Consider the following 286,305-nt stretch of genomic DNA (forward strand, 5'->3'; position numbering starts at 1 on the left):
AGCTTCGTTAAGGCCATATTGTGTACTTCTGGTGTAATCACACTGGACTTTTACATTTTTTAAATGGAATTGGGCTGCATTAGGATGACTGATTTGGAAGCATTGATGGCTTGTGCTTTAGCTGTTCTGATTGGTGGCTTCTTCAGAGGCAGAATTTTTAGTAAACTTGTAAATCACCAGTGTGTTTGTATTCAGTGACAACCGACTTTTAATGGTATTGAGACACATAGCATTGTACCCAGAGGCTGAGGAAAAACATTTATTAAGTGCAAATGTGCCTGGTGTATGAGATGCATGAAATGAGGATAGATGAACGGTGGTTCCCAAAGAAGCTGGAGCGGCACCAACTTGTAATTTCATTCAACATCCTGAAAGGAATGACGTTTCCACGATTTATATCTGGACGGTCACTGATGAGTTTTAATTAAAGAACTTCTTCTCTAAGAATAATGCTAAAGTGATGGAAATTTTAAAATTTGAACTTGGTAAGGTATTAGATATCTAACTATGATCCCTACCCACGCTGTTTCCTACAAATCTCTGGAGTCCCTCCCCCACCCCGCCACCCCCCACCCCTCACTCCCCATCCCCCTTCACTTCCAGCCTGGATTCCAGCACAACCCTCCTTTTGCCCTTGGGTCTCAATCCCTCCCATATCAAAGCCAGAGGACCGCGTGCCAGGATTGTTATTGTTGTTCAGTTGAACAGTTGTGTCCAACTCTTTGTGACCCCATAGACTGCAGCACACCAGGCTTCCCTGTCCTTGATTATCTCCCGGAGCTTGCTCAAACTCATGTCCATTGAGTCCGTGATGCTCTCCAACCATCCTGTCCTCTGTCATCCCCTTCTCCTCCTGCCTGCAACCTTTCCCAGCATCAGGCTCTTGAGCCTGACAAAATGCAAATTGGATCAAGCAGATTCCCTGCTTGAAATATCCCAATAAAGCAGAATTCAGAACAGAGCCCACGCTTTCTCAAACAGACAGAGATCCCTTTAGGATCGTCCCTCCATCACTCCTTCAGCCTCAGCTCCAGTTTCCTCCTCCAGCACCGTGCTCTCCCATCATCAGTTCTGATTTGCAGTTTCCCACATGACCATTCCCAGCTCTGCTTCATACGTGCTATTGCCTCTGCTTAAATCATGCGTCTGTGCTGAGGGGGCTCCCTCATCTCCTTAAAGACCCTTAAAGACTTCTTGTGCCCCCCAAGGTAGTTACTCGGGGTCCCCACCTGCACTCTCATGACGCCTCACTCCCTGCATGGTCTTCCCCGCCCCTGGCGACCTCCCTCTCCAGCTACCTCCTACTAACCCTAATGCCATAGTCACTCAATGCCTCCACAGTCCACGCCTCTCCATGCTAAACTCTCTGTCTTTGCAATCCCATCCGTGCCATGACATCAAACACCATCTATGGACCAAATATCCTAAAACTGCCAACTCTTTCCCACACTGATTCCTGAGCCCCAGAACCACAGGCATCCCACTGTCTTCCTGACAGGTCGACTGAGATTCCTACATGGCACCCCAAGTCAGCACGCTCAAAGCCCCCAACTTCCCCAAAGACACCTGCTTCTATCCTGCGGGACCATGTGGGTGGATGAGGCCATCATAAGTCTCCTGCTGAAGCCTGAAATCCGAAGATTCCTTTGAATTTCTTCAATATTCCAATCTTGATGTATTTCTCCAGTGTTGCACATTCCATCTCTCCCATATCCATCACCATCTCTGCATGAAACTTCTGTTATAGCTTCCTCAGTGGGTTCTATGCCTCCCTCTGTCCTCCTATCAAATTATTCTAATCATCACATCTGTACAGAGCTTTTTAAAATGAAAATTGGCCCCACCATAGAATCACTGAGTGGGTTACCACTGTTTCAGAATGAGACCAAAATCCTTAGGATGGTAAATGATCTTGCCCTTTTCTCATCTCTCTCCCACTAACTCTGCTGCAAGCATTCTAGATTGAGGACTGGTGGAGATGGACTTTATTTCTTAGAGCAGTCTTAGGTTTGCAGCAAAATTGAGAGAAAGGTACAGAGATCTCTCATATATCCCCTGCCTCCAGTGGAGCACAGCCTCTCCCACTGTTAACACCACTCCCTGATACAACTGATGTACCTACACTGATGCACCATCAGCATTCAGAGTCTATAGTTTACATGAGGATTCACTCTTGGTGTTTTAGATTCAATGGGTTTGGGCTAATGTGTAACAACAGTTGGGGTTTCCCTGGTGGCTCGGATAGTAGAGAATCTTCCTGCAACGCGAGAGACCCAGGTTCCATCCCTGGGTCGGGAAAATTTGCTGGAGAAGGGAATGGCAACCCACTTCTTGCCTGGAGAATTCCATGGACAGAGGAGCCTGGAGGGCTACAGTCTATGGGGTCGCAGAGTCAGGCATGACTGAGAGACTAACACACACATGTGGTAAAAGTATGTTTAGTGTTCAAAGAAATGTTAACTTGTCTTTCAAAGTAGCTGTATCATTTTGCCTCCCCATCCGCAGTGAATGAGGATTACTGTTGCCCCACATCCTCAACGGCATTTGGGACTGTCAGTTCTGGATCTGGGCCATTTGAATAGGTGTGTAGGCCTCCCAGTCCTTTAGGAGATCTTTGAGCATCCTCCCTGCTGATGGGATCTGCTGTTTCTCTGCCTGGAGCACTCAGGCCTGAACTGTTCCTGTTCCCCTGGGTCACGGGCTCTACTTATCAGAGCTGACCTCTGTGTTCGTCTCTCTCCTCTAAGAAGGTGGGACTAGGTGTGCAGGAGATTTACTAGGGAAATGTCTCCAAGGGGTAATGGGGACCACAGGTGAAAATAAAGAAGAAGGCCTGTAGGCATCAGACACATTATCAGCATGAGAACAAACATGAGGATCTGTGAGAGGCTTCTTGTTAAAGACCATGCAGGGTGAGCACCGGAGAATGAGAGACAGACCGGTCTTGCCTGTCACCGCCGACCACCGTCTTCCCTGGTTGAGCCAAGCTCTGTGTGCCAAGCTGATGCCTGGCTCTGACCAAGTGACCCACTTCACCCCTCCTCGAGCAGAGTGACCCCCACGCAGGGGAAGCACAGGTGGGCTTTTGCACACTGATTTGATATGGGAGCATTCTGAAAGGGCTACGGGAGAAAATGCCTATGTTGATAACTAAATTTCTTTCCCAAGTGGGGTCAAGTCAAGATACACTATATAGTCAGCTGACCTGGGGGCTTCCCTGGTGGCTCAGTGGTAAGGAATCTACCTGCCAGTGAAGGAGATACAGGTTCCATCTCTGGGTCGGGAAGATGCCCTGGAGGAGGAAATGGCAACCCACTCCAGTATTCTTGCCTGGGAAATCCCATGGACAGAGGACCCTGGCCGGCTATAGTTCATGGGATGGCAAAAGAGTTGAACACAACTTAGCGACTTAAACAACAACAGCTGACCTGGGCACAAAAGAACAGACTTTCCAAAAGGAAAACAAAAACAAGAATCAGAGTATCCTGGAAGGAGAGGTCTTTCCATCCAGAGTGCTGAGGTTACCCCGATGCAGCACATTTCAGACTCCATGGGAAATAAAACCTAGAATGAAGTTTTGTGACACCTCAGTGATTAGGGTTTTACTATCGTGGCTTTTAAAAGAAAAAGGGAAATAAGATATGGATAATAAAAATTTATGTTTCGGTTCCATTAGACCCTGCCTATTTATATTCATACTCTTTACCCTGAGCCTTTCTACATTAGAGAAGCAATAACAGACTTCCCTGGGGGTCCACTGGTTAATACTCTGACCTTCCAATGCAGGGGGCAGAGGTTCAATCCCTGGTCGGAGATCCTGCCTGCTGCATGGCTCAAAAACAAAAAACAGCCTTAATGGCAGTGGTGAAGACTCTGTTCGCAGTCTACAGCTCTGCCTCCTAACAGTTTTGACTTCAGAAATGTTCCTTTACCTGTGAGTCTGTTTCTTCATCTTCAGAAAGTTATTATGAGGATTAAATATAATTTCAGGGGGAAGGGCTTAGCACAATGTCTGGCACATTACAAACACTCAATAAATTGTAGCTGCGATTAGCTTAACTATTATTACTTTTTGTTTATTGCATTGCTATTTTCATAATTATTTGATCAGAGTCACTTTCGTTAACATCAAGGCAAAGGTATAATCGGGTAACTGCCTCTCTTTGCCTTATTTCTCCGGGTCTCTCCGAAGTCCAAGGCACATTTTTCTGTGACTTTCCCTCACTGCTCATGCTCCGTCCTGAGGCTCGAAGGTGAGTGCCAGCTCTGAACTTGGCGGCTGCACAGCTCTGCGCAGACCCAGAAACATCATGTGCTCTCCCCGAGAAGCAGCCAGAGACCCTTTCCAGGCCTGCCTTTCTGCCTGTGTGCGCTGCTTCTTAGCTTTGCGCATTTCTGAGGACAGGGTCCAGGGGGTTCGTATGAAGCGAACATGTGAACTTTAACTCAACCAGTGCTGCATGGGGCTACAAAAACAGGGCTCAGCTCGTTTTGTTTGTAGCAAGTATCAGGCTGACCTCTTCTCTTATATGCCGGTCTCACTTGCAAAGACGCTGTGTTTCACATCAGGGTTAGCGAACTTTTCTGTCCATGACCAGATGGCAAATATTTTGTGCTGCGTGGGCTGCACACAATCCTGTTTCATATTCCTCTGTTTTGCTCACCTCTCTTTTTTTTTAGACCTTCAACCTGGGGGTTGTATGGAAAGTCTGTGGGTTCAAATAAACCACAAGCTATAGTTTGCTGACCCTTCTCCTAATCTCTTGTTCTCTTTGTATCAAGACAGTTTGACCTCAGGAAGAACACGCGCTTAAACTTTCTTCTCTTGCTCACATTAAAAGTCAATCTTGCTTTTAGGTTTTCAGGAAACTGGGCTCTTTCAGAGATATAACTGGAAGAAGAGAGGTATTTCATTGAAGTATCTTCTGAAATACATCGCATTTACACACACTCACACACACATGCTCTCTGTTAACAAAAGCGTCTGAGCGGTTTCAGCTGGTGTCCAGGTTTCCATGGGAATGTGGCTTGAAACAAAATGTATATCCTAAACAAGCGCCGGGTTTTCTGGCCCGTGACACACTTTACGAGTTGACTTTGGAGGACGTCCGAGTCCATCAGGGCCTGCCTGGCGCCCCCCCCGCCGACCTCCTTCCTCGCGGCGGCCCCCCCTCAACAAGCCGCATGTGCTCCCTGCCGTCCTCCCTGTCCTCCCGCCTCCGCGGGCCTCTTCCTGCTGCTCCTGCTGCCTCGCTCTGCGGGCCTCCTCTGCCACAAAGGGTAGACATCTGGTTTCCATCTCCTCACACTGTTTAATTGAAGCCCCGCCGACCCAGATTTCCTGTTCATAAATCATTACTCATCTGGCACGCACTCAGGACTGCTTTGGGGACTGTTTACTCAGCGTATCTCCTTTTTTAGAAGAACTGCTTCCCTTCCCCATCGTTTCCAGCCGGCTGCCATATCCCAAGTTGACAAGTTCCTCAATTTTTATTTTCAAAAGGTAGACAAAATGAAATTCCTGTGATGAGACATTGAAACAAATTGCAGCAAAATTTGAGGCTGGTAAAACATGGGATTTCATTGTATAAAAGTAGTGAAAAATTGGAAGTCTGTGTATATTTTCTTAAGAAAATAGGATATTTGATATCTTAACTAAAACTGTCAGGAGTTAGCACATGATCACAGCTATGTGCCAGGTGGTGCTTGGAATGTTAACTCATTTAATTCTCCTAACAATCCTACAGAACAGGAACTATCAACCCTATTTTGCAGATGAGGAAACTGAGACGCAGACATATGTTGCCCACACGTCAAGTGAGTCCTGTGAAGAGACTCCAGACAGACTGGCACCAGAATCTAGGCACCTAATTCAACTACCTGTTAGTTTCTTCATCTTTAAAAGTATCCCCATTTCACATATGAGCAAACTGGAGCACGGGAGAAGCCAAGTAATGAAACCATTGTAGCTATTTCCAATCTCTTTAAACATTATCCCATTCCTTCATGTGCCTGTGTGCATGCTCAGTCATGACCAACGCTTCATGACCCCATGGACTGTAGCCCACCAGAATCCTCTGTCCATGGACTTTTCCAGGCAAGAAAACTGGAGTGGCTTGCCATTTCCTTCTCCAGGGGATCTTTCCAACTCAGAGATTGAACCTGCCTCTCTTGCGTCCCCTGCATTGCCAGCCAGGCGGATTCTTTACCACTGTGCCACCTTTTTTTCGTACTTGTATATTTCAGTGCTTTACTGTCTGAGTTCACAGTAAACTTCAAAGAACTCTTTTAATTCTTCTCTGTAGAACTAAAGTTTACAAAGATAGTCCCGTTTTTATATTTTTCATAGAAGCATTGATGCATAGATTTCTCTTAACAAACATCTCATAAGAGAAAAAAAATGGACATCAAAATATTTTTACCTAAAAATAGACCGAGTCAATTAGATGTTTTTCCTATGGTCACAATGATTTCAGAAGAACCTAAGTAAGAAAATGAACATGTGAATTAAGGCAAAGGGCACTGAGTTCTGCTCTAATTCTTGACTGGAAAGGACTTGGCCGTAAGTCCATACATTAACTTTACGGGACTTGGGGTGTAGAGTTTTGGTGTGTGTCCACCAAAGAGGAGACTGGGTTTTGTTGAACAGCTTACAACCACTATGGAATGTTCTTCCACTAAAATTTAAGCTACATGAAATCAGCAACTTTGTTTTGCTCACAATTACATTCACAATGCCTAGGACAATGCCTAGAACATATTAGACACTCAATAAATTCATTCTAAATGAAGGGAAAATGTGATCATAAGCAAACTTGACTTAAAGGTAATCTGAGAAGGCTCGAGCTACAGTTCAGGGCATATTTGAGAAAAAATTCCCCAAGACTCATGCTCCTGTTTATTTCCCATGTGTACTTCCTGCAGATCATTAACCTCAGAACTAAGGAAACTCTAAAGTGCTAAAGTCACAGTTTCCTTTAGTGGGCCTGATGAATAAAAATCATGGTTATCAAAATGTCTGGCATTAAAGATTTACAAATGTACACCTCAAAAATAGAAGAGAAAGGAACCCTAGCAATATTTTAAGCAGGTAGGTCACTAAGACTCTCCAGCTTTAGAGAGTCTTGAGATTTTCCCATCGTTCAGGACTCACCCACATCTTTCTTCATCTTCAATGTACCCAGGGAATGGATTAGACTGATGAGAAGGTACACACACACACACACACACACACAAGAAAATCCGTTTTGTTCAGTCCACGTCCATGGCAACATGCCAACAAACAGACATATGTTGAAACATCCGATTGACCAATGGATGGTGCTTCCCAATGTCCATCTTATTCTGTCTCCTCCAGTTCACATCAGATGTGCACATATTTAGGATCTACCACACAAGGGAGAAATAGTTTTAACCAGCGATCCTATACTCAGAGAGTAGTGGCAGCTCTGGATACAATGACTGTGTGTGTGTGTACGTGTGTGCTCATGCACAGCCAAGCAGTGGACTCTAGATTGGAGAATTTACTAAGCCTCACTTTTCTAGAAACTTCTTTCCTGTTATCCATATAGTCAACCTTATCAGGATTGGATAAGTAGGTCCTTGACCCAAACTGGACAGCTAGGCCAACTCGTCTTTCCCTAGAAATTGAAATGAGAGAGTTGGGTAGCAGAGGAGTGATGTTTTCCAATGCTAGGGAAGTGAGGGTTGTGTCAGGAGTTCTTGCAAGATGATGAGGAAGAAATGGATTGGTTATAGGGTCTTGTGACAGCTAAATGATATCACCGTAAAGCAGTCTTTCATAACAATGATGGTGACTTTTTACTGAAAACACACAATATGTCAAGTAGAGTACTGGTTACTTGCAAGAACTCTAGGAAGTAGATATTATTAATATCCTAGTTTATATATTAAAAAACTGGCTATGAGCTGTCAAACTAACCCAAGTATTCTAGCTTTCTGCTGCTATTATAACAAATATACAGCAGCAGTAACTTAAATCAATACAAAATTTTTTATTGCACAGTTTTTGAAGCCAGAAGTCTTACTGGGTGAAAATCGAGGTGTGAACAGGACTGGGTTCCTTCCTGGGGGCTCGTGGAGAGAGTCCATTTCCTTGCCCTCTCCTTCCTTAGAGGCTGCTAGCATTTCTTGGGGCTTCCCTGGTGGCTCAGTTGGTAAAGAATCCACCTACAAGGTGGGAGACCTGGGTTCAACCCCTGGGTGGGGAAGATCCCCTGGAGAAGGGCATGGCAACCCATTCCAGTATTCTTGCCTGGAGAATCTCATGGACAGAGGAGCCTGGGGGGCTATAGTCCTTGGGATCAAAAAGAGTCGGACACGACTGAGGACTAAGGACAGCACAGCATTTCTTGGCTTAGGACCTCTTGCTCCACTGTCAAAGGCATCCACCCAGGATCTCTGTGATCTTGTTTCCATTTTCAGGCCTCACTCTCTGATTCTGATTTTTGCCCTGCCTCTTCCACTTTTCAGTACTCTTGTGATTAAACTGGGCCCATCTGGATAATCCAAAGAACTTCCCACATGGCTCAGTGGTAAAGAATCTGCCTGCCAATGCAAGAGATGTAAGAGACACAGGTTTGACCCCTGGGTCTGGAATATTCCCTGGAGAAGGAAATGGCAACTCACTCCAGTATTCTTGCCTGGAAAATTTCATGGACAGAGGAGCCTGGTGGGCTACTTACTATCCATGGGGTTATAGCGTCTGACACATAGCGTCAGACATGACTGAGCGACTGAGCATGGATAATCCAAAATAATCTCCCTGTCTGCTGTTTAGCAAACTCAGTCCCATCTGCAAACTCAACTCCCCTCTGCCATGTAATGTAACATAATCACAGGTTCCAGGCACGGGGACGTGGCTACCTTTGGGGGTCCACCCTCCTATCTGAATCAAGGTTGCAGAGCTAACAAGTAGCAAGTAGCAGAGTTTGCATGCAGATAACGGAGCTCACAGTCACAACTGTCACAGTCTCCAGCCTCTCATCTGATGACCCTGCTGCTCGTTTTGCCTCTGGAATGACTTCTTGGGACACTTCAAGCCTGCATCCCAAACCTCTTTATTCTTCAAAGCTCAGTGTGACTTTCATCTCCGCCGGGAAGCATTTCCTGAGTAAAGTTCTCCCAGGGAGCATCAAAGCCCTGGTCAAACTCCCGTCTGTAATCTTCCCTTCCAAGTGTTTGCAGAGTCTGGAAAAACTGGGACCCAGCCTTATGCAGGCCACTTCATCTTCTACCATCTACCCACCTGGTTTGAAATCTTAGGACTGAAAGGAAGTCTTCTACAGAAGAGCGTCTCACAGGTGCAGGAAATAACCACTGACCTGTCACCCCGCATCTTCCCTTTGCTCCTGGAAGACCTCTGCTTCCTTCAAGCATCCTCACAGTCAGGGACTGGCGCCGCCTCCACACCGTGAGCATCCTCTCCTACACACACATTTCCCGACGGGCTTCTTCTGGAGCAGCAGTTCCTTCGGTGTGGTCTCACCAGACCTCCACCTAAACACCATATTTCCATAAACTCATGTGAAATCAAACAAGCTTTTCAGTGGATATTTAACAGTGTTTACTCATATTTGACTGCGTGCCTGTGAAGTCACCTCAGTCATGTCTGACTCTTTGTGACCCCATGGGCCATAGCCCACACAGTTCCTCTCTCCATGGGATTTTTCAGGCAAGAATACTGGAGTGGGTTGCCATGCCCTCTTCCAGGGGATCTTCCTGACCCAGGGATCTAATCAGTGTCTCCAACATCTGCACTGGCAGGCAGGTTCTTTGCCACTAGCACCACCTGGGAAGTCCCTACTATTAAACTATTATTTCTTTACCCTATATTGGAAGGTAGTTCATTTCTGGGATTTGGGTGAGCAGATCCAAACAGAAGTATTCACGTTTATGCCAATTTAAGTGAAAATCCGATGGACAGAGGAGCCTGGTAGGCTGCAGTCCATGGGATCACTAAGAGTCGGACACGACTGAGCGACTTCACTTTCACTTTTCACTTTCATGCATTGGAGGAAGAAATGGCAACCCACTCCAGTGTTCTTGCTTAGAGAATCTCAGGGCCGGGGGAGCCTGGTGGGCTGCCGTCTATGGGGCCGCACAGAGTCGGACACGACTGAAGCGACTTAGCAGCAGCAGCAGTAAGTGGATTTTTACACCTATGGCTGATTCATGTTGATATTTGGCAGAAACCAACAAAATTCTGTAAAGCAATTATCCTTTAATTAAAAAATAAATAAACCTTTAAAAAAGTGGATTTTTATAGACTCAGCCCCCTTCAATCAACTTCTCATCAGTCTCCGTCCCAATGCATTGCAGGCAGATTCTTTACCAACTGAGCTACCAGGGAAGCCCTTTATGCTCTCTCTAAATGTGAAAATAGTAAGCTCTGTGTTTCTGTACACGGCCCTGATAAAAGTGCTGAACAGTCTAGAATTGGAGAGAGCTCTACAACGCAAAGACCAAAACCCTTTGGGTGACTGAGTCAACAATCCCTTTGGACACCGCTAGCCAGCTAGGAATTTGCCTCAGCATCCCAGGCTCAACCTCATATTTCTCCAGCATGTCCACGAGGAGATCTTAAAAAGCTGGTCAAATGCCTTGACGAGGAAGAGATGATTCATTGTGCTGACCACAATTCCCAGCTAAACTCTGGTGAAAGAAAGAATTGAGAGCTGGGTAGTGGCAGCTATACTGCTAGTAGTTACTTTCCCCAGATCTTCCAGTGAACGGAAGGCAGTATAGGAATGTTTTCAAACGAGTCACCCTACATAAAATGGCAAATATCTTCTTTAACACCGTGTAAGCTACAGAATCAAAGAACAGGGTCATGGAGCTACGTATCCCTCTGATGCCTTTGGACATGTCCATGTTCCAATGAAATGAGCACAGGTTCTGCTCTGCCTGTCTCCCAGGGCTATGGTGAGTATCAGTTTAGCTGAGATGATGAACTTATGCTTTGAAAGCTGCAGCACTGTACATTTAATGTGATCTTGGGGATGGTGGTTTAGTCGCTAAGTTGTATCCAACTCTGTGACCCTGTGGACTATAGCCCACCAGGCTTCTCTATCCAAGGATTTCCCAGGCAAGAATATTGGAGTGGCTTGCCATTTCCTCCTCCAGGGGATCTTCCTGACCCAGGTATCGAATCTGCATCTCCTGCATTGCAGGCGGTCTCCTGAATGGCAGGCAGATTTGTTACCTGCTGAGCCACCAGGGAACCCCAGGGTGATCTTGACATCATCCAAGAACACCTTTCATGGCCCTACCTAGATCTCTTCAAGCAGCTCAGGAATGCCTACATATGGGTACAAACCTCAGGGGAGTTGTAGCAGCAAGAGGTTCCTTAAAAATGCACCTTCTGTGTATGGACAGTTTGGAATTAAAGAGCAATTCATATAATTAAAAATAAAATATATGAATCGTTCTTAACTTCCAAACTATTCAAACATAGTAGGTGCATTTTGGGGCTTTCCTGGTGGCACGGTGTTAAAGAATCCACCTGCCTATGCAGGAGACACAAGAGGCGCGAGTTCGATCCCTGGGTCAGGAATATCACCCCGAGTAGGGAATGGCAACACACTCCAGTATTATTGCCTGGGAGATTCCGTAGACAGAGGAACCTGGCAGGCTCCAGTCCACGGGGCTGCGAAGAGCGGGACACAACCGAGCGACTGAGCGCAGTAGGGCACAGGTGTTACTTTAAGGAACTTATTGAAACGAGAACCACTGCGTATAGACTAGACAAGCAGGGATCTACTGCGTATAGACTAGACAAGCAAGGATCTACTGCGTATAGACTAGACAAGCAGGGATCTACTGCATATAGACTAGACAAGCAAGGATCTACTGCGTATAGACTAGACAAGCAGGGGTCTGCTGCGTATCGACTAGACAAGCAGGGGTCTGCTGTGTATAGACTAGACAAGCAGGGGTCTGCTGTGTATAGACTAGACAAGCAGGGGTCTGCTGTGTATAGACTAGACAAGCAAGGATCTACTGCATATAGACTAGACAAGCAGGGGTCTACTGCATATAGACTAGACAAGCAGGGGTCTGCTGTGTATAGACTAGACAAGCAGGGGTCTACTGCGTATAGACTAGACAAGCAGGGGTCTACTGCGTATAGACTAGACAAGCAGGGATCTACTGCGTATAGACTAGACAAGCAGGGATCTACTGTACAGCACAGGGAACTATGCTCAATACTCTGCAATCACCTGGGTAGAAAAGAATCTTCAAAAAGAATATATATATATATATATGTATGTATAAAATACTATATGTGTAACTGAATCACTTTGCTGTACACTTGAAACTAACACAACGTTGTAGATTGACTATGTGTACTTAATCTCTCAGTTGTGTCCAACTCTTTGCAACCCCATAGTCTGCCAGACTCCTCTGTCCATGGGGATTCTCCAGGCAGCATTACTGGAGTGGGTTGCCATGCTCTCCTCCAGGGGATCTTCCCAACCCAGGGATTGAACCAGGTCTCCCACATTGCCGGGGGATTCTTTATACTTCAACTTAAAAAAGAAAAATTCATTTAGTTGAAAACTTTAATAGTACTTATACCAAGAGAAAGGCAATCCTGCTTTGTTTTACTAGAACAAGTTTCATATGAAAGTGTCTCATTTTCAGTGTGGCATCTTTGGGATGGCTTGTCCAAAGAGACGCGTTGACCAACCACGTTGAAAGGATACCTTTCAGGCACATGTGGTCACAACTGCTACCTGTGCGTGCTATGTCGCCTCAGTCACGTCTGACTCTTTATGACCCCACGGACTGTAGCCTGCCAGGCTCCTCTGTCCATGGGATTCTCTAGGAAAGAATACTGCAGTGGGTCGCCATGCCCTCCTCCAGGGCATCTTCCTGACCCAGGAATCAAACCCATGTCTCTTACATCTCTTGCATGGGCAGGCAGTTCTTTACCACGCACACCACTTGGGAAGCCCACACCTGCTAGCTGGTGCCATACAACACCCAGAGAGAGGACCAGCAGTGCAGATGAGGGTGTGTTTTCTCCAACTCTCACTCAAACACCCAGAGCAGCAGCCAGGAAGTGTGCGAAGTGAGAGGAAACAAATGCAGCAGACAAGAGGCCAGCCCTCCTCGCTCATCAAGGGTGTGACCTCGACCCGGCCCCACCCCGAGCCTCAGAACTTCATTTCCTCGTCTGTCAAGTTCGTTCACCTTCTCCACCTCTGTATCTCCTTTACAGAACTGTTGTGAGGGTTAAGTGAATTAATGTATATGACATTGCCCACTCCAAAGGCAGGCTAGACCACAGGCTTTTCCATGACTAACATGGCAACAAGTGTTTGCCTTGAGATGAATCATGGCTAATTCACACAAGACTAGCTGCCATGGATGACTGAACTTTGCCTTTGATCTCAAACTTAACATTCATTATGATGCCAGAGCTTTCAGTCAGTATACCACAATCCTCAGCAAACCCACTTTGGGTGAAAATAAAACCTTATATATTGTATGAGCACTTCCAAATAAACCGAACTTGTCTGCCTTTGAGATAACAAAAGCCCAAACGTAAGAAGTCTTTTAAAAGTGGTGGGTGGTAAGACCGTTCACTCTTAACTGAGATATAAAATAACAGAAATGCAAATGGAGTTTTAATGGTAATATTTACAATACCTTGTTTAGTTTTTAAATTTTTTTTATTGGAGCACAGTTGATTTACAATATTGTGTTAGTGTTAGGTGTAAAGCAAAGTGAATCAGTTTTACAGGCTTCCCAAGGGGATCAGTGGTAAAGAATTTGGCTGCCAATGCAGGGGACACAGGGATGCAGCTTCGATCCCTAGGTCAAGAAGATCCCCTGGAGTAGGAAATGGCAACACACTCCAGTATTCCTGCCTAGAAAATTCCATGGACAGAGAAGTCTGTCAGGCTACAGTCCATGGGGTCGCACAGAGTTGGACACGACTGAGCACGCGTGCACGCACTCTTTTTAAGATTCTTTATCCATATAGGCCTTTACAGAGTATTAAGTAAAGTTCCCTGTGCTACATACGTGTGCATTCTAAGTCGCTTCAGTTGTGTTTGACTCTCTGCAATCCTATGAGCTGTATCTCTCGCCTCTGTCCATGGAATTAATAGGCAAGAACACTGCAGTGGGTTGCCATTCCCTTCTCCAGGGGATCTTTCCTGACCCAGGAGTGGAACCCATGTCTCTTGCATCTCCTGCATTAGCAGGCACATTCTTTACCACAGTGCTACCTGGGAGGCCCCATTTTATATATAGTAGTGTGTATGAGGGGCCACAGAGGATGAGATGGTTGGATAGCATCACGGGCTCAATGGACATGAGTTTGAGCAAACTCCAGGAGATAGGGAAGGATAGGGAAGCTTGGCGTGCTGCAGTCCATGGGGTCGCAAATAATCAGACATGACTTAGAAACTGAATGACAATAGTATGTATAATACCTTTGGATAATAAAGAAAAGAGTGTTCTGTAACAGAAAGAAAGGAAAAGTTGCTCAGTCATGTCCAACTCTTTGCGACCCTATGGACTGTACGGTCCATGGAATTCTCCAGGCCAGAATACTGGAGTGGGTAGCCTTTCCCTTCTCCAGGGTATCTTCCCAACCCAAGGATAGAACTAGGGTCTCCTGCATTGCAGGCAGATTCTTTACCAATAGAGCTATCATGGAAGCCCTGTAGTAGAATAGTTAATACTAAAGATTTAAAACAAAAAATATGTATTGAACTGTGCACATACATTAGGAATCCTCCACAGACATTAGCTCAGTGAACCAGTTTTGCAGACGAGAAAACTGAAGCTTAGAGTGGTTAGGATGCTAGAAAACTGAGGCTTAGAGTGGTTAGGATGCTTCCTCTGCCTACACAGATGTTCTGGGCCCAAGCGGAGATTCAAGTCCAATCTGTTCCCCTCCGCAGTGTGTGTCTTTTTTTGTCTGACTGCAGACTCTTTCCAGTAAAACAAGCTGCCTCCAAGTTCTTAGTTCACCTCCTGACACTTCTTCCCAATTATCTGAGAAAAGATACACAAGATGTGTTTACATATTGAGGTCTAAGGAAGTCATTCTGGCTTATACATGAGATGACTTGAATTTTATGCTGATCAAAGGAGCCTATCAAACATACACTGTGCATCTTCTTTCATTATTTTTTTAAAAAGGGGCACATTGATCAGAAGTAAAAGAATAAATGCCTCCCATCGTGGGGCACTGATGCTGGTCCTCCTGCAATGCCAAGAGTTCCTTCCCAGGTGCCAAGGCAGCATACACGGTACATGTATGTGCTGAGTCGCCGTGTACATGCTAATCTGGTCTTGTTTTGAAACCTTAAAGAAACACGTCCACAACTTGTTTAGTTTTTTTTTTTCCTTTATTTTCATGTTCTTTTCTGTTCTAGTTTATCACAGGACATTGAATATAGTGTCCTTGCTATACAGTAGGACCTTGATGTTTATCTGTTTTATATAAAATAGTTTGCATCTGCTAATACCAAACTCCCAATCGATCCCTCGCCTGTACCTCCCCACCTTGGCAACCACAGGCCTGTTCTCTAAGTCTGTGAGTCTGTTTCTGTTTTGTACATAAGTTCCTTTGTGTCATATTTTGGTCTCCACATATAAGTGATATCATATGATATTTGTCTTTTTCTATCTGACTTGCCTCACTTGGTATGATAATCTCTAGGTCAGTCCATGTTGCTGCAGATGGCATTATTTCGTTCTTTTTCATGGCTGAGTAATATTCTATTGTGTATGTACATATATATATCACATCTGCTTTACCCATTCCCCTGTTGAGGGACATCTAGGTTGTTTCTATGTCTTGTTTGATGTTCCTGCTCTGACAAGACATAAAACTGTGCTGAAAGCCCTGCTTCTCTAGAGAAGTTCCTCAGATTGATCAGAGAGGCTGGCTTCTGGACTATAGTCCTCGGCTTGTCTCACATAAAATGCTGTTCTATTCCCATTATAGATTATTTCTTGATGATTTTCATCAACATTCTAGAACTGCCTTCCTGAGCTCACACCACTGATACTTCCATTTCTGGTTATGGTCAAGGAAACTTGGGCACAAGACATGCTGGAGATGAAGGTCTGAGTCAAACAGGCTTTGAATTAGGGAGGATGAGTCATGGCTGGAGGAAGCCAGGACCCCCATGACTTGTGTCCAAGTGGGAACAACAATTCAGGTGAACCAAAGTGGATGAGGATACTGAGAAACAGCCATCAGGTTGGAGGATCTCAGCCATCAGTCAGGAGGATCTGAAGTTTCTGTATACCTGGTTCAGGTCATCTGCAGACAGGGACTGGAGCTAAAGATCCAAGACCCAGCATTCCCAGAGGGAGCAGAAGTCAGACAGGAGTCAAGACCTCAGCCAAGACTTGAGTGGATCCGGAGCCTCAAAGATAAAAAAACTGTTTGCTGCAAACTGGGTGAAGAGGAGTATGGTTGAAGGCCGCAGGATACTCTGCTGTGCATTAAAGCATTTTTGCTTTAATCCAGTAGCATGAGGAACACTGAATGGCCAAGGAGCAGCATTATTTCCTACTCACTGGATGCATCATTGTTATAAGACTGGAAATCTTAGTTCTTCCTACGGTACTGACCTCTCTAACCAAGAATATTCCAGAGTCATGGTAACACACACCAAAAAATGCAGTCAGATCATCAGGGACACTTGTGGGAAATTGCATATCCCTTTTCCCATGACTATTCTTAGAGTCATGTATATAACTTCAGAGGAAAGAGCACCATCTATTAGTCACTGGCTAAGAGAATTTGACATAGCCTATAGGCCAACCGCTTGACATCACAAGCCAGGGGATCTGGTTTCAGTGCTGCTCATTTTGAGTCCCTGACTCTCGTACCATGGTCCAGGAGCCAGTGTAGAGCCTCATCTCTTGCCATTTCTCCCATCTGGTTACCACAAAAGGAGTAAATGTGAGAAGGTGGTGCCTACCGCACAGCTGCTGGCCGTTACCTCCCTCCCCGATAGGGTGACTTCGTGCAAGGTGGGTGAGATAAAGGCTCAGAGCTCTGCCTTTGGGGAGTTTTCCCTTCTCTGTTAAAGACCCTGAGTAAGGGCTTAACTCAGCATCTGTCCACTGTCACGTGGCACTAACCTTCTTGCAGAAACATCTGTGCATCCTGTTCCATTTGTCTTCTCCGTGGACTGTTACCGGCGCAGGCTGAAGAGGTGGTGGCACCGTGACAGAATGCGAGTTACTTGCTCGGGCCGGGTGCTGGGGCCTGCAGACCCTGCTCACGCTGACCTGGATCTTCCACCAAAAGATGGAGTGGCGCTGAGCACAGCTGGGTGAGCACACCTGGCCGGCGGGCCGGGCATCATCTGGTTCATGATTGGGAACCTGGGTGGCATTGTCACCCTGCACTCACTCCCATGACAGGGGCTCTTTCCAAAGGAGAGTCTTTACGTTGCCAAGAGCGCGTGGATGGCTCCAAACTCCATGGCAACTCTGAGTTGATTCCATCGGCTGGGGGACTCATCCTGGCTCCTCACAACTCCCTCATGTCCATGGACAATTTGGGGAAGACTGACTGTCGAATCACAGCTGGTCCTCGTATGCTGGTTCTCTGTGTCTGTCTTATGATAAACTCAAAAGCCTTCAAAGAAAATAAGCGAGTAGCAGTAAAAATAAATTTAGAAGGTCCAAGGCCTGAAGTTCACAAAGTTTAATTTGGGAAGAATCAAAAAGCATAAGTAAACAACCTAAGAAGTTTTCACATTCGAAAAGGAAAAATGAAGCCGCATAAACTGAGATCCTGAACACCCAAGAAGCTATTAAAGAGGATTAAATGGTGACGCAAAGGTTTAAAATGATTCCAGAAGAAGAAAGTAAAAAATGATAGAAAGACGAATGATTAGGGAATAAAGTTGAAAAGGGCAGAAAGACAGCATTGAAATAAGATGGCAGTTTGAATTCCAATGCTTCACTTGACAAATATGAAAGGACCCTTCAAGTGGTCTACATGGACCTCCTGCCTCTGTTTAGAGGGGAGGCAGGCAAGGTCCTCGAACTGGCATCCAAACAAATATGTGGCTCCCTGCCTTATTCAAGCAAGGGTTTGAGAGCTGGATGCCTTGGTGGCTGAGGCCATTTTGCCCGCAGTAGGACATTGGCACATGGCCACGTGTGTCCCAAGAGATGTCCTAACAGCCTGCACTGCCAAGCGGCCAACATCCACACATTCATTCTCCATTCTAGGCAGATGCATTGAGTAAGAGGTCCTGTGGGTCGTGAGGGACACACGAACTAATCCAGACCCTGGTTCCTGAAGACTCATGAAATATTTAGGAACAAAAGTTATCCACAAAAATTACTGAGACCTAAATGTCTGTTTTCTTTGCCCAATGACCTTCAGTTTTGACCTTTTCCCATCTGCATGGTATGACTTCGCCTTGGGTCCACAACCAAATTTGAATTAATGTCCTTTTTTGGTGGCTCAGATGGTAAAGAACCCTGTCTGCAATACAGGAGATCAGGGTTCAATCCTTGGGTCGGGAAGATCCCCTGGAGAAGGGACTGGCTACCCACTCTAGTGTTCTTGCCTGGGAAATCCCGTGGTGGCAGACAGTAATCCTGGCAGGCTACAGTCCATGGGGTCACAAAGAGTCAGACACGACTGAGCAACTAACACTAACCAACTAACTATTCAAAAGTTTGGGGCTCATAGGAGACAATATATTACAGATAGAGCGTTTCACTGAGAAGTTCAAACACCACTCACCAGGTCTGTAGTGGTACCCAGCCACTGGGTGTATGCTTACCGCCACAGGTTAGGGGCAACAAACCAGCGTCTGAGATGGAGATTTGGGTGCAGAAAGGTTATTTATTGAGACATGTTTTGGGGACCAACTCTGCCATCTCTGAGAATGGTCACACTTCTTGTGATGGAGGAGACGGCAACGAAGACAGCGGTAAGGAGGTAGGCAGATGACAGCAAAGCAATGGGAGGCAGGAGTTTTTACTGGGCCGGGGTGGGGGTGTGGGGCAGTAACGGCTCTAGGAGGTGATGATGGAAGCAAGATGGCATAGCCGCCCTCTGGCACGGCACTGATGGGATTCAGAGCAAAACCCTTCAAAGGATGGAAGCAGACAGCATCCCCCGGGGGGAAAGCTAGTTTTCAAGCAAGCAAATAGGAGGGGAAAAAAATCACTCTGAAAAATTTATTGATGATGTAAGGGGAGTTTGCTGACAGTAGTGGTGATTCAGAAGGCTCAGGGGGAAGGTTTGGGAAGCAGGGAAGAAGTGGGGGATGAAGAATCTTAATTAGATGATGTAGAGAGCATGTGGGAGGTGACTGCGGGCTGTAATGAAGGATAAATCACTCTCATGTACCAGCCAGTCCAGAGCTTCTGCAGAAGGGCTTCTGGGCGGCTTGTGAAACTTACAAGCAGCCTAAGTCAATACTCCTTACCCTGCATGTTTCAACCAAATAAGGCACTCTTCCAGACCCTACCAGAAGGAAAAGAAACCAAAACTCTGGGGGTCAGAATCAAGAAGCAGAAGATGAACGAGGTGCCAATGGCCACTTCTCCTGTGCCCGGCCTGGAGGAAAGAGGGAGATGAGCACCTGGCCTGGCCATCCGGCCAGGAGGGGGTGAGGCTGGGACCTGGTGCCACGTGATGCTGTAGCGGTACCGCTGCTGTGCACCCCTTTGCAGAGGCCTCTCTTTATTCCTTGCAGGCCACTTAGAGCTGGGGTCAGCCACTTGCTTCTTGCACCCAAGGATGACCTGAGATGCTGAGAAACCTGAGGCCTCCGTTCACGATCACTGATATTTCCCTGGCTACAGAGCCTCGCTGAGCCACCTCTCAGTTTCAGCAGGTAGTACCCATGATGTCTGTGCCACAGCCTGGCATCCTCGGGCCAGCCAGGCTTAAGACCCTGACTACCTGAGTGAGTGAGTCAGTGAAAGCTGCTCAGTCGTGTCCAACTCTTTGCAACCCCGTGGACTATACAGTCCATGGAATTCTCTAGGCCAGAATACTGGAGTGGGTAGCCTTTCCCTTCTTCAGGGGATCTTCCCCACCCAGTGATCAAACCCAGGTCTCTTGCATTGCAGGCGGATTCTTTACCAGCTGAGCCACAAGGGAAGCCCCCAAAAAGTGAAAGTCACGTAGGACTCTTTATGACCCCATGGGCTATACAGTCCATGGGATTCTCCAGGCCAGAATACTGGAGTGGGTAGCCGTTCCCTTCTCCAGGGGATCTTCCCAACTCAGGGATGTAACCCAAGTCTCCAACCTAGGGACTGTCAAAGCTCACTTCTGTTGATTAACAGCTGACCTGGAGATTTCGCCCTTTGCTGTGGTTCCTTGAGTAAGACATGACTCTGACACTGTCGGGTGGGGGGTCAGGATACAGGACAGTTGTCAGAGAAGGGGCCTAGGGCCTGGGCAGATGGTCAAGCTGCATCTCCCATGCTGTTTTTTAACCTGGAGAGAGAGATCACATTTTGAAGTCTGGTAGCAGAGGAAAAGTTTATAAGGGGAAAAAAAATTAGATACGAGTTCTCAGTTATGTCCGACTCATTGCAACTGCATGGACTGTAGCCTACCAGGCTCCTCTGTCCATGGGATTCCCCAGGCAAGACCACTGGAGTGGATTGCCATTTCCTTCTCCAGGGGATCTTCCTGACCCAGGTCACATGCATTGCAGTTCAATTCTTTACCATCTGAGCCACCAGGAAGCAGATATGAGTTCAGAAAAATGTAAAGTCTTGTAAACAAAGGTAAAGGGCAAGAACTTAAAAAGTGTACAATATTTGTGAAAATCATTTACTAAGAAAACTTGCAAACAGAACAATAAATAGGCCAAAAGGAAAAAGGACAAAGAAGTCAAGACAGATGTTCAGGCCATGTTGAATTCAAATGCCAATTTGTCCACCAGCAGCTATGTGGCTCAAAACTTCTCTGAGCCTCTACTGCCCTGCCTACAAAATGAGAGCTGCTAATAGGCTCCTTTCCAATCTCCCTGTTCCCCTTGACATAAACCCAACAGTTCATAATGACAGAAAGTGGGAGGAGATTGTCCAGCTGTGCTGAGATACAATTGTGTCCTTCACCTGCTGATATTTTTTAGTCAATGTCCCTCTGACTTCAAGGTATTAAGCACAACCCTTTTGCATGACAAACAAGGCCCTTGAAGACCTGTGGGCTGGCTTTCATTCCAGCTTCATCTCTACCATCTCAGGCAGGTCCAACAGTAACAAAATTCATGTCTCCTGAACACTTGCTTCTCTCCAAAACCACCAAGCCATTGTGCTCAGGGACATCCCTCATTCTCACCTCCACTGGAACAAGTATCTTGTGTTTCCTTGTCTGTACATTGGCCTCTAAATGCTATTTAAGAGGCAAGGCCAAGATTTTTCATTTTTTTCATCCCTATGGGCTTTCTCAGGCTCATTTGGCAGTGGTGTCTCTGCCTTGGGCATCCCTCTATCAAAGCTCTTGCTGTATCGCACTGCAATTTTTAAAACAAATTTTATTGGGGTACAGTTGATTTGCAACATTGTGTTAGTTTCAGGTATAGAGCAAAGTGAATCAGTTGTACCTGTGGTTGTTTAGTTGCTAAGTTGTATCTTACTCTTTTATGACTTCACGGACTGTAGCTTGCCAGGCTCCTCTGTCCATGGGACTTTTCAGGCAAGAATTCTGGAGTGGATTGCCATTTCCTTCTCCAGAGGATCTTCCCAACCCAGAGATTGAACCTGTGTTTCCTGCATTGCAGACAGGTTCTTTATCACTGAACCACCAGGGAAGCTCATACATATATCCCCTCTTTTTTAGATTCTTTTCCGATACAGCCATTACAGAGCGTTGAGTAAAGTAGGTCCTTATTAGTTATCTCATTTATATTTAGTACTGTGTATGTGGCAATCCCAATCTACCAATTTATCCCTCCCTTTCACTTCCCTGCCCTGCTAACCGTAAGTTTGATTTCTACATCTGTGATTCTATTGCTGTTTTGTAGGTAAGTTCATCTGCCCTGCGATTGTTGTGTGCGTGTCTGTCTCCCCTGCTTGAGCAGACAGAGGACAACTCCACCGTTTCCCCGGCTGTTAACACAGAGCCCATCTGGGTAGGGCACACGCAAGCCCCGGCCCGCAGGGTCCGGTACCGCACATCAAAAGAGTTGTCAGGCTCACACACACACCCAGGCACGCCAGCATGACTGTTCTTAACGTTGTCGGATTGTGTCATTACCAGGTACGATGGTGCTCCGGAAGGGCCAAATCCCCGAGGCTGGAGTGAGAAGGAGTTGGTCTGAGCTTCTCTTCCAGAAGCTTCTTTCTCCAGGCACTTCATTTATGATAACATCTTGAGCGTTTGGCTCACATGACAGGTCAGCCTCCTCTTCTCTTGTGACTCTGGGTGCCCAGCACATTCAGGACACCTCCTGCATTGTATCACAGATCCTGTTTACTCTTCATGGGAACAGCCTTGCTGGACATAATGGATCTTCAGACAACCCTGGCAACTCTCAGGCAGGCACGTATTTACCATCAGACCTGCAGACCTTGTCATGTGCTCCAGTCTTCTGTTGGGGGGTCACATCCAGTGATTCTGAGGTCAAGCTGGGTTTTACTTCCAGGCCACAGCTCAGAGTTCTGCATCGTCGCAGACCAGACACAGCAACAGTGATTTCCACGCAGCACCTCTAAACTGGAGACTGCAAACTGGTAGCCCGGGGGCCAGGTGTGCCTGGGGGACATTGACTAAACCTGAATGCCCATACGATGGGCCTCTCCCCACTCTGTGCCACAAGCCCTTAGCAGTCCCTTCCCCAGCCTTGATCATCCAGGAAACCTGCCAGGCCCTTGAAAGATATGGGTCTGAGAGGCCAACCCACCCCACATACTGCATGAGCTCCAAACAGACTCGGGAGCTGAGACTGGGGGCAGGTCTCTGATGCATCAGGGAGGCTGCTCTGCGTGCTAACACCTGTCCTCTGCACCGTCCCATTCTGTCCACTGCGAAGGGTAGGAAGGCGTGAGCCTGGCTGTCAGGGCGATCACCAGAGGGCCTGGCCTGAAAGCCCCAGGCTGATGGAGCTCCTCTCTGAAAGCAAAAATTAATTTGGGGTGGGGTTGGCGCAGCAACTTCTGCCAAACAAGGGAAGCACGGAGTCCCAGCGAGACCCAGCAGACGGTTCCTCTATTTTCACAGCAGAGGAGAGCTGCCGTGGTGGGGAAGGCGGCTGCACCCTGCCTGCTATTTTTAGCCTCCTCTCTGCCACGCTGGCGAGGCTCTACTGCGAAAACGGCAGGCAATGGGATCCGGGTGTGCAGACTGGACCGCTCCCAGCGGCTGCGTGTTTCCTTAAAAGGCAGGAGAATGTCCAATCCGACGGCTACAGGGACTGGAGCACGGACCCCAAGCAGCCGGCAAATTTCTCGAGCGGGCTCTTGAGGAACAAGGAGACTGACGAGAGCCTGCGTGTGAGCGTCCTTTCAGTGAAAACGGGCTTTTATTTTGAAACTCCATTAAAGGCAAGGATTTGAGCTGATATACGTTACATTCTGGTCATCGGAGGAAAGGCTATCCCAGTGTGATTCATTTGTGGCAAGACTAGAGAACCACTCATATAAATTCCCTTCAGACATTTACTTTACAAACCAAAGCTGTTTGGCCATTTGGTTCAAGTTTGATGCTAAACAGACCCAGACTCACTCCAACCTTTCCCAGGGTGATCCCACAGAAGGAAACGGTTTTCTAAATGTATTGTAACATAGAATAAAATGAACAAAGCAGAATAGAAGAGAGTAGAATAGAATGGAACAGAATTAGAATGTATTCTAATTTGACACCTTTACTCTAAATAGTAGAAAGCATGCACAGATTTTTGCTTGTGGAAATGGTTAATCCTTATTTGCATTATTCCGAAGTTGTGTCTTATCACCAGTAGCCTAAATTCCCTTGACAGGGTGGGAAATTCGACACGCTATTATATGTAAACAAGGGCCAAGCACTCGAACATTGAATCTCTCTTTTGCCCATGGAATTGCAAAAAAAAAAAACAAAGGTGGACAAATTTTCAAAATCTTTTTTCACTTGCTGTTTTCCAAGCACTGCCATGGGTTACAAGCATTAGGGCTGGCCCTGGGATGAGTGGAGGAAACCAGACAAATGGAGAAGGTGGGGAATTAGGCATGGGCGGGAGTGTCAGGCAAGGGCCACCGTCATCCAGGTTGAGAGATGCAGCAGGGCGGGTGCCTTGCTGATGCAGTTGAATTTACATCTTGGCTTTTCCTGGACCGCAGTGAGGGACCACGGTGAGCGACCGCAATAGACAGGAAATGTCAGTTAGCCGCATTGGTTCCAGTGCTCTCTTTAACAAAAACTATCAAGTTTTGCTTCTGCTGTTTGGTTTTTTCCTTTGAAAAAATATCAAGAGTTGATTTACAAGAATAAAGCTTACACCCCTGGTGGAAGGACACACCATTTATTACATGGCCCATGTCACTGTGTCACGGACACACACATACACAAACCTGTGCACATACAGCAATGGATACAGTCAGCCCCCAGCTCCCTGACCAGAATCCCACTGACCTTCCCACCCTGGGCCCAAATGGAGGTGGGTTCGTTTGTCTAAGAGTTATCATGCCAGTGTTCAGATGAGGAAAGGTCGTGCATGCTCAGTCGCTAAGTCCTGTCTGACTCTGCGACCCCATGGACTGTAGCCCGCCAGGCTCCTCTGTCCATGGGATTCTCCAGGCAAGAATGCTGGAGTGAATTGCCATTTCCTCCTCTAGGGGATCTTCTTGACCCAGAAATCAGATCTGCATCTCCAGTGTCTCCTGCATTGGCAGGCAGATTTTTTACCACCTGGGAAGTACCCCCCAGGAAAGGCCACCTGAGCCCATTCTAAACATCAGCGTTTCAGGGGTGTCTGCTGGGAAGCTGCTACGAAACCCACCTTCCCTCTCGAGAGAGCCACAGACAGAGACAGGCCTCCTGTTCCTTTAAATATTGCCATGTCCAAATGGGACCATCTTGATACCAGCACAAAGGTAGAGCCCCCACTGAAAATAGCACAGAGCAATGAAAGCACCTGGTCCTTGATGACATCAGTCAACATCTAACCAAGCGGCCCCGCAGCCCACGCTCTGGATTTCCTGGGAGGTGGGGATGAAAAATTTTTACAGGCAAAGCCAGTGTGAGACAGGGTTTCCGTTCCTGGCTGCGGAGGGCACCTAATGCATAGGTCAGCATCTGTGCAAACCTTCTTGAGACCTCCCTGCCCTCATCTCAGCAGCACTCAACACAGCCGAACACTCTTTTCTTGAAAGAGTTTCTTTCCATTCTCTCCAAGGTATCCTTCTCTCCTGGTTGTCTTCTAACTGCTCCAGCTGCTCCTTCTCAGACTGTTTGGCTGGGTCCGTCTCCTTTGCTCAACCCCTAACCTCTAAGTGTGCTGAGAAGTCTATTCTAAGCTGCTTTCCCTCCTCTATCTACACTCACAAACTGGGCTGTCTCATCTGGACTTGTGACTTAAAGCATCATGTGCTTAGTCGCTCAGTCATGTCCAACTCTCTGCTACCCCATGGACTGTACCCCTCAGGCTCCTCTGTCCATGGGGTTTTTCAAGCAAGAATACTGGAGTCGGTTGCCATGTCCTCCTCCTGGGGACTTTCTTGACCCAGAAATCAGATCTGCATCTCCAGCATCTCCTGCATTGGCAGGCAGTTTCTTTACCACCTGGGAAGTACCCCCAGGAAAAGCCACCTGAGCCCATTCTAAACTTCAGAGTTCCAGGGGTGTCTGCTGGGAAGCTGCTAGCTGATTTTCCTGACTCAGGGATCAAACCTGTTCTCCTGTGTCTCCTGCATTGGAGGCAGATTCTTTACTGCTGAGCCACCCAGGAAGCCTGCACCATTTCACTTGGCTACTTTTAAGGTTATGTCTTATCCTTTGACTTTTGGTAGTTTTACTCTGATGTGTCTAGAGTGTCTAGAAAATCTGTGACTTTCTTTGTATCGTATATTCCCCCAAAGTGCCCGATCCATGCCTCTGGTCCTAGACACTGCCCTGAAGTTCCATTGCCCTCCTGCTATTGCTCACTTGAAAATTCAACAGGCATGCCACATGACAAAGCACATGAGGGAATCCTTGATTTCACCACGCATTTGTAAAAGAGCAGCAAACGGCACCCCAAGAACACCATGCAGCCCTCACTGGTTTCTCATCTCAGTAAAAGGCATCAGCCTTTTAACTCCCTTTCCTTAGCTCTATGTCTGATTCGTAAGCAAGTCTTTTTGACTCTGCTTATTGATTTATTGATTCAAAGACGTCCAAACACACCCTCCATGTGCTCTGTCTTCTCCAGGGCTGCACTTCCTAACCACCCCCGCCCCTGTGTGCTCCAGCCCCACTAGCCATCTCTCTCTTTCTCCAGCGTGCCAGACTCAGCAGAGCCCTTGACCCAGCTCTCCTCCCAACCTGGATTCCTCCTCCTTTAGGTCTCCCCAAGCCCGGCTCCCTCTGGCCTTTGGGGTTTTAACTTACAAATCAACTCCTCAGAAAGACATGGCTTGACCACCCAAAAGCTCATCAGGTGCCCTCCGCCTGCGCCAATCCTCACTCACTGTGAGCTCTGCCCACCCCCCTGCCACATCAGATCCATGCAAGTGGGGTGTGTGTATTTTCCACCCCGTATCCCAATGCCTCGTACAACACCTGGCCCGTTAGGTGCTCAACAAACATTTGTGAAACACGTGATTGAATAGTGGAATGTGTACCAGCCTAGGTTCTAAGTGGCGATAGAAACTTCACAGGCTAACACCTGCAGAAAATTATTTTCTTGGGAGGATGCTGAGTAGCTGATAGACATGAAGGGAAGACTAGAAAACCAGGTTTGGTTCCAAAAATGGATAGGACCCAGGGAGCTACACAACAGAGACACAGCCCAAATTCACACCACGGGCAGATCATGGGCACCACGCCTCTACCTGGAGCCGCAGACTGCTGGACACAGGCTGGTTCTTTACCAAAGCAGGTTGCCAGTCCCTCTCTGCTGGGCATACAGTGGGCTTATGGTAGGAGCTCAGATTATCTGCTCAGTCAGTGAATCTCCTCCTCTCTCCCCATTGGAGTAACCAGGTATGCAGTGTCTGTCTTTGTCCACTCCAGACAGCGCTCTCTCATCAGCTGGGTTTTATGTCTGCACCTCCGTTCCTGTGGATTCTTGTCCAAACGGGCAGGTAGCTGTGTTGTTTGGGCCACACTCCGCAGCCCACCTCTGCGCACAGGCAGCAACACGGTGTCTGCAGGCATGTTGACAGCTCTCTGCTTCCACGACCCCCAGTCTCTCGGGCTGAGAACTCTGTTTCTAACAGTGTGGGCAGGCAGCCTGGATCAGCTGGGCCTTAACAACCCCCCTCCCCACCCACAGTAGCCCCACGAAAAGGGAGGGGCACCAGGAGATAAGCACCAGCTCCCCTTCTCCATCACCTTCTCCCCACCTCCTGCCCGGGCCCCGGGGCCTCCAGTCCCACCATCCACCCCCACTGCAACCACACCAGTGACCTGCTCGGATTGACACATTCATGTTTGACTTTTCTGTCTTGCTTCTCAAGGCCCCCATCTGCGTTTCTCACCTACCTTCCCATACAAGCGACTTGCAGCCAAAACTTAGGGTCTGCTTTTAGAAGAACCCACGCCAGGACTGTTCCACAAATGACCTGGCAAGTCCTTAAGCCAGAACTGCCATCCAGCTCAGCTTCTCTAATTTGAATCTTTAAAAACAGAGTTTTGGTTTGTTTTTCTCACGTATATAGAGGTTCTCCAACTTTTCGGCCTTGTCCCATTATTTCTGTTTCTAACATCTGGAAAATCCGTGTGGATGCTGGAACTTTAGAATTCCTCTGGAATTCAAACATGCTTGGCTGGTTCACCCTGCAGCTACTCAAATCCTTTCCACTAGATGACTTTGTGTACCAGTGGCCTGAAGGTTTTCCCAGACATCTCTGACTTCAGGCAGGAAAATCCTATCTATTTTCCAGGTTGAGTCTTACTTGGATGGTGTCCCCCTTATGCACAGAGGCCTTTCCTTGTTTGTTTCCCATCACCAGCTACCAAGTGTCTTTGGGCTGTCATGACTGGATTTTTAAATACTCTTTCTCTAGTGTTTCACTCTTGGGCAATTTCATGCCCACCCTTTGGGTTGCAGAGTCAGGAATAGTATGGAACAGGATCTCTGAACTGGTTCCAGGCTGGGCTGCAGGATCTCTGAAGGATGGTCCAAATCTGAAGCTGGGATTGCAAACAAACAGGAAGACCCCCTTGGAATCTGGTGGTGTGAAGGACAGCGTTTCAGCTCCAGGGGGAGGCAGAAGGCACAGGCAGCATCAAAGACCAGAGTCCTGAGCTAAAACTAGAGCAGGCATGGACCCCTGGACACCCCTGGACCAGGGCCCCATGGCTCAGCACCATCAGCAGCACCCATCTTCTCTGGAAGCCACGCCCAGATGGCTGGACTCAGAGAATCTGGCTCCTGACAGACAGCCAGGTCCAGCTGGAAATCTGACAGTAAGGGAAATTTGGCAGGAAAATCTGAACCATTCCCTAAAACTGAATCGCTATAGGGGAGAATTTCAAATTGATCTTGAGGGTTTGGGATCTTGGCTTCCTACAGAAAGACTGGCACCCATTCATACTCTTTGTGATTTTTTTTTAACTACATAGACAGTTCTAAAGGTGGTGGGGGAGGCACTTATATTCACAAATGCAGTCAAGTTGATGAAATGATGGAAATGTGCTAATAGTACTGTCCAAACAGATGTCCTGATGACCCGGCCCCAAAGAACCAGGCACAAGCCCAGAATGTCCAGCTTCTCTGAGTCCTTCTTGAGCCAGAGCAGCTCTGGATGATGGAAAAAAATGATGGGAAAACTGTTGTTAAAGGAAAAGGGAAAGATAGAGAGAATTTCTTTCCACCGAGCGTTACAGAAGGTCTTGTAAAGTGCACCGAGAAGGGCAAACTTTGTGCTGGAAGAAGATGTGGAGCCAGAACTTGGACCAACTTCCTGCCAAAGAGCCGCTGGAGAACGAGAGTGAAGGTCCCCTGGGAACCAGCACGTCTTTGGGAACTCGGGGAGAGCTTCTGGGTCACAAAAACTTTCTCAGATGCAGCCTCTGTTAGGTCGTAGCTGGGTGACCTGGGCCACGCTGACCTTCTGTTTCATCATCAAGACAACTAGTATAGTGACCTCTACCAGACAGCATGGCCTGAGATAACGTGTGTGAAGCCTGGCACACGGCTCTACTGCACAGAAGGGAGTGGTGTTCACTAAGACTATACTGTCTTCTAGAACAGCCCCAAACCTCAGCGCATTACCCCAGTGGAAGTTTAGTTGTTGCTCACAAAATTCTAAACAGGTGCTCTTTCCTGGCAAGCCACCTCCATCCACACAGCCAGGCTGGAGGTTGTCTGCAGCTCCCCCAGAAAGCATTGGGTGGACGCTCAAATCAGGGGCATGCCACAGCTCGGGGGTCAGGATGTGGAGTCCATGGTATAGTCTGGCAAAGAACGATTTTCAGAAAGAGGTCCGCAGGTGTCTCCAGGCAGAAGTCCTGCAGCTGGGACCACACTTTGCTGAACCAAAGTTAGGACGATGATCTAACAGGGGGGCTGGTTATAGTTCCACATTACTACCAGTTCTTGCGTATTTTAGGTCACAGTGTCCCTGGAGTCCCCCCTTCATTCTCTCTGCTGTTGCTCTGGTCCTTGTCACCACCACCTCTCATGTGAACTTCTGCCACGGCCTCACCACGATGTCGCCGCCCCATCACTGGTGTCACCTCCTCGTTGCTCTCACGTCTCGTCTATACACGGCAACCAGTGGATCCTGGAGAGGTCAAGGACCTTGCTGTCAGCCCCCCTGGATGGAGCTGCTAAACAATGGCTCCATGTCACTAGTCAGGTGATCTGACCTCCCGAGTGTCCCCCAGGCTCCTTCCTCTCACGCAACACAGCCCAGCTCATGGCATTCTCCTCCATCTGATGAGCACCCTTTGCTCTCGGGGCCCTGTCTGCCCCAAACTCTCTCCTCAGTTGCCCCCTTGGCTGCCTCCTTCACCATCTTCAGGTGTTTTTCCATCTCCTTCTCAATGAGGCCCGTAGTGTTCCCAGGACTGAAACATGGCAGCCACCGCAGCCCAGCACCACCTGCCTCCTGCCCCACAGCCTGCTCACCTCCTGCAAAAACAAGTCCACCTTTTTAAAAATATTCATTGGAATATAGTTGATTTAAAATGTTGCATTGGTTTCTGCTGTACAGCAAAGTGAATCAGTTACACATATGCATATATCCTCTTTTTTAGATTCTTTTCCCATTGAGTTCCTTGTGCCATACAGTAGGCCCTTATTAGTTACCTATTTTATATACATTCATGTGTATATGTCAATGCCAATCTCCCAGCCTAGCCCGCCCCCCTTCACCCTCTGGTAACCAGATTGTTTTTACATATGTGACTCTATGTCTGTTTTGTAGATAAGTTCATTTGTATCATTTTTTTAGATTCTGCATATACTTCTTCATAAAGAAAGCTGAGCGCCAAAGAATTGATGCTTGTGAACTGTGGTGTTGGAGAAGATTCTTGAAAGTCCCTTGGACTGCAAGGAGATCCAACCAGTCCATCCTAAAGGAGATCAGTCCTGGATGTTCATTGGAAGGACTGATGCTGAAGCTGAAACTCCAATACTTTGGCCACCTGATGTGAAGAGCTGACTCATTTGAAAAGACCCTGATGCTGGGAAGGATTGGGGGCAGGAGGAAAAGGGGATGACAGAGGATGAGATGATTGGATGGCATCACCAACTCAATGGACATGGGTTTGAGTAAGCTCTGGGAGTTGGTGATGGACAGGGAGGCCTGGCATGCAGCAGTCCATGGGGTCGCAAAGAGTCAGACACGACTGAGCGACTGAACTGAACTGATACTTCTTCATCCTGGTCCTTGCATTCTGTGTGTCTCCCTCCAGGAAGACATAAGCCCTGTGTGGTCAGGGATCCTGTCTGGTTTGTTCTCTACTTCACCCTAAAAGCCCAGAGGAACACACACAATGTGCTCAGCTGTCATATGAATTAGTGTAACTAATTATCTCCATTAACAAGACAGAATTATGTGAAAATGGGATCTTCATGTGAGATGGAAAATCTGGGATAACTGAACCCATTCGTGAGCTTTCTACTTTTTATAACTAACTTTGGGGTAAAATGCACCTTCAAGATTAGGTCTGGACGCTGGGAAGGGAAAGTGCCACAGCTGAGTCGGGCACACACCTGGCGGCCGAATGGGGTCCCCAGGATGGCGGCCCTCCCTCCAGCTGGGCTTGACTCTGCACATCTGAGCGGCCCTGGTGTGGGTGTGAGGTGTGGCTGCAGTGACGTGTGCTGCCTCGTTTAAGCTCTCCCAAAGACCACATTTCCTCTTCCTGGGCATCCCTACATGCTATGGCACCACGGGAATTGGAAAGGCGGCCATGGCTGTTTTTCCCCTCCTCTCTCCCCACCTCCTCACGTTCTATAGTTGCATTTATGTTTTCTGGTTCCCCCAACTAGGTCAGTTCCAGCAGAACTGCATTTCTGGTGCCTAGACCCAGTCTAGCACATGGTACATGTTCAGTAAACACTTATGGAACAAAAGAATAAATGAATGAATGAATGATGAGCCATTAAGTACATCCACACAACACAAATTATAAAACAATTAAAATTTTCAAATAGTGTCATTCGTATATAAAAATATCTTCAATTTTAAAATAACTGTTTGATGAGAGTAATACATATTTATTTTAGAAAAAAAATAAGTGTAGAAACATTTAAAGAACATTTAAATCACCACACCAGAAATAACCACTGCTTAAATTTTATTGTATTTTTTTTCTCGCCAAAGAGAAGTATGCATGTGTGCATGTACACATATATATGAAAGTATCATATTAAATATATAGATTTGTATCTTTTTAACATTGTATCATATACATAAATTGATTAATAGCAAGGACCATTTACCTGCATTATGACATATTTAATGGCTGTGTTTTTCTTTTGTTGGTTAAGCATCTTTTTCTTGTTGGCCATTTTGATAATCTCTAATGTATTTTTGTCATTGCACATAATGCCATATCCTTGAACATAAATTTTTGTGCATCTCTGTTTCCTTGGGATAAATCTCTACTTATAAATTTACTGGGAGAAAAGTCAGAAACAATTTAAATGCTGTCATATACATACTGCCAGATGGGATTATGGGAATGATGACCATCAAGCGCGTGGTGAGGGTTACCTGTGTATATTCGTCAGAACTCTTCATGCCACACACAGAAGGGGATGCATTTTACCGTATGTAAAAGTTGATTATTTTTAATGCGATGGGTGAACGGACCCCATGTGTACCGTGCAGGAAACAAGAGATCCACCATTCCGCCGTCTCTCAGGTTTTGGTTTTCTCAGTCTAAGCGTTCCCACCACGGGGAAGACGTGAAAACTGCTGCGAGGGTGGAGGGGATTTAAGCAGCTGGAGGAGGGAAGGGGAAGGGAGACTTGGGGTGGCCGCGGGGGGAGGAGAACTTTGGGGCTGAGGTGGCTTGTTCAAGAGCGTGTGTGTGAAGTCAAACCATGGACATGTGACAAGCCTTCTCCCGTCCCCTCAAGGAGCCTGCTACTAACGCGTGCTGAGACAGGCTCACACACACACTCGTGGGGCACCTTGGGGTGCCAAGGCTCACTCCCAGGACATCGAGGGGGGTGGGGGGAGCAATGTTCAGTCTGCACTGGGGGTCTGGGGCTCAGAGCACCCCACTGCTCAGGTTCCTGCAAAAGGCTGGTGTCAGGTGCCCGGGGGACCCTGTTTCCCAGAGTTGATGTCTGAGGACCCCGCCCAGAGTGACTGCAGGGTAGCCCCAGTCACTGGTGACGCGGACGAGGGCCAGGGGAGGGCTTGGGCGCCTTTCGGGGGCAATGATATGCTTACGAAGACACTGTGCCCTTCCCTCACCTCCTAGGGGGTAAGGAAGGGACCCACTTCAGTGGCATCAGGAAGGGACGCCCACCTGTCCATGGGGCCCAGCCCTCATCTCTGCTGATGGGGACCAACTCCCAGCCAAAAGCCCTAAGAGAAACACTCAAGGCTGGAGACCAGGGTCTGATCATTCCTTCCCACCACCACCAAGTCAGGGGCCAGAAACCAGGTCTCAAGTGACCATGGGCCTGACCTCTGGGCCCCTAGGACCCTGACCCCTGGCTGAGTGAAAGGAAGGGTGTAGCAGTCGATGTGGCAAGGTCATGCAAATCTCTTGTGGATTAAGTGACCTGAGAAGCTGGCTGGACCCGAGCTGACTAGCTGCTGCTGCTTATCAGGAGATTGCATTCCTGCACAAAGACACCAGCGCTGAGGGTCTGTGGGGAAGGTGAGGCCCAGGAGGGGTTGTGGGGGTGGAAGAGGAGGTTCAGAGAAGCCAGACTGCCCAGGAGAGGGCCCCCCAGCTTCCTCCAGAGAACCAACGACCTGCACTCCAAGAGAGAATCAGCAGGGGACCCCGCGGCAGAAGGGAGACCAGGGCAGGGGGGAATGGTGAGAGAGAACAATGGAGACCAACAGGGAGTCAGCTCCAGGTTCACCTCTGGAGCCCAGGACAGAGCTCCAGCCCAGAAAACCCCTCCGGCGTGGAGAATAAAGAGGAAGTGGGGCGGGGACGAGCCCAGGGCTTCTCCAGTCATCCGGGCCGGGTATACAGCGGCGCTGGACCACAGGGGAAAGGCTCTGAGCAGCATCTGGGATGCAGGTGTGAAATGAACAAGGACTGGCCTGAGGATCCCGCAGCCACTGTTTCAGTAGCCAGGGCTGATAAAAAATGGGCAGAACTCACTCTTCACTGCAACTGCTGGTTTCTTGTTGGCAGGGCCTCTACATAGCAGAGGTGGGAGCTAGAATTAGAGCCCCTAAAACTGTGAATGGCTTAAATTGTGTCCCCTGCCACCTACCAGAAGGTAAAGCGTCTGCTCTCAATGTGGGAGACCCGGGTTCGATCTCCGGGTCAAGAGGATCCCCTGGAGAAGGAAATGGCAACCCACTCCAGTATTCTTGCCTAGAAAATTCCATGGATGGAGGAGCCTGGTGGGTTACATTCCATGGGGTCGCAAAGAGTCGGACACGACTGAGCGACTTCACTTTCTTTCTTTCCACCCACCAAAAAAATATACGCTGAGGCCCTAACCCCCAGGACCTCAAGATATGACCTTATCTGGAAATAGGGCCATTGCAGATACAGTTAGGTGATCTCATGTGGACTTGCCCAGGTGGCGCTAGTGGTAAAAACTCCCCTGCCAATGCAGGAGACATAAGAGACCCAGGTCAGTTCTTGGGTCAGGAAGATCTCAGAAGGAAAAGGCAACCAACTCTAGTATTCTTGCCTGGAAAATCCCATGGACAGAGGATCCCGGCAGGCTACAGTCCAGAGGGTGGCAAGAGTCAGACATAACTGAAGCAACTTAGCAGACACACGTGCTAGTCCCACATAACTGGTGTCTTTATAAGAAGATGGTCACAAGAAAACAAAGAAAAAAAAAGAAACAAAATAAAAAAAAAAAAGAAAACAAAAAAAAGGAAAAAAAAAAAAAGATAAGAAAAAAGAAAAAAAAAGAAGAACAAAAAAAAAAAAGAAGATGGTCACGTGAGGACAGAGGCAGAGATGGGACTCACGTGCCTACAAGCCAAGGAATCACCAGAAAGTAGGGAAAAGCAAGGAAGAATTGTGCTATGGGTTTCCGAGGCAGCATGGCCCTGTTGACACCTTGATTTTGGACTTGCAGCCTCCATAACTGTGAGAGGATGAATTTCTGTTGTTTGAAGCCACCTGGTTTGTGGTACTTGGTTATGGCAGTCCCAGGAAATGCACACAGATTTTCCAGCCCACTACTCCGGTGAGACCCCTTTCCTGACCCCCACTATAAATGTTTCTTTGCTCCACTGGGATGTAATGAACTTGGCTTGACCACACACTGGAGGGGAGGCAGGCAGACCAGTTTCTATGGAGGGGGTGATCCTCTGGGGCTGGAGGGCTCTGGGCTGGCTGGCTGAGAAAGGCATAGAACCCACAGTTTTCACCCTGGGAGAACGTCCCTCTGGATATCATGGCCATCAGGGGCTCTTGGTCCTTCCATTGGTTTGGCCTTGGGCTAAAAGGAGAGCCCTTCAAAGATGGAGAGGCAGGCCGTGTGTCCTAGAGGGCAGGGGTAGTTCAGGGATCCCCAACCATGAGAGCTTCTTGGGAGTCCTCAAAGTTTTGTAATCACCACCCCCACCAAAGCTGCCTTGAAGGTCAACTGGGCTCTCTCCATCCCAGCAAGTTGCAGGTAAACTCAAATCCCCAGGGTCATGGATTGTGAAGTGACAAGTCCTCCCTCGAATTCCTGCAGATTCCAGAAGGGGTCTCCTCTGTCCACACGGTCCTTCCCTCCATCCCTGACTTTGTCTACCTGCTCTGTCAGATGTACTCAGGGACAAAGCTCAGTTCTTCCTCCAGGTGCTATGCAAATGTGCTTGCTTTGAGTGTGTTGGTGAATTTAGAAATGGCACCTAAAGATCTGGGTGGAAATCACAAGGAGTGAGTGGTCTTTGTGACCACCCAGTCTCTCTCCATCCATCTCCATGGCTCTTCACAAGCTCTGACTCCTCTCTCACCTCTATCAATGACAAACCATCCCCCATCTTACATAAAGCAATTCTGTCCTCCCCCAAGGTCCCTAGAGCTCCACCAAAAGCCCTTGTCAGTGTCCTTGTGCTTTATCATAGAAATTCACTTTCCTTCGGAGGTGGAATTGAGGTAACACCTAAATATGTGTTTCTTTGTTTCTTCTGTTATTTCTGAAGAAAACAGAAAGGGGGTCTTTAAAGGAAAAAGATACTTTATGGTTTGTCTGAGACTCCAGAAAGGGGATGGGGAGTCCTTGGCCAGCGACCTCCCACTTCTCAGCCACTGTGGATGGAAGCAGAGCCCCCAGGAAACAGCTATCTTAGGAAGGGAGTGGAGGAGACCACGTCTCTGGGACACAACTACAAGTCAGAGGGGAGCATGAAGGCCAGTCTGGTTCTTAAGACCAGGGAGACTCCAGGAACCCTAAGCAAAGACCGTGATCCACCCGGTCATGGAGCGCTGGAGGGCATGTGGGCTGGCCCCACCAGGTCTCCCATGCACTGTCTGATAGAGAGCATCTTTGCCCCTTCAGTGGACATCACAGGCTGGTATCCAAGACTGTGCACCTGGATAGGGCCCAACTCCCCCGGCCTAGGGGTGATTCTGACGACAGTTGCTACAGAATCAACACGACCAAGAACGCCAAACCCACACTTTCAATATACTTTATTAAAAAGTTTCTTTGTATAAATTTCCTAAAATTTTTAAAATTAAAATTAAACCCCCCCTGGACAAAAAAAATTTTCTTTAACACACACACAACATTAGAGGAATGCCAACAAATCTCTATCGTGACTTTTGTTTCATTCTTTAATCAAGGCATTGGTCCCACAACAGTGCACCAAGATTAAGGGATTTTGCTTCCTTCTAACTAGTTTGTTAGAAGCTTTAGAAAAAGAGAATCAGCTCGAAATCTATTTCAGGAGATTGGCGGGGGCGGGGAGGGGGGTGAGGGGTGGAAATGAAAAAGTTGGATTCTTGTTTCTTCTCCATACACAGGCTTTCCATCTAAAGTCATGCTTAATAAAGAGGCGAGAAAACGAACCAAGCAGAAGTATACAGGGTGGCTGTGAAGTCAGGGGTTATCTTCTAGATCTTACACTTGCCTGAAAGAGGCATAACGTGAAACTCCAGAGGGAAGTTGAGTCTATAGGAACGTTCACATAAACACCAGCAGTGGGTAACGGTTACACAACGTTCAAAGTGTGCGATGGAATTGCCCGGAGACGAAGAGGGTCAGGTCCACAGACACATGTAGCACCATATTGATAGGTTACGTGGCAGAGGCTTCCTCCCAAGTTCGGGTGTAAATCAAAGCATGAACGTTACAGTGCGAGGGGATCTACACCCAGAGCTTCTACAAAGATGACCAGCGACGGCTGACTCCTTCTTCTTCAAGAGGTATGTGTCGGCCACGCCTAGGTCCCCATCGCGGCGATAACTCCGGGCTGCTTGACGGGCACTGGGTATGGATGGAGGGGTGGGGAAGGGGTGAGGATGGAAGGGCAGAAGAGGGGGGAAAGTCACATTATTGACCCGAAAGAATACCGTGTTTCTGGTGAAAATGGTCCACGGCCTCTGGCTTTCACCATCAGTCTCACTCTACAGCTCATATCCTTCAACGGCTCCCCTGGAGTTTCCTGGCCTGGACTTTGGGGTTCTCTGTGTCCTCTGAGCCCTTTCTCTCTATCTCCTAGCGTTACCCGCCTGGCCGTTAAGCAAATCCAACACTCCTGCTCGGCACTGGCCCCAGACTCTCTGTGTAGCTGTTGTGACTTTATTATCAATCAAGTTGCCTAACGTGATAGAGCTATCAGATGGCCTTGCTGCCAACTTTATTAATTAGAGGAAGCAAGACTATTTAAAGGTGAATAGACTATATAGAGCCTTCCCAGGTGGCGCTAGTGGTAAAGAACCTGCCTACCAGTGCAGGAGACATAAGAGACGTGGGTTCAATCCCTGGGTTGGGAAGATTCCCTGGAGGAGGGCACGGCAACCCCCTCCAGTATTCTTGCCTGGAGAATCCCATGGACAGAGGAGCCTGGTTGGCTGCAGTCCATAGGGTCGCAGAGAGTCATACAGGACTGAAGTGACTTAGCACAGACTATATATATAGAGGCTTCCAGGTGGTACTAGTGGTAAAGAACCTACCTGTCAATACAGGAGATGTAAGAGACATGGGTTCAATCCCTGGGTCAGGAAGATCCCCTGGAAGAGGGCATGGCAACCCGCTCCAGTATTCTTGCCTGGAGAATCCCATGGACAGAGGAGCCTGGAGGGCTACTGGCCATAGTGTCACACAGAGTCAGGCATGACTGAAGCAACTTAGCACATAGACTATATAGAGGTTATTATTAATTTTTCATTACATTATTTTCCCAATAATCATTTCTGTTACAATATTTATGAATAACAGAAACCTAGTAATATTTCTTTTTTTTTTAGCCACACCATGTGGCATGTAGGATCTTAGTTCCCCAACCAGGGGTTGAACCCATAGCCTCTGCAGTGGAAGCGTGGAGTCTTAACCACAGGACTGCCAAGAAAGTCCCAGAGGCTTAGGAATATTTCTAAAGGGTGAGGAGTGGTTAGCCATATGTTTCCTCTTTGGCAAAATTATAAGCGTGCTTTTAGGAAATAATAATAACTCAGAAAATGAATGCCATGCATTTTATTTGTACAACTTCCTCATCTGAAATTACAATTTACCTTCTTTTTCACATCTATCAGCATCATTATCATTAAATATCTTTAAAAGAGGAATGCTTGGCCTGGATCCTTTATCGACAAAAACCACGATCAGAATCACTTACCAGGAGGGCAAACCTTTTCACATTCATCCTGTGAATTAAATCTGTTTTCATTTCCACCGCAGCCTCCATACCAGAATCTGGCGCAGTTTTCAGTTACGGAATCATAGTACCACTTCAACACAAACTCTCTGCAGGTTCCACCGTCCTTTGGCAACTTACATATATCTTGAGGAACAAGATGAGGAAAGAGGATTAATGCGAGTGTGTAAGTGACTCTGCTCCTCGCACGAGGAGCTGATGGTCTAATCACAGTGCTGTCAGAGAAAGAAAGCAGAAGCATTTCCAGAAGGAAAAATTTCTTTACCTTCCAGAGCCTCGATCTTCTTACTGTCAGGGGGATATAATAATCACCTACAGCTCTGAGAGCAATAAATACAATCCTATCAATAAAAGGGCTTCATAGACTGCACTTGGAATCTCAAATGTTGGCAACTATTATTGGATGATTTCAGATGAAATGAACTTGTTTTCCCCTTTCCAATCACTGAGTCAGATATCCTACGGTTCTTTCAATGCTCAACCCCCAGAGAAGCAACCTAAATTTTAAAACCTTGGAGTTTTCTACTCCTTGGCAAAATAGCAATCAAATTCTGTCAGAACATTGTTCAAAAACAAGAGTCTCCATTTCACTACAAGCCAAGTTGATGAAAAACAAAAGTCAAAGTGGGAAAAGAACATCCTTTATGAGTATGTGCGTATATGCATACAAGCGTGTGAGTAGCTACTAACTTTGTGACCAGCCAAAGTTAACAAGCCAAAAGAAGTGCTAACACTGATGTAAAACTCACGACAGCGAAAATGTCACCTAGTAAAGCTATTTTGAAGACAGAGAAGCGTTCTTTTGCCAGTTAAGGAAGTCTTTTATGTTTTGAATGCATTTTAAATGCATGCTTCTGATATAGCCCAGCTGCAGAGCGAAAGCTACATTTTCCACCATGCCTGGAGAGAAAAGCTTACAGTTCACACACAGTAAAACTTCTGTTTACAGATTTTTTTTTGGCAAACTCTCGATTGGGCTGGAAGAGAGATGCATTAATAGTAATATCGACTGTTTTCTGAAGATTTGAAAAACATAAAACAAAAGCCCCTGGAGTGGACAACACTACTTGTGTATGTAACTAACACGTGTGAATCACTGCTCCCCTCTCCACACACACACCAGGCTGACATCTCCGGGGGCCTTCTCCCCAGCTGCAGGGGTAGAAGGGGTGGTGAGCTTCTGCAGTGCTGGTTGATACCAAGAAGCTAAAGGAAAGACCTGGGTCTCCAGGTAGAAAACCAAAGCTTGGGTCAGCCATAATGGACCAGACTTACAGGCATTGGATTGAAGCTGAGAATTCGTCTAAGACTCTGCCTGATGACTTTGGTGGGAGGGGCTGTCACCCTCGCAGGAGGAAGGTGGCCCCACAATTACAGCATCTCTGCAGACTTTTCAGAGGCCCAGAAGGCCAGCACTGCTACCCAGAGCTTTTGAAGACCTGAGGAGTCCAGGATAAAGTGATGATAACTGACAAAACCAAGGTTCCTCCTCTTATAAGGGCCAGCACTGGAGGAGAAGGCCTGGTTTTAAGGAAAGAGGTGACTGAGCAAAGCAAGCCCATTCAGCCACCAACACACATCCCTTGTTTAGCGGTGGGTCCCCGTTCATGTGGGAACCTGGCCAAAGGGTCACCTCATCCCCTCCTCTTTCTTCCCCACAGCATCCCCAGGGGCCCAGGTTGGCTGCACGGTGTTTATTCAGAGTGCATTCCCGTCCTGGCCAACTGTGTTCAGCTCTGTAGGCCCTCTCCTCTGTGCTCTCCTGAAGCAGACAGTCTCCCCAGAGCCGAGCGCGCCCAGCCCGCAGGCAGCCTGCAGTAGGCACTGTTCCCTGACCCACCCGCTGTCCCAGTTTCCTTGGACCTTCACCTTCACTCTCCAGCACTAAACCACAACTCTTGCATTCTACATCCTTTATTCCAGCAGGAGTCGCTGCCAAGACCTGTAAGGTTCACTAATGGAATATCAGGACACGACCACTCTGGACACACAGACACTTAAAGAACCAAGAGAAATAAATTAACATGGGCCTCAGTAGTATTCAAAAACAAAATCCTCGGATTCTCTATTTTTTTAATTAGATTTTATTGGAGCATAGTTGCTTTGCAATGTTGCGTTAGTTTCTACTGTACAGCAGAGTGAATCAGCTATAGTATACCTATTTTTGTGTCTGACTCTTTCACAGCTCCATGGACTGTAGCCTGCCAGGGTCCTCTGTCCATGGGATTTCCGGGCAAGTATACTGGAGTGGGTAGCCATCTCCTTCTCTAGGAGATCTTTCCCATCCAGAGATCAAACCCGGAAAAGTATGAAAGTGAAAGTTGCTCAGTCATGTCCAACTCTTTGCGATCCTATGGACTATACAGTCCATGGAATTCTCCAGGCCAGAATACTGGAGTGGGTAGCCTTTCCCCTCTCCAGGGGAGCTTCCCAACCCAGGGACCGAACCCAGGTCTCCTGCATTGCAGGCAGATCCCTTACCATCTGAGCCACCAGGGAAGCCACAGATTTACATATATCTCCTCTTTTCTCAATGTCCTTCCCATTTAGGTCACCACAGAGCACTGAGCGGAGTTCCTTAGTAGGTTCTGAGCTATACAGTAGGTTCTCAAGCATCAAAATGGGAGGTTTTATGTTCTAACATTTTTCTGTACATTCCGAATTCTTCACAATGAATATCTATTGTTTTATTACTAGAAAAAGGCATCTGAAACTGAAAACATGTTAAATTGAAAAATCTTGTCTTTTATCAGTTGAGATTTCTACAGTGTCTAAAGGTAGCATTTTTAAAGGCATCATCTTTGACATTTTTCAAGCCAGCAAGTTATCAGTATTTAAGTACTTTCTTAAGCAAAATTGTGGGGGCTAAGAGGAGTAGAAAGTGTTTATGGTGCAGATATAAACATGTGCAATTATGTTCCTTATTAGTTTAATGGCTTCAAAACAAGAAGGTTTAATTGCCTTTGGACCAGACATTGTTGACATGACATAAAGTGCTTCCAAACCTTTGAAGCAGATACAATTGGCTGGAATGAATAAGACTTTTCCACGTCTATATTTTGAGTATTGATTGACTCAGAATTACCAAGGAAATATTTTTTGCATTTTTGACTTTATTTTAAATGTAGCTTTAGCTGCATGTTAAATGTAGTTTCAGGTCTTGACCAATAGAGTTTCATTTCATAAGACTTTTATGCTTCATAATAAAAAAAATGCCAAATGCCCTTGGAGACCCCTCATGATTCAAATGTGGTAGCTGACTTAGCTACATTCTCATGCAGCAATAAACACACAGCCTTGAAGATGGCTATGTCTCTTCAACCAAGGAGAGAAAATATTTGTAGCTATTTAATGTACCTCAACTTGTGGGGTTAAGATAGTTCTTTAAATTATTATCAACATATAGTGATATATTTTCTACATCACATCATTTCATGGCAGCCAATGAGATATATTCCCGGTGGAACACATAAATACTGGATTTCATCAAATCTAAGATACCTTAATTTTAAGATGCATTATTGTTTTATATTCCACTAAGTAAGAGAAAATGCTGCCAATAAGACACAACACGTCATCAACTTCAACTCACATTTCAATTTCGGAAGTACCACAATGGGAAAATTTGTGCGTCTTAGAATCAATAAAGTAAGCAAAACATTAGTGAACTTATTTCCTTCTGAGCTGTGTAACTGACCCAAGAATGCCTGCTCAGACAAAATATGGTCATTTCTACAGACTGCTAATTTCTAGAGTAACTAAAATGAATTCAACACATTTTGTTAGTTACTTGACTCCCTTCCGCACTGAAACATCTCTTCATACGTAGCCAGGTCAATAATTTAGGATTCATTCTATACTACTATAAAAAGCAAATTTTCTGAGGTCTTTTTATTTGTTGCTGTTTAAAACCTTCAGAGTCTTTGCTTTACTAATCATATGCATATAAAATATCTCTCCAAGGCTTCTTCAGCCAAAAATAAGAGGAGGAGGAGAGAGATGGTGACAGAAACCTAAAACAAAGGTCTGAGGATGCTGTCCCCAAAACCAGCAGGAACAAAGCATGCTACAAAAAATGCCTAGCATAGTCTATGCTTTTTTAAGGCTGTGATCATCACTGAAAGATTCATTTAATTGCTACTAAATGCCATTTTCAGGCAGCAAATGCATCCCAGAAAAGTGGGTGTGTTTTTTTTAGATGCTGAGAAAAGCAAAAATCGGGCAGGGATTTTTTTCTTCTCACAGGGCTTGTTATATTTTGTTGAGAAAAAAAAAAAAGTATTAACCATTTAAACTGGAATCATGGGGCTTCCCCAGTGGTCCAGTGGTTAAGAATCTGTCTGCCAATCAAGAGGATCCGGGTTCAATCCCCAGTCGATGAAGGTTGCACATACCACGGAACAACTAAACCCGTGCACCACAATTCCTGAAGGCCACACACCTAGAGCTGTGCTCCGCAGAAAGAGAAGCCACCGCAATGAGCAGCCTACACATCGCAAGAAGAACAGACCCCCATGCGCCGCAACTAGAGAAAGCCCACACATAGCAACGAAGACCCAGCGCAGCCAAAAATAAATAAATAAACACGTCTTAAACAAAATGCAATAGGATGGACTCGTGCGGTACTGCAAAGCCTGGAATCCTCAATGTTAGTAATGATGCTGTCGGTCTGCTGCTGTAGTCAACCTTCATCTCAAACTGATGCCTTACTCACACTCCATCTCACGCTGATGCCACACCTCACACTCCATGCAAAACAGGGCCAGGCCTCATCAGGGGAGACAAAGAATCCTTTCGCTAGGGTGTCCTCACATTCTGGGCCTGTGTCACACTTCTGGTAAAGAAGTATCTATTAAATGTGAATTTCCAAAGGGGCGAACATTAACAAATGCCAATGAAAGCTCAGATATTAGTTCTGTCCAGTCTTCTTCCCCTCACTGGATGCCATGGATCAGAGACTTGTTCATTTCACAGGATTTTGGCCCACAGGTTCCTGCACAGATACAAACCCTGGTCGCCATGTTCCCCAAACCCAGAGTGGTCAACTATGACGAAATTCAGTTCCTAAAGACAGAATCAAAACCTAGTAAATCTCTTATTCATGAGAGAAAAAAGGCGCGCACACACACACACACACACACACACAAAAGGGTCTAGCATTTACTATACAAGAAAGGGCCACATCTCTGCAAGCACAAACCATGTTTCTAGTGAACTGGTGCTGCAAAAACCAAAAAGAATCAAACTGTATTCACATTCACATATAAATGCTAGCTTAAAAACTGATATTTGCCTGAACTGTCTAGAAAATACAGGCTTGCAGAAAGAATGCATATTGTGGCAATTGATATTAGATGTGAAATACACATACAACTACAGAGGAAGAATACAGTTACTGTACTTGCAAAGTTACTCATAAACAATGATTTGTTGTTACTCCTTTTTCGTTTCTGCCAAAATATGAATATTGTTAAAATGTTTTACCCCCTGGAAAGATTTCTAAAACGCCTTAATTATATGGGAGAGGGGGAAGGGAGGCATTGGGAGGGAGTAAAGCAAGCTTCCATCTCCTGATCTGTTTACCCATTTTGAATTTATACATTCTAAAGTAAATATACAATTAAATCAATTCAAGAGCGTTCAAGACAGGGTGTGTGTGTGTGTGTGTGTGTGTGCGCGTGTAACTCCATATGTTCACAAACAAATGTTTACTAAGTGACTTCTCCAGGCAGAGCACTGTTTTGTTAATTGTGGGCTGCTGCTGCTGCTGCTGCTAAGTCACTTCAGTCGTGTCCGACTCTGTGTGATCCTATAGACAGCAGCCTACCAGGCTCCTCTGTCCCTGGGATTCTCCAGGCAAGAATACTGGAGTGGGTTGCCCTTTCCTTCTCCAACGCATGCATGCAATGCATGCTCAGTTGCTTCAGTCGTGTACGACTCTGTGCGACCCCATGGACAGCAGCCCACCAGGCTCCTCTGTCCACAGTATTCTCTAGGCAAGAATACTGGAATGGGTTGCCATTTCCTTCTCCTAATTGTGGGCTAGAGATCAGTTATGCAGAAGCTTGTTAAGAACAGCAAGTAATTTACACTTTCAGACTGACTTGAATCACTGAGGGGAAATACACATACATGTGCACACACACACACACATGTGAAAGAGCATTCAGGTCCTGGGGCTGAGGGTTCTGTACAGGTCAGAAGGAAGGAGAAAGGTTTTGGATTCATACAAATCTAACTACCACTCGTCACCTTGAACGACACACAAGCTCCGGGTTTAACATCTCTTTTCTCTCTGTCACAGGAAGAGAGGAGACCTAAGTGTTGAAGGTGCAGATTACGAACACCTTCCTACTTCTGAATCTGTGACTCGGTCGTAAAAAACAAGACAGCCCAGCAAGACGCCTGTTTAAAGACTGTGTTGTTTGTATTAACTCAACACTGTTTATATATTCTTATCCCTTCTGGACCACACATAAGAAGACCAAACACATCCCCAAATCTCACTGTGCAATTTATCCCTAATTATTTTCTCCCAGTGAAGCATCAAATTTGCTACAAGTTTCGCATTCCCCACACTCTATGAGGGGTGAAGTTACCAATGAGTGGCAACAATATGCACAGATCTCAGGGACTCTGAAGTCAGAACGTCATCCGTCCTGACCCCTATCTTTGGTGAGATCCTAGTGCATCTGTTATGGTTTCTCTGAACTCAAGCACCGTGTTGGGTGGGCTAGGGGCTGCAGAGAACCCCCAGAGCAGAGACAAAAGCGGATCCATGGTCCCTTGATTATGAGCAGAAATCAAAGGGATTGAAAAAACTCTAATTTGAAAAGATACAAGCACCCCAATGTTCACTGCAGCGCTATTTACAACAGCCAGGACGTGGAAGCAACCTAAGCGTCCATCAACAGAGAAATGGATAAAGAAGATGTTGTGTATACGTTCAATGTAATACGACTCGGCCACAGAAAAAAAAAGAATGAAAGAAAGCCATTTGCAGCAGCATGGATGGACCTAGAGATGATCTTACTCAGTGAATTAAGTCAGAGAAATAGAAATACCATATGATACCATTCATATGTGGAATCTAAAATATGACACAAATGAACTTATGAAACAGAAACAGACTCACAGACATAGAAGAGAAGCCTATAAACCCTACGGGTGTCAAAGGGGAAAGGAGGCAGGGGAGGAGAGATAGATCAGGAGTTTGAGATTAGCAGATACAAACTACTATATGTAAAACAGATAAATAAGATCCTTCTATTTAGCACAGGGAACTATATTCAATATCATATAATAACCGATATGAAAAAGAATATATATGTATATCAGAGTCACTTTGCTGTACATCAGAAGCTAACACAACATTGTAAATTGTAATCCAACTATACTTCAATAAGAAAAAAAGAAAAAAGATCAGAGGCATTGAGACTTCAATTTTCTTCTACATCTCAAACCATCATGCCACATCCTTACTGCCATTTTTTTAGTCTAAGTTAAAAGTCATAACATTGAAAGTTTTTATAAAGTTTTTTAACACAACTCTTAAGAAGCTGAAACTTAATTACCCAATGAAACATGAATTTCTGAATTATTCCCATAAATTTATACCAGGAAAGAATTTCTTGGAAATGCCAAAGGAGCCTGAAGATCACATGGCTATCTGATACGGGGGAAAATTGAGGGCAAGAGGAGAAGGGGGTGACAGAAGATGAGATTGTTGGATGGCATCGCTGACTCAACGGACATGCTTGAGCAAGCTCCGAGGGACAGTGGAGACAGAGGAGCCTGGCGTGCTTCTGTTCATGGGCCTGCAAAGAGTCGGACACGACCTAGCAGCTGAATAACAACCTCTATCACAGACCAATTCCTAAACTTGTTTCCAAATATAAACTATTTTGAAATGTTTTGCAGCGTTATAAGTAGTTCGTTTGTTGACCCCTTATGAAACATCTATGTATGTAATAGTTTCATGATTCCTGTATTGACTTCATTATCTTCTCTCTAATAACTCCTTATGCCAAAGGTCATTATGGGTTATGGCTGAATTAAGAGATGATAGATAAATGTGAAAATGCAGATGCACATATACACATGTATACATGGACAGGGGCAAAGTCCATCAGTGGAATAAAATACTATTCTAGTAACAGACAAGACTCCTCTAGAATCAACTGAAAGAATCAAGTCCTATATTTCCAAGCAGGCCCAAAGAGATGGAGGTGTGGAGGAGGAAATCACCCAGTTTCATTTAAACGCAGATGAGCTAGGATGAAGACTCTGCAAATAGGATGAGATGGAGAAACAAGGATCATTGTAAAATTTACAATGGAAAGAGCAAAATGGGCAATCCTCACTGACAGCTCAAAAAATAAGTGTGCCGCTGCTTCTGATGATACAGGACAGACTGAGAAAGCACAGCTGCTTTTACATCTAGGATCTGTGAAAGCGCTCAGCACCCAAGAATGCCTTTCACCCTAATCCATAACAGAAACAAACTTTGTAAAGAAATACACCTTCCTCCTCCTGACTGGGGCCAATAGGTTGTTGCTGTTCAGTGGCTAAATCCTGCCCAACTCTTTGCCACCCCGTGGACTGCAGCACGCCAGGCTTCCCTGTCGTTCACCATCTCCCAGAGTTTGCTCAGATTCACATCCATTGAGTCAGTGATGCTATCTAACTATCTCATCCTCTGGAGCCAACAGATTAATTTCAAAACTAACAAACTGTCCCCATTATTAGTGCAAACCCTTTGCTTTGGGGTCTATAAACCAATGAGATATCTAAATCCCACGAAATTTTGACTGTGGAATTAATACCAATATCTTTGGCAGAATACTCTTAAGCAAAGCATATTGGCCATTTCAATAACTGGTTTCCCACAGATGAACAATCACAGCTCACGTTCCCCTGGATGAGAGGCTATGGGTCGCCCAGAGTTCCACTGCCCAGGAACAAAAACAAGAAACAGCTGCCACTTCCAGAAACACGTCTAACTTGTCACAGATTTCACGTAGAACGTGCCCACGCTCGGCTCAGGCCCAAGAGAAGGGCAGGCTAGATTAAGCCAGGGTATGTGCTGAGGAAACTGGGGCCAGAGCATCGATCCCGTGGGTCACTTCCAAAGCCCCGTATTTCATGGATTCCAAACTGAGCTGTCTCGTGTTCTTCTGAGTCGTTTCTTATTAAATTAAATCACTGAGTGAATGAAACCCTATGCCTTGCTGCATCACAGACCACAAATAAACTCCAGTCCCAAGATGAGGCATCGGGGAAATGACTAAGGGACTCATGAGTTCCTGGCTACAGTCCCCCAAGGCCGCCCGCAGTCAGCTTTTTCTAAGAACCTCGGGATAGGCAAGGTAAGTCACCACTTGGAACTTGGAATATGGAAGTTAAGGCCAGGATGGACCACACAGGGCCACTTTGGAACATTCTCCATACAAGTCACTCCTGGTCTGAGAATTAGAACCCCGGCAGATTAAACTGTTTGGAAGAATTCTTTCTTTTTTTCTTAATAGTATTATTTATTGGACTTTCTCCTTTTAAGTGTGAATGGGCCGTGGAGTTCTGGTTCTAGCTCTGCTTTTGTTTTTAATGTTTGGCCTCGCCACGCAGCACATGGGACCTTAGCTGCGCAGCCAGGGATCAAACCCACGCCCCCTGCTGTGGAAGCGCGGAGTCTTAACCACTGCGCCTGCCAGCAGGGTCCCGAGAATGCTTTCTTGGTGCTGTAGCGCACCTAATACTTTCAACGGCTCACCTGCTTTACTCCCAGCCAACCGGTCTGCGCTCACCACTAGATTGATGGTTGCACTAGAAGCTGATCGCTCTGTTTGCGGAGGTGGAGGCTGAATTTTCTCTGAAAAACAAAAAGATTCACCCCTAGTAAGTCACTTGGAAAATGAAGGGGTTAGGAACCCTTAGAGCCTGAGGCAGGATTGCTTTTCTGGATCACGTCTTAGGTAAGGGTGGGCCACTGGAACACAGAGACCCAAGAAGTCTTTACACACAACTCCTGTCTGTTGTCTGCACGCCTGATTCATCTCAACAAGCAAACAGAGAAAAGCTCTGAACTTGGAACACATCCTCACGGTTTCCACATAACCTCTGCTGTTTCCATCCTAGGAAATAGAGCCCTGGGGCTGAATGGTCTTTGGACTCGCATCTGCCTGCGTTGCATGGTAACGGATGAGAATTGCCTGTCCTCAACTGTAGTTCTTTGATGTGAATGACACTGGCCCAAGAGAAAAGAGTGGGGGTCTCCCCCTGCACATCCCAGGAGCAGCAGGGGTGGAGAAGGGTCGGGGTGAGGGTGGGGTCCAGGAGGAATTGGTGGGTGGGGCATGAGTACCGAACAGAGAGCGGGAAAGCATGCACGGGCAAACCTCAGGGCAGCACAGGGCCCACGGGCCCACACAGCAGAGGGCAGAGCAGGGCCCCATGGGCCCAGGGGAAGGACACGCCGGTGCCCTTTCTGCAGGGCTGCGGACGTCCTGTGCCCCTGGGATGGTGCAACTCCAAGGGCTCCCTGGTACTCCCTAGGGAGCGTGACTCTGGGTGTTTTCCGTTCATTAAACACGTTCACTAAACATGGAAACGTGCTTCTGACGCTCAGACATGGCGGGTGGCTGAGAGCCAGCCAGGTTCCATGGGCATATTTCTTCCTCCCTGGGAAGGGGCCACACTCGGGCCACATAGATCAGGTTTCCTCCATCAAGTGGCCCAGGACCCCAAAGGCAGGGTAATAGTTCACAAGGAACCCTGGTTTCCGTTTTGTTAATTTATCAAGTTGGGAGCAACCAGGACGAGTGGGATCTCACTGTAACCTTGTTGCTGTTTTACAGGACAAGGTCCATGAATCAGAATTGTTCCCTTTACAGCCCCGTTTGGTATCCTGTGCAGAGAGGGGTACCGACTGTCCTTAAAGGCGACCGTGCACTTACTTGTGCTGAAGCTGCCTTGGTAGATGGCTCTGACCTGAGACCTCAAGGAGCAGGTCACCGTGACGTGGTAAGTCTGCCCGGGGAGCAGGCCCCCGATGACGCGGTCCGTGACAGTGAGGATCTGCTTCTGAACCACGGCCTGATCGTGGGCCGAGGTGATGGTGAGGTTGTATAAGTAAGGGCTGGGGGGCTCGGGCCTCTCCCAGTGCAGCTTGGCGCTGTTCTCTGTGACCTCAGACACATGGACCTCGCGAGGCGCCTTCACTGCAGAACAGAACAGAGTGTAGAGAGCATGAGACACGACATACAAGCCTAGGGCCTTCCCTGGTAGCGCAGTGGATAAGAGCCCGCCTGTCAGTGCAAGAGACACAGGTTCGATCCCTGGTCCAGGAAGATCCCACATGCCTAGGGGCTACTACACCGCTGCACCACAACTGCTGAAGGCCGTGAACCTGGAGCCCACGCCCTGCAACAAGAGAAGCCACCACAATAAGAAACCGCGCACCATAACTCAAGGGGAGCCCCTGCTCCCTGCAACTAGAAAATAACCCTGGCATCAGCAAAGACCCAGCACAGACAAAATTAAATAAATACACTGTTTTTAAAATGATCTTAATCAAAAAAATCTTTAAAAATTAATTGATAAAAAGTAAAACCCTAAATGACTGTAACACATAGGCCAGAGATGAAATCTGAAAGAGATGTACCAGTAGACAATTGATCTGAAGCTTAGGGGAGCAGAGGAATAATTTCTCATTTAAGCTCCTTAAAATACTGACGATGTAACTACCAGCATATGTGAAATGTGAAATTCACAGTAATCAAAAATCTCATCATTCATCCACCAGGTATAAAATTACCTTTTTTTTTTCCTGTTGAAAATCTAATTAAGAAGATACTTTGAAAATGCACGGTCCAGCGTGCTTAATCTGAAATCTTCAAGACAGAAAAAGCCCCATAATTTACAGTCTATTAAATAAACATCACGGAACTTCAGGGTATGACCTGAAATTCTTTTAAGGAATCCCTGCTCTCTCTCTGTTCATAAAATGAAGACAGTGTCCACTTTTTCAGGAGCACATACATCCTGCCTTCACTTTTCAACTCGGTTTGTGACTCCAAAGGAACTTCTAAGTGTCTTCTTTGAGGGAAAAATAAAACAACACAGTCTGAGTCCCGTGAAGCCCACCTGCCCCTGATAATCTAATCCAGGCTGAATGTACTCTTCCCTGGGGCGGTACTAGCATGCAGTCCAGCCTGCGGGGACAGACTGATCATCTGGCTCTAACTTTCCTCTTTGCTAAACGAAACGCCCCAAGGTAGCCACAGTACAAAACCTGGGCTTCCTTTCGGTGGGTACATGCTTCACAATGGGACAAGGCTTGTTAACTGCAAAGCTCCATCCAGATCTTTGGGGGTCATATTCTAAGGGAGGGAGGTCTGGCTCCAGAACTAAAGCCTAGAAACATTTTTTTCACCTCCTAAGAGCTGACAACAGGCTTTATCCTTCTCTCACTCCCTCAATGAGGTCTAAAACTCTACATCGGCTTAGAACTTATCCCTTTAGCCTAAGACAACTGCGTCTCCAGCTGGGGTGGGGGATGGCCACATGCCAAATCCCGGAGAGAATGGGTCACTCCCGAGCTCACCTGATACAGGCGTGGGGTTAGGGTAGGGAGTGGGAGAAGAGGCAGCAGAGGCAGGGGCATTTATTTCACTTCCTCTTTGCATGGAATTCATCAGTCTCCAGGGTGTGGGGCAGGGGAGAGAAACATTGATTTCGAATATAGAAAATAAGCGATGTTCTGGTAATTCCATGCTCAGATCAGCACCTTTCAAGATTCTTCATCTAGATGTCAGATCCCAGATCAAGGACTGTGTCTGCTTTGCTTTGTAACAGGCTCTAGGGACAAACCCTGGACACAATAAATGAGAACAGCACAAGCTGGCAGCTTTCTTACCCACGGGCTTAGCAGTGGCGGGCCTGTTGGCAGCCAGTTTGGCTGCCTGGGGCCTGGGGGCCTCGGACCTCGTAGCCATGGATCTGGCAGCAGCCGGGGATCTGGCAGGGGCAGGTTTTGCTGCTGCAGGCTTCGTGGCTGCTGCAGGTCTGGCTGTGGCTGTCTTTGCAGCCACAGGTTTGGTGGCCTCAGTCTTGTTGGCCATGAGCTTTACAGCCTCAGTCTTAGTGGCTTCAGTCTTGGCTGCCATGGGTTTTGCAGCCTCAGCCTTGGTGACCACAGGTTTGGCAGCTTCAGTCTTGGTGGCCATGGGCTTGGCACTGTCAGCCATGGCCACAGGTTTGGCAGCTTCAGTCTTGGTAGCCTCGGTCTTGGTGACCATGGAATTGGCACTGTCGGTCTTGGTGGCCACAGGTTTGGCGACTTCAGTCTTGGTGGCCTCGGTCTTGGTGGCCATGGAATTGGCACGGTCGATCTTGGTGGCCACGGGCTTGGCGACCTCAGTCTTGGTGGCCTCGGTCTTGGTGGCCACGGATCTCCCAGCTGCGGGTCTCTCAGCCACAGGTCTCACGGCAGCTGGCTTTGAGGCTGGCAGGTTCACCACTGTTATTGGTTTGGTGGTGGTCACTGGCTTTGTTGCAGTCACCAGTTTGGATGTAGGACTTGAAGTAACATTATTCGGAACATTTCTGTTAAAATATATTAAATGTTATTTTGACTCATACATATTTTCTCCTGCCATTTAAAACAGACAAAGACATAATTCCACGTGCTATGTAAAATTTGCTCTCTCAGCAAAACACATGCAGTAGTTTATAAATATTACATATACTAAATTTGTCCTTTTAGGATCTGTGCCACAGAAAAGACATTGAACAGCATATAAAAATAGAATTATTAAAAGTGAAACCTCAATTGTACTATAAATATATTTGTCATCTTATTTTCAATTTATAAAATAAAATCAAGAAGAGAGTAAAGAAACAAAAATAAATATTGTCATTATAATATACTTGTCAATAATGAATAATAAAAATAAAATAATATTTAAATAATACTCTAAATGCCAGGAGATAGTGGGGCACAGAGAAGCCTGGCATGGTACAATCCACAGGGTCAGAACGATGCAGGCACGACTCAGCAACGGAACAACAACGAGCTAAGTATGAAAACTGACCAACTGAAAAACACACACCCAAAACTGAGATCACTTAACAGCTCCTCTCATTATAAGAAGGTGTCCACTCAATAAGACACTGTGTTGAGGTGGGAAACTACAAAGTCGACATACAAGTTCAGTCCCAGCATTCATTGTGTATTTTTGTTTGTACTAATTTCTGGGTGTGTGGTTGTTTCTCTCACAATTTATTAATTTATTCTGAATCCTTAAAAAGAATAACAACATAACCAGCAGACTCGACAGCACAGACCCAATTTTGTTCATTTCTTATGCTGAGATGATCATTATTGTTTTATAGAAGTGTCATGCTATATGGCATACACAGTATATTTTTTTCAAGTTGATATCATAAAACCAAACACTAGATTGCTTTGTTCATTCTGTTTTCCTAAAGATAAAGTTGAGCCAATGTGATGGAATATTCGAGGGAAATTAGACAGATCATATTAAAAGGCTAGAAAAATAGAACCTGTGGACCTAGATCAAGCAGGATGAGCATTACAGCGCCAGAGGAGGGTCACTGTTGGATTAGGAATGATTTTCAACTTACCAGGCTTACCACGCTTTTACCCTTATGGCAGAAAATGAAGAGGAACTGAAGAACCTCTTGATGAAAGTGAAAGAGGAGAGGGAAAAAGTTGGCTTAAAACTCAACATTCAGAAAACCAAGATCGTGGCATCTGGTCCCATCACTTCATGGCAAATAGATGGGGAAATAATGGAAACAGTGACAGGCTTTATTCTGGGGGGCTCCAAAATCACTGCAGACACTTTCTCCTTGGAAGAAAAGCTATGACAAACCTAGTCAGCATGTTAAAAAGCAGAGACATTACTTTGCTGACAAAAGTCCATCTAGTCAAAGCTATCGTTTTTCCAGTAAGTCATGTATGGATGTGAGGGTTGGACCATAAAGAAGACTGAGCAACGGAGAATTGATGCTTTTGAACTGTGGTGTTGGAGAAGACTCTTGAGAGTCCCTTGGACTGCAAGGAGATCCAACCAGTCCATCCTAAAGGAAATCAGTCCTGAATATTCATTGGAAGGACTGATGCTGAAGCTGAAACTCCAGTACTTTGGCCACCTGATGCGAAGAGCTGACTCATTAGAAAAGACCCTGATGCTGGGAAAGATTGAAGGCAGGAGGAGAAGGGGATGACAGAGGATGAGATGTTTGGATGGCATCACCGACTCGATGGATATGAGTTTGAGCAAGATCTGGGAGTTGGTGATGGACAGGGAAGCCTGGCATGTTGCAGTCCATGGGGTTGCAAAGAGTCAGACACGACTGAGCGACTGAACTGAACTGAGGCTGACATAAAGCGCTCCCTCTGAGGGCAAAGGCAAGAGCTGAAGGAGTTAAGAGGTGCAGAGAGAAGTACGTAAGGGTGGTAGGAAGAAGTCACCTGAGGGTCAGCCAGGAGAAGCCAAGAAGGCACTTTGCAAGGCTATTTCGAATCTGCATCTCATTTGGACTCAACAGTCAAAACCTCCCTTTTCCCCAAAGTGTGACACTCTATCCTCTCTTGGAGGGCATGAATTGCTGACACAGTGCTTGGCCCTAGTTCCCATCACCATGTCCCCCTTTTGCAGCCCCCCTGTCACATGGTCACACTGCCCTCCTCTCTGCTCCTGGATTTGGCATCAATGATGGCGCTGGACATAAGACCACAGAGCATCTGCCGAGCGGTCAGCATCACCATGAGTACCGCAGCCCTACCCACCTCCCAGCCCTCACACGGCTCTTTCCAGGAGATCATACATGTCGCCTCCTTTCATCACCACCATCACCTATGCTAGTACAGCATTAATCCTTTTAAGAAGACCGGAGTCCATTTTTCACTTCATGTGTCTAACCCTTCTATAGGAAATCACTGCACATCGGTTAGATTGTTGGGACATACGGCCCAATGGCCCACCTTTCTCTGTACCCATGCTCTTAACAATGTGATGTGACAGGTCTCCCCAACAGGTCCAGCTCCCTACTCTTGAATCTAGCAAGGCTGGCTTTGGACAGGCTTTGGCCAGTAGAATGGAGCACAGGTAACAGTGTGCCAGGTCCAGCCTGGACCTCAGGGGGCCTTGCCCACTTCCATCTTCTCTCTTGGAACCCTGCCCAGTCTCCCTGGGCACAAACCCAGGCTTGTCACATACAGCAGAGATGAGTCACCCATGTTAGACCACCCTAGACCCTCAGTCCACGGCCAACCAGCAGCTGATCACAAGCATGTAAATGAGCCCCTTAGAGGCCAGAAGAACTGCCCAGCTGAGCCCAGACAAAACCCACCAGCCCACAGAATTGCAAATTAAATAGTTGTTATTGTCAGCCACTAAGTTTCAGGTAGTTTGTTACACAGCAAAAACTAATGGAGACAACAGATTCTTCTCCTGAAATGCTCCACGTGACCTTCGGGAAGTCACATTTTCTGGATTTCAACATCCTCACCCCATAAAGTTATCTGTTGGCTAAAAGACCTGTGCATGCCCTCTAGCACTTTAGCTTCTGAGACACTTATTATAATCACTTACATTTGTTTGTAACCAAACTGCACGAGATTCTTTGCTGGTTGGTCTGCTTGGAACCAATCACACTGTTTCCTGATATCTGGGGACAGGTAGAAAGCATCTTTACCTAGAGAAAAACAGGAAAAAAAACATTAAAGTGCATGTGAACCACACACAAATTAAAATTACTCTGCTAAGGAGTTAAATGGATCACACAGTAGGTAGTCCATACATATCTGTTGAATCAATTCATTCTTCCAGATGATCTAACTCCAGTGATATGAAACATGAAGCATGACGGTCCTCAGTCCATAAAGCATCTTAAATCAGTATCTTCTATTTGGCAATATTTGGGTGATTAGGTTAAAAGTAACATTTACTCAGCATGCAGGAAGACAGCAATAGAAGAGAAATCAAGTGCATAGCTAAGCAAGCTCCAAGCTCTTGAACATCAAATTAGAATCAACATTTACAGTGTTGACATTACTGTCAACATTTTCTCAATGCTATTTAATGAAGCTTCTGTTTTTAAACTTCTGAAGACAGGCATAGTGACCCCTGCGTGAACTTGCCGGCCTAGCTTTGCTTTACATTTTTTCCCCTAAGATTTTGTGGTGGGGGGGGGTGCAGTGTATACTTTATAAAGCTCTCTTGTTTGTAAGACACTTTCCTGTGCTGACTCTGGACAAGGCAGTGGTGAATGATACACCTCCTCCGGGACGTGCAGTCTACGGGGACCACAGATCCAGAAATGAATGACAAGAGGCCACATAACAGATGTGCCAAGTACAGCATGAAGATGAATGATGCCCAAGCTTTGGGAGTGGGGAGCAACCTGGTGAGAAGGGGCACATGGGGGGAATCTTTGAAGATGAACGTGGATTGGCTGCTGAAGCAGGGTGGAGAGCATTTCAAGGAGGGAGAGCTGCAACAGCCCTGCAACAGCAAGGGCTCGGAAGCAGCCAAGTGTGGGGTTGGGGGGTAAAATCAGATCAACTCTGCTCCTTCTAGAAGCTTCCCTGGTCCCCCTCAGGACACACTTCAATATGATGTACCAACATACTTAGTGTCATGCTTAATAAACGTGCACTTGACCCCTTTGCCCGCTCAACCATTAACCCCCAGGAGCACAGTCCATGGCTGGGAGGAGCCTGGTCAAGTCTGGTTGAACAAATAAGTGAGTGAAGACAGGATTCCTATCTGTGTCCACTGCAACCCCAGCTCCTACCAGTGTGTCTGGGACATGGGAGATGCCAATGGACACAGGCCGAGTGAATGGACAGGTTGACGGGGCACACTAGCTGTCATTCCTAAACCCACGGGCCCGTCCCTGGAGCCGAGGGCACGCAGGACTCACTGCTGACGAAGGACGGCAGCAGCCTCCCGAAGCGCATTAGGGGCTCCTCGTTGAGCTCGGTCGACTTGTCCACCAGCTTGAAGAAGACGTCGTTGGGCTCGCTGGCAGAGCTGTACAGCTCCTTGGCGTTCACCTTCCTACCGATGCCCAGGATCACGAAGAAGTAGCCTTTGCACTTGGCCTGCAGGATGGCTCTCTGAGCCTCCTCCAGCTGCTGCTTCTGCACCTCGCCCGTCAGCATCAGCACCACGATCTTCAGGTCTCGGGGGTTGGGCGCGCTTTCGAAGATGTTCTCGATGGTGTAGTCGACGGCGCGGCCCAAGGCCCTGGTCCCCTGCAGCTGGGTCATCCTGCTGCCGAGGAAGGCCAGCAGCTTCTCCTTGGAGCCGTAGTCGGTCAGGGAGAACTCCACCTTCACAGGCGGCACACTGGCGTTGTCCGCCGCCTCGTAGGGCGCGTGCTGCACCACCGCCACACGGGCGAAGTGCTGGGAGGCCTTGGGGTCCGGGCTCACGTCCAGCTGTCGGACCAGGTACTCGACGTACTTCCTCATCTCATTGAACTGGAACGGGGTGGTGGACTCGGAGCTGTCTAAGATGAAAGCCATGTCGATGTCCACGTCGCTGCCCGCTGCCCTCCGGTCCCTGAAGGAAGGCCTCCAGCTGCCGAATCCACAGGATGGGTCAATGTCGCAGATGTCTGCAAAGAAGCGCGGCAGCCTGTTTATTCTGTCACTCTCACAGTGAGAAACTACACATCACTCTGCAGAGGGTCTGGGGTCATTAAAATTGTCACATAATGTAGAAACCTATGTATACCTTGCTGACATTATTGGGGCCAGATTTCAGTTTTTCATCACCTAACACTTACCAGGGGAAACTAATCAGTGAGCTAAAATCCTTTTTAATATGGCTTTGGGTTCGAATCTCGGGTCAGGAAGATCCCCTGGAGGAGGGCATAGAAACCCACTCCAGTATTCTTGCCTGGAGAATCCCATGGACGGAGGAGCTTGGCAGGCTATAGTCCATGGGATCTCAAAGAGTCAGACATGACTGAGCAGCTAACACTTTTGGCATAATGAAAGAGAAAAAAAAGGGAGGGAAGGAAAGAAAAATATCTCACTTCTTTGCCACTCCTTGAAGAGTGTTTTTCAGAAAATCACAAAGCCAGATTATTAAATTCTGGACTCCAAGGTCAAAACATAAGCAGAGCCCACTTGCTCCTTTATTACCTATGGAACCCAACGCTCTCCTAACAGAAAGAGGCTCTGTTTTGGGGGAGTCAGCTTCAAGCATGGAAACTACATATGCAGCATTTACACTGGTAAATACAGGCCCATCTGAATCTTCATTTAACTCAGGCTTTTTGTACAGATGGTGATTATTCACTCAGTGCCCCCTGTGGATGGTGTGTTTTGCAGTTGCAGCTGGACAGGCTTTCCTCTTGGAGAAGCACCTTACCCAAGCAGACGTGACAAGTCAGGACATTCTTCAAGAAGTCTGTGAGGTCTCCACTAGCGGGTAGGACAAGGGCATGACCCACTGCTGTGTTATTGATCTGGTTTAAACAAAAAGAAATGTTCAGGAGGAATATACAATACGTTACCATTTGAGAATACAGCTGAAGAAAACATTAGAGTCACATCAATTAAATAACCCCCCGACAGCTTCTCTTTCTTAGGAAGTGGAGTTAGGAAGGAAGGCACAGATTATAATAGAAAAGCATAGGTTTTCTTCCAACGAGATGAGCTGGAGTTCAAACCCCTCTACTGCACTCTCTGCTGGACCTGAAGCAAAGTTATTTAACTTCTCTGCAATTCAGTTTCCTCTGCTGCAATCTGGGATTAATGATAGATTCCCATGAAGCTGTTTGGAGGGTTAAATTAGGTAATGAAGTTAAAGTGGCTGGTATAGCCTCCAGCAAACAGTGGGGACCTCAATGTTAACTGTTATTTCTAGCAACAATAATAGCAACTAACCAATGTTGGCTCCATCCCTCTTTCATGTGCCCAGGTCCAGAAAGAGATTTAACAACAAAACAAGCAATCACTTCCAGCAGATTTAAAAAGTCCTGCCCATCACAGCCTCTGACACACCATCAGTAATGATTTATTTTGTGAATAATTGAATGAATGAGTAATTGACTTTTTGAGCTGCCTGAAACTGTGCTTTTGAGAAACATGCATGGCGGGACTTCCCCTGGTGGTCCAATGGTTAAGAACCCGCCTGCCAAGGCAGGGGTACTCAGGTTCAATCCCTGATCCAGGAAGATCCCACATGCCTCAGGGCAACTAAACCTGTGTGCCTCAAATACTGAGCCTGTTCACCTAGAGCCTGTTCCTCGGAGCAAAAGAAGCCACTGCAATGAGAAGCCCGTGCACAGCAGCAAAGACCCAGGGAAGCCAGTAAATAGATAAAAAGGAACATGTAAGGTTCTGGATCATTTGGCCCTCATAAGGGGGAGATTTACATACATGAGACCCTAATAGGAACATACAGCTCGTAAACCCAAGGCAGAGACCCAAACCCAATACTTGGTGCTCAAACTGGCCTGAAGTTTGGCAGAACAAACCCTGAGAGATGGCACCAGTGACCCAACTCTCCCTGGTTGACGTGGCAGTGATAAAACCATAGAATGAATACTTGGTTTGGAAGGAAAGTTGTTAGAGACCAGCTCACCCCTCTGCATCTGTTGCAGCTGAGAAACCTGAGCCACAGAGTGGTAAGGGGGAGGGCCATGTTACTTTCAGTGACTTGAAGCCAGAAGGTGACTGAACTAAAACTAGAGCCAAGATCCTGGTCCTGCTGTTTCCCTTCTTGATCATCACCCACCCATCCTGGACAGCACAACCAGAATCAGCATTGAGCAAAGATTAATTGATTCATTAATCAATTATTTTATATATATATCATTATAATAATTATACAAGTTATTTAAGCAAATGACAAGGGAGTACTTGGCTGCTTCACAGGCGGAAGCTAAAGCTTTCTTGTACTTTGTTTAAATGATTTGTTTAATTGTTAGATGGCAGCCTGGCTGAAAAATGCCTGAACAGGGATGCAGTCTGGGGGCTGGCTCGCTGATGTCTGGAGAACCTCCCTAGGGGAGGGAGAGCTCCCAGGGTCAGCCTGGGAGCATCTCTTCCAAGATTCAAGGAGGGACATGGTGGGAATAAGTCACAGGCACTGGGATGTCCCACTAGCGCCAGAGCCATCAGGCTGTTCTAGAAATCCCAGCAGGGACACCAGCCTTATCTAGATGCTTTGAGAAGCTATGGGGTGCAAACCAGTCCCAGATTTGGGCACGGATATGCCCGAGTGCCTTCTCAGAGCCCAAGATGCCCGGAACACAGACCTGGAGGGCGTTAATCAGCTGCCGGTCCTCCTGGCTTGTGAGGAACAAGGGTGTGATCCCGGCATCTGAGAGCTTGAGCACAGCCTCCCGGAGCTGCGGGGACGCCCTCGTGGGCTTATTGCTGAAGAACACCGCCACCTTCCTCATCAGGAACCCACTCCGCACCCGCTTAAACGTGTTTCTGGCCACAAAGGACATGGCGGTTTCCAGGCTCTGCTGCTTGGAGGTCAGCGACACCTGCAGGTTCTTGATTTTGTCCAGGAGGACAGATTTCTTCTTGGAGTCAGCAAAGCGGATCTCCGTGGTGACCTCATTGTTGTAGGTGACCACGGCCACACGGGCCCCCCGTGGGCAGTTGCTCTCGGCGATGGTCAGGTCATCCAGAATCTTGAGGACGACTTCCCTCATCCGGCTGAACGTGTCCGGAGTGACCCCCTCGGAGGTGTCCAAGGCGAAGGCCAGCTCCGTCGGGAAGACAGGGCACTCCAGGGGCCCTGTGGGAAGTGGGGGCGGTTCACAGACACACTACTTACCAGACAAGGGGTCTCTGCTTCCCTCAGAAGGAAGTCCAGTCATCGAAACAACTTACCGTAACAGCAAGCTGGAAAAGAACAGAGGAGCGTGAAAGCCACGTCCACCAGGTACAGAGTCCACACGCAAGAATAAAAGCACGGTGCAGACGGCAGAAAATAGCGTACTTACGGCATTTATCTTTGATGCTCTGGACCAGCGCACATTGCTGAAAAAGGAAAGGAGAGAAGATATAAGAGGGCGGACAGGAGGCTCACAGGGCAAGGGCTCAGGCAGCAGGCATGCCACTTACGTCCATTGAGTCGCCTCTGCTGCCTTTGTAACCCTGCAAAACAAGAAAACAAGGACGGGCGGCTGAGACCTCGCACACGTGCGGGTGTGGAGCGTCCCGCAGAGGCAGAGTCCGGGGCCCACAGACGTACGACAGAGGAAGTGAGGTGGTCCCTGGCTGGCCTTGATCGTTCACAGGCTTTCCCTCTAAATTTGACTTAACTGCTCCAGGAGCAAAAGAGAGACAGACGTATCTCCAGTTGAGGTTAACAGCCCCACACCCTGGAAACCAGGATGCTCACCATAAATCAGTGTAAACCACACATTTGAGCTTGAGTCTAAACGCCACTTCTCCCAGGAGAAAAGATCTGCCTTTCCCCCCACTCCACCCCTGGGCTCCCTACGTCTGGTCGCAGGAGGGACACCCGGGAGTCAGCAGAGCTACTTTGAGGCTCCAGGTCCGAGCATCCTGGCTGGATTCCACCCCCAGGATACACCCACGGCTGCCCTCAACATCTCCTCCCAGCGTGTGGCTGCCGAGGGTCAGGCCGTCCTCTGGCGGGCTAGCCAGCATCTTTCCGTCCAGCTGCGCCTGCTCGCCTCCCCCTCACTGGACTGACCATCACCCGTTAAAGGCTCCCCTCAGTTAAACCCCTGACTCTGCCTTCTTCTCCTGGGTTCAACCAGCCCAGCCTTTTAACATGTCCTTCCAGGAATTACCTTCCTTCCTGCGTCATCTTCCCCACTCTTCTTTGAACCTCATCAATTTCAATGTTAGGAGACAGTACAGGGAGAAACTCAAGCAAGGAAACAAAGTCATTTGTAATGACGGATGTGTAAGGGCTGGAGAAAGGCACCCTCATGGTTCCAGGTGGCAGGTCACTAGTGGGGTTTCATATGAATCCCTTGGGGATTTTATAGCCCAAAGGGAGTCCCCACCAAACTGCGATCTATACTAAACGCCCTCCTCAAGATGCAAATCCAGGAGTATTCAGAGGCGCTTACTTTTCTTTGCCGTCTACACAAACCTCAAAACCTACACTAGGACATTTTAAAGGCAACTTGCAATACACCCTGGATTACAGAATTTCGCATGAAACTTGCTTTACCATTGTCTTGGTGCTCTAAAATTCAAAAAGTCTTTTCTTCATTGTGATATCAAAAGGGAACTGGTTAAAAAGCAAATAAACAACAAAAAGGCAGACAACTCGTTCATAAGGAAAAGAGATAGTGGGAAGTTTTCAAGGCCCATGTGTAAGGCTCCCAGCCCTCAGGCAGCTTGACTGGGGATGGGTAGGTACTTACAGATGGCCCTGGGTAACCGGGGTCTCCCTTCTGTCCAGGTATCCCTGGAGGTCCTGAGTTTCCCTGGAAGCAGAATAAACATGGCTCAGTTGTGACAGAAAATGGAGAATTCTCAGTTGCTACAGTTGGGATGGTAGATATGATCTTGTCCAACGTCCCCCATCACCAAGAGGACTCTCTCCTTTCAAGAGACCTTCAGTGTAGGGACAAGTGGCCCTAACAAAACAGAGTGCATCTCCCCAAACTCTGTTCTCTGGCAGGTCAAGGGGAGAAGATGCTGGCCTGAGAACCTTTAATAAGACCACTATGGATGTGTAAGAAATCAGTAACTGACAAATCATTAGCTCACTCTTCGAGTGTAGAGAACCAATCCAATGTTTTCAAACTCCATCATGAGCAGTAAATGATCTGGTTTGAATGTCCTCACTGAGCAAATTAACAGGATAATTGTGATGAATCTAACTGTATTTTAAGCTAAGAATACCTGTTAGAAGCCTTTACCTGTTTCTAGGTCACAAATTGCTAACTCAAGACTCAGTGCAATCTTAAGAGGATGAGTAAACATCTACTAGGGAGAAAAATACACAACAAAAAGTAGCTTAAGAAAGAGGAGTCTTATCACAATGTGGAGACGGGGACTACATGGTCTCAGCCTTGCTCAACCCTAGCCTGGAACCCTGGTAAGCACTTCGTGCATTAATGAAATCCTGTCTGCAACATCCAGCAGGCATGACCGACTGTGTCCACACAGACTTTCAATGTCACTCATTCTGAGACTTGAGTCCCCTGGTGCCATGCATGGAGTGGACTGTGGACTAGTGACTCTCAAGATGTATCAGAGGAGGGGGCCCTCCAGACCTCCCTGCAAGGGGAGCAGAACCAAAGGAAGACAGCACTGACACAACTGCAGGGGGTCAGGAGGACGTCAGTCTAGGGTTAGGATTCCTCTCCTCCCACCCCTACAATCTCCAGTCGGGTTACAAGTGAAGAAGGGTAACTTTGAAAGAAGCAATGGAGTCTTCAGTGTTCAGGCCTGCTGCCACAAAGGTTCTGGTTCTCCACCTTCAGCCAAGGGCAGGCAAACTTACCCTTCGGCCTCTGATGCCTTTGGGTCCTGGTGGTCCATCTGTCCCTGGCTCACCAGGATTGCCCTAGGAAGACAGCCAGGAAGCAGCACATTAAGCTCCAGAGTGGCAAGTCCAGCTGAAGGTCCCTGGGGACCTCCGAACCACACTTCCCAGGGCAGCCAAATGGGTTTGGCTGGACTTTGATGGACTTTTCCACGGAGTTACCAGTACAGATTTGGTCTAAGCTTATTGAACTCAGAATTCACATTAATGACAGCCTTATATAGATTATAGCACCTTAAGGTTTCTATCTGATTGCATTTCATTTAATCCTCACAAGCACCACCTCAAGTGCATATTGTCATCTTCATCTGACTGATGAGGGAGGGTCTTAAAGAAGTTGAGTCTTTCCCAGGGTCACTCTGTTCATGTCTGATCCATGACTAGACCCAAGATATGGCGACCTTCAGCCATGGTCCCATCAGACTCATTCAAAACAATGAAGATGTTTACCCACTAGGGGAATGCTTACCTTCGGACCTGGGTATCCAGGGAATCCTCTTTCTCCCTATGAAAGATAGATAAATGACTCAATATTTGGGTCCCAACTTAAAGTCATCTAACATAAATTATTCTCAAGCAGAAAAGTCAGCAAGAGAAAAAGTTCACCATATTACAATTAAATTTTGAGAGATACATCTTTAGAACTACAACATGTCAGAAGTTCAAGACTTCTCAGCAGACACATACTTTCTTGCCTCCGCGTCCTTCACTGCCAACTCCATCTCGCCCATCATCTCCCTGAAAGAGTAGAAAGACAGCTTTACTGCAGGAGCCCATGTCAGGCACTCCATGACCTTCTTTGTCTAAAGCCCTGAGCAGTGCATCAGATAAGGTACAGTTCAGGGAAAAGTTCCTATACCTACCCATCCTTCAATGCAAACTAGACCGTGTCTATAGGTGGGTGAGCTTCGTGGACTATAATGTAAAAAACTGCTACAAGCTATTGGCAACGATGCTGTTTGGATGTAGAATCAGAGTCATGGAGCCAGAGAATGTTAGATTTGATAGCATCTTGAAGGTTACCTCGACCTATGGATCTATGAGTCTTTGTTGTTGTTGGTTTAGTTGCTAAGTCGTGTCTGACTCTTTTTTCGACTCCACAGATTGTAGCCCACCAGGCTTCTCTGTCCATGGGATTTCCCAGGAAGGAATACCATTTCCTTCCCAGGGGATCTTCCCAACCCAGGAATCTCCTACATTGGCAAGCAAATTCTTTACCACTGAGCCACCAGGGAAGCCCCATGAGTCTTTGATTCTACTTCAGAGAAAGAACATGGGGCTCAATCTATACCTTCCTGAGTCTTCTTGGCTCAGCCCCTGCTCCCCTCTCCTGGGTGCCCCTCACCTTCCTTCCAGGTCACGCCTCTAGATTTCTTTTCTTCCCAAAACCCGTTTCCCTGTACTCAGAAATTTGTCCCTATCACTCTCTCCTGGGGGGGGTCTCTCCAAACTGGATACTTCATTATTTCAAAAGGATCAGAAGGATGTACATGAAATATACAGTAATATCTCTAAAACACACACAGAACATGCTCCTTAGTTAACTTAACAGTTTTAAACAGCTAAAGCGTTGTTGCCCCAAATTAACAGAAACAGAATCAGGAAGAGATTTCTTCCAATGGTTTGAGTAGATTTTAAAGTTTGACTTTTTTCCCCCTCTGCTTCTAAGACTAAGTAATAGCAATGGATTTTTAAACTGCCATTCACTATAGAGAAATTACAAACACAAGAAAAGTATTTTCAAGCTTCGGGATCACGGGTCAGATCAACCTAGCCCATGTATATAGTACTTAGGTGTCATAACTCATCTTAGGAAACTTCCCAACATACTGGAGATATTTTTTTTTCCTAGATAGAAATGTATGTTACAGCATTATTGTAAGTGAGAAGTTAGAGGATTTTTAAATATCTTTTAAATGAATTCTCAAAGTAAGAATTTCCATTCTGGAATATCTCATTCCTTCCCTGGTGGCTCAGACGGTAAAGAACCTGGCTGCCAATGCAGAAGACCTGGGTTCGATCCCCTGGAGAAGGAAACGGCAACCCACTACAGTCTTCTTGCCTGGATAATTCTACGGCTAGAGGAGCCTGGCAGGCTACAGTCCATGGGATCGCAAAGAGTCGGACAGGAGTGAGCAGCTAACACTTTCACTTTCATATCTCATTCAAAACAAACTGTTTCAATCTGAACTGAGATCTCACCAAAGCTCACTCCATTTTAAACCAAAGACATTTATTTCATTACAGAAAAGCTCCATCTAGCCGGACTTAAAAAGCATTTGCAAGACCTGAAATGACGGTGGTTCGAGGGTCAATACACCACCACATTCACTCCTCAGGAAAAAAAATCTAGAAAAACTGCCTTTATTCACTACCCCTCCAATGAAATAAGAAGTATTTTGAAACTCATAAGCACCAAGTTTCACTATTTTCAATCACATCCCCAGTAACATAAGCAGAAGCTATCAAGCTGTCTCTGTGTGGAATCAAACCAAGCGACAATGACAAAGCCCAGCCCAGCCCAGCCCAAGACCCAGCTCCCTGCTCCCCGAGCATCTCAGCAGAGTCAGCAGCAGCCAGGGCCCTGTGCACACGGCGATCTTACCGTCTCCCCACGAGGACCCCGGTTCCCAATGCTCCCCTTAGGTCCTGGATCTCCGGGCTCACCCTAGACATGAGAAACAAGGCTGAGATGCCAGGTCTGGGACGACTCAAACTGTGGTTTCAGGACCCGCGCTTGCTCTGGGTGGTGTCACTGGTAGGCTACCGCAAGCTGCTAACTTCACCTTTTAGATTTTGATGTTAGTGAGTTTTTACATTGCAGGGCTCATGCGTGAACTCCTGGAAGAGAATCCAGGCAGGCTTATATGCTTGTTCTTTCCATCATCACAGCAAGGGGACAGGCTGCCAGGGAGGAGAGAGAGGAAGGCACAGGAAACAGGGCAACGTGGACTCAGCAGTGAAACCCCGAGGCCCCACCCAGGGCAGAGAGGTGAGGCTGAGTCGCCAGAACTCACTGCTCTCCCTGAGAAATGCTGCATCTCGGACGAAGGACAGCAGTTTTTCCCGGGGCTTGCGGACCATCAGCCTGCATCCAGCAAGCTGCTGTTACCCAAAGCCGCTGGGCTCTGGGGCCCCTGGACCAGCTGCATGTGGCCAGCGAGGCTGCTGGCCCATCTGGAGAACACTTGGTGCATCAGGAGGCAGTCCTGGGGGCTGCCGATGTGCCCTGGGCTGCCTGAACCGTCCTCATGAGCCCGGGCTCGGAAAGATGCGGCAGGCCAGGAGTGGCTGGTGTCCTAGCTACGTGAATACACACCAACCCACTGCTCACAGCCCGTTCACACCCTCGAGGCGGGGATGGTGATCCCCCCGCCCAGCTGCTGTCGCAGGGGAGGCCGGGTGTAAGAGACCAGAGGGGAGGAGAAGGTTGTGCACACCAAGCAGCTGGACAGACTGACAGACGAGGGAGCCGTGACGTGGTGTCTGGTGGGAGCGGGGGGGGCAGCCTGGCCTCCAGAAACACGCGTTGCCCTTGTCCAGACAAACCTTTCTTCCCAGGGGCCCGGTTCTGCCGCGTTCTCCAGGAACACCTGCAGTTCCCCCGCTTCCCTAGAGCAGGAGGAGGGGAGAGAAGCAGTGAGACTCCCAACCCTCCAAAGCCAAAGGGTCCAAATCCTGCCTCCTGCAGCCCGCACCCTGCCCCTGCATGGAGGTCAGAACCTGCAGCCCGCTGCCACTTCCAGCCCTGGAGGCCCCCATGCAAACGTGCATGGAGAGGGCTTGTGCCAATATAAAATATGAGCATGACCTCTTTTCTCACGCGTGCACACATCCCAGGAATTAATGTTCACCTCCTGAGTTACCGACGAGGGACAAACACCCGGATGTATATGCCATTTGCTCCTCTCACTTTCCACACTTCCCCACAAGCAGCTGATTTTACAGGTGTGGAAATCTATACACACTCAAACATCGAGTGAGAGACTAGATCAGCAAAGGGACACAGCTCTTAAGATGCAGGGCAGCCCACAGAGCCCAGAAATGACCCCGCCGGGCCCAGCAAATCCAGACGGTGACGGCTGTTTGTATTGCTGGCTATTGGCAGAGTTTCACCTCACCTCTGCAACATCAAAAAAGTCGTGACTAATCAGAGCTTAAATACACATTAGGAAAAAAAACACATACACTTTAAAAATAGGTATCTATCAGATTTCAAGTTGAGGAAAGACTTCCCAAGCAAACAGTGGTTCTCACGAAGTGCCTGCTGCCCCTGTAAAGCACTTCTGTGCATTTATCTAGCCTCGGGTCAGTTCTTTGCCAGTTTATTAGTCATAACTGTTTTCTGTAACAACAGTAGGATGGCTCCCTCAGCATCACAGCAGACCCCAGGGACACCAAAGTGAGGAGTGTGAGGGTACCTGGGCCCTTCTCGGCCACACCAGCTCACTTCCGCTCATCATCGCTAACAGCTGAGACAGATGCTGATGTTTGCAGGGGTGGCGAGTTTAAGGACCATCTTCCACGTCAAACTTAAGGGTAGGGGAATTTCCTTACACAGAATATCGAACCACAGAAACAATTTCCAGGGGCCAGATATGAAGCAGTACAATGTCATCTGAGCACCTTAGCAGATTCATCTGACTTCCTGAGATCCACCCTAAGACTTCTGCAGTGAGACCCGTCCTTCCTTTGCTCACCACCCACCCGTCCTATGTCCACTGAGACTTAGCCCATGGAGCACCAAGAAAAACGGTCTCTAACTTCCTCAGGGCAGACGAGCCAGTTACTGTGAGAACTGAGGTCTGTGTTGCGAAAGTGTCAGGCTGAGGGGTCTGTCTACTGTCCCACCATCCCAGAAACACAGACTATCCATGCTAGCCGTTCAGCGAAAGAGGGATCGAGACGGACTTACCCGAGGTCCAGGAATGCCCTGTTCACCAATCAGGCCTGGAGGACCGGTGGGACCAGGCGGACCCTGAAAAAGTAAGACGCCCACGTAAGTGCTGCGTGGAGGTGACCCACCACGGCCACCACAGGATCCACACAATGGGCTGTTACTCTGCACGGGAAGCAACGGCACCCTGGCGAGGCTACAGTGTGGATCAACCTCAAACACGTGACGTTAAGTGAAGGACGCCAGATACAAAAGGCCACCTGGTAAATGCTTCCATTCATATAAAAGGTTCAGAAGATGCCAATCCACCAAGACAGAAAGGAAATTAGTGGTTGCCAGGAGCTGGGGGGAGCGGCATGACTGCTTAACAGGCAGTGTCTCAGTGTCTCCCTGAGGGACAATAGCCATGTTTTGAAACCAGATAGAGATGCTGCTTGGGCAACGCTGGGAACGCTCTCAGTGCCCCTTCAAAAGATTAAATTTTGTGTTCAATTTTGTATAACTGACTGTCACCTCAATTTAGAAAAAAATACACGGTAAGACGTGGCTCAGTGGTAAAGAATCTGCCTGCCAATGCAGGAGGTGCAAGTTTGATCTCTAGGTAGGGAAGATTCCCCTGGAGGAGGCAGTGGAAACACACTCCAGTATCCTCGCCTGGAGAATCCCATGGACAGAGGAGCCTGGGGGGCCACAGTCCATGGGGTCGCAAAGAGTTGGACACAACTTAGCTACTAAACAACAACAACAAGACATCTGGGAACGTATCACAAGACAGGCAGGCACGCCGGGGTACTGACCTGTGCGCCTCTGGTCCCCTGCTCTCCCACAGAGCCCTGCTGGCCGGGGCCGCCCTGGTTGCCCTTTGAGAGGAGAGAAGAGGCAGGGAGAGGTCAGCCATCTGTGCTCCGGTCACATCTGGAGGAGGGCGCGGGGAACTGTCCCAGCTGTTCCGGGGGTCAGAAGTGACACCACAGCTCCAGGGAGGGACATTGGACACGTGGAGCCAGTTGCCACTTGGCACCCTTAGAATCGATTGCCCCCTCCTCTCACCTTTTCCTCAAGATGACTTCATGACATGAAGCTATTTCAGCCCACACCTGTCTCGCAGAGACAGCTGAGGGGCAGAGCCGCCGAGACCAGTAAGCGGGCGTGTCCCTGGCAGGAGATGCCCAGGACACGGCCTCCTGCCTCTTCCCCGTCCCTTCTCCCCCACCCCCCGACCCCACGGCCACTTTCATCTTGATAATCATTCTCACTGTGTCATCAAGATTTTCCCAAGCCTTTGCAGAAAAGGCTAAATTCAAGGAGATGGTAGGAAAGCTGCTGTTGGAGCCACAAGCCTTGATGGTGAAAGAGAGAGTCCTTCTTAATTTCTGGGTGGGACGGGGGGGCCAGCCCCGGGGAGCCCCCTGTGAGTTATGTGGTGATGACATCAAGGAGACAGTGACTGAGAGGCTTTACCTTAGCACCTGCTGGTCCCCTTCGGCCAAAGCCACCCTGGGGAGAAAGCACACAAACTGTGAAGGGGAGGCAGGGAGGCTGTGGGAGGCTGGGCACCTTCACCACTCCCGCTGGGAGCCAGACGCTATGTCTACCGGCCCGTGGGAAACTCTAACGAGGCGACCCCTGTCTCCCCGGCCTCCCCTAGGGAGATCTGTGCTCCCACGCTGCCCCCATCAATCATTCAAATGGAAGATCTGAGAATGACTTCAGACCTGCCGAGCAAAACAAGGCGTCCTTGGGCTACAGGGCCCCAGCCAGTTTCAAGAAAACAGGAATGCCGACCTGGCTATTTTTCTTGCATTTTCCTAACTGGAGGGAGAGGTAAGATGGCAATTATAACTGAAGGAAGCCCCAGACTCTCCACACTGTCCCGGCCAACTATAACACACACTCGGTTAAGTAAAGTGTCTGGAGTGCTTGTGCGTCGACCTAAAAGCCCGGCTGTCTCGGTTTGGGCTCAAGACTTGGCAGCATCTTCCCCGATGCTCCAGAAGCGAACCTTAGTTCAAATAAACGTGGGTGCACTTGTGAGTACTCCTGTAAGTCCCACCTCATGATTCCTTCCTCTTTGGTGGAAAAGGTTTGGGGTGGGCACCCATCCTGGATACCTCTTTGCGAGGTTAGGAGGTGGCATTCCGGAGCCTGTCATCAGCCAGCCTGTGACAGGCATGACCCATCTGCTTCATCAATCCAAGAACCACATCCACCGCCCCCTGGACCAGCCCAGGGATCTTCCGGGGCCACCGCTCTGCCGTGACTCACTGCAATGGCAGCTTCTCTAATGAAGTCCCGGGCCTCCTTCTAGGGATGAAGCATGGACAGGTGGAGAGGGGCAGCCAGGCCATGCCTCCACAGGGCAGAAATCTGCTCACTCCTCACAGAGTCATCCCGCAGGGTGACCAGAGGTCACCTGTGCTCGGGCCACACAGGACGGGAGGCGGCCCAGGGAAGGATACCTCTCATCTCGGCGTGAGCCTGACTCGGCGAGCTCCTAGCAGAAGTCCCAACGTGACCACACTGAACTCAAACCCCGAGTTCCTACCCACGCTTAGAAATGCAACTGAATTCTACGCTCATCATGCAAACAAGTTTTGGCTCTGTTCACAAAGCTGTACAGCATGACCGTGGAGTGTTTCCTCATTGCTTTCCATTGTACAGTTCAGCAATATTACTCCAAAATTATACTCAGGACTTTGAAGAGAGCAGTTTTCAAAATTTAAGTTTTCTTCTGAATGTTAAAAGTAAGGTGACGCCCATAGCGTATCATCTGCTTACAGGTAAGAGTCGAATCTTGTCATTTCTTTTAAAAGCCACCGTCAGCACACATCCTTGGAAGATCCAGCTGCAGATCCCACAGTATGACTGTCCCTGGGACACAGCTGGGGGGTCCCGGTCTCAACCCTCCCCGCAGCGAGATGCTGAGCAAACACCTGTCTTGGGCACCCACCAGCACCCTGAACTGACGAATGATTCACAAGCTTCTGGACCATCTTCTCCCAGCTAGGGGTCCGAGCTCCATGTACCCCCTGGGCCCTGGAAGCATTCAAATGGCTTCCCAATGATCATCCATCCCCCTTTGACCTCAGCAATTCTTCAACAAGACAAAGACGAGGCAGCGAGCAGTCTGAACAGGCATTTCTGAAATGTCTTGGAAAAGCAACTGTGAGAAGCATTTCACTGGAAAACTGGCTCTGGTTTCACTGCTTGACTTACAGCAGCGGAAGAACAACAAACAATTATCAAACAAAATAAACATACACCCCGTCTGCCTCCCTGCCCCTAATCCCCTCACTCTTTCTGTATTTCTGTTTGGATTTTTTAATTATTCAGTGGGATAAAGCCTGGCTGAATATTCGAAAGCAGCAAAAATATTACTTTTTAAAGTATCTGTTTGGTTTGTTTTGGAGAAGGGCATGGCAACCCACTCCAGTGGGAGATTCTTTCTTGTCTGGAGAATCCCATGGACAGAGGGGCCTGGCAGGCTACAGTCCATGGGGTCACAAAAAGACAGACACTACTGACTGGCTTAACACTTTGGTCTGTTTTGGAAGGGGAGGGAAGCAGACTGGGAGTGGGTCGAGAGTAGATGGTAATGACAAAGGGTATGTAGAAGCAGCAACAGGTGGTTTCCAAAATCCCTTAATTCCCGAAATAAAACGTTGCTCAGTAGCTCTGAGTAGGAAGTCTGGCAGAGTTAGGTAAATACTGCAAAGCCCCGCCAAGCCCCAAGAGACACTCACGCTTTTCCCGGGTTCTCCAGGCCCTCCAGGCACCCCATCTCTCCCAGGGAGACCCTGGCATGGGAAAGAAAACTGATGTAAGACTCTCCGCAAAGAAGAATGTGCACCTCAAATTCTCCCCAAGACGCCGGGGGACAGGGGTGCATACAGAGTGGGCAGGTCGCCCACACCAGGGGTGCCTCAGACACGGGTGCCCTCTGCCCCCCACGAGGCTTTGGCTTGACGCGCACTTTCTGGAAACATCTAGGGGGCACAAACTCTGCCCAGAAGAAGCACCTCTTGGGAGGGGCTGTTTGGGTTCCCCTGGGAGACCCCTTCTCAAGCACGCACGCTGGCTTCTGGGGCTCTCTGCTCCCGACCTCGACCTTGTGCACCCACAGCCCTAAGGCCCCCGTCCATGACCCCCAGGGCTGGCGATGACCCAGCGTGAGGCGAGTCTCCCGGGCCCGCAGCACAGGGAGGGTCTAGGTGCACAAAGCACTGTACCATGGGGCCGATGTCTCCGGTCTCTCCTTTGGCTCCTCTCTGCTGGCTGTCCTGTCCTGAATTGCCCTGAAAGGAGCACAGGCGGGGAATAAGTCACGCATGCACTCTATATGCACATATGCACATACAGAAAGCCACTGCTGCGGGGGCCAGGGACCAGGAAAACAGCAGTGACAGTCTGCAACCCAGTCACTGCAGCCGCATCCCGTTCGCGTCATGCCCATCCCACCCGAAAGAGCTTGCCGTGGGGTCAGCAATCGCTCTGAGCCCCAAACTCGGGGCGGGGGGTGATGGATCTTCCTCCTTGTTCCTTCTCCTGGGGAGGGCAGTGGCCAGGCTCACGCTTGCCTCATCCTGTCTGGACCCCAAGAGGCTGGCCCAGCGGTGGTCACTTGCTGACAGGTTTTATAGCCCCATAAAACAGGAAAAGCTGTAAACTCTTCTCTTTCTCTAACCCAAACTCAAAGCGTCCCGAGACCACACTTTAGAGAAGCTTCTTGGGTCTTAATAGGAGAGGCTTTGCAAAGAATTATCTTGCAGTTAGAGAGCAGAGACACCTCCAGCCACCACAAAATTCTAAGAAAAGGACAAACCACATATTTCGCCAGCATGCTTTAAAGCAGTTTCAACAGTGAAATCCTTCCTTTCAATTCACTTCTCCCCACACCCCCTTTCCCTAGACTGAAGTCTCGTATCAGTGATGAAGAGTTAATTCCCCTTACCGGGTCGCCTCTGATCCCGACATCACCCCTCTCTCCTTTGTCTCCTTTGGGTCCTTTGTCACCCTAAACAAAAACCACAAGCAGAGCCTGAGAATTAGTCTCACATTTTCATCTCACCCTCAAAATTGCACTCTTCCCATCACAAATCTTAAACTGAACAGTGTTACCGTTTACCCATTTGCCACGGAGGTAAAATTACCTCCAAGCATTTCGGGTAACCCACAAGAACTTACGGGGACCCACGCTGTACCAGGCTCTGCGGATTTATTTTAACAAAACACACTCAGGTCTTGCCCCATGGGACATACTCTCCAAACAAGAAAAGACAACGTAAATACATCATGACTGACAGGGGACCTAGGAGATGCCAAGAACGTACCCCAAGAGGAGGTCAGGGAAGGCTGCCCAGAGGAAGCCGTCTTATACACAAGTAAAAGAAATCATCGCTGAGTGAAATGTTTGTCGCTTTTCCAGGATAGCCACACTACAGACATATGCTTACCCTTCTTCCTGGACTCCCTTTCTCTCCAGAAGTACCGGGCAGTCCTTTGTCGCCCTGCCAAAGACAACAGTAAAATGTCACTCCTGGCGCAATGTCTACCGTAGACTGATGGATTAGTCACCGGCATCTTCAAGCCCAAGCGCAGTTTGAACTTAAGAGTGGAAACTCACTTACATCTTCACCATCAAGACCGTCCAGTCCAATTTCTCCTAATTCACCCTGTCAGGGGACAAGATGCATGAGTGAGTGCAAAATCTGGCAGAATACTGGGAAAGTTTTAAATATACAAAGAAAACTGAGCTGAAGTACCTTCTCTCCCGGGAATCCACGAGAGCCCTGGAAGGGAAGGGAAGAAGGAATGTGAGCTCCTTCCTGGAGGCTGGAGAGGGTAGAGGCCAGAGTAGGCTAAGGGCTGCCCCCTCCCCGTCCCCAACTTGAAGGGAGGGGTCTAAAAGTTCAGTGTTTGAGATTCATCTGTTTGGATAGCTTTCTCTCCATCACAAGGGGACCATAACGCTAACCTGCCTGGACCTGAGCATGTGGCTGTTGTTGGCCCCCCTGGGAGCGGGGGACTGCAGGCAAGGGGCAGAGGCTCCGAGGAGGCCCCTTCGTAGCACTGCAGTGTGGGGGCTGGTCCCTTGACATTGGCTCCCAAACTCTAGCAAATGGAGAAGATTCATCTGCCCTTCATTCAAGTATTTCACATGCAGAAACTTCCAGTACAGGAGTCCTCTCCCAATTTCCACCCCCCATTTCTCTCACTCCCCCCCAGGTCCGGGGCTCTAAAGACTCTGGGCACTGGTCCTCTCTCTGCCCAGCCCAGGTTCTCTCTGTGCTGGTCAGTACATGCTGGCTGCTTCACATTGCCATAGGTAACTTGTTTCTCCAACCTCTAGGTCCCTTCCCAACGCGGCCTGTGCTCCTGAGCCTGCCAGGCCCGGGGCCACCTCTGTGCGAGGCCACTGGCTGCCCAGCGCTGAGCGGAGAACCCAGGTGGGCATCCTCCCCCCCAGCAGGCACTGGGAGGGGCTCTCTCCTTCTGCACACGTGCGGGGATGCAGGGGTCCCCTCCCCACACTGAGGGTCACCCACACTCTACCTTGACTCCTCTCTGCCCGGGGCAGCCCTGGAAACCTTGAGTGCCGTTCACGCCAGGAGGACCACGCTCACCCTGTGGGGAGACACAGAGGGGATCTGCAGGTTGGAACTTCTTGTCGTGTGTGCCCCCTAAGTGGGCATCCCTGAGGAGGGCCTGCACTAGTGGGGCTGATGGGTGATGTGCCAGGCGGGCCTCCAGCCTCCCTGCACTGGGCCTGGAGCCTGCAGGTCCCTGCCCCGGAGGGAGATGGACTGGGGCAGTCAGCAGCAGAGAGGGCACCTCCTGGTGGGTAGAGGACGAGCAGGCCTTGGGGCACTGGGTCTGGTGAGGACTGGGCCCCGTGCAGGACTCTCAGGCTGGCTGCTCCCCAGTGAGGTCTGTGGTTTCAGCTCTCCAGTGAGGTCCAGGCCCAGCGCTGACACCCAGCTCTGCTGATGGGGCCTCCGTGGCTTCCAATCCTTCCAGACCTTTGTCCTTCCTGGGAGGACCTTCCAGTCCTCCCACTGGGGCTCTCTACCCCCACCAGGAGCTCTCTATGTCCATCCCAAGGCTGGGCCTTGTCGAGTCTCAAAACCTCTCAAGTCACTTCTGGGTCGGGTTCTGCTTCCCAAAGACTCTGCTGCAGATGCCACCCACCCCCACTGGACCCCTTGGCTCCTGATAACCCAACTGCCCTTGGGGAGACTCCTTTCAAAGGGTGTCACCCCTACAATCCTGCCGAAGTTTCCCCTGCACCCCACTCCAGCCCCCCTCCTCTCGCCTGGGTATCTGAATTTGGTAGATGCTGGGTTCAGCATCCCTGGGGGCCCTCTGTCTCCAAAGCCACTCTGTCTCGTTTCTGAGATGGAACAAGTGAAGAAATACAAGTGAAGACCTGCACTTCATACCCGCATGCATCAGACCAGTTCCCGTAGTGCAGAGATCTGAGTCAAGTCGTTAAGACAGTTAGAAATTAATGCTTCCCCAGTGGAAAACATTGGAAATGAAACAGATTAGGAAGCCCACAATTCAGTCCCAACATGTAAGGAGCAAGGAGGAAATAAAGACTTAAGGAATAAAGCAACGTTGACTTACAGGTCCACCTTCATCACCAGGATAACCTCGGTAGCCATCTTCTCCAGGAATGCCCTAGAACAAAGTCATCAGTTCCTTAGTTAAGAGCTGTGGTTTTCTTTGTTTCCTACTTAAGCATCTCCCTGATCCTCCTTCACACAGTAGAGCCGCGTGTTAGGTGTCCCTTGAACCTGACAGCTTTCCACACATTATTTCAGTGCAATTATTCTATCAGGATCTTTAAGGCTCTTGATCTACCAAGAAATATTGTGTGTTTCCTGTAACTCAGAAGCAAATGCAAAGAATCGTTGCTGACCGTCGTGGTGAGGCTGCCGGTCAATGATGTTACTGGTCCCAACATGGTTTTGTAAAGTAAACAGTGCAGAACTGACCCGACGGACAGCGAGGTGGGAGCAGACACGGGGAGGGTCTGCCCCTCAGACCCCCTGTCCTACAGCACAGCTATTCCTGCGCCTTCCTCTGCATCTCCCCACCGTGACAGCGGAGAAATCTCTGAGCCAGAGCAGTGCCAGCTCTGAATCTAGTCTCAGGTGAAAAAGGGGGTAAAACCACCCACCTTTGGCCCGATGCTGCCTATGGGCCCTCGGTCTCCTCTTTGTCCAGAGCATTTGCAAGGAATCCCACAGCAGGCTTTCTCGGCGATATTGTCCTACCAAGACAAAAAGCAAAGTTCAACCCTCAGTAAATGCCTAGGAAAAAAGCATAAGTGTGCCGTCTGAGGAATGTGGCATTCACAGCAAGAGATGACATCACTCTCCGTGGCATTTCCTCGAAGACTTAGCCGTCAGCAGGCTACAGGATGTCACAGAGTCTGAAGAGCCTCCAAAGATAATACATCCTATTCATAAAGTCACCTAAGGCTGGGCCGTACTTCTAAAGTTTCCAGAATAGATATTCAAGCTTCAGTTGCTAATCATAACATAGATATTTTTAAGCTGCAAAAAGCAAAGCCTAAGAAACACTTGCAGATGGCCAGGATGGAAGGAGGTTTTAGAGAAGACCATATGTCTTTCCTTGAGCCCTGGGCAGAGTCACAGAACAGGGTACTTGCCTAGAGAAAAGGCATGGGAGTGGCCATGGGGTGGGGTCCCTGCCTGAGCTACGAGCACCCCACCTCTGGTCACCAAGGCCTCCAACATCATCAGAAACCCTGGACATGACCTCCTAGCCCAGCCCCTGGCCTCGTGTGGGAAAGCGCACACCCAAGATACATTTCCACCTGCTGAACTCATGAGGGTCAGTGCATTTGCTTGCAGTGAATTTCCTAGAATTTTCACGCTCTCCCATGTCCCAGATTTGTCTATTAACCTCCATCCACTAAAAAAAAAAATCCTAACCCCGGTCCTAGGAAGAAGGCAGGATGGAAGGAATGGGCAGAATCAGTGAATCCTGCAGTTCACTGCTGCCTCTGCCAAGGAGTCTCTGAGCTAAACACTCAGGCCCACATCCCAAAGCCCCCAGCCTCACCCCGAACCCAGGAGTTAAACCCACCAGCTGAGAGGCTGAACTCAGGGGGATTAGGAAGCCTCATGGTCTGTCCTCGTTGGCAACAAAAGAAACTAGAAGAGAAGGCAATAGAAGCCCCTTTCCACCCAGAGACGGTCTTTCTTTTCCTGCCTACTCTTGTTTTCCCTGTTTTCTGCTTGGAGAGGGCCAATCTCAATGTCCTGTCTTCTCAGCCATCGTATAAAGGGAGAAACGTCTCGTTAAAGGAGCAGAGAACACTGTAAGGTGACAGCTGCCAAGACACCCGTTTCCCAGGTGGCCGTCTTTCCAGTCTTCAGAGAGCTCCCTTCCCAGGACGCGTGTGACGGCAACAAAGCAGGTCCCTAGTGAATCAGATGAGTTCAAGTGCCCACCCAGGAGTCTCTCCTCCACTCACCTGGTGATAACGGGCTGCATTATCCTGAGATGCCCCGACTTGCGGTATCTAGACCAACATGTATACAGATACACAAAACACTCACAAGCTGCTCGGCTAGTTCGTAGTCTAGGTCCAGCAAGTTCAGCCTCAGGGGCCGGTTGTACATGAACCCTCGCCCGAACTCCAGGTGCATCAGCTGCTCCAAGTTGGCAATGCGTTCGAGGCCCACCAAGATCAGCGCTTGGACACCTGCGGGGACAGGCCCACTTAAGACTGTGCACCTGGGTGTTCAAGAAACACAGCGCTTTCCTCCCGCCTCTATTTTTTAAAGAAAACTTCAGTATAAAAATTTGGCTTTGTAGTGAGGTGGATGAACTTAGAGCCTGTTACACAGAGTGAAGTAAGTCACAAAGAGTAAAACAGATATCATATGTTAACACACATATGTGGCATCTAGAAAAAAGGCCCTGATGAACCTATTTGCAGAGAAGGAATGGAGACATACAGACACAGAGAATGGACTTACAAACACAGCAAGGGAAGGAGAGGGTGTGACGAATTGAGAAAGTAGCTCTGGTATACATACACGATCATGTGTAAAATAGATATTAATAACTAGTGGGAAGCTGCTGTGTAACACAGGGAGCCCCACCTGGCGCTCTGTGATGACCTAAAGGGGTGGATGGGGAGGGAAAGGGAGGTTCAAGAGGGAGGGAATATATATATAACTATGACTGATCTTAGTGAAAAAGTTGGCTTAAAGCTCAACGTTCGGAAAACTAAGATCATGGCATCTGGTCCCATCACTTCATGGGAAATAGATGGGGAAACAGTGGAAACAGTGTCAGACTTTATTTTTTTGGGCTCCAAAATCACTGCTGATGGTGATTGCAGCCATGAAATGAAAAGACGCTTACTCCTTGGAAGGAAGGTTATGGCCAACCTAGATAGCATATTTAAAAGCAGAGACATTACTTTGCCAACAAAAGTCTGTCTAGTCAAGGCTATGGTTTTTCCAGTGGTCATGTATGGATGTGAGAGTTGGACGGTGAAGAAAGCTGAGTGCCAAAGAATTGATGCTTTTGAACTGTGGTGTTGGAGAAGACTCTTGAGAGTCCCTTGGACTGCAAGGAGATCCAATCAATCCATCCTAAAAGAGATCAATCCTGGGTGTTCATTGGAAGGACTGATGTTGAAGCTGAAACTCCAATACTTTGGGCACCTCATGCGAAGGGTTGACTCATTGGAAAAGACCCTAATGCTGGGTAGGATTGGGGGTAGGAGGAGAAGGGGATGACGGAGGATGAGATGGTTGGATGGCATCACCGACTCGATGGACATGGGTTTGGGTAGACTCCGGGAGTTGGTGATGGACAGAGAGGCCTGGCGTGCTGCAATTCATGGGGTCGCAAAGAGTCAGACACGACTAAGCGACTGGACTGAACTGATGACTGATCTTGGGCTGTTGTAAGGCAGAAACCTATACAACACTGTAAAACAATTATCCTCCAATTAAAAATAATGAAACAAATAAAAATTGACCCTTAACTGAAACGCATGTAATCACACTATTAGCTGTTCTGCAGAGTTGAAATACTAGAACTCTGGACTCTGAGCAATTGTTCCCAAGATATCAAAAAGTACACTGATGGATGTAACCATAGAAAAAGACACTGTTATGTATGACATACATAAATTCTCAAGTTCTGGTCCTGCCTAACACGGATGTGCTGTGGGACGAACTGAAATCCCACCCCTCCAAAATCAGATGACAGGAGCTTCTTCCCCGTTGCTCTGGAGAAGCAAGCTAATAAACTGAACATTCCTGAGCTAAGTCACGCTTCCATAAATTCTTCTTAAACCTCTGATGTTGACACTTACTTTTTTGATCACCAGTGCTATCAAATTCCAAAGCAAATGATCAAATGGTACATCTGGTAACAGGTATCACTGCAAATCAGTCACATCAAATTTGGGAAGTACGCTTTCATTATTCTGTGTTAACTTTGCTTAACGCGGCTTCCCTGATGGCTCAGACAGTAAAGCGTCTGTCTGCAGTGCAGGAGACCCAGTTGGATCCCTGGGTTAGAAAGATTCCCTAGAGAAGGAAATGGCAGCCCACTCCAGTACTCTTGCCTGGAAAATCCCACAGACAGAGGAGCCTGGTAGGCTACCGTCCATGGGGTCACAAAGACTCAGACACGGCTGAGCGACTTAACTTTTGCTAAACATTATAGGATGTTTGAGCTGTGATAACTGCAAACCAAAAATACAGTAGATAATTTGGCTAGAAGAGTAATTCCTAATTTATATGATACAGCCAAATGAATCAAAACTTCATGTTCTTTTGCAGAAGCATCAAGCTTTGTAAATGTTGTACCACGTGAATGAGCCTAGGACACCACGGAGTCTGTGTCAGCACTTGTTCTGTGTAACTGAGGGGTACTTGCTGGCTCATCCCATGGCCCCAGGCAGCTGAAAGAGGACCAAGAGGTGTCCCCCAGGACAAGCCACTGCCCCAGAGGGTCTGTTAGCGAACTCATTTCTCTCCAGCCCGGCAGTGGACCTGCCTCCCATTTAGAAAGCCCCAGAACCCACCTTCTTGTCGGAGTTCCTCTGACGCTCTTTGTAAATCGGCCAGATCCCCATCCACTCCGTCCGTAAAATGAATGACCACCTGAAGATAAAAGATGGGTGAAAACCCAGCTGAAATTAAAACGAAACATCACAGACCCTTGCAAGGAAGATTAGCCAGTTCAAATCCTTCACCTCATGGTGGAGGAAGCGGGGGGCTGAGGTTGAAAAACAATTATCCCCTATTCATAGTTCCTTGATACTGTGCAATAAATGGGGTATAAAATAAATGGGTATGTTGCAGGGCTTGATTTATTAAAAAGCACAAGCAACAATGGAAATAAAAACGTTATCTCATTCTCTTCTTTAGGGGATGTAGCTTCTCACATGCATGTGGGGGGAGGCGTGTGCATGGGTGTCACATGCTAGACTGTGTCTCCCTGAAATTCACATTTTGAAGTCCTAACCCTCAGCACTGCAGAGTGCGACTGTATTTGGCAACAGGGCTTTCAAAGAGGCAATGAAGTTAATGAGGTCATCAGAGTGGGCTCTCACCCAACATCACTGGTGTCCTTCTAAGAAGAGGCGATGGGACACAGGCACAGAGGGGGAACCACACGCAGACAGAAGAGACAACGCCGTCCCCAAGCCCAGCTAGAGACCCCCCAAGAGACAACCCTGCCTCCCCTCTGATCGCAGACCTCCAGCCTCCGGGACTGCGAGAAAACAAATTTCTGTTGTTTAAGCCACCCCACCTGCGGAACTATGTTATGGCAGCCCTGGAGAACTGGGGTGTGTGTGTGTGTGTGTGTGTGTGTGTGTGTGTGTGTGTGTGTGTGTGTTTGCAAACATAGGAGAGATAAAATTATATACAAATAGAGAACATAACATATTTAAAGGGCAAGACTATGATTAAACATGCATTAGTCACAAATTCAACTCATTCAAGCTTAATTACTGATTTTCAAGTTGTTGTTTTTTTTAAGTACTTTAGTAAAACAGAGATATTTCATTTCAGCTCAGTTGATGATAAAGGACTCTTACACGCAGGCACCACCAACCCCACCAAACATGAAGAACATCCACAGAACAGTTTGGGGGGTAGGGTGCTTCGGGGCATCAGGGTATGACCCTTGCCCAGTAAAACCCAGAGATGACACAGGAAGTAGAGATGAGGCGGCCGCCCTTACCTTCACGTTGTCCGCCGAGGCCTGCCGGAACTTGTTCTGGTAGAGCTTCAGCGTGTCCGCAGTGAGGACATAGGGGTGCTGGGCACGCATGTTCTGGAACTTCTCAAACAGCTCTGGCTGGTACTCAGCGAAGTCAAACGCCTCGACGGGGCCCGAGGGCGTGAGGGCTGCCACGGACACCCGTACCGTGGGCAGCTGGCTGCCACTGCAGCTGATTTTCTGCATCTGACTGATTCTCCTCAGGATGGCGTCCACCTTGGACTCAAGGCCCTTCTGAGCCACAAAGACATTCTGATCTCCTGAACCATCGAAGCCCAGAATCACATCCAAGTTACAGGCTATAAAGGGAGAAGCAGGCCATGAGCTCAAAGTCAAGATGCTGAGACACTTTCAACGTGCAGGCACAGCGAGGGACGGGGACCGGGACACCACGCTCGCTCAAGGGCAAGATGAGAGCTTCTGCAATGAGCTATGAGAAGCGACTGGATCTGCCTCTCCCACCGGGAAAATCCATGCTGACTCTTAGGAACCAAAACCGTTGGCATCTTAGTATGTTGGCTTTGGCGACTTAATCAGCTCCAGCACAGAATACAGCCAGTGTCTAGATGCATCCCAAGTGTCTGCTTTAGATTAAACACACTTGAGAATTCAAACACTCTGATCTCAAATAATCTAAGGAACCTACAAATTGAAATAGACATCAATCAGTCTGAATTATGAAGAGCTGACTCACTGGAAAAGACCCTGATGCTGGGAAAGATTGAGGGCAGGAGGAGAAGGAGATGACAGGATGAGATGGTTGGACGGCATCACCGTCTCAACGGACATGGGTTTGGGTGGACTCAGGGAGTTGGTGATGGACAGGGAGGCCTGGTGTGCTGTGGTTCATGGGGTCGCAAAGAGTCAGACACGACTGAGTGACTGAACTGAACAGAGAGAGGAGGGGTAAATCCGGTAAGAGCAAGAAAAGACAGATGTCCACTCCTATCTGGGAAACACATCCAATCACAGAGGCAGGTGACAACCAGGACCCAACCATGTGGATGTAAGTCAGTCCCAGAAGCAGCAGATGCTGCAGGAGACCCGAGGCCAACGCTGGGCATCTGGGCAACCAGATAACTTGCCGGCATCTAAAGGACAGGATTGAATATATGCACCTAAAGGCCGTTACCTTTGGAAACGTCAGTCACGCCTGGACATAAGGTCTCATGCATTGCGTCGTGCAGAGTTTCCAAAACCTGCTCGCTTAGTTCCGACAGCTCCTGGACGTTCCCCACCCGGAAGGCCGTGGCACTGTTGGACGCTATCTTCCCAACCTCCTCCGAGTCGATGTTCCTTACGCCCACCGCAAACACCTTGACGCCTCTCTGTGTGAGTGCCATGCTCGCCTCCTGAGCATCCTCCACTGACTTGCCCCCCGTGATCACAAAGGCGATCTGTGGGACCCTCTGGTCCAGGCGGCTGCCTGCCTCGGGCACGAAGTGGTTCAGCTGCAAGTGCTCCAGGCCCACCTTGGTGTTTGCGTGCCTCCCCCCTTTGTAGACCACCTTGTTTATGGCATCAATAATCTGCTGTTTGGTGGGGAAGTCCTTCAGGAAGAACTCATCGGTGGGGTCAGAGTTGTATTGGACCAGCCCCACCTGGATGGAGTCGCCCCCTTCATAAACCGTGTCCACAATTTCTGACACAAAACGGAGCACTTCCTGGAAACTGTCTCTCCGGAAATTGATGGAACCGTCCAGCAGGAACACGATATCGGCTTTCTTCTTCTCTAAACAGGATGACAATGAGAAAAGGGGAAATTCAGTTTCCATACCCAGAACAAAATCACCAAGCAGAAAATGATTACAATAAGGCCTTCCTGTCATTCACTCACAGTGAACACCTTGGCTCCAGTCCATGACTCTATAGTTACCAGATTCACAGCCCTCAAACCATCATGCCCAAAACAAGAAGATAAATGATAAATCATCTAAATGAAAGGAAAGGAGATGTGAGAACTCAGTAGATCCCCAGTTATCCCATACAAAATGGGGTTATGCCATGGATTTGTCAGTCCATGGTATCAAGGGTTTTAGGAAATGCCACTGAACACTGTCCTCCTGGTCAAAAGCAAGTGACTGTGTCTGGCAGGAGGGGGGAGGTGTGCTAGAGGCAAGGCTAGGGAAGGCTGGAGAAAGACTGGAAAACAGGAAGCAGACTGTATGCACCTTTGGAGGACTACTGGACAGCATGTCAAATGCTTTGTTGGAGAGAATTTCCCAGTTCTAACCAAGGAGTCGAGAATAGAGTTGAGAGAAGGGAGATCCAGGGCAGTGTGGAATGTTCCGCCACCAGCACAGGAGGACATGAAAGAGCTCAGTGGAATGCAGATCCCCCATGGAGAAGCAACCCTAACCATTGGCTCCAGATGTCTGCATGGCCGTCACCTGCGGAGGAGCTGAGGAAGACATGGGTTGGTGGAGGAACTCAGCTTGCTCTTGGCAGCACCCAAGGTCAGATCCAGGAGCATGAGGTCAAAGCTATAGGTGGACAGCTCTCAATTCCCCCAGGAAGGTGGGTTGCCTCTGTCCCACCTAGGACAGAGGCTGCCTTTCAATCATGTTTGGAGGGGCATGGATTGAACAACTTCAATAGTGCCATTTTATTCTGAGAGCCAATGAGTCTGTGGCTAACCCTTGATGCACTATTACAGAACATCTCAATAGGGCTACAATTGGCCTCATGGAAACTCATGGAAGAAACAGTGACCTTTTGCTTTCTGAAATGGTTCCTTCTATTCCTCCTACAATTTCAACTGAATTATTCTTCTTGTATTTAATTTCTAGGGGCTTCCCAGGTCGCTCAGTGGTAAAGAATATACTTGCCAATGCATAAGACTTGAGTTTGATCCCTGGGTTGGGATCCCCTGGAGAAGAAAATGGCAACACTCTCCAGTATTCTTGCCTGGGAAATCCCATGGACAGAGAACCCTGGTGGGTTACAGTTCATGGGGTCACAAAGATTCAAGCTTGACTTAGCAACTAAAAAGCATTTAATTTCTAACAGTATCACAGCCACAAATCTGAGAGAATAAAATCATTAAAATGAATGCTGATTGCTTTTTTTCAATTAAAAAATAGTTGGTGTTCCCTCAGCATGGCCATCATCAAAAAATCTACAAACAATAAATGTTAGAGAGAGTGTGGACAAAAAGGAATCCTCTTGCATGGTTGGTGGAAATGTAAATTAATGCACCCACTATGGAGAAGAGTATGGAGATTCCTTACAACACTAGGAATAAAACTACCATACAACTAAGTAATCCCACTATTGGGCATATACCCTGAGAAAAACATAGTTGAAAAGGACACATGTAACCCCAATGTTCATCACAGCACTATTTACAATAGCTAGGACATGGAAGCAACCTAGATGCTCATCAACAGATGAATGGATAAAGAAGCTGTGGTATGCATATACAGTGGAATATTATGCAGCCATAAAAAGGAATGCATTTGAGCCAGTTCTAATGAGATGGATGAAACTACAGCCTATTATACAGAGTGAAGTAAGCCAAAAAGTGAAAAATAAATATCGTTTACTAATGCATATAAGTGGAATCTAGAAAGATGGTACTGATGAACCTATTTGCAGGGCAGCAGTGGAGACGCAGACATAGAGAACAGACTTGTGGGCATGGGGTGGGGGGGAGGGGAAGAAGAGGATGGGACAAATGGAGAGAGTAGCATGGAAATGTATACATCACCATATGTAAAATGGATAGCCATTGGGAATTTGCTGTATGACTTAGGGAGCTCAAATCGGTGCTATGTGACACCCCAAAGGGGCAGGATAGGGTGGGAGGGAGGTTCAAGAAGGAGGGGCCATATGTATACCTACGGCTGATTCATGTTGATGTATGGCAAAAACCAACACAATATTATAAAGCAACTATCCTTCAATTAAAACTAAATAAAAATAAAATAATAACCACTTTGTAGTCCCAGGGCCCACAGCACATACCTGGCCTTGAGGGAGAGGGCGTGTCCACTCCTGGAGGTGCAGGGGTGACCCCGGAGGACCCGAAGGAATTCATGATCCTTTCTTCTAAGTTGGGGAGGTCTCTGAACTCTCGCACTGTGAAGACGAGCCTGGGGTCGCTGGTGATGGCCTGCAGTTCTGTTCTGTCAGTGTTTCGGTCTCCAACCCCTAAGCTTGCAATTCCTGCAGACTTGATCACCTGGGAATACCTGGAAATATCATCCTGGGATTTTCCACCCAGAAACAGAACCAGGTGTTGGGGCACCCCATCTTCTATCCGGCTCCCGGCAGACTTGACAAAGTAATTCCTTGCCACGAATTCTAGAGCCTTGCCAGTGTTGAGAGGAGACCCCCCTTTGAACCTCAGGCGACGTATGGCATCCAGCACGCTGGCCTGGGATTTATAGGTCTTTAGTTGAAATTCTGGGAAGACATCGTTGCTGAACTGCAGGACCCCAATTCTCACTTTGTTGGGACCGATGTTGAGTCTCCGCACGATCCTGATAACAAAGTCCCGGATGTGTGCGATGCCATCCGGCTGCACGCCATCAGAGCTGTCGATGAGGAAGACGATGTCTGCAGCATCGCTCTCCACGGCTGTGGGTGAGAAGGAAAAGGAAAACTCAGCACAGGACTGGTGCACATCTGGTTTCGTTTCTGAACTTCACACTCCGTCGCACCGTCATGCTAATTAACATGAAAACTACCAGCCGATGTACATGTGTTTGTCTCTCAGGGTTTCTAATCAATCATTACAAACTCGGCCTTTTGCATCAAAACAATTTCTGCTTCTTGAAATAGTGTAAGTTCTCCAAAACTTTCCCTTTCTGAGTTTAATTGTGGCTTTGCAGTCTGGGTTACAACTTCTTTCAAAATCAACAATGCTTAGAAACAAATCCTGGGTGACCATAATCTATGAATCATGACCTGTTACTACCAGCAGGGACTGAGATCACCCAGACCAACATCTCTTATTATTACACAAGAAAAGAGAGACAGCTGAGGACAAAGGCCACCACTTAGCTAGTGGCCAGGAGAATCTCAACACCCTCCCAGGGTGTTTGATTCACAGTATTTCTTTTTCCTCACATATCTCTAGCATTTAAACAAATTTCCATTTTCACTATTACTCCCCTATCTTCTTTGCATGAATCAGTTTTTTCACTATACAATTAATCAAAAGTCCTAGGAAAGACAAGGAACCCTGGTGGTTCAGATAGTAAAGAAGACCCAAGGAGATCAGGTTTGATCCCTGGGTTGGGAAGACGCCCTGAAAAAGGAAATGGCAACCCACTCTAGTATTCTTGCCTGGAGAATTCCATGGATAGAGGAGACTGGTGGGCTACAGTCCATGGGGTCACACAACTGAGCCACTAACACTTTCACTTTTCAGGAAAGATAAACCATACCTTCCTATTAATTAGATTTCTAGGTATTTCCTGGATGCCATTTATTAAATAGCTCATATCTTGCCTCTCAACAAATTCAACCTTTTGCCTTATAAAACACTGGCCCACTTCTAGTGGCAACATCACACAGCAAAAGCTGAGCAAGTCATGGGACGGAACCATTTTTGTTGAAAACGGAAAATCTGGCCCAGCACACGCAGCTGGGCCTTGGATTCTCCAGGAGAACACAGAAGCCTTCACAGAACATCAATGCCAGGGAAAGCATGCTCTTATCGTGTCTGAACACTGACCAAAGGAAGACAGAAATAACCAAATACCCGCTCATCTTGGGTCACAGGCGTGACCACTGTTTCTCTACCCATTACAGCTTTAGGCATGAGAGTTAGTGAGATACCCAGTCAAAGAATTACTCCCCCTTCTCAACAACATCCAATCCAGGGCAAAGTTCCATTTCCTCAAGCCTTCCACAAAACCATCTATGGCAAATTCAAATCCTGTCGTCAGCCCTTTCTGATGCCCTGCGGTTCACCTTCTTCCCTGCAACAAGCCATAGTCCCAACTGGTTCCATCACAGGTGTCTGTTATCTTAGGTTTACTTGTGAGCACCATGGCCTTTGGGCCCATTTTTTAATGTATATCTTTTTTTGAGAAGATACAACAAAATAGCAACAGCAAAACACCCAGTCTCACCTGGAGGCGGGTAGCGCATGCTGGCCAGGAGCTGCTGTATCTGCTCGGCAGTCAAGGTGGTGATGGGTGTCAGCAGTTTCTGCTCCAGGCTGGGGAGCTCTCGGAAGGTGCTTACCGAGAACACGTACTCAGGGCTCAGCGAGATCTTCACCAGCTCTTCCCGGTCCGCGTTCCTGGCGATCGTGAGTGGCGCCACGCCAAACTGCTTGAGCTCTACAGCCGAGTCGTCCACCTCATCGTCGGACTTACCAGAGGAAATGAGGACCAGGAACTGAGGGACGCCTTCCTCAATCCGGCTCCCCAGGGGCCTCTTGAAGATGTTCCTTGCCACGTACTCCAGGGCGCCCCCGATGTTGACCTGCCTCCCTCCTTTGGGCCGCAGCCGCCTCACCGCGTTCTGCACCTCGTCCTTGCTGGAGTGGACATTCAACAGGAACTCCACCCTGGGGTCATCGCTGAACTGGATGACCGCCACCCGGGTCGTGTCAAAGCCCACATCGAGGTAGTCGACCAGCCTCTCGATGAGGGTTCGGATGTACTGGAACTCAGGGCCAGCACTCTGGGACCCATCGATGAGAAAGACAATGTCCCTCTTGCCGCTGACCACTGTGAATCAAATGTTATCATAGGGCTTCAACTCCACTGGCACCAGAGCCTTCGTGTCAATGAACCACCTCCCAGCTTGTCACAGAATTGCCACCTGGCAAGCGAGGTATCCTAATTCAGACTATTCAAGTTAAAAATACCAGTCCCAGGAGAGAGTCCTGGGGAATTCAGTGATGACAGGTCAGAGAGAAGAGGAATAACCAGCAAAGGACAAGGAAGAATGACTCTGCAGGAGGAAGAACCCAGACACACAGAAACCAAGTCTAGACGGAGGGAGCATTTCAGGAGGGAGGGGGTCACAACTCTGACAGATGACACTCACAGGTCAAGCGGGACAGCGCCCGACACTGACGCTAGGATTTGCCAGATGGAGGGACTTTGCCCAGCATACTATCTGTGGAGCAGGGAGAGCAAACAACAGGTTAGAGTGAGTTCAGAGAGAACTATAGGCAGTGAAGATGATGCTCATAAAGGAGACCGAGGTGGGATGATTTGAGAGACTAGCACTGAAATATGTATATTACCCTATGTGAAATAGATCACCAGTACAAGTTCAATGCATGAAACAGGGCACTCAAAGCCAGTGCCCTGGGACAACCCTGAGGGATAGGATGGGGAGGGGGGTTCAGGATGTACACCTGTGGCTGATTCATGTCAGTGTATGGCAAAAACCACTACAATATTGTAAAGTAATTAGCCCCCAATTAAAAGAAGTAAATTAATTTTAAAAATTAAAAAAAAAAAAGGAGACCAGGACCCTCCTGGAGGGGAGAGCAGGGCATCCAGGGAGATTTTACGAGAGAAGGAAAGGCACTGTGTACATATCACGAAAGGAGCCATCCAGTGCATCGGAGAATCAGTGATGCAGGAGACAGGAGAGTTGCAGGAGGCACTCTTGAATAGGGAGGAGGCAGACTGTCAGGGGAAGCAGAGATGTTCTTGTTTGATTTTACTTATACTTTCTCAGTGAAATGGAAATCAAGATCACCAGCTCAGAGTAAACTGAAGATGGAGAGGTGTAGATGAAGCAGGATGAGAAAAAGGTAGAAAACAGTCATCCTGAAGAGAGGGAAAGCAAATGGACCGGGAGTCGCACTCCTGTAGAAACATATGCTTGTGTTTAAAGAAGCTGCCACACACAATACCAGCATTTCCAAAGTGCCTTCTTGGGAGTGCCAGTGCCTCAAATTGCAACATAAAAAAGGTGGTGGATGGAGTGGGGGATAAAGTCCGAGTTTGGGATTGACATATACACACCACTATATTTAAAAAGATAACCAACAAGGACCTACTGTATAGTACACAGAACTCTACTCAATAGGCTGTGATAAGCTAAATGGGAAAAGGATTTTTAAAAGAATAGATATACGTATATGTATAATTGAATCACTCTGCAATACATCTGAAATGAACACAACATTGTAAATCAATGATATTTCAATATAAAATAAAAACAAAAAGAGAGAGAGAGAGATTCCCGCAGCCAAACAAGTTTTGGAAATGTGCTTCCCCTATTGTATGGGGGACATACAAAACACATCAACTAGGGAAAAACCAGCAAAACCCTCACTGCATTTATCCCACAGTTTCCCCAAATGTACTGGATGACGAGCCCTGTAGAACATCCCAGGGAAGGCTCACACGGGAGTGCTCTGTTCTGCGTGGACACCAGTGAGGGGACACTGCCCCCCCACCCACCCGCCCGAATGGTTTCCTGTATCTACTTTTCTCTCAGTTGCTTTCACTCTTCCCACCCCCACCCCCCCAGCCTCCCCAAATCTGGATGCAGACGCTGTTCCGGAGCATGTGAACCATGCAAGGGTGACGCTGTATGTGCCTATTCTGCACTGTGCCCTCCCCACCCGAGGGCCCAGGGAGGGCGGGTCCTCCACGGCATTCTCGGAGGGGTGGGCCTCTCTGAGCCCCCTTTCTTCTGTATCAAGCCTGGGGAAGCAGAACAGTAAGTAGAGTGAGACTAGGTCACGAGAGTCTGACTCAGCCGCTTCTCTGCTTCTATGGAAGGCCAGGCGGCCTTCCTGCCAGTTCAGACACTTGCTTCTCCGTGCCAAGAAAATTCAAACGCCACCTTCACACTTGGGCTCTGAGAATACCAATATTTCAGAGACTGTGCCCAAGCTTGACAGAGGCATTGGGACGAACACCCTCCCTGACCATTGAAGGCTGCCAGCTGAACCCACAAGGGTAACGTGGACCCGGCATCAAACAGGAGTTTTATCAATGAGATGGCCCCTCTCTTCAGCTATCAGCACAGAAGCCTTCATGCGGAGTTAAGGGTCTGACCTGTAAACCAAGCCCACTTCTCTTTTGAGACTTAAATTTGGCTAAAAACACGGCTCTCAACCTCTCCCCAAGTCGTTTCTGGCCACTGAGGCCACGCGGCTCCTAATTCTTCATGTAACCCTAGTGTTCACTCCCCATGGCTGAGGAAACAAAGCTGAGAGACCTTGCAACCCACAGTCCCAACAGCCCCCGATATTTTAAGGAAGGAAGTGCCAGAGAATTGGCTCCTTACCTGGAGTCGTGATGGGGATGACTGACGCCTGCAGCTTGCTCAGCTCCTCGCGGCTGAGCTGGGTCACTCTCTCCGAGATGACCTGTTGGATGGTCCCCAGCTGCCGGAAGGTGGGGATGGCCACAGCGAAGTCCGGGATGAAGGAGATGGTCTGCATCTCAGTGATGTCGGCGTTCCCAATGCCGATGCCAATGGGCACGGCCCCTCCCCTCCTCAGGACCACGGAGGGGCCCCTCACGTCATCCCCAGACCTGTCGGCTGTGAGGACAATCAGGAGCTGGGGGACGCCTTCTGCTATGCGGCTCCCGGCGGAGCCCACCAGGATGTTCCTCAGGACGAACTCCAGGGCAGCCCCCGTGTTGGGGGAAGGCCCACCCAGCAGAGTCAGCCCGCGGATGGCTCCGACCACGCTCTGCTGGTCCATGTAGGAATTCAGGTAGAACTCGGGCCTGGTCCGGTCGCTGTACTGCACCACGGCCACACGCACCTGGTCTGGCCCCACGTCCAGGCTCTCCACCACTCTCTGGACGAACTCCTTCAGCAGTGGGAAGCCGCTCCTGACACCCTCGGAGCCGTCAATCAGAAACACCACATCCTTTTCAACTGAAACTACAAGGAAGACCGCCTCTGTGACTCAAGGCAGGAAAGGGACAATTTCATACCAACCGTGCTGTGCTGAGTAATGGACCCCAAAGATATCCAGCTCTGAATCCCTGGCATTTGTATGGAAGAAAATGTCCAGGGGTGGTTAAATTGAGGATCAGGGGCATGTGGATGTGTACTGGATTATACAGGTGGATCCACTATAATCAACCACGTGTCCTCTAAAAGGCAGAGAAGAGGATTAGAGTCAGAGAGAGAAGATGTAAGGAAGGAAGCAGAGGTCAGAGACAAGAGAGGATGCTATCCTGCTGGCTCTGCAGTTGGAGGGGAAGAGGCCATGGGCCATCATTCTGTTTAAAGCCATTGAATTTGTCATTTAAGTCAAATTTAGTGGCTATAAATTCTAAAGGAAATCAACTCAATATTCATTGGAAGGACTGATGCTGAAGCTGAAGCTCCAATACTTTGGCCACTTGATGCGAAGAGCCAACTCATTAGACAAGACCCTGATGCTGGGAAAGACTGAGGGCAGGAGGAGAAGGGGATGACAGAGGATGAGATGGTTGGATGGCATAACCGACTCAATGAACATGAGTTTGAGTAAGCTCCAGGAGATGGTGATGGACAGGGAAGCCTGGCGTGCTGCAGTTCATGAGGTCACAAAGAGTCAGACATGACTGAGCAACTGAACAACAACAACAAAAATCATAATAATTTTTTAAAGCAGCAATAGGAAATTATTAATAATAAAAATAACAAAAAATTACTTGAGAATTTTTGGATGTTTGAACAGTATCGTTAACATTCAAAGCTATACTCAAGAAGAAATGTTGAGGGCAGGAGAGAGACATGGGTTGGCGGAGTCTGCATAGCCATCAACACCTTATAGATGAGAGGTTTCAAATGAGCTGCTTCAAGTCACAGTGGGTCATTGAGGGGAAATGTAACCCAGATGTCCAGTTAACAACCCAAACCAGCAGTAAATGTGCCCAATCGTCAATGTAGAGAAGCTCTAGGTTCTTCATTTTCAATCAAAGGGATTATATGTGAAATTAATTACTCTTCCTACCTCATTTTTATCACCCACTGGAAAGTGGTTAAACGTGAAGTCATAGTGACAAAGATTGGTACTCAGAAACTTTAATACAGCGTTTATAATGGGAATGCACCTGCCTTGATTCATGTTTTGTATTTTTAATGAAAATAGAGAATGAATTATAACACAGTGACATCCACTTAAAGTAAGATATTGGGGAAATATGCAAAGATGAAGACTCTTTTAGTTCTAATGGAACCATGTTATATGTCTTTTCTTACACATACAATAAAAGTATTGGTTTTAGAAAATTAATTATTTTTCATCATTGATATGTCTAAATCTTTATAATGAAACAGTCTACTGTCCTTAAAAGTCATCACCCTGATTCTTCTGTTTTGCCCTAGAAAGAAGTTAGAGAGCCAACTTGGGAACGAAAAGTCATATTCCATTGCAAGGAGATCAAACCAGTCAATGCTAAAGGAAATCAACCCTGAACATCCATTGGAAGGACTGATGCTGAAGCTGAAGCTCCAATACTTTGGCCACCTGATGTGAAAGATGACTGATTGGCAAAGTCCCTGGTTCTGGGAAAGATTGAAGGCAGAAGGAGAAGGGGGTGACAGAGGATGAGATGGTTGGATAGCATCACTGACCCAATGAATGACCCTTCCTGACAAAAATCTGAGCAAATACCAGGAGATAGCGAAGGACAGAGAAGCCTGGCATGCTGAAGTCCCATGGGGTCACAAAGAGTTGAACACGACTTAGGGACTGAACAAAGAACAGCTGCAGAAATCACCTATTTTTCTTGGAAACCAAGGAGGGCTTCTACCTGAGGACCTGGAGCCAGCAGCCTAGCATCAGCTCATGCTCAGGAGAGCTGGACTGCAGAAGCAACCAGATGACTTGTGCCTTACCTGGTGCCGGCGCCCCATTTTGCACCGATTTTAAAAGGTTCACGATCTGCGGTTGCAGGTCTCCAATCTTAGGAAGGGACTCTGCAACCAGAATAAAGGCTGGGGATGGTACGATCAGCTCCAACTCAGCAGGGTCTGCGTTCTTCGCCTGGAGGATGAAGGGCACCACCCCGCTCTGTTTCAGGTTGAGTGCTGGCCTATCCACGCGGTCCGATGACTTTCCTGCCACCAGCAGCACCAGGAACTGAAGCACTCCATCCTCGATCCGGCTGCCAGCGGACTTCACAAAGATGTACCTCTGCGCGTAGTCCAGGGCATAGCCCAGGTTGAGGGCTTTGCCAGTCTTGAGCTTCATCCTCTTCACGAGATTCAGGATCTCAGGCTTATTCTGGTGCTGGTCAAAACGGGACTCCACCTTGACGTCGTCACTGTACTGAGCCACCGCGATCCGGGTCCCGTCCGGTTTCACATCCAGCTCGTCGATGACCTTGTAGAGAAAGTCACGGGCAGCAGTGAACTGGCCCATGAGGTTGGCTGAGCCATCAAAAAGGAACAGGATGTCTCGCTTGCTCTCTGCAACGAAAGTGGGTTGTGGGGCACAGTGAGGGACAAAACACAATAGGCACCAAACCGACCTCAGCCCAGCACCGCCAGCTTTCAGTCATGGGAGTTCACGCAATTCACCTGATGATCACTGTACCAGCAAGGGAAGAGAAAACCCACACCAGCTGTCATTCAAATGCCCCCTTTCAAAGCAGTGCATCTGGGCACAGGGATAGGACAACTGGACTCGTCTGCCCAATCTGGTGCCCTGCTTCCTCAATGCTGAAAGCCAAAGAAAAGCCTGGGGGGTCTGTTCCAGCATCAGGTGCCAATCATTCTAGGAGAACAGACAGTGTTTTCAAACTGTTACCAACTTCTGAAAACGTGGTCCTTATCATCCTTCTGCTTAAAAATTGACCTGTCTCTAGTGGCAAAGGCTGCTATGGGTTATCCGCCCAAGTATAACTGACACATAATCAGGTGTCACTGATGCTCTATTTGGATTCTCTTTCCAATAAATTTGAGGTTATGGGTTAGAACCCAAGATAGTGTCTATTACCACTCAGTGGGTAAGGATCTCTGTCAGTGACTTCCAGTCTGCTGTGGTCAAGACTACAGAAAACACAGCAGCAGCCAATCGGGGGCTACAGTGTGTCACGTGAACATTATTTTCTGTTCAAACCACTCTTAGAACTATTTTGATTAGGCTTCAGTGGGCTCTATCTAGCTACCCATCTGCGTGATGTCAGCAACTGGTGGAAGTAAGGGTCTATAACTCATCATTTTACTAATATGCCATGATAATCATCATCACCTAGACTGCCTTTGGACACCACTTTAACATCACAAAAAGACACAGCCTTCGTTGGGTTTATGACAAATATTTTTCTAGATACAGCAAATTTGGAACATAAAAACATCCTATCAAGGAAATCAATTCCACTTTTAAATGCTCCCAGTGTGTATACTCATGTATGAAAGGGGATCCAGCTCTCTCTCTCTGTTTCTCTCCCATTTCCATCCGGATTTGCACGCCAGAATCTTCAGAGGCATTGGGGTAAAAAAAATAAATAAATAAGTAAAAGCTTCTGAATCCAGGGTGGGACAACCTGGGTAGAACATAACCTGGGTTTTCAAGGACAAACACCCTTTAGAAAGAAGACCTAAATTTGCTGGTACAGTGTCTTGAGCCTCCCTTCAAAAATCCATCAACACAAGGGACCCCATCATCTCTGCACAGCTCATCACTAGCCTCTGGAATTCAGCCCAAGCCACCTGCCCACCAAAGAGGTGTCTGGGGAGGAGGGGAGAGGGAGCCCCGAGCAGTTGCAGAGCTTTACCTGGCTGGGCGAGAGGCACCTCCTCCACACCTCCGCTAACATAAGTGGTTAGGGGCTGAATCAGCTGTTGAGGCAAAGCTGGCAGGGAGCTGAAATCATCCATGAGATACACCAGGCCCGGGTTAAAAGCAATCTGCTCAAGCTCCGCCCTATCGGCCTGGCTAGTGCCCACACAAAAGGTCAGGATGCCCGCGCGCGCCAGGGCATTGGCAGCTTGCAAATAGGAGTCCTCAGACTGCCCGGCCGTGAGCAGGAGTAGCAGCTGCGGCACGTGGTCCTGGATCCTGCTGCCGCCAGCTTCGGTGAAGTGGTTGGCATGCACATAGCTCAGGGCCGCGCCCGTGTTCAGGACCGACCCCCCCTGGAGCTGCATCTGCCTCAGGTGAGCTAGCAACTCTGACTTGGTCGAGTAGGTGTTTAGGGAGAACTCCGTCACTGGAGTGTCACTAAATTGCACTAGACCGACCCGAATGTTGTCGCTTCCAACATCAAGGCTGTTAACTAGGTTCATGACAAAGTCCCGCACATAAGGGAAATTGGTCTTTCCGACGTTGGACGATCCATCCAAAAGAAAGATGATATCCCTTTTGTTTACGTGAACTGCAGTGGAGCACAGAAAACACAGTGAGACACACACAACCCCAGAGGGCTTCCTCATGTGTGCCCGCAAACGGGCACACATGCCAACACGTAGAGTACAGAGAACACCAGTGAGGCCAAGCACGTCCGTCTCGTAAAATATGGCAGAAGGCTGCATATTTTCCTCCAGTGGGGGCTGGTGATTGTGAGGTATACTGATAGCTGAGGTTACGAAACCCAACTGGGTCACAGAGTGATACAGTGCCAAAGCTAGAATGTTTGCAACCAACCATAGTGATCAGAATCCTTGAAATGGAGCATTCCTTCTGTGGAAATGAAAGCTACAAAGGTGCTGTGTCTTTCAGCATCAGTCGGTTTATAGCCACGGACAGAGACAGGTTTACCTGGGTGAGACTGGGTCCCCCCGGGATTCCCTCTACACATCTACACAGAGATTTTCACTTACAGACAGATTAGAAGTGTTAGCCCACCTTAACCTGAGAACATGAGTTCCCTAAGGCTAAAAAAAAATTAAAAAAAAAAATCAATAAAATTATGTTGCTCTCATCTTGAAACATTCCTAGGAAGGTCCATTTTTCATTCTCTACTGAGACTCCTCTACGAAGAGTCATGGCCTTGACAGGCAATGAGCCAGCAAGTGCCCGTGAGGATTCCTCCTGAGTGAGATCACAGGATGACTGAAACACATTAAAATGCAAAGAAACTCTTTGCTATGCTTGGCCGCAGTTGCCCTCATGATGAATAAAAGTGAAAGTTGCTCAGTCGTGTCTGACTCTTTGCAACCCATGGATTACACAGTCCATGGAATTCTCCTGGCCAGGACACTAGAGTGGGTAGCCTTTCCCTTCTCCGGGGGATCTTCCCAACCCAGGGATCAAACCTAGGTCTCCCACATTGCAGGCAGATTCTTTACCAGCTGAGCTACAAGGGAAGCCTAAGAATACCGGAGTGGGTAGCCTATCCCTTCTCCAGCAGATACTCCTGACCCAGGAGTCGAATCGGGGTCTCCTGCATTGCAGGTAGACTCTTTACCAACTGAGCTATCAGGGAAGCCAGAAGATTCAGAAGTATTTCTCAAATCAGAGTGTTTTCCCCAACACAAGCCACTGGAAAAAAAAAAACAAAACATTCTTTCCCATCTTTCCCCTGATGTTTCACTAAAATTGGAACCTAACAACTATTTTTAGCCTATTTGTTGCGTCAAATTGAACTTCAGTTATGAAAGTGTGGATTAGAAGTTTTAAGGAAATGAGAGGGAGAGAGGCTTTTGAAAGATCAGAGTGCTTGATGAGTGAGCATGCATTCATGCACCATGGGTCATGCATCGAACATTCTTCCAGTGGTAAAGGTTGTGAGGCGGGGAAGCTTGTTTCCCGTGATATCCATCTTCATTAAGGACGGTGAATTCAATTCGTAAGCACTGATTCAATTTGTAAGCTCATAGATCGCTATCATGTCTTTAAAAATAACTGCTCACTGATAGCCATAATAAAGGAGGGGTTTGGAGAACCGCTTGCTTTTTATCTGCACACTCATCCCCTTACCGTGCTTGCCCATTGAAGGAATTCCTTAAAGAGAGGAAAGGGTGAATGCTCTACACTGGTCAGCTTCTGACCATTTAGAAGTGGACCATCTGCTTGGGAAGGGAGGAGCCAGGCTACAGCTTGGTGGTTGGGAGGAGGGAGCTGGACTGGAGTCACCAGGGCAGACAGAACACTGGGACCTCATGAGGGGTCAGGACTGAGAAGTGAGCCCCTCGGCCAAAAGCTCTGGCCAAAGACAGGTGGCCCCTGGTCCTGCAGTTTAAGTGACATATTCTTTATGACAGTTTATGACACACAGTTGTTATCACATGGCATTTTAAGTCATGTCTTTGTCAAGTCAGGGTATGAGGAAACTCAAAGTGGATCTAGTTGGTTGCTACAGTTTCCATCATTTAAGAGTCTGATCTTAGTCTAACACAAAATAAATTTGCTTATTCCCCAAAGGCTCTGCCTGGAGACAGCGGTATCATGTGTCTGACTCCCCACCCCAAACCCCTGCAGACCGCCCTATCACGTGTCTGTCTCTGCCCTGTCATGTCTGTCTCTGCCCTATCACGTGTCTGCCTCCGCCCTATCACGTGTCTGTCTCTGCCCTATCATGTCTGTCTCTGCCCTATCACGTGTCTGTCTCGGCCCTATCATGTCTGTCTCCGCCCTATCACGTGTCTGACTCCCCACCCCCCCCCCACCCTGCAGACCACCCTATCATGTGTGTGTCTCCCCCAGATCGCGTGTCTGGCTCCCCCACCTCGTACCTTCAGTGGTTCCAGTGAGGGTCCTGAGAGGCCCGAGCAAGCCGGGCAGCACGCCCTGCAAAGGGGCGGTTCGGAACTCGGTGGCAGTGAACACCAGGGAGGAATCGAAAGCGATCTCTTCCAGTTCAGCCTGGTCCGCCACCTTGTTCCCGACGGCGAAGGCCAGGATGCCGCTCCTCTTCAGCTCCTGGGCGGGCTGGCTGACCGCATCTAGGGACTTACCGCCTGTAACCAGCACCAGAAGCTTAGGGACCCCCTCAGCAGCCCTGTAGCCGGCCGCCTCCGTGAACAGGTTGTTCCGAACAAAATCCAGAGCGGAGCCCGTGTACAAGGCCGAGCCATCCAAGGGCTTCATTTTCCGCACGGCGTTTATGACCTCCCTCTTGCTGGGGTAGGTATTGAAATAAAACTCTGGCCTCACTGTGTCTGCATACTGAGCCACTGCCACCTGGATAAGATCCTGTCTGATCTCCAGCCTCTGGATGACCTTGGCAATGAAGTCGCGGATTGCATTGAAGTTGGTCAGTCCCAGTTTGGAAGAGCCATCCACCAGGAAAACTATGTCCCTCTTGTTGACTTCAATGACTGTAGGTAGCAACGTGACAAAGTAAGTAGAATGGCCTGACCCATCACGTTCAATATGACCCTCTACATAGCTAATTCCACCCAAGGGGAGCTCCTTTGCTCTTGCCAATGTCAAGTGCATGGGAGCCCCTGAGGGATTTATCCTAACTCACACATTAGTAACAGCTGTGTCCTTCCTACTGCTGGGTTCTGGGGCTCCCCAACCCCCCTACCTTCTCTTAGTACACTTTACAAAACAGTTGTTCAAAAATCAGTGTAGTTTTATTCATCACTTATTTACTGTGTTGTCACTAAAAAAAGTCAGAAAGCTCTTTTCTGCCATAAATCCATAGCTGGGGTTTTAGAGGTGAGAATGAAGCCATGGCTCAAGTAATTAAAGAAGTGATCCGTGTCTGCTCAGAAGACCTTGTGTTTCACAACCTCGATTTCATAAACACCTCTCGCCAAGTACAAAACTCGAAAGAGCACCAACACCCTATTTCCTTCATTTCTCTGGTCCATGCCTTGATGTTTGCAGGCAAGGAGAAAAACACTAATTATTTGACGTCATAAACATATAAAAAGGAAATGAATGTCAAAACTAGCAAGTGGCCCAGAAGTATTTTTATTTAAGAGACCTGTGTTGTGAAGTTCCCACATTATGTGTTAAGGTTATGATAAATCACAAAGCAAAAATGCTTCAACCAGATCACTGCCTCAAAGTGACTATGAACTTGTGTCCACCTGTTGTATCAACTGTCAGGCAGCTTGCCTGAATCTGGGGAACCGAGGCTTGTATCAGACCTCAGCACCCAATCCAGAAACCAGAGAAGGCTTCTGAGACTTGTAAGATGGTAAATGATGCAAGCAGAGGCAGGCGTGTCTGCAACTTATTGAATGATTATCTGAATGTGAAGAGGTCTCATTGCTCCATGCAGTCAGATGGATGGTGTGTAACATCTTAGTTTACTTTATGTTTGACTACATTGACATTATTGGTCCAGAGTCTCTTCTTTAAGAGAAACATGTAAGGCACCATATACACAAAGCATCCAGGGACAAGCACATGAGGACCACTGCTTTGGCATTAAGTTGTGGTGTGAACAGTGTATCCCGAGTCCTCCAACTCCCCGTGGAGGCTGCAGACGTGTGAAGCCACATCCCCTGCCTCCTTCTTCTCCCTCTCTCCATAGGTACATAAAAGCCATATTACAGCTGTGCAGGTAGCCATGTGTGTGCCTTCTAGACACACGTGGACACTGAGCACACCTGAACACACACTGTCACACGTGCTCCGTCTATACTGTAGGTCAGGTACTGAAACCATAAATGCAGAGCTTCCTGTCCTCACTAAGATGTATAAACATGAACCGGGCTGACTCATCCCATCTCCTCCCCTCCCCCCTGCTCCAGGAAGGGACTTCCTCTTCCTGCTGTGAGAGTCGCGGCCCCAACAGCTCTGTCTCCCCTCTTTCACATGGTTCTGCTGGGGCTGGTGAGCAACCCCCTTGCCGAGGTGACCCTGAAGGTCCTGTAACCAGTCGGCTTTAGCCCTCACCCCCCGTTGACTGACATCCCGCAGGACGTCGAGTCCCCTTCCACCCTCACAAGCCAGGACCGGAAGTGGTCATCTCTCTCTTGTTCCTAAGCAAAGTCTCCTCAAATGTCCAGTCCCCGCAGCCCTTCCTTGGTGCTGTCTTCCTCTGCAACCACCTAGGGTGATTCAAGGCTACTCTTGGGCAACTCTTTTCAGTGACTCGGGGACCCCAACCTCCAATAAAGCAGATGCTCCTATACCCTGAGCTTCACCGAGAAAACAGAAGCCCCTGGAGGACTCAGCCAAGCTAGTGATGCTCACCCCCTAAACCAAAGGTTCCTCCAGGCTCCCAGGCATCAGGGAGCTGCAGCCCACCTCCTCGCCACAGTTCTGGGTGGGGCCAAGCTCCCGCAGGTTGCAGGACAGACCACCTCCCCTGGCGCCTTATTCCCTCTGCTTCTCTTCTGCTTCTGTCCTACAGTTTCTCTGATCAGCCTTCCCTGGCCACTCTCCTACAGCTCTTCCCCTCCTTCTTTCCAAGACAGCCCCCTTTAATGTCCTCCTCTGTCATACTCTGGGAGTAGCTTCTTCATCTTTTGTGATCTGTCTCGCCGTTTCACTGTAACGAACCAGTGGCCACATCAATCTGGTTCACCAGCACTGGGGTCACCAGTGCTTGGCATGGTGTCTAGCACATACCTGATAGCCAAGAATATTTGTAGAACATTTACAAATGAATCGCAGAGATTAAAGATGGTTTTGTAAGTGAGGAGTGAGAGTTAGCTAGGGAAAGCTGACATGAGGGCCTGGATTGCTGTGGCTAAGAACGAACCTGAAACTTCTCCCGGAATGGAAATATCCTTTCATCCTTTGTCATCAGTTCAAAAAACTGGAACCCAGAGAGGCTGTGTGGCCTGCCCAGGATCACATAGCTGGGTAACGTAACACCCAGTACCAAAGGTCCAGTCTGCTGCAATGGCACTTCCTGAGTATTTACAAAACCTATGGAAGTTGTTCATTTGTTTCCAAAAGCGTGCCAGCCCAGGGAAAAACCTTAAGATATTGTATTTCAATCAGACGGGTGTCTAGAAATATCACGAGATTTTTCAGGAAGTAATTTTGCACCAAATCTTAATTTACCCCACCCAACAATATGCCTAATACCACTGGCAATACAGTCTCTGATAGACGGGTGAGGTTACCAGTGGTGGGAGTTGGTGCACCTGAGTCCGTCAGACTTTTACCTGCCGCCGCATCAAGAGCCACTGGTTCTTACTTAAATTTTGAAATATACCTCCCCCGTACCACATTTGTGAAGTGTATTTTGTTACATGACTTGACAAGTTTTATGTTTCTTTACATGACTCCAATCGGACACTTTTGCCAAAGGCCCGCCCTCTGAGTGTAGAATCTCTCCATCAACAGAATTCCTCTTCCAAGGAGGGGAAAAAAAGTTTCCACAAATACCCCCAAGTGAGAGCTTTCTTATTTCTTACTTCCAGAAGTGCCACTCCTGCTACCCCATCACAACAGTGACTGTGGGGAGACAGTTCTCAGAAGCCAGCCGAGTCTAACAGGCTGACTTTCAGAGCTCAACCCTGTTATCCTGCAGTAATTTTCTCATAACTGCAGTGACCCACGGAGATCCAGTTTTCAGACAACTGCAGTAGACTAGATCACACCTGAGTGTGAGTGCTCAGTCGCTCAGTCGTATCTGACACTTTGCAACCTCGTGTACTGTAGCCCACCAGGCTCCTCCATCCATGGAATTCTCCGCGGAATTCTTGTTTCATTTAAAGGAACAAGACTACTGGAGAGAGTTGTCATTTCTTCCTCCTGGGGATCTTTCCCACCCAGGGAGGGAACCTGTCTTTCCTCTGTCTCCTGCACTGGCAGGTGGGTTCTTTACCACTGAGCTACCTGGGAAGCCCATGATAAGTAGATGGTATAATGATGTTGCCATGGGGTCGCAAAGAGTTGGACACGACTGAGCGACTGAAATGAATGAATGAATGAATGATGGTGTTGAATAACCTCCAAGTAACAGGTTTGTTGAATTAGCCATGAAAGCACACTTTCTTGACAACTCGTGCTCCACCAAGAGCTTTCCACACACTCACAGATCTTCAGGGGTTTTTTTGGAACATCGCAACCATCCCAGACACCACATCCAAGAACTAGCTCATCTAGGAACGACTGGACCATGGGTACTTACAGGTTCTCCCGAGGTGAATCATTCTGCAAGGCACCCGCCTGACTCCTACAGAACCACACACAGAACACCCACTACCACACAGATGGTGAGAAAAGCATACGTACCTTGGGTGACAATGGTTGGCGGTTGCAAGACAATGTGCCTTTGGGCCACGCCAACAATGTACGGCAGTAATTGTTCCTGGACGTCCCCAAGGCTACGGAATTCCGGGACAGTAAACACCAGGTTGTCATTGGTAGCTATGTGCTGAAGCTCTGCCTTGGAGGCGGCCTGGGCTCCAAGGCCAAACGAGAAAACGCTAGCCTGCTTCAGTGCTACGACCCCATCTCGGATCTCATCACTAGAAGGCCCAGCACTTATGATGACCAGCACCTGGGGAACCCCTTCCTCCACTCGGCTGCCCCCCGCCCGAGTGAAGTGATTCTCCACCACAAAATCCAGGGCAAGGCCAACATTGGCCAGCTCTCCACCAATGAACCCCAGGGCCTTCACTGCATCCAGAACCTGAGCCTTGGTGGAGTAGCTGTTCAAGGAGAACATGGTTCTGGGCTCATCGCTATACTGCACCACCCCCACTCGGATCTGCTGAGTTCCAATTGACAGTCTCTCAAGGAGATTTACAAGGAAGTCGAGAATGACTGCGAAATTGACACTTCCGGTGTTGTTTGATCCATCAATAAGGAAAATAATGTCAGCAGAGTCTTGTGCTTTAAAAGAGAGAAATGCAAAAAATGTGAAAGCATTAGAACAAGTGATCACATGCATCGTTCGGTGTTCTGACATGTTTCTTGAGAAACCAATAAGAAACACGAAATATGGACAAACAAAACAAATGTTGATTAAGGAATGTGAAATTCTCTTTTAGTTCTGCATTCTGAATGGATAAGAGGCAACTTCTTAACAGAAATGATGGTGTTCAGTAGGGGCATTTATTTAATAGCAAATTTTCCTGTGCACTATCTTTGTAGTTAAATTTCAAAAGATCATGTTTACTCTTCTGGGAGAAATCTTGGGTAAAATTTCTACTGAATTTGGAGGGAACCATAGATGCACAGAACTGTGTCTTACCTGACCTACAGGAGAAAATAAAGGACTACATTAACAAAGGTCTAAAGATGATTTCAAATTTGGGGACATTTCTGTTATAATCCTCAAGTGATCACAAGAATTTTCTTTGTCCAAATCCACAGCACAAAACAGAATCTCAGATTTAGGCTTTGGTGACTCATTGTCCCAGTATGTTAAATACTTGATTCCTCGAGCAACCATTGTTTATGCTTGTCTTTTCTTTAGAAACCAAAATGGCTATGAACCTTTCACTTTGGAAATGTGAAAAGAACTCAAACTACATCCCCAGTTTTTATTGAAAAATACTGGATACATTTTGGGTTAATTTTCTTTTCTTAAATGATGTTTTCATTGTGTAAAACTCAAATGCAGGCCTGGGGTTGGGATGAATGTTGTCTTCATTTAGTTTTGCCTTTGCCTCTATATTCAATCACAAAATGCAGAACAATGTTAAGCAGAGTGATATGAAACCAGTCATGACATAATTATCCAACCTTATTTTTATGACATCCTAGACCAGGTGCCTGACAGGATCATGGGTATCTAAGCGACCCAGAATCAGAATTAGCTCTGGGCTTGGACAAATGGACATAAAAAGGCTGACCAAGACCTCTTTTCTCCTCACAATGGCAAACATGAAACGTCCATTCTGTTACTGAGAATGGGGTTTTCGCAGAAGCACTGGGCAAGGAATTGCAATCAATAGACTACCAACCTGGGTGGAATATTTCAAAGCCTTGGCTAGAACGTTTAAATCAGCCTGATTTAAACCATAGGAAAAGCAAAATTATTGTTGCAAGTGTTTTTTAAGAACTTAAGTGTGTGTTAGGAATAGGGAGAGATTTTATATAAGCATAGACAGTATTTATAGTCTGGATTTTAGGAAGCTATATTTGGAGTATAATTGTATTATATGTAAACTCATTCATTCTGGTATTTGTAATGACAATGAACATTTTATATGTGAAATTAATTCTTCCTGGTACTAACAAAATTCCTTTTATTTCCATATGGAAACAGAATGCAATCTTGTTTCATGAAATTAAAGCCTTTACCACAGTGATCTTCTTGTTCAAGCTTTCTGCTTGGGTAAACTGAACCAGGAATGGCTGGAATTAGGATTACTGGAATCAGAACTGGGCTTTTTCTCTGCTTACAGGCATGAAACCCCTAACAACAATTCTGCAGAGGAATTCCTTGCATAGGGAAAGATACTAGCGTGGAAATATCTTGTTAGAGCGTATAAGATATTAACTTAGCCTTTGCTAAGAATTCCAGAGCATTTTACTCTTCGGTCGAACCACAAGGTTCCCGAGGGACCTTTGGGAGGATGTGGCTCCAGCAGTGTGAATTACACTGCAGGCTATAGCGATGGCTCACTTTGTCCCAGGAGTTCCAGGCTCCGCAAACCATACCACAAAATTCCTCAACACTGCCCAGACCTAAGCCAATGACCCTGAGGGACAAAGGAAGATTTACCCCTTACTCACCAAACTAAGACCTTTTCAGGAAGGGCTAACTCTGAGCCTAGGATCAATAAAAGAAAAATGACCCCTAAAATCACAGGATGACTCATTCCTTATTAATTTATTACTCCTTTTTGATTGCAGTTCACAATAGAATAAATAAACACTGAGGGAAAACACTTGAGCGTTGTCTTCTAAAAAGCTGAACAGCAGCAGGTCATAGAAAAATGTTGGATAATTTGTCATCACTGAAAAAACAACGTTGTTCTCTTATGCACACAATGATGGGACACACAAGGGCATGCTGTTATCCAGGAGAGCTGAAGCCTCAAACAGACACACGTTCACGGGTTCTTGTGTACAGCAGGGCACACGAGGGACCAATATTAACTCTAAGAGGACTCAGATCTTTCTAAAATTTAACATATGAAACTGTCTGGTTTTCTGCTTTTATGGCTCATGTATTAGTATCACACCCTCAGTGGCATTTTCTATGGAAAAGTTTCGAAACATCCATGGAAAATTGAAGGCGATTTCAACATTGTTGGAAACACTTTTCCTGAGCACTCTGGTGTGGGCACAATGCCTTCTCTACCTAGTGGGGTGCTCCTTTTTTCAAGAAAAATACAAAAGACCATATCTGTATTTCCCATGCAAACAAAATCGCAGATAGGTTTTGCTAGTTTTCTAAATCTTTGTTTTGTAAAGAAAAGAAAACTCGTCCTCACTGAATGTAGGTCACCTTTTTAGCTTTTGTTATAGTAAAGCTTTTGTATCTTATGTCCATTTATAAAAGGGATTTTTAAAAACACAACTTTTAGGGATTGCTTGAGAGAGTTCATTAAGAACAGTGATGATCATATGTATATTTGTGGGGGAAAGTTACCTAGTGGATAGAAAATGGAAAGAAATGGCCCTAACTTACTAGCCATCTCCATAATGGCTTCCTGACTACCTTTTCCAAAAACTTTAAGAAAGGAATTTTTTCTTCTGCTGTGGAACACGCAGTGGAACATGATACAAGAGAAACTGCAGAGTGAAGTTAATTAGAAAAGACAATATAAATGGATTAATATTCCACCCTGGAGCTGCTAGTGGCTTGGGCACTAGAAGACAGAGATGCTTTCTTGGCATAAAAACAAAGGTTTTGTCATCTGTGTGGAAAGAGACTATGTTGATAGGCTTATTTTGCATTAATGTGGTAATCTAATTGTTTATCCATTTATATAATGGTTAAACATAAAGGCAAACTCATCCACCCATTTTCCTGAATTGACCAAAACATCAATAAAGAGATGTTCCATTTCTCTCCTAATCTTCTTCATTGATTTTGACATGGATGAGTTACATTCAGAAATGCAATGATTAGTGAATTACTGATGGTGAGAACATTGTAGCGATGCAGAAGGTCATTAGACTTGCCATCTTGTAATCTCCTTGTAACCTGCAGTGTTTGGTTTGGAGTGCTCTCAGAGTCCCACCTTCTTTTCCTATAATCTGGCAGAATTGACACTGGTGTCACAACGCAGAGGTGAGACACATCATTTGAAGTAGGGAATGATCTTCAGGTTTAATACAAATTATCTAGACTGTCCCTCACCACTCTCTTAGAAGTAGACCCACTGGTAGCGCCGTGAGTCCTTCCACCCCTATCAAAGCTGACATCACAGGTAACCACTGGGGAAACCATCTTATGCACAACTTCTGGAGCAAAATTAACTCAGCTTATTCTACACTGCCAAACACCACTGCATCTCCCGCTTTGTCATCTCTTATTGAAATGACTGATGCTAGCTGAAGCTGACGGAGAAGGCAACGGCACCCCACTCCAGTACTCTTGCCTGGAAAATCCCATGGATGGAGGAGCCTGGTAGGCTGCAGTCCATGGGGTCACTAGGAGTCGGACACGACTGAGTGACTTCCCTTTCACTTTTCACTTTCATGCATTGGAGAAGGAAATGCAACCCACTCCAGTGTTCTTGCCTGGAGAATCCCAGGGACAGGGGGAGCCTGGTGGGCTGCCGTCTATGGGGTCACACAGAGTCGGACACAACTGAAGCGACTTAGCAGCAGTAGCAGCAGCAGCTCAAGCTGAACTCTCCCAGCTTCTTCCCTTTCCACTTCAATATCTTAGCTACATGACCCGTTTCTTCTCCTTTCCCTTCTGACCTCTTTCTTCTCCTTTCCCTTCACCCTGGGGGACACACACCTCCCCTTCTGGAACTCATCTCAGTAAGAAGCCCTTGGTTCCACCCTAACTTTCTGCCCATTCTCCTAGAATTCCCTCCACCCTGCCTGTTGCTGATGAGGAAACCTAGCCCTGGGTATTGGTCAAAATCACAGTGGTGCAACACATGTGAAATTTACCTCTGGAATTCCTTCCCTATGAGTCACTTAGCCCTGGCAAGAAAGCTGATGGGGGTGACTGGTTAAGTAACTTGCCAGACAATCAGTTGTCCCCATGTCACTGAACATGACCACACATCCATGTAAAGTCCTTGCATCATCAGGACTCGCAGAGTGACACTGATGAGGACCACTGGAATCAGAAGCATCTCTGGGTACAACGATGGTGACAGTGTGGAGGAGAAGTGAGAAAACCCCATCCAGAGCCAACACATAAGGGATTTCAGCTCCTGGACTCAAGTCCTACAAGATACAAGATAGATTGGGACTGGATCATCTCTAAGGCTTCCAAGAGCCTACTCACTGGAAAAGACCCTGATGCTGGGAAAGATTGAGGGCAGGAGGCAAAGGGGACGACAGAGGATGAGATGGTTGGATGGCATCAGTGACTCAATGGACATGAGTTTGAGCAAACTCTGGGAGGTGATGAAGGACAGGAAAGCCTGGCATGCTGCAGTCCATGGGGTCGCAAAGAGTCGGACACAACTGAGCAACTGAACAACAAATCTCTAAGGCTTCTCACAATTCTGAGTCCATCAACTCTTTGAAATAAATTCCATCGTGTCAAAGAGAGGAGCTCTGTGTGTTGCTTCACTGGACCCAAAAGTGGATGACCTCTTCCCCTCTCACTTGAGCTTTTTCAGACCCTGAGCTTTCTTTAAAGGAAACAGACTCTTTCCCAGGAACAAATGGAGGGACTTTTGTCAAAGTCCTGCCCAGCCATGCTGAGGCTTTTTGTCCAAGAAGCACTGCTTGTGGGGTCGTAATATCAGGATGTATTTTTTTTTTTTTGGAGTTGGAATATTAATTGTTTCAAAGGTAGAACTCCTCTTAGAGGGAGTGAATGCTCTATTTTGGAAGGGGACTACAGAGAATATTCAAACCTTTGTTTTTAGGCCTGTGAACAGGCATCTCTTCCCTAATCCACCCCACCTCCTTTTAGCCAGAGGATTGCCTTAATGCCAGCGGTTGCCAAGCTTATCTCCAGAAGAAGAGCGAGGCAGGCAGCAGGTTGGTGGTGTTGCCATTACCTGTGATGTCTTTAGGGGTCTCTGTGCCTCCAGCCCTTTCTGAAGCCATGGATGAATGCACACAGGCCACTAAGTTTCCTACTATGTCATGAAGTGAGGTAAAATTCTCTAGGTTGAAAACATGCATATTGAGCGGTTCACTTGCTATTTCTTTTAAGGCTCCTTCATCTGCATCCTCAACTCCAATTGCAAACACGTTAACATCAGCAGACTTAAGTTCCGCTGAGGGCAGAGCAAGGCCGTCCTCCGAGTGTCCATGGGTTAACACTACGATAACCTGAGGGACTCCGTCCCTGGCCCGGCTTCCGGCAGCCTCAGTGAGGTGGTTCTGCATTACGTATGCTAATCCTTTTCCAGTCTGATTGCTGCCCCCAATATAAGACATGTTGGAAACATGGGAGAGGACTTCTTGTTTAGAACGATACGTATTGAACAGGAACTCGGTATGTGGGTTGCCGTTGAACTGGACCAGAGCAAAACGGAAATCATTGTCTCCCACCGCTAAAGATTCTATAACATCATATAGAAACTCTCGAACAAGTTGGAAATGTTCCTTGCCAATGCTCCAAGAGGAATCCACTAGAAATATTATATCGGCAGCGGCACCATTTTTGACATCTTTAAAAGAAGACATTGGTTTAGATGTTTCTCCTGTTCAAGAAATGACCTCCCATCAATACAAAGCCTTCCCCAACTCACTCAGTCTCTACGGTGCTGTGACTAAATAATTTATGCCTCACGTGTGAGGCAGGTGGGACACTGACTTACCTGAGACACAGGGACCTGGACACATGGACTCAACAGCTGCTGGTGCCCAGTCATTGGCCCAAGTTCCATATACAATGACTGCCATACATGAACCAGTAGCAGGTTCCAGAATGGGGACAAACATTCCCTGGGGTGTCCTTCACCTCTAGATGATTCTTTGTGGCAGTTTGAACCCCAAGACCCACCTGATCAGACAGGAAGGATGTCCTACTGCAGATAACCAAGCATCACCTTAGACGTTCATTCTTCAGTCTGGGGCCTTGGCAAAATGGAATACTGAAACATAACTACTGTTTTTACCTGAACTAGTCTCCCATGCTTTGGGTAATTTGCAAGAAAAATAAATGTCATGACTACATCTTAGGTGAAGCAGACCTGTATAATGTAGCAAAGGGCAAAGGCTTGTTTTTTGTTTCTTTGTTTTTTGAGACTCTCTAGCAGGAAGAAAGGTACCCTAACTCGATACGACATTTTCAGAGCCATCTAAGCCCTCTGATATGTTGAACAGTATTCACCCCTTTCAAAGATGAATGCAGGTCTCTCTCAAAAGTAGGAGCAGGAGGCTCCAGGTTCCAGGCTGTGAGTGGCTGGGGAGTGCCCTGCTGTCCTGGGTCAGGCTGGCTGGGCACAGCAGACTCCTGGACTCTACTTACCTGGGGCTGACCTGAGGCCCCAACCCATGGTCCCCTGGCATTGGGGTGGTCCTCACCTCCCTGTAAGAACTACCAGATCTGGAGGAAGAACCCCATCAAGACAAGGAGAGGGACCCAAGTCAAACCTTCCAAGCTCATAATACAGATACCATTTCTCATTTTTCCAAAACTCTGCAAGTTTTTAATAAGATTAGGTAGGGTCAATTTTTATGCAGTTTCAGGAAACTGATTTTTTAAAGATTTGATGATTCTAAATAAAAAATGTCTCTTTGTGTCCAGAGTAAGAGAGAAAGACTGGTATTTATTTTTGTATTTGTCTTTTTTTTTTTTTCAGGGAATATAATTTTTACTCTTAACCATTGTTTTCTCTGGGATTTATGTGCTGAGACACTAACCAGTGCCAGAAATGTGGAAAAGCTCTTCCGATGGTAAAATATTTTCGATACAAACTTTCTGCTCACACCCAATGTAAAAACAAACCACTTGCAACCCACCGCCAAGATATCAAACCCAAGTTTCAGTTTAAAAAAATGTCTCTCTCACTGGATAAAGAGGAGCTGAGAAAGTCTAAAATAAATGAAACCCTGTAATCAATGTCTTGGCTCTCTCTTCAAAGTCTATCTAAACTCTCTCTCCAGCTCATGATGTCTAAGATCTAAAACAGAGAACACTGTCCCTCTTAATAAAATGAAGAGGTGATTCTGGATCTTACCTGGCTGTTGTTGACCACGAGTAAAGGAGAAGCCTGAGAAAAAGAGGCAAACAATGGCCACTAAGGGCAAATGCCGATGTTTCCTCATTTTGATTGTGTCTAAGCACCAAGTGAGAACCTACAAGAGAAAATAGGGCAGACGAGAACCATCAGGTTTTGACTCTCCAGTTCCTAACGAGTGAATCAAGGATTTATCCCTCGGATGAAAAATAGTTTCAGCTAAACATAGACACGGAGTCTCTGAATCTAGTGACTGTAGGACTTTGGCCATAGCTAAAAGACTGTGCAGTTCAACCTTCTTTTTCCTCTCAAGTTAAGACAGGCAGCAATAGCCCATCACGAAACATATGGCAGACTGACAAAGGGTGGGGGGGAAAGGCACCCAGAGGCACAATGGGCAGATTGGTGATGCCCAGCCTGTCAATCACATCTACAGGAATCCCACTGGGAAGCTCCAGTTCATGGAGAGAATGGGCATTGTTGGAACCCCAGTGTGCGCAAAAACACAACCACGGCAGCTGGGACCATTTCGAATCTTGCCTTTATTCTCCATTACTATTTACCACTTTTCCTCCAACAAAAACCTGCTGTGTTCCCAGCTCCAGTCACAGAGTGGAGCATGTCCAGAGATACTGAATTAGCAAGACTGAAGCCAGTGCTGAGGGCTGACAGCCTCGTAGCATGGTCTCCCTGCAAACTTGACATCCAGCCAGTGAGGGTCATGTCTGGATGGGCACTCTAGCTTGTGCCACCCTCCCTTTTCCCTTCAAGCAAACACCACCTTCTTCCCACCCCACACCTGACAGCACCCCCACCCACCTTGAAGCACACACCTTCAAGTCAGCTTCATCACCCTCCAATCTCAAATGAGCTCAGCTCGAGGGTCTAAGCTTTTCCTTATGACCCTCCAAAGAACTGGCCTAGGTCTTCTCCCTTTAGGCCTTTAGGTCCCCTTGCAAGACATCACCTCTTCTCCCTTCCCCTTGATCCAAGGCTCTGGTATCCCCCAACTCTTTCTTAGGTCATGGATATCTGACCTGTGCAGTCTCACAGGACGCCATGCTTGGTATAATGGTTGGTTGTTGCTTAAAAGTCTTAATAACTTCAGGGCAAAGACCCTTCGTGTTCACTTTGCACAGAGCCCACAGATTCTGGAGCTGGTCCTTGCTGCATCTGTGCATGTGAGTCAATGACTCTTCTGACCCCTACCCAGGCTTGTCAGGGGTTCCCTGGTCAGAGGCTTGGGTGGCGGCATTAGAGTGGAGGGGTGTGCCAATAAAAATTATTGGTTATTTTTTTTCCATTCTTTCAAGTAGATATATTCAAACTGCAAACAAAAACCAACCAAACCAAAAACTCCTATAAAGGAGCTGGGGATGGACAGGTGCACATGGCTGTGCTCAAAATGAACAACCAATAAGGACCCACTGCACAGCACCGGGAACCCTGCCCAATGCCGTGCAGCAGCCTGGGGGCGGGGGGAGCCTAGAACAGTCTCTTCAACAAATGATGCTAGGGAAACTGTGCCCACGTGCAACAACAAAAAAAGGAAGCTTGACCCTTACCTCACTCCACTTACAAAGAACTAACTTAAAATGGGTTAAAAATCCAAACATGCCCATGCACGTGCATGGCTAAGTTCCCTGGCTGTCTACTTGAAACCATCACGGCATTGTCAATCGGTGACACTCCAACACAAAATAAAAAGTTAAACAAAAATGACAAAAAGAAACACACGGAGTACTAATCTTCATATTCTCAATCATTGTTTTAAAAAATGTGCTGTTTATCAAAGAGGAGGAAATTCTCACCATAGGGGTCAGGGTCAGCCTCCTACAATAGCATCTCAATTATTGATTATTTTTTATTGCACTTAGTTTCAAGAAATACTATTTGATATTGAAAATTATGTAGTATAGACTACAGTCAAGTGCAAAATCCCATTTGGTTTAAGAAATAGAAATATATTTAATCTGGAGAGATTCATAGTTCATTCTTAGGATTTGAAGATTTAGAAGGTGGCCTTGTGAATTACAGTATGAAAAGGTAATCATCATCAGTATGAATCAAAATCGAAAACTTCTCTCTCTGTGGCATTTTTTGGAGAAATAGAAAAGATATCCTAAAATTTATATGGAATTTGAAAGGACCCAGAAGAGTTATAGCAATCTTGAGAAAGGAAAAAACTAGAGCTGGAGACCTCACAGTTCCTGATTTCAAATCATATTACAAACTACAGTAATCAAAGCAGTATGGGATTGGAATAAAGACAGACATATCAACCAGTGGAATAAAATAAAGATCCCAGAAATAAACCCTCAAGTATATGGTCAAATAAACTTCTATAAAGGTGCCAGTACTACACAGTGGGGACAGGATAGTCTCTTCAACAAATGATACTGGGAAAACTGTATATCCACATGCAAAAAAGATGCCACTTACAAAGCACTAACTCAAAATGGATTGAAAATCTAAATGTAAGACCTGAAACTAGTAAACTTTTAGAAGAAAATACAGGAGGAAAGTCTCCACACCACTGGATTTGGTGCTGATTTTTTCCGTGTGATTCCGCAAGCCCAGACAACAGGATCAGGGGCAGAGGGTTCTATGTAGTTGCTGTTTAGTCACCAAGTCGTGTCTGGCTCTTTGCAACCCCTGGACTGCAGCCCACCAGGCTCCTCTGTCCATGGGATTTCCCAGGCAAGAGCACTGGAGTGGGTGGCCATTTCCTTCTCAGGGGATCTTCCCGACCCAGGGATCAAACCCACATCTCCTATGTTACAGGTGATTCTTTACCACTGAGCCACCAGGAAAGCCCAAATGAGGGAAGACCAAATGGTACTATATCAAACTTTAAAACTTTTACACAGCAAAGGAAACAATCAACAGAGTGAACAGGCAACCCACAGAATGGGAGAAAATATTTGCAAACCATATATCTGATAAGGGGTTCATATCAGGAATATATAAAGAGCACCCACAACTTTATACTGATAACAACAAAATCTGATTTAAAAATAAAGGACTTGAATAGACATTTCTCCAAAGAAGTCACACAAATGGCCGATAAGAATATGAAAAAATACTCAGCATCAGAGAAATGAAAATCAAAACCACAGTGAGATATTATCTCACACCCACTGAGATGGCCACTATCAAAAAGATAGTGAACAAGTGTCGATGAGAATGTAGAAATACTGGAACTCTTAGGCACCATTAGTGTGAATGTAAAATCCTGCAGCCACTATAGAAAATTATATAGAGGTTCCTCAAAAACTTAAAAGTACAGTTACCATATAACCCATCAGTCCTACTTCTGGGTATGAATCCAAAATAACCGAAAATAAGATTTTGAAAAGATATATGCACACCCAAGTTTAACGCAGCAGTATTTACAATAGCCAGCAGATGGAAGCAGCCATGCGTGCGTACTCAGTCATGTTTGACTCTTTGAGATTCCCTGGTCTATAGCCCGCCAGGCTCCTTTGCCCATGGAATTTCCCAGGCAACTATACTGGAAATGGGTTGCCATTTCCTCCTCCAGGGGATCTTCCCAACCCAGGAATCAAACCTATGTCTCTTGTATCTCCTGCACTGACAGGTGGATTCTTTACCACTGTGCCACCTAGTTAAGGGGTGGAAATAACACAAATGCCCATCAATAGATGAATGGATAGAGAAAATGTGGCATGTACATATAAAGGAATATTATTCAGCCTTAAATAAAAGGAAGAAGTTTTGTCACACACTACAACATGAATGAATGTTGTGGACATTATGCTGAGTGAAATGAGTCAATCACCAAGAGAGTCCACAGACATGGGGTATCTGAAATAGTCAAGCTATTAGAAACAGAGAATGGAATGGTGGTTACTAGAGGGTGGGAGAAGGGAATGGGGAATTAGTCTCTCCAATGGGTAAAGAGTTCCAGTTTGGCAAGATGAAAAAGTTCTAGAGATCAGTTGTAAACAAGATGCATATGGATTATACTACTATACTGTTCCCTTAAAAAGAATTAAGATTGCAAAATTCACGTCATGAGTATTTTACTACAATTTCTAAAAAAACAGAAGTTACCTGTGGTTTTTTAAAAATATGGGTAACTCTGTACACCTAACAGAGTTCTGCCAGGAGAACACACTGGTCATAGCAAACACCCCCTTCCAACAACACAAGAGAGGACTCTACACACGGACATCACCAGATGGCCAATATCGAAATCAGACCGATTATATTATTTGCAGGTGAAGATGGAGAAGCTCTATACAGTCAGCAAAAACAAGACTGGGAGCAGACTGTGGCTCAGATCGTGAACTCCTTATTGCCAAATTCAGACTTAAATTGAATAAAGTAGGGAAAACCACTAGACCATTCAGGTATGACCTAAATCAAATCCCTTATGATTATACAGTGGAAGTGATAAATAGATTTAAGGGACTAGATCTGATAGAGTGCCTGATGAACTATGGACAGAGGTTCACAACATTGTACAGGAGACAGGGATCAAGACCATCCCCAAGAAAAGAAATGCAAAAAGGCAAAATGGTTGTCTGAAGAGGCCTTACAAATAGCTTGAGAAAAGAAGAGAAGCGAAAAGCAAAGGAGAAAAGGAAAGACATTCCCATTTGAATGCAGAGTTCCAAAGAATAGCAAGGAGAGATAAGAAAGCCTTCCTCAGTGATCAATGCAAAGAAATAGAGGAAAACAATAGTATGGGAAAGACGAGAGATCTCTTCAAGAAAATTAGAGATACCAAGGGAACATTTCATGCAAAGATGGGCTCGATAAAGGGCAGAAACAGTATGGACCCAACAGAAGCAGAAGATTTTAGGAAGAGGTGGCAAGAATACACAGAAGGACTGTACAAAAAAGATTTCATGACCCAGATAACCATGATGGGGTGATCACTCACCTAGAGCCAGACATCCTGGAATGTGAAGTCAAGTGGGCCTTGGGAAGTTATCACTACGAACAAAGCTAGCAGAGGTGATGGAATGCCAGTTGAACTATTTCAAATCCTAAAAGAGGATGCTGTGAAAGTGCTGCACTCAATATGCCAGCAAATTTGGAAAACTCAGCAGTGGCCACAGGAATGGAAAAGGTCAGTTTTCATTCCAATCCCAAAGAAAGGCAATGCCAAAGACTGTTCAAACTGTCACACAATTGCATTCATCCCACATGCTAGCAAAGTAATACTCAAAATTCTCCAAGCCAGGCTTCAACAGTACGTGAACCGTGAACTTCCAGATGTTCAAGCTAGATTTAGAAAAGGCAGAGGAGCCAGAGATCAAATTGCCAACATCTGTTGGATTATCAAAAAAGCAAGAGAATTCCAGGAAAACATCTATTTCTGTTTTATCGACTATGCCAAAGCCTTTGACTGTGTGGATCACAACAAACTTTGGAAAATTCTTAAAGAAATGGGAATACCAGACTACCTTACCTGTCTCCTGAGAAATCTGTATGCAGGTCAAGAAGCAACAGAACCGGACATGGAACAGCAGACTGGTTCCAAATCGGGAAAGGAGTACGTCAAGGCTGTATATTGTCACCCTGATTATTTAACTTATATGCAGAGTACATCATGAGAAACGCTGGGCTGGAGGAAGCACAAGCTGGAATCAAGATTGTTGGGAGAAATATCAATAACCTCAGATATGCAGATGACACCACCCTTATGGCAGAAAGCGAAGAAGAACTAAACAGGCTCTTGATGAAAGTGAAAGAGGAGAGTGAAAAAGCTGGCTTAAAACTTGGGATTCAGAAAACTAAGAGCATGGCATCCGGTCCCATCACTTCATGGCAAATAGATGGGGAAATAATGGAACCAGTGAGAGACTTTATTTTGGGGGCTCCAAAATCACTGCAGATGGTGACTGCAGCCATGAAATTAAAAGATGCTTGCTCCTTGGAAGAAAAGCTATGACAAAGCTAGACAACATATTAAAAAGCAAAAACATTACTTTGCCAACAAAGGTCTGTCTAGTCAAAGCTATGGTTTTTCCAGTGGTCATGTATGGATGTGAGAGTTGGGGTATAAAGAAAGCTGAGCACTGAAGAATAGATGCTTTTGAACTGTGGTGTTGGAGAAGACTCTTGAGAGTCGCTTGGAATGCAAGGAGATCCAACCAGTCCATCCTAAAGGAAATCAGCCCTGACTATTCATTGGAAGGACTGATGCTGAAACTGAGACTCCAATACTTTGGCCACCTGATGTGAAGAACTAACTCACTTGAAAAGACCCTGATGCTGGAAAAGATTGAAGGCGGGAGGAGAAGGGGATAACAAAGGATGAAATGGTTGGATGGCATCACCGACTCGATGGATGTTGAGTTTGAGTATGCTCCAGGAGTTGGTAATGGACAGGGAAGCCTGGCGTGCTGCAGTCCATGGGGTCCAAAGAGTCGGACAGGACTGAGTGACTGAATGGAACTGTACACCTATAATGTAGCCATCAATTTAACAGGAATGGGAAAAATGTGGCATCTCCTTTTTGAGATGTAATAGTCTTTAGGATGGGCTTCCCTGGGGGTTCAGTGATAAAGAGTGCACCTGCCAATGCAGGAGATGCGAGTTCGATGCCTGGATTGAGAGGATCCCCTGGAGAAGGAAATGGCAACTCACTCCAGTATTCTTACCTGGGAAATCCCATGGACAGAGGAATCTGGAGGGCTACAGTCCACGCGATCACAAGACACAACTTAGCGACCAAAGCACCACCACCAATCTTAAGAACTAAGTTTTCTCTAAAATAAGAAAACAATACAACTACACATCTCTTAAAGCATATGTATGTGCCCCTATAATTAAATAACATAACATTTCCTTGGCACTAGAAAACAATTGGAAAGGAAGAAAAAAAGAAGTGTTTGTCAGCAAAATGATAAGGTTTGGGGAAGAAGACTTGAATCTAAGGAAGGTGAAAAAGAATCAGATATAAACACTGAGACCTGGAACAAAAGTTATTTCTGTCCCAACTGTTAATAGTGTCATCAGAGCTATGAAATCCACTCCCCCTAAGGCCTAGGCTTTTGCACCTGCTTGATCTTCCTAACTTGACTTTCCTCTTGCCATGGACACACCATGGACCGGGTGGTTCTATTCGTGGTTGTCCATTGTTAACATAATTCAGGAATCCCATTGCCCCTTACTGTTGAGAAGACAATGTTAAGGATGGTCTCAGGTTCTCATCTTTGCCATCTAGAGCAACGTGGCCTCGGCAGGGTACTGCTGTCTAGATGGACCTCGCAGCAACACAGCACCGAGGGCCAAGGAGAGCAGAGAGCCCCCTGCTGAGGCTGTCCCCCAAGGGTGTGGAGGAAGTGGGCTCAGCCTCGTGGTTTTCCCTGTCTGAGGTCAGGCCCAGAGGGAAGAGCTGGGGGCCAGCTGTGAGGAACAGCAAGAGCAGAGTGTGGGCCTCAGGCCAGTCCAGCCTGCCAAACTGGTGGAATGGAAAAAGACAAAACCGTAAACAAGAGAATGGATTCCAAGTCCCGCAGTTGCTTTGGATGTCCCAGGGAAGTCGACCAAATTATCACCTGTGATAAGACAAATTTACCCTGTGATTCAGATTCTAGGAGCTTGAAGACACAACCCCGGTGACTAAGACAAAACCTCCCATCAATACAACGTTTTTTTTAGAAATGTATCAACAGTGAGAAGAAAAGGTTGTTCTGAAGATGATCAAAAGGCCAGTCATCAAGAGAACATATTTCTTTCCACAATGAAGTGACAGCCAGTGGGGATAAAGGTAACATTCCAGAAACACGGCCCAGTCTTCTTGGCTTGAAATAGCTGACACGTGTCAGACAGGGATCTGTATGATATAGGAAGGGATTTCCCCAGCATCCAGAGCTTTTGTTCCACAGGGTCCCCAAGTCATAATCAAGTCCTGCTTGGTGCTCAGGGCAATCCCCACAGGCAGTGTAGAAACCCATGCCTGGCTGGTTGGTCTGTTTTCTTCACTGTGGATGACCCACCAAGCCACTGCCCCAGCACTGCCTTAGTGTTCTCTAGAAATCCCGCAAGCCCACGCTCTACCCTGGGAATCTTCCTGAACTTTCCATCCAGCCATACCTTTCTTTCCCAAACTCTGCTAGGCCTATTCCTGAGTTTGTCTTTAGGAAAAAAAAAAAAAAGCACATGCGATATTTGTTGTCTTTGTAAGTTTTCTCAGTTGAGGATATATACTTTAGAACAATGTAAAAGTACATCGTATATATGCTATTCCTGATTCTTTCCATTAAAATTGAACATTGGGTTTCTTTATCAGCAATATCATCCTACTAGAAACTATTTTATGGGAAAACTTTCCAGCTACATTACTTACATTTTACTAGATTCTTTCTAGAAATATAGCCTGTCCTTTCCAAGACAACTTGTAATATTCTAATAGGTCAAGAATCTTTTTTTAAATATGGATGCACAGATTTCAAAGGATTTGTCAAGCTCCCGCAAATGTATACAACATCATACCTGTGTATATGGGGGTCTCTGGGGACAGGGTCCGCGTTCACCTGTGATTCTAGCCACATCTCTCCTAACTCCCCCCCTGAAGTTTCAGCACCACTGCTTCAAGAAAAAGATCTGATGCAACTCTTCCGGGAGGTACAGTTCAAGATGAAGGATTTTAAGTAGTATTTTTGTTTTGGAATGAGGGCATGAAAATAGTATAGGACCTCATTGCAAACCACTGGAGAGTGTAATCCATGAAGAAAAAATAGGATATGAGACAAGACCTGTTCAGTCACTGCTGAGTGTGGGATGGGACCAGCTTCAGGTGTCTCTGCAGACAACCTTGACAGAGAGTGTGGGTGAATTGGGCGTGGAGTAGTTTTTGCTGGTTTTGTTCATTTTTACCATCCCTACCTATACCTTGGGCTTCCCTTGTGGCTCAGCTGGTAAAGAATCCGTCTGCAATACAGGAGACCTGGGTTTGATCCCTGGGTTGGGAAGGTCCCCTGGAGAAGGGAAAGGCCACCCATTCTGGTATTCTGGCCTGGAGAATTCCATGGACCTGTATCTTACAGCAGGATCAGATCCAACTTCATGGAACCCATGTATTTATTCTCTCATATCTTAAACACTGGGTGGGGTCTCTATTGACAAATTCTGAAATAATTGTCCAGTCTGATCTGTTGTTTTTTAGTTGCTAAGTCATGTCCAACTCTCTGCGACCCCTTGGACTATATGTAGCCTGCCAGACTCCTCTGTCCATGGGATTATCCCAGCAAGAATATTGGAGTGGGTTGCCATTTTCTTCCCCAGGGAATCTTCCTAGGGATTGAATCCACATCTCCTGCACTGGCAGGCAGATTATTACCACTGAGCCACCAAGGAATCCTCTGAGGCATTAATTACTACTTACTTCATTCTCTAAGGAAAATGAGCTTTAAATTGATTGAAAAATATATGTGGATTCTTATTTCAGAGATCTTAATCTCTAGTAGAGGAGACTTCTATTTTTTTTCATTTATTTATTTATCTGTTTTTTTACTTTACAATATTGTATTGGTTTTGCCATACATTGACGTGAAATGAAGTGCTTCTCAGTGGGACACAAAGAAATGAAAAATATATACAGTGTGGTGCAATTGCCTTCCCTAAAATCTACCCAGATGTTGAAGAAAGGGAAAGAGAGGGGAAGAGAAGAGGGGGAAGAGAGGAGAGGGCCGAGGAGGGCAGAGGGGAGATGTTCTTCCAACCCTGACAGCGAAAGACAGAGGCTATGTCTGCTGGATGACAAGGATTCCAGGCTCCACGATGATTAATGAACTCACATGTTGGGTTGAGCTGAATTCCCAGGTGGGAAGAATGCCTTCAGCTCTCCCACATTTGTCCTGCTGCAGTGCTTAGGAGCCAGTCATGTGGCTCAAGCATGCCTAGCCCAGCTGTTGAATATTTGTTCATGTTTTAGTTTGCAATTAAATCTCTCCTATTGTTTATCATGTCTTGGCATCCCACTTTTTAAAACTGAAGTTCTTGGCAACCAATTTTGGAGATTTTTTTTTTCATTTAGATTATTAAAAGATGTCAAACATCATCTCCCCAAATGATCACCCAGCTTGTCCATTTTAATAAGGAGGAATAAGGCAGCCACTCCCTGCTCTTAATTGTCCTTCTTTAACTCTCCCTCCCACCCCCAAGCAACAGAGACAAGAGGGCACAAGTCATATTTGCTAAGCCCCTGTCTCAGAGGCGGGATCCCGTGCACTCCTCCCACAGCCTGATGGCCTTGTTTTCCTTCGTTTTCTAGCTGGGAAACTGAACCCAGGTGAGACCAAGTGTTTTGTCCACTGCCACTTAAACAACGACAAGATTGAACCAGAATCCTAAGGAAGGTTTGCGTTTCCAAAGCCCGAAGGCAGGAACCTAGGAGACACTGAGAGGCTGTGCCAGACTTGGCCCCAGTCTCAAGGAAATGCCCCACGTCTTTTCTTTGGGGGATGGGAACAGACCTAATTTCTTTGGTGGTGACAAACCACAGATTCTGTATCAACAGAATTCATTTGTCTGCTGCTGTTCTTTCAAATATGAAAAATGTCAGAACTGGCTGCCTGAGACCCTTGGGTTGGATGGGGTGTTATGCAGCTTTGTGTCATAGATTCTAAGTCCTAAAGGCAATAGATCCAATCATAGGACTTCATTCAATTCTTATCTATTGAGCATTAGTAAGTCTTTTTTTTTTACTGGTCTCGTTTTAAAAAGAATTTGACTTGCCTTTTTCCTTTTCATAGCTGTCCACTTGAAACTTAAAAAGACACCTCTCATTATGAAGATTACTCTCCATGGCCCTTCAACTCAAAATTGCATTCAGTCAGAGTCCAATGACATTCCCAAGCCATTATGCAATTTCATGAAATTAATTTTCATTAAGTCTACTCAAAAGCTTTTTCATTTTCCATGTCTGGAAATCTTTTTTAAGAAAGAGACACACACATGCACACAAGGAAATCATTTTCCAACAAAGACTTAAATGCATCCAGAGCTCCCATTTTGAAGTCATTTATTTAGTCTTCTCCAAGCACTGCTTTTTAAAACCAGGCTGATCCTCCTATCAAGTTCTAGCACTCTGTTAACTCCTGACTGTCCCAGTGTATGTGTGAGCTGCAGGAATAGTGGAAGGCCACAGCCAGAAAGCCCTGCCATCTGCTGTGAGATGAAAAGTCACATTTCAGTAAACCCCAGGGGTCTCCAGCTTGCAGCACCCTAGTTCTCTCTCTCTTTTTCTTGTCCTTCTTATCTATCTTCTCTGAATCTTGGGAGAAAGAGTCCCCATTCTTGTCTCAGAGAGGAAGCTAAAAGAGGATTTATTAGATCCTCCAGTTCGGGAGGGAGGACAGTGGAATTTGACATATTATTGCTACCTGAAAGAGCTTTGGGGGAATCTTCAAAAGCAAACAACTTGGAACAACTGTAAGAAGGCCCCTCCAAAGAAATGCATCAGAAGCTTCTTTTTTATCATTTATTTTACAACTTGAATCTCGCATTTTTATTGCATGACATTGTGCTACAGAAGAAAATATCAGCCACGCAAACACATCTGTAAGCAATCACCTGCTTGACCCAGGCTCTGAAGGTGTGTCCTGTGATGGCAAAACTTAACTCTTCTCACCTTGTGTGTCAGCCTGGGCTCACTGCCACTTACCGGTGTCCCCGTCAGACAGCGAGCCCCAGACTCAAGGTCTCTGGGTCTTCCTGGTGATGTCATGTAAAACAATGCTGTTCATGTCTTAGCCACTGTAAATAGTGCTGCTGTGAACACTGGGGTACATGTATCTTTTCAATTTAGAGGTTTTGTCTTTTCCAGATGTACACCAGGAATGGAATTGCTGGATCATATGGTAGTACTCTTTTTAGTTTTTTAAGGAAACTCCATGCTGTTCTCCATAGTGGCCACACCTATTTATATTCCCAACAGTGTAGGAGAGTTCCCCTTTCTCCACACTCTCTCCAGCATTTACTATTTGTAGACTTTTAATGTCCATCGACAGATACATGGATAAAGATGTGGTTATATATGCCCAATGGAATATTACTCAGTCATAAAAAAGAATGAAATCATGTCATCTGCAGCAACATGAATGGACCTGAAGATTGTCATATTAAGTGAAGTAAGTCAGGCAGAGAAAGACGAATAACATATGGTATCACTTACATGTGGAATCTTAAAAAATGATACAAATGAACTTATTTACCAAACAGAAACAGACTCACAGACATAGAAAACAAACTTATGGTTACCAAGGGGGAAAAGCATAAAATTAGGAGTTCTAAGATGAACAGATGCACACCACTACATATAAAATAGATAAACAAAAAGGATTTACTGCACAGCACAGGGAACTATTTTAGTAGGAAATGGCAACCTCCTCCAGTATTCTTGCCCGGAAAATCCCACGGACAGTGGAGCCACGTGGACTACAGTCTACCAGGTCACTCTAAGAGTTGGACATGACTGAGCGCCCCGAGCATGCACGCACAGGGAACTGTATTCAATATTTTGAAAAGAATCTGAAAAAGAGCATGTATGTATAACTGAATCACTTTGCTGTATACCCGAAACTAACACAACATTGTACATCAACAGTATACTTCAATTTTTAAGTGTCTATCTGTTAAAAAAAAAAATGTCTGTTCAGCAACTCATACATTGGAACAGAGCAATCCAGAAAGGGGAGGTCTGCCTGCACCCTCACAGGTAACCTCCTCCCAGAATGAGCTCCCGTGAGGCTCTGCCCAGCACCATCTGGGGCTACCTTCCTTCTCCCCATAAAGGCACCTTGAAGAACCTCCAGATTAACCACCCAGGTATTTGGCAATTTATTTAAAGACGTATTCCTAGGGTCCAAGATAATAAACACGATGCAGAAAGTTCCACATTTGCTGTAGTTGGAAAAACTAGATACCACGATGCACCCGTAAAAAACTTTCTACCCTTTTAAATGTGAGGCAGCCAGACACCACATTTCCTTGGTTTTTCCTGCTAGTGATAAGCATTAGGCAGAGATTAGTTCAGATTTAACATAAGGGAAGAGAATGCCTTAGAAGACGCTTCAAAAGGAATTGCACGAGCGTCCCGTTCCATTCCTGCCCCGTGACACACGGTGCTGTCGGCTCCAGGGCAGAGGCCGGTACCATCCTCGCTGCCTGCCCTGGCCAGGGACTAGGGGCCACTGGCCTCTCCAGACCATGCAGTTCCATTGTAGAACTGTTCAAACAAAGCAGCTAAAATGTCCTCAGATGGTCAGGGAAACTTAACCATTTTTGTTTTGTTTTCTAGTTTGATTCACATTCAAGTCTAGATAATTTATTTTAAGTAGTTTTTTTTTTTTAATTAAATTGAAGTAGCTGATAAAATGCCACTGTGGATTTAATATAATAGCCTGGAAAAAATCTGCTGTGTTCCCGTCTCAGTCAGTAAAGGTCAGTTCATCTCTCCCAGCCTCCCCAGCTTTACGTGTAGAATGAGGCTGACTGCCCGATGCTCTAACCAGCAGCGGTCCTGTGGCCGCTTTTTCATCTGTTGCCCTAGGCTCTGACCGCTGGTGGGTTTCCTTCTGCCCCCACGAGAAACAGAGAGCCCACCAAGTACTGGTTAGGGGGTGTCTGTGGGCTTAGCCGAGCTGGCTCTGGGCTGCTGAATCAACTGATGAGGATTGCAGAAGAGAAAACCCGTTTCCTGGAATGGCTTCTCTTGAGACCTGAGTCATCTCCAGCTGCTGTTCAGTTCTGCATTTGAAATTAAATCAGTTCACAAGCTCTCCCTTCCTGTGGCCAATTCTCGATGCCCTGGGTCCATGAAAACCGAAGGTATGGGCCAAACCAGGGGTACTGGACAGAAGCACTTCCTTTCGTACCTTTCCCTAGCCACACCTACCTTGCAGATGTTTCTCTGTACTTCATGAAACATCTTAAAATTCAGGAGAACAGCAGGATCACACTCTGTGAAACACAGCCAGGCCCCAACCAAAGACTAACAGCCTTCGAGAGAGGGCTTGGCAGAACTTTTCATATTTGTCCTATTTTTCTGCTTTTTTTTTTCTTTCCAGATTTTTTTTTTTGGAAACAACAATTACCTCTCTGCTAAATAAAATATGATACTCTACAAAAGACTGGTCAATGGCCAAAAAAGCACCTTTCTTCTCGTGATCCTCCAAAATGTGCTCCTGAAGATATGTTCTCTCTTTATATTCCTAGTCCTCAACGCTGGCATGTCCAGGAAATGCTGATTCTGCTTTGGGACCCAGTTGGGGAAGATGCCCTAGAGAAGTGAATGGCAACCCACTCCAGTATTCTGGCCTGGAGAATCCCACGGACAGAGGAGCCTGGCGGGGTACAATCCACGGGGTCGCAAAGAGTCGGACACGACTGAGCGACTAACACTCTTGGGACCTCAGACAAGCAGTTCACCCCTCTGTGTTCCATTTCTTCATCTGAGGTGTCAAGGGTGTGGGCAGAACATCCACCAAGGTAGTAATTTGGGGATATTTCAAGTAGCCAAACGGAAGTCAATAGCCTGCCAAGTCAATAATTTGCCCTAAGGCGAGGGCAGGGCCGGAGTCTTAGTCATTTTTGTCCCCTCCTCCCACCCCAAAGTTCCACGCCCTGGAGCACAATGGGGTTTATTAAGCTTAAAGGAATATGAGACACACGGGCCGAAGTTTGGGAGTTTCTGGGTTAGTTCCATCTTAACATCCCTTCCATCTCTAAAATTCAAAAATCCTACCCGGATACGGCAGACTTGGTTCTGAAGCACCATCATGTTAATTTAAACTTTCTTTCTCCGGAGATACCAGTAACATGTTTCCTCTAAAAGTTCTTCCTTGGTTAACGCCCTTGCACGAAGGTACTTTAGAATGCAGCCTGCTTCACCGCAAGCAGCCATTCACCTCAAAAGAAAATAGTGAAATCCTAACCGTACATTTATTTCAGATATTAGTCACTTTTTTAAAAAACTAGGTATTGAAACAGTCTCTAGGTGGGTCCCAAGTGATCCAACGAGCTCTGCTGAGACGTAACTCAACAGATTCCCTGAGACCCCCAGACTCCCCGCACGGGCAGGGCTCGGCGGGATGCGTCGCCCTCTAGAGGACAGAAAACAGAATGCATGGTCACTTAAAGCTATCCCAGGAGGAAGACACTAATGTCCTTTTTCATGTCCTTCCCAAAACAGACCGATGAGGCCAGAAGGTATTAAGATTATATTTTCAAAAATTAATGAATTCCCCAAAAGAACTCCTCTTTGTAAATCGGGGTGCTGCGGGTGCTCCCTGAATTTGAGGCGGTCATCACCCATGGTTCAGAGGGGACAGTGTTTTTTTTTTCTTGAAAGGGTAGGATCATCTCCCAGATGTTTGGAAAGAGAGAATCCGTATCTAGAAAAGTGGATGAAGACAGCCCAAGACTGTCTGAAGAAGCAGAAACTTTTTTAAGCGTCCCTGCTTGAAAACCTGCATCATTTTTGAGTGTTCCTTTGCTTAGTGAGAGCTGCTAATGGGATTTTTTTAAATGCCAGGTCGCTCCCCGGGTCTTCCGCTATTTACATAGCAGCGGTGTGGGTTTTACAGCCTGCTGTCCGCAGCAAAGACACCGTGAGAAGTTCGCTCCTGCACGTTTTGGTGGAAAGGCTGCCCGGGACAGAAAGTCCCCTTCAGATGGGAACCCGCCCAAGATTCTTCTCCAAGAGATAACAAATCCCTGGGTTCTTCCAAAAAGGAAACTAACAAGGACTACTTTTCAAGTGAAACCATTTGCCTAAAGTGATTAGCATGCAGGCAAGATAGCCTCCTGCAAATTCATGACCTCCCAGTGGATTTTAAATCCTAAATGTGGAATTTCACATAAAACTGGATAATGACAAAGACCACTTTAACCAGCTGAGCATAGATGAAGCCTCCAGGGCAAAACTCTACTAACTTTCAAAAGGCAGGTCTGATTTCAAGCTGGCTTTAAAATCAAAATCAGATGGGGAGCCTCCTTGGAGCCACAAACCCATCATCAATCGTCCATTGAGTAGAGGAGTTTCTTTCTACTTTATCATCAGTGATATATTAGGTTCTAAGGTACAAAATCACAGAAGGCATTTATGATGAGAGACTAAGAAGCAGTGAATCCTCAACACTTTGGAAATGAAGGGAGGTGCAGAAATAAGAGCAATTCTATTCAGAAAGATGCTTATCTGACATCAAAAGCATCCTTAAGACCCCCAGTTTGGATATTCACCATATATCCCACCCCCTAAGGATCACAAGCAAGGTGGGGTGGGGCACACACCCTCCCAAGTGCTGGAAGAGCGGGGGGGGGGGGGGGGGGGGGGGGCAAGGGCTAACATTCTAGAGGCTTCCCCGGCCACCTCCCAGGAAGGTGGGGGTGGCCACACCCTCCATTTCCCGCACTGGAAAAAGAAGAGCCACCCTCAGCACCCTGCTACAGGACTCTTCCCCAAGCCTCCTCTCCACCCAGGGTCTTCTTAATGATTTTCTCACTGCTGTGAGTGGAGAAAGAAAAAAAAAAATACACCATATGGTAATGAAAACCCCTTGCCTCAGCAAAGAAGAGCTCAAGGCCACATGATCATTCCTAGATCCTGAATTCCTACAAACACCCCTCACCTTCCCACCCCTCTGCCTTCCCCCTCAGCAAAGCCCAAGCAGGAATGAAGCAGAACGCAGGTCCCATCCCTCTGGGCCCCGTCCGCAGAGGTGGCCTGAATGCGGGATGCCTGCTCAGCTGCTCTGGTTACAAAGCCCAGGTGTGTTCTGGGGGCCAGCTCTCTCGCCTGGCACTCCTTTCCCTGTTAGCCGGGAGAACCCTGGGGAGCATACACCAATTCCCCCATCACTTCTCGTAGACTATGACAGGAGGACAGTATCTTCTGGGAGAACAGAATCAAACGGCATGTTTCAAATTAGTTCGGGGACCTCCATGGTTGGGCCATCTGCCTTCCTGAAATGGTAAAGACTGGACCGCCCTCTGAGCCACCTACTGGTGCTACGGCCTCTGCAAGTAACTGAGCATCTCAGAGCCCGGGAACATCTTTAAAGCCAGGGAGCCACACCTCAGCGCCCCCGACCAAGAACTTCTTTTCTCTTTAGCCCAGCTAAAGAACTCAGGAGTTCCAATACCATCCAACAACCAGCTGGTTTTCAATAACATTTTGCTTAGGAACCAAAAAAAAATACCTGATTTTAAAGCCATTTCTGTTCAGTTTTTTAAAGTTACAGGAATGGGGGATCCCTGAGTGAGAACTGTCTCTCCCTTTGGGGTCCGAGCGCCCTTGCAGCTGTGGGACCCAGTGGTTCTCGTGCAGAGTTAGCTGTGTTCAGCAAAAGAAGCGGCTGGCAGGGACCAGCCCCTCCGAGTCCCCACTGGGTGGAGGACACTCCTCTGCGTGTGGAGCAGTTTGTTCTTGGGGTCCAGACCAGCCCTTCAACTCGCTCCTCAGGCTGGCTGTGAAATGCCCATTTCTGTTTACAGCCCCCAGGACTCTGGGCCCTCCCCGGGAGCCCACCGCACACAGTAGCCCCTGACACAGGTCCCCAGAGCAGACTGGTGACTATCCGGGAACACGCTGCATCCTGGGCGAGAGGACCGGGGCCCCACCCTCCCGGCCGGGGACAGGCCCCAGGCCTCCTGGCTTGGCACGCCCCATACATCTGGGCAGCACAAGCCAGCCCGTGGCCCCAGGGGCCCTGCCTTATCCACCGGGCCTGCTGCCCAAACACCAAATTCCTTCTCCTGCTCTGACCCTGGCAGCTCCTTTAGACAACCCCAAAGGGCCCAAGGCACCAGCAGTAACTTCAGATTCCTGAAAAGATGGAGCCCTGATGGTGAGAGCTGAGGAAGCCTCCACCTGCCCCTTGCCTGGACAGCAAAGTCACCCCATCCCCCAGCGGGCGGCAGAGGCGCTCAACCAGCCCACCCCACCACCAGCCACCTCAGAGAGTGTCCCCAAAGTGGCTCTGGGGTCCCTGCAAAGGCACTTCTGCAAACAAAGCCGATTCTCAGATTCCAGCTGAGCTTTCGAAGGAGGAGGCAACGTCAAATAAAATAAACCGTGAGCCCAAAAAGCAGAGAAGGATGGACAGGACAGACCGCCCTGCAGGACTCAGGGCAGCCCCAGACCTCAGCCCCGCCAGGGAAGACCCAGGTGGCACACACGGAGAAAGAAAAAATCGGCCGGAGCTTCCAGAGACCACAGCTCCTACAGAAAAGCGACTCTCAGGGCGCAAACCTGAGAGCCATCGAGACGCGGTCAGCGGGGTTTGAAGCCCTTCCCTCTGGCTACAAAACCCGAAACCGGGGGAACGGGAGCGAAGGGGCACTTACCCTGAGCAAACCTGGAGAAGCCTGCGTCCCTGGGCTTCGATAGTCAATTATGTGCGATTCTGACGCATGGTTTTCCCCCACGGGCTGCGTCTCCTCTCCCTTCTGCAGGAGAGGGGGGACCCCAGGCAGGGAGAGGGAACCCCGGGCGGGCAGAAAGCTGCTCTCGTGGTCTTCGCAGGAGGCTGGCGCGCGGGAGAACTGAGCGGCCTTTGGTGGAGGACTGAGCTCCAAACTGGACGGGGTCCAGGGATACAGTCAAGGCTCCCTCCAGCTCCTCCTCCTCCCTCCTCCGCCCCCTCCTCTCCCCCTCCCCAGCGGGCCTGCCCCAACACTGTAAATGAAAACCAGACTCCTACTCTGTTGCTCCTGGCCTGGACCACAAGCTGATGTCACCTCAGAAGGCTGTCTTCACCCCACGAGCCCGGAGCTGGACGCCTGCAAACCCCAACTCTTAAAAAAAAAAAAAGAAATCCACCCCTTCTACTCATCACCTTTGGGGCTGGGCTCCCAGCGGCCGCAAGGAGAATGAATTCTGGAATTTTTTCGTGGGTCTCCATGGTTTTCCAGCAGTGTTTCCCAACACCATCTGAAAGGAAAACAGGAAATGCAGTCTCCCCCGTCCACCCTCACCACACCCTCCCACTTCTTCTTGAAGTTTCTGAATTGAGACTTCTCCTAATAACCTCCCCTTTCAGATATTAAAAAACCAGCCATTAAAATCGCCTTGGCGTTTGGCTAACCAAAGCTCTGTTTGCCAGTGAAAAGGCAAGAAAAAAAGGCTACATCTTTTTTTTTTTGGTCGTTCTGTATATAATGATTCCAATTGTGAAGCTAATGGTCCCAACTCCAGGACACACACAAGGGGAACAAGAAGGGTTATCATGCTCAGATTTACAGGAAGACCCTTGAGAAAGGACTTGTGTTTCTGCACAGCTGGTATAGTTCACAGTGCTTTGATAGGCATTATCTCTTGCATCAAGAGCATCCCCACCTTTTAAATAGATATAGGTCATGTTTCCTTAAGTGAGATTATGGCCCCATTTGACAGATGGGAAGAACCTGGCTTTGTAGCTGAGCTCAGATCAGAATTCTGGCCATGGACGCCCTAAACTTCTCGCTGCTCACCCATCACGTGACCCCGCTGAAAAGTCAGTTCAGGTGAAATATCAAGAGACATCCACAGAAACAAACTTATTGTTACCAGGGAGTGGGGGTGAAGGCGATAAATTGGGAGATTGGGACTGACATATACACATGATTATATACAAAATAGAGATAAGGACCTACTGTATACAATAGGGAACTCTTCCCAATACTCTGTTATGATCTATATGGGAAAACAATCTAAAAAAAAAGAGTGACGGGAACCCTCTTGCACTGTTGATGGGAATGCAAATTGATACAGTAACTCTGGAGAACAGTATGGAGATTCCTTTTAAAAAAACTAAGAATAAAACTACCATACGACCCAGCAATCCCACTACCGGTCGTAAAGCTTGAGAAAAGCATAATTGAAAAGGACGCATGTAGCCCAGTGTTCATCACAGCACTATTTACAATAGCTAGGACATGGAAGCAACCTAGATGTCCATCCACAGATGAATGCATAAAGAAGCTGTGGTACATATACACAATGGAATATTACTTGACTATAAAAAGGAACACATTTGAGTCAGTTCTAATGAGACGGATGAACCTACAGCCTTTTACACAGAGTGAAGTAAATCAGGAAGAGAAAAGCAAATAATGTGTATTAATTCATATGTAAGGAATCTAGAAAGATGTCACTAATGATCATACTTGCAGGGCAGCAAAGGAGACACAGACATGAAGAACAGACTTTTGGACACGGTGGGAGAGGGAGAGGGTGGGATATTTGAGAGACTAGCATTGAAACAGACACATTACCATGTGTAAAATAGACAGTCAAAGGGAATTTGCTGTATGACTCAGGGAGCTCAAACCCAGTGCTCTGTGAGGACCTAGAGGGGCGGGACGGGGAGGCAGCTTCAAGAGGGGTGGAATATATGTATACCTGGGGCTGATTCATGTTAGTGCATGGCAGAAACCAACACAATATTGTAAAGCAATTATACTCCAATTAAAAATAAAATAATTTTTTAAAAAAGAACTGTTTTCTTTAAAAACAAGAGTGGCTATGTGTGTGTGTGTGTGTGTATCAGATTCATTTTACTGTACATCTGAAACTAACACATTTTAAATCATACCTCAATAAAAAAAGTTTTTAAAAAAGAGAGTGAGCAAGACATCTGAAGGATCCTTTTCACTTGGAGATCCTTCCAGAGCAAGTTTGGGGAGTAAAGGTATCATTAACTCCTTTCCAGATGATTTTCTGCATTTAGGGAGGAAGGGAAGATGGCACAGGAGAGACGGTGCCCGCTGTCCTCCTGCAGCTCAGGGGCCCCCTTACTCACCCACCGGAAGGCTCACCCCTTCTCTAAACCCCAAGGGCTCAACTGGAAGAATGTCAGGATGGGGACCAAGACCTGGACTGAGGTGCTTCCCTGCCCGTCTCCTGCAGGAGAAGAAGAAATGAACGGGGGCTCCGAGCAGGAGCGACACGGCCCGCGTGACATGTGGGCAGACAGGGTTCCCCCACAGGAGAGCACATGTCCCACCAGCATCCCCGCTCCGAGGGGCTGGCATGGACTCGGACCCACGGACCAGGACATGTGCTGCCACTGCATTGGCTGGGTCTGCAGGAACCACTTCTGCAAGACACATCACAGGCTGCAAATACAGGAACGTTTTGCTCACAACTTTCTGTCCCAAGCAGCACCCCTCAGAGAGGTTAACAGAACAAGTGTGGCCTCTGTGTCCTTATTCAGTGGTTCCTTTTTTCAAATACCAATACAGCTATTTCTTTTCAAAATCATAGAGAATATACATTCCTTGCTATTAGGAATGACGATCAACATTATTTAAACGGCAATGGCAATGCATCATTTAGAGCAAGCATTAAAGAAACTAAAACCCCTGCTTAATCAGAAACAGGTCTCCATAATATTTAACTGTAACTAATCATTGACAATCTAGACCCTCGCCAACAAAGCCTGTGGTCGCAGAAACTTCTGGAAGCTGGCAGCCTTTGGTGGAAAACCTCCCACATCCTCCCAGGCACTCACCAGAGAGCACTGTGGCTCCTATGGTTTTCTCACTGAATCACTGGGATCTGGGATTCTCGGTGAAATGACCAGTTCCTCCTGCCACCCGGTTCCAAGACAAAACCATCCCGGAAGTCAGCACTGACCGCAACATCAACGGTCCCGGGTCTGGGCCCAGCAGCCCCCCCAAGTCACCGAATCTCACAGTCCGGTCTCCCTGTAAACGCTGTGTTGAACCAGCATTGGTACCTCCTCCCTTCTTCTGCACAAGTTAGGAACTTGCACCCCCCCCCGTTTCCCAGGCTCCGCTGTAGCTAGAGCTCTGGGTGTGTGGGTAGCAGGGAGCCTGGTGATTTCCCCACTACTTAGGCTGGTCTTTTCCCTGGCAGCCAGTACAGAATGAGGCCCTAGAGGAGCCCCTCCCAGACCCCTTCCGAGGCCAGGACAGCCGCCCTAACCACAGCTCCCTCCTTGGAGGATTATCCCCAGCTGCTGAAAGCAGGGAAGGCATTGGGATGGGTGCAGTGGGTCTAAGGGAGACCCCAGCTTCCTGGGTGCCGAGGGTGAGTTACAGGGAGGTTATGAAGGCAATAGGCTTCCCTGGTGGCTCAGTGGCAAAGATTCTTCCTGCAATGCAGGAGACCCAGGTTCGATCACTGGGTCAGAAAGATCCCCTGGAGAAGGGAATGGTAACCCACTCCAGTATTCCTGCCAGGAAAGTCCCATGGCCAGAGGAGCCTGGAGGGCTGTATGTAGTCCTTGGGGTCACAGAGTCAGATACCCCTGGGGGCACACACCCACATGCCGTGAAGGCAGCAGCAGCAGCCAGACCCCAAAGTCCAGCTTTGCGAGGGGCAGGCTGAGGACTGCCCTGCCCCGCCTTCCTTCCCTTTCCCCTGAATCGAGACTGTGACCCTAAACTCGGGCTCCGCAGTGCGGCACCCTGTTTTCCCACATCCCAGAATGGACCAGAAGGTGACGCGGGGCGGCCCTGGGAATTACTCCCGGAGGCCCCGCCCCCAGCTCACGCCGCTGAACCTCCTGATCATTTCCCGTGATGGATCCCTTTCTGCTCACAGTAAGGAGAGCGGTTTCTGTTTCCTGCCTGAAACCCCAACTGGTACAGACGTATGACATCAGCTCTGAAGCTTCTTTCAGTTCCAGCAGCCTGTGCTTGTATATTTTATATGACCGACCGAAACGGAAATAGCGCTATGCCCAAATGGGACTGAAGGTGTAATATGTATGCAGTCTCTGGCTCACCGGCGCACAGCTTCTTCTGTGTCCAGAGGCCTCCCAGCCTGTGAGTCTCTTCCCTTGAACGCAGGCTCTGTTGTTTGTCTGGCACTTCCCGCTTGGCGTTTCTTCCTGATAAAGTCTCTCTGCCCTTTGGAGACTTCACTGCACTAGCGAACACACACACAGTCGGCCCACAGGGACACAAGCTCTTCCAACGGGTCCGTCCTGAGGGGGCGGAGAATGTACATATCACAACTCGCATGACCCTGAAACTGTAACTGGCATTACAGTTGACATGGAGCCCCAGGGAGCTCGTGAGAATCTTAAGAAATGATTCTGACAGACGCCTTGGGAGCAAGGGGTCGAATGATTCACAACCAGCTCACAGGAATGAGCTTCTGTAAGTGCATGTGAGTTAAGCCCTTTCCCATTTGGTGTCCTCAGTAATCCCCTCCTATCAGTCCTCTACTACCACAACTAGCCCCTGTTTCCATAGCAACCAGCATCCCATAACAGGCACTGGTAGCACCACCAGAGTGGAAGGGAGCCAGAAGCCCCCACCGTGGTGACCACAGCCTCCAGTTCAGAGATGTGTGCTCCAGGGCCTCGCCCCCTGAGCTCAGGGTCTCTTTACAAGTCAAGGGGTACCTCACTGGCCTCCACACTGGAAAGACCTGCTCTGGACCAGCACCAGCCAGCACCTTGACTCGTCAGCCCCAGGACACTGCTCAAGACCGAAGAGCTCGTCTCAACAAGAATCCATAGATTTGGCAAATGACCCGCAGACATGGAGACACGGCATTGTGGGAAAGGAAGAATCTCAATTCTGCATAATTATGTCCTGACCTTAAAAGATCACAATAATCCTAAAATAAAAGGAAAAGCACATTGTCACCAGCAGGGGCATTCACCAAAGGGGCAAATAGTCCCATCTTCCTTGGATGAGAGTGGGGAGGGGCAGGGTCTCAGGTCAGGGCACACAGTCGAGGAGTCTGTCCCATCACAGGAGCCTGGAGGGGACCTTCATTCATCTGGGTTTGTGCAGACAAACCTGTGCCTTCAATCCAGCACTTGCTGATGCGTAGGAAACACTGAGCAGGGAAGAAAGTCAAGCGGCATTTCTGCCTTTAAGATAAAAATCAAATCGCTAGAAGAGTGGGAGTCCGGGGTAGGAAGAGGAAGAGAGACTCTGGAGGGTTCTCTGCTTGCCTTCAGAGTTCCCGCATTCAGAGCCCACAGCAAGCATCTGCCTGTGCGATTGTGTTCATAGATTTGCTTGTTGTGAGGTTGGAGTTTCATCCCATGGAAGACGGGAGATGTGAGATTCCAAAGTCGGCTTGAAGTAAAAACCGAGGAGGCAACTTGACTATTTCAGGAGAAGGACTGTGAGTCCAACCAAGGGGGAGGATTTGAGGTTTCCTCTGACCCCGCAGCTGGAGGGTGGATGGGAGTCCTTGTTCCATCCCTGTGCCAGTTTTCAGCCTCCGCGAGCAGCCTAGTGGAAAGTGGGATGCCTGGCTAGGAACGAGGCCCTAGTCCTTCCCTGCCACTGATGAACCGCGCGTCTTGGGCGGTGAGGCTCCGTTTTCTGCTCTGCGGACCAAGCACAGCCATGCCTGGGGTGTCCAGCGCGGTCCAGCGTCAATGCCAGGCACTTGGGGCTGGATCAACCACACTTGCCGCAGCCTGGTTTCCAGCCTCTACTTCCTCCTCCCCTGCCCAAGGCTGCAAACGCAGACTCTCCACCACCAGTCAGCCCCACCCACGCCCAGGCTCTGGAACAACGTTACAAATAACCAGTGGGCCCGCTGCCCCTTCACCCAGCTCCCCGTGGGTGCACTTGGCATGTGCGTATTGGTACAGTCCTGCCCGCTGATTCAGTCTGCTGTTCAAATAATGGAGTAGTAGCAATTTTTGAGTCTAAAGCTAAATGACATCTCACCTTCAATTACTAAAGAACAGCAAGCTACCTAAAGAAGATGTAGGATACATATACAATGGAATATTATTCATCTATTAAAAAAGAACAAAATAACGCCATTGCAGGAACATGAATGAACCCAGGGATAGTCATACTGAGTCAAGTAAGTCAGACACAGAAAGACAAATATCATAGGATATTGCTTATGTGTGGAGTCTTAAAAAAAAAGTGCAAACAAAATCATTTATAAAACAGTAGAGTCACAGATGTGAAAAACAAACTTATGGTTACCAGGGGATAAGGGGGAATGGATAAACTGGAATATTGGGACTGACATATACACACAGCTATACCCTGGTGGCTTAGCGGTCAAGAATCCACCTGCAAAGCAGGAGAGCCAGGTTCAATCCCTGGGACTGGAAGATCCCCTGGAGAAGGGCATGGCAACCCACTCCAGTATTCTTGCCTGGAGAATCCCATGGGCAGAGGAGCCTGGCGGGCCGCAGTCCATAGGGTCACAAAGAGCCAGACATGACTGAAGCGACTGAGCACTCACACACATGTGCACAGATAAAAGAGATAACTAACAAGGGCCTACTGTTCAGCACGGGGAACTCTACTCATTACTCTGTAGTGATCTCTGTGGGAAAAGAATCAAAGAGTATACGTGTATGTATAACTGGTTCACTTTGCTGTACTCCTGAAACTAACACAGTATTGTAAATCAACTATACTTTCATAAGAATTATACAAAAATAAAATCAAAAAAATAAAGCATAACAAGCTACAAAGGAAAACATACACAGATAGTGGAAAGACATCCATCCACCTTGTCATTTGTCTAGAAGGGCACTGGCCTTCTCCTGGGAAACGCCCTTCCCACTTGCATCATGCGCTGCAAAGGGAGGCGCCATCTTCCCGCAGAACCGTCTGGCCCGCCTCCGCTGGTCAGTCCAGGGACGGTGCAGGACACAGGGGTCCGCGCAGCCCTTCCCTGGGTTTCCCGCCGGTCGTCTCCGGATGCCGGGAGCGGCCACGTTTGCCGCCGTGGGGAGGAAGGCTGCGAGAGCAGGAAGCTGCTAGGAGAGGAGCAGAAAGAAGACCGTCAGCTGCCTGGTTCCCGACGTCCAGAGCCCGAGCCGGTCCCAGGGCTGGTCTCATCCTCCCCACCTCCACTCTCCCTTTGATCTCCTGAGCCAAGGCATACTCATCTTTAACGCTAATTTGAATTAAGGTCTCAAGATCGGCAATCAAAGTAGTCTTGCCTGATCCATTAATAAAAACTCTTCATACAGCAACCTGCTAATTTAAGTCTGAGGCTAGCAGATCAGTCAGGCCCTTGCAATAATGACCTCGGCAATTCCATGATCACTTCTGCCCTGGTACAGATGGACCCTGTCTTGATTTTCCTTGATTTCTCTTTTAAATTACCCTTGATTTAAATGTTGTGTGAGTTTCAGGTTTACTGCAAAGCAGTTCAGTTATATATCGAATAAATTTATGTATATATTTTTCAGATCCTATCCCATTAATTCTTTGACTTTTCCTAGAGCCGTTTTTTCTAATCAAACAGACAGGAAGGCGTTGTCACAGAGTGTCACATGGACTCAAAAGCCTGCCATGGAAATTAGACTTTCAGTGATCTCTCCAAAGCATCCACCCAGCAAGACATGGGGGAGGGCTTTGCTTCCTGAGGCGAGTCTTCAACTGTAAGGGTTCAGGAAACACCTCGTGACAACACATGCTCTTGCAAAGAATTGCCTAACGAGAGGAATTTCCTATTTATCTTGCTTAAATGACTTTGGGGGAACATGTGAGCCCCCTCCATTTGGGGGAATGAGAAGATGCATGGAACAGAGGTAACCTGCCAGCACTGAGCTGGCTCTAGGAAAATCTGTGTAAATAGCCCAGTTAGAATTATAGCATTCTTCCTAGAATTTTGTGAGCTATAAACCATGCTCTGCCGATTCATTTTAAGGATGGCAAACCCAACTGTGAGAGTGGCCAAGAAACTTTTTGCAGTTGATTGGAATTCAAAAATTCCAGCAAGGAGATGGATGTTTGGTTTTATAATTATCAGACTACCCAGAGTCCCAATTTTGGCTCTTTTTTTTTTTTAAGCTTTGAGATATAAATTTCCATCTGTAAAGAATGGGTGGATCGGGTTTTTTTAACAATCTTAGCCTTAGGCATAAAGTCAAATGTCTTCCCATTTTAGCTTCAATGTCGTCTCCATCTCTTCATTTATCCAGCAAACATGCACTGAGGACTATTGTGTGGAAAAGCGCTGTGTGGGGAGGATGCATCAGACAGAAAGGCCTCCCTCCAGGCCAGGTGGGACCTACAGGGAGCCTGACCCAAATTCTTGGGGAGGCCAGGAGAGGGCACCCTCACCTCCTTCCGGGAGGGCTCAGGGATTCCTGGAAGCCATGACCCCTGGCTGCGGGCCTAGAGAACTGGACACCTGTGTGCAGAGGCAGGTCTTTCAGGACCAGGAGGTTCCAGTTGCTTTTCAAGAGTGAGCTGAGGCTGAAAGCACGAGCATTCACTGGGAGTCTGAGTGACAAGGACACAGGCTCCACAGTCCTGCCCCATGAGGGTCAGGCCTTCCTCACCCCCAGAGAAACCAGGAGGTTCATTCCCAGAGCAATGAGCTCCAGGCCCAGGGACTCGCGGACACAGCACAGGACAAGGGCCAGACCCTCAGCTGGGCTTCCCAGGTGGTGCAGTAGTAAAGAATCCACCTGCCAGTGCAGGAGACCTGGGTTCATTTCCCGGGTTCGGGAAGATCCCCTGGAGAAGGGAATGGCTATCCCACTTCAGTAATCTTGTCTGGAGAATCCCCTGGACAGAGGATCCTGGTGGGCTACAGTCCATGGGGCCGCGAAGATCAGGCAAGACTGAGCAGCTGAGCACGCATGCAGTCAGAGACCCTCAACCAGCCTGGAAGGATGCAGGGTGAAGGAAAACCTACCCCCTGAAGCCTCTTTGTAGAGGATGGGTCCTCTCCCTGTCCCCTGCCCCTTCAGCCCCCCTCCTGCCCCCCACCGTGGCTCACTGTCCCATTGTGCCCTTTTCCTGCACCCTTGGCACCCACAGCAAGCAGCAGTTGGCACATGCCCTCTGGAATACTTTCCTGGAACTTCTGTGACAGAGTGCCACAACAGGAGGCTTAAAACAACAGAGAGGTCTTGTCTCTCAGTTCTAGAGGCTGAAAGTGCAAAACCCAGGTGTCAGCAGGGCCACGCACCCTCTGAAACCCCTAGGAGAGGGGCCTCCTTTCTTCCTTCAGCTGATGGTGCCCCAGGCACCCCTCACCCAGCCTCTGTCTCTGCGTCGCAAGGCTTCTCCCTGCATGCCTCTGTCTTCTTTACAAGGACACTCGTCAGACCAGATCAGTGTACCCCTACTCTGCTGTGACTCATCTTCACCAATTACGTCTGCAACAGCCCTGTTTCCTAATGAGGTCAAAGCTGAGCACCAAAAAATTGATGCTTTTGGACAATGGTGTTGGAGAAGACTCTTTAGAGTCCCTTGGACTGCAAGGAGATCCAACCAGTCAACCCTAAAGGTAATCAGTCCTGAATATTCTTTAGAAGGACCGATGCTGAAGCTGAAGCTCCAATACTTTGGCCATCTGATGGGAAGAGCTGACTCATTAGAAAAGACCCTGATGCTGGGAAAAATTGAAGGCAGGAGAAGGAGAAGACAGAGGATGAGATGGTTGAATGACATCTCTGACTCGATGGACATGAGTTTGAGCAAGCTCCAGGACTTGGTGATGGACAGGGAAGCCTGGCGTGCTGCAGTCCATGGGGTCGCAAAGAGTCGGACACGACTGAAGGACTGAACTGAACTGAGCCCTGTTTCCTAGTAAGGTCACCTCTGAAGCTCAAGGGGTTAGGACTTGGACGAACCATTTTTGGGAAAGACAGTTCAACCCATTACAGTCTCCCAACAGAAAACCAGAAATTTCCTCCACAAAGAAACTCACCGGACAAAGGGAAAAAGCTGAGAAGATGCGTACACATAGCAGGCCCTGCAGAAAAATAGGCAGAGCTTCACCCCACTGTGGAAACCATTATTCAGCAAGCCCCATCCTGAACACAGATGAGCTAAATTAAACTTACAGGAAAGAGAAACAATGTAGGAAGCAGGGAAAACTCTTCTACAGAGTAAGGATGAATATTCATAGCAGTTCATGGAGAGGGAGTGCAACCATGAAACAAGAAGAAGATGATACTTCTTAAATGAGAATACTTACTGGATAAAAAACTGTTTCTCAGTAGTAGTTAAAAATAACATAGAAAATTTAACTCATATGTGGATTCTAAGAAAGCCCAGAGACTGAATGTTGGGCGAAATGGGGAGATGTTGGCACGAATTCAGTTATAAGTTAAATATGTTCTGGGGACTCTAATGTACAACCTGGTGATAATAGTTAATAAAACTGTATTGGACACTTGAAATTTGCTGAGAGAAAAGTGTCCTCAACATACACACACACAAAAAAAGGGACTGTGTGAGGTCATGGATGTGTTAATTAGCTTGACCGTGGTAATATGCAAAAAAAAAAAAAAAATACTTTAGGAAAACTAAAAAATTTAATAGAAATTTTTGGACAATTAACTAGAGAAAATCCCTCAGCCAGTATGACAAAAATTAAAGAGAGAGAAAAAATAAAACAGGAAAGACAAGAAAATTACAGGCTCACCCAGGAGGTCCAAAATCTGAGAAACAGAAGTAGAGAATGAAAGAACAAAAAACAATAGGAATGAAATTAGCAAATAAATAATACAAAAATAAATCCCAGAATTGGAGGGTCCGAGTTTCTGGACAATAAATGCAACAAAGAGTGAAGAGGGGTCCCTGCCAAAGCACATTGCTGCCACATCTCACAAAGCACTGCAGACAAAGAGAAGATCCTAAAAACTCACAGAAAATCAGAAAGGGAGAAAGGGACTGAGGGTTTACACAAAGAATTAGGAACCAGAAGACCTATTAGACGTTCTCAAAAGTAGTACTGGACACAAGAAGACCATGGAGCCATGCATTCAAAAGTCTGTTAAAAGTAAGTATTTCCATCCTAAAGTGCCACATCCAACCACCTATTAATCAAAGGGGCCACAGAGGCTGAGCTGGCCGGATGGCATCATCAACTCAATGGACAAGAGTTTGAACTAACTCTGGGAGACAGTGAAGGCTGGGGAAGCCTGGCGTGCTACAGTCCATGAGGTCACAAAGAGTCACACTGAGCAGCTGAACAGTAACAAAGGGCAGAGTAAAGATTTCAGAAAATTATTTTCTAGTACCTTTTCTCAGGAGACTACTAAAGGATGTGCTCCATCAAAATGAGAAGGAAAACCAGAAAGTGGAAAACAAGGGCTCAGAGAGACAGGAATCTAACAGAAGAAACAGGAAAAGGGCATTTCCAGGTATGAGTGCTTAGTCGTTCAGTCGTGTCCGACTCTTTGTGACCCCATGGACCATAGCCCATCAGGCTCCTCTGTCCACGGGATTTCCCAGGCAAAAATACTGGAGTGGGTTGCCATGCCTTCCTCCAGGGGATCTTCCTGACCCAGGGATCAATCCTGTGTCTCTTAAGTCTCCTGCATTGCAGGCAGGTTCTTTACCACTAGTGCCACTTGGGAAGCAGGTAGATGATATAAAACAACCACTTGTGCAGCCAGCCTGGCAATCAATAAGCCAGGACCAGAACAAGAGAGGATTGGAGTCCAAAAGGGAGGTTCTCAGGGACTTAGGAAACTGATAATAGATTCATGTTGTGTTTGATGACTATCGAAAGAAGCTTGGGGAAGAAATATGCATAGGTACAAAGACTTGCATAGCAAAGAAGAGGTCATTAGTAATTCTCCTAAAAATGTAAACATGGAAGAACTGTTTAAGCAAAACACACAATGAAGTTATCAATAGGAAGAGGGAAATGGTGGATATAAGAAAGCAGAGTACACATTTTCAGAGAAGGAAGTCAGAAGATATTTGTGGCTGAAGAAGCTGAGAATAACAGTACAAATATTTCACATCGATGGAGACAAATATCTGAAGAAAGAAAAAAGAGTTCAGATGATTTCAAGCAGGGTAGGACAGAGAGTTTCTGAGTTTAGTTTAATTGTCCCTTTTTTAAAAAAAAAAAAAAAGAAAAGAAAATCAAATAACTTAGCTGTGGGCTTAATACTTGGTTTCCAAAATTTCTGAGATGATTAAAGGATAGAAAACTCTGAGAGGGGTTCCTAACAACAGCAGCAAGTTTATGTGTCCCAAAGCACTACTTTTTGATTTGGAGAAGTGGATTTTTTGGCTCAAAGTTTAAAACTTTGAGGCAGAAATTTATATACACATTTGCATCATTGAAAAAAAGAAGTGTTGACATGCTTTCTTAAAATCCAAATCTCAACACCCTTCAACACAGCCTTAGCAGGTTATTGTATTAGCCTGAACTTAACCAAAGGACATTTCACTGTGTCTTGATGTCTCAGCATTAAGAATTTGCACTATAGGAAGCAGAAGCAAGGGGAACTTTCATCTAAAGCTTTTCTCTCATCTGTTTTTCTACAACTGAGTCTCTGTCATGATTAAAACAGATTCTGTTTTGTCAAGTAGAGTCCAATCTCTTCACAAACCAATAGCAAACCTCCTCCTTGGTGATCCAAAGGGGATGTTTATGGCGTGGCGTGGCACACTGCATATGGAGCATGGGTGCGAGCCAAAAAGAACAGTGCGGTTTACAAGTCATGTCTGATATTTACATGGACTGAGATGTTTTAGCTGTGCCATACCATTTTGCCTTCAAAAAGTGCTTTTAATCTTTCTTCTAAGACAAAAGGCTTATTTAGAGAAGGGTTCTGAGTTCTTCTAAACATTGCTATAAATATCTGGTTTCCATTAATTCTAGATGAACTGCCATTTCTGTGTTCCAAGGAATTTTTCCTGCTTAGAAAAGAAGGTCAAAAGATAATTTTTAAAGCTGTTCCCCAAATGTACCTTGTTCTGTCAGTGAAATTCACTGTAGCTTCTGCGTTTCAAAATATTCGAAACAACACATGTAAAACGGCTGTTAAAGAATGTGACGCACGATCATCTCAGCTGCTTCTGTACTGTGTCATTCTGTAATTCAGCAAACACTTAGCAAGCAGTAGACATTGCATTAATGTAAGGATTCCACCTAATGAATAACCCACTCCACCATGCAAAGTCTATCCGAAATTCCCAGGACTCTCTGCTTTTCCCTTGTTTACAAGAAAAAGAGGAAAGTATGCTGGGTGTGGTGGAGTATATTATTGTTCCCCTAATATCCATCCTCTTCCCCAGAAGATTATGCATTCCCTCCAGTGGTTATTGATTTACAGCATCCAACTTTGTGCTTGGGCTTCCCTGGTGGCTCAGCTGGTAAAGAATCCGCCTGCAACAGGGGAGACCTGGGTTCGATCCCTGGGTTGGGATGATCCCTGGAGAAAGGAAAGGTTGTGCAGATTCTAATTCTCATCCCACTATCAAGCTAGACCGAGTGACTTGCTCAGGGCAGTGTAGTGTGTGAGACCATGATATGGAAGACATGCCTCACAATTTCTGCAGTCCTGTAACTCTATCTCCATCTGCTACAAAACCAGCGTATCCAAGACAGGGGCTGCTTCTCCAAGCTAGAGGCCACAGGGACTAGAACTGCTAGAGCCAACCCACAGCCACTTTATGCAACATGATGAAAAGATAAACATTCAGTGTTGGAAGCCGTGAGATTTAGGGACTGTTTGTTATCACAGCAGAGCTGACTGACAGACTAGCATAGCAGTCTGACTACAACCATTATGTACTGCAAAGATGGTGGAAGATAGTCTGTGCTTTCTCTTTGCTTTAAATATGTCCAATTTTATGTCCTTGGTCTGGATCATCACCATATGCTTAGCTCTTGGGTTTCTGTCGGGAGGCCCAAGCTCTGAACAGTGGAGCCCAAAGTCGGGAAACCTCATCTGCCGTAGGGTCTGAGTGACTTGCAGGGAGGTCTGCACCCTCGGGTGATAATGACCAGCATCAAGCAGACCCAATGCCAAGGGCATCACATGCTCTGCCTCCCTAACCTCACCAAGACCCCGTAAGATGTTACTGTCATAATTGTCATCTACAGATGAGAAAACTGAAGCTTGGAACCATTAAGACATTTGTCCAAGATTACCCTTCTTAATCAACGGCAGGGCAGAAATTTGAACCCAAGCAGTTGGTCCCTGCACATTCTTCCAAGGAGGGAGGTGAAGAAAGACATCACCTGGACTCAGAGTTTAGTTCTAAAGATGCATGGGGGTCAGACAGGCTCAGCAGAATCCCACGACCCAGCCCCTCATTTTGCTTCTTCCTCTGTTCATAACTTTTTCTCAAAACTCCTTACCTCTCCCTCCTCTTAAAACATCTTGATGTCTGCTGAGGTTAGTTCTGCAATGGAGCTGGCAGAAAATCAAGCTTCCTCAATTCCTATCATGCAAACAAATGCACTGCCAAGTAAAACCACTTCTCACAATTTGATTGGATGTTGTCGGTCAGCAAAGGAGACAAATGCCTCCTTTCAACTCGCTCTTCGGTCTAATCCCAAGAGTCTGTTCAACAGAAAAAGGAAAACCTCACCTCTTGTCAAAATGGGTCAATCCAAAGGCTTCCCTGGTGGCTCAGCGGTAAACAATCTGCCTGCCAATGCAGGAGACACAGATTTGGTCCCTGGTCTGGGAAGGCCCCACAAGCTACGGAGCAACTAAAGCCCAGGCCCCATAACTCCTGAGCCCACCTGCTGCAACTACGGAACCCCTGGAGCCCGTGCTCTGCAAAGAGAGGAGCCACCGCAGTGAGAAGCCTGAGCCTCCCCCTCAGCGCAGCGAGAGAAAAGCCCCACAGCAACGAAGACCCAGCACAGCCAAGCCTAAGGAGATAAATTCTTTTGTAAAATGTGTCAGTCCATAGAACTAGGGGAGTTGAGAATGGAAGATCTCCTGAAAGAGCATCTAATACAAATTCTTTATTTTACTGATGAGGAAACCGAGGCAGGAAAAGACTTGTCAGGCCACAGGAAGACCTGGCGGCAGAGCTGGATCTGGGACTCAGCCTCCCGGTTCCCAGCCCTGCAAGTCACAGGGTCCCTCTTGATGACCTTCTTGTTTTTCTGCAATTCTCCCTGTGGGCTGCTACACTCTCCCACCCTTCACCACAAGCTTCCTGGAAAGAACACTGAGTTTTTCTCTATTCTGCTTATCTTTAGCCTCCAAATGGAGACAGCTTTTCCCTGTTTAAATCTTTGTCAGAAGATACACTGTGATGAGATTTTTCTTTCACAAAATAACTCAACCCTGGTTTTTCCCTCGAGTCATCCACAACACCTAAGTGATTCTGAGTCACAACCCTCATAGGGAAAGAAGAATTTCCTTTGCCCTTCCTTTCTAGCTTTCTAGCCCTAGGTTCATACCCAAAATTAAGGCATTTGAAGTTCTGAAACAGCTTTTAAGAAAAATTACTTGGGGTCACAATTATTCAAGATAATGAATGTATAGGTAGCCCAAGGTTAATGTACAAAAATTAAAAGTGGAATAAGCACAGGGTTGGGGCAAAATTCTTTTCTTCCATTAGCCCAAAATAACTGTGAGTTTGTCCCAAACTTGGCAAGACCTTTTAGCGTAGGCTGCTGATAAGCTCTACTGGACTCTGGGGGTTGTCAGTACCCTTAATTCACCCATATCCCAGGACAGAAGCACCCAACAAGGCAAATTTGTCCCCATTGCCCCACTGAAGCTCATAAGCTCTGCGCTATCAACTCTGGCTCCTTGCCCCATTCCTCTGTCCCCGTGGTACCTGTTTTTTTTTTTTAATTGGAGGATAATTGTTACAGTGTTGCATTGGCTTTGACAGCATGAATCAGCCATAAGCACACGTATGTCCCCTCCCTCCCATCCCACACATCCCACCCCTCTAAGTCATCCCAGAGCACCAGACTGAGTTCCCTGGGTTACACAGCAACTTCCCATTAACTGTCTGTTTTACATATGGTAATGTACCCTGGCTTTCTTAACTGTTCTTCTAGTACCAGCCAGTGATTATCCCTTGGGTTTAAGAACGCAGGGATATCAAAAACATATATATTCATAAAGAAAGGAAGATCATCAGAGAAAGAATAAATGTATAAGCAAAACAAAACAATTTTTCTCATTCTTAATTGATACAATAGTTAACTGTCCAAAGTGATAACAAAAACAACATATTAGGTGGTTATAGCTTATGGATGTAAATTAAATAACAGCAATGTTATAAGGGATGGAGGAGAGAAATTGGGAACACCCTGTTACAAGATATCTGCACTGTCTGTGAAACGGTAGAGTGTTGCTTGAAAGTGGACTCAGATTATTTGTAAATGTGTATAGTGAATGCTAGAAAAGCCATTAAGTATTTTTTAAAATATATAATGATATCCCAAGGGAAGAAAGCAAATTAAATCATATAAAATTCTCAGTGAAAACCAGAGAAGGCATAAAAAGGGTGGGGTGGGGGAGAAGAGAAATAAAGACCAAGCGCAATAAGTAGGAAACAGTTACAAACACGGGAGGTATTAATCCAGCTACGTTAGCAGTCACTTAAAATGGTAATAGTCTTAATGTGCCAAGTAAAGACGGAGATTGTCAGAGGGTATCTTTTAAAAGATCCAACTGCATATTCTCTATAAGAACCTCAGTTTAAATTTAAAGACTGAGATAAATTGACTGTAATAGGAGAAAGACACACCATGCTAACATTTATCAAAGGAAAGGTGGAGTAGCTATATTAATTTCAGGCAAAGCAGACTTTAGAGCAGGTAAAATTATCAGGAATAAAGAGGGGCATTACATAATGATAAAGGAGTCATTTCTCCAGGAAGAGTTAACAACCCTTAACATGTACGCACCCAACAACAGTGCATCAAAACACATTAGGAAAAGTGTGATGGAACTGCAGGAAGGAATAGACAAATCTCCTACTAGGAGACGTCTATTGCCCTCTCTCAGTAATTAATAAATCAAGCGAGTAGGTAAAGATATAGGTAACCTGAACGTCACTATCAATAATCGTGATCTAATTGACATTTAGAATATACTCTATCAAAAAACAGTAGAATAGACATTTTTCTCAATGTCTGTATTCACTTGGAATATTCACAAAGATAGACAACACTGTGGGCCATAAAACACACGTCAGCAAATTTAAAGGGATAGAAATCATACCAAGTAGAGTATAAAATTAAACTATAAATCAGTAACAGAAAAATACCTGGAAAATCTCCAAATATTTAGAGATAACACACATTCCTCTTATAAATAACATGTGGGTCAAAGAAGTATCAAAGGAAATTAAAAACATTTTAAACTAAATGAAAATGAAAGCATAATTCTTAAAAAGTTGTGCAGTGTGGTGAAAAGCAATGCTTAGAGGAAGATTTGTATCATTAAATGCATATATTAAAAAAGAAAAAAGATCTAACTAAAGTCAGTAATCTAAATTTCCACCTTAAAAAACTACAGAAAGAAAAGCAATTTAATTTTCTTCTTAAGTTGAAAAGAAAGAATAAAAATTAGAGCAGAATTTGAGGAAATTGAAAATAGGAAAATAATAGAGTAAGTCAAAACAAAAACCTGTTTCTTTAAAAGGCTAAATTAAATTAATAAACTTCTAGCCAGTTAGAAGCTGGAAATCAGGGGAAAAAAGGAGAATACTCTCAGAAATGAAAGAGATGTTATCAGTACTGATCCCATTAACATTAAAAGAATAATGAAAGAATACTTTGAACAATTTCTTTCCCACTACCCACAAATTTGATAACTTAGATGAAATGGACCAACCATGAAAAACGAAGAACAAAAGTTTACACAAGGAGAAGCAGATCATCCAAATAAGCCCATATGTAATAAGGAAATAGAATCAATAGCTGACAACTCTACTAAAAAAGAAAGGAAAACAACAGTTCCAGCTGGCTTTACTGATCAATTCTACCAAATATTTAAGGGGAAATAATACCAATTCTCCACAGTCTCTTCCAGAAAATAGAGGCAGAGAGAACCCTTCAGAACTGATTCCACTGAGCCAGCCTGACCCTATTACCAAAACCAGACAAAGACATTACAGGAGAGGGAAACTGGAGACCAGTATCTCTCATGAATATACACGCAAAAGTCACCAATAAAATGTCAGCAGACTGAATCTAACAATTTATAGAAAGAATTATACACTATAATCAAGTGAGATTTATTTCCATAGGCTAAAGAAGAAAAATCATATGATCATATCAACCAATGAAGAAAAAGTATTCAGTAAAATCCAGCACCCGTTCATGAAGAAAAAACTTGGCAAATGATACCACACTTATGGCAGAAAGTGAAGAAGAACTAAAGAGCCTCTTGATGAAGGTGAAAGAGGGGAGTGAAAAAGTTGGCTTAAAGCTCAATGTTCAGAAAACTAAGATCATGGGATGCGGTCCCATCACTTCATGGGAAATAGATGGGGAAACAGTGGAAACAGCATCAGACTTTATTTTTTTGGGCTCCAAAATCACTGCTGATGGTGATTGCAGCCATGAAATGAAAAGACGCTTCCTCCTTGGAAGGAAGGTTATGACCAACCTAGATAGCATATTTAAAAGCAGACATTACTTTGCCAACAAAGGTCTGTCTAGTCAAGGCTATGGTTTTTCCAGTGGTCATGTATGGATGTGAGAGTTGGACAGTGAAGAAAGCTGAGCGCCGAAGAATTGATGCTTTTGAACTGTGGTGTTGGAGAAGACTCTTGAGAGTCCCTTGGACTGCAAGGAGATCCAACCAGTCCATCCTAAAGGAGATCAGTCCTGGGTGTTCATTGGAAGGACTGATGTTGAAGCTGAAACTCCAATACTTTGGCCACCTCATGCAAAGAGTTGACTCATTGGAAAAGACCCTGATGCTGGGAAACATTAGGGGCAGGAGGAAAAGGGGACAACAGAGGATGAGATGGCTGGATAGCATCATCAACTCGATGGACATGTGTTTGGGTAAACTCCGGGAGTTGGTGATGGACAGGGAGGCCTGGTGTGCTGCGATTCATGGGGTCGCAAAGAGTCAGACACAACTGAGCGACTGAACTGAACGGAACTGAAAGAAAGATTATTGCTATCTAATTAATGATGAAAAGCTGAACAATTTGCCCCTAAAATCAGGATGTCTTCTCTCACCATTCCTAATAACATCTCACTGGAAGTCTAATAAGACAAGAAAAGGAAATAAAATATACACAGATTGAGATGGAAGAAACAAAACTGTCATTGTTCACAGATAACATGATCATCTAAGTAGAAAATCCCAAACAATCAACAGCACCATCAAAAAGAATAAATTACCTAGAAAAAAATTAACAAAAGGAATATAAAATTTATACTCTGAAAACTTCAATACATTATTGAAAAAATTAAGGAAGAGTTAAATAAATGGAAAGACATCTTGCATTCAAGGATTGAAAGAGTCAATATACTGAGGTGGCACTGCTCTCCAAACCAATCTAGTGCAATCCTTATCAGAATTTCAGCTGACTTCTTTGTAGAAATTGAGAAGCTAATTCTAAAATTCATAGAAATTTTCAAAGGACCCAGAATAGCCAAAACCAGCTTGAAAGGGAAGGATAAAGCTGGAGGATTCACTCTTTCCGATTTTAAAACTTACTATTGATACAAAGCAACAGTAATCAAGATGGTATGACTTGCATAAGGATAGACATATAGATAAGTGGGATAGAATGGGGTCCAAAAATAAACCTTACATTCTCGTTCAGTTGATTTTCAACAAAGGCGCCAAAATAACTCCAAGGGGAAAGAATAGTCTTTTCAATCATTGACATTAGGACAACCGAATATCCACATTCAAAAGAATTAAATTTGATCCCTATATACATCATACACATCATATATAAAAATTAACTCAAAATGAATCTAAAAGCTAAAATTATTTTTTAAAAAACTCTGAAAAAAAAACTAGGGATAAATCTTTATGACTTCAGATTAAGTAGTGGTTCCTTAGATATAACCAAAATAACAAGGAATCAAAGAAAAAAATAGGTAAAATGAATTCATCAAATTTTTAAATTATTGTGCTTCAGAAGCTATCTTCAAGAAAGTCAAAAGACAGAATGGGAGAAAATATTTGCAAATCATTTGTCTGATAAGGAATTTGTAGCTGGGATATATAATGAGCTCTTACAATTCAATAACAAAAAGACAATCCAGTATTTTCAAATGAGTAAAGTATCTACACAGGCATTTCTCCAAAGAAGATATACAAATGGCCAATAAGTATATAAAAAGACACCCAACATCACAGACTTTAGGGAATACAAATCAAAACCACAACGAGATACCACTTCACATTGGCTAGGACAGCTTAGATGGTAAGTCCTGGTGAGACTATGAGGAAAGTGGAACCCTCATACACTACTGGTGGGAGTGTGAAAGTCCACCAATTTGGTGAACACTTGGGCAAACAGCCTGGCAGTTCCTTAAAAGGCTAAATATAGAATTACCATAGAAGCCAGCAATCCCACTCCTAAGTATATACCAGAGAAGGAAAAACATACACACACACACACACACACACACACACACACACACACACACAACTCGCACAAAATGTTACGGGTAGCATTATTCAGAATATCAGTTCAGGAAAGAGTGGAAAGAACACAACTGTCCACCTACTGATGAGTGGATGGATAAAATGTGTCATATTGATACACTGGAATATTATTCAGCATTAAAAAAGAATGGAGTACTGAGACACACTACAGTCTGTATTAACCCTGAAATTAGTACACTAAGGGAAAGAAGCCAATCACAAAAGACCACGTACTGTTTAAGTCCATTTATACGTGTTGTCCAAATAGGAAAATCAACAGAAACAAGAATATTAGTGGTTGCTTAGAGCTGGGGGCTGGGGGGAAGGCAGGGCAGGCTAGAGCAGAACAGAGTAACACATCCTGCGCATCAACAAGCAGGGGCAGGGCGCAGGGTGAGGGCACCACCTCTGGCCTGACCAGGGGGCTTGCAGTGTGGACACAGCTCTGCACTGACTGGCTGTGGGACCTTAAACCAGTTCCTCCATCCCAGCTCCAATTTTCTCTCTGGTAAAATGAGAATAATTCTCCCATCTTTCTGGTCCGACAGGGTTGCCGTGGAGCGTGGTTGAGAGGAGTTAAATGAAAGTGTTTCAAAGGCTGCAGGATATTCTAGCAGATCTAACAAGTAAGAAGCTTTGCCATTTCAGACCCGGGGCTGCCGGGGGGTCACTTCTGTGCCCTGGACCCAGGTGGTCCACACCCAGCACGTTGCTGACAGCGCTGAGAGAGGGGAAAGCCAGGCACCCTTTGAGGGGTGGGTGGGTGGAGATGGGAGGACCGCAGGAAGGGTGGGCTCCCTGCCCCCGCCCAGGACCAGGAGGCGATGGCAGGTGGGTGCGGACAGCGGAAGATGACCGGGCAGTGAGTAAGGGTGGAGGCTAGCAAAGGAGGGCCAGCTCCCCTCCGGCCCACCCGCCGCAGCCACGGACCGGGAGGGACCCGGCGGGCTGGGCTCGATGAGGCATCTAGGGCGGAGCAGACTGCCCGGCAGCCGGCCGTAGGAACTGGCAGGGGCACACCCTTCTCAGTGCCCCTCAGCCCTCCCTGCAGAGGCAGAATGAATGGGATACTCACCGAGGAAGCCACTAGCAAGGGCGGGCCCTGATTCACAGTTTACAGGCAGCGGTGAAGTCCTTTTTCCACTGGCTGCTGCAGCCTGGCCGCTGTAAACGGTAACCATGACAGTGCCCACGGGTCTCCACCCCGCCCTCGCCTCGCCTCACCCCTCCAGCCCTGAGCCCCGGGCATGCCAGGGCTCCCCATCACTCCTCACCCCCAGCAGCCACGCATCCTGAGGGAGCACAGGGAACACTTGAAAAGACAGAGACACACGTGAAATCTGCCGGCCAAGTTCTGAGAGTGCGGGGGGCGGGCGGGGGGCGGGGAGTGGGCTGCAGTCCTGCCCGGAGACTGAGAAGGGGCGGAAAGCAAGACCTTGTCTCCCCCGCAGCCTCCTGGCTGGAACTTGATAGCAATGAGGCTGGAGGTATCATTGCTTCATTCACTCATCCACTCACTCATTCATTCATTCGTTCACTCACTCATTCATTCATTCACTCACTCATTCATTCATTCACTTATCATTCACTCACTCATTCACTCACTCATTTATTCACTAGTTATCATTCATTCACTTATTCCTTCACTCACTCATTTATTCACTTATCATTCACTCACTCATTCACTCACTAGTTATCATTCATTCACTTATTCCTTCACTCACTCATTTATTCACTTATCATTCATTCACTCATTCACTCATTACTGGCTCATTCACTCATTCATTCACTCACTCATCTAGTCATTCATTCATTCACTCATACAAGCAAGCTGTTCCCGAGGGCTTGCTCATGCCAGGACCTGACAAGGGCTACAGACACAAAACACAGACCAAGTGGTCCTCAGCACAGAGGAAGGGCTTGAACGACCTCAGGAAATCCCTTTGTCACCTCCTTATTCCCTCCAGGGAAGGATGTCCCCTGGTAGCAGTAAAGAGATGCATGAGCCCAGGGAAAACCCCAGAAGCACGCCGCTCTCAAGAACTGCACTGACCAGGCTTGGACCTGGTGGAGTGGGTGACAATTCTGCACGCTGTTTAGGGGTAGGGCCCTTACAGCCACACCTGGGGCTCCCAGTCCAGCCCCTGGGACCCCTTGTCATTTCAGGGGAACCCAGCCCTGAACAGTTGCAGGTGTGGCTGAGAAAGACTCCCGTTCCCCTGCAGCCTTCTCTGCAGGATTGTCCGTGACTAATGGGAGCCACCTTTCCAGAAATGTCAGGAAGTTGTGCCCCCACCATCCCTGCTCCTGAGTGAGGCCCAAAGCCCAAGACTGACCAAGGCAGGGGTGCAAACGGTGCAGGACAGATTCCAGAGCTGCGGTGCCACATCGCTGACCCGCTGAAGCTTCCCTTTCTCCCCATCCCCTGCTTCCATCCTCCAAACCCACACTTGTCCCCGGGGACACCCTTCTGTCAGTCACTTGTAGGAGAATCCATCTCAGCCTCTGCTTCCAGGAGTCAGACCTGAGCCAGCTGTGTTCCAGAATGTCTGCACCAAATCCCACCTGGACCAAGTCACCTAGAGCCAGGCCCTGCTCTTCTCAAGTCTCAGGCCCTCCTCTGTAAGGTAGGGCTGGAGAATACTTGCCCACAGGGATGTCATGCAGACTGTGTGTGTACATTACCATGCCCAAGGGCGGAATACTTCCTGCCTGTAGAAAACCCTTGTGGTGTCCATTGTCCACTCTGCATTGTGTAGCAGCCTGCTCTGAGCCACCAGGCAGACACCTGACACCCATCCATTCACTTCCTCGAGAATATCACAGTCAAACCAGCCAGGTACCAATTTTTCACGCCTGGCATTTTCATTTGGCAGTGAATTATCCAGCATCTGAGGTTGAAAGTTTATTTCCAGGGAGAAAGTTTGAAGAACTGATGAAGCTTACCCCAAAAAATAAGTACATAAATAGTATGGCCTTTGAGGGCAACTGGGCTTCCCAGGTGGCTCAGACGGTAAAGAACCCTCCTGCAATGCACAAGATCCGGGTTCGACCTCTGAGTCTGGAAGATCCCCTGGAGAAGGGCATGGCAACACACTCCAGTATTCTTGCCTGGAAAATTCCAGAGACAGAGCAACCTGGTGGGTTGTACTCCATGGGATCACAAAGAGTCAGATACAAGAGTGAGTTTCACTTTCAATACTTGGAACAGAGCAGTGATTATAAGCCTGGCTGCATCTCAGAATCATCTGGGAACTTATTTACAAAGCCTGGCTCCCCATCAATGCCACTTGCCACCGCTGCTTCAGTCATTTCTGGGACCTGCATCCTTGAGCACCCCAGGTGCCAGGGTCATGAAAGCTTTCCTGGAGAAGATGCCCAAACCTCATCTGGAAGGATGTATAGGAGTTTTCTGAGTGTGGAGGCAGTGGGGAGAAGGCATCCCAGGGAAAAGGGACAGTGACAGCGGAGGGGGAGCCCTGGAGCTGTGTGGTGGGTGCTCAGAACTATGAGCGTTCCTGCAAGGCAGGAACGTGAGGGAGGGGCAGGTCTTGGGATGAGCTGGACCTGGCATGAGTGACTCACGGCGCCCAGGACAGCTATGCTGCTGTCCTGGCTGTGAAGAGGAAAAGTTAAATTTTTACATAACCTCCTGCTCCTTCTGCCTCTGTAACTCAGCTTGCTCCTTGCGAAGTCTGGATCACGTAGGTCTCAGAAAGTGAGGACTCACAATACCAGGAACTGGAGTTTATCTCACTCACCCTTGTCCTGCACTTTGCAATCGCCCAGCCCCTGCAAACCCACAAACCTGCTTAATCATGCCTGTCCGTGTATAACAACTCTGTAACCGCTTTGTTCGGGGCTCAGAGCTTGCAGGTTAACTCCGCTGGGCCTGCCGGCATAATAAACCTGAGTTCTCCAACTCTCCGAGTGTGGTGCTTGCTTTCTCGAGTACTGGTCTCTGTGACAGCTGCACTTGAAGACTCTCATGGCCCCTGTGGGTGCTCCCAGCCTCCTGTCTGTCTGTCCTCACACCTTCTGTCCCCACATCACCCAGGAAGTAATGAATGAAGCCCTGCAGGGAGACCAAGCTTGAACAGTCGTCTCCATCAGGCCACTAGAACCTAACAGTGACCCCAAAGACCTCGGTTCTTGTTGGTGTCCAGTCTGACTCTTTGTGACCCCGTGGGCCGCCGCATGCCAGGCCACCCTGTCCTCCACTGTCTCCTGGAGCTTGCTCAAACTCATGTTCATCGTGTCAATGATGCCATCCAACCCTCTCATCCTCTGTAGCCCTCTTCCCCTCCTGCCCTCAGTCTTTCCCAGCATCAGGGTCTTTTCCAATGACCTCAGACTGTCTTCTAGATGCTTCCCTCACCACCCTCCCTCGTCCTGTTAGGACCCTGATAGGCTGTATCTGCTGGACCAAGGTGGGCGCTGCTTCCCTCCCAAGAAGGCTGGACTCCTCTCCCAAGGTGGGGGTGTCCTGCCCTCCCCGGACCCTCAGAAGGAGTGAGGAGACACCAGAGCCACCGAGCTCATCCACAGAAGGAATCCCAGAAAGCAGGAATTTCAGGCGGGTGCGTCTGAACCATCCTTAAGGATTTGCCAGGCATTTCCTATCTGATAGCAGACGCTGGGAGTTGATGACATGGCTCCAGCCCTGGCAGAACTTAATATATAGTAAAACACAGGAAGAGACCCCCAAAAATGAATCTGTAAATTGGGTTATTCTTGCTACACATTTCTGCTTTAGGTTAGATTTGTCTAAAGTGATTAGAATTGATCTGCGTAATGAAACGCTTTGGGCCTCTAATGGTGATATTTAAATAAAGATACCGCAGCAGCCTTAGAGAAGGGAGGGGAAAAAAGAGGGAGGAAGAGAGGAGGTGAGAAGCCTTCATCCAGGCAGAGCCCTTCTGCGCCCCTGCCTGGGGCTGCCCTCGTCCTTGGTCAGAGAGGAGCCGGATGTGCCAGCAGAAGAAAGAAGTTTCGAACTTCGAGAATCACTCTGAGAGTCAGCTATTCTGCTGATTGAGGACCTCCTCCTCATTACAGTCCCCGTGGTACTGAGAGCTCTCCTCCTGAAAAGCTCACAGCTCTTCCTTTATGAAATGATCCATCCTCTTGTCAATTCTACTAGGAAGAGAACACTTTTTCTATTAGCTGTTTTGCCAAAATGCATCAGAAAGAGGTATGTTGTTGTCGTTGTTCAGTTGCTAACTCGTGTCTGACTCTCTGCGACTCCAGGGACTGCATCACACCAGTCTCCCCTGTCCTTCACTATTTCCCAGAGTTTGCTCAAACTCATGTCCGTTGAGGCGAAGAGTTATGGGATCCAAACCGAACAAGGTCAGCGGTAAAACCTTAATGTATGTTATTCCGTTAACTCTGCTGTGAGTTATGGCAAAATGCAATGAAATGTATACAAGTCTTTAAAAATCACTTTCAGTATCCCAACTGATAAAATTAATTTACAGTGTTGTAATAAGCTATTCCCTCTCTGATTTTGCAAGCCACCTGAGATCAGATGATTTCAGAGGTGCCCTCTGAGGGGTGGGCTTCCTTGGTGACTCAGATCATAAAGAATCCGCCTGCAACGCAGGAGACCCAGGTTCAACCCCTGGATAAGGGCATGGCTACCTACACCAGTATTCTTGCCTGGAGAATCCCATGGACAGAGGAGCCTGGTGGGCTACAGTCTATGAGGTTGCAAAGAGTCAGACACGACTGAACAAATAACACTTTCAGTTTCACTTTCTCTGAGGAGTGACAGAACCCGTGGTTCCCTCTCCAGTCTGCAAGCCCACCATCACCTCACATCCAAGGGGCAGAAACCACCTTCCTGGACTCCTTCAGCCTGGCCCCACCAAAAGCCTTCTTTACCATGTTCTTAGCATCTTCAGTGCCCAGCTACAAAAAGGCATCACTAAGACCCTTTGCTACAGACTGACACTTCAAGAAATTTGTCTCAGAAGCTACATGGTCAGTTCCTTCTATAACTAATTTTAAAAAGAAATTTCCTCCTTCCAATCTTTATCTTATAACCCTTTCTTCGTCTGGCCTTTTCTTTTATTGTATATACTTTCTATAAAAGGGTATTCACTTTCATGCATTGGAGAAGGAAATGGCAACCCACTCCAGTATTCTTGCCTGGAGAATCCCAGGGACAGAGGAGCCTGGTTGGCTGCTGTCTATGGGGTCGCACAGAGTCGGACACGACTGAAGTGACTTAGCAGCAGCAGCAGCAGTGCACAGTAAGGAATCTCAATATCTTTTGGGAAAAAGTCAGAATATAAATGATCAGTGATTATATTATGCTATCTATTATACATAATAACACACAATACAATATAAATATATAACCTAGTTATACTATACGGTCAAATATCCTTAAATATACTATATTAATCAACTTACTGTTTAATTAAACATAGTGCATAGTTTCTCAGAAGCCGGTTCTGCAGAATCTTTACTGGACTGTTTCCCCTCTGGAGGTATTGATCAAGGAATCCATGGCTCTCCGGAGCCCTGAAGGATTTCAGGCCAAGGCCCAGCTGCTGGGGACTGGCCCTGTCCTCCCTTCCCCAGAGGTTCCATCTGGCCCACCAGCAGGTTAAGGATATCAGTCTCTGCTCTGCTTCCCGCAAGGCGGACACACAGCAGAGCCCAGGCTCGCAGGCTGGCTCCAGGTACATCAGTCACACCTGCGGGATAGATGGACAGATAGATAGATCAGTGATAGATACACACACATACACACACATAAACGTGAACACACATACAGGTGTGTGTGTGTGCGTGTGCCTGTGTGCCCATATGAGTGTCCACCTCCATGCACAAACCTCCCAGAGACCAGCCTGGGGTTCCTAGATGCTTCCTAGATGCCGGCCCCTTCTCTGGCACTGCCCTTCTCCAAAATGCTCTCTCACACCCATTTCTACAGTCCCGTGTGGTTAAGGTGAGATGGGAACCAGGGGGCCAAAGGAACCTCTGCCCTGCAAGCATGCCAGCCCTAGTGGCCAGGACTTCTGGCTCTTCAGGACAAGCTGGAGATCTCACCCTGTGTCCATCTGGATTTTTAAAGCTTGAGGCAAGTTTCCTTTGAAACAAAACCCACGCTGTGGGGCTTAGGTCATGACCTCTGTCACAGAAGGGAGCTGGGGTCCTGAGATCTGAGTACGGTCTGGGGGGGGCGGGCGCGGGAGGGCGGGGCCGCTGGGTCCTGAGATCTGAGTCCGGTCTGGAGGGCCGGACGGCGGGGCCGCTGGTCTCCCAGTCCCTCCCCCCCCAGCTCCATGTCTCTGAGTCCTCCACTCCTCCACCCTCCAAAATTTGTTTCTGACAAACTTTCTACCACTTCTCAGTGTAATTTATTTGAGCATCAACTCAAGTATAAATGTGTCTATTCAAACAGGGCCTGGCCAGTGAAATTTTAACCAGCTACCAGATTTCCAACCGTTTTCCACTGACCCATATATTAAAATAGTAGAAGCCGTTGGTCTCATGAGGTTTCTGAACAAGCCTGAATCCAGTAGGAATGATGCCCCAGTTGTGGAATTTCACTAAGCAACAGGTCCCAAACAGAAAGTGTCAGCACTTCTGAGGAATAATGCAGTGTTTCTGGTTCACTCTCACCCACTCCTTTTCTTTATCCTGTTTCTGCTCTTTTATTTCTACCATTCTTTTTAAATGTTCATGTACGATTTTATTACTATAATTTGAGGAGTATTTACCTCCTTAGAAAGACTCTTTCTGACATACTACCCTGCCTAAAATTATCATGCTAGCCCCTTCTCAGAGGATGAGATGGTTGGATGCTCTCACCGACTCAATGGACATGAGTTTGAGCAAGCTCCTGGAGTTGGTGATGGACAGGGAACCCTGGCGTGCTGTGGTCCATGGAGTCACAAAGATTCAGACATGACTGGGGGACTGAACTGAGCTGAAATGAATGGAGCCCCTTCTCTGGAGGAAGGCTCTGCTCTTGAAATGCCCACCTGTGAACAGCAGTGAACCCATGCTTCCTCACTGGGGTCTGGGTGTTGGAGGAGTGACCCATGGGGATATCAAGGCATTGGCTGGTGGCCAAACAACTGGTTGACCCCAGAGGAAGCCCAGCCCCGCAGGGAACAAGGCCAATGTTAAGGTCTAGCCTTGACGGGTCTGCGAGCCTGGAGAAGGAGTCAGGCAGCAGCATCACCCAAAGGGAGCCGGAGCTGTACATCCAGGAGGAGCTGGTCTGCCCCTCTAACTGCTCTGCGCCACGCAGAATGTAAATACCCCCTAAACAAACAGAAGTTGAAAGACCTCTCTCCTTCACACCGTTTGGTGTCACAGAGCAGAGAGGCCCCCTGGAGAGCCAACACGTAGCTGTGTCTTTTGTCTTCCTCTGAGTCTTACAGGGATTAAGCCTGGAAAAGGGGGTGTGTTGGAAGTTTTGGGTATGTACTGTGATGAATGGTGTGTGTGTGTGTGTGTTCAGTTGCTCAGTCATGTCCAACTCTTAGCAACCCCATGGACTGTAGCCCACCAGGCTCTTCTGTCCATGGGATCCTCCAGGCAAGAATAGTGGAGTGGGTTGTCATTTCCTCCTTCAGGGGATCTTCCTGACCCAGGGAGCGAACCCACATTCTCCTACGTCTCCTGATTGGCAGGAGGATTCTTTGCCGCTGAGCCACCAGAGGAGCCCACACTGACCGGCAGCTCCCCCAGAAGATCTGTCCTAACCCCCGGGGACCTCAGAATTTGACCTTCTTTGGGAAAAGGTTTTTTTTGCAGATATAATTAAGAGTTTCACAAGGATAACATCCTGGATTTCCTGCATGGGCCCTAAATGCCATGAGCAGTGCCCTTACAAGAGACTAAAGAGAGAGAAGCAGAGGAGGAGAGAACGGTGCAGAGGACGGGTGATGTGACCACAAACAAAGCATCACCTGAAGCTGTAAGAAATGAGGACATCTCCCCGCCTAGAGCCTCTGGAAGGAGTGCAGCCCTGCCAATCTCTGGATTTCGGTCTGTGAAATCCAGTCGTGAAAGTGGAAGTCGCTCACTCAGTCATGTCCGACTCTTAGCAACCCCATGGACTGTAGCCCACCAGGCTCTTCTGTCCATGGGATTCTCCAGGCAAGAACACTGGAGTGGGTTGCCATTCCCTTCTCCAGGGGATCTTTCCAACCCAGGGATCGAACCTGGATCTCCTGCATTGCAGGTGGATTCTGGCGTCTAGAATTGCAGGGAAATCAGTTTCTGTTGTTTGAAGCCACCAATTTATGATGACTTGTCACAGCAGCCGCAGGAAATCAATAAAGGGAGCTGCCCTTGGAAGGGGTCTCGGGGGGCCCCCTTGCCTAGTGAGGATGTAGGCTCATTTAGGGAGAGGGAAGGTCAGCTGCAGAGACTGGCGGGGAGGGAGGTCATGCATTCCATTCCACACACAGTCCCATCCAAAGAGACTCTGCAGCAGCAACAGTTGCTACTGTGTCTCTCCGAACTGCTCAGCGAAGAAGTCACATCTCCACAAAACTCCCTGCAGCAGTGGCTCGGCCTGACCCCTCTGCAGGGCCACCCAGGGGTCTCCTGGACACCCTGTCCTTGCAGGTTCCTCTAGACCACCCCCACCTTGGGGTTTGCCACCAACCAGGTCACCACCCCCCGTGGCTCAGCAGCTGGCCATCCACTGACCACGTGTAGGCACAAAAGCCAGCATCATCGCACTTGTCCCCAAAAGGTAGCTTGGCTGGGGCACCTTGGGGACGCCAGTCACAGCAGAACTGTCTTCACTCCTACAGGTCTCTAGCCAGAGGCGTGCAGTGAAGACAAAAGTGACCAGCGTCCAGAAGAGAGGGCTGTGCCACTGGAGGAGGGATCAGTGTCCAGGAGAGGCCTCAAGACCCACTTGGACGCAGAGCCTGGGAGAACAGACCAAAGGGGTCAGAGACACCCACCCTTGGCATCGTCTTCCATCCTACATGACCTTCCCGCCACAGGGCCCACGGTCAGTCTGGGCAGAGGTAAGATTCACACACATTAAAAGTTCAATGCCTCAGACTTTTTATGCCAGCCTTGAAAGGGTTTCACCCTGACACTTTTCTAAATTCTGAAATTTGCATTTAATTATATGCACAGTTATACAGCATAGAATTCATTCCATTACAGGAAATGAGACTTCAGCTACCACTTGGGGAGCACCATCAGATCCGTAATGAGTGCATTCAGGAGGGAAGTGTTTCCTAGCGCCCCTTCCGGCTTGGCTGTGGACCATTGGGTTCATCCTCCCACAGACCCATCACATCACACGCCAGCACCTGCTGCCAGGGCTTCCCTTTCTTCTCCGAGAAAAGTCTGTGCTGTTGGTGGGAGTAGCTGTGGACCCCAAGGAGGGGAGGACTTCTCAGCTCCACTACCCAGCATTGGACACAGCAGCCCCCCAGGAAGGGGTGCTCTGGTTTGGGGCATTGGTGTCGTCCCCAGGGAAGCGTGGGGTGACCCACAGCTGAGGTCAGGGGGCAAGGTGGGCAGATCCTGCGTGGGTCTTCCAGCACTTTCCCTGGCCCGGGCCTCAGCACTGCTGAGGGACGGACCACCGCGTGGATCAAATGCCTCGCAGAGGAAACCCTCTGCATTTTTTCCATATCCTGAACAACACCCAGTTCTGATTCTCCAGCTAAGATTTCCACACATGTTCCTTTCCAGCTGGGTTGTTACAATGTGCAGAGGCCACTGAAATGGAACAAAGCTGTTCAGGGGGTGGGCAGAGCCTGGGGACCCTCTGAGAAAGCACAATAGGAATCACAGGGAGGCAAGCGTGGTCAGGACCCTGTTCTCTGTAGGAAGAGAGAGGGGGAGAAAGGAAGGATGGCGGGAAGAAGGGAAAGAAATTCTGTCACGGTGTCAGCCTGACAATGAAATGCAACACACAAGCAGCCTTGAGCTACGTTGGACGTGGATGGGGTCAGATGTTTCCAGCCAAGGGTCGTCTTTATGTTCCTGCCACAACACATGTTTTCAATATTCATGTTTTATTCCAACAGGCTCCATGGGTTCAGTCCTATTAAGAAGCTGAGGCCAAGAAGAGATTGGACATGCAGGAGTCATGGGGGGACCCTGTGCAAGAGGGTGGAGGGAGGGGCAGTGGGAGGTGGGGCCAGCCTGCAGGTGGGATGCTGCTCTGACACCTGCAAAAGGAGAAGAGGATCCAAGAGTCTCCGAGTCCACCACAGCTTCAGGAAAGTTTCAACCAGGCCATTGAGAAGTCTGAGAGCCAAAGTCTCCACTGGAGAGTGCCCCTCAGCTGCAGGAAGGGGCTTGGATCAGGACTCCCTGTGTTCGGTCACTGCCTGGGAGTAGCCCCTGGTGTGACCTTAGTGAGTGAGACCTCCCATAGGAGGGAGCCCGCATCCCAATTGCCAGCCTGTTAACCTTTGAGAAGTTACCACTGTCAGAAAGTGTCTTCCTGATGCTGTGATAAGGAAGAACAAACCTGACTCTGTTGCATATGTTCCTTTTACTTTAACCCTGTGCTCTGTTGCCTGCGAGTAATCATGCCGGCTCTTTTGTAAAAGGATGTTACTACAGCCTGAAATACACAGGACAGCCTATTCTCAAGGCTCTGGCCTTTAAGAGTGTAAGGCTCTTCCATTCTTATGGAGATAGAAAGCTGCAGAATAGAGAAGAACATCTGTCTTCTTGGAGGTTTACAGGAGCATCTGCAAGCTGACCTATGTGGACAGCTGCAAAAGGAAGGATTTCTGCTCCAGGGAGTTTGCAGCCACCAATCACCACCGCTGGGGGAGGAAGGAGGAAGCACAAGCTGGAATCAAGATTGCTGGGAGAAATATCAATAAGCTCAGATATGCAGATGACACCACCCTTATGGCAGAAAGTGAAGAGGAACTAAAGAGTCTCTTGACGAAAGTGAAAGAAGACAGTGAAAAAGTTGGCTTAAAGCTCAACATTCAGGAAACTAAGATCACGGCATCCGGTCCCATCACTTCATGGCAGATAGATGGGGCAACAGTGGAAACAGTGGCTGACTTTATTTTTCTGGGCTCCAAAATCACTGCTGATGGTGATTGCAGCCATGAAATTAAAAGACGCTTACTCCTTGGAAGGAAGGTTATGACCAACCTAGACAGCATATTAAAAAGCAGAGACATTACTTTGCCAACAAAGGTCCGTGTAGTCAAGGCTATGGTTTTTCCAGTGGTCATGTATAGATGTGAGAGTTGGACTACAAAGAAAGCTGAGCGCCGAAGAATTGATGCTTTTGAACTGTGGTGTTGGAGAAGACTCTTGAGAGTCCCTTGGACTGCAAGGAGATCCAACCAGTCCACCCTAAAGGAGACCAGGCCTGGTTGATCATTGGAAGGACTGATGTTGAAGCTGAAACTCCAATACTTTGGCCACCTGATGTGAAGAGCTGACTCATTGGAAAAGACCCTGATGCCGGGAAAGATTGGGGGCAGGAGGAGAAGGGGATGACAGAGGATGAGATGGCTGGATGTCATCACCGACCCGATGGACATGGGTTTGGGTGGACTCAGTGAGTTGGTGATGGACAGGGAGGCCTGGCATGCTGCGGTTCTTGGGGTCGCAAAGAGTTGGACACAACTGAGCGACTGAATTGAACTGAATCACCACCGCTCTCCCCCCCCCCCGCCTCCTGCCCCCTGCCACATACACACACACACACACACACACACACACACATTGCCTTATCTTTTTAGTATAAAGGAAGCCTGAGTTCTGACTGGGGTAAGATGGTTCTTTGAGACACTAGACTGCCGTCTTCTCAATCTGCTGGATTTCCTAATAAAATCATTACTCCTTGCCCAACTCATTCCCCAAATTATTAGCCAGTTGTCTGGACTCAGTAACAATGCAATTAGCTTCTCTGCTCTTCTTTCTCCTCCACCAGAATATCAGTTCTCCCACCCACTGCAGGGACTTCCTCTGTTGTGTATACCTCCAAACACACACACTGTGACTGTTGTTTAGCTGCTAAGTTTTGTCCGACTCTTTGTGACCCCATGGACTATAGCCCGCCAGGCTCCTCTGTCCACAGGATTCTCCAGGCAAGAATACTGGAGTGGGTTGCCACTTCCTTCTCCAAGGGATCTTCCCAACCCAGGGATCCAACCTGTGTCAGCAAGCAAATTCTTCACTTCTGAGCCACCAGGGAAGCCCCAACACACACACTTAGTAGGTATTCAAATATTTGTGGAACGAAAGAGTGTGTGGAGGGAGCTCTAGGCTTGACAAATTATTGTATTCAAATGGGGATCTTGAAGCTGTGGAGGATTAACTCATCAGATTAGTGTAAGTAACTATTCAGGGTTTTTTCTTGATTGAGAGTACAAAAAGTCATTTGTTTGTTCAAAAAACAAAAGCCCCTCTGCACTCGTGATGCGTGTAGCCTTCGTAACCCCTAGCACCAGGGATGTTCTCAACTTTGTTCCTTTCAGCAGAGAGTTTGTGATACACAAAACTGCATGTGGTTTTGTTTTCATGCCTCTGTTAGGCTTTCTAAATAAAAACATTCCTTCATCAGGGAGGAGGAAAAAGAGATTTTACGTCAAGCCAAGCAGGCTAATGTTACGCTAATGATATAGAATTCATATACATAAAAGCTTAATATCAATACATGTTAATGGCCTCAGTTACCAAGGAGTGATGAACCACGCATAAAGCCATCTTACGTTATAACATTTTATAAACAGAGCGTCTTCACACCAGAGCAAAAGACAAAGATAAACGTTTGGAGCAGAATAATTAGAAAAACCTGAAATCACTATAATCAGAAACAGCTCCTGGAAGTGCTTAATTTTCTGACAGTGTTATATTTTATGGATTTTGCCAATAGGTTTTATGTTTTCAACTAAGAAAAAAAAAATCCAAATGTGTGTGTTACTCATTCTATCAACGTTCACAGACGTTTTCATGACACTTCATTATATTAATTATTCCAGAGGGGACATGGAGTCCTGGAAATGCAAACAATCTGGGAAAAATTCATATTACTGAGCCGACAGTTGATTATGCTTGGAAGTATGACTTCGATTATTTGTGTTACCAAATGCAAGTTTGTGTACCTGATGCACGGAGAGGCCAAGTAATCCTGGAATGTTGGAGTTTGGAGAGGAAAAAGGTTTAGTGCAGGGCCAGGCAAGGAGAATGATGGCTCATGCCCAAAACTCCGAACTCCCTGAAGGTTTCAGCAGAGTATTTTTAAAGGCCAGGTGAGGGAAGGCTATGGTAGGTCAGATCACAATGTTCCTGTAAACCTCCAACAGGACAACTGTTATTCTCTGTTCCACAACTTTCTATCATTTTTATGCGAATGGAAGAGTGTTATACTCTTAGAGGTCAGAGCCTTGAGATTGGGCTCTCCTGTATATTTCAGGCTATAGGCAACATCCTCGTGTGTGTGTCTGTGTGGTAAAGGAAAATACAGTGTTTACTGTAGTTACAAAACAAAGAAAACAGGCAGCTAGCACTCAAAAGATCAAAACTCCTCAGAACTTAAAAATTTTTTTGTTTCAAAAAATTAAACTTTTAACTTTTTAATTTCTAAATTATGAAAGTATGATAACACATTTACAGGAGACTTGGAAAATACAGAACAAAGTTACATATGGTTCTATTATATATTACAACTATTTTTTAAGCAGATAAATTAACATTTTTAGTTAGAGTTTCAAACTCCCCAAAATTAATAGAATGTGTAGACAGAAAAATAGAAGGATACAGCAGATCTGAAAAGCACTATGAACCAATTCAACATAATTAAGATCAATACAGTTTTCACACAACAGCAGGGTACAAATTCTATTCAAGTTCCCATAGTTTATAAACCAGGAGACAGTGGAACATATCCAGGAACATAAAACAAGGTGCAAAATCTTCAGAGTCAGTTCTCTTATCACTGTGGAATTATGTTAGTCAGAATTCAATATCAAAAGAAACTTGAAAATAACCCACATATTTTCAAGTGCAATGTGACATCCACCAAGAGACACCTTTGACTTAGCCATTAAAACGGGCTCTAGGCAACATTTTCAACTCAAGCCAAAGCAGCAGAATAGAAAGGTAAGTAAAAGACAAATCCGATGTGGAGTTTGCTCTTCCCGATGACACTGATGTGGCTGGTAATTTGAAAACAGGATCCCTGGCAGAGCGGCCTGGTTCCCCTGACGCCCCGCCTCCTCCAGGCACCCCTGCACCTCTGCTCCTTCCTCTGGCTTCAGGTGGGCACTGCCTGCGCCTCCCGGGTGGTTCCTGGGAGGCCGTTTCCCAGCTCCAGCAGGTCGGCGCGTTCACCGTCTTTTCCCCCAAGAAGCGCCAGCAGCCCTGGGTGACTGGACAAGGAGACCTGACGAGACCCAGCCCAGCTCCCGCTTCCCTGTGCTCAGTCACTCAGCACATCCGACTCTTTGCGACCCCATGGACTGTAGGCCGCCAGGCTCCCCCGTCCATGGGGATTCTTCAGGCAAGCGTACTGGAGAGGGTGGCCATGCCCTCCTCCAGGGGCTCTTCTTCCCAACCAGGGATCGAACGCAAGTCGCCCACGTGGCAGGCGGATCCTTTACCGTCTGAGTCACCGCTTCCCTGGTGAACAACAAATCACCGTGTTTACCAGGCCTGGTGGCTGCTTCCCCGCAGCCCCTCCACCCACGCCTTCCAGCAATGTTAGTACCATCGGCTGTTGTTCCCACAGTCTCCCAACAGGGACACTGAGGCCCAAGAAAGATCAAGCAGGAGGCCTGGGACCAGTGACTCGTGGGAGGCAGTGCCAGACTCCCGCCCGAGCCTGAAAGCTCCAAGAGATCTTCCTTTAACCCACCTTTTAACCCATACTTTGCTGTTAGTCTAGACTAGCATGGATGGAGGAGCCTGGTAGGCTGCAGCCCATGGGGTCGCAAGGAGTCAGACATGACTGAGCGACTTCACTTTCACTTTTCACTTTCATGCACTGGAGGAGGAAATGGCAGCCCGCTCCAGTATTCTTGCCTGGAGAATCCCAAGGACGGAGGAGGCTGGTGGGCTGCCGTCTATGGGGTTGCACAGAGTCGGACACGACTGACGCGACTTAGCAGCAGCAGCAGCTTTGAAGGGGAGGTGCTGGGACATTGTTCACATGTCCACCCCATGAGTCTTGAACTATTCTCGGCCCTGAGGACACAGAGTAGAACAAAATGCGTTTAAGTTCCCTGTCCCACCCCCACCAGCAGACAGCATCCCAGCGGGGAGCCAGGCAGTGGTCCTCCCCTGCACCCCAGCATCTCAAGAGGTGACTCTCCCCCAACTCGCGGTCACCAGTTGTATGGTTTGGCCTGCACAGCTGAGCTTCACTGTCCCCTGCCCATCTGCCCGAGCCGGTGACAAAGCTGAGTGGGGCGACTCCTGCCGCTGGACAGGGCAGGTCCCTCGGGATGAGCAGGCAGGCTGCTCTCAGGAGGGACAGTCCCCAGCTGCTTCTGGCCACACTCGTCCCAGTACTTCAGGGGGACAGGGACCACATGACTGTGACCTTCAGAGTGTCCTCTCCTCAGGGAGGGGCAGGACAAGGGACTCAAGACCCTCATGGCCCTCCCATCCCCTGCCAAGCCTGGATGTGGGCAGGGGCTTCTCTTGGGCTGGTGAGCATGCCGTTTCAGTACAGTGTTTTATTTTAGGCCCGCCCTTGGGAGGGGCTGGGCTTCCCAGGTGGCTCAGCGGTAAAGAACCCACCTGCCAACACAAGAGGCCCAGGAGATGCAGGTTCGATCCCTGAGCCAGGACGATCCCCTGGAGGAGGAAATGGCAACCCCACACTAGTATTTGTGCCTGGAAAATCCCACAGACAGAGGAGCCTGGCGGGCTGCAGCCCATGGGACCACAGAGAGTCGGACACGACTGAAGCAGCTCGGCACGTTGGGAGGGGCTGCTTGAGAAGCTTGAGGGGGTGCACCGTGCTCAGGGCGCAGGGGACCAGAGACCCCAAGTTTCCCCAGGACACGAGAGTCACAGCGGAGACCCAGACGCAGGGCTGTGATGATCATGCCCCATCGTAAGCCAGAGGGCGGGGACAGCAGAGAGGCTCTGGTTGACGGGGCTGCAGCAGCCTCCCTGAGCCCTCACCCTGCCCCCCAGACCCTGGCTGGGCCCAAGGCAGGGAAGCTGGGCCAGGCCTGGCCCAGATGAGGCTGGAGGAGGAAGAGGCCGCCAGGCCCCACCCCTGAGTCGGGAAGTTTCCTTGGTCATGTGGTCCTTCTTATCCCTCATCTGAGCAGACATTTACCAGGCTTGGAAAAGAACCCTCAGAAGAGAGGGAAAACAAAAGTCCCCTTCAGAATGCCAAGATCGGGAGAATTATCTCTGTACTTAAAAAAAAAAAAAAAAAAATTGGAATAACAAATGTCTGAGGCCCATTTTCAAGTGGGAAGCTGTATTTCTTCGCTGATCCTTGTTGTCTTCCTGTCCTGGTGGGGTGGGGGCCAGTCTGATCGTGGGACCCTCAGAGTCCCCAGGGTTCTGGGCTGGAGAGAAGGGTGGGGTCTTGGTCTTGACCTGCCCTGGGCAGCACCTCTCGAAGCCTCCGTCTCTCCTCTGCCCGTACCCCTCCCTCGCGTCCTCTGTCTCTCCATCTCTGTCTGTCGTCTCTGCCTCCAGGAGAGCCCTTGCACACTGGTTGCATCCCGCAGCTCAGATCTCAGCTAAGGAACGTGTCATACGTGACCCACGTGATCCCGGAGAAACGCCGTGTGTGCCTGCGGCCACCCCCCTGTGAAGTCCCCGGGGACGTCTCGCCCCTGGTTTCCAACATCCACGTCAAGATCCTCCAGTTTAGTGCTTTGGCCAAAGACTTTAAGAAACGTTCTCAGGAAACCCAAGTGTTTCCTGTTTGGCGTGGGCTGTGCTGAGACGTCCGTCCCCTGGGAGAGGAGCCCGCCGGGACGGAGGCTCGCGTTCCTGGAAGTCACCTCAGGAGGAGGCACAGCCCCGAGGAGCCTTAGAGTCGGTCGGCGCGGCTGCGATCCCCTCCGTTCCTTGGCTGCGCCGCTCTCTCCGGAATGACACCGGCCCCGGCTGGCCTGAAAGATCGCCAGTTACAACCCCAGATGGTTCTCTGAGCTCCCGCCAGGGGCCCAGGCCGCCCGTCTCCTTCCGAGGCCGTCAGGTGGGCTCCCTTTGTGACAGAAATGGCGTGTTTTGTCCCGAGCTTGGCCCTGGGTGTGCTCGCCAGGTCCTCACCCACATGATCCCTGAGTCCAGGCCCTCCCCGGCGTCAGGCTATGCTCTGTGACCCGCCCCCCGGAGGACGAGGCCAGCCTGGGATCCCCACCCTCGGGCAAGTTCCATCCAGGAGGGAGCCAGACGGACGTGAGGACTGTGAGGGTCCAGGGACTGCCTGCAGTAATGACATGGAAAGTTCCAGAAGGTGGGGGGCAGGAAGGACCACACCCCCTGAGGCCCTTGGAGGTCCAGCCGTGACTCTGAGTGAGGGGAGAAGCCTCGAGACTCATGGCAGAGAAAGCACGGGGCCCAGCTCCGCCCTGGGGGATCACACTGGCTGCCAGGAAGGGCAATGGCCAGGATCGGGCCACAGTCAGGGGAAAGGACCTTCCTGGACCAGGCACACGAGGAGGCATGGTCACCATCTGAGTCCTGGGCTGCAGGGCACCACGAAGTTGTGACTTTTTAAATCCCAGAGAGAAAGAAACTCAGGCTATTCTCATACCACATGAATAGTTAATACTTCTCTGCTAAAAATGTTCCTTGAAGCTGGCATCACAGCACTGGGGAAAGCATAAGCTTGACCACCGAAAGGCGCAAGGAGGTGCTTCAGGACAGCCAAGGGCTGACCGGCCGGGGAGCCCTGTTCCCCGCCGCTGAGGGGGTGGTGATGAGACTGACATCAGAGACTGATGAGCTGCGGCAAAGCAGGACTAAGTCTCCCCAGCACCCATCAGACCCCTCCCCTTCCTAAGCCAGACTTCTGTCCACTTCGACTGCACAGCGATGGTAGCAGCAGGACCAGCAGGACAGAGCAGGAGGCCACCCACCAGCTTGCCTCTGCTCCGACAGGCTCACGCGGCTGCCCTGGTGGGTCAAGGCTGAGCCCCCACCTCTCTTTGAGGCTGCCCCCCACCCCGCCCACTGTAAAGCCAGGGTCCCCCAGCTTCCAGCTCGCACTGTCCTAGTACCACAGAGCACCTCACTCAGCTCCCATCCGAGGGCCCCTGGGCCCGCGGGCTCCTGTCTCAGGTCAAGACCCTGGGCCAGGAATCCACCCTCAGACCTATGGGCCAGGAGGTCCCTGTGACTGTGGCTCCCAGGCTGGACAGAAGATAGTTCTGTGGACAGAGCAGGGCCCAAGGACCCATCTCTGGGGCTTTCCCTCTGCTGACCTTCTCCAGGCAGAGTTCTCCCCCAGTCCTGACGCTAGTCCTGGGTCAGGTCTGACCTCTGCAAATGCTTTCTCCCTCTCCGTAGTTGGTCTTTTCATCCTAACAGGGTCTTGCACAGAGCCGAAGGTTTTAATTTTGATAGGGTCCAAGTTATCAATTTTTTTTTCTGAATCATACTTTCTGATGCCAAGTCTAACAACTTGCCACCTAGTCTGAGGTGTTCCGAAGAACTCCTCCTCTGGGTTTTCAAACAGCGTCGTGGTTCTATGTTTTCACGTGTAAGATCGTAGCCTATCTTTTCATTCTTAGCTCTTTATTTTTGGCTGTGCTGAGACTCTGTTGCGGCAGTCTTTTCTCTAGTTGTAGCGAGCAGGGGCCCTCCCTCGCTGTGCTGTGCAGGCCCTCTCTGTGCGGAGCGTGAGCCCTGGGGCACTTGGGTTTCAGTAGTCACGGCTCCCTGTCGAGCACAGGTTCAATAGCTGAGGTTTACGAGCTTAGCTGCTCCACAGCTGGAGGAATCTTCCTGGACAGAGGATTGAACTTTTGTCCCGGACATTGACATGCGTGCTAAGTCGCTTCAGTCATGTCTGACTCTTTGTAACCCTATGGGCCGTAGCCCGCCAGGCTCCTCATCCATGGATTCTCCAGGCAAGGGTACTGGAGGGGGTGGTCATGCCCTCCTCCAGGGGATCTTCCCCAGCCGGGGACTGAGCCTGCATCTCTTACATCTTCTGCATTGGCAGGCGGGTTCTTTGCCACCAGCGCCAGCTGGGAAGCCCACCCGGCAGGCTCCAGTCAGGCCTCCCCACTAAGCCACCAGGAAGGCGTGATCACAGACCATCTTGAGCTAAATCTTGTTTGAGGTCTGAGGACGTGTCCCATCCATTCTCTGACATCCAGCTGCTCCACGGCCGCCTGCTGAGAGAGCCTGCCCTCCTCCTGCTTTGGCACTTTTGTCAAGAACTGTTACCGAGTCCAGGCTCACTCTGCTCAGCGCACAACAGGCCAGTGAATCCAAGAGATGAGGTGTTGAGGCAAGGAAGAGACCTTTTTCAGAAAGCCAGCTGACCAAGAGGATGGCAGGCCAGGTTCTTTTATAGATCAGAGATGCGGGGAGGTGAGGAAGCAAAAAAAAGGCTAGGAATCTTGCAAACGTCTCTTAGAATGGCTAGCCTCAGGCAGGGGATGTGTTCATTTCTTTCCTCCTCTCATCTACAGGTGGACCGGATTCTGAACAAAGGCACTTCAGTCTAACAGTCAGGCAGAGGGGCAGGATTCTCTGAGGCAAACCATTCTGTATGATTATAATCGTAAAAGCAACAAAAAGCAAGTCAAAGAAACGGTTCCAACATGGAGTCAGAATTGGCTTCCTCCCTGCAACAAAACCAGCTGGTGGATTTGTCTTCAGGCTTGCGTGTTGTGATTGGCTCACAGAGCTGCTGAGAGTGTTACACGTGCAACGTGGAAGCTCAGCTCTGTGCTGCCCGATGGGATGGTGCACCTTGGTCAGCATGGTGGTACAGGAAAGGCCAGGTCCCCCTAGGCCAGCGGTAGCCCTTAGCAGCCTCCTGCCATCCAGCCCAGTGGCTGCTGCAGGGACACACGCAAGCCCTTGGTAAGCCCAGAGGGACTCAGCCAAAACTCTGCCTGGACAAGCGTGCCCTGGGGTCATCACCCCTTCACCACACAGGCCCCCCTGCTAGTCTGATGGCATAGGCACACGGGGTGGGGAAGGAAGAATCCTTGACGTCCTCATACTGAGCACCAGGCGTGGGCTCCCCCCGTGAGCTCTGAGTCAACCAGCTGGGCTCGTTACCCCTCTCCAGAGCCCACACTATTAGGTCCCCAAAGAGCCCCTCAGAGCACCAGTCCCTGGAGATGAGCGGCCCCCTCTCCTGCTCTGTTGACCCGGGACCCTCCCGCCGCTGAGCCATGTCCTAGTCCCTTCCCCGCAGCTGAGAGACAGCTGGGACCCATCCCTGTGCAGGCTGAGTAGGCAGTGCCACCACGACCCCTGCTCCATTCATCCGCCAGCCTGCTGGGTGGGGACACGCCCCACCTTCCCCTTTACAACCCTGGGGTCCCCTGGTGTCACCACTGCCCTAAGGACCCCTTGCTGCACTGCTGAGCCTTCTCAAATTGCTTCAAATTACGGTCGCAAAGGAAAACCTGCCCCACCTGGAGAGAGGGCGGGGCACTGTGGGGCTCTGCTCAGCCCCTGTTTAGTGAGCACCTACTATGTGCCAGGTGTAACTGGAAAGGAAAGTCAGACTCAGTCGTGTCCGACTCTCTGCGACCCCGGGGAGTGTAGCCCGCCAGGCTCCTCTGTCCATGGGGATTCTGTAAGCAAGAATACCAGAGTGGGTTGCCATGTCCTCCTCCAGGGGATCTTCCTGACTCAGGGATCAAACCTGAGTCTCCTGCATTGCAGGCAGATTCTTTACTGGTCTGAACCACCAGGGAAGCCCACTGTAACCAGAAAGGGTTAATTCTGAATTCAAGCTGGATCTGCTTATGTGACTTCAACCCTCATCCTGCTGCTTTTGTTATTGTGTGTGCTGTGCTTGGTAGCTCAGTCATGTCCGACTCTCTAAGACCCCGTGGAGTGTAGCCCGCCAGGCTCCTCTGTCCATGGGGATTCTGTAAGCAAGAATACTAGAGTGGGTTGCCATGCCCTCCTCCAGGGGATCTTCCCAACCCATGGACTGAACCTGTGTCTCCCACATTACAGGCAGATTCTTTACCATCTGAGTCACCAGTTATTGTGAAAGTCACTCAGTCATGTCAGACTCTTTGCGACCCTGTGGCCTCTACAGCCCACGGAATTCTCTAGGCAAGAATTCTGGAGTGGGTAGCCTTTCCCTTCTCCTTGGAATCTTCCCAACCCAGGGATCGAACCCAGGTCTCCCGCATTGCGGTCAGATTCTTTACCAGCTGAGCCACCAGGGAATCCCAAGAACACTGGAGTGGGTAGCCTATCCCTGCTCTAGCGGATCTTCCCGACCCAGGAATCGAACCCGGGTCTCCCACATTGCGGGCGGATTCTTTACCAGCTGAGCCACCAGGGAAGCCCGAGCTGCGAGTTACTGCAGGCGTACATAACGGCTTGCCTCAGGGAGATAACCTGAGCCCCCTACCTATAAAGGACTATAAGCCAGTGAAACGAACACAGCCCCCTGCCTGAGGCTTGCCATCCTAGGGACTGTTGGAAGGACTGAACCGTCTTCTCACTTCATTTCCTCACCTTCTCCCCTCCCCATTTCTGATCCATAAAAGAAGCTGGCATCCAGGCCCCAACAAGATGGTTATTTTGAGGCTCTAACCTGCCATCCTCTCCATCAGCTGGCTCCCAAATAAAGTCCCTTCCTTGTCTTAGGGACACCAGCTCGTCTCTGATTGTTGGCCTACCATGCGGCGAGTAGAGCGAGCTTGGACTTCGGTAACAGCAGGCTGCTGCATGCTGCGGGACAGAGAAGTAGCCAAAGCGTCCTTCCTTCCTCCCCACAAGGTGGCCAGGCTCTGCCTCTGACGGAGAGGTGATGGTGTGGAAGGCGGGATTGGGGAAGAGCTGGGAGCAGCCGGAACTGCAGCACTGTGGGGACAGAGGGAGAGGAAGGCGGCTGTGCTGCTGAAAGACCAGGAGGGCCTGGGGAGGGGCCGGGCCCACAGCGGCCCCGGGGGAGTGTGGTCTCTGAGAGAAGGAAGGAGACACATCTGACTTCAGGAGGGGGAAGGAAAGGTTCAAGGGCAGCGAGTGGGGCAGGCAGGGAGGCAGGCTCACCTGTGGGATTGGAGGAGTCCCGCCTCCACCCCAATAACCCCCTTTAACACCGGCCCTGCTTGTGGCCCCGGGGCCCTCATCCCCCAGCGGGACCGCGGTGGGGAAGGGGGTGAAGCATCACAGGCCAACCTTCCCGCACCGCCCTGGAGTCGCTGAGATCAAAGTCAGGAGATGGGAGGGGGGTGGACTACAGTCACTGAAAATGTTATTTTATGGTGATGGATTCAGTGCGTTCAGGCGCTCAGTCGTGTCCGACTCTCTGCGACCCCATGGCATGCCAGGCCTCCCTGTCCATCATCAACTCCCGGAGTTTACTCAAACTCATGTCCGTCAAGTAGGTGATGCCATCCAACCATCTCATCCTCTGTCGCCCCCTTCTCCCACCTTCACTCTTTCCTGGATTATGTAGTAGCAAACTTTACATGCAGTTAAAGGGTGACTGATGACAAGGCCTCAGAGAAGTCTCACCAGCCCAGAGCCTTGGAGAATGGGCTGCTTGTCCCCATCCTCCCAAGCGGGCTACTTGGGGAAAAGTGTGAGAATTCCAGGCTTTACCAGGAAGCTGCAAGCATGCCCCCGGCAGAGGCTGCCTGTGAAGTCAGCAGCAGGAATCCATTCCTTGAGCGAAAGAATCCCAGACCAGCGGTCCTGAGACTGGGGGACGGGAGCTGTGGAAGGGCAGGGGGAGTCCAGGGCGGGGCTCGCAGACACTGGCCCCAGGGGGCGCTGGGCTGGGAGGGAGGACCCCGCAGACAGCTGCAAAGACTCCCTGTTGCATGTGGCAAATCCAGCTAATGGGGGACCCGCCCCATCCTCACTCCCAACGAGGGTCCGGTCCGCCGGCGGCTGCTCAGAGATCCTCCCACGGCCACAGACACAACCCAGCGCCCATCTAGTTGGCACACGGTCACTCTCGAATGTTCCTGTCCTGAGTGAGTAGGGTTCCTGCTGCCGGTCACAGAAGCCCCTGCCTGTTCCAATGAACAGAATGACTCCCCTCACCGTTCAAGAAAGGCAGCATTTTGGTGACAACTGGATCCCAACTCAAGGTCATCAGGCCACTCTCCCCATCTCTTCTGTCTGTCTGTCTGCCTCTCTCTCTCTGCCATTCAGCCCTGCTTGGCACAGTGATTGCCAGCAACACCAGGCTACAGCAACCTGCCATGAGGACCAGGGGTCTCCTGTCTCCCAGACCCACATCTCACTTCCAAGGAAGGCTTGAACTGGCTCTTCTTGGTCACGCAGTGCAGCCAAGAGGAGGGGACCCTCCGCTGGTCCAGCTCTGCTGGCTGGGACAAGAGAAATCATAATTAGCCCTCCATCAGAGCTTTCAAACTGTGTTTCCTGGACAGCAAGAAGATCAAACCAGTCAATCCTAAAAGGAAACCAACCCTGAATATTCATTGGAAGGATTAATATTGAAGCTGAAGCTCCAATCCTTTGGCCACCTGATGCGAAGAGCTGACTCATTGGAAAAGACCCTGATGCTGGGAAAGATTGAGGGCAGGAAGAGAAGGCGACAATAGAGGATCAGATGGTTGGATGGCATCACTGACTCAATGAACATGCATTTGAGCAAACTCTGGGAAGTGGTGAAGGACAGGGAACCCTGGCGTGCTGCAGTCCACGGGGTCGCAGAGAGTCAGACACAACTCAGCGACCGATCACCAACGCAGAAGGCAAAGAACAGGGCCCGTCCACCACCCTTCCACACCCTCAGCAACAGGATAAAGAAACTGCCTGCCAGTACAGGAGACATAACAGACACGGATCTGATCCCTGGGTTGAGAAGATTCCACTGGAGAAGGGCATGGCAACCCACTCCAGTATTCTTGCCTGGAGAATCCCCATGGACAGAGGAGCCTGGTGGGCTACAGTCTATGGGGTCTCAGAGAGTCAGACATGCCTGAGCAGCTAACACACTGGTGGCTCAGAGGGTAAAGAATCTATTTGCAGTGTGAGAGACTCAGTTTCAATCCTTGGGTCGGGAAGATCCTCCGGAGTAAGAAAGGGCAACCCAGTCCAGTGTTCTTGCCTGGAAAATTCCATGTACAGAGGAGCCTGGTGGGCTATGGTCCATGGGGTCACAGAGTCAGACACGACTGAGCTATATCACAGTTATAATAGCCATTCTGATGTGTCCAGGCACAGGGGTACAGCATCCTGATCAGCTAGTCATGCCTGGCACAGGTAGAATAGGTGGACCATACAGCAAGGGCCTGGTCATTCGCCATCCCTGCTCCTGCCCACAGGCTGGCAGAGCCTATAGAATCCTTCAACTGAGGTCATAACGTCATCAGCTCCCCAAATGGCTAATGTTCCTTCCCTCCACTGCCGGCCTTGCTGAGAGTCACGTGTAGAATTATCGGCTGGAAAATGCCGTGTCCCCAGCTCGCCTAGCCGTTTGACAAAGGAAACAGAGACGCTGAGGCAGGAAGCTCCCGGTGTGAAGCCTGGTGCACCTGGGTGAATGGCACGGCTAAAAATAGGCCTGACTCACACTTGGCTGGAAGGGCCAAACCGCAGCTCCAGCAAGGTTACCCGCCTTCAGCGCCACCTTAGGCGTCCAAGGGGCAGAACCACGTGTCCTGAGCGGACAGCTCTGCGTGGGCAGATCTGCGGCCGCACGTCCACCCGGACCTGGCTCCTGCCAGGAGTCACGTGGCTCCTCATGTTACACCGAGCACATCCAGCACCATCTGGCCAGGCCCAGAGCCCACTCGGAGTCCCTGTGTAAACACAGCCGTCACCTAGGAAAACAGAGCTACGTTTTCCATAGCGATGAAACGAATCTCCAGGGGGTATTTACAAAAAACGCCTGCTCTGTCTGCTAAGGGCCCGTGGGGTTCATGCTGATTAACTAGAACAGGAAGCCCAGGATCTTAGCATAGCGTAAAGAAAAGAAGTCAGAGAAGGAACCAGAGTGAGGAAAGGGAAGCCCAGCGGGTCCATGTTCAAATTAGACAAATGTTACAGTTAAAGACGGTCCCTGATTTATATACACAGGCCAAGCTCCAGGGCTGCATTTCTAGGTCAGTCCTTTGGAGTTTGAGATGTATTTTCCCAAAGACACTGTGTTCATTGGTCCTGAAGTTAACCCATAGCTGTGTCTTCCTCTGATAGCGTGTGAAAGTACGTTATCATTTTCACCTTTCCATTTCCCTCAACATCAACTCTAGCATTGTTTCTTTGAGTAGACAAATTCTGAGGCCAGAGCAGGTTAACAGAGGCCCTCTCTCCTGGTCAATCCTGAAGGAAATCAGTTCTGAATATTCATTGGAAGGACTCATGCTGAAGCTGAAACTCCAATATTTTGGCCACCCGAGGTGAAGAACTGACTCATTGGAAAAGACCCTGATGCTGGGAGAGGTTGGAGGCAGGAGAAGGGGACGACAGAGGATGAGATGGTTGGATGGCATCACCGACTCAATGGACATGAGTTTGAGGAAGTTCTGGGAGTTAGTGATGGACAGGGAAGCCTGGCATTCTGCAGTCCATGGGGTCGCCAAGAGTCGGACACAGCTGAGCAACTAAACTGAACTCTCTCCTGGTGGAGGGTGGAGGTGGAGGGGGCTGAGTGATGGGTGGCAATCTCCCAGGAGCCTGGGTGGGAGCAGTGAGACCTGGTGGGTGGCCATCAACTTCATGCCTGAATCCCAGGACACCCTGTAAGCTCTGGCAGGGTCCATTACCCCTTCAGCCTCGGTCAACTCATCTCTGAACAGCTCCTGCCTTATGTTGTCATTGTTGGAAGGATTAAGTGGTGGAAAAAGCATATATAGAGTACAAGATACTGGACTTGGCCCCAAACAAGACAAACGGTGGCTGTTATTTTACTGTTACCTTTTGTGTGCAGGAGAGACCTTGATCATCAGTTCTAAGCATCTCAGTGTTTAAGGGGGTTCATTGAGTGTTTCCAACAATGGGCAGGACCACATCTGTTTTACTCTAATTACCCTGCATAGCCCATGGTAAGCTCTAACAAAGATTGGATGGATGAATGTGAATGAATGAATGCGGATGGATGAATAGGTAGTTGAAGGGATGAGTGGATGGATAAGTGGATGGATATGGGTGGATGGATGAATATGGTGGGTGGATGGATGAGTAGGTGAATGCATGGGTGGGTGGGTGGATAATAAATGTATGGATGGATGGATGGATATGGACGGATGAATGTGGATGGTGGGTGGATGAGTAGGTAGATGAAGGGGTTGGTGGATGGAGAAGTGACTGGATGGGTGGATGCCTGAATAGATGGACAGACAGAGGGATGAACAGATGAATGAATAAATGTATGAAGATCAAATGCATTCTGCCTTCTTCTCATTCCCCACTGTCTCTAGCTTGAGTCTGGGGCCCTCCTCACAGGGTCCTCTGCCCCTCAGCACTGTCTCAGGCTTTGCTGTGTTGACTCCACCCAGTCACAAACTTTTCTACTGCAGGCTCTGAGGAATTATCTCTGCACCAGCTCTTCCTTAGCCTTTTTCCTTGACTGTTAGTCCCTCAAGTGCCATGTCCATAGAGGTATTTCCTTGGTTCTCCCTCAACCTCATCCTCCCTTTTTCTCTACTCTCCATGGGCATCCTTCTCCTATGGAGTCATCTCTTTTCTCCATTCATTTCCAGCCTTAGTCTCTTAAGCGTTAACTGCTCAGCCATGTCCAACTCTTTCTGACCCCATAGACTATAGACCACAAGGCTCCTCTGTCCATGGAATTCTCCAGTCTAGAATACTGGAGTGGGTTGCCATTCCTTTCTCCAGGGGACCTTCCCAACCCAGGGATCAAACTCAGGTCTCCTGCATTGCAGGCAGATTCTTTACCATCTGAGCCACTAGGGAAGCCCCTTAGTCTCTTATCTGTGCAGTAAATAAATTTCCCTATGCCTGATGGCTATTTTTTTACTGTGATCCCATCGGCACCTTAAATCCCTTCTTTTTCTTGTTTCCTTCCCCAGGCAGGTCTCCCCTCCTTCCAGGTCTCCAGCTCCCTCTGAGGACCGTTCCGCCCTTGCATTCACAGGCTTGGGCTCTCAGAGCTTCTCCACTTCCCTTATTCTTCTCATCTAGCCGACTGGGTCATGAGGACTGCTTCCGCACAGCCTCTCAGTCTTTACACCTGCTCCACCATGCAGCCCCTGCTGTCTCCTGGCTGGTCTGTTGTGCTGTCAGCTGTTACATCAAAGAAACAAACACCAGCTGCTGTAACAGACACCCCCAGCAGTAACAGTGCCACCGAGGCGCCTCTCTACATCGTGAGGTATCTATTGCGTGCACAGACCATCCCAAGATTCAGTGCCTCAAAACAACCACTCTGTTTTCACTCATGATTCTGCTGGGTGGACAAGTTCGGCTGGGAGGTTCTTCTGCACCATGGGATGTTGGCTGGGGAGGCAGTCGTCTTGGGCCCAGACTGGGCAGGAACATCCAGCATGGCTCACTCAGAAGTTTGGCTCTTAGAAGAAATGGTCAGAACACCCATCTGAGCTGGGACACCGAGGAAGCTGAGCACCTTTCCCCTCCTCGTAGCTCCAGGGCCTCTTCCTCCGCACTTGGTAAGTTTGGCAGGGCAGCAGGACTTCTTCGGTGGCATCTTAGGGCTCCCCAAGTGGGAAAGCATCCACTGCCAGGCTTTCCAAGAACTTGGCTCCATCACTGGCCCAGTACCACTTCTGGAACCTTCTATTGGCTCACGAGACTCAACGGACCAGCCCAGATTCAGCTTTCCACAAGGATGCTCCATGCACCGAATGTCTCATCCCCACGGTGATGATGTCAGGAGATGTGAGATTTGAGAGCTGAGGCACGGCTGGGTCATGAGGGCAGAGCTGTTGTGCTCTGGGATTAGTGCCCTTATAACAGAGGCCCCGTGAGCTCCCCTGCACCCTCCACATTAGAGGACACTGGAAAAAGACAGCCATCTATGAACCAGGAAGCTCTCACCAGAAACCAAACCTGCCAGTCCCTTGATCTTAGACTTCCCAGCCTCTAGAACTGGAAGAAGTAAGCGTCCGTGGTTTATAAGCCACCTAGCCTGTGGTCTTGTGTTATAGCAGCTCAAAAAGACTGAAACAGGTGTGAAGACTAGGAAGTGTGGTTCATCGGAGCCATCTTCTGAGACTGAGAACCACATTCCCTCAAGCCGCAGCCCCTCGGCGGGTGGGTGGCTTGTTGGCATCTTGCTGCTAACGTCATTTGCAATGCACGCTCTCCAAGGGGCTCGCAGTGGAGGAATAGAGAGAGGGGGCTGGAGGAAGTACAGTGACTTTTAACAAACTCTGCTCAAAAGTGACCCAGCACTTCCCACTGGCCAGAACTAATCCTATGACACCTCCCCCTCTTGACCACAGGGAGGCTTAGAAATGTGCACAAAGGGACTGCTATTCCACCTCTGCCGCATCATCTATCTCTTTAAAGGATGGTGCCCCGCATGGGTGAACAGAGACCTCACTCTCTGCTGTGGGGACAGCCTCAGCTAGAGGACAGTGCGGCCCCAGCTGCCTGCTTGCTCCTGGCTGGGTGTGGAGACCACATCATGCTCAGAACCCCTGGCTCGGAGGCTCGGTGGGCATTACTCAGCCACGGACGACGAGGGCTGAGTAATGTCAGGACATCAACCTCCGGTCTTCTTTCCAGAGCTTTCTGTGTTGCTGGCTGGGATGGAGAGGAATTCATTCCTCTCAAGGGTGGAGGCTTCCGGGAGGACCCTGCTGGTTCCCACCTAGTTCAGGAGGACACACAGCGTCACTGTGGGAGGAAAACTGGCCACGTGGGGCAAGTTGATCCGTGTAGCCTTTTCACAACACTGTGCCCAATTCAAGGTGCCATGTGAGCACAAAGGTGGAGAAGCTGGAGAGGTTTCCAAGAGCAACAAAACCACTTGACCTATAAAGTGAAGATGGAAGGGACTGGGATTGACTCACCAGAAGAACAGGAAATGAATCAGCATCAATGCCTGTGAACAGCAAGTCGTCCAGAGTGTGGACCTAGTGTCCAGCAAACCTGGATCCAAGGGCTGACTCCATCACTTACCAGCTGTGGGGCCTTAGTAACGCACTTAACGTCTCTGGACATCACTTTCCTCGTCTGTAAATGGCCAGAGTAGTGGTAGCTCCCTTGCAGTACCCGTGTGACTGTTGGATTAGCTGCTGTGTGTGCAGGCTCGTGCACGCTAAGCACTCAGTAAACATGGACAGTGTTCTGGCCGTGGATGCTGTGGATGAAAAATGCCACCTGTCACATCAGGAAACAAAGGACGCTGCAGTCATCAAGCCGTCAGCCACTGCAGCCATCCCAGACTGTGTCCTGGGGGCATTCAGGATGAGAAAGCAGGAGGTAGCCCTAGACAGGTAAGGTGCATATCAAAGAAATGACTTCAATGAGCCCAGACTCCAGCATCTTCCCACACCTCAGTTCAGTTCAGTTCAATTCAGTCGCTCAGTCTTGTGTAACTCTTTGCGACCCCATGAATTGCAGCACGCCAGGCCTCTCTGTCCATCACCAACTCCCGGAGTTTATCCAAACTCATGCCCATCGAGTCGGTGATGCCATCCAGCCATCTCATCCTCTGTCGTCCCCCTCTCCTGCCCCCAATCCTTCCCAGCATCAGGGTCTTTTCCAATGAGTCAGCTCTTCACATGAGGTGGCCAAAGTATTGGAGTTTCAGCTTCAACATCAGTCCTTCCAATGATCACCCAGGACTGATCTCCTTTAGGATGGACTGGTTGGATCTCCTTGCAGTCCAAGGACTCTCAAGAGTCTTCTCCAACACCACAGTTCACAAGCATCCCACATCTAGAAAAGCACAAAATCCATTATGTGTGTGTTAGTCATTCAGTCGCGTCTGATTCTTTGCAACCCCATGAACTGTAGCCTGTCCGGCTTCTCTCTCCATGAAATTCTCCAGGAAAGAATACTGGAGCGAGTTGCCATTCCCTTCTCCAGGGGATCTTCCAAACCCAGGGATCAAACCCAGGTCTTTTGCATTGCGGGCAGACTCTACCACCTGAGCTACCTGGGAAGCCTGTTAACCTGAGATACTTGGTGTTTCTCTAATGAACAGTAATATTTTGATGTTCTGACACTTGGTTTTGGCTGCAAAAAGTCCTATATATCCTGGCTCCTCCCTCACCTCTTCAGAGTGGTCCCTTAGAATGATCTGAGAGGCTATATCCTGGGCTTAAGTCCTCAGCAAGTCTGCCAAATAAAACATAATTCTCAACCTTTAGTTTGTGCATCTTCTTTTCAGCCAACAATGTTGTTATGCCTGTTTCCAACTCTGGTGGGATAACAGGATGATTTCTACGAGTTACCAGGTTAATGCAGAGGGGAAATTGTTCCCAGTCAATGACAGGACCGAGCCTCAGGGCTGCAGAGCAAACCCGTCTCTCTCTCCACAGTGACCCTACTGCTCACCACATCCCCATCCCCGAGGAAGAACTTACGGTGTGAACTGGTTATGGATCTTCCAAATGAACTTGAGTGAACTTAAGCAAATGAGGGATATACTGAAATCCAAGGAGGCACCGAAGAGTCAGGATCAGGAAAGGCAAGAAGCGGGCAGCGCTTGATGAGAGGACTTCAGAGGCTGTTCTATGTGCTTTGAGTTTCAGATTCAAGTGAGAGGCAGACCAGGCTCACAGGAAGACAAATGGTCTGGGACAGCTGAGGTGCAACTTAGGAAAGGTGCTGCTGGGGAAAGGAGAACCAAGTGAATGAGGCCTTGTGGGCAACCTGCCTCGGCACCGTCAGATGGGTGCCCCTGGTTGGGGGGGGGGTGCCAATAGGGTGTGAGAGGTGACCTCTGAGGCTTCAGGCCCAAGTGTGCTTTACCCTGGAGGAGGAGATGGCAGCCCACTCCAGCCTTCTTGCCTGGAGAACCCCGTGGACAGAGGAGCCTGGTGGGCTGCAGTCCGTGGGGTCCCAGGGAGTCGGACAGGACTGAGCGACTGAGCACTCACTCGTGTGTTTTGTTTTGTGTTAGAAAAAACTGCTGAGACACCAAACTCTTGGTTTTATACGATCACTACTTAGGGAATGTGAAAAGTAGGACTTAACTTTAAAAGAATCCATTTCAAAGAGTAAGCAAATAGAGGCAGCTTGTGGATACAAGTCACCAAAGGGCTTCCAGGATTCACAGAGCTGAAGGAATATGGCCTTGAGGGATGGCTGTAGCAAGCTCATTACACATACATGTGTCCTGATGAACCCAGGGTCCTAAATACAGCTGTTTTCAGGGCTGAGACAGGAACTCTGAGAAAAGTGGGCCAGGTGTGAGACAACACAGAGCGGTGGGGACTGGGGCAAACTGGACCTAAAGGAAATCAGTCCTGAATATTCATTAGAAGGACTGATGCTGAAGCTGAAGCTCCAATACTTTGCCCACTTGATGCAAAAAGCTGACTCACTGGAAAAGACCCCGATGCTGGGAAAGACAGGGCAGGAGGAGAAGGGGGTGGCAGAGGATGAGACGGCTGGATGGCATCACCGACTCAATGGACATGAGTTTGAGCAAACTCCGGGAGACAGTGAGGGACAGAGGAGCCTGGCGTGCTGCACTCCATGGGATCGCAAAGAGCAATCATGACTTAGCTACTAAACAGCAACAAATTGTCTTCTAGTTTCTAGATGGGCTTAGACCAAGGAAAACACTGGTGGGGGAGACACGCAGGGGAGAAGTCAGGGTATTTCTACTTCTCTCCCTCTCTCTCCCTCCCCATTTTACTGGCTGCCAACCTGACCGCAAAGGACTGCCCATCCATCCGGGAGCCCAGCTCCTGCCTGCCCTGCCTGAAAGGACACCGGTGTCCACCAGATGGCCCCAAATCTCCTCCTCCTCCTGTCATCCCTCCGGGCCTGAAGGGGAGAGCGGCTTCTCCTCTTGGTAATGTCTTGATTGCCTTATTATTCTGTATTCTGCTTCTTACCTTTTTTCTGCCGTTTGTGGAAACACTTTCTACACTGTGCCCTCTCTCTGCAGTAACCAGCAAGGATCCCGTGGTCTTGGTTGGATTCTGGCTGAAATAAGAGGTTGGCAAGTGTGTGACTTGCAGTCTTTGGGAGACACTGGCCATGCCAGAGGTGGAGTGCAAGATACTTAAGATACATGCTGTGGACGATGCCTGGGAAGGAAGGAGGCGAGGGTGCAGGCGAGGCGGGTGGTCCTCAGACACCAGCAGGGAGGGAGAGGGGAACAGTGAGGGGAGCGCTCGGACTGCAGTGCTGGAACCAGCTGGCCCAGCGAGCTTCCTCCGCTGGGTACAAATACCCAGGCCTTGACCCCCTCACTATACCCAGGGTTTGTCCAGAGCTGCCCACAGGAGCAGCCTCAGCTCACGCACCAGAATGGATGCCAGCAAACTCACTCGCCACCTTTCCAGCAAGTTCTTTCTTGAAGGGAAATCCAAGTGGCTCACCTCCACGTTGGCAACAGCAAGCTACTCTTTCGTAAAAAAAATTTGTCTCAATTACATCTTGATTTCACCCTGGAGGAACCCCTTTCTAGTAAGAATGGGGGCCCGAACCCAAGAACCTGATGTGTGTAGCCCCAGAGCCAAAACTTTCTTCTCCACAGAAACTTTTAAATGGATGAATAATCACATGAGCTGCAGGGGATGGGCGGGGTAGGTCCCAGCTGGGATGAGTTAAATTATCCTCAAAATGCAGAGGAATACTGTAAGAGATAAATCTCATCCAGCTGTCAATTGGAACATGGGAAGTGTGTGTGTGTGTGTGTGTGTGTGTGTGTGCTCAGTCGTGTCTGACTCTTTGCGACCCCATGCACTGTAGCCCTCCAGGCTCCTCTGTCTATGGGTTTTCCAGGCAAGAATCCTGGAGTGGGTTTCCATTTCCTCCTCCAAGGGATTTTCCCGACCCAGGGATCAAACCCACATCTCCTGTCTCCTGTGTTGGCAGATGGATTCTTTACCACTGAGCCACATGGGAAGCCCAACTATACTCTAAAACTGACATCTGTAATCAGCTCCGCCTCTGAGCCAAAAACCTCCTGCTCAGACTGAAGGAAGCCTATCCTTTACAATCATATATAATTTATGCCCAAATGCACTCATTCCAAATGGATATTTCAATGATTTTTTCTTTCTATTAATATGTAATTAGACGGTACAAGAGAAACATTTCTAGTGAATTTACCCGGAAGCAGAAGGAAATCCTCATTTTCAATTATATATTTTATATGAAAGGAGAGCAGTAACTGAAGTTCAGTGAATATGTACTTATTTACTTATTTTTATTGAAGTTTAGTTGATCTACAATGTCAAGTTAGTTTCTAGGTATAGTGATTCAGTTTTACATATATGTGTGTATATATATATATATATGTCCATCAGCAGATGAATGGATCATGATTCCTGATGAACGTGTACACCTGTGTACATTAAGTACCTGTTTCATGAGTTTTGACAAATGTAGCCATGGAGCCACCACTTCAGTGAGGTCAGAGAACATTTCCATCACCCACAAAGACCCCTCATGCCCCTTCGTCCTCAGCGCCACCCTCAGCTCCAGACAACTCCCTATCTAAGTTAAATTCTGGAGCTTGTTTGTGTAAATGCCCCAGGTCCTCTTGCGTCTGGCTTCTCTCACCCAGCGGGTCTGCGAGACCCCCTGAGGCTGCTCTGTTGCCATCAGGGCGCCACTTTCATTGCGGGGTCATTAGCATTCCGCAGTGCCAAGGACGCTGTTTGACTTACCCCCTTACCTGTTGACAGATAGTTGCATGCTTTCCAACTGTGGGCACTTACGCTATGAACTTTGCAAACAAGTTCTCATATCTCTTTTAACTCATTCGCTTCCTTTAACCTTTTACTTTGAGATCACTGTGGATTCACATGTAGTTGTAAGAAGTAACACGGAGAGAGTTTCTATCAATGGCAGCATTTTGCATAACGATAACACAGTGTCACAACCAAGAAACTGACCTTGATACAATTCATCAGCCTTATTCAGACTTTGACAGCTTCATGCACTTGTGTGGATACACATGTGTGCGTGTGTGTGTGTGTGTGTGTGTTTAGTGCCAAGAAGTCTTCCCACATGTCCTGAATCCTGGAACCTCCATCAGAGTGAAGATACAGACCGGCTCCATCACAAGGATGCCTTTCACAGCCACAGTCACATTCCTCTCTCCTCTCTCCCCAAAACCTGGCAATCTGTCCTCCCCCTCCATAAACTTGTCATGTCAAGAAGGCTACTTAAACGCTATCACTCCGCATGTAACCTTTGGACACTGACTCTTTTTGTACAGCAGAATTCCCTTCAGATCAGTCAAGTGGGGTCGCATACCAGTAGTCCGTCCCTTTTATGCTGAGGAGTATTTCATCATACAGCTGTAACACAGTTTAAAGTCGTTTAACCTTTCACATACCCAAGGACACTGAATTGTTCCCAGTTTAGTGCTGATACGGATAAAGCTTCTGTGGACATTTGTAACAGGTTCTTGTGTGAGCACATACATTTTCAAATTTCTGGAACCAATGCCCAGTCATGCCATTGCAAGGCCGTGTGGTAAGGGCATGTTTAATTTTATAGGACCTGCCACACTCTTTTCCAAAGGGGCCATTCCACCCTACATTTCTAGCAGTGAGTATAAACAATCTAGTTTCTCCATTTAGTGTTACTCCTACTTTTTTGTTTCAGCCACTCATAGTAATGATATGCCACTGTGGATTTCGTTTACATTTGCCTAAAAACTAATGATACTCCTCCATAGCTCAGTCGGTTAAGAATCTGCCTGCGATGCAGGAAACCCAGGTTTGATTCCTGGGTTGGGAAGATCCCCCGGAGAAGGGAATGGCAACCCACTCAGTACTCTTGCCTGGAGAATCCTGTGGACAGAGGAGGCTTGCAGGCTGCAGTCCATGGGGTCGCAAGAGTCAGATGCGTCTTCTCTTGCAGGCTGCAGTCCATGGGGTGGCAAGAGTCAGATGCGTCTTCTCTTGCAGGCTGCAGTCCATGGGGTGGCAAGAGTCAGATGCGTCTTCTCTTGCAGGCTGCAGTCCATGGGGTGGCAAGAGTCAGATGCGTCTTCTCTTGCAGGCTGCAGTCCATGGGGTGGCAAGAGTCAGATGCGTCTTCTCTTGCAGGCTGCAGTCCATGGGGTCGCAAGAGTCAGATGCGTCTTAGGGACTAAACCACTGCCGCCAATGATCGTGAACATCTTCATGCGCTTATTCCACCTGTGTTCTCTCTTTGGTGATATGTCTGTTCATTACTTTTGCCCGTTTTCTAATTGGCTTGTTTGGGGGATTTTTCACTGTTGACTGCTTTATATACCCCAGATACTAACCCTTCGTTGACTGTGTGGTTTGCAAATACGTTCTCCCAGCATGCAGCTTTTCCTTCCATCCTCTTAACAGAGGTTTTCACAGAGCAAGAGTTACAGTTTTGGTACATTCTGGCTTCTCCTTTTTTTTTTTTTCCCGTTATAGACAGTGCTTTTGTTGTGAAGTCAAACAACTAACCCTTCACCTAACTCTTGGTCTAAAATACTTTCTTTTTTCATTAAAAATTTATTGGTTTTATACTTCAAAGTTAAGTCTGTGATCCAGGTGTAATTGGCTTTTTGTAAAATGTGTCAGACTTGGGTTGAGGCTCATTTCTTTGCCCTTGGATGTCCACTTGCTCCAAGACCATTTGTTGAAAAGGCTTTCCTTCCTGGATTGGTGTTCTTGCATCTTTGTCAAATATCAGTTGAAGATATAGAAGCAACCTACCTGTCTATCAAAAAGGAATGAATAAAAATGTGGTACATGTATACAATGGGATAGTACTTGGCCATAAAAATGAATGAAATAACGCCATTTGCATCAACATGGATGGACCTAGAGATGATCATACTAAATGAAGTGTCAGACAAAGAAAAGACAAACACGATATGATATCACTCATATGGGGAATCTACTTTTTAAACAATGATATAAATGAACTGATTTATGAAGCAGAAATTCATAAATTTCAAAAACAGACTGGAAATTTTCTGTTTTCAAAACAGACTTCAGATTTCAAAAACAAATTTATGGTGACCAAAGTGGAAACATGAGCGGGAGGGGTAACTGAGGAGTTTGGGCTTAACCATATAAACCACCGTATATAAAGCAGACAACTAACAAGGGCCTACAGTATAACAACCTCTACAGGGAAAGAATGTGAAAAAGAACATTTATGTACGTACATGTATAACTGAATCATTACACTGTACACCTGAAACTAACACAACATTGTAAATCAATTATGCCTTAACAATTTTTTTGAAAAGGGAAAAAAATTTATTAATTAAGCATGTTTGTGTGGATCTATTTCTGGTTCTCCTTTTTTTTAGATTTTTTTTTAATGTGGACCACTTTTTAAAGTCTTTATTGAATTTGTTACACTATTGCTTCTGTTTTATGTTTTGTTTTTTGGTTTTGAGGCATGTGGGATCTTCGCTCCCCAACCAAAGATTGAGCCTGCACCACCTACATTGGAAGGGGGTCTTAACCACTGGGCCACCAGGGAAGTCCTCTCTCATTTTCCATTTTGAGCCATTGGTCTATGCGTCCATCCCTTTGCCAATACAGAACAGTCTTAATTACCATAGCGCTATAGTGACCCTAACATCTGGGCTCCCTGGGGGTGCTAGTGACAAAGAATCCTCCTGCCAATGCAGGAGACACAAGACATGTGGGTTCAGTCCCTGGGTCGGGAAGATCCCCTGGAACAGGGAATGGCAACCCACTCCAATACTCTTGCCTGGAGAATCCCATGGACAGAGGAGCCTGGTGGGCTGTAGTCCACGGGGTTGCAAAGAGTTGGACACGACTGAGCATAATGATGACCCTAACATCATAATGCATTCTTTTTTAAGAAAATGAAGTCATCTGAACTAAATTTGTATCTAAATTTGCTCACATCCTTTGAAGATCCTGCCAGAGTCGGGGCAGAGTGAGCATAGATGGTCCTTAACCCCGGGCCCTATGGTGAAGAGGGGTGAGGTCCTCGGGCAGGGGGAGGGATGAAAACGGCTCAGCAGGGGGGTGAGGTTGGGGGAGGGGTAGCCACTGGGCACTGGAGATCCGGGCACGGGGCAGGGAGTTTCAGTGGAGTCCCTGCCGGGGGCGGGACAGACTGCAGGAGCACAGGGCACAGGGGGAATGACAGCAGAGGGTCTACCTGAACCTGGTGCTGTGACCGGAGGTGATTCACTGGTAACCACAAGCTCCGTGCCTGAAGCCTCTTTCCTGAGGACGAACAGAAGTCAGTGAGTGAACAGTCAGCCTCCTCCATCCAGGCTGGGATGGCCCTGGGCAGGCGCTGCTCCGATCGCCCGCGGTGAAACTGACTTGGTGACACGCTCCATGCCCTCCCTCAGTGCCCTCTCCCTTACAGGTGCTTCCTGGGAAGGCCTCCAGGAATAAATCACTTGCATCAGATATGTTCAGTGTCTGCTTCTGGGGGACACAAGCTGAGAGCAGGGCCCAGGGTTGCTTTGTGCTGGTTGCCCTTAATCTGTATTTATACCGACAAAATGATGGCTTCCTTGGTGGCTCGGACAGTAAAGCGTCTGTCTGCAGTGCGGGAGACCTGGGTTCGATCCCTAGGTCGGGAAGATCCCCTGGAGAAGGCAATGGCAACCCGCTCCAGTGCCCTTGCCTGGAAAATCCCATGGACGGAGGAGCCTTGTAGGCTACACGACTGAGCAGCTTCACTTTCTTTCTTTTCTTTCGATCCTTTCACACCAGATACTCCCTAATACTCGACTCTCACATGACGAAGCTTTCCGTCTCAGCCAACAGTAAGTGCAACCTTGGCGATTTTACCTGGAGGCTTCCAGAAGGGGTAAATTATTTGAGTGCTCTGTTTTATTCTCGTCTTACCAAAATGAACAGTGCTGTAGACTGAACGTTCTCATCCCTTCAAAGTTCATATGTTGAGCCCTAAGCCCCACGTGACTATATTTGGAGAGAGGGCTCATAGGGGTTGGAGAAAGTTTACTGAGGTCATAAGGGTGGGGTCCTGATCCGATAGGACGGATGTCCTTATAAGAACGGGAGGAGCGAGGACAAATCTCTCTCCCTCTCTGTCCACACAGACCCGCAGAGGAAAGGCCGCGTGAGGACACAGCACAGCAAGGAGGCAGCCATCAGCAAGCCGAGATGAAAGTTCTCCTCAGAAACCAAACTGGTGGGAAGCTTGATGTTGGACTTGCAGCCTCCAAAAGTGGGAGAAAGTTCACTGCTACGGTTTAAGCCACCCAGTCGGCGGTGTTTTCTTACAGCCCAAGCAGACTCATAGGTAGGAAACAGGAAGGAAGGGAGGGAGAGAGGAAGAAGGTGTTCATACTAGTGATGTCTCTTTAACTCAGTCCAGTGGGACAGTGATGGAACATTCTAGAAGGGCCAGCAACAGGGAGCCCTTCGCTTCAATCAACACTCACAAGATCCAAGGAGAAGAACCGTAAAGAGAGGGTAAGCTCGTCTCATCCAGCCAGCCCGGCTCAGCTCCCAAGCGCCTTGTCTGCAAGTGGAGAGGGTGGGGTGTGCCCCTGGGGCCGGAACTGCCCAGCTGCTTCATCAGGGTCCGGACTCATCGTGTGCAGGGACACACGGAAGTGCCCGGTGGGCTCCGGCCGCCAGATCTGGGATGCTCCCCGGGCTGGAGGACTTCCCGGCCAGCAGACATCCATTCCGGGCTTCACACAAGGGACGTTTTGGCAGGACCGTTGCAGGCTTTACCCTCCAGATGTCTGAAGTCGTCCTGCCTGTGAAATCAAGCATAGATGTGCTAGGACTCCAAAGACCATTGAGTTGAAACCAGACACCTCCAGACATGGCAAGCCATTGAGCAGAATAGAAACATTAAAGCTGCTAGGTCTGCCCCGGAGAAGTCTGTGATTATAGAAGTGCCTCAGTCACTCATGGCGGTCAGATGGGGCAGCCTGACAGCCCCCCAAAAGCTCCTCGTGATGGGCTCCAGGTCAGGGCAGGTGGAGAGAGGGCCGTTGTGGGGCTGAGACCAGGGCCTGGGGATTCTGGGTCCCCGGGGGCGGGCAGGGCTGGCTGCAGTAACCCACTCTGGCCAGGAGAGGGCATCAGAGGACAGCAGGAACCAGCCTGTGGACCAGGGAGTCCCACCCGGGCTGGCCTGAAGGGTTCTTTCCTAGGTTCCAGGATGAACTTCCAGAAGGTACAGACCTCTGGATCAGTGGCCACTGCCCGCCATCCTGAGCTTCTGGAGGGCGGGCAGCCTGTTACACTCCAAGGCCAAGGCAGCCATGGGAGAGAGGCCAGGGGAAACCTAGCAAGTGGGCAGGGGGGATGCCTGTCCTAGAAGCTCCCTCTGCAGAGAGGAGGGCACTTACTGGGCAGGATGAGGGTGGCTCAGACGGCAAAGAATCCTCTTGCAATGCAGGAGGCCCAGGTTCAATCCCTGGGTCGGGAAGATCCCCAGGAGAAGGGAATGGCTACACACTCCAGTATTATTGCCTGGAGAATTCCACGGACAGAGGAGCCTGGCGGGCTACAGTCCATGGGGTCACAAAGAGTCAGACATGACTAAGCTATTAACACTTTCACTTTCTTTTTTCATTAGGAGAACAGCTCTGGGGCTCTTTAGAGGGTACCAGGGTACCCACTGGGCTTCCCTGATGCCTCAGACAGTAAAGAATTTTCCTGCAATGTGGGAGACCTGGGTTCGATCCCTGGGTTGGGAAGATCCCCTGGAGGAAGGCATGGCAACCGACTCCAGTATTCTTGCCTGGAAAATCCTCATGGACAGAAGAGCCTGGTGGGCTACAGTCCATGGGTCGCAAAGAGTCGGACATGACTGAGCTGCCAGGGCCCCCTCCCCAGGCAGGTGATGTGAGAGGACCCTCCAGGGAGGACAAAGCCTCCCCATCCCTCTGTCTTAGTCCCAGTCTTAGGCTCTGTCTTGGCTTAGTCGGACACAACTAGGCATGGGGTGCCCTCCAGGCTAGGGTGTGGGGGGCCTAGGGCAGGTCTGTGGTGAGGAGTCAGAGAAGGGTCTGGAAGGGAAAGGTGATGGAGAGGTTGGAGAGACACGTGCTGAGGCCTGACCTCCACCCTAGGGCCCAGCCAGCAGTCACCAGACTGGGGGTCAGCGGAGTCTGGCCTCAGCTGTCAATCTCCCCGGGACCAGCACAGGGGCCCTGGTGGCCCAGGGGGCCTTCCTGGTGGAGCAGCTCAGACCTGAGAGGGAAGCAGCCCCACCCGCTTCCAGCGACCTTTGGAGAGTCATTCCACTGACACTCAGCCCCCGCCTCCTGATCGGTAAAGCGGGGCTGTTCACAGCAGTGTTTACCCCACAGGAGCACCCTGGGGACCGAGTGACCTTGTCTAAGTGACCCAGCGCAGGGCTGCACGTGGTCCCGGGGCTCTGTGTCCGGGAGCCACTGTTAGATCGTGTGGTCACCACTTGACGGGCAGCGGGAGCAGGTGACCGTCAGCTGGGCCCAGGCACAGAGGCCCAGGGCAGAGCCCCGTTCACCGGGCCCTGGGAATACCGGTGCTGCAGCCCAGCCCCCGCAGAGCCCGAGGTCACCTCCCCCGCTCCTGAGGGGTGGTCTTTCTTTGCGAATGCGCAGTGGGACTCAGCACCCACGTACTCACTGGCCCAGCTGTGTGCTGAGTGCCGGCTCTGCAGACACCATTGTGGGCGCCCGGCCTGCATCTGGGAACGAAATCAGCTGGGATGCGGGAGACAGGGGTGGGGAGGCTTTGTCCTCCCTGGAATCTCCTCTCACATCGCCTGCCTAGGGAGGGGCCCCTGGGGCCAGAGGGCCGGCAGACTTGGGAGGGGTCAGCAGCCTCTCACACCATCAGCTGCTGCTTCTGAGGGACCCAGAAGCCTGGGCAGAAAGGGCTGCTGGGGACTCAGGGACATGCGGGGCCAGCCCACGGTCGGTGAGGGGGAGCTATTTGCCCCTCCAGAGGCTCCCCACCGCGTTCTGGGTCCCAGGCCCTGACCTCTGTGGCCAGCACCAACTGCACCCCTGCCTGCTTCTGGCTTCCCAGCGGATTCAGACAGTGAGGGGTGCCAGCCAGGCCTGGAGAGCATGCTCCTTGTCCCCTCCCTGTCTGCAGCGGCCCTGGATGTGCCACCCCCACAGTGCTGGTGACACGGCCTCTTACAGCTCCACACTCCACGGACCTGAAAACACACCCTCATCTGCCCCTTAAAACCCAACGTGGCAACGGCCTCTGCTGTGGCCTCTGCTGTGGCCTCTCCCATGGCCTCCTCCATGGCCTCCACTATGACCTCCTCTGTGGCCTCTCCCATGGCCTCCTCCATGGCCTCCACTGTGACCTCCTCCGTGGCCTCCACTATGACCTCTGCGGTGACCTCCACTGTGACCAGCTCCAGAGCCAAGTCAGCCTCCTGTGCTAGCTCCCTCAGCCCTGCCCACCCCTCTGCCCGGGGCCCATGGGCAGCAACCCTTCTGGCTGTTTCCTGCCCAGACCCTGGCTGCAGGGAGCAGGCGCTCAGGGTCACCTGTGGGGTGCACAGCCTGGCGGGGAGGAGAGCGGCTGTAAGACAAAGTAGTGGGAGCAAACCCCGGGGTGAGGGAGCGGCGGTCCCAGAGCCGCCTGCCTCAGAGATCATTACAGCAGTGACAACCAGAAGGACCCCACCCTCCGGGGAAGCTCCTTGGGTACTGGGTGCTGGGTGCAGATCACGAGAAGGAGGCTTTCTGGCGTCTCTGCAGAGCCCTGACTCAGCGCCCTGGAACCCAGGACACATGTTCCCACAGCCTCAGCGGCCGGCCCTGCGCCAGGAACCACAGAACCCGTGACATGACTGAGCCGCCAACAGTCGCGGACGGGTTCCCACTGTTTCCTGGGACATGGTCGGCCAAGGTCCCACCCGTCTGCCTCCCAAGAGTTAGAATAACTCTGGCCCCTTCTCTCACCCAGCCTTCAGGCCCACCCACCTGCTGCCCCTTGCCCTGCAGCAGTGGCTGGAAGCAGTGCCCCCTCGGGTCTGCCCTGTTGGGGTGGGCAGGGACCCAGGCTCCTTGGGTGGTTCCAGCCAGAAGGGAGTTGCCGGGAACAACTTCCTGGCAGGAGCTGCCAGCTGTGGGTAGAGAGTGAGGGCAGCCTGTCTGGAGAGCCCCAGGCGCCGTGGGTGGGTCCCTGGGGGCCTCTGCTGGCCCCGAGGTCCAGGGGCCATGATGGGCACCAGGCCAGGGATCTCAGCCCCGGATGTGTGGGTGGAGGGAAATCCCGGCTCTGGCGCTGCCCCACCCTCTCCCAGCCCGGGAGGACTCAGGGCTCCCTCAGCTGGACTGGGAGCACGGGGTGGGGAGGGTGGGGGGAAAAGTGATGCCGGTGTGGGTCCCTGCAGTCCTGAATGAGAGCCCACAGGGAGCGGACTTCCCCAGGAGCCCAGGCCCTGGGGCCTGGGCCCCCACTAAGCAGGGCAGGCGCACCAAGAGATGAGGCTTCTCTTAAACTCAATACTAAAAGCAAAACAATAAAACACATTCAAGTAATGACTGTAGATAAAAACCCTTGGCTGGGGATGGTGGGGGGGGAGTTGTTACTGAATTGTCAGGACCTCTCTCCAGCCTGGGCTGACTTTATTTTGAATCACACTGTGGGGAGGGGGTGATATACCCCATGTTCTAGGCTGGAAGGCCCTACTCACCGCTGATGCCCCATAACGGTAAGGTTTTGATGAGGGTCCCCTAGTCAAAGGGCGGGAGGGAGGCGGGGGATCCATGCCCCAAGGGGGGTGAGTACGCTGGAGGGGGTGGCCCCCAGGGTCGCAGGAGGCCCTGGAGAGCTCGGGGCTTCCCTGCTGCCAACTGGCCCTGCTGCTGGGCTGGGACAGAGGGGGTCCCGTGGGCCCCACCCAGGGGACAGACATGCCAGGGTGGGCAGGGTGCCTGCATGCTTATGCAGGGCACACCTTCCAGCAGAAGCCGCATCCCTGTCTTTAATTATGCATTTGAATTAATCTCTTTGGCCACAAACGGAACGCCTCTGAGGCCCCAGCCAGGCCCAGATGGAGGCATGGGTGGACTTGGGGGGGACGTAGGATGGGAAGGAGGGAGCCTGGCTAGTGAGGGTGAGACAGGACCTCATTCCCACTGGGGGAATCCCGCTGCATGGGCACCCCCCCTCCAAATGCGTGGGTGCCCCCTCCAGCTGCCAGCACTTTCCCAGAGCCTCCTCATGCTCTCTGAGCGCAGGAAGGTGCCCCAGTGTTGAAGGTGGGAAAGCAGGACTCACAGGCAGGAGCCCAGGGCAGCCTCAGCAGACCTTAAAGGGTTGACCACCTCCGCCCTGCAGCCTCCTTTAGAACAGGAGATTGTGCCCCGTCTGGAACCCCCCTGGCTGAAGGTTAGGATGCAGAAATGAGGCAGAAAGCAAGGCCGAGCAGGAGGAAGGTCAGTGTGTCTCACACAAACACAACAAAGACAAAGAAATACTAACCACTAAAGTTCACTGAGCCACACAAGGAGGCTGGGGCATACACAATCCTGCCCCTCGTTCTACTTACTGTGTATCTTTGTCAGGCGCTCACACCCCCTGAAATGGGGACAGAACTGGCCTGACCTCCCAGGGTAGCTGTGAGGATTAAAGGTGACTGACTGTCTCACCTTCAGAATAGTTCCTGGCTCTGAACGGTCACTAACACTCCCTTCCTCACCTTCTTCCTTAAATCAGCAGCACATTCTGCTACAATCTCAGAAAACCCAATGTATGGTGGCCTCAAGAGTGGGTGTTTGTTTTTTCCCCATAACAAGGAGTTCAGAGGTGACTGCCTGCCAGGAGCACCAGCCATGCCCTCAGGGCTCCAGGATCATCTTTCCACCCCAGGAGCCTTGGCAGGGAGGCTTTCTACCCTTACCTCTCTCCTCCTGGTTGCCAGATACCTGCTGCAGCTCCAGACCTCACATCCAAGTTCCAGGTGGAAAGAAAGGGAAAGCACTATATGCACAGGGTTTACCCCAGTGAGGTTTTCCCGCTTTGTTCTGGACGGGACGCTCTCTCCAGGAACTCCCACATCTCTGTCGTCGGAAGTGTGCCTTGTGGTCCATCCTAGCTGCAAGGGAGGCTGGAAAGCTGCGTATGCTCAGCCAGGAGCATCTCTTCTCTCCCTGAGAACAGTGTAGAAGGGATATGGTTGTTGAGCAGGCAGCAAAAGTGTCATCAGCTTGTTGTTGTATGATTCATCTCACTGCCAGACAAAATATACTACTTCCATCTTGCAGACAGAGAAATCGAAGCTCAGTAAGGTTGAAAATCATCCCCACAATCACACAGTGAGTAGATGACACCCTGGTCTCTTGATTCTAAGTATTAATGTTTTATAAACCCATGACTTATAATTGATTACTGAGGCCTTTCTGACATTGATTGTAAAGCACTGACATTGATGACTGCTGCTGCTGCTAAGTCACTTCAGTTGTGTCCGACTCTGTGTGACCACATAGACGGCAGCCCACCAGGCTCCTCTGTCCCTGGGATTCTCCAGGCAAGAACACTGGAGTGGGCTGCCATATCCTTCTCCAATGCATGCATGCATGCTAAGTCACTTCAGTCATGTCCGACTCTGTGCAACCCTATGGACAGCAGCCCACCAGGCTCCTCTGCCCACAGGATTCTCTAGGCAAGAATACTGGAGTGGGTTGTCATTTCCTTCTCCGGGGGTGAATATGGGCCTAAATAAGCTGGATCCACCCCATTGAAGCTGGACCCACCCCCAGTGAAGCTGGACCCACCCCCTGATATTTGGCAGCTGCTTTAAAATCTGTGCTAGATAAGTCCAACATCTGATTCATCTAAGTATTGGCCTCTGTTCACTGTCTTTTCTCATCCAGTAGTTTTCCTGGTTCTTGGTAGCACCAGTGATTTTGTATTATATCCGAGACATTTTGGATATTATGTTAGGATACTTGATCCTAATAAAATCTTTGGTTTTAGCAACAGTCATCTGTTTAGTTGAGGTGTAGGCCCCCCTACTTTGGGGGGCTTCAGTTCAAGACCTTTTAGTGTCCTGAGTCCTCACTGAGTCACGTGGGTCTTCACTCTTCCTGTGCTGCTGGAAGTCCCACTCAACCCACCGCTGGTGGTGGGGCCAGGAGGCACTGCTCTGGGCCACTGGCCATCACTGGGTGAACCTCAGGGTGGTGGGGAGAAAACCACTGGCCTGGGTCTCCTTGCGCCACTGGGTGGAGAGCAAGGAGACACATAGCTTTATACCAGAGAAGGGCCCTGTGTTGTCTTCCTGGGACAGACCCCGCATCCTCTGCTGTGGCTCCTCTCAGAAGTACCTAGGGAGGGACTTCCCTGATGGTCCAGTGGCGAAGGCTCCACGCTCCCAAAGCTGGAGTCCCTGGGTTTGATCTCTACTCAGGCAACTAGATCCCACATGCCACAACTAAGCCCCAGAGTGGCCAAATAAATAAATAAATAATTTTTAAAAAAGAAGTAAAGCTTCCCCTATGGCTCAGTGGGTAAAGAATCTGCCTGCAATGCAGGAGACACAGGAGATGCAAATTCAATCCCTGGGTCGGAATGACTCCCTGGGGAAGGAAATGGCAACCCACTCCAGTATTCTCATCTGGGAAATCCCATGGACGGAGAAGCCTGGTTGGCTACAATCCATGGGGTTGCAAAGCGCTGGACAAGACTAAGCATACAAGCACAAAAGAGAAGGACCTAGGTAATAGTATCTGATGCACATTACCTGCTTTACCGATGCTAAAGCCTCCACCTAAAAGAAGAAATTGACTACCTGCTGATCATGAGCATGCAGCCCCAGACCTACTGCTGCTAAAGAATGGATAATGTTTACCCCTGTGACATCACCCTGTTATCTCACCATCAACCAATCAGAGAATTGTGAACGAGCTAATCACACACTCTGGGATACCCCTCCCTCACCTGATCTTTAAAATTGTTTTGCTGAAACTCATCGGGGAGTTAAGGGCTTTTGAGCATGAGCTGCCTGGACCCCTTGCTTGGTTCTTGCAATAATCATTGCACTTTCCTTCACCACAATCCTGTCTGTAGACTGGCTTTACTGAGCACCGGCGAGTGGACCCAAGCTTGGCTCTGTAACAGCTTCACAGCTGTGGGCAGCTGGATTGTCCAGGGGCCCAGCTGTGGAGGAGCTGGGGTGACCTGGATGCCGTTACTGCTGCTCACAGATCAGAATGCCTGCTGGGGTCCGGGTTGTTGAGTGGGGAGTGGAGCCCTTCATCAAGTCTCTATTGGACTTCCCCTTCCCCAGTACTTTAACCAGAGAAGGTAGACTTTTCTGGATTTGGGGTTTTTTTAATCTGTGCCTGTTGGAGGTTCTGGTCGCAGGTTTCTCTGGCACCCATCCCAGGGCTGTGCAGAAGATCGGAGGAAACTGCAGGGAACTCACCACGTGGTCCTCCCTCCAGTCACGAGGTCTCTGCCAGTCCACCCTCTTCCACCCATCTTTGAGTCTTTGTATCATCTGTTGAATAATTTCCAGGGTATTTGTTTTAGTAGATGAGCAGGGAAAGTTGAGTCTATGCACTTATTCCAGGACCAAAATCCTAAATACTTTTCAATTGAACATTCTAAACTGCAACCCCTAGTACACACCAATCCCAGGGACTGCTAATGTCTCAAGGTAGGGTACCATATAAAGAGTTTAGCATCAGATATTTGGCAACAGAAGCAGCTAGATCAGCCGTGGTGAGAGGGAGACTGTACAGCTGGACCCATGTAAACACTAAAGTGGCCAAGCACAGAGGCTGCCCTCCTCAGGAGGGGTTCCCAGTATATCTATCCATTTAGTGTCCCTTCTGTTGGAGATGGCCCCTGCTGGGCACTGACCTGAGATACAAGATTCACCCATGGTGCTCACTCCTGAGATTCACATGCATGTCCCTCTGTCTCCAGTCTTCCTATCTTATTTCCTCCAGCTCCATGACCAACCAGAGAAGCTTGCATTAATGCCTAAACCTACAGCAGAATTTTCCCATCCTCTGAGCCCCACTCAAACCTGCCAGGCTTCCGAAAAATTTGCTGAATGGATTGTAGCGGTATTCCCAAGTGAGGCATACGTTACCTCCAAAATCCAGAGTTTCCTCCAGCGGGTGGCTCTGTCTCTGTGGCAGGGACCCCAAAGTGAATAAGTTACCTTTACCTTAGAGGATACTTTCCAGCCTGCTCTAGATCATTAGACCCCAAAACTTTACCAAAGTTACATCCCCCTGAATCTTTATAGGATTTGCTTCCAACTTTTGGAGTCTGTAAGTCTTAGCTGGGCATCCAGAGGGATTGCCACTTCCAGTACACCAGATCTAACTAGGAAAAGTTCATCTGTGTGCTGAACAAGCATGGCCAAGCAAGGTTCCTGAGGATGATACCATGACAGGCATCAGATACTTAACACAATCTTACATAATAGATCCAATCTCATGTTCTTACTTCCCTAAGCCCGCTAAGCTCTTACTTAATACTCTAGGAAGACAATCGCAGTGCCTACATCTCGTTTATGTCATGCCCAAGACTTGCACGGTCTTCCCTTGTGGCTCAGATGGTGAAGAATCTGCCCTAATGGGGGACACTTGCGTTTGATCCCTGTGTTGGGAAGATCCCCTGGAGAAGGGAATGGCAACCCACTCCAGTATTCTTGCCTGGAGAATCCCATGGACAGAGGAACCCAGCAGGCTACAGTCCATGGGGTCTCAAAGAGTCAGACACAACCGAGTGACTTTCGCTTTCACAAGATTTGCAGAGTCTTTTCTCACCCTTTGGAAACTTGGGGGGACTGGGGTGAGTCCGTGGGTTTACAAAAACAACACAAAGCAGTGTGTTAAAATAATTTCTTAATGTCCAATCCTGGCACGTGGGAGCATTCTTGCAAACCAATAAACTCAATTTGATATCTTCAAGGTTCACACTCACACATTTCACTCTGTCACTGGGTGATACCTACTGGTCAGGATCTGTCACTGTGTTGCTGAGGAGTTTATTTGTTCCCAGGGCAGGAACTTTATTTTTCCACTTCGGCTCTACTGAGACCTGGCCCCAGTTAGTAATCTAGAGGAAATACGGCGAGATGAGGACACATCTTGAGGACAATTGTCCCATTGTAAGACATCCACCCCCAGGAAAGTCTTCCCATCTCTGGGTACCAGCGTGTAAAAGGGCTGCTTCTCCATGCTCAGAGCATTCTGGGAAATCTAGGTATTCAAGCTTAGACTCACCCACCCAAATGTCCCCAATCCTAAGGCCACAGGATGCCAGCACTTTCCTCTCAAGGTCCTGACGTTAGCATAGAAAGCATACTCAGGGTGTTCCCTCTGTAGCCCTGACACGTATTTGCCAGATGTCAGTACAAGATGCCTGGTTAAATTCGAATTTCGCATAAACAGCAAATAATATTTTAGTATAAGTATGTATGCTCCATGAAACACTTAGAACAAGCTGATGCAAAAGAAATTGTTCATTGTTTATCTGAAACTCAAATTTAGCTGGGCATCCTGTGTTTTATCTGGAAATCATATAGCGGCAGCTCCACAGTTAAATTCTGTCTGATTATCAGCACAGTCTGCTCTTAGGTGGCAGGAAACGTGGGTTTCTGTAAACACCGCCACGATCAACATTCCAGCTTTCATCTCGCACCCTGAGGACAGAGACCGGAGCCTGCTGCTCCGTTTCCCAAGGATGATGGGTTTTTATTACAGTTTTTAAGTGACTTCAAACCCGAACATTCTAATCAAGCGTCTCCAGAAACCCAAAATAACACTTCCAAAGCTAATTTCAAAACTAGTGACCTAGCTTGGCCCCTAAAGCACGTAGAGTTTGAGCCAGTTTGGAAGGTGGAGGAGAAAAAAAGTAAAGGCATGAAAGCCCAGTTTGACGTCAAGTTTCCACCCTGAATGGAAGGCATAGCTTATGCTCCAGGAAACAAGCAAGCCCGTGAGGATTCATGAGGTCAGAAAGCTGGAAATTGTAACTGAGTGTGGGGTTCAGGTGGGGGGAAGGATGTAGGTAACTGGACAGTTAACACAAAGACGGCAGAGAGAAGGGGGTTAGGGGAGAGGGCAGGGAGGCTTCGTGGGCTGGGTGGGGTGGGGGCGCATTTCTTAGCTGGCAAAGCCGCAGGGCGAGGCGCTGCTGGAAGGCACTCCTGTTCTGGGTCGCGTTCCAGCTGGCACTGACCCCAAAGCCCTGTGCTGGCACCAGACAGAGAGGGTGAGGGTGGCGGCAGCTCCTGTGAGAGGTCTTGTGACCGACTTCTCCGCAGGGAAGGTCATTAGCAACACTGCAAATATTCCGGAACATTCGTACGAGAGTTGAACGTGAAGTACCACTCATAAACGCTGTTGAAGCTGAAATCAGGTCATTCTGGGACTCATGGACCTGAGTGCTGGGTTCACCAGAAGGAGCTGACACCATCACACTGTGATTTGGGGACCTGGGCCTGGGGGTGATGAGGGCGGGACGCCCTCAGGGGCTCACCTGGCCACTGCCCTCCGTGGGCCCTGGGAGGTAACCACCAGAGGGGCTCCGGTTTGCGTTCCCAGGTCTACGCCTCACAGCTTCTCTGCTCCTGGCTCTGGGGCACTAACTGAGCAGGTCACTCCCTCTGTAGGGAGAGTCTGCCCCACCCCGGCCAGGTGGAAGTCTAGGCTTAGAGACACTCAGACCTGGGCTTGAATCTGATCTCCTGTCTCTAACTGCATGAACTTGAACTAGCGTCTTAGCTTCCTGACCTGCACAATCCAACTAAGTCAGGCACCTGTGTAATACAATACATAGTGTAAAGGTCAGGCACCCAACACAGTTGAGATTATGTAAGTCAAGCACCCAGACGGTGCTCACTGGGCATGCAGTAGGGTTTCAGGCTGGTTCCCTCCATGCTCCACCTCCTCGTAAACATGACTGTGATTTCCAGAAGGGAGGTCTTCTGAGAACAGAGCATAAAACTTAATTGCCTCAGTTCCTCTCCTTCAGTTTGAGCCATTTCTGCTCAGTTTCTGAATCCTTCACAGTGAAAGCTCCTAGTTCAGCTATTTTAGGGAAAGGCAAGAGCCCACCAGCCTGACGCTTCCAAAATCCCCAAAACCTGCATGGTCTGATGGCTTTAGACTCAAGGGTTTCATTCTTCAGGAGATTTCCCCCTCTTCTTGGCTGGCTTGTCTGGCTAATTAGAGCTCCTTCTCAGTACTTATCAAAATCAGTCCCTCATGTGTTCAGATGAGGGGAAAGCAACTTGCCAAAACAAGCCTTGTACATGGGGTAGAAACAGGCAAATGAATCCCCTGCAGGTTTGAGTAGTCAGGGGCTGTTCATGCCCTCCAACACATCCTTCCAGGGAGAAAATGCAAGGAGGATCTCAGACCAAGATGGGGAGAGGCTGAGCTGAGTTAGGGGGCTGGTGTCTCAAAACATGGCAAGGGCTCTGGAGGGCGAGGGAAAGATGGGAATGACAGCCCCAGATGGCTTCCCTCTTCCATCCCTGCCACCTGCCTTCCCACCAGCCCTCTTCCCAACTGACCCTTCTCCCTGGGAAGATGCTGTGAGCTCAGTCCACCAGGGCAGTGGGGTCAGGCCTCTGTCTGGAAAATGCTCTTCTGTCAAAGTTAAAAGCAAGAGCATCCTCAAAAGATGTAATTATGATTATCAAGCAGCATTTATTCAACAAGTAGTTACCAAAGGCCAACCATATGTCAAGCAGCGTGTACTGCAGCAAGAATATCAAAGCAAATGTCACAGTCCTGGGACTCCCAGAGCTGTGTGACCTTGGGTGTACGCCACAGCATCTCTGATCATCAGTTTTATCATCTGTAAGAGACAGGATTGACCCACACAGTGTTCCAAAAAGGAAGGTAGCCCCACGAACGGCAGCAGTTACAGAAAGTGAACATCCCAGACCTGGAGCTCCCAGAGCTTAGAGCAGGAGAGCAAAAATGTTACCAGACCATCTCACAGATGTGGTGGGTAACCCAGGAGACTGGTTCTGCAAGAACGTGCAGGGAAAAATGGAGAGTCTCATAGTGGGGAGGGTTGGACAGTCAGGAAATGCTCTTCTGAAGGAAGGACAGCTGAGCTGAGACCCTAATGGAGTAGGGCTTACCCAAGTGAGTGGGGCAGGGACATCATTTCAAAAAGGACTGGAGCCCAGAGCTAGAGGGAAGGAGGGCAGAGGCTGGGAGAGCAGCCGGGCGCTTTCCTGGGGTGGTTCTGACCCAAGACATACAGCTCAGGGGTCCCTGTGTGCACGGCACCGCGTGGAGGGCAGTCATGGGGCCCTGTGTACTGAAGAGCCGGTGGGAAGTGGGTCACGCGACACCTCCTCCAAGGCCCAAGGTTCCCCACCCAGGAGAACAAGCACAAGGCCAGGGGAGCGCTTTCCAAAGCAGGACTCTCCTCAGTTTTTCAGATTTATAACAGAAAGAAAAGCATTCAGTATCTGATGTAAATGAATTTTCTTTTGTAAAAATTTGTACTGGTGTATAGTTGATTTACAAGGTTGTGTTAGTCTCAGGGGTACAGCAAGGGAACGAGGTAAGCAAATACACATATCCACTCTTGTTCAGATTCTCTTCCCATATAAGTCATTACAGAGTATCGGGCAGAGTTCCCCCTGCTCTACAGAAGGTCCTTATTAGTCCTCTGTATTATATATAGTATTGAGTATGTGTTGATCCCAGTCTCCCAATCTATCCCCTCCCCCTCCCTGCTTTCTCCCCTGGGAGCCATAAGTTTGTTTTCTACATCTGTGACTCTATTTCTGTTTTGCAAATAAGTTCATTTGCACCATTTAAAGCTGAACACTGGACAATTGATGCTTTTGAACTGTGGTGTTGGAGAAGACTCTTGAGAGTCCCTTGGACTGCAAGGAGATCAAACCGGTCCATCCTAAAGGAACTCAGGGTCTTGTCCAATGAATCAGTTCTCAGCTGAAGCTGAGACTCCAATACTTTGGCCACCTGATGCAAAGAACTGATTCATTGGACAAGACCCTGATGCTGGGAAAGATTGAAGGCAGGAGGAGAAGGGGATGACAGAGGATGAGATGGTTGAATGGCATTACCGACTCGACGGACATGAGTTTGAGCAAGCTCCAGGAGTTGGTGAAGGACAGGGAAGCCTGGCGTTCTGCAGTCCATGGGGCCACAAAGAGTCAGACACGACTGAGCAACTGAACTGTACCATTTACATGTATTTTCTTTTAAATTATAGTTTACACAGTGGCTTCCCTAGTGGCTCAGACGGTAAAGCATCTGCCCACAATGTGGGAGACCTGGGTTCTATCCCTGGGTCAGGAAGATCCCCTGGAGAAGGCAATGGCAACCCACTCCAGTACTCTTGCCTGGAAAATCCTAAGGATGGAGGAGCCTGGTGGGCTACAGTCCATGGGGCCGCAGAGTCAGACACGACTGTGCAACTTCACTTATAGTTTACAGAACATGACTGGGATTGGGGGTGATATTCTACATGTGTTCAACTTTCTGGGGGCTCATCTCAAAAATCCAGATGTTCCGGGAGCCCCAGAGGCAAACTAGCCCAGTGGATTCAGACAGGGGAGAAGGCAGGGTGGATTGAACTGCTGCCTGCTGGCACAATTGAAGAGGACCCAGGGAAGGCAGTGGACAGGGGCCACAGGCCTTTCAGCACGAACCCTGCACCTGCCTTCTTGGGGGAAGCTGGCACTTCCAGACACTGTAGATGCTCCCCAACAGGTCAGGGTCCTCCTCTCCCCAGGGCCCCCTCTTCACCATGAGAGATGAGGACAGTCCCAGCCCAGCCCAGCCCTCAAAGGGACTTGCTGCCCAGCTACCCCCGGAGACAGGGATATTAAAGGGCCTTCCCCTGGGACCCACCTTCCGTGCTGATCTTCCTGATGGCATGGATGACACAGCCACCCCGCCTTCCTTGTCCTGTTCACTTCAAATCTCAGAGAAGCCAGCATCTCCAGACAGCAACTTTGAGACAAGGAGGTGGGGAGGGGCCCACTACTGCCCTCTGGTGTCCATGCACCAGGCCGACTTCTTGAGGGTCTGCGACGGCTTTATGCAAGCCTCCCTGTTGCAGAGGTGAGCCTCACTAACGCACTGTATGACCTTGGGTGTATGCCACTCCTCTCCGAGCATCAGTTTTCTCTAAGAGACAGGATTGGACCACATAGTCTTAGAAAAAGAAAGCCAACTCCAAGCAGGTGAACAAGGAAGGACAGATACAAGGGCAGAGGCAAAAAGTCAGGGAGCCAGAGAGTACCACCAGGGCCCACTGGGGCCCCTGAGAACCTCGGAAGGGCAGCAGGGGGGCAGGGCCCCAAAGGTAAGGGTGGGGCAAGAATACCAGGAGGAGGAGAAACAACTCACCCCAAGATCCTAGCCAGCGGCCACCAAGCTTATCTCTCCGCTCCTCTGTTCTCTGTCCCCTCCCTTTTCCCCCTAAATAGCTAAATTAAGAAATCAAGATATTTGGAGCCGAATCCTTCAAAATAAAGGATATTATTGAGACAAACGACAAAACTGGAAAAGGTTCTCACGATTTACATCGCAACAAATCATTTACCAAGTTTGATGGTTGGATTGAAATTTTGTTGATTGTCCTTGTTTGTACAACACACACTGAAGCATCAGGTCAGCAGCTTACACGTTGGAGGGAGGAGTTCTTGGTACGATACCTGTAAATTTCTGTCATTTTGAGATTGTTTTCACAACTTAAACTCTTAAAATTCTAGTCTAGAGTTTTCTCTGAAAAATTGCATATGTCCTTTGACTCAGCAATTCAATTTTATAAGATTTTATTGGATAGATACAATTGTTTTCATTTGTATGTACAATGATACATATGTATGTATAATTATATTTATATATCACTTTAAACATGTGTATGTCAATAATATTATCTGTAATATATTTATGGCAGAAATAGTTTAAATAGCAAAAAAACCAAAGTTAGCAGTGCATCAATAGGACAGTAGTAAAATAATGACAGTAAACTCATGGCAGTGGATACTATGCGACCATTAAAAAGAATGAATCAGGTCTATACTAATCGTTGTTGTTCAGTTGCTAAGTCGTGTCCAACTCTTTGCAACCCCATGGACTACGGCACACCAGTCTCCCCTGTCCTTCACTATCTCCCCTCCTGGAGTTTGCTCAAATTCGTGTCTACTGAATTGGTGATGCCATCCAACTATCTCATCCTCTGTTGCCCCCTTCTCCTCCTGCCCTCAATCTTGCCCAGCATCAGGGTCTTTTCCAAATAGCGGTTAATATTTACCAACCATTCACCTCCTGGCAGGTCTAACCCAAGCGCTTTGTGTATATTGATTCAGAACAAGCCTACTGTGTAGATCCTATTGCTATTTGCCACCATGTAGAAGGGAGAACTGAGCCTGGGGGAGGTTAAGTGACAGCCCAGTGATGATGTATTCTGTTGGGGTCCAACTCCTGCAGCTGGTTCCAGAGTCCACATGCTTAACCACACACAATAATCAGGAAGAGTACACAGACACCACTGCTAATGATTGCTTTGGGGAAATGGGCTTGGGAGGAGGAATAAGGTTGAGTTTGACTTTTCCTTTTATATTGTTTATATTCTTTACTACATATCTTTATCATATATCACCACATCAGCTTTACACATTTTAAAAACCCACTAATTTAAGTAAATAAGCACAAAAGCATAAAAAACATTTAAAGACTATGGAAAAGAGTATGGAAGTTACTTTAAAAAGTAAAAATAGAGCTACCACATGATCCAGCAATCCCACTACTGGGCATATATCTGGAAAAGACAAAAACCATAATTCAAAAAGGTACATATGCCCCAGTGTTCATAGCAGCAGTGGTCACAATAGCAAAGACTTGGAATCAACATAAGTGTCCGTCGACAGATGAATGGACAAAGAAGTGGTAGTATATGTAATGGAATATTACTCAGCCATAAAAAAGAATGAAATAATGCCATGAGCAGCAACATGAATGGACTTAGAGATTATCATATCAAGTGAAGTAAATCAGACAGAGACAAATATCATATATCACTTATATGTGGAATCTAAAAGGAGGATACAAATGAACTTATTTTTATAAAACAGAAACAGGTTCACAGACATAGAAAACAAACTATAGTTCCCGAAGAGAAGAGGGGGAGAGAGACAAATTAGAAGTTTGGGATTAATATATGCACACTACTATATATTAAATAATAAACAGCAAGGAGCTACTGTATAGTACATGGAACACATTCAAAATCTTGTAATAATCTATAATGGAAAGGGAATCTGAAAAGCAATATATATGTGTCAATCACTTTGCTGTGAAACTAACATCTGAAACTAACACAATGTTGTAAATCAACTATAGTTCAATTTTTTAAAAAAACAGATGAAAGATAAAAAAATTTTTTAACTTTTGCCTTAAGCAATTTACAGTTCTGATACCAACTTTTAAGGGATCTGTTAATTTTGTAAGCAATTGTAAAGGTTATGGTAAAGAAATGAAAAACATAAGAATTGGTTCATAGGGTTTCTGGAAACTCTGGTGAAGTGTAAGTGACCCCTACTTCCGGGTTTGCGCACAGTGTTTGGCCAGAGCTGCTGCTACCCTGGGGGCCTGAAATACCCAAATGCACTTAGGGGGCTTCCCACAGCAGACAACCAACGCTCTAACCTGAGCAGCATTGTGTGGCTTTTGAAAACACCTTATAAGTTATCCAATGTGAGGTCACAACAATCCTGTAAGGTTTAATTTCCTCTTCTGTAAAATGGAGATACTAGTACCCCTTCACCTAAAAGCACTGATCATTTATGTATTTATTTATATTTGTATCCCCATTTCACAGGTAGGGAAAGTTTCAAAAGTAGTTCCTGGAGGAAAGAATGTACTTCTTGTACATGATCTTCCTTCCGTTAGTGAGAGGGACAAAGCGAGCGCGGCTCTGATGTGCACAAGTGCGGAAGGGAGAGGGAAGGTGGTGACGCCCTTAATGTCCAGGGGATTTGGGAAGGACAAGCGGGCACAGTGGGCTGGAGCTGCTGGCGGTGCTTGGGACCCTGTGGATTTGAGGTGCTCCTGAGCGACCTGATGCGAAGAACCGCTCATTGGAAAAGACCCTGATGCTGGGAAAGATTGAAGGCGGGAGGAGAAGGGGATGGCAGAGGATGAGATGGTTGGCTGGCATCACAGACACGATGGACATGAGTTTGAGCAAGCTCTCGGAGTTGGTGATGGACAGGGAAGGCTGGCATGCTGCAGTCTATGGGGTCGCAGAGTCGGACAGGACTGAACGACTGAACTGAGCTGAACTGAGCTCATGGAGAGGGAAGCGGCGGCAGGCGCTCAGAGGAGGTTCCCCAGCGGCTGCCCTCCTCTCGCCTACCGAGGGCATCCTCGGGTCCGCTCCCGCCCCGTCTGCGCGCGGATGCTGACTCCGCCGACTGTTCTTGACGGGCGAGGTCTCTGGACCCTCCTCGCGGCGGCGACCCTGGCGCTGGGGCTTCTCGCTCCAAAGTCCCCCTTACCCGCCGGCGTTCCCACGCGTTCGTCGGTGGCTTTGGGGAAGGCGCCTTCCTGAGCCTCCGTGTCCCTTCTGTAAAGCCGAAGTGAATAGCAGAGTAAATGCAGAGCTGGGATGGGAATTAAGTCAGAAAGCGTGCGGTCCGAGGACGCGAAAGGCCCCCAGGCCCCGCCGCGCAGAGGGGGCCTCGCGGCGGCCGCGTTCCCGGCCCGACTCTCCAGGTGTGGGCCCGGCCCTGCCCTCCTCGCCGCCGCCGCCTTCCTCCGCCCAGCAGGCTGTGGGCGAGGAGCCATGGGATCTGCCCGGCGCTGGCGCCTCCCGCGCGGGCGCCCGGGTGCCCGCCCCGCCCGCCGCCCGCCGCCCGCCGCCCGCCGCCCGCCGCCCGCACCCGGAGGTGCGCGGCGCTCCCGGAGCTGGGCGTGGCGGGCGCGGCCCTCGTGATCCCCGCGGGCACCCGGACCTCGCCCTCCCGCCGCCCTGCGCCCGGCCCGGCCCAATCGGCCCGCCTGGCCTCAGAGCCCCGAGACCCGACGCCCGGCCCGTCGCCTCGCTCTCCCTGGCAGGACTGGAGCGGGCGACCCCGGAGTCCCGGCGGCCAGGGCCGACACCCCTTGGGACGGAGTCGGTGAGTTCAGGGAGAACCGGAGCGGTGGGCGGGTCCGCGGTGCTGGCTGCAGCCTCGCCGGTGTGAAAACGCCCCCAACAGCCCCCCAGGCCTCGGTCCCTCCTGACTGATGCGGAGGACGCGCCCAGCCCCCACCCCCACCGAACCCCAAAGCCAAGCTTCACCTGGAGAACCTAACTGGAGGTGTGGATCCTCGGGAGCCCCTTTTGGGCAAATCGGTGGTTTCCATCAGAAATCCTGTTGGGGATGGCCCTGCAGATGGGGCTGAGCCTGCCCCTCCGAGGAGACTAAGCCGGGCAGGTCACTCAGGGGCCAAGGCTGTTTGGGGAGCGACTCCTGCCAGAAAGAGAGCCCTGGGGTGCCCTGGCAGGGGAGCAGGTGTCCTGGACTTGGGGCCTCTGAAAGCCCCACTTTTACTGGAATTTTGTTTGCTGACAGGGCCCCAGACCAGCCCACAGGGTGGGGGAACAGGTCTACAGGCGAAGAGAGTCAGGCAGTGGGCACTGGCCCAGGCTGCCCGAGCCAGAGAGTGAGGAGCGCATGGACTGTAGCCCCCCAGGCTCCTCTGTCCGTGGGGTGCCCCAGGCAGGAATACTGGAGAGGGTTGCTGTGCCCTTCTCCAGGGGACCTTCCCGACCCATGAGGGGTTGAACACTTGTCTCTGGCGTCTCCCGCATTGGCAGGCGAGCTCTTTACCACGAGCACCACCTGGGAAGCCTGAGCCAGACCTGCTTACAAAGGCCCTCCGGTCTCCCAGGCTCAGACACCTGCGTCCTACGCACCTTAACCACATGTTGGGAAGATCCCCACTCCATTTTCAGTCGGGCTGGGACCTTTACATTTTTAATTGTTTTGGTTTTTTTTTCCTTCTTAGTTACATATTTCTTTCTGAGAGGTTGGCGTGATAAAGGGGGGTGGTGAGGCCCCCACTGGCCCACCATGCAAAGGCAGCAATGCCCATGGCCATGAAGCCCAGGGAGATGGTCAGGGCTTAAAGACCATGGCAGTGGAGCAGTGACATTGGCACCTGGGTTCAGCCACTCACGTCCATCTTTTACCATCTAGCCCTCTGTCGGCCACTCCACTAGGCCTCAGCAAGACCCAGCTTTCTTGGGCAAAAGCCCCATGCTGGGGTCTCCAGGGCCTCATGCCTTATAATCCAAGCACCAGTCATAGGTCCCTGCGCTCCCCCTACATCCAAAATCTGGATGCAGTGGTAGGTGCCCCGCAGGAGTGACTGAGGACTGGTCCAGACACACGGACTAGCAGGCAAGGGGCCTTATTGATTAAGGCATTAGAGACTGAGAAGTTAAGGCCAGCTCAGGGGGAGGCTTGGGGGTTGGTGAAGAGGAACCAGAGCCCCGTAGGCCACTCGGAAGGGTGCTTTGGTGCCCTCGGATGGCAGCGTGGTGATGGCTCATGGGGGCCCCCCACCCCTGCCATCGGGTCAGCGTTCGGGGGCTGACTGTCTCATTCTTTGCAGAAGCAATCTCTGGAGGATGAGGCCCCCTCCCCTGCACCCACCCTTTGACCTCTCCCTCTAATTCCAACTTCCTGGCATCACCCAAGGCTGGAGAGGGCCGGAGAAGTCATGGTACGGCTGCAAATGCTGAGACCCACAGAGGAAGGGGACTGGTCCCTGGTCGTGGGGGCCGGCTGGTGCCTGCACCGGAATTAGAGCCCAGCCCCTGACCCTCAGGGCATCCTTGTCCCGCAGCATCACCTGGGGCCCCGTCCTTGCTCTGTAGTCTGTATGCGAGGATTTCCTGCAAGTGTGGAAAGATGTCCGTGTAGAAACAAGGGTTCCAGCAGCTCCCCAGGATGCTGAGAGAGAGGAGGGATGGGGCAGGAGGGAGGCAAGCGGCAGGGCCGGAGCTGCTGGGGTGATTTCAGAGCACCTGCAGGGACGGGGTACCTCCAGGGTGGAAATGTGCTCATCTTGCAGCTGAGGAAGGTTGAGGGGTTGGTTGTGTGTCTGGGAAGCCAGCCCTTCCTGCAGGAGTAACCACATAGCCCCGCTCTGAGGGCAGCATTTGGGGAACAGCCACAAAGGGTTAATGCAGAGCCCTCCTGCCCCCAGCTAGCACCTGGGCCTTCCCCCAAGAATGCGCCTGTACCTTTATCGGTAAGGGTCACCCACCTGCTTCTGAGTCAGAGAGCATTCCTGCCATTGTTAGTAGAGCATTTAAGAGGAACTTGGGCTTGCTGGAAGGTTTATCAGCTCAGGCGGTGACAACTCATTCTTGTCTTTGTTCCCAGGCTCAGGGGGCCCCTCTGGCCCAAGTTGTGTGTAGGAAGAACACGCACCCCTATTTCCCCTTAATGGGGTCAAAATATGAACTCAAATCTGTAACAGATACAGATGAGCCACGGGTGAAATGCAGTGATCTGGGTTCAGGCTATCCACTTTGTAAAACCAGTTCCACTGTCTGTTTCCAGCTCATTACTTCCATGTAACACTCTCTTTTCTCCATTATAACTTATAAATGACTGGGGAGGGCTAACAGTCTCAAAGATTAACAATGTGATTAAATCTGAGCCCTGGACCAGGCACAAATTGAAAGTGTTTTGTTCAGGAAGCTCATGACTAGGCGTTATCTACACCCAAGCAGAGCCAGGAGCAGACAGAGGCTGGTGAGTCTGCCCTCCCCAGCACGCACGCCCTGGGAGGTCCCCCCGGGCCAGGGCAGGTCAGAACCCTGTCCCCTCTGTGGGTCAGGCGTGTCCTCTGCCCCCATGTTCCCCCCCGACTGTAGTGGTTGGAGGGATACCTGGTGGAGTCCAAGGTCTTGGTGAGCAAAGTGGGGAGCAGTGGGAGAGATGACCATGGCTGAAAGGCTGTCCCCTCCATGAATCCAGGGTCCTTAGGAGTGGCCATACCTGACAGAGTATCTGGCAGGACCTTCTACCACATCCCAAGTGCCCCCATCAATGTACCAGCCTGACACAAGCCAGAAGGGTCCTAACAGCTCCCAATTGCCAGTGTCTTTTGGTTTATCCACTTTGGTTGCTGAAATCAAACATATTGTCCATTCAGTTTAAGGTTATTTTCTAAAGATAGTTTTTAAAAAGCTTTAGCAATTTAAATGTCCATCAACAGAAAAATGGATAAAGAAAATGTGGTACATATATGCAATGGAATATTCAGTTCAGTTCAGTTGCTCAGCCGTGTCCAACTCTTTGCAACTCCAAGGACTGCAGCACGCCAGGCTTCCCTGTCCATCGCCAATTCCCCGAGTTTGCTCAAACTCATATCCATTAAGTCGGTGATGCCATCCAACCATCTCATCCTCTGTCGTCCCCTTCTCCTCCTGCCCTCAATCTTTCCCAGCATCAGGGTCTTTTCCAGTAAGTCAGTTCTTTGCATCAGGTGGCCAAAGTATTGGAGTCTCAGCTTCAGCATCAGTCCTTCCAATGAATATTCAGGGTTGATTTCCTTTAGGATGGACTTATTTGATCTCCTTGCAGTCCAAGGGACTCTCAAGAGCCTTCTACAACACCACAGTTCAAAAGCATTAATTATTCAGTGTTCAGCTTTCTTTATGGTCCAATTCTCACATCCATACACGACTACTGGGAAAACCATAGCTTTGACTAGACGGACCTTTGTCGATTAAGTAATGGAATATTACTCTTCCATTAAAACTTAAATAATGCCATTTGCAGCAACATGGATGGACCTAGAGATTGTCATACTGAGGGAAGTCTGTCAGAGAAGGAGAAATATGGTATGACATCCCTTATATGTGGCATCTAAAAAGAAATGATACAAATGAACTTACAAAACAGAAGCAGACTCAAAGAGAACGAACTTACCATTGCCCTGGGAAAGATAGGAGGAAGGGATGGATAGGGAGTTTGGGATGGACAGGGAGTTTGGGATGGACATGTACACGCTGCTCTATTTTAAGTGGATAACCAACAAAGACCTGTATTTTACAAGGAACTCTGCTCAATGTTATGTGGCAGCCTGGATGGGAGGGGAGTTTGGGGGAGAAGGGGTACATGTATATGTATGACTCAGTCTGCCGTTCACCTGAAACTGTCACATTGTTTGTTAATTGGCTACACCCTAATGAAAAATAAAAAGTTAAAAAAAAAAAACTAGTTAGAACCAACTGGGTCCAACATGGAAAAAAAAAAAAGCTTTAAACCACCACCTCCGCCCGCCCACCATCGCCGCCACCACCAGCGAAATAAACAAAAGGGATTAAAAGCTTTAAGCTTCTGCACTTCACCAACTCATTGAATGGGAAGGTCGGTCACCGTAGTAAAGCCCCGTGTCAGGGACCAGAGGCTGCTGACCCCTGGCTGTCCTGGGAGCCTGCTTCCCTGGGAAGCATCACCTCCGAGCTGCATGGCATAGCGTCTGATGAACGGGGCGGGTCTGAAGTTTCCAATCACTCTCCTCCCCTCCTCTCCCAGCACCTCCTGCTCACCCAGAAGTTGGACCAGAGCTAGAAACAGGCACCAGAGTAAAAGTTTTCAGATCTATCTGCCCCATGAAGTACCGACAGTCCGCTCTTGGGTTAGCTACGTGGGATGCTTGTTTTTCAAACTCTATTACATCATTCCCGGCTTCATTAAACAGAACATCATGAACACACATCAGTTTCCCTGGTGACTTAGACCATAGGAATCTGCCTGCAGTGTTTGAGACCTGGGTTTGATCCCTGGTTTGTCCCCCTGGAGAGGGGGACTGCAGTCCATGGTGTGTGTGTTGGCAGGGGAGTCACAAGCTGTCGGACATGACTGAGAGATGAACACTTTCACTTAGCCACTCAGGGTCACCCCTGGAACCTCCAAGTTGGTGCTAAGTCATGATGCCCTGGTCCCTTGAAGCACTGTGCCCTGGCCATCTCTCTCTGGTCTCAGCTCAGCAGCTTCTGCCCGGCTTCACTCCAGGCAGCGGGCAGCCAGCCTGGGTGTCTTCCCCACCCCATCCCTGGCAGGCACCCCTGTCTCCAGAGGTAACTCCCTCGTCCAGTATTGCCCGTCCCCAGGCTGCGATCAACTTTGCTGTCTGAGCCAGAAAACCAAGTTCCATCCTAGTTAGAAAGAAGCATCACACAGAAGAGACAGGCTTGAGAGGGGCGGGGGGTACGTCCTCTGGGTGTGAAGCCTTCAGGCAGGGGTTCTGACCCCTACTGGGCCATTCATCCATGGGTCATCGGTCACTGACCCACTCTAAGACAGGTAAGCTTGCATGGCAAGAAAAATATACTGGTTTCTTTTTGTTTTATTTCTCTCCCTCACACCTCACAAGTTAAGTTTCTTGAAATGAATCCTGAAATTGTGACTTTTCCTTTAGGAGAGGAGAGAGAATGCTGACTACTCAGCTGATAGTCACGGCTTTCATCTGCTCTGAAAATAGAATTTCAAATGAATGTTCTTCTTATGATAGAACTTTTTCAACGACAGTAAAAAGCAAAAATGAATAAACCCAGTCATCCATCAAATGACTTTTTGTTCCATTTTTTAAAGAAAAACAGAAACTGTGCACTCTGGGGAAGCATTAAGAATCAGTTTGGATTTAATGTTTTCATGTCCAAAAATCTCAATTCAAGTGTAAAGAAAATAGTTTGAATGATTCTGACCCATCAGGGTATCCTCTTAATACAACATTCACAGCACAGTGCTTGAGTTTAGAACTATTGAGGGGGTCAGGGCAAAAAAAAGTTAGAAATTATTTTTCACCTTTTTTAAGGCATCTCTATGGCCACGGGCCATGGGATCTCTATGGCCACTTTCATTTTAAGTGGTATCTGAGTGTTACTCAGAAAATGTCACTCATTATAATTAACCTCTTGTATAGCAAACTTGCTTTCTAACACAGAGCAAGTGTTGTTTGCATTTGCACAGAGATCACTTTCAGGAGGTCAGCGTCAGTGAATGGAGACGCTGCTCAGAATTCAGAAGCAGATTTGAGTGTTTGGTTGGTGTTTAAGGCTTCCCAGTGAGACCAGACAGACTGGGTCCCTTCTCTGATGTTCCTGAAAAGTGGGTTTCGGTCCTTCCCGAAGACTCACTGAAGTCACACAGAGATTCTTGAGCTTTCAGTTCCCACCAGGATCCCGTCACCCAAACAGAATCTCCCCCCAAACCCTGTCCCGCCAGAACAGAGTTGCACTGAGTGCAGCAATCGTGGTCTCTGGCCAAGGGTCTGCTGTCCACCTGCCACAGACCAGAGAGCTGGGGCACAAAAAGGTATCCCCGCGTGCCAGGGAGACATCGCGGTCATCATGATATATGAAATGATGCTCCACTAGCTGTTAGGAGGTGTGAAGACACGCTCTAGGGGTGGGCGTGCCGGGGGAGGGGGAGACAGGTGGAGGACCCATCGAGGACCTTGTCAGAACGCAGATTCTGAATCAGGAGGGCCGGGGCCTGGGAGTCGGCATCTCTCACAGGCTCCGGGAGATGCTGCTGGTTCACGGAGCGCACCCTGGGTAGCGAGCAAGGTGGTGAAGTTCTGCTTCTCTTGGTTTGTGACAGCTGGGTTTTCCTTCCTTTGTCCTCTTGGCATGGATTGGGATCTTCAGTGTCCAGAAAGGGCACAGTGTCATCTGAATTCTGACCTGAGCTCTGGGGACTCGACACGTGGGTTTACTTATTTTGACTGTGCGTCTTTCCAGACACACATTGGCCTGTTTTCAAAAACGACTTAACCCAGGTTCCAGCTCCTGGGAAGTCAGTGTTTTCTGCATTGCCTCTTCCTCTGTGACTCAGCCGGCACCCGCACGGGCTTCCTGGGCTGACCGCGGGCCCTGTGTCCCTCCAGGGGTAACCTTGGCGAGCAGCAGAGATGGGGAAGACACTGGATCTTTCCAAGCTCACGGATGAAGAGGCCAAGCATGTCTGGGAGGTGGTTCAACGGGACTTCGACCTTCGAAGGAAAGAAGAGGAAAGACTAGAGTAAGTGTGTGTGGCGGGACCCTCGCAGCTGGCCCTAGTATCTCTGGAGGGGCCTGCCCCTCGGGGGTCTCTGGGCGGGCACACAGCAGTAACGCAGTGGAGGACACTGGACGGAAGTCACCTGCTTTCTGACCTCAGTTCCCCCTTAATTAAAACAAGGAGCTCTGACTTCCCTCCTGATGGTCAGACGTTCCCTGTACAGTTTTATTTCAACTTGATCCAGCGCCAGGGTGACATTCTCTCCTAATGCTAAGACCACAGCCTTGCATGAATAAAGGTGATGAAGAGGGAAAGCCTTGATGCTTCTCTGCCACACCCAGAAGCCGGGACCAAGGGCTTTCAGGACAAAGGCGGACTTTTACCTCTTCCCAGCAGAGCTGGGTGCACCCCAGCCTCACTGTGGAGGCCCCAGCATCATCTTGCAGGTCTCTCCCGTGGGCTGAGCTAAAGCCCCCTTGGCGTTACTTGTTCTTCTTCTGCTTTGCATCTTCCTCCGCCCAACCGCCAAGGCTTAGCTGTCTCCTGGGCTCCCTTGTTGCCTCTGGGTATTTTGTGGGTTGGCAGGCCTATTGCAAAGGAGAAGTTAAGACTCAAGGAGGGTGGGAAGTGATCAAGGGAAAGGCCTGAAAGGCTCCTGGCGGTGGAGGGCAGAGAGGAGGTCAGAGCTGGGGTGGGGTGCAGGCAATCACGAGGCTGAGGGTCTCGGAAGGATGTGGACTGGCTGTTCTCTGTGTGGTGCAGGCCTCTAGGCAAGGGAGTAGCAAGACCCAAATTCTGTTCTGCAGCCAGCAGGCTGCTGAGAAGCGATCAGGTGAGCTGTCAAGGGGGAGCCAGCAAGTTTGCCCAAGGGCTGGTCATGGGGTCTTGATTTTAGGGGACTCCATAGTCAGGGCCTGAGTAACTGTGGATGTGGAGAGGTCCTCACCTCACCTGGGGAAGCTGAGGGCGGAGCAGGTGCGGAGGGAACCAGGACACAGATCTGTGGGCCCTGGTGGCCCATTAGACACGAGGTGGACAGGGCGGCCCCACACACCCCGGACGGGAGCCCAGCAAGACAGGACTGTGGGAGTGCCCACCTACAGAGTCCGTGGCTGCTGTAATCACGCCAAACCCCGCGGCCTAAAGCAAGCACACAACTCTCTCCTGGCCCTGGAGCTCAGGAGTCAAGGCGTGGACAAGCAGTCAAGCGAAACAGGTTCAGTGGAGCCCAGCACCCCCTCGTGATGGTGGGGAGGGGTCTGGGTCAGCACCAGGAAGCTTCCTGCTGCCTCTCTGTGCAGCCCGCTCCCCTCTGCTCTGTCCTGGGCTGCAGGCCACCCCTGGGTTTTCATTACAAAGCAGCTTTCACCCCACGGGTGTCTGGAGCCCTGGTTCCCATCAGTTGCTGTGACCCCAGGACCAGGGCCCAGAGCCGGCCTTGGGAGTCATCCCGGTGCTGACTGGGGCAGGCGCCTGCTTTGCCTCATGTCTCCGCTCTTTGCCTCAACCTGGAGGCTGCACCCAGAGCCAGAGCCACACGCTTTTAGTGACAGAGCCCGCCTGGTCGTTCCTGTCCGGGGATCACAGCCCCTCCGGGCAGCCCAGCTGTTGTCACTGTTATTTTTATTGGCAGCTCAGACCCCCCCACTCCATGCCTGTATCGAAGGACAGATAAAGGGGAGGGAATCCCAGCTCTCCAGGGAGAACCTTGAGGACGTCAGCCCCTCCCTCTGTCCAGGCAGAGCCCAGGTAGTTTTGTAGAAATTCCTGTTTCTTGCCTGCGGGAAGCACCACACCCTCCTGACCCCGGTCACCCTTACTTTCCATATTTCTTGAAGTCATTTCAGGTTGCAAAGGGGAGACTCACCCAGGTAGCCTCCAGCTACTGCTGGAAAGGAAGTCTCCCAAGGATCCCGCGGGTAACACCCTCTCTCCTGGGGGGCCATGGATCAGGTCAGGGCCCTGTTCAGTCATTTAAGGTCAGGGTGACATCCTCGTTCCGAAGTCCCCGAGGCCTCCTGCTGAGAATTTAGTGTCTTCTCGGCCAGACGTGTGACGAGTAGCGGTGAGCTTGTTAAAGATGACAGCCCAGGACGTGGTCCCTGGAAGTGTCCCTTGCGGAGAGGCGGTGGTTGGGAGAGTCCAGGCAAGGATGCTGGTGCCCGGAAGTGCTCCTGTGTTAGCTCCTCCTGTGTGCACCGGCCCGCTGGTGATGTGCTTGGAAGAGATGAGCCGCGGGGCTAAGCGAAGGGCGTCTGTGGAAACACCGATGTGGTTGTCTCTTGCTTGCTGTCATTGGTCATCCGAGCAGCAAGGGGTGAAGCTGCCTCTGCCTGTGACGATCCTTTTCCCTAGTGTCGCCCTGACCCCCGGGAGCAGGACCCAGGCATGTGCTTCTGCGGCTCCGTGAGGCCAGAGGCCACAGGTTCAAGTTCTGCTCAGGCGGGGCTGAGACTTAGGAAGGGCACAGGCTCAGAATGAAGACTGCTTGGCGTTTGGACACTGACGTTGGCTCTGTAGAGTGAGTTGGCTAAAATACCAGTGGTCTGTTATGAAACTGAAGACATTTTAAAAATCATAAACCTCCTTCTTCCTGGCCTCATCTCAATGTTAATCTCTGCATTTAACCAATTTCAATGTTAACCATCCATTTCCTGCAACCACAATATCTCAGTCTCTGTAGCACATTGGGATTAATGCACGGTCCCTTGGGGTCCTCATGTACGTTCCCAGTTCCTGGGTCTCTAGTCTCTGAATCAACAACAGCCTGCGTGCAGACGCTGGCCCTCAGCTGAGCACTGAGTGGGTGATTGTAACAAACTGAGCAGCTCAGGGGTTGTTCAGATGAGCAGGGGTTCTTTTTAATTGTTATTGAAACATAGTGGATTTACAAGGCGGTGTTAGTTTCAGATGCACAGCAATCAGATGAGGTTTTGATGTCTTTGACACACTCCGAAAGAGAGGTCAAATGAATGGGCCAGCTCAAAACCTTACCAAGGTCATTGAGAGAACAAAGTCAATAGAGGGGAAAAAACTGTGAAACCAAGAACCAAACACATTCATTACTTGGAAAGCACTTTCCCATCCTGAATACACATCAGCTGGACACAATGTGTGCACTAGAGGTCAGTTCACCAGCAGCAAGGTTGATTTACTGAGAGACGATTCACCAAATATACCAATCAGGAAACAATCAAACAAAAATGCGTTTCATTTCATGTTTACAAAGTTAATAGAAATGTGTGTTAAAATGCGTTTCATTTCATGTTTACAAAGTTAATAGAAATGTGTGTTAGATGGATTGCTGTTCAGTCTCTTTCCCCAGGTGGGGGCATCACCCTGTAAAGGATACTGGGGCAGGGCCTGGGCGAAGGTTCCAGCACCCTCTCACACGTGGTAGGACCAGCACCACTTAGCCTTCTCCCTGGAGCATCTTGGTCTGTCTTCTCTGTGAGCCTCCTAACGAGATGTCCCACATAGAACACATTTGTTCCAGGGACCAGGGCTGCTGGTAGACCTCCCCTCTCAACTCACCGGGAGGATGTCCCTGGGGGGCTAGCCCCTGAGTGCCAGGTGCCTTGTGGAGCTTCCAAACAGCTTTCCTTGCAGACTATTTTGGGAATTTAAGGAGGAAGAGGGAGGCCGTATAGCCTCTGATTTAGCCCCAGGCAGATATAATCTCTCCCTGAAGTTGGCTTGTGCAACCAGCGACTAGGGAGTGGGGTATTCACTGCACAGAGTGTGATATTATTCCTGGCTTCCCTTCAGAACACAGGGCTGCACTCCAGAGAATCCCAAACCCCAAAATGCACAGAAATCGTTAGGCAGCTCATCCAACCTTCACTCCCCTCCAAGACCTCCAGCCTTGGAATGAGCTCGCCCGCTTCCTCACAGAAGGCTCAAGGCTACCAGGCATCACCTCCCCCATCCCTGCACTTGGCGTGTTCACGTCCACCCTGTCTTCCCTCTCTGGGTCCTCACCGGTACTCTGGACCTTCCCTCTGCTCCCAGCTCCTGGAGTTGCCTCAGTTACTCCCTCTCTGTCCTCTGGCTTCTGCTTGGAATGTCAGTGGGGTCTAGCACCATATGGAAACAAACAAACAAAAACACAGAAAGCCTTTCCTTTGGCCCTAACGCCCTGCTAAATGCTGGCACATCTTGCTTCCTTAATTTCAAATGATCCAAGCTTGAAATTAAAGGATACTTTTTTAACATGATGAAAAATGCTTCAAACAATAGCCATCATGATATATTAATGTTAGAAACAAGAAAAGAATTTCTTTCATTGCCACTTATCATGACCAATTTAGCATGTTCTATTAGTGCTAGCCAATGCAATTAGAAAAGGTAACAAAATAAGTAGTATACCAATGGACAGAGAAATCCAAAACTATTACCTGCAGAAGATAAAAACCTAAGATAGTTACCTACAAAATTAAAAAAAAAGAGAGAGAATTTAGTAGTCCAGCTATATAAGATACAAGAATATAAAAGAAAATCAGTGTCCCCTTTGTAGACACCAGAGGTAACCAATTAGAATGTACATAGAAAAATCCTATTTATAAAAAAAAATATGAAGTACCTAAGGAGGAAGGGGAAGGTGAGATGAATTGGGAGATTAGGTTTGGCATAAATACACTCCCATGTATAAAGTAGATAGCTAGTGAGATCCTGAATAGCACAGGTAGCTCAGTTCGATGTTCTTTGATAGCCTAGATGGAGGAATGGGTGGGACGTGCAAGAGGGAGGCGCTATATGTATACATATGGCTGATTCACTTCATTGTACAGCAGAAACCAACAGAACACTGTAAAGAAATTATACTCCAATAAAAAAAAGAAATATGTAATAGCCATATAAAGAATAGTATAAAACATCACTAAACAGCATACCAAAACTGTAAATTGTAACAAGTGATACCACATCCTCTATATGGGAAGAATGCTGCAATGATGTTGGCTCTTGAGGAATTAGGGTCAAATTCCTAAAGTATTTGGGGGATATGAAAAAACATTATAGAAAATGAAGAGGTAAGACACAGCAATTTAAATAAGACTAATAAGGAGGGCCTTATTCCCTGAGATAATAAAAAGTGCTTAATGCTATGTTAATTAACATAACATGGGCCTTTCACAGATGTAAATAATCAGTGAACCAACATGAGAGTTTTAAAATGCAACCAAGTATGTGTAACAGTTTCCAGTACAATGGCAGCATTTCATATCAGTGAGAAAGGGAAGGATTAATTAAAGCTGAGTGTTGGGACAGTTGACCATGAGTGCAAGACTGGGGGAGGGAGTTTGACCTAAATTCAATTTCTAATTGATATATTAAAAGTGTAAAGCATGAAACTATGAAAATTACTGGAAGAAAATATAGATAAACATGTGCCTAATCTTGAGGTGGAAAAACCTACATGTGACAAGACAGGTAGAAATCACAGCACAACATATCAATAAGTATTAACTAAATATGTACATCTGAATTTAAAAAGACAATGTTTAATTTTTTAAAAATTAGAAGAAAGTTTTAACAGAAATGGCAGTGAGTTATATCTTTGACCTATAAAGAAAGTCTTAAAATTAGAGTGATAAAGAAGTTTCGGAATTAGAAAAACACAGAAATCCCCATGTTTAAAAAGGAAAGGGGTAATTTAGAATGCATGAGTGACTCCTGTCGCTGGGTGAGGACCCAAATTTTCCTACATAGAACACTGTTTTCAAGGGCACAGCCCACAAGTCAAATATTAGGCTGTGAACCGTCCCCAGAAAGGCAAACAGGTGGTGATGTGGATTTGTAATCTTTGCAAACAAACCCAAATGCCTGAGATTATCCATGAAAGATCTCCTGGCGTGAGACATGGCTTGCAAACTATGACTTGCTTTAAAAATAAATAAATAATGAGGAATTTGAGGTCGCCCTTTGCTGGGCCACTCAGCACCACTGACAGACAGCTCCGGGGTTGAAAACACAGAAGCTGAACCAGGAAGTCAGCTGCCAGCAAAGCCTGGAGATTAACTTTGGTCTGAGATCACTTACAAGATTTCGGTGAGGCTCCCTCTCAGCAGTCTGTCGTTCACACATCACTATATAATTCCTCTTTATCCTTTTTTTCATCATTTGCTCACTCTCTTCAGAAGACTTCAAAGAACTTTGCTGTTGTTGTTCAGTCACTAAGTCGTGTCCGACTCTTGGCAAACTCATGGACTGCAGCACTCCAGGCTCCTCCGTCCTCCACATCTCCTGGAGTGTGCTCAAATTTATGTCCATTGAGTCGGTGATGCTATCTAACCATCTCATCCTCTGCTGCCGCTTCTCCTCCTGCCTTCAATCTTTCTCAGCATCAAGGTCTCTTCCAATGAGTCAGCTCTTCGCACTGAGTGGCCAAAGTGTTGGAGCTTCAGCTTCAGCATCAGCCCTTCAGTGAATATTCAGGGTAGATTTCCTTTGGGATTAACTGGTTGGATCTCCTTGCTGTCCAAGGGCCTCTCAAGAGTGTTCTCCAGCACTGCAGTTTGAAAGCATCAACTCTTCAGGGCTCAACCTTCTTTATGGTCCAACTCTCACATCTGTACATGACTGCTGGAAAAACCACTGAACTTCAGCAAGTTTCCATTTCCCTCATTATAATTCCTGATACTTATACGTATAGTCAGGACCTTAGATCATGTAATTTCTTTCTATCCTTGTTAAATAATGCTTGTCCTCTTTCAGCAATTCTCTCTGACACTTATGTTTCATTTGGTTGACATACTTTTAATACTGTTGTCCCTCAGTTCTGTGCCTCATTGGTTCTTTTGCACTCATTCTTAAGGGTCATACTTGAGATTCGATTTTTGGTCCTCTGGAGCACATCTTCAAGTTGTTTTCTCAGGAAGGACAGGGGGTAGGGATTTCATACTTGAAATCTCTCAGTTGGGAGTAAGATCTCTGCTCACACACTTTCCCCTCTGAATCCTGGTGGAATAACAAACCCCAAAACATGCCCATTTCCTAATCCCCCAGTCTTTGAATATGTTGGACTATGTGGCAAGGGGGAATAAAAATTCCAGGTGCAAGAAAGGCTGCTAGTCAGGGGCCTGGATGCGGGAGGACAATCATGGGTTAACCAGGTAGGTCAGTGTGATCACAAGGAGCCTGATAAATGAAAGGAAGGGGGAGACAAGACAGAGTACAAGGGTCATTTATTGTGAGAAGGACTCAACCCACCACTGCTGACTCTGAAGATGGAAGACTCTGAAGAGCCATGAGCCAGAGAATTCAAGTGCCTTCTAGAAGCTGGAAAAAACAAGGGACCAGACCTTCTCCCAGAGCCTCCAGGAAGGATCACTCCTGCCAATATCTTGATTTTAGGTGCCACCTAGGACCTTCATAGCTAGAGAGGAGAAGTCAATGCCTGGCTTCAAAGTGTCAAGTTCAGGCTGGCCCTCTTGTTAGGGGCTGATGCAGCCGGTGACTTCAAGTTGAAGCTAGTGCTCATTTACCATTGCGAAAATCCCAAGGCCCTGAAGAACTGTGCTAAATCCACTCTGCCTGTGTCCTATAAATGGAACAACAGAGCCTGGATGAACAGCACATCTGTTTACAATATGGTTCACTGGGTATTTTAAGCTCACTGATGAGACCCACTGCTCAGAAAAAGATTCCTTTCAAAATGTTACTGTTCATTGACAATGCAAAACATCCCCCAAGAGCTCTTATGGAGATGAACAGTGATATTAATAGACTTTTCATACTTTGTAACACACATTCATCCTGCAGTCCATGGTTCAAGGGGAATGTTGACTTTCTAGTTTTATTCTTTAAGAAATCCCTTTCAGGAAGCTATAGCTGCCGTAGATAGTGATTCCTTGGATGGATCTGGGAAAAGTAAATTGAAAGCCTTTTGGAAGAGATTCATCATTCTAGATGCTGTGAAGAACATCTGCGATTCATGGGAAGAAGTCAAAGCATCAACATTAGCAGGAGTGTGGAAGAAGTTGATTCCAGCCCTCACAGGTGGCTTTGAGGGTCTCAAGACTTCGGTGGAGGAAACCACTGCAGATGTGATGGAAGTAGCAAGAGAACTAGAATTAGAGGTATAGCCCGAGACATGAGGGAACTGATACAATCTCATGGTACAACTTAGATGAGGCACTGCTTCTTACGACTGAGCAAAGAAAGCGGTTTCTTGAGATAGGTCTATCCTGGTGAAGATGATGTGAAGATTGTTGAAATGATAACAAAGCATCTAGAATATTCATAAACTTGGTTGGTAAAGCAGAAATAGGATTTGAGAGAACTAACTCCAATTTTGAAAGAAGTTCTACTATGAGTAAATTGCTGTCAAATAGCATTATACGCTACAAAAAAATCTGTTCATGAAAGGAAGTCAATCCACACAGCAGACTTCATTGTCTTATTTTAAGAAGTTGCCACAGCCACCCCAGCCTTCAGCAACTACCTCCCTGGTCAGTCAGCAGCCATCAACACAGAGCTGTCCCTCCACCATCAAACAGAACATGACTCAGAAGATGGTTAACAATTTTTAACACTAAAATACTTTAAAGTATGTGCATTGTTCTTTCAAACATAATGCTGTTGCATACCTACTAGACTTCAGTATAGTGTAAACATAACTTTTATTTGCACTGGGAAACCAAGAAATTCCTGTGACTCACTTTATTGCAATACTCACTTTATTGTGGTGGTCTGGTCCAAACCCACAGTAACTCCGAGGTGTGCCTGAATTACCCACCAGATGTTTGCCCTTCTCTGCCCTGGCCATCATCTTCTCTCGTCACTCCTGTCTCTTCAGCCCTTTCCTCTGCATTCAGGAGAGCAAACGTGTGGCTTCAAAATAAGTGGTTCTCAAGCATTTTGCCCTGAGGGACCTGTTAGATTCTTAAATTTTTGGAAACTCCAAAGGGGTTTTGCTTACCTAGGTTATATCTGTCTATACTTACCCATCAAAAATTGAAACTGGGCATTTTAAAAGTAGTTGTTCATTTATTTAAAAGAACAATAGGCCCCTTATAACGTAATAAAAATTTTATGAAAAATAAATTTTTCCAAAACAAAAACGTAATTGAGGACAATGGCATTGTTGTGTGTTTTTTGAAAACCCCTTTCCGGTCTGGCATGAGTGGAGATGACCGAATTCTGATATTTCCTCTGCACTCAGTGTGTTGTGATGTGTTGCTGAAGAAAATCTGGCTTCATACAGATGTAGTGGGAAAAAGAAGGAGGCGCCTTTCCAGGTGATTATGGATGTTATGTTTTGACAATACATGAAAACCCTATGACTGGTAGTTTCTTAAAGTTGCAATGTGGAATCTGAAATCATGTCAGTGAACTTTCCCTTCCCTGTTACATTAAAATCCGCTGGCCTGTGTCACATGTGGAACGGTTCTTCTAGCCACTTGTGGTTTGGTGACACCTGTGCAGACTTTCCAGATGTCGGTACATTTCATTATGCATAACCAAAGCAATCACATGCATCATTATCACTGTTGATCTCACCGGAAACCTCTCTGTGACAAAAAACTCTCAACCTCAGAGCAGCAGAGACATAAAAGTTTTCCAGAAGTCTTCTCTGAGCTTGAAAGCCTGGGTTTTGTCACTGGCAACAAATACCATCACTTGACATACTTTTTAATTAATTAGTTAGTTTATTTTTGGCTGTGCTGGGTCTTTGTTGCTGCATGCAGACTTTTTCCAGTTGAGTGAGCAGCAGCTCCTTTTCATTGCCGTGTGAGGGCTTCTCATTGCGATGGCTTCTCTTGTTGTGGAATTCTAGGGCCAGGCCATCCTAAAGGAGATCATCCCTGAATATTCATTGGAAGGACTGATGCTGAAGCTGAAGCTCCAATATTTTGGCCACCTGATGTGAAGAGTGACTCACTGGAAAAGACTCTGATGCTGGGACACATAGAGGGCATGAGGAGAAGGGGGTGACTGAGGATGAGATGGTTGGATGGCATCACCGACTCAGTGGACATGAGTTTGAGCAAATTCTGGGAAATGGTGAAGGACAGGGAAGCCTGACATGCTGCAGTCCGTGGGGTCGCAAAGAGTCAGACACGACTGAGTGACTGAAGAACGAGGCAGGTGGGCTTCAGTAGTTGCAGCTCATGGCTCAGTAGCCGTCACACACGGGTTTAGTGGCCTGGTGGCGTGTGGGATCTTCACCGACCCGGGAAGAGCCTGTGTCACCTGCATTGGCAAGTGGATTCTTAACCACTGGACCACCAAGGAAGTCCCACTTGACATACTTTCGATCAAAGACACACTTCATCAAGACACGCTTTCCTTTTCTTTCTGACAGAGAGCAGAGGTGCAGTCTGTTCCTCTGGCTTGATCTGTTCTGAGATCCCAGAACTTTCACCCACCACTGCTTTTGCATGGCCCGTGCAGGGGCCCAAGAACAGAAAAGACAAACTTTAGTGTCATTGTGGCCCCTGCCGGGGGGCCTGGGGGACCCCTGGAGGCCCCTGGGCCTCACTCTGAGAGCCGCTGTTCCGAATCACTGGACTTGACTCTCTGCCCATTCCCCTCCTCACCACCAACTGTGGCTCCTTTTCCATCTTCAGTTTAGCCCAGTCTTCTCCGTCTCAGTGGGTGTGGTCTGTGCTCCTCCCTCTTACGCCCACTCAGCACAGCACAGAGATGGCTTCAAGTCTTCCTCTGTCTCTGGTGGTATATCTCATTCAGGCATCTGTATTCCTGAAGGTGACTTTGATCTGCAGCTTCATGTTGGGCTTTTGCCTGCTGAAGTGCCTGTAGTGCAGGGACATCTGGTCAACCCTGTGTTTGTGCTAAGCAGGCTATGGATGTCTCTGGCCCGTCAGATTCTCCAGGTGGGTGGATATGCTCTGTGGCTGGCCGGCATCTGGTGTTATTCTGCTGGACCAACATGGGGTCCCCTCTTCCCGCCCCCCTGTTCTCCAGCTGTGAAGAAGAGAAGTTATGTTTTAAAGAGTCTGAAGCAAAGTGTCTTTATCTGTTCCCCCCAAATTCAACACCGGAAATATATCCACCACCTCTGGACTCTGTGAGCTCTTATCTAAGCGGACCTCACGTCCTGCACTTTCACTTTCACATCCTGAGATGCCGCGTGCTTCCCTATAGCCTCATCTTTCTTCCCAGGGGGTCTGACTCTACCTGGGTGGAGAATGAGGGACACTTACTTGGAGGAAGGCCCTGCCCAGCCAAGGGGTGGCCTCTAGGTTCTCTGGCTGAAGTCGAAACAGCAAGAGTGGATCTGAAGACTAGGCCCTTCCCACCTGGCCTCAGGTGCTCCACTGGGCCAGGTGGGAAGACTGAGGCCGACACTTTCTTTACCTTGTCAATGCAGTTTTATCTAGACTGGCAGTATATAATAGTATTTTTAGGTTCCTACTACCTCTGGACTGTGTTTCTTGGCTTGAGGGCCAAGAGTCTTATTTTGTGTCTGTCTTCATGAGTACTTAAGTGCATAGTTGGGAGAGGGAAGTCCGCTCAGCATAGCCAACGCCTAGTTTAATCAGGAGGTTCCCAGAGCTCCTTAGAATCACTGCCTTGTCTTAGACCCCCACCCTGCTCTGGGGCGTCCCCATCAGAAACCACAGTTTCTGTGGAGTTCTCTGGAGACAATGGCATCTAGTGTCTGGCTAATTTTTGTCTCTAAGAATGGATTAATTTGATCTCATCTAAAACTAAAAATATTACGTTTGGCAGACATTCTCTGCAGCCAGAACGAGAGCAGTGTGTTCATTGTCGGGGGCACATTTTCCAGGCAGTTTCACTTGGCAAGCTCACTGGGAAGCTGCTAGTGAACACTCGCTGGTGTGAAGAACTGGTTTTCCTGGGACCCTTCAGTCTTATTCTGGAGAACCAACTTGGGGAGTCAGCTCACCCTGCTACAGGAGGAAATACTGTCTGGCTTTGCCCTCAGGACTCTCTGCGTAGCCTTTTTAGGGGTTATTCGGGCAGCTCAGACAGTAAAGAAACTGCCCACAATGCAGGAGACCTGGGTTCGATCCCTGGGTTGGGAAGATCCCTGGAGAAGGGAATGGCAGCCCACTTCAGTATTCTCACCCGGAGAATCCCATGGACAGAGGAGCCTGGTGGGCTACAGTCCATGGGGTCGCAAAGAGTCAGACATGACTGAGGGACTGAGCACATTCAGGCAGCAGTGGGACCGCTGTGATTCTGAACCTTTATGGCTCCCTTAGTCTGGTCTGGGTTGAGCTTCCCAACTCTCACAATCAGATCCGGACCTGACCTCCACTTACCTAGTATTGTCCCCTACTCAGCGCCATTCACTCAGGCCAGGGAGGCAGAGCGGGTGTGGCTGGCCGGGCCCTGGAGAAGGAAGCATCACCCCAACATCTGGATGAGGCTCTCACTCTGTCCTCTCTGACTCCTGCTGCTGTTCTGACCAGACCAGGACCTCCTGGATTTTCTGTCTTTTCTAACCTCCTCTTCTGTTTATTTATTTGGCTGCGCTGGGTCTTAGTTGCAGCACAAGGGATCTTCGTTTGCAGCATGCGGAATCTTTAGTTAGAGCATGTAAACTCTTAGTTGTGGTCTGTGGGATCTAATTTCCTCTTAAACAATGAAACTGGGCAACAGATTTACTCTATATAACCGTGTGGCCAGACCAGGGTGCACCCCCCAGGATCTCCCCTGACTCTATCTCTGCTAGTTTCTTGGAGCCGCTGACCCCACCTGGTCTGAGGGAGCTTGGACCCTGGGTCCTAGTGGTCACGGCTCCACGCTCATCCAGCTGCACAGGATGCCTGGGCGGAGCCTACAGGCTGTGGGCTTTGCATCAGAAAATCTCTGGGCTCAGGGTCAGAGCTGGGGAATGAACCTGGGCTCCAGGACCTCGTCCTCCTCCAGTTACATTGAGTCACGTGAGATTGTACGGGCCGTGTGGGTGGCCCCCTCCTGTGATGCTGAATCTGTACGGTTTGCTCCCCTTTGGCAATGAAAAAAGTCATAGGCATACAGCCTGGGAAAATGTAACCTCATAGAGAGTCACAGAAGTGCTGAAATGCAATATCACATCTATGAACATAGCGTGTTTGGATTCCTGAACGGCATGTGTTTGAACCCAGCCTGCTGGTCTTCCCTGGAGTGGGGTGGGGGTGGTGCTGTGGACAGTAATGCCTGCCTGTGGTGCCATTACCTGACTTTGGGGCCACTATTGTCTGAATCTTTGAATCTGATAGCTCTGTGTGTGTGTGTTTGTGTGTGTACACATTTAAAACTTGTGGCAAAAACAAGGCGTCCGGTATTTTCTTGTTGCCAATAAAGGGAGTTGAAGGGTAAGATTAAGAAGGAAAACTCCAAGAGAGATCTGCTTTCAGACACGGCCCACCTGAGCAACACACACTGTGCCCGCTGCCTGCAGCCCTACCGGCTTCTGGAGACCCCCAAGAGGCAGTGCCTGGACTGCCACCTCTACACCTGCAGAGGCTGCGGCCACCCCCACCCAGAGGAGCAGGGCTGGCTCTGTGACCCCTGCCACCTGGCCAGGTGAGTGGGACCCGGAGGTCGGAGGGTCCTGCAGATGAGGGCCTTGGCCTGTCCCTTCCAGGGACACGTGTGTGTGTGTGTGTGTGCACGCACGCACACGCGCGCCCCCAGGGCAGGGCATGGGCCTGAGCTCCGTGTCTCCACCTGCAGGGTCGTGAAGATGGGCTCACTGGAGTGGTACTACGGGCACGTGAGAGCCCGCTTCAAGCGCTTCGGGAGCGCCCAGGTGGTCCGGTCCCTCTGTGAGCGGCTGCGGGGAGCAGGTAAGGAGTGGGCCTCCTCCCTAGGTGTCCGATTTGGCACCTAGACTCTGTCTTTTCAACAAACATGTCCCGTTGAGTCTGATGATAATCAAGACTTAAAGAGATGGATTGTAACTCAATCAGTGGCTTTCATGTTTTGAATCCAAGTATTTATTCCATGAAGAACCTGAAATCAAGACTGTGCTCTTACACTAAACGTGTGTTCACCTGTATTGTCCACCTTTAAGCCATTTGGGTTGACGAATATTTCAGGGAAGGCTGTGAGGTTGCCTGACCTTGGGAGTTCCTCCTGAACTTGAATGGGGAGAACTGAGTGGTATTTTCAGGAAGCACTAGCCTGTCACCCTGTCACCTGAGCCCCAGACTCTGTCATTAACACTTGGCCAGGCATCCAGGCTACGAGAGCTATTAGGCCGGGGCTCAGCATCTTGACTGTCTCTACCTGGGGGACTGAGGCCAGTGCCCTTGGGTCTGGAGCCCCTGCAGGTCCAGAAAAGGTGCCATGCTCCTGAGACTGAGGGTGTCCTCACTGCGCCGCAGCCTGGCCATCTCCCCCGGGCCTTCTTGGGGGGTGCCGCCTTGTGTCTTGTGACTCTTAAAGCCCCAGGTTAATGGGCGGATGTGGAAGTTGGGCATGGCCACCCCCAGGGCATTTGCACACTCCCTGGGCCTGGCACAGTTGTTTCAGAGGGGTCTTAGCACACCCTTTTGTGTTTTTATTGTATTCGTTTGTATTTCTTTGGCTTTGCAGGGTCTTAGTTGTGGCACTTGGGGTCTTAGGTCTTTGCTGCACACGGGATATTTAGTTGCGCCATCTGAACCCTTAGTTGCAGCATGAGGGATCTAGTTCCCTGACCAGGGATCAAACCCAGGCCCCCTGCATTGGTAGCTTGGAGTCTTAGCCGACTGGACCTCCAGGGCAGTCCCCTTAGGACACTGTTGAATTTAGCACAGACCACCCAGAGGCACCCTCACCTGTAATGGCTCTTCGCACCTGGAGGAACAGACTGCCGCAGGGTGAGGGATCTTCCTTGGGTGGAGGCTGTAGGGTATGTGATAAATCATGGAAAACAGGACATTTTTAAGAGTAAAGCGGTCCTCCTGAGAACCACGCTGAGACAGCCAATGTCACTAGGGGTGCCCCGGTGACACGGGGAGGCACCGTCACCCTATTCTTGGGGGGTTCCCCCACCTCCTCCCTGGGTTGCTTCTCCACGTCCCATATCTCTGTCTTAGCTGGAGCTTAACAGTAAATCCCCTGTGACGGCTCGGCTCGGCAAGCCAGCGGCCAGCCAGCCAAGGGTCCTCCTGCAGCAGGAGTGTGGTCCGGCCCCCCTCCGCAGGGCTCAGGTGTGGGAACCACAGGCAACGTGTGAAAAGCCATCCTGTGGAGCATCTGAGAAGCTCAAGTCCCCTCTCGCGGTGGGAAACCGCGGCCACATCACAATCCTGAGGACCTGGGCCTCGCCCCGGGATCGGGGAGTGGGGGTGCTTACTTCTAGAGACCCGGGTGGGCTCAGGAATCCACCTTAGGTAAAAAGCCAGGAGGATTCTGACGGCCCAGCCAGGGCCCAGAGCCGCGGAAGCCGGTACCACCCGGAACTGCCCGTTTCCGAACTGTCACCGCCGAGGGCCAGGAGGTGGCGCTGCGGGGCAACCAAAGACCCGGTTCGGCCACTGCTGGTGGGGGCCAGGCAGCGAGGCCGGCTCAGGCCAGGAGATGGCCCGGGAGGGCTGCCTTCTCCCTGCTGGCCAGTCAGCGCAGCACAGGAGAAAGGGCGCAGGGAGCGAGCACGAACTGGGGAAAGTCGTGCCTTTAAAAAAAAGTATTCAAACTTACAAAGAAGAAAGGATCAAAGTGAGTGTTTTGAAACCTGGCCCAGGCAGGGTAGCGGGTGGGGGGCCCTCTGGGGTCTTCCCTGCATGGGAGGCTTCAGAGCGGTGGGTGCATTTCCCCACGGCCCCCCTCTTCCGCCCCCGAAACAGGACAGGCAGGCAGTGTCGGGGGCAGGAAAGGAAGCCTGGCTCGGGCAGGTGGCTCCTGGAGAATGCCTGTCCCCTCAGCACCTTTTCCTCCATCGTAGGTTTACCTGATGCAGTGCGGAGCGCATCTGATGGCTACAGTAAGTCCTTCCTGCTCACAGAGGTGCCAGGGTGCCCTCGGCCCCTGAGCAGGGTGGATGATCCCCGAGGCTTCCAGACTGAGCCCTAGAATTCACGGGGTCATTCTGGTAGTGTCTTAAGAGAAGAACCCAGGCCAGGCCAGTGCGAACAGGAGAAAAGAGTGAAGAATAAGGCTGCACGGGGAGTAGCGGGTGCGGGCAGGCCTGGGGACGCAGGTGAGGAAGGCGCCCGGGTCAGGAGGAGAGAGGCGGGGAGGGGGCCAGGGGCTGAGCCTCCCCGCCTCCCGGGGCAGCTGCTGAGAAGGAGGTGAATGGACTGCAGGTGAAGAGGTTTGTTGGGCCGAATGTGACTGAGCTCCAGGGCTCCTTCGGCCACTGCACCGCAGTGTCTTCAGATCCCTAGGAGGCGGTCAGTGAAGGCGACTGTCGGTGAAAGTGATGCGGGATGTTGGTTTCCTGCTGTGATTCAGACCAGCCCTAAGCGATGCTCTGATAGGGCTCTGGAGGCCGACAGAGGGCCTGGTTGCGTTGCTTCACAGCAGGTGGAGGGAGGAGGGGGATGGAGGGATGGGTGGGTGGGGGATGGAGGGATGGGTGGGTGGGGGATGGAGGGATGGGTGGGTGGGTGGGGGATGGAGGGATGGGTGGGTGGGTGGGGGATGGAGGGATGGGTGGGTGGGTGGGGGATGGAGGGATGGGTGGGTGGGGGATGGAGGGATGGGTGGGTGGGGGGATGAGTGGTTTGTCCCCATCTCTCTCCCTGGTGGAGTCATGCAGGCATCCACTGCAGGTGGGCCTGAGCAGATGCCCGGAGACCCAAGTGGAGAGGATGAGCAGACTGATGAGGATGGAGAAGGGGACACGGCGGCCCAGGCCCAGCCCCTTGGCAGCCAAGTAGGTCTCCCCCCAGCCCCGCCCACGTCCTCCCTGAAGCTGGAGCCTCTGTTCTAATTTCCTGAGAAACCTCAGGCTCTGCATGCCTCCACTAGCTAACCTGGCAGGAGCCTGGAGACCCGCCTGCCTCCGCCGTGCCCCGCGGTCTCTGAGATGGCCGGGTACCGAATCCAGGTGTGCTCTCAGCTCTCAGCATCCGTCTCCCAGTGGGAACCCAGAGCATGCAGCAGAGGGCGGGGCCTGCCTGGACCTCCAGCCTGGCCCATCCAGCCAGGAGTCCTGGGTCTCACGGGTCCTGAGGGCACCGGTGTCCCCAAGTCAGCCTTTGTACCTTTCAGGGAAGCAGCTCCCTCCTGCTGACCTCTGTGAACTTTCTTGCTTTTGTTTATAAACCATGAGCCCTGGTTTTTTTTTGGTTTTATGCTTGTTTTCACCTATTTTTTTTAAGACCGTGTTCTTTATTTTATTTACTAGTTATTTTTGGCCGTGCCGGGTCTTCTTGGCTGCGTGCTGGCCTTCTCTAGTTGCAGCGTGCGGGGGTTTCTCTCTAGTTCCGGAGCTCATGTTTCTCATTAGAGGGGCCTCTGCTGTTGCAAGGGCTTCCCGGGTGGCTCAGATGAGAAAGCGTCTGCCTGCAATGCGGGAGACCTGGGTTTGATTCCTGGGTTGGGACGATCCCCTGGAGAAGGAAATGGCAACCCACTCCAGTCTTCTTGCCTGAAGGGAGGAGCCTGGTGGGCTACAGTCCACAGAGTTGCAAAGAGTCGGACACGACTGAGCAACTTCACTCACTGCTGTTGCAAAGCACAGGCTCTGGGGTGCACGGGCTTCAGGACCTTCAGCACATGGGCTCAGCTGTTGTGACTCCTGGGCCCTAGAGCACAGGCTCAGTAATTCTGGTGCTTGGGCTTAGTCGCTCTGTGGCATGTGGGATCTTCCCACCAGGGATCAACCCCGTGTCTCCTGCATTGGCAGGTGGGTTCTGCCACTGAGCCACCAGGGAAGCCCTGTTTTCACTTATTTTTTCCCTTATTTTTGGTGATAAAGGCAGGAAAGAGAGCCTCTGGGGGTCTGGGCGGGATGACAGAAGATGATGGGGGAGGGGTGGGGCAGGGCGGGCGGTGCTGGATGGAGACCCTTGGAGAGTCAGGGGGTCTCTGAGAGCCACACTGGCGGTTCTGCTGGCTGCTCCCTGGGGAGCACATACATGTGTTTATGAAAATAAAAAACTACTCATGCTATTTACTGGGCTCCCAGAACACTCTCTAGTGTCTGAAATATTCCCTGCAAATACGTTCAAAAGATGGCCACCGTTATGAAGGAAGGATTTGGAGCTAAGCTCTACTCCAGCATCTAGAGGCGGAGGAGCTCTTGGGAGCCCCCTTCCCCACCTCCTCCCCGTGCTGGGCGCCCTCCTTCACCAAGGGGAGAGGGGTGGGAGGCCCCCGTTAGCCCCGAGAAGCCCTGCCTGCCCCCCAAGGCTGCGGGCCCGGCGCCTGTGTCCTCAGCGCCTCTGAGCAGCCAGGTGCCCGTCGGAGGCCCAGCGGGTGCTTCCCTCTGCTCTTCTAAGAGGGGCTGGGGGTGCAGATCCTGTGATGGGGGGTGGGCTCCGGGCGGCCCTCGGAGCCTCCTCGGGGTCTGCTCAGGTTCCTGTCTAGCACAGAAGGCAGATAGGCCCTTGGAGGCACCCTCCCCCCACACACCCCCTGCTGCCCGGGGTCAGGGCGTCCGGCCCCCGCCATCAGGCCGACCCTCCCTCTCCCCTCCCCTGCATCCCTTCCTGCTCAGAAAAAGCGCCTCCTCCCCGTCCACGGCTGGGACTTTGAGGCCGACTCTGATGACTCCGATCCGTCCTGCGGTCACCTGCCAAGCCTGTCCTCAGTCTCAGGGGCCATGGACAGCCTGCAGGTCAGTGGGCTCTCTTTTCGCCCCTGAGTTAACCTGGGGGACACGTTTTCGGGCCCCAGGAAGGGACAGCATTCTGGGAAACAGTCTGATGGCCCTGCGGGCATTGCACTGGGTGGGCACCAAGGGTGGGGGTACAGGAACCAGAAGCCTCACGCCCTCCCGTCCCTGGAGAGACTGGGTGGGCTGCTTGGAGAAGAGGGGCGCGGGGCCAATGAGTCAGGGGCCTGGGTTGTCTGTCCTCTAATGAAGGCAGACCCCCGTGACGCAGGAGCGCAGGGTAGAGGAGTCAGACGGTCCCCGAGTCCCACACCCCTGGTCTGATGCACAGGCTCCTGTAACTTATTGCCCAAACTAGGACAGTCTTGTAGGTGGAAGAGGCTATTGGTAATCACACCAGGACGCGGGGCCTCCGCAGGGCTGTGGGGAGAGCCCGGCCGTGGGGTCCCTCTGCTCCCTGGCTCTGTGCCCTTGGTCTGGGCAACCCGTATGAGGCTCCCCACCTCCCACCTCACCTGGAAAAGGGTGATCTCTGCCTCATGGGATCCCTTCCATGAGGCACTGGAGGCTGAGCCTGGCGCACCCCAGCCCCAGAGTGACGGCGCCCCAGCTGGAGCCCTGACGTCTCAGCGCCCTAGCTCGGGTGGTGCGGGCCCAGGACTGGGTCCACCCGGGGTGATCTATGGACCCCTGGGTGCGGAGCCCAACAGGGCAGAGAGCTGGGACCCGGCTCCCATCAGGTCTTTGGTCCTGCTCTGGTGGCAGGTCCAGAGCCCTTTGAAATGAAAGGGGGTTGAATTGCTGGAGTGGACGTGGCGGGGGACCTGTGTTTGGTCGGTCGAATGATGCCTGAAAACCCTCAGTCCTTGGACTGGAAAGACCCACATTCCAAGGGGCTGCCGGTTCTAGTGAAACCCGCCGACTGTTCCCGTGTGCTCAGGCCCTCACAGATGACCCCTGTGTGGAGGAGACCACCTCCCAGGAGGCCGGGATCCTGGACCAGGCTGATGCCAGGGTCAGCCTCTCTCCTGCCGGACCAGACGAGCTCTCGGAGCTCTGCCTGCCGGGAGAGTCCTGCACTGCAGGCCCAGGGGTCCCTGCCACTCCCGGTAAGTGTGCTTGACCATGGTCTTCCACACGGGCTCTGTGGGGAGAAGGGGGTCGCTGGAACCCACTCCCCCCATGCCCCAATCTGTGCCAGGACACTGGCTGATTGCCAGGAGCCCCTTCCTTCCTGGGATTGTCCAGCGTGTGTGGTCCTGGCAGACGCTGTTGTCACCGGATCTCCCTGGGTTGGGGTGCCTCCCCGTAACCCTCATCGGTACCAGCTCAACCCCTTGGCTGGCCGCACAGCTCACTGCTGCCTGTGACGGGGGACATCAAGGGGGAGTTGGATAGAGACACACAGGTGTCCCTGAAATGACTAGGGTCACTGGTCACCTGGACCAACCTTCCCGACCGCAGGACCAGGCAGTTCCAAACCTGGGACCGAAATAGGGTGCAGGTCCATCTGGGCCTCCTGCCTGCCAGCTGTGACTCAGGAGGTCTGCAAGTGCTGAGACTGGTTCGCTCAGTTTAATTCTCTTGTCAGTTGGCTTCGCAATGAACTCCCGAATGGCAGTCTGTCCCTGTGCTCTGTGGGAGTGGGTGCCAGGGTCCGGGGGCGGCAGGTGTCTGAGTGATGTAGGAGCCGATGAGACCACAGAACGGCACAGGCTGCCCGCCACAATGTGCTCCCACCTGACCTGACCGCAGTGGGGGCCAGCTCCCGGGGAAATGTAGTTAAGACACCGTCTGCCAGGAAATGGGTCCTCTTTCCATTTTCCCTTTTCATTGTATTATATGGACTCTAATCTCATGATCCACACGCCCATTAAGATGCTGGAGGCGTTTGGGGGGTGGGGAGGGGACTTTTATTTCCCCATAAACAGTGGATAAGTGAATCTACATTGACCAAGTCTTTGGATGAAGATGTAGACCAGCACATTTCCTCCCAGGATCCCTAATCACCCCCAGCATGAGGATGGCAGGGGCTGTGGGAGGGGAGGGGAAGACAGACTCTTTGGAGCTGGGGCAGGTGCCTGGGGGGACAGGCAGCTCTGAGTACCAAGCCCAGCTCTGCTGACCAACTGGCCACCCTATCTCATGGACTCTAAGACACATTCTGTCACCTTGCCTCTTAAATCAGGAGCATCTTACAGCAAGTGTGGGAGACTGATCGGTAGTGCCGTCTCAATAAATGTATCAGACAAGCCATGAGGTCTGAGCTTTAAAGGAGTACGGTGTGTGCTTGATCAAATCCCTTAGCCACCAGGCCTCAGTTTCCCCATTGTAAACCAGGGCTAGCGCTTATGTCATCACACTGTTGTGGGCTTTAAATGAGAGGGTTGTATCTGTTAGCTATTGCCGAGTAACAACTTATCACAAACGTACTGGCTTAAAGCAACACACGTTGGTAAGCCCACAGAGGCCAGGTGTCTGGCACGGCTTCCCCAGGTCCTCAGCACAGGTCTCCTGGGCTGAAATCACAGGGTCGGCGGGGCCAGAGCCTCACCTGAGCTCAGAGCCCTGCCCCCAGGGCGTTCAGGGTGTCGGCAGAGCCACGCTGCAGGTCAGGCCCAAGAACAGCTTGCGGACGCTGACTCCTGGGACACGGGCTGCTGCGTGCCATCCCACAGGAGCTCACCCCCTCCCTGTCCCAGCATGGCTGTGTATGGTGCTCTCCAGGCCAACTTAGAGCTCAGGGGTTACTTTCTGGGGAGCACTTGGGGGATCTTCCACCGCCAGAGCCCAGGAATAAGCCTCTGAAGCCACACCACTGGGGACCCGTGCCCACGAGTCTGGGAATCACTAGTCTGGCAGGAAAGCCAGCCCCAGAGACGAAGGTGGAAAGACTTCCCAAAGTCATGTCCACTCATGGAAACTGGCCGGGACCCATGTCTGCCACACCCAGCACCGCCTGGCTTCCAACGCTTGGGGCCCCCAGTGAGTGCCGGCCGGGGCAGGGGCTTCTGTCCCCGAAGTTCCTCATGGGGGGACAAGGACTCTGCTCCATTCTGATCTTAGTCGAGGGATCTTCAGCCCCGTAACGTCGATGGAATAGAATCATGTCTCCACTCTCTGTGATCTCTCATTTTTCTTCATTGGATAAAACGCCCACTGGCCTTCAGTTTTCACTCCACATAACCCAACCCTATTCTTACTCCAAAGGGACAAACATCCTCAGGAGTGAGCAGCTGCCCTCCCAGCATCTGGCTGACGTGGACACCTCGGATGAAGAAAGCATCTGGGCTCAGAGAGTGGCCTCTCACCATCCCAGACAGAAAGGCTGGGCCGCGTCTGAGAGCCAGGTAAAGAAGGGGTGGAAAGAAAGCATTCTGGCTGCTGCTTTGGGTCTGAAGTCTTTTCACCTTAACGTCAGTTCACCTCTGAGAACTTTTAAACTACAAGATTGGCAAGCCTACGTAACAGACATGCGGTGTCTTCAAAATATATTTTTTATTGACATGAAATTCACATAGCATACAATTAATCATTTTAAAGTGAACAGTTCAGGGCTTCCGTGGTGGCTCGGTAGTGAAGAATCCACCTGCCAGTGCAGGAGACAGGGGTTCGATCCCTGCTCTGGGAGGACTCCATGTGCCACGGAGCAACTAAGCCCATGTTCCACAACTACTGAGCCTGTGCTCTGGAGCCCGGGAACTGCAACTAGAGAAAGGCCCGTGCAGCAGTGAAGACCCAGCACAGCCAAATAAGTAAATAAAATTTTAAAAATAAACAACTCATTTAGCAGAATAAACATTTAGCAAACATTTTAGCTAAATGTTTAGCTAAATAAACATTTAGCAAAATAAACAATCTGCATTTAGCAGATTCACAAGGTGGTGCAAACACCACCTCTGTCAGTTCCAAACCATCTTTGTCACCACAAAGGACAGCTTGTATCCTCCCGCCCTGCAAACACCGGCCTGCTTTCTCTGTGGATTTGCCTCTTCTGGACATTTCACCTAAATGCGATCGTACAATATGTGACCTTTTGTTCCTGGCTTCTTTCACTGACAGCAGTGTTCTTGAGGTTGATTGCGTTATAGCAGGTATCAGTACTTGATCCCCTGTAATGAAAATATCTATTTTATACTCTATCAAGTATTATGTCTTCAGGGAATTCCCTGGATGTCCAGGGATTAGGACTCTGACCTTCCACTTCAGGGGACTCGGGTTCGATCAGTGGTTGGGGATCTTAAGATCTCATGTGCCATGCAGCACAGCCAAAATATATATATATTTTACAAGAGGAAGAAACAACCTATTATTCCATAGCCTTTCAGTTCAGTTCAGCCACTCAGTCAGGTACAACTCTTTGAAACCCCATGGAATGCAGCACAACAGGCCTCCCTGTCCATCACCAACTCCTGGAGCTTGCTCAAACTCATGTCTGTGAGTCGGTGATGCCAACATTTCATCCTCTGTCGTCCCCTTCTCCTCCCGCCTTCCATCTTTCCCAGCATCAGGGTCTTTTCCAATGAGTCAGTTCTTCACATCAGGTGGCCAAAGTATTGGAGTTTCAGCTTCAACATCAGTCCTTCCAATGAATACTCAGGACTGATCTCCTTTAGGATGGACTGGTTGGATCTCCTTGCAGCCCAAGGCACTCTCAAGAGTCTTCTCCAACAGCACAGTTCAAAAGCATCTGTTCTTTGGCTCTCAGCTTTCTTCTTAGTCCAACTCTCACATCCATGCATGACCACTGGAAAAACCACAGCTTTGAGTAGATGGACCTTTGTTGGCAAAGTAATGTCATGCTTGTACCTTGTCTCTGGAATTCTTCTCCATTTCTTTCTCTTGACTTTATTTACTCCGACTAACATTTCACCTGTGGTGTGTCCTCCACATTTTTATGAACAGGGAGTTGGGCAGGAGGAAGAGCAACCTCCCAAGGCAGCAGCATCCCTGAGTGTCAGTGAAGACCTGGGGCCGACCCTTACAGGGTCTTCATGGAGGAGCTACTGCAGGGCCCTGGAGGAAGGTCTCTGCCTCCGCCCACTTCTCAGAGCAGCTCTTCTAAACCAGGTCTCACAGACGTGCCCGTGGGAGAGCAAGAGTTCTCGAGAAGAATCTTTTATTGGGGTCCATCTGAATGGTCCTTCCGTGACCTGTCGTCTGTCTCTGAGTCTGTACTCGTGGTCGGGACTTTCTGGGTGAGGGATATTCAGCAAAGACTTTGTATAAACCACCACTCATGCCGAGAGGAGGCGGAAGACAGCGCAGCATGTGGCACCAAGGATGGATGCTCCAAGGCGCTGAGATGGCATGCCATGGCACACACCCCGCCCTGAGTGATGGATGGTGAGCACTAGGGACCTGAGCGCTCGGGCTCCAGACACCGACTCAGTTTCCCCACAAAGGGCCTCACCAGCATCAAGTGAGAGTGGTTTGTGTTCCTTCACAGCCTGTGTCTGTCTGGACTGTATTTGTAAATTGTTCGTATACATTTTGCTGCAAAGGAGCTGAAAACACTAGGAGTTTATTCCGAGTTGCCACCTGTGTGTCCCGGGAGCATGTGATTTACCTTGACACGGAGCTCACGCAGGGCAGAGCGACCCCCACTCTTGCAGAAAGGAGGGCCAGGAGCTCGTTGGGTTCCTGAATGCCTGAGAGGCAGGTGTGCCCTGGGTGGGGGTGTGTCCGCACAGGGCCAGCAGCTCTCGATCCCAGATGGAAAAGCAGGATGGTGTTCTGTGCATCATGTCTGTGCCATCCAGGAGGCAGACGGCCGAGTCCTCGCCCAGAGAGCAGCGTGGAGCCCGAAGCTCACCTCCTGGACCTGGGACTGTGGCCTCCCCGTGGCTCCGTGCTCCCCCTCACAGCCCCTCTCTATCAGGGCGAGAACTTCCTGAATGCGCATCACGGGTGCGCTCCCTTCTGTTTCACTCTGGAGGTGACATTTCACCGTGCCAGTGCTGGGCTCCGGCTGGCCCAGCTCTTACCCTCTGGCCACGTGTTCCATGCTGGCCATGCTCCCTGGGGACACGAGACTGTCCTCTGAGAATCCCTCCCCACCCGGCCATGTATTGATCGTTGCTTCTCAGATGACCAGCGTGCGACCAGAGCTGGTTCCAGTTGCCAGCAGCCACTTGAGGTAACGGCGGGGCCCTTCCTGCCCGAAACCCTCGTGCTTAAGTTTCTCAGCTCATGTTCTTCTCTGGGCAGACTTGCCCACTCAGGGCCCTCATTGCTGTGCAGATCGAATTAATTACGTATGAAACAACATGAAAGCATCTTCCCAGCCTGCCGGTGCCATTCGCCTCTTAAGACAAGGCAGCCCACGGATGAGACAATGGCAGGAAAGATACATCTGCTGGGCTTGGAGGAAAAGGGAAGAATTGATTTCCTCTGCCCCGGCCTGGGAGCTAATAGACTGTGACTCAAGATTCAAGAGCTGGTGACTCAGGGACTAGGAAGCCGTACGTTGAGTCACTTTAGGTCATTACCTGGGCACCTCCTGGCCCACGGTGACCCAGGGCACTGGCCATTTCATTCCATCAGCCTGGCGCAATCAATTCCCGCCTTCCTGTGAGGCTCAGGATCAGCAGTGACGGGTCCACTGCCCACAGCAGTGACGCCGAACGTGTCACCTCTCCTGCTGTACTCACGTCCCCTGCGCCCCACCACCCACTCCTGCTGCAGCTTGGTGCCCCAGAGTCCTGTGGTCAGAACGCGGGTCTCCCGGTTCCCTTCCCAGCTCACGTCCCCGATGGTGCACTTAGCTCTCCTTTCGTCGGCTGGTGTCCGGAGCTCCCAGGGTGGTGAGTGTCAGCGTCCTGCTGGCAGGTGCGGCTCTGTCCTCCAGCCACTGAGTCCTGCCCTCTGCTCCAGATCTGTGAGAGGACACGCAGCTGTCAGTTGTGGATTTCCTGCTGACACGGTTGTGCCTCTGTCAGCTAGGTGACCCCCGGGGGCCAGACAGTGGCCAGGCACGTCCCAGCCAAGTGAAGAGAGAGAGCTGAAGCCCCTTTGTTAAGGGAGGTTGAGGCACCCACCCAGGTCCCTCTTGAGATTTCCTGGGTTGTGAGCTCATGCATGGTGCTCAGAAAGCCAGGGGTGGAGGGTCCCCTGCCCCCTCCAGGCCCCCCGCCATCAGCTGTACCTAGAGCCTGTGCCTCAGTGGGCCTAGCAGAAGGTGCAGGAGACTCAGAGGCATGCAGGGGTGCAGCCTTAGTCAGTTCAGTTCAGTCCTGTCTGACTCTTTGTGACCCCAGGGACTGCAGCATGCCAGGCCTCCCTGTCCATCACCAACTCCTGGAGTCTACTCAAACTCATGTCTGTTGAGTCAGTGATGGCATCCAACCATCTCATCCTCTGTCATCCCCTTCTTCTCCTGCCTTTAATCTTTCCCAGCATCAGGGTCTTTTCCAGTGAGTCAATTCTTCACATTAGGTGGCTAATGTATTGGAGTTTCAGCTTTAGCATCAGTCCTTCTAATGAATATTCAAGACTGATCTCCTTTAGGATGGACTGGTTGGATCTCCTTGCTGTCCAAGGGACTCTCAAGAGTCTTCTCCAGCACCACAGTTTGAAAGCATCAACTCTTCAGGGCTCAGCCTTCTTTATGGTCCAGCTCTCACATCCGTACATGTTGGTTCCCTTCTTTTCCAGCCCCTGTTTGTGCTCCAACTGCAACTGCAGTTATAACAGAGACTAACAATTATGACCAAATAATCCCACCCTGAAAATTAGTTTTGAGAAGCACATACATAGATAAGAGCCTGGAGCGGAGATTGCCAGACACAAGCACTGTTTCCCTCTGTGTTTCTTAGCGGCTGAGGCAGAGAAGTAGATGTTCTGGGTTGTATGAATCTCATCCAAGTTCACCCTGGGTGACAAACTGCCCAGATCTAGATTCAAGAAGGGACACGAGGCGAAGGTGCTGCTCACCATGTCATAGAAAACACGCGATGTTCACACAAGAGTCACGGATATGCTGTGGCCACATCTCAGCCAGCCCCAGGCGGGCATCTGCGACTCTGACTCCCCTTGCAAAGCCAACAGGCAGCGTGGGCACAGAGCCTGGCAGGCAGAGACATGCCGTGGGCAGTGGACGTGAATGCCACTGTCCTTATGCAAGTTTAGGACCCACCCCTGAACCCTCAGATGATGCTGGACGTGAGTGCCGCTTTCCTTATGTGAGATCAGGACCCACCCCCGAACCCTCGGGTGATGCTGAGGCCACACGGCCATCATGGATGTCAGTTTAAACATGAAGGGGACAGAGGAAAACCCAGAGAACAAACGTGTTGACTTGCTCAGCCTCAGCCGACCAGTTGCAAACAGTCCAGGCTGAGGTCTTGGTTTGGCACCTTAGCAATGATGCTAAGCCCTAGGAAATGGCTTGGGGACCCAGTTTGGGGATGGAGAGATATTCAAAATGGTGCCTCTCTGATGGCCTGGATGCTGTTAGGATCTCCAGGACACCCCACCCTGCCTGGTTCTGGAGTTGAGTGGGCAGCACCTTGGCCACGCTCGTGTGGGGCGTGTATGAGACCACAGCTCCAGCGGAGTCCCAGGGGGACGGGGCACCTCCTGGAGCCCTGCCTCTGAGCCCGGTGATTCCAGATGACCCGCTGAGTGAGACCCACCCGCTTGTCCATTTCAGCATCCAGGTGGTGACGAGCCCACCGATGCCGACGCGGAAGAGGCGGCCCTCAAGAGAAAGCTGGAGGAGTTGACCAGCCACATCAGTGACCAAGGGGCCTCATCTGAGGAGGAGGAGGGCACGGATGCAGGGGCTGGGATGGACAGAAGCAAGCCTGCCAAGGACCACCCCGGGGCCACCCAGGAGGTGAGGTCCCCCGAGCGGTCTCAGCAGGTTACAGGGAGAGGCAGGGCCAGGGATCAGTGGTTTGTGACTAAGCCACCAGCCCAGCCACAACCCTTGGTGGGCCCTGAGGGCCCCGGGTGCCCAGCCGCCCCTGAAGTGGAGAGAGAAGCATCGTCAGGGTGGGACGTGCGTTAGTGAGAGCCCCGCGGCCTCTCCAGCTCGTGGTCACACTTGGAGCTTCCCTGTCCTAGGTGCGCACGGCTGCAGGCCAAACACCCAGCCGGGAAAAGGACCCGCTGAGTCCTGGGGATCCCGAGCAGCCCAGCAGGACCACAGAGACGGAGCTGGCGGAGCTGGAGGGCCGAGTGGCCGCCACGGCCTGTGAGGTGCAACGGACAGAGAGCCAGGTAGGCGGTGGCCGTGCGACGCTCGCCCCTCTCGGGAGATGGAGACTTGTTCGCTTCACGAGAAGGAATAAGCGAACCCGGAGTCCCCAGGCTGGCCTGCCGCCTGGAACGTGCGCGGCCTGGAGACACGCCCCTCTCCTCAGGGGCGGAAGGGCACCCCAGACAGACGGTGGGGGCCTGAAGAGCTCGCATAGCGGAGCCCAGGCTGTCAGCTCCAGAGCAGGACTTTGGGAGTTTCTGTGGGAACCACCCTTCATCCACCCTCAGCACCCCACTCCTGCCTGTTCCCCTTCAGGTCGGCGAGAGACAGGCAGCGTGGAAGGAAGATGCTCACCCTTCCCCTCCCTGTCCTGGGAGGGCTGTCCAGAAGCAGGCTTAGATTTTAGGACGGCCCCAGGGCTCAAACTCTGACCAAGGGTCACCCTGTGTGCTTGGGTCCAAGGCCCAAGTTTGGGGGTGGGGGCTGTCAATGGTGTGCAAAGATCAAAGGATGGAGCAGGGGCTTCCAGAGACCACAAAGGAGCCTGGGCTCTACTCTGCCTGCCCCTGGGGACCCTGGAGAAGAGGGGTTCGGTCCTCAGAGTGCGGGGAACCCAGCCCCCACTGCCCATTCATTCCCGCTTCTGTTCTCTCCAGCAAGTGCCCTTCCATCCCCGAGGAGAGGGGTGTGTTGCCAGGCTGGGCAGGCGATGGGGAGCGAGCCAGCCTGGGAACTCTGGGCTCACTTAGGCCTTCTTGTGGGGCAGACAGTCCTCAACCTCCCGAGTGTGGCCAGGGTCATGTAGACACACAGACGCAGCTGTGAACACCTCAGACCAAGCCCCTGCCTTCATGGAGCTCACATCCTTAGTGGGAGGAGTCAGAGAGCACGTCCACGACCAAGGAGATCATCTCGGTTCATGAGGAGAGGAGAGCACAAGGGAGCACTCGGACAGCCCACTTAGCGGGGAGGTCAGGAGGGATAATGCTAGAAGAACGTGTGGGCTCCCCTGGGGGTCCAATGGCTAAGACTCCGCTCTCCCAATACAGGGGCCTGGGTTCGATCCCTGGTCAGAGGGCTAGATCCCGCATGCTGCAACTAAAGGTCCTGCATGCTGCAACTAGGACCTGGGGCAACCAAATAAACAAGCAAATATTTAAAAAAAAGAAGGCAGCATGTGCAAAGGGCCTGAGGTGGTGTGAACATGGCATGTTCAGGGATCAACAGTGAAACCCTAACACTAGAGCAGGAGTGAGGTGTGAGGGGCAGGCCGACTCCAGAGAACCCTGGGGACCTCAGGAAGGATGGCGGGCCTTAGGAGGCATCTGAATGGAGCTAACGGGCCCTGTTTCCTGTTTCCAGAAGCTCCTCCTCCCACTATCCCCACAGTCACTACCGTCTTCCTTCCAACCCTCAAGAATGAGCCTCCAGATGATGTCTGGAACCCCTCTCCTCATCCCTGGGGGTGGGTGACCCTTCCGATGACCATGGAAGACGGGTGAAAATGAGGCCCCCAGGAAGTGCCCCTGGTCGGGACACCCACCTTAGGGAAAGTATCACATTAGTACATTCGGTGAAGCCGGAGCAGCTGCTCTTCCCGGTCCACGACATTGAGAAGGGCCTTCCAAGTGACGTCTGTCTGTCCTTCCTCCAGGTCTCGAATATCGAGTCCAGGATTGCAGCCTTGCAGGCAGCGGGGCTCACGGTGCGGCCCTCGGGAAAGCCCCAGAGGAAGTCTAACCTCCCAGTGAGTGGAGGGACTTCGGAGCCCTGGGAGGTCATGCCCGGAGCCCTGGGAGGGGGCACGGGGTGGCCTGGGGCAGGGAGAGCCCCCACCAGCTGCCTCCTCTGATGTCAGTGACCTGGGTGGGATTCTTTTTCACCTGTTACTGCCGATTCTAATATAAAGACCGCTTTACGGGGTGGGGGACCCCGGACGGGCTCGATAGAGCCCCGCCTCACAGAGGCCTGAGAGCGGCATCCTCCTCCCCGATTCAAGTCGGGGATCTCCAGACAGACCGCACTGTGCAGAGGTCTGGCAGAAGAATGGCAGGTGCTCCCAGGAGAGCCCCAGGGGCAGCCACCAGAACGCCCCAGCAAACCTGAACCGCAGATGCGTGGCAAGTCATTTCCCCGTATAAGTACACCCTGTGCACAGAGCGTTCACTTAAGGTTGATCTGCAATTCAAAGCCAGCTGGGCATTCTGCATTGTAATCTGCTGAACCCAGAGCCCTGGAGTGGGGTGTTTGGAGGACTGGCAGGTCATCCCAGCCTTTCAGACCGAGTATTAGCGGGAACATCCATCCTTAGTCCTGCTCACCTGCCCTGCGGCTGGAGGTCAGACGGGCGGTCATGATGCCCAGATGCCTTCCTTGTTCTCCAGGTCTTTCTCCCCCGGCTTGTCAGGAAATCTGGCCAGGGTCTGAAGGATCCAAACGCAGACCCTTCAGATGAGGCCGAGGTATGTGTTCACTGCACCCAGGCTCGAGAGGGTGGGAGAGGGTAAATGGCTGGCCTGGCTTTTCTAGCAGCGGGACAAGCTAGTGGGCAGTGGAGCTGAAATATTCAGACTTTAAGAAGCCTGGCAAGTCTCACAGGCTGGCTTCCTCCAGAGGCGAGGCTTGGTGTAGGGTGTCTGTAGGAGGGGAAAAAAGCTGGGAAAAGCCAGCAGGGGAGTGGGAGGGTGGGACAGAGGGCAGGGCTGGGGTAGGGGCTGGGGGGAGGCGGGCGGACCCCCAGGCAGGGCAACAGGCTCAGGGTAACAGAGCCCCGGAGACACTGCAGGTCACAGGGGCGTTGTCCTGGCCTGGACCACGTGCTGGACGTGTGTCCCCCCCCACGTTCACCGGTCACAGGGGACACATATTCACAGGCACAGGGTCTGGGGACGGCCCCGCTCTGGGAGCCACACGTCCCGGCTCTGGGGGGAAAGCACTGAGGCTCCATGCAGGAACCAGCACGAGGGTAGACGGGGGTGGGTGGGACCCCCCTCAGCCTGCCCATCAGGAAGACACGGGGTGGGGTGGGAAGGAGGGGGCAGGCGCCAGTCCCAGGGCCCCAGGGAGAGCGGCATCTGCACCACCTCCTGCCAGCTCCCGGAGATCTCGAGTGACCATCCAGTTGCTTCTGCTTCTCATGACAGCAGCACTGGGTCGCTCTTCCCACTAAACGCAGCATTTTTTCCATCCCTTCCGTTTGAGGTTCACAACACCTGGTGAGCTGGGGCGGACACCACCCCCATTGCAGTGATGGGGAGACTGAGGGTCAGGGAGGAGACCACACAGACCACTGAGACAGAGGGACTCAGACAGGCCCCTGGCCCTGACCCCAGCCTCTTCTCGGGGCCGTGACATCCCTGACGTGTCCCGGGACGCCCAGCCCTGGAGGCGTCCACGGCCAGGCTCCCAGTACAGCCACAGAGCAGCTGGAGTGAATCCCAGGGGCCCGGGTTGGCAGGACTTCCAGGGAAGTCAGGCTGTTTGGCTCTCGCTTCCCCTGAGGAGGCAACACAGATAAAGAGCTATCCCAGAGTAGAGAACCAAGCGACAGGAAAGGGCGAAGGAAGGGAAGGTGTGGGCCAGCAACTGCGGGTGCTGGGCATGTATCATTGTTGTTGTTCAGTCACTCAGGCATGTCTGACTCTTTTCGACCCCATGAACTGCAGCAGACCAGGCCTCCTGTCCATCACCAACTCCCAGAGTTTACCCAAACTCATGCCCATTGAGTCGGTGATGCCATCCAACCATCTCATCCTCTGTCGTCCCCTTCTCCTCCTGCCTTCAATCTTTCCCAGCATCAGGGTCTTTTCCAATGAGTCAGCTCTCTGCATCAGGTGGCCAAAGTATTGGAGTTTCAGCTTCAGCATCAGTCCTGCCAGTGAATATTCAGGGCTGATTTCCTTTAGGATGGACTGGTGTGATCTCCTTGCAGTCCAAGGGACTCTCAAGAGTCTTCTCCAACACCACAGACTCTTGAGAGTCCCTTCCCAAAATTGGCAGTTCTCCAAAAGGCAAGCATCTCTTTTATATTCTTTATATTTGGTAATTTATTGATAACATGCATTTTAGTACTGTTTAAAGTTCTAATATTGCCAAAGAACAGAAGACAGTTACCCTCATTTACGAGCATGTGCTTGAATGATGAGAACTTTGCATTCATCTCTTGGTGCCCCTAACAGTCACAGCGACATAGTGATACCCAGAGACATGTCATTCTTCTAGGTGGAGGCCGTGCCCTGTCTCGTGAGAAGGAAGCTCAGCAATTACCCCCAAAGCCAAGGTAAGTCTCTTGCTCCCCTCGTTCCCCGGGCCTAAGAGAGCGTGAAAATGACCAATCAGGGCCCTGGATTTCTACATGAGCCATGGGACCCAGCGTCTCATGCCCTGACACGCATAGGACACCCCCAGGGACTGTTGCAGTGAGTTGATGCCTGGATCCCTGGAATTTGCTGCTTTTTAAGCCCATAAAGGTGGAGGTGGTGGTGTCTGTGTCTTGCGATATAATTTGTACATACCAAGGTATGGCACTAGTGGTAAAGAATCAGCCTGCCAGTGCAGGGGACACAAGAGACGCAGGTTCGATCCCTGGGTTGGGAAGATCCCCTGGAGAAGGAAATGACAACCCACTCCAGTATTTCTTGCCTGGAAAATCCCGTGGACAGAAGAGCCTGGGGGCTACAGTCCATGGAGTCTCAAAGAGTCGGACAGCAGAGAGCACGCACACGCATGCGTGGAACGGGGGACACGGTCAGTTTCCTGATGTCCTGGTGGTGACAAAGACAGCATTCGTCCTGGGTGGTGCATTTTGTTCATGCTCCTTTTAAAATTTCTTCGGAGGCAAAGACACTTGTTTGAGGTAAGTGTGTGATTAATAAACAAACCCCCTTCTGTTTTCCCCAAAGGCAAGGATGATGACTCCTTCAGTCGGAAGTCCATGTACCGCGGATCCCTGACCCAGAGGAACCCCAATGGCAGGAAGAGAGCCGCCAACCACAGCTTTGCGGTGAGTTTTCTCTGCTCGCTGGGGCGGCTTTAAAATTCTGTGACCTGTCAGGCTGACACATGAAGTCTTCAAAGTAAAGAATTGGGATAAACTCACAAGAAAAGTAAGATCAACATAAGATCTAAAGGAAAATGGAAAACATTTCTAAAGGTACCCAAGTGTGGGGCTGATGGGGGCGGGGGGGGGGGTCGCCTCGCCCTGGGGGGTCTGGGCTTGGGATCGGGGACAGCCCTGGAGGCAGTGGGGACTCCCTGCCCAGCGCCGCGCGTCTTTCCTGCGAAGGTCGTGCAGCTGAGCCACCTGTGCAGATGCCGGGGTCAGCGCAGTCCCCCTGCTTCCCTGGGAGGGGCCTCCATGTAGAAGGAGCCTCGGGTTCCTCCCCAAGCCCAGGGAGCATCGGGCTGGCCCGGGAGCGGCCGTGGCCTTGACACCTGCAGAAGCGCCTCTGGCAGGCCTTCTCCCACACCACGGTCCCTGGTGTTTCCAGCCGCACGAGACCCTGGGAGAAGTGCTGGGTTCTCTGATGCAGGTGCTGCCTGCCCGGGGCCCCCGCAGCAGTCCACACACACGAGACAGCCGACCTCGAGGGACCAGAGTCTCGCCCACACCCCAGGGATGGGCAGGAGGCCTCAGTGGCCACCATCAGTGTCCCAACACTGTCCCAACACCCTGGATCCCCGCCGCTGTCCACACCCACACCCCACCTGCCAGCTGCGACCACCCGGCAGCAATTCTGACTTCATTCCGATTACACGAGTCTGAGCCAATGCCCTGGCTGTCCGGGAAGATGAAGTGACCGCTCTGTTATTGCCACGGACTCCACTTTAACAGATTTCAAAGGATTTCACAACACTCACTGCTGATGCCTGGGGCTGCCCACAGGTCCAACACAGCCAGCGTCAGCCCACCCCCGACAAGGCTCCCCTCCCAGCCCCACACGAGCCGGGCAAAGGCCACCTGGGCCGTGGCCAGAGCAGGGCCGTTCCCTGCAGGAGACTCATACGAAACAGCCAGTGGGGGCCTGAAAATCCAAGTACTTCCAAATGAGAACACACCTTCCTGTGTTTCAGCGCTTTCAGTTGTCAAATACCTTCCATCTTCATGGCCCATTTGATGAGGGCCAGTGTCACAGACCCAAATTCATAGCTGGGGAGACTGAGGCAGAGAGAGGTTGAGTGAAAAACCGGCAGGGGCTTGACCGATGCCTTCTGACCGGCAGGTCCACGTGTTTGTGTGTGCAGTGTGTGCCCTCCTGTGTGTGTGCGTGCATGAGTCTGTGTGCATGCCTGTGTGTTTTTATGTGCACACTCATATCTAAGTGCGTCTTCACTCGTGTGCGCACCTGTGTGTTTCCATGTTCCTCTCTCCTTGCCTCTGAGTTTCTGTGCCTGTGTGTTCGTCTGTGTATCTCACACCCACTTGTGCACACGGTGTGCCCATGTGTGTCTGTGCTTCACAGAAACCCGTGATGACCCACCAGCCCTAAGAGGAGAGGTTCGCCTGAATGGGACACCCACCCTCTTTCAACCTCCACCTCGGTCACCCCCTCCTGCCCTGCGCTTTCCACTGCACACAGCCCAGTGGAGGAAGAAGAAGAGAACCTGGCCTGTGTTGGAAACCCACCCGCGAGCTGACAGCGGTTCTCAGATCGTCAGCTTTTCACCCAAGTTCACGGACAACCTCCAAGGCCACCTGGTTCATGGCTGCTCTGATTCGTAAGCGGCATCTAGGCTGTACGTCTTTCCTTTAGGGCGCTGTGGTTTAAGTTTTGTGAAGAACACAAAGAAGATCTATCTCAGTGTGATATTTTACCCCCTCCCTGCTGGCTTCCTGATGCTGCTTTCAAGACTGGAATGGACAGGAGGGGACGCGGTGACCGCCCCAGCCGTCTGTGTACTCCTGACTGTCTCCACCGGAGCATGGGCGGACGTGTAAGCGCTCCTGGACATCCGGACAAGTGACTGGACTCTTGTCTATTTGAATAAGAAGGAGGGCTAGGCTGTCGGATCTCCTTACATGCACACCCCGTCTTCAAGTTCACCCGTGCTTCGCAAGCTGGGAGAGAGGACCCTGGGGTCGAGGACAGACCGTGCGGGGGGAGCAGGTGGGCATCCGCTCACAGCCTGCGTGTCGGGACGCGCCACCTGCTGGGTGGCCCCGGTGGCACTCTGGGTGGGCAGGCAGTAGGCTGGGGTCCAGCCTGACACTGCCGCTCACAGCAGTGGGATCCAGCAGGGCAAAGGACCAGCTGGTGACGCCCGCCGGCCACTTGCCATCCGTCCATAGACGAGCTCTGAGTTCTCCTCCACCTCGGACAGTCTGGGAGTCAGAGTGATGGCCAGCTTTATGGGGACCCCCGTGGGACTCTCTGCAGCTGCCTAGGGCACAGTAACCGCATCGCTCCCTCCCGGGCGTGGCTGGGGGCCTCACGGGGACCTGTTATTTGACCGTCAGAGCAGCCCATTTTGCAGAGTGGAGCCCCGAGGGTGAGACAGCCGCCCTCTGGGCTGGAAGCCACCTCGTGACCCTCTAACGCCTTCCGAGGCGACTTCGGGTCAGCTCTCACTTCCCTCTCGCAGATGCTTGGTGCTTGTGTTGGTGGGGACTGAAAGGAGATGGTGAATCTGTGATGCCCAAGAGCCTTGCCCACTAAGATGTTCTTCTGACCTGACTGTCTCACCACGGCTTACAGATTCTGCACCACAAGCTCCGATCCCATCCCCACTGACCCCGCAGAGCCTCGGTCCTCGCAGGGGCCACGTTGCCCACAAGCTGGCCCACGGCCGCTCCAGGGCAATTTTCAGAATTGGCGTCTGCATTGATCCAGATGACCTGGGCTTTGGTACTGTGCTGGGGTTTGTGGAAACGATGGAGCTGATCCTCCTTCTCCGAATGAAAGCTGCTTCAAATAGGCAGCTCCTAAGTTCAGTGCTGGAAGTGATTAAAGATGCCTGTACGTGGAAGGGGATCGGTTCTTTGTGATGTGCAGTCCTCCTTATTCACAAAGTAAACGGGGGTTCGACGTGAGTTCCTAGCCTTCGAGGGGAGGCAGTCCTGGCTGGCCTGGAGCCCTGCCCTGGAGGTGAGGGTAACATGCTCACGGAGGACCAGAGTGGCCACTTTGCTCCCTGGCTAACTAGAGCGCAGAGAGCTTCCAACCTGGAAACACACTGGGGCCTCTTTCCAAAGGCCCCTTGCAGGGGTCTCTGATTAGGTCCAGAGCTGGACTCCCTCATTCATTCGTTCACCTGACAGTGTGCATGGCCCAGGGATCTCTGTTCATCCGTGGCTGTGGCCAGGTCATTGGGAATGTGAGTTCTCCCAGCCCCGTGCTGGCTCCTCGGCCCCTCCTGCCTCCTCTCCTTCCCTGTCAGGTCCATGGCTTTAGGTGCCCATGGCTGGTCTGCCGCCCAGACGCCCCGAGGTCCCCTCCACAGACCCCTTCCTCCGGCATCTCAACATCAGCCCATCCTGCTGGCCTCGGATCTCACCCCCACACCCTGCTGCGCCCACTCAGGTCAGCTCCGTCCTCCCCGGGGCTCCGGGCAAGGCTCTACCCTCTCTTCAACCTCAGGTCCTGTCGGGAAAGCTGGCCTCTGCCTTCTGTGTGCACCTCCACCCTCCCACTCCATCAGCAGCTGTGACATTGATTTGGGATTTTTCTTTCAGATTTATTTTTGATGTGGACCACTTTTAAAGTGTTTATTGGATCTGTTACAATATTGCTTCTGTTGTATGTTTGGGGTTTTTTTGGCCGCGAGACATGTGGGATGTTAGTTCCCCCACCAGGGATCAAACCTGCTCCCCCTGCGTTGGAAAGTGAAGCCCTAACCCCTGGGCCTCCAGGGACATCCCTGGGATATATTTTTATGCCAATGGCATGCACTCTGCTGTTTCCAGGATGTCAGACCTGCTTTCACCAGCCTCCCAGCCCTCTCCCTTCAGCACCTTCCTGTGCTTATTTTATACCAGGTTGTGTTGCATGGATGCTGTGCTTTTGTTTCCATGGTGACCTGTGGTCCAGTGTGTGATTGTCTTCTCAAGTCCTTGTGTCTTGTGGACCCGGGTTTCCCAGGACCACTGGCTGCTGTCTGCCACACTTGGGGCAGCGCGAGGCGTCAGGAAGGTCACCAGAACCCCACTGCCGGCCCCCTGCACCTTGCCTTTCCAGCCCTGGGGAGCCTTGAGAGGAGGCAGCCCCCTGGCCTGAGCTCCACAGTCCTGTTGGTTTGGAGGGACGATGTCCAGGGCGGATCAGCCCTTCCCTTTTCTCCAGAGGCTGCCCACCGCGGCGGTCTGGGTTGGGTCAGCAGATCTGGCCACGTCCCTATGTTTCCTTGTGTCTGTGGTTGCTTCTATGCTACAAAATCAGAGCTGAGTACGTACAGAAAATCTGTGCTGACCCCTGGTCCAGGCCCGTGGCATTGGCCTGTGCAGCAGGGGCTGGCAAGCATCGTCCCAGGCAGTGCCAAGCAGGGAGGAAGAACCAGACCGTGCTTACCTCCTGCATCTTCACCGCAGCCTCCCCGCGCCCCGGCTGCTGCCACCACGGCCCAAACCTTCCCTCCCTGGTGCCTGTCTGCCCCCCGCCCAGAGGCTCTTCTCAAAATCTGGCCTGTTTGTTCTCTTGTTCTAGAATTACTGCAAGTTTTGTTTGGTGAAGGAGCCAGAAGCATAGAATAAGTGATGAGTTAGTCGCTCAGTTGTGTCTGACTCTTTGCGACCCCATGGACTGTAGCCTGCCAGGCTCCTCTTCATGGGATTCTCCAGGCAAGAGTACTGGAGTGGGTTGCCATTTCCTTCTCCAGGGGACCATCCCAACCCATTGGCAGGCAGATTCTTTACCATCCGAGCCACCAGGAAAGCCCAACGGAGCCAGAATGAGGAGAGGAGGAAGGAGCCAGCATTTCCCATTCATTCACCATCTCAGCAAAAAGCCGAATACGTTGTGTCTTGGAAAACACACCACACACATCCTGACCTGCATGGGCCCCCAGCTGCTGGAACAGATTGCTGCAAACTAGGCAGCTTAGAACGACAGAAGCGTATCCTCTCTCAGAGGCCAGAAGTCCAGAATCGATGTGCGTGCTGGGCCATGCTCCCTGCAGAGGCTCTGGGAGACTGTCCGTGGCCTCTGCCCGGCTCTGGGGACTCCTGCTGTCCTCCGCCGGTGGCCTCCTCCCTCCAGTCTGCGACTCCACAGCCACCCAGGCTCCTTCCCTGTGTCTCCTGTCTGTCTGTCCCAAACCTCCCTGCCTGTCTCTTACAGGGACTCTCATTAGATTTAGGGCCCATCTGGATTCTCCAGGACAGTCCCCTCATCTCAAGATCTTTACCCCAATCACACAAGCAAAGACCCTATTCCGAAAATGGCCATGTGTGGACTTCCCTGGCGGTCTAGTGGTTAAGACTCCATGCTTCCAATACAGGGAGCATGGGTTCAATCTCTGGTCGGGGAACTAAGATCCCATGTGCCATGTGAACACTGCCCCCCAAAAGAAAACCATCTTGCAGCACTCCCTGGAGCTCAGGGGTCCCGACAAGAGCAGCAGAGCATCGCACCTGCGTTTGCCCCACCTGCTGCCATGACATCTCCAGCTCCCAAGGGCCCCTCAGTCACTCTGGGTCCTCTCATGACTGCCCCCAGAGACCACAGGGCGGGGAACATCATTCTGCTCTGTCAGCAGGGCCGAGCTCTCTGCTCTGCGATGAGGGGGGGCGGTGCTAGAGCAGTGCCACCGCCTGCTGGTGGACCCTCGAGTAAAGTAATCAATAGACAGTCTACAGTAGGAATAGGAAAGGGCTTTATCTGAGCCAAACTGAGGGCTACAGCCCAAGACATAGCCTCTCAGATCGCTCGGAATCCGCTCCAGAGAAGCAGGCTTTCATCAGTTTTATGTCTCCCCAGAACGAAAAAACATTAAACGAGTCAGGGATATATCCCTTCAAGGTTTCAAAAACAGGACAGATCAGCACGTGTGCAGTGAGTCAGCATGGCCTTGCACCTGGAAGGGGAGTCTTATCATCAAAGGAGAACCAGCCTTGGGGTCCCAGGACGGGAGGCATCTAATCTTTATTTTGAACATGGACATTCTTTACTTGGGTGGTTTCCCAGGTGACTCAGCGGTAAAGAACCCCCTATTCTACTCCCCCCACCAACAATGCAGGAGGCACAGAGTCGCGGGTTTGATCCCTGAGCCGGGAAGATCCCCTAGAAAAGGCAATGGCAATCCACCCGAGTGTTCTTGCCTGGAGAATCCCATGGACAGAGGAGCCTGGCGGGCTACAGTCCATGGGGTTGCAACAGTTGGACATGACTGAGCATGGACAGCAGGGACATTCTTTACTTGTGGTCAATGAGCCTTTTCCTTTTTGAGTTTAAGCAGGTGCACAATGTATGTGAGATGGGCCACAAGCAGGCTGTTCTAGTTGGTATCAAATTCAAGGTACCTCCCGTATAAGTGGGGCTTCCCTGATAGCTCAGTTGGTAAAGAATCCCCCTGAAATGCAGGATATCCCAGTTCTGGGTTCCATCCCTGGGTCAGGAAGATCCCCTGGAGAAGGGAAAGGCTACCCACTCCAGTATTCTGGCCTGGAGAATTCCATGGATGGTACAGTCCACAGGGTTGCAAAGAGTCGGACACGACTGAGCCACCTTCAGTTTCCCCGATAAGCCAGAATGACTTCCCCAGGCCTCAGTATGTGGACATTGCTTTCATCAGCATCAACCCACACCATGGTGAAGATGCTTGGCTGAAAGGGGAGGGTTCACTCCCCCAAACACTCACGCACACATACACACTCACGCACACAAGCACACGCTCCCCCAACGGTCTGCCCAGGAAGCTGCCTCCAGCTGCCCTGGTCTCACAGGCTCCCCTCCCCCGAGGGCTGGGTGCCAGGCAGCCCTGCAGGGAGAGGAGGAGAGGACCCCTCCAGACGGGAGCTGGCCTCAGCAGTGCTTCCAGCAGCAGCACTCCTCACCAGAGCCGCTCTGACCCCCTTCACCCCGAGCTTCCCAGGGATCCTGACGGAATCCATCCCAGGGGCCTCAACCTGCAGCCGGGGTGTGGGCCGGGCCCCTCCTCTGCCCCCCACGCTCCTTAGACATCCCCCTCACCAGCACCCCTCCCATTGACCTCCACTCCAGACCCTCAGGGACCCCGCCCGCCCCCCACAAAACCTTCTTCACATGGAAGGAGGAGCACACGTGAGTCTCTAAGGCCCGGAGCTGCTCTGGAACTTTCCTCCAAGTCTGATGGAGGCTGGGGAAGGGCCACAGGGCCCCTGCACAAGTCCCAGGGGAGCAGCCGGAAGGGGTTCCCCCAGGATGGGCTTCTCGAGATGATGCTCGGGGGCACTTAAATGACCTTTGCTATGTTGTTCAGTTGCTCAGTCGTGTCCGACTCTTTGCAACCACATGGACTGCAGCATGCCAGGCTTCCCTGTCCATCCCCTACTCCCAGAGTTTGCTCAAACTCATGTCCACTGAGTCGCTGATGCCATCCAACCATCTCATCCTCTGTCGTCCCCTTCTCCGCCTGCCTTCAATCTTTCCCAACATCAGGGTCTTCTCCAATGAGTCAGTTCTTCGCATCAGGTGGCCAAAGTATTGGAGCTTCAGCTTCAGCATCACTCCTTCCAATGAATATTCCAGGTTGATTTCCTTTAGGATGGACTGTTCAGAATATGAATGAGTTCAGTTCTGAGGCCCAAGTGAAATGGAGAACAATGTGTAGTTATTTAAAATGGCACAAGTATACAGATTTTTTCACAACTTGAGGATATGATGGTTAAATGGAAATAATGAGATTCAAAAATGCATGAATCTGATGAACCTACCCAAAATATAGGTGAAAAGCATATGAGAAGGAAGTACATCACATGGGATAAATGATTGACTTCACTTATATAATGCGTGTTCTTTTATTCCTATTTTTCTGTTTCTGCTAAATTCTATCCAAATGTATATAAACTGCTTATAATAAAAATAAGCCTCTTCATTATTTGTAATAGAAATACAGGCATTTGTTTTATAATCATAGCTTCCCAGGTGATGCTAGTGGTAAAGAACCCTCCTGCCAATGCAGGAGACACAAGAGACACGGGTTCAATCCCTGGGTTGGGAAGATCCCCTGGAGAAGGGCACAGCAACCCCTCCAGTATTCTCGCCTAGAGCATCTCATGGACAGAGAAGCCTGGCAGGCTACAGTCCATAGGACCGCAAAGAGTCAGACAGGACTGAAGCGACTTAGCATACATTATTTATTTTATAATAGAAATGTACACATTAGTTTTATAATCATAATGTGTGTGTGTGTTCATTGCTCAGTTGTATCTGACTCTTTGCAACCCCATGGACTGTAACCCACCAGGCTCCTCTGACCATGGGATTTTCCAGGCAAGAATACTGGAGTGGGTTGCCATTCCCTTCACCAAATAATCATAATAAACTTCTTGAAACTGTAATTATGATTACTCTGGAAAAGGCTGGAATAAACATAATTTTTCAGTGGTAGAAACAGGACAAAAGCAGTTTGTACGTAATAAATGTGGCTGTGAAAAGGCACTTGGGTGACGGACCGGCCGGGGAAGGATTAGGAGGGTGCCGTTCAGCTGTGATGGCCTCCTCGGGTGACTCTGCACGGGAAGCAGGACTTAAAGGAGGAGGGAGCTGGCCCCAGGGTCACCTCTGTGTCAGCCGTCTTGCGGCTCGGAGCACCCAGGCTGGCGGTGCCTGCCTCTGCAGTCTGCCCAAAGTGTAAGAAGGAAAGCTAATGTGTTTTAAAACCACTCAACCCAAATGAAATTATATAACCCAGGAAAGGACACATCACATCAGTGATAAGAGTTAAAAAAAAAAAATTAGAAGAAAAGAAAAAAGAAAATGACTCTTCTGATGTGACCCAGTAAGGGAGGCAGGCGGAGAGGGAGGGGAGGGGGTCGGGTCAGCTGCTTCCTCCTGGGCGCATAAAAGGGGCAATGCGCCCCACCTGGGTCCCGCTCCCGTCCACCGCACTCGGCAGCCTCTGGAAACCTCGGTGAGTAGCTCATGGGGCGCTGGAGAGGGCGGGGGTCCCTGATGCTCCACCCTCCTCCCCTGCCACCCTTCCCTCCCCATCCGGGCAGGGCTCAGTCCTAGCAGCCAGGACCAGCTCTGGTGGGGATCCCACACCATTTGTGCGTCCATGGGCCACCCCTGGCTGTCCAGGCCCCCATCCACACGGCTGTCGTGGTGGAGATGAAAGGGGAAGCCATTCAGGCAACTCCGCTGGGAACACAGACCCGGAGTCCCACCAGCCAGGACAGAGCAAGCCCCCGGCTCTCAGGAGGCCAGACCGTGAGGGTCGGGAGACAGGCTCTGCCAGGGTTCACGCCCTCCACCCAGCGGGGTCCCAGCCAGGGAGACAGGAACAGCCCAGCCCGTCTGGGAGCATCTCTTTATCACTCCACTTTCATGATGGCACCTCCATTTCCTCTACGTTGGAGTCCCCCTGCCAACAGCTCTCTAAAAAAGGAAAGGGTGGACATTTTAAATCTCTCAGTTGGAGAGCACGTTGCTTGGGGCTAGGGCTTCCCTGATGGCTCAGACCGTAAAAGTCTGCCTGCAATGCGGGAGACACAGGTTCCATCCCTGGGTCGGGAAGATCCCCTGGAGGAGGAAATGGCAACCTTGCCAGTATTCTTGCCTGGGAAATCCCAGGGACAGAGGAGCCTGGCAGGATACAGTCCATGGTGTTGTAAAGAGTTGGACACGACTGACGGACTAACACTTTCACTTTCCGCTGGGCTCAGGGACAGGCTGGAAAGCCAGGGTCAGCAGAGGGATCTTCCCTGAACCAGACAAGCTCTCTGGCATCTTCAGCTGGTTCCTTAAGTGCCGGGGGAGGGGGAAGCGGGGGACGGAGCCAGCCCTAAGAGGTGCGGGCACCTGCGGAAGGAGTTGCAGTTTGCCAGGTGGATGCTCTTTCAGGCTCAGCCCAGCAGGGTGAGAAGTGGATTTCTGGGTGCCTCTGCCGCCCGCAGCACCCTCTCCCCCACCTGTATGGGGCTGTTCTGCTGCGTGAGGGCAGGTCCCCACGGGCTGCTGGTTGATCCTGGAGACTCACGGCTTGGATTTGGGGTCACGGTGGGTGGTGAGCGCCCCTGGTAGGGATGGTGGATGACGACCCTTCTACATGCCCGGCTGTCAGTTGACATTCTCCAGCGGGCAGGGGGCAGGATGGAACTGGGCTGAGGGAGGGAAAGAACCCTGCACCAGGATCCCCCACCCAGAGCGCAGTCCAGGCTCAGCATCCCCCAGACCCCCGCCCCCGGGGCATGTCTGAGGTTGGGCCCACCCCCTCCACATCTGCAGCCACCTGGCTCCTCCTGGCAGGTCCCCACCAACCCGCTCGCCTCTGCCATCCCTCCCTACCCCACCAAAGCCAAGTGTGCACACCCACAGTGAGCAGAGGCCTCCCACACTCCTGGCTCCCTGACACAGATGGACAGACAGACAGACTGAGGCACGACCAAGACATCCCAGCTCTCTGCACCCACAGATCATATATGCCCCAGGTTCCTTCTGATGACAGACAGTCCTTGTAAACATGACTGAGCCTGGGAGAGGCCAACACACACGTGGTCACCTCATCGAATGCTCACTATACAGAGGAGAGACTGGGGTCCCCGGGGAAGGGAGGGACTGTGCACAGATCCAGGCACGCCTGCTGTTCCGGGCTCACTGCTACCCCAGCAGAGCAGAGAAGCGCACACGGGAGCCCGGCTGCGTGCACACGCGTGTAACCCAACGCACACCTGCCGTACACCTGTGCACACCCATGTCCGTGTACATGCATGTGTGCACGCACTCACGCACATCCACTCTGACACACACACAGTGTGTGAGGCGTTATCCGAGGTGCCCTGCTTTGTGCACACACACCCTCATGCGCACTCACCTTTGCCCCCAGGCTGCACCCTCCCGAGTGGGACCTCTGCGAGGAGCTGGTGGGATGAAGGTGGCGGGGGCCTGGCTCGTCTGCCTGCTGCTGCTGGGCCTGGCCCTGCAGGGGGCTGCCAGCAGAGCCCACCAGCACTCCATGGAGATCCGCAGTGAGTGTCCCAACAACCCCCACCCCTAGGGGTCACAGGGGGCGCCTGGCCACTTCCTGAGCTGGGGCATCCTTGCTAAGCGTCCTGGAGCTGGGGACTTGGCCTCCTGTTCACAGACCCCTCCCCCAGGTGGCCCCAACACCTGCTCCCAAGGGTCCCCGGCCCAGCACATGGGGGAGGGTCACTCTTCACCACAGGGGTGACCTGGGGCTGAGTGCACCTCGCCCACGAGAACGGGGTTGAGGGGACAGGAAGGGAAGGGGGGAGTGCGTCCTGATGTGAGTCTGAAATCCCATTTCCCAAAGCCACGCCAGCACCAGAAACAGGCGCTCCGGGCGGCCCTCCTGTGCGGGTGGGTAGTCCCGGCACGTCCAGGGTGACGGGCAGCAGTGAGCTGAGCACACACCCAGCCCTGCCACCAGGGCTGCACTCACCAGGGCACAGGCCTTCACGCGCTGTTCTTGCTCTTTCCAGCCCCCGACATCAACCCTGCCTGGTACGCGGGCCGCGGGATCCGGCCTGTGGGCCGCTTCGGCCGGCGGAGAGCTGCCACAGGGGATGGATCGAGGCCTGGCCCCCGACGCCTGCCAGCCTGCTTCCCCCAGGAAGGTGGCGCTGAGCCCTCCGGAGCCCTCCGGGGGCGGCTGATGGCCCAGCTGGTCCAGGAGTAACGGCAGGAGCCTCCTCCTGCCCCTCCTGCCCCTCCTCCTCCACCGGCGACCCTCCCTCCGGTCCTAATAAAAGCATCTGGCTTGTTCACACGTGTCTGTGTGGTGACAGAGTGGGCGGTGCTTTCCCTCCCGGACGTTAGCCTAGAAGGACCCTCAGAACCCAGCAGCCCAGAGGCTCCAAGACTCGCCCAAGGGCACCCAGCCCCGAGCAGGGGACTGGGACTGCCTTGGTCACCTGCAGCCGGTACCATCCCCCCAAGCCACCCTGAACAGTTGCTCAGGCTGCACACTGCACAGGGCTGCCGTGCAGGGACCCCAGGGAGGGCATCACGGCCCCTCCGCCTCACCTGCCCCTCTCTCTGCTGCAGTTCTTGTTGCCTCCCTGTTGGTACTTGGGGAAGAAAAAGAAACAGGGGCTGCTTGTTTCCAGTACTCTTAGGTTTGAGTATTTCAACCCCACCTTGCGTCCCTTTCGAACCGCACGGGGATGTCCCTGTGTCCTGCCTCAGGCAGAGCTCGCTTTGGTGTTGGGGTGCATGACCACTGACTGGACAACTGAGCCCCGTCCCCACCTTCTGGGAGCCCCGGTTCCCACATGAACCTGGGTCTGGGAACACCCACCTCAGTCCTGAGCTTGGGTGGCACAGCCCCTGCATACCTGCCAACAGGTGCGGATGCTCTGTGAACGTAAACCCCCTTCCCCGAGGTGTGCCTGCCCCTCCAGTGCTGGGGCCAGGAGCGGGCGGGCAAGTTTAACCAGTTGCTTCTGAACCCAGAGCTCAGGCCCGTCAGACCTCTGCCTGCACCATGCCTGCAGGATCTCAGGAAACCCCGGGCCTTGGGACTCCTTCCATCCACACTCAGCAGGGGCTGGGATGCAGAGCCAGCCTGCAGAACCCCGGCCCGGCCACCCTGCCCAATGGAGGAAGGTGGGGGTCCACGCTCACTGGCCAGCTGGAGGAGGCTGAACCAGCCCAGACCACGTGGATGGGGCTGGCTCGGGGCTGCCCCCTCCCCAGCCGCAGGGAAGCCCAAGAATACTGGAGTAGGTTGCCTCTCCCTTCTCTGGGGGATCTTCCCGACCCAGGAATCGAACCGGGGTCTCCTGCATTGCAGGCGGATTCTTTACCAACTGACCTATCAGGGAAGCCTACAGTTCTTAGAAAAGAACATATAAAAAGGAGGAAATGGGTCAAGAGTAAAATTCTGATAAGGGGATCAAAATGATCCAATGTTTGGATCATGGTGGGCGATTCCAGCAGCCTGAGAATCACACAGCGAGTGAGTCCGTAAAGACGACTGTTTCAAAGGCTTGTTTGTAAAGGGAAAGGAGAGGGAGATAGAAGTGAAGGGAAGGGAAGAGGAAAGGGCTTGGCTCCACTTGTTTTAAGAGGGAGGGGCAAGGAATCTAGATCTGAAAAGAAGTAAAACTCGCACTGTTTGCAGACGATGTGACACTATACACAGAAAATCCTAAAGGTTCCACCAGAAAATTACTAGAGTTAATCAATAAAAATACAAATAGCTTCCACAATTATCACTGCATTTACTTTCTCTCCCGCACTCTCCCCTCTTCTCTCTCTCTACCCCTTGGAAGTAAGTTGTAGATAGCACATTTCCCCTAGATATTTCTGCATCTTTCTCCTCAAATTAAGGACAATCTCCACCATAACCACAAAATTATCATCATGCCTCAAACATTTTGTAAGAATTTCATAATATCATAGAGTTTTTCGTCCATACTCCAAACCCCCCAAATAAGGCAAGGAACTCTTAGCTGCCCTTTTTGGTTTTTTTGGAAGCCAGACTCCAGTCTAGATTCGAGGTCACGGTTAGTTACCTCCCGTTAGGCCCTCGTCACCTGATTTTGTCACAACACTGACTCTCACAGGAGCCCAGACGCGTTACCTGGTAGAATGATCCACACACAGCACGTGGCGCCTGCTCCCCCAATGCTCTGCCCTCCTCCCTCCGTCCTGCCCCTGTGCTTCCTGTCATCTGAGCAGCGGGGTCCAAGGGCAGGGTGGGACTCAGCCATCACTGAGGCACGAATGCTCTGCGTCTGTCCTATGGCATGGCATCTGACGGTGGGCTCCAGGTCCCACTCCGACAGGGGCCAAGCCTGCCCCTTTGCAGACTGTAAGACCCTCTCGGCTTCCCATCTGCTCATAAACGATCTTCAGAAGTCCTGGGGCCCCGTGACAGCAGCCTGTCTCCTAAAGAGCTCCTGGCCAGGGACTCGGGCCCCGCTGGGTACCCTTGCTGAGACCAGCTGTCCTTCATGGGCTGCACGATGCTGATCCTCTGATTCCTTCCTCCTGAGTGGATTCTTCTAAGGGAGGTATTTCTCCTTTTTTCCCTTTTCTCTTATTTTTTTTCTTTTCATTCAACATTTTACAAATGGTAAGATGATTTCAAGTTGTTCTAAATGTGGCCTCCAAAAAGGGACTATTTTAAAAGGAAAAGAATGGATTCCTGAGTCAGCTCCTCCAGCCACAGGGGGCTCTTCCAGGGGAGACAGAGGAGGAGCTAGAAGCAGAGCCGGAGGGGAAAGGTCAGGACCACAGGCAGAGGAAGCAGGGCTGCTCCCGGAGGCTGCTTCTCAGCTCTGCTGCTCCTCCTGCCTCCACCACGAGCACATGCGCGCGCACACGCGCGCACACAGACACAGACACAGACACAGACACACACACACACACACACAGACACACACACACACACACACACACACACACACACACCCTGGCTTGTGAGAAGGGCTGGAGCAGCTTCCCCAGCTGCAGACAGGAGAGAACTCACAGACTGGCCTCCCTCAGGACCGTTTACCCTGGAGAGTCTGTGCCCGGAACACCTGCAACCCCATGGACTCATCTGCCTCCAGGCTCCACACCCACCACGACCTCACGGTCCAGGGCGGGCTGAGCTCAGGTGTGTGAAGCAGACACAGAGAGGCTCCAGAAACACCCGTCCCTGGGTGTGGCGGAGGCTGTTTCTAAGCAAAAACCTGCCTTTTCTTTACAATGCTGGGAAAAATAGCTTCAGTCCTCTCCTGGGACACATTTGCTGAGTGCTTGGCACATGCCAGAATCCTACCAGGCACTAGGAGCCCCATGCGAGGACGGACAGACAGAACCCCCACCCTCACCGCAGAGCTCCCCGTGTCTGAATGTTAGGTCGCTGGGTGGGGCTAGACCTCCCAGGGCCCAAGCTGCCCTGCAGACAGATCTAACGTGGAGCTGCTGGGCTCAGGGATACTGCCTACAGAGGCTTTCAGGTGATTCCAGGGCTGAGCCCCACCTGCCTCGTGGGGGAAAAGGAGAAGGAAAGGGGCAATGGGGACCCCAGGCTCCAGGGTCACCATGTACCCCATCCCATCCTGCGGGGAGGGAGGGAGGCGTGAAGGAGGGAGGTGGCAATAAGTCAAAGAGTATGCTTTAATAATAAATTCTAGCCTGAGAAGACAGGAGGAAAGCAATCACATATATGGGCATCCTACAACTAACATGATTTCCTCACTTCCTATTTCATCTTGGATGGCTCAGATACTCCTCTGAAAGACATCTATTGTTCAGCAAAGCAACTCTCTAGACCTAGAGCAGTGGGGTTTGCTTCAACGAGGCTGGAGCGCCATCTAGTGGCCAGAGGCAACCTCAGCCTCCCACCACCCCCAAAGTGGTCTCGTCCTTTGCTGGGGGAGTCCCAGCCCAGCCAGCTTCCCTGGTGGCTTGGTCAGTAAAGAGTCTGCCTGCAATGCAGGAGACTGCCTGCAGCGCAGGACGACCCCGGTTCAATCCCTGAATCGGGAAAATCCCGTGGAGAAGGAAATGGCAACCCCCTTCTTGCCTGGGAAATCCCATGGACAGAGGAGCCTGGCGGGCTGCAGTCCATGGGGGTCGCCAGAGTTGGACACGAGGTAGCGACTGAACCATCCAGCCCTGCTACCCTGAGTGAGGAAACAGCACAGGGCAACGGTCTGATACAGCAAGGGCTCACATCTCACACGATCCACCTTCAGGGGAACGGTCGTATAAAAAACTCACTGCAGTCAGAAACTGCAGGGCTCGCAGCAGTAAGCTGCCAGGCTTCACCTGGAAATTGTCAAGGAAAGAAACACATGTTTGGGGACGTCAAGAGGGAAGGCCGCTTTACGTTTGTCCTTCTGTTGATCCTTACAGATGACAACGTGAAGCCACTTTTGGGGGGGGGTGACAGTGGCATCTTTTTTAAAATTTCACACCTGCTTCTCACAGTCTGAGAGGGGAAACCAGCATCACCACCTGCCCCGCAAGTAGCCGCCTCTGAACTACCTTCACGTGGCCGCTGGCTCACCTCCCAGAAGGGCTGTGGGGGCCTCTCTAAAGGGAGGAACCAGGCAAGCCCGTAACGTGTCTCCACCCGAAAGATGCCCGGTGCCCACCTCAGCCACAGCCCCCCAGCCTGGGGGCCCTCGGGGGACGTGCGTAACAACCCCCACCTACAAACTCACCAGAGACCACGTGCGAGAAAGGGGTTTGTTTTAGGAGAAAAGGAACAGAAGAAGGTATCCCTCTGCTCGAAACCCGAGTCCTCAAGCCTACGGGCCCAAGCATCTTGTCCTCATACTCACCCCGAGAAGCGGACAGTGGGGCCCCCGCCCCGCCCCCAGCTGCCCCCCTCAGGGACCCTCTCAGAGGTCCGGTGACGACGTGGCCCGCTCCAGAGGGGCTTACTGACCCCTCTCTCCCATCCCAGGAGCAGATGAAACCCCCCAGCCTACCCCCGGCAGCCTCCTGCCCAGAACCAAGTGCATGCCGGCCGATTTCCCATCCTACCGGTGCCAGGCAGCTGAGGGGGGCACCTCCAGGCAGGGTCAGGCGTGCCCACCCCCAGGACATCCGGGATTTAGGCGGGATCTGACATCTGGGGAAGTGGAGCCCCCACCCTCTGGAGGTCCCTGGACACACAAATGTCTCCCAAACGATTCCCACGAGCTTGGGAGGCAATTATGCTAAGGAATGCCAGCTTCCTGCGTCTGGAAGACTCAGGCACGCTCTGGGCTTGACGGTGGACTGGAGTCAGCACCGCTGTCACCACGGAGCTGGCGTGGCTCACTCGGAGGACCGCCAGGGCACGGGCTGGGAGTACCCGCTCCCGCGGCTGCCCCCAGAGCGTCCGCTTCTAGGGAGCACAGCATCGGCCCCACCGTGAGGGCCGCTCACTCGGGGTCAGCGAGGCGTCTCTCCGCCGCCTCTGGCCCTCCTTGCTCTCTTCTCTCTGCGAAAGCTCCCAGGCTGCGGACGACAGGAGGGGGAAGCCCAGCTGGGAGGGAAGCCTCCGAGCCCAGCGCACCCCCTGCACCCTCGGCAGCCCCTGGAGATGCCCTCCCCCCCTGCCATGCTCTCAGGAACCAGGAAACAGGCGCCCTTGACTCCTGTCCACCTTCCAGGCCCCTGGCAACATTCGGCTGGGCCTCAGGAGGCCAGAGAAGAAGATCCGTTTGAAGAAGGCACCCCCCGCCCCGCCCCACCCCCGGCTCCAGGGCAGGGGGTTGGTTACTCACCTACGGCGTTGAAGACCTCGGTCACCTGGTAGTTCAGTTTGGCCGAGGTTTCCATGAACAGCAGCCCCTTGCTCTCTGCAAACTCCTTCCCTTCCTGGAGGAAGTGACCGTGGAAAGTCCACATTAATCAGAAATGTCCTAAGGAGACCCAGAAAGACCACGGGACAGTTGCACCAGTGGAGAACCTCATTCCTCCCGTTCTGTTACTGGGGCTCCTGGGGAAGGCGGCCAGGACTGGGCAGTGGGGTCTGGAAGAGGGGTGTGGCGCTCACTGGAAGGGAGCCTGGCGCCCCCAGTGGGGTCTGTGGGGAGGCTCCCCTCCCACCGTGGAATCTGGGGAGGGGGGCTCTGAAAGCGAGAATGAAGGAGACGTGGAAGGGGGTGAGGCCAGCCTGGTGGGAGCCCCCCGGGCCCTTCTCTGCTTCCCCCTCTGCTGTGTCACAGGGGTCAGGCCTGCGTGGAGTGATGGTGCGAGGAGCAAGGGAGGCTGGGAAGCTCCAGGGCTGCTTGTGTGGCCGAGAAGGGGAGAAGCGTTCACGGGAAGCTAGCATGAAGGAGGACCTGGGGGCCTCCCCGGGCAGGCCCCTCACCTCTGGACCCTCCCAAGAGGAGCTTGGGCCCCACACGGTCCTGCTGGAGGCTGAGCGGGCCCCGGGGGCTGAGCCGGCCAGGCCTGCAGCATTGCACCCAAGCGGTGTCCACCCCTCCTCCCCTGGCCCCCAGACCTGCACTCGCCCCCTCCCTCCAAGCTTCTCAGCCCCTTCCCAGACACAGAGATGGGCCGTTGTCATTTGTGTCCTAAAGGACAACGTAACCTGGTCCAGACGAAGACTTGGTGACTCCAGGTAGCTCATATCTGCTCATATCTGCTCATGCGTGCTCAGTCGCTCAGTCATGTCCAGACCTGCAGTCTCATAGACGAGTGGCCCGCCAGGCTCCTCTGCCCATGGCATTTCCCAGGCAAGAATACCAGAGTGGGTTGCCATTCCCTTCTCCAAGGGATCTTTCCAACCCAGGGATCGAACCCTCTTTTCCTCTGTCAGACTCAACTGAGCAACTTTCACTTTCACTTTCTGTGCTTATGTAAGTAAGCCGTTCATACCTGGGAAAGCTGGGAGAAGGGCAGACAGGAACTATCTGTACTATTTCTGCAACAAGTTTTGTAATGCTGAAATTATTTTAAGATGAAAAGCCCCCAAATTACTGTGAAAGCGTCACCTCCCACTGGTCAGCCTGGCCTCTGCCCGGCCAAGGCACCTGCAGCTCCGGGGTCTGTGCACTCTGTCCCCCCCACCCCCATCCCAAGGCCCAGCCTAGTGGGAGTTTGGAGTGAAGAGCCAGGGTGGGGTCTGGGGTCCCGGGGTCAACAGCCCAGGCCCTGGGGTGGCGGCTCCCATGCAGTCTAAGCCATGGGGTCCCCCACCCACAGGCAGGCTGAGCCCAGGGCAGGGGTCCCGGGGGAGCAGGGAGGAGGCCCCGTCCGCCCCAGAGCTGGACCCCTGGCCTTCCTGAGGGTCTCCCCACCTGGGTCCCATCTCCCCCACAGCCTGACCTGGCCTCTGCACGCTCTTCCTACGTCACCCATCAGATCCCCGCCGCTGAGCCCACCTCCACCACGGGGGTCTCTGCCCCTGAGCCCCAGGGTGGGCGCAGCATGGTCTTCTCCGGCAGCCCCTTGCCTCCAGCCTCCCTCCCCTGCCTACCCCCCTGCCACCTATCACCCTCTTCCCATATCTGCTCCTCCACCCAGAGCCTCTCCTAAAAGCACCCCACACCCCCCATCTTCACACAGACACCACCTCACCTCCTACACACACATACCTGTGCACACACAGACACACACACACACCTGTTCACACAGACACACACACACCTGTGCACACACAGACACACACACCTATTCACAGAGAGAGACACACCTGTACACACAAACACCACCTTACCTTCTACACACACACACCTGCACACACACAGAGACACACATACCTGTTTACACACAGAGAGACACACACCTGTACACAGACACCACCTTATCTCCTACACACACAGACACACACAACTGTGCACACACAGAGACACACATACCTATTTACACACACACACCTGTACACACACAGACACATACATCTGTTCACACACAGACACACACACCTTTCACACAGACACCACCTTACCTCCTACACACACACACACACATACCTGTACACACACAGAGAGACACACACCTGTACACACAGATACCACCTGTACCCCCTATACACACACACTCTCCCCATACACACACAGATACCACCTATACACACACATAGAGACACACACACCTGTACACACAGAGACACACACACCTGTACACACAGAGAGGCACACACCTGTACACACAGAGAGGCACACACCTGTACACACAGATACCACCTGTACCTCCTACACACACACACACACACACACACACACACACACACACACACACACACACACACACACACACACACACACACACACACGGACCCGTGCTCCCTGCTCTAGGCTCCCAGCACTTCACAGGCACCTCCCTGAGCATTATTTCTGCTCTTGGCCATTTTACAGAACTACAGCTCCTGGGCCCTCTGTTCCTTGCTCATTTCCTAGCAAATAAATTTGGATTTGCCCCTTCTCGAACCTGGAGGAGGAATTGGCAACCCACTCCAGTGTTCTTGCCTGGAGAATCCCACGGACAGAGGAGCCTGGCGGGCTACAGTACATGGGGTCACAAAGAGTCAGACACAACTGAGTGACTTAGCACATACTTCTTGAATAGTTTGCTGAACACAAAGATGAAGATTTGAGACCAACATCACTCAAAGGGGGGGGAGGGGTGGAGAGGGCCATGGTTTCCTCGTTCCTAGTGCTGTGCCTGCCCTTGCCAGTCCTCGGTGCCCGGTGCGGGGTGGGGGAGCTATGGTGATGATCAGGGCTCTCCCCGCAGCTGGCAGCCACCTTCTCTGGGTCTGACCTTCCCAGGAGAGACCAGAAACCTTGGCCCAGAAAAGAAACTGAATTGGGAATTGTGTATGTGCATGTGGCTGTGCGAGTGGATGCTCACGTGTGTTTGGGGTCCCTCCATCTCCCCTACTGATACATAATGACAGTCTCCAGACCCACCTCAAAGGTCACCTCCCGCTCCTGTTCCAGGTCTGTCTTGTTGCCAACCAGCATCACCACGACTTCTCCGGGGTGGAACTCCTCCTCCAGGTCCTTCAGCCACTGCTGCACTTTGCAGAAGGAATCCTGAAAAAGGAAAACAGGACCGTCAGGCAGACCTGGTGTTCTTCCTCAGCCGTCCCAGGAAAGACAAGGCAGGTGTCGGTGGCCACCCTGTGTAAAATATGGTCCAACTGACCCACCCAAGGAATCATGAGGGATGGATGGTGATGCTCCAGAAAGAGGACAACAGAGGGGCACAAACTGTGCAGCAGGAAGAGGGGTGGTCAAGGAGGGCTTCCTGGAGGAGGTGACCAACTTTCACTGAAGGATTCTCCACTGGTTGTCATGATTTTAATATAAAGAACCAGCATAGGCCAGTAACATGATGCATCCAGAAGGTAGCCTCCTCATGCCTGGAGGGTGGGGACATGCCCAGGTGAGCCTCACCTTCCTGGTGATGTCATACACCAAAAGCGCAGCGTTGGCGCCCCTGAAGTAGAGACGGCAGACGCTGTGGTACTTCTCCTGACCAGCCGTGTCCCAGATCTCAAACTTCAGAGACGCGGCCCCCAAGTCCACCACCTTGGTGAAGAACGCACCTGAAACACAAGCCCAGAGCGACCTTTGCCTGCAGAACGAGGTCTCTATCCACAGCTCAGCCTGGGCTCAGCTCACCAGTGGGAGACAGTCAGCCCCATGCTCCCTGGCACCCCCTGTGGGCAAGGCTCAGCAAACACCTCTTCTGGAAGGTGGCAGTTTCCAGAAGAAGCAGAGTTACAAGGAACTTGCTTGTAGATTACACAGAGGCTTTGTGTGGGAAGATGGACTCCGGGGTCCTACTCAAATCCTCTGGACTATGTGTGGCACGGAAGGGTCTCTGGCAACCAGGGGTCCGCACATCCCCGTGGGTGTCCAGCAGTGCAACTGACGATCGCCCATCTCCTCCCCTGAATCCTTCCTGGCCTCCTGCTAACCTCCCAGCCTCATCCACACCTCTGCCTCCCGACCTTCCATCTCCACTGACTTCCCTGCTTAGAATCCTTCCTCTTCCCCACCTCCTGACAAGCCCACTGGGGTCTTTGAGTGTCAGCCCTAGGGGTGCCGCTGGGCCCCTCTTCCCCAAGAGGCAGTCTGTGGGAGCCTAGCCTGTGCTCTGCATACTCTCACTGCAGGTAGACATCTGTGTTCTCACTCGTCACCTCTGGGGGCAGTGAGCACCTGGACTTGTATGCATCCGTGTCTCTGCTTAACGATCACACACAATGAAAGAGCTACCCCAAACCTTCCATTTGACATCCTGGGCAATCCACCTTTCACGTGAAGGTTGCTTTTCCCCTTCTCAGAGCTTTCCCAAGTGATGTGACTTTAAGGGAGCTAATTAGTAACACCATGACGTTTTGTCCCCAGAATGTAAATTGGTGCAGCCACCATGGAAAATAGTGTGGAGGTTACTCAAAAAACTAAAACTAGAGCTACCATATGCTCCAGCAATCCCACTCCTGGGCACATATCCAGAAAAGACAAAAACTCTAGTTAGAGAAATATGTGCATCCCGACGTTCATAGCAGCACTGTTTACAATAGTCAGGGCCTAGAAGCAACCTAGATGTCCATCATCAGGTGAATGGATAAAGAAGATGTGGTACATATATGCACTGGAATATTACTCAGCCATGAAAAAGAATGGACTAATGCCATCTGCAGCAACTTGGATGGACCTAGAGATTATCATCCTAAGTGAAGTAAGTCAGAAAGAGAAAGACCAATACCACATGATATCACATAATGCAGAATCTTTGACACAAATGAACTCATCTATGAAACAGAAAGACACGTAGGACAGACTTGTGGTTGCCCAGGGGAGGGGAGGGGGAGGGGTGTATCTGGAGTCTGGAATTAGCAGATACAAACTCTTACATACAGGATGGATAAACAACACGGCCCCACTGGAGAGCACAGGGAACTATATTCAGTATGCCGTGATAAACCATCATGGAAAAGAGAATGAAAAAGAATGTATCCATATGCATAACTGAATCATTTTTCTGCACAGAAGAAATTAAGACAACATTGTAAATCAATCATACTTCAATAAAACAAATGTTATTTTAAAAAAGGTGTTCTGGCCCCATAGCTTATGGGCTGTGTCACATACAAAACTAAACCAGAGACTGCAGGGGAGCCTGTGGGGTGCTCCAGGTGAAGCTGCTGCCCTGCCCAGGCCTGGGCTGGGCTGGGCTGGGGGCTTATTGGGAGGTTCTGGTAGACATGGCTTCATGCTTAAAATGAAAACCTCCACACTCTCACTCGTGTGAGTGTCCTGGGGTTGCCAGAACAAATGACCACAAGATGCGTGGCTTAAAATGGCAGAAATGTATTATTTCAGTTGTGGGGGTCAGGGGTCCAAAATCAAGGTGTCACCAGGGCTGGTTCCTTCCGGAAGTTCTGGGAGGGGCTCTGTTCCACGCCCCCGCCTGGCTCCTAGTAGGGGCGGCAGTGATGGGTGGTCCCTGGCTTGTAGGTGCTCCCCCCCGGCCGCTGTCTTCACAGGGCTGTCCTCTCTGCATCTTTGTGTTCTCCTGTTCCAGGAACACTGGTCACGGGATTCGGGGCGCACCCGAAATCCAGGAATAGCCTTAACTAGTTATGTCTGCAAACACCCTCTTCCCAAATACAGCCATAGGTACTGGGGATTAGGATGTGGATGTATCATTCTGGACACAATCCAATCCACTACAGATGGAGGGTAAGAGACACGTCTGGGCTGAGATTCTAGCACAGAAAGGGGACGATCACCATTCTCTCTCACAAGAACCTAGTTCGGGGCGACTCCTAAATGGAAGCCGCCAATGGGGCCTCTGCCTGTACGGCCTGTATTTTTCTGCTCATCCACAAGCTTGGAGTCGTCTGCACTTGCTAGGTGCTATGGACTGAATGACTGTGTCCTCCCAAAGTCAGTGGGTTGAAGCCCTAACTCTCAGCATGAAGGTATTTGGAGATGGAGCCTTTGCAAGGTGATTAGGCTTAGATGAGGTCCTGAGGGTGGTGGTTTAGGTGCTCAGTCATGCCCGACTCTTGCGACCCCATGGGCTGTAGACCACCAGGCTCCTCTGGCCATGGGATTCTCCAGGCAAGAGTACTGGAGTGGGTTGCCATTTCCTTCTCCAGGGGATCTCCCCGATCCAGGCAAGCTGGGTCTCCTGCATTGCAGGCAGATGCTTTATAATGACTGAGCTGCAAGGAAAGTCCACCTGAGGGTGGGGCCCCCAAAATGGGGTTAGTGACTTTGTAAGAATGCACCCCCATCGTGTTCTTTCTGTCTCTCTGTCTTTCTCTGTGTGTCTCTCTCTCTCTGTCTCTCCCTCTATGTGTGTCCTCGTCTCTCTCCCTCTCTGCCTGTCTCTCTTTCTCTCCTCCATCCTTTGCAAACACAAGAAGAGGCCATGCAGACACACAGCCAGTTACCAGGATGGCAGCTACCCATAAGCCAAGAAAAGAGGGCTCAGAGTGAAACCTACTTTGCCAGCCCCTCAGGCTTGGACTTCCAGCCTCCTGACCTGTGAGAATAAGTCTGTTGTTTAAGGCAACCAGTCTGGACTGTTCTGCTGCGACGGCCCAGCAGACCATGACACCGGGTCAAACAAAGCTGCCGTCTGCAGATCAACGGCAGGACTGACAGCTCCTGGCTCCTAAGAGGCTACTGTGCGGCCTGAAAGAAAAGTGAAAGTGGAGTTGCTCAGTTGTGTCTGACTCTTTGAGACCCCGTGGACTGTAGCCCACCAGGCTCCTCCGTCCATAGGATTCTCCAGGCAAGAGTACTGGAGTGGGTTGCCATTTCTTTCTCCAGGGGATCCTCCCGACCTGGGGATTGAAGCTGGGTCTCCTGCATTGCAGGCAGATGCTTTACCCTCTGAGCCACCAGGGAAGCCTCAGCAGGACAAAATTCCACTAGGACTGTTGACATCACGAGGGTGAAGGCCGCACATGGGTCTTGGAAGGAGGCCTATCTGCTGCAAGAATTTGCTGATTTCCTTAAACTTTCGAAAGTCCAGCTTCCTCCTTTACCACGAGTCAACACTGCCCTCTTCCCAACATGGTTGCCAAACCCGTGGGGAAAGAGAGGAGGCAGCTGTCTGGCACCTGACCTCCCTTCCTCCGCCTCCCGCTCCCCTCTCCCCGGCTCCTTGGCTCCTTGGCTGGGAGCAGCAGCCTTTTGCCCACATGCTTTACCTGTTTGCTGTCAGGTCACATCACACTTCTGAGTTCGATTTTGGTTTCATCCTAAAAACCCTCACTGCCAGGTGACAGGTGGGCATAAAACTCAGGTTTGTTTCCTCTGTTTCGCTGTCTAAGCTTCTGATATTTCCTTTTCTACTGTGAAGATGACAACTCATGGGTGAGTTTAAATCAGTGCATTTAATAAAATCCTAACAAATCTCCAAGGAGGGCAGGGCTTTCCGTTGGAGCGGTGATGTGGTACAAGCGGCTGCTGGCTGCTTACAGACCACAGCACCTCGTCTCCAGGGAGAGAGAGAGAGAGACATAGGCCCCCAGGGGGCCCTCAGGGCTGGTAACTGATGCCAACTTCCACCCTCTGCCCTGCAGACTCTTTGGCTCCAGAAAAGACCCCACATGTATTACCTTCCTTGTTCAGAAAACTGCTGATCACATTTTCTACCTGTTCACAGGTAAAGACGAACAGTAATTAAGAGATAAACTTCCAAAATATGCAAACAGACTTGGAGATTTTGCCTAAAATGATATTGGCAACAAGCTGGGGCCTGGGGGCAGGATCAGACCAAGAACCAGGAACCGTTCACCTTTCTAGAACATGCTGGGGGAGGTGATACATTGGAGCATTTTCATCAGCTGATAATTTGAACTGGGGCCACCCAGCATGCTGCTCTTCGTGGTTACACAAAGCAGGGCTCCAACCTCCTCTGGCCCCACCGCAGACTCCACAAGGGGCCCCAGTGGCAGGGACCTGGGGACGCTTCTGGCCCCTCCCCAGCCTCTGGAAGCAGGGTGCCTTCCACTTGCTGAGCTGAATGGACCCCCTGGGACACTGAATGACGGGACAACTCACTGGGGTTTTTCCTTCAACTTGTATATTTTGGCCCCCAGTACAAAGGAATATCAGCTAAACGTTAACACAAGGAAAGGTTTTTGCTTTTTGACGTTTTAATTTAATTAAACAGCCGCTCCGGCTCACTCAAGCCCTCTCTACAGCCTTCCCTTTCTTTGTAAAAGCCATGAACTGCCCCCAGGTTGAAAGGAACACGACGTGGGTGACTTCTCAGGGGAGCCTGGGCTCCAGCAAAGTTTCCTTCAGCAGGGAGGGGGAGCAGGGAGAAACCCAACACCCTTGGCGACTTTCCTGCTTCACACAAGGCCCAGCTGGCCCAAACTGGTTCCACCGGCAAATCCTCACACAAGCGCTAGATGTCACCACCCCTCCAGAGACGTCACTGAACCCTGCGGGGAAAGAACCCACCTGCCAGGGCAGGAGACATAAAGAGACTCGGGTTCGATCCCTGGGTCGGGAAGATCCCCTGGAGGAGGAAATGGCAACCCACTCCAGTAGTCTTGCCTGGAGAATCTCTTGGACAGAGGAGTCTGGCGGGCTACAGTCCGTAGGGTTGCAAGGAGCTGGACACAACTGAAGCAACTTCACACACACACCTCAGCCAGAGGGTTGTGGGCCACTGAGAATACACAGGTGTGGGCGAGGCTCTGTTCCCAAATAACCTTATTCACAAAAACAGGCAGAGCCCTGTGAGCTCACAGGTAGGATCTCAACCCTCTGGCTGGACTGAGATATGGAGGGCTGTGTGCCTGGGTGTGAACCTGGATCTGGATTCAGGGGAAGGAGACAGCAAGGACCAGCCTGGAAGGCTTGTCCAGATCCAGGTTCACACCCAGGCACACGACCCACCCCTACCCTAGCTTGGCAGGGCCTCCTCTGTGGTCTCTGCTCTGGACTAAAACCCACCTGGAGGCCAGCCTTAGCGCTTCATTGTATTTTTTTTTAAGGTCCAGTCCAGGATCACAGGTGAGTGGTGTCAGCTTTCCTGCTGAGGAGAGGAGGTGGCCCTGTGAGCCCTCAGCGGGCCTGAATCCACAGTCCTCTCCCACGGCTCCATCCCATGGCCAGCCCCTTGCCCTGCTCTGCCTTTCCCAACACTAACTCCAGGGGCCTGGCCCTGGCCAGTCCCTTTGGCCCGGCATGCCTCAGGAACTCAGGAACCACCCTCCTGAGAAGACTGAGGGCCCCCAAAGGCTGTTCACTGAATTTTGTGTTAAGTTTCTATGTCGGTGTGCCTGCTTGGCATTTAGAAATCCTCCATACCTATTAGGGGCCTGGGGCAGAGGCCACACCCAGCAGGTACTTATTAAGTGAGAGAGTGAGTAAATGAATGAGTGAATGAATGAATGGATGCAGAGGAATGGAAGGCTTATCCATCTGTATCAGTATCAGTATCAGTTCAGTCACTCAGTTGTGTCTGATTCTGCAACCCCATGGACTGCAGCACGCCAGGCTTCCCTGTCCATCACCAACTCCCAGAGCTTACTCAAACTCAAGTCCATAGAGTCAGTGATGCCATCCAACCATCTCATTCTCTGTCGTCCCCTTCTCCTCCCGCCTTCAATCTTTCCCAGCATCAGGGTCTTTGCAAATGAGTCAGTTCTTCGCATCAGGTGGCCAAAGTATTGGAGTTTCAGCTTCAGCATCAGTCCTTCCAGTGAATATTCAGGACTGATTTCCTTTAGGATGGACTGGTTGATCTCCTTGCAGTCCAAGGGACTCTCCATAACAGAGCCCAAATTTCAAACCACAGCTTTCATTCCAAATTAGGTGTCTTTCCAGCAGGTTGGGCTGCCTCCCAAGCGAGTTGACACAAAGTACAGGTTGTGTTTCCCTATTTTAGGTGGGAAGAGGGGGGGTTTCATCCCTAGACAGGGTGTGAAGGAGGCTGATTGCCCACAGATGCTTCCAAGTCCTTCCCCTCTGAAGGCTGTGATTCGTTAGCCTCTTTAAGCAGCACAGTGAGAGGGGCCTCGCTCCCTGACAACCCTTCCGACAACACCCGTCGCCCCTCCAATCCAAGCCAGGAGTGTAAACTGAGTCTGGGCAGAAAAGGAATCGCTTTAGTAGGAGGGCAACCAGCCAGAGTGAGAGGCTGGCTTGTCTAGGGGGCTGGGTGGCAGAGCGTGGGGGCAGGTGCTTCTAGGCTCCTCCCACACCAACAAAATCTCTCACATACTCAACCCTTCGGGGCCAGACTCAGCCCTGGAGTCTTGCAGCTGAGCTGAAGCCTGGTTGAGTTCTGGATTCCGTGTGCGTGCCTGCCTGCCCACAGAGGACCTTGTGCCCCTGGCATGCACCAGGTACTGCCTGAGGCTCCGGGAGTGCATGAGAAATTCCCAGGTGGCTGGTTTCCATGTGCCCCACACCCAGGTCAGCAGCTCTGGCTTCCCCACTAGGAGACTAAGGAAGGGGTGCCCTGTCCCATCACTTACATCCCACGGTTGGCAGGATACACTTGAACTCGTTCTTCACATACCGGAGAGCCAAGCTGGACTTGCCCACAGAGCCACTGCCCAGGAGAACCAGCTTGAAGATGCAGGGCTGGCCCGGAGCGGCCCCAGGATGAGGGGCCCCCTTCACCTGCGCCATGCCCTGCAGAGAGACAGCGAGGCAAGGAGGTTGAATGTCTGATGCCAAACGATCTCAGCAAGCTCACCCCCGGGACACTGCCACCCTGACCAAACACGGACAGTCTTGAACGGAGTGGAGTTCTAAGTCAGAGGCACCTGGCCTGCTGGTCCTGGGCCACTATGCACCTCATCTTGCCATCTGGAAACTGGAGTGAATGATAGCTATGACATAGGCCTGTTGTAATGTGCTTGGAAAGCATGTCCCTGGTACCCCGCAGGACCAATGTATAAGAACATCCTCAAACCCTGCAAAGTAGCCATTGTATGCTACTCATCATATCGTCTCACTTTTCCCCTTTTACCTCTTCTCACTTCTGAAAAATCCGTAGCTATTCCAAAAATGTTATGAAAAGCCCGAGAGGTACAGCACTCTCTCAGTTGTGATTCATGGATTAAAACTGGTTTGTAAACAGGTTCAAGAAAACGTATTTACAAAAATGTTTAGTGTTTCAAGGATCTCAAAACATTTTAGTATTTCCCACTGTATTGAAAGCCTTAAAACACACAGTCATAAGAAGCACCCTCTTCCAACAACACAAGAGAGGACTCTACACGTGGACATCACCAGATGGTCAATATCGAAATCAGACTGATTATATTCTTTGCAGGTGAAGATGGAGAAGCTCTATGCAGTCAGCAAAAACAAGACCAGGAGCAGACTGTGGCTCAGATCATGAACTCCTTATTGCCAAATTCAGACTTAAATTGAAGAAAGTAGGGAAAACCACTAGACCATTCAGGTATGACCTAAATCAAATCCCTTATGACTATACAGTGGAAGTGAGAAATAGATTCAAGGGATCAGATCTGATAGACAGAGTGCCTGAAGAACTATGGATGGAGGTTTGTGACATCGAACAGGAAGCAGTGATCAAGACCATCCCCAAGAAAAAGAAATGAAACAAGATGAAATGATTATCTGAAGAGGTCTTACAAATAGCTGACAAAAGAAGAGAAGTGAAAGACAAAGGAGAAAAGGAAGGACATACCCATTTGAATACAGAGTTCCAAAGAATATCAAGGAGAGATAAGAAAGCCTTCCTCAGTGATCAATGCAAAGAAATAGAGGAAAACAATAGAATGGGAAAGGCTAGAGCTCTCTTCAAGAAAATTAGAGATACCAAGGGAACATTTCATGCAAAGATAGGCATAATAAAGGACAGAAATGGTATGGACCTAACAGAAGTAGAAGATATTAAGAAGAGGTGGCAAGAATACACAGAAGAACTGTACAAAAAAGATCTTCATGACCCAGATAATCACGATGATGTGATCACCAACCTAGAGCCAGACATCCTGGAATGTGAAGTCAAGTGGGCCTTAGGAAGCATCACTATGAACAAAGCTAGTGGAGGTGATGGAATTCCAGTTGAGCTATTTCAAATCCTAAAAGATGATGATGTGAAAGTGTTGCACTCAACATGCCAGCAAATTTGGAAAACTCAGCAGTGGCCACAGGACTGGAAAAGGTCAGTTTTCATTCCAATCCCAAAGAAGGGCAATGCCAAAGAATGCTCAAACTACCGCACAACTGTACTCGTCTCACACACTAGCAAAATAATGCTCAAAATTCTCCAAGTCAGGCTTCAACAGTATGTGAAGCATGAATTTCCAGATGTTCAAGCTGGATTTGGAAAAGGCAGAGGAACCAGAGATCAAATTGCCAACATTTGTTGGATCATCAAAAAAGCAAGAGAATACCAAAAAAACCATCTACTTCTGCTTTATTGACTATGCCGAAGCCTTTGACTGTGTGGATCACAACAAACTGTGGAACATTCTTCAAGATATGGGAAGACCAGACCACCTGACCTGCCTCCTGAGAAATCTGTATGCAGGTCAAGAAGCAACAGTTAGAACTGGACATGGAACAACAGACTCGTTCCAAATTGGGAAAGGACTGTGTCAAGACTGTATATTGTCACGCTGCTTATTTAACTTACATGCAGAGTACATTATGCGAAATGCCAGGCTGGATGAAGCACAAACTGGAATCAAGACTGCCGGGAGAAATATCAATAACATCAGATACCCAGATGACACCACCCTTACGGCAGAAAATGAAGAAAAACTAAAGAGCCTCTTGATGAAAGTGAAAGAGGAGAGTGAAAAAGCTGACTTAAAAACTCAATATTCAAAAAATGAAGATCATGGCATCCAGTCCCACCACTTCATGGCAAATAGATGGGGAAACAATGGAAACAGTGACAAACTTTATTTTCATGGGCTCCAAAGTTACTGTGGATTGTGACCACAGCCATGAAATTCAAAGATGCTTGCTCCTTGGAAGAAAAGCTATGACAAAGCTAGACAGCATATTTAAAAGCAGAGACATCACTTTGCCAACAAAGGTCCATCTAGTCAAAGCTATGGTTTTTCCAGTGGTCATGTGTGGATGTGAGAGTTGTACTATAAAGAAAGCTGAGTGCCAAAGAATTGGTGCTTTTGAACTGGGGTGTTGGAGAAGACTCTTGAGAGTCCCTTGGACTACAAGGAGATCCAACCAGTCCATCCTAAAAGAAATCAGTCCTGAATATTCATTGGAAGGATGAATGCTAAAGCTGAAACTCCAATACTTTGGCCACCTGATGCAAAGAATTCACTCATTGGAAAAGACCCTGATGCTGGGAAAGATTGAAGGTGGGAGGAGAAGGGGACGACAGAGGATGAAATGGTTGGATGGCATCACCGACTCAAAGAACATGAATTTGAGCAAGCTCCGAGAGTTGGTGATGGACAAGAAAGCCTGGCGTGCTGCAGTCTATGGGGTCACAAAGAGTTGGACACAACTTAGTGACTGAACTGACTAACTGAAAACACGCAATGATATGCCCTGGAGAAAAAGGGCTCTGTGATCAAAATAAACTTGGGAAAACTCTTTGTATTTTTTTATTACAGAAGATGTCCAGCATGTGCCCGAACAGAGCAGAAGGGGTCATCCTGGTGAACCTCGCACCTCCATCGTCCACTGCCCAAGAACGAGCTGTGGCCAATCTTGTTTCACCCACATCCACAAACTCCACTCCCAACAAGGATTAGTTTGAGGGGATTCCCTACGTCCTATTATTTCTTCCACAAATCTCAGTATATGTACATGCATTCTCTTTCTCCTTGCAATTTATTTGTGGAAGAAATCATATTTTCTGATAGTTTTCGGCCTGGATTTTGCTGACTGCATCCCTGTGTGGTCATTGAACGTGCTCCTGCAAAATCTGTATTTTCTGTGGCCTGGTGGCTCCAAGCAGAGCTCTGATTGGACACTGGCTGTCTTTTGGCAAGAATGCTTTTGTGAGGGTGGCGCATGTTTCCTCAGGAGGCAGATAATGCCTGCTGGTCTCTTTGTGATATTAATAGCACTGAAGACTATCTCTAAGTCCACTGTTTCATTAGGGGGCTGCAAAGTGGTGGCATTCTACTGTTATCATTCTGTCTTCATCTGTTGTCTAGATTTCCCTTCACGGTCCAGTAGTCATGTATAGATGTGAGAGCTGGACCACAAAGAAAGCTGAGCACTGAAGAATCGATGCTTTTGAATTGTGGTGTTGGAGAAAACTCTTGAGAGTCCTTTGGACTGCAAGGAGATCCAACCAGTCAACCCTGAAGGAAATCAACCCTGAATATTCATTGGAAGGACTGATGCTGAAGCTGAAGCTCCGATACTTTGGCCACCTGATGAGAAGAGGTGACTCATTGGAAAAGACCCTGATGCTGGGAAAGATTGAGGGCGGGAAGAGAAAGGGATGACAGAGGATGAGATGGTTGGATGGCATCACCGACTCAATGGACATGAGTTTAAGCAAACTCCAGGAGATAGAGAAGAACAGAGGAGCCTGGCATGCTGCAGTCCATGGGGTCGCAAAGAGTTGGACATGATTTAGTGACTGAACAACAACAAAATTGTCTGAATTGGGGCTTCCCTGGTGGCTCAGTGGTAAAGAACTCGCCTGCCAATGCAAGAGACATGGGTTCAGACCCTGGGTCAGAAAGATCCCTTGGAGAGGGAAATGGCAACCCACTCCAGTATTCTCGCTTGGAAAATCCCATGGACAGAGGAGCCTGGTGGCCTACAGTCCATGAGGTCACAAAAGAGTTGGACATGACTTAGCAGCTAAATAACAGCAACGATTGTCTGCATTGCTTCTAGAAAAATCTTTCCCTGAAAATTGGCCAAATCCACCTCAGAGCCAGCCCATCTTGTGAGCAGAGCCTCTCCCATCTCAATGTAGGAAGGGAAGGGACTCTGAAGAGGGAAGGGAGAGAGAGCAGTAGGAAGCAACCCCCAACCCCAACCCGCCAATGTCCCCAGCAAGCAGCCAGGGCCACAGACTGGTCTGCTCTGCCCTGTGGGGACAAGAGGAAAACAACTGAATTTGGGATAAAAGTTTCAAAACAAACAGGAGCGAGTTCTAAATACCAATGAGACTTTCTAAACAGAAAATGCCTGGGGCTACCACGCCTGGCAGACAAGGGCTCACAAGCCTATCTGCTCCCCAGGGAAAGGGACTCAGCAGAGCTGAGTGGTTATTGGAGACCACATCTGGAACCCCATCTTCCTCGGGAAACTTAATGGTGTCAGTGGGTGACATCCCGCCAGGGCACCCTGCAGCTTCTTCTGCAACCCTCAGACCCACAGCTGCCTGGGGTTGGGGGATGGGTTCTACAAGGGCCAGCCCTCTCTCCAGAACCCACCACCCATGCAAGAAGTCAAAGCTGTCCTGCTACAGATCCCTGACCCACGGATAGAAATGAAACTCAAAGGCAAAGTAAAATAGGGACTTCCCTGGTGGTCCAGTAGTTAACACTCTGAGCTACCATGGCAGGGAACATGGGTTTGATCCCTGGTGGGGGAATTAAAATTCCGCATGCCAAATCCCACGGCCAAAAAAATAAATAAATAAGTTAAAACCCTTTTTCCAAAAAAGACACAGTAAAATAAATACTAAGGACAAACGGGGAGCCCCCGAAGTGGCTGGCCCTCCAGGGATAAAATGACGCCTGTAATGCCTCTCTGCAGGTCAAAGGGCAAACCAGAGTCTGGAAAGCAGCCTGAAGCCCAGGGAGAGATAACAGACAGACATAGGCTCAAAGTTCAGGGGTTGCTAGAGCCACTTATCTGTCAACCACATTGCCAAATAATCTGGGGAATTTGTCTCACAGTGGAGCAGCTACATCTGCTCTCTGTTCACAATGATGCAAATCCCTCTCCAGCCACAGTGTCCTGTCTTTTCTCACAGCTGCCACCCCTACATCACCCCCAGCCCGATACCCACTGCCCCCCAGCCCATCGTGTGTCCAGTCCCCGTAAATAGCAGCTCATAAAAGAGACAACACGCCCTGCCATCGTCAGACCTGCAGCCCCCTGTTCCTCTTCTTGATTGAAATGATCTCAGGGTCTAACTCTACCTTAATTCACGTACTTTGATGGTAATCATTTCTCTCTCGCTGGGCTGTAACCTCTCCTGAAAGCAGAACGTTCACGGAGATTGTTGTTATTGTTGTTGTTGTTGTTCAGATGCTAAGTCATGTCCGACTCTTTGCGATCCCATGGACTGCAGCACGCCAGGCTTCCTTGTCCTTCACTATCTCCCGGAGTTTGCTCAAACTCATGTCTATTGAGTCGGTGATGCTAGCTAACCACTGAAATTACAGTAGGTGCTCAATAAATATCTCATGAGTGAACGTGGGGTTGGCTTAGCAAGAAGCCAGCATGTCAGACATTTGTGTAGCCAGCCCTACCCCTGGCAGCTTGTCAAGCAGTAGGCTGGGGTCTCTGCAGAAAGAGAACCAGAGGAGGGGGCCTCCAGTGGGCCCTGAGACCAGCTTCCGCCAGGCAGCTCAGCCTGAGACAGCAAGAAAAGTAGAAAGTTATGAACGTTGGGTCACCAACTCGATGGACATGAGTTTGAGCAAGCTCTGGGAGTTGGTGATGGACAGGGAAGCTTGGCGTGCTGCAGTCCATGGAGTTCCAAAGAGTCGGAAACAGCTGAGCGACTTAACTGAACTGAACTGAACTGCCTTTAGGATCACCCTACATTCAGATGAAGCTGCTAAAACAGCAGATAAAACCTTGACCAACTTGGACGGGTCTTGCTTCCTTAAACAGATTGGTTGACTAATCAAACCTGGAGTCACTGTACAGAGACAGTACTGTGCACGCGAGAGATGGAAGCCACGTCTCCATGACCCCGAAACAAGAAGCTTCAGACTATGGAAAGCAAAGAATAGAAGTGTTGGCATCACAGCCCTTTACCAAGTGAGAAGCCCTTTAATAAGGAAAACATGACTTCCAGGAGCGCAAGTCACTTATATGGACTGATTTCAGTTCAGTTCAGTTCAGTCGCTCAGTCGTGTCCGACTCTTTGCGACCCCATGGACTGCAGCACGCCAGGCCTCCCTGTCCATCACCAACTCCCGGAGTTTACCCAAACTCATGTCCATTGAGTCAGTGATGCCGTCCAACCATCTCATCCTCTGTCGTCCCCTTCTCCTCTCGCCTTCGATTTTTCCCAGCTTCAGGATCTTTTCCAATGAGTCAGCTCTTCGCATCAGGTGGTCAAAGTATTGGAGTTTCAGCTTCAACATCAGTCCTTCCAATGAACACTTAAATGGACTGATCTAAGACGAACTAATTAGCTTCTGAGTTTAAAATTCCCCGAACCCCTTAAATGTGGCCCCAACCCTGGATTGCAGAGAGGGAGACTTGTCTCCTGTCTCCTCGCTGGTCAACCTCAAATTAAAGCTCTGTCTTTTCTCAAAAGACAGTGCCATAGTGTTGGCTTCTCTCTGTGGAGGTCAGGGAGCCCTTGCCCCACAAGATGGCAGGGGAGGAGGAGACTGAAGCTAAGGGACAGGCTGTGTCCACCGAGGAGCAGGGGCAGCAGGCTCGGGGCCCCTGCATGGCTCGGGCGCACACAGGCTTCTGTTGAAGATGAGCAAGAAGCCTCCGGGGGCCTGGTGTTACCTCACCTTACAGAGAGACGAGAAGCTTTTCTAAGACCAAGATTCAGGATTCAAAGTCAGAGCAGACTCAAGAGGGAGGATGGGTGGGGTAGGCTTGGATTGGGAGTTTGGGATTAGCAGATGCCAGCTGGTATATATAGGATGGATAAACAACAAGGTTTCTACCATATAGCACAAGGAATTATATTCGCCATCCTGGGATAAACCATGATGGAAAAGAGTATGAGAAAGAATATATATATAACTGCAGCACTCTGCTGTAAAGCAAAAATGAATGCAACATTGAAGATCAGCTTCAATAAAACAAATTTAAAAAAAAAATTTTTTTAAAGCCAGAGCAGGCTGCCTTCATGTCCACACTGTATTCACCAGGCATGAGCATCATTTCAACCACTTACAGAGGCAGCAGGTCCCATGTTCCATCCTTGTCTAGAACTGCTGCTGCAATGAGCCTGCTGGGGAGCCGCCAGCCTGAGCTCACCATCCTAAAGAGGGTCAGCTCAGTAGCAAGCTTCACTCCTTAACTACCTGTTCTTTGGCCAAATGTGGAGAAACGGTATAGAGCTGGTGATGACCAAGGGCTGGGATGGGGAAAGTGGAGAGATATGGGTCAAAGGGTGCAAACTTCAGCTGTGAGATTCGTGAGTTCTGGGGACCTCGTGTGCAGCATAATGGTTAGAGCTGATACTGTATCACATACTTGAAAACTACCAAGAGAGAGATCTTAAATGTCCCCACCTGGTACGTCTATACAATGGAACATTATTCAGCCATTAAAAGGAACAAAACTGGGTCATTTGTAGAGATATGGATGGAGCTGTTATACAGAGTGAAGTAAGTCAAAAAGAACAAAACAAATATATATTAACGCATATATGTGAATTGTAGACAGACGCTTTACCGTCTGAGCCACCAGGGAAGCCTAGAAAAATGGTACAGATGAAGCTATTTCCAAGGCAGGAATAGAGACCCCCATGGAGAGAAAGGACACACGGAAACAGGGAGGGGAAGGAGAGGAGAGGATGGATTGGGAGAGTAGCCCCGACATATTGACACCAGCATGTGTGAAGTAGACAGCTAGTGGGAACCTGCTGCCCAGCACAGGGACCTCGGCTCTGTGATGACCCAGAGGGCCAGGATGAAGGTGACCGGCAGGGAGGCTCTGCAGGGAGAGGACATGTGCATACACATAGCTGAAACCAACGTCAGAAACCAATGCAACATTGTGAAGCAATTATACTCCAATTAAAATAAATAAATAATTTTTTTAAAAAAGACAAGGTAATTATGTGAGGGGGTAGAGGTGTTGGCTCAGCTATGGTGGTTATCATTTTGCGATATGCAAACATATGCAGTCAGCACGTAACAAGCCTTAAAGGTACACAATATTATATGTCAATTATGTCTCAGTAAAGCTCAGAAAAAGGAACACTTTTAAGAATGGACTCCCTAGCTTTCTGTGACACCCACACTAATGCCCTCCTTCTTGCTAAGTACATAAGACACCTGCTGAGAAGCAGGTATTCCACTGACCTGTGCTATAATTCTACATAAAGAGAACGTTCCAGCACACCAACAGCAATGCATTCTCAAGCATTTAAAGATACCTCTTTGAGTTTTCTTTTCTATTTATGTGCACAAATAAAACTCAAATCAAGAAAATGTTTAGTCCAAAACATGTCTGAATTAACCAAAATCGGTGGAGTATAAATAAACATACAGGTGACACACCACTTTATCTACAAATATTATTTTGCTATAAACATAAACACATAATTGTCAACATGAAAAAATCAATTTACCCGTAACCCTATTCCCTTTTTACGAGGGACAAGATGTTGCCTACTTTCTTCTAGTTTGTTTCTCAGAATCTTCCCAACAAACCATCATTTTGACATAAAATTAAGTATCCTACATTAAAAAAATAAAAGCTGTATCAAGGGTAGTTTCCACATCGCTTTTATGTTTAACGTGTTTAATGACCACATAACATCCCTACGATGATTTCAGTTTGCTGAACTATTTCTCTGTTACCAGATGTTTACTTGGTTTTCTTTTTTATTTTCTGTAATAAATAAGACTGCAGTAAGCATTTTCCTGTGTGATTTTTTGTGTGATTACATGTCATAAGCATTTTATAATCAGAGGTTGGAGCCCTCTGTTCAGGGAGAGAATCAAAAACATGACTGCTGACTCGGCCTCCGGAATTTCACGAAGATGGGGTGACGGACAGGGAAGGCTGGCGTGCCGTAGTCCGTGGGGTCGCAAAGAGTCGGACACGACTGAGCGACTGAGCTGAACCGGGGTGACTGAAGTCTCCAAATGCAGAGACGTTCTCAAGAAGGCCACGCTCATGCTTGAGGCCAATGGGGACACCCTCTAGAACCTTCCAGTTTGGGGCTTTTCTTTCTTACAAGCTCACATCCCTCCACTGAGGGAGGAAGGAGAGGACGGGAAATCCAAGCCAGTCTTCCTGGGGAGGGGACACCCCAGGGAGGGTCCGGTCTGCTGTCTGCCCACGACCTCCTCCCTCGCTGGCCCCGCCCAGTGGGCAAGGATTACGGCACAGCTGTTTACCCTGAGGTCAGTCGGTGTCCTGATCCGTCATCTGTTGGAAATGGATTCAAGACTTGAACTGGATTTTCCCGGAGGCCACTCTTTAAACCAGCTGCCCTGCTGGCCCAGCAGTAAAGAACCCGCCTGCCAAGCAGGAGACACGGGTTCAACCCCTGGGTTGGGAAGATCCCCTGGAGAAGGAAAGAGCAACCCACTCCAGTATTCTTGCCTGGGAAATTCCATGGACAGAGGAGCCCACCCGTCCACGGGGTCGCAGAGAGTCAGAAAAGAGTCAGACATTAGTCAATGACTAAACAACAAGGAGATTGAAGGCGATTCTCTCAACAGGAATCTCCTGCTGGACCCTTGACCTAGCAAACCACGGGGGACAGGCGAGGACACCTCTGACACTCAGGAATATGCGCTCCCGGCCCTTCAGTCTCCACTTCTGATTCTGTACACGGGGGCGGGGGGGGTCATGCACAGACACACAGACCCAAAGGTGCAAACCCACATGACACACAGATATACACACACCCACACACATGCACCCACACTAATACACGACAGACACACACAGGTGGACACAGACACACAAAGGTACAAACACACATGACACACAGATATACACACACTCACACACATGCACCCACACTAATACACGACAGACACACACATACAGACACACAAGTGCACACAGACACAGACACAGACTCACACACACACACACTACAAACCTCTCAGGAGTTTAAACCCTGACTCACGTGTTCCCCAGGCCTGGTCACTTCCAGCAAGCCTGACAGCCGGTCATCACTGGGTCCCCCAGGGCACCGATCTGGGTCCCCTTTCTCCCCCCTACTTCTGGTCAGGCGGAAGGCCTGCTCCCTCCACAGGCAGGCTGGGCGTGGCTGTGTCCCAGGGGC

The 286,305-nt window shown here is 49.6% G+C and overlaps 4 protein-coding genes and 4 long non-coding RNA genes across 15 annotated transcripts in view; 5 read left to right on the plus strand and 3 right to left on the minus strand.

Annotated features, from left to right (window-relative positions):
* Positions 1–36,401: 36,401 nt before the first annotated feature.
* On the minus strand, positions 36,402–140,116 carry COL6A3 (collagen type VI alpha 3 chain). Of its 2 annotated transcripts, XM_081491113.1 has the most exons (48): positions 139,199–140,116; positions 138,929–139,034; positions 138,067–138,145; positions 135,737–136,013; positions 129,141–129,235; positions 110,320–110,437; positions 108,187–108,804; positions 102,320–102,922; positions 97,900–98,484; positions 95,001–95,600; positions 93,118–93,690; positions 90,559–91,167; positions 87,420–88,025; positions 85,303–85,917; positions 82,469–83,068; positions 81,298–81,635; positions 80,132–80,210; positions 77,637–77,782; positions 76,226–76,318; positions 75,670–75,723; positions 74,596–74,667; positions 73,806–73,832; positions 73,671–73,715; positions 73,497–73,550; positions 72,995–73,057; positions 72,273–72,338; positions 71,787–71,840; positions 69,505–69,540; positions 68,841–68,903; positions 68,062–68,124; positions 66,696–66,758; positions 65,752–65,814; positions 63,834–63,884; positions 63,616–63,651; positions 63,105–63,167; positions 62,017–62,079; positions 60,734–60,766; positions 60,613–60,649; positions 60,500–60,511; positions 59,911–60,404; positions 58,017–58,113; positions 56,557–57,255; positions 55,224–55,326; positions 51,518–52,206; positions 49,557–49,820; positions 48,374–48,472; positions 38,566–38,730; positions 36,402–37,214 (listed from the first exon to the last, which is right to left on the minus strand). In XM_081491113.1, exons 4-48 carry the CDS (start codon positions 135,753–135,755, stop codon positions 37,171–37,173), a joined length of 9,969 nt encoding a protein of 3,322 aa, XP_081347239.1. In that variant the 5' UTR covers positions 135,756–136,013; positions 138,067–138,145; positions 138,929–139,034; positions 139,199–140,116; the 3' UTR covers positions 36,402–37,170. The 2 variants fall into 2 exon arrangements, with proteins under 2 accessions (XP_081347239.1, XP_081347240.1); XM_081491114.1 differs by lacking the exons at positions 135,737–136,013; positions 138,067–138,145; positions 138,929–139,034; positions 139,199–140,116 and having other exon boundaries at positions 128,650–129,235.
* Positions 60,307–71,415, plus strand: LOC145506451 (uncharacterized). Of its 2 annotated transcripts, none has more exons than XR_014053938.1 (2): positions 60,307–63,978; positions 65,394–65,555. It is a non-coding gene; the product is annotated as an uncharacterized LOC145506451 (long non-coding RNA). The 2 variants fall into 2 exon arrangements; XR_014053940.1 differs by lacking the exon at positions 65,394–65,555 and adding an exon at positions 69,692–71,415 and having other exon boundaries at positions 61,787–63,978.
* Positions 140,117–140,220: 104 nt separating the features above from the next.
* On the plus strand, positions 140,221–161,752 carry LOC145506450 (uncharacterized). The gene is made up of 6 exons (XR_014053937.1): positions 140,221–140,369; positions 150,131–150,208; positions 152,098–152,209; positions 159,374–159,595; positions 159,741–159,807; positions 160,616–161,752. It is a non-coding gene; the product is annotated as an uncharacterized LOC145506450 (long non-coding RNA).
* An 8,269-nt stretch (positions 161,753–170,021) lies between these two features.
* LOC145506449 (uncharacterized) lies at positions 170,022–192,080 on the minus strand. Its single transcript, XR_014053936.1, has 10 exons — positions 191,919–192,080; positions 187,923–189,510; positions 183,095–183,190; positions 182,681–182,771; positions 181,199–181,445; positions 177,678–180,548; positions 173,960–174,043; positions 172,382–172,565; positions 171,211–171,313; positions 170,022–170,267 (listed from the first exon to the last, which is right to left on the minus strand). It is a non-coding gene; the product is annotated as an uncharacterized LOC145506449 (long non-coding RNA).
* A 15,439-nt stretch (positions 192,081–207,519) lies between these two features.
* Positions 207,520–250,624, plus strand: MLPH (melanophilin). 5 transcript variants are annotated; one of them, XM_081491116.1, is made up of 16 exons: positions 207,520–207,872; positions 214,654–214,787; positions 228,048–228,269; positions 228,420–228,532; positions 230,617–230,655; positions 231,446–231,549; positions 233,338–233,457; positions 234,395–234,563; positions 236,665–236,804; positions 242,108–242,293; positions 242,524–242,679; positions 244,314–244,406; positions 245,044–245,121; positions 246,881–246,938; positions 247,561–247,661; positions 249,121–250,624. In XM_081491116.1, the coding sequence occupies exons 2-16, from the start codon at positions 214,678–214,680 to the stop codon at positions 249,145–249,147; spliced, it is 1,716 nt and encodes a 571-aa protein (XP_081347242.1). In that variant the 5' UTR covers positions 207,520–207,872; positions 214,654–214,677; the 3' UTR covers positions 249,148–250,624. The 5 variants fall into 5 exon arrangements, with proteins under 5 accessions (XP_081347242.1, XP_081347241.1, XP_081347243.1 ...); XM_081491115.1 differs by having other exon boundaries at positions 207,618–207,872; positions 231,425–231,549; XM_081491117.1 differs by having other exon boundaries at positions 207,618–207,872; positions 228,101–228,269.
* Positions 250,625–251,317: 693 nt separating this feature from the next.
* On the plus strand, positions 251,318–255,673 carry LOC145506455 (uncharacterized). The gene is made up of 2 exons (XR_014053943.1): positions 251,318–254,296; positions 255,093–255,673. It is a non-coding gene; the product is annotated as an uncharacterized LOC145506455 (long non-coding RNA).
* Positions 255,674–258,622: 2,949 nt separating this feature from the next.
* On the plus strand, positions 258,623–259,517 carry PRLH (prolactin releasing hormone). The gene is made up of 2 exons (XM_081491122.1): positions 258,623–258,758; positions 259,233–259,517. The coding sequence occupies exons 1-2, from the start codon at positions 258,659–258,661 to the stop codon at positions 259,427–259,429; spliced, it is 297 nt and encodes a 98-aa protein (XP_081347248.1). The 5' UTR covers positions 258,623–258,658; the 3' UTR covers positions 259,430–259,517.
* A 3,332-nt stretch (positions 259,518–262,849) lies between these two features.
* Positions 262,850–286,305, minus strand: part of RAB17 (RAB17, member RAS oncogene family) — a 38,018-nt gene continuing 14,562 nt past the window's right edge. For both annotated transcript variants that reach the window (XM_081491121.1, XM_081491120.1), the window contains exons 2-6: positions 275,669–275,828; positions 268,596–268,747; positions 268,107–268,232; positions 264,969–265,062; positions 262,850–264,699 (exon numbers count right to left, since the gene is read on the minus strand). In XM_081491121.1, the coding sequence (XP_081347247.1) occupies positions 264,587–264,699; positions 264,969–265,062; positions 268,107–268,232; positions 268,596–268,747; positions 275,669–275,825 (642 nt within the window). In that variant the 5' untranslated portion in view covers positions 275,826–275,828 and the 3' untranslated portion in view covers positions 262,850–264,586. The remainder of the gene's footprint in view (positions 264,700–264,968; positions 265,063–268,106; positions 268,233–268,595; positions 268,748–275,668; positions 275,829–286,305) is intronic.

The sequence above is a fragment of the Giraffa tippelskirchi genome, chromosome 5, assembly GCF_054371585.1.
Source record: "Giraffa tippelskirchi isolate mGirTip1 chromosome 5, T2T-mGirTip1v1.2.pri, whole genome shotgun sequence".
Taxonomy (NCBI): domain Eukaryota; kingdom Metazoa; phylum Chordata; class Mammalia; order Artiodactyla; family Giraffidae; genus Giraffa; species Giraffa tippelskirchi.

Bases quoted from the DNA above. Each gene is read 5' to 3' on its own strand.
- COL6A3 (XM_081491113.1), bottom strand. The intron at 73,833-74,595 runs GTAGAGTGTGGG...CTTCCCTTCCAG, and splicing joins CCGGGCAGAGAGGAGTCAAG to GGCTCTCGTGGATTCCCGGG. The intron at 73,058-73,496 runs GTAAGCATATGT...GTTTTTGTTTAG, and splicing joins AAGGGAGTCCAGGAAGAAGG to GGTGACAAAGGACCCAAAGG.
- PRLH (XM_081491122.1), top strand. From the start codon at position 258,659: ATGAAGGTGGCGGGGGCCTGGCTCGTCTGCCTGCTGCTGCTGGGCCTG. The intron at 258,759-259,232 runs GTGAGTGTCCCA...TGCTCTTTCCAG, and splicing joins GCACTCCATGGAGATCCGCA to CCCCCGACATCAACCCTGCC.
- MLPH (XM_081491115.1), top strand. From the start codon at position 214,678: ATGGGGAAGACACTGGATCTTTCCAAGCTCACGGATGAAGAGGCCAAG. The intron at 231,550-233,337 runs GTAGGTCTCCCC...CTTCCTGCTCAG, and splicing joins CCCAGCCCCTTGGCAGCCAA to AAAAAGCGCCTCCTCCCCGT. The intron at 233,458-234,394 runs GTCAGTGGGCTC...CCGTGTGCTCAG, and splicing joins GGGCCATGGACAGCCTGCAG to GCCCTCACAGATGACCCCTG.